General features: G+C 42.3%; 1 long non-coding RNA gene across 1 annotated transcript; it reads left to right on the top strand.

Annotated features, from left to right (window-relative positions):
- Positions 1-92671: 92671 nt before the first annotated feature.
- LOC141987064 (uncharacterized) lies at positions 92672-263579 on the top strand. The gene is made up of 6 exons (XR_012639434.1): positions 92672-92746; positions 92851-92976; positions 249062-249304; positions 260105-260246; positions 261030-261098; positions 263303-263579. It is a non-coding gene; the product is annotated as an uncharacterized LOC141987064 (long non-coding RNA).
- Positions 263580-288358: the final 24779 nt, after the last annotated feature.

Here is a 288358-nt window from a genome sequence, read left to right as displayed (position 1 = left end):
GTAAAGTGCCAGTGTTGACAGTGCACCAGGACTTGTCCATTTCCGACACACCTATTTTGAATCATAGATTTCTGGTTCCACTCTTTTCTTGTTTATCAAGCATGGTCTTACCACAGTCCTTGAGTGTTATCAATGGATATTTTTGTTTGGACTAAATCAGTCTTTCTGTCTCCCTTTCATACCTTTCACATCAACCTTTGTTATTATTGGTCACTGTGACATCTTGTGAACTTTCATGTACTTTTGACAATTGAGCTCACTATTAGGGTACATTTGTAGGCCCAGTTCTAACAACGGGGCTCAATAATGCAATGTATAGTGCTGTGTATTCTGACCCTAATCCAGCAAAGCACTGAAGTACAGGCCTACATTTAAGCATGTGACCAGTCTCAATTACTCAAGTTAAGATATTTTAAGTTTTTTGCAGAGGCTGGGCTCTGCACCTTGTAGTAATGAGTCCATGACCTATCATATTCTGACCAAACACTGTTTTGTACTTCAAAGTGTTATTTTATTATAGAAAGGCCAACATAACTTCAGGAAACATATTGATATTTTGCCAGAGATTATTAAATGAAAAAGGGTTTGAATTCACAGTGCTTATTGAAGTAAAACTCTCATAGGGGTCAAATTCAATTTGCCCATGCATGGTTTGCATAGTTGGCCCCTCAGCATATTGTTTTCCTGGAAAGCTTTACTTTCAATACTTAACAGGTATTTTAATTATTCATTTTTCTTTAGAAAATTGGCCATTGCAAGAGGAAAATAACTTATTCCTCATATCCTGAATTAACATTTTCCTTTAGGACTTCTAAAGTATTGAGTATTGTGTATATTAATATGCCCACTAGTCTCACAGAGATTCAGATCAGTCATGCCTGTGGAATTACTGGGGATAAATATTGATATGACCCTTGTTCCTAAAGATCTGTGACTTTCTGTGAACTAGAGGTAGAATACAGCTTCAATTATTCCTGAGCCATTCAGAACATCTCTAGAGAAATATTAGAGGAACGAAGTTCCACTTTCTATACATCTACTATTTGAAGGAGGATTCGTTATTAGGTGTATATTGTAGCAGACACTGGAAATAAACTCAGATGAACAAAATATCATAAACCCTGACATGTAAAGGTGGCATAATAAATATATATATTACTTTCCTTTTTTATTTTTCTACAAAATTGTAAGCAATCAAGATTTATTTAGTACATTTTAAGGTTTCACCCTCGAGCAATTGCACCAGGAGTGGTATATTTTTATATGGCATGGTGCAAAGTGCAAAGGATGGGGCTCCCAGTACACTGGCACAGAGGAAATGAAACATATCCGGTAAGGATGTGATGGCACCCTTTGAAACTATGGATCTGCTGACATGGATTATTACTTCTTGTGAATGCAATGAGAGAAAGTAAAACCCTGCACACCAGCCACTAGATTTTACAGCAACCCAATTACTCTAGCAACAATGCCTTGCTCCTCCTGTCCACTAAGGGAAGAGAAGCAAAATTACGTGACCAATCGCAACTAACCAAAGCAGTTTCAATGTCAAGTATTGAACTCTTGTTCATGATCAATGCACATAGCTAGCCAAATAGTAAAACATATCAACTGGCAATTATTCTGGTAAATATAGGTGATGAGTTCAGTTCACCATGAATCACAGAGTTAGATTTTATCATTCAGACAGCTACCAGATACTTGTGACAAGTATCAGAGGGGTAGCCGTGTTAGTCTGGATCTGTGAAAGTGGCAAAGAGTCCTGTGGCACCTTATAGACTAACAGACTCATTGGAGCATAAGCTTTCATGGGTGAATACCCACTTCGTCGGAAGAAAACTTATGCTCCAATACGTCTGTTAGTCTACAAGGTGCCACAGGACTCTTTGCCGCTTTCACAGGTACTTGTGAAAATGTTTGCAAATCTCCATGAGATTTAGCATCCCAAAAATTATTGAATATATTCAAAGAGTAAATTAATTCAAGAAATTATTTGCCTGGGGAGTTCCACAAGCTTAAAGGTTTGGGGATATGATGTTAGATACGTCCAGGAGCTAGTAGGATGCATAAAATGCACCAACCATAGGAGTAGCCCCAGGAGGCATTGTGGCATACATACCTCTGAGTCATAGTTCCTCTCCTGCAAGATGGGGTGTGTGTGTGTTAGATTTGTTGTAATTTACTACTGGCCCAAATAACAGAAGACTTTTACCTTCCTTGCCCTGGTTTAGCTACTCTGGCCAGTAAGTACTGAGAGTGGAGTGCGGGCTCTGCACATTCATTGCTCTTTCCTACTCACCTACTCTCGGAAGGAAAGAAGCCAGGAAGTACCCCACTTATGTCTACACTCGTAGAGAACTCTTGGCTCCACTGATGTCACTGGGAGTTTTGCCATTTACTTTGGCAGAGCCAGGATTTAACCCCTAGAAAGTAGGTAAAATAGCCCACATAAAAATGTAATGAGGGATTCTAACTCCCTTCGGCTGGAAGACAAACTGAGTCAAGAATCGAGCCCTGAAAGAGGGTAAATTAGCTGAATACATTATTCACACATTGTGAAACACGATGAACTGACATGCTAGGCAGAGGCTTTGGGAGAAAATACAATTACAGTGAAATGTGGTTTGGGTTTTAAAAAGTGCCTTTGCAAGAAAAAAGGTGTTATGCCCAAAACTAAATTGTGACTGTTCAAACAAAAAGTGGGTATTTTTCCAGTTCTTTCTCATTTTTACATGCTCAGAAAAATCTGTACAATTATGTGCACTGAATTCATAACTAAATTGCCCATCTCCTGTATGTAAGTCTTACAAATGTAGTGGTGCCTCATCAGACAGATGCTGCTCTAACAATGCAGTACACAATTAAGACTAAACTCTGTAAATGAAAAGTGATAAAACCGTGGAGGCATTATTGGACTATCAAAACAACATACTCTTTGCAAATACACACGTGGCTGTAAAAAAGGGATTTAAAACAATGGGGGACTAAATAGAAAGTCGGGGACATTTTGGCATCGTTATTGATTTGGGACTAGATGTGTGTGGAGTTTGAGAGAAAACTCCAGTTTGCTGTTATAGACTGTCAGTCTCAGGGGTTTCCAAAACTGTTAAAAGAAAATCTGATAAAATTGTGAGGAAGAGAGACTAGAGTAAGACCAAATGAGCTTGGGCAGAGCTTTCAAGTGTTTTTTATCTGACAAGTCCCAAGTGTGACCTGGCGTGTACTGTATAAACTTTCTCTTTTGGATAAATGGAACTCTACAAAAGAAGAGATGGGACCAGATGTTTGCTGTTCATAACTGTTACCATCTCTGTTGAACAGTTACATTGCCACACTTTCAAGTGTTTCTATTTTAGCAGATTACATCCTACACTATACAAGCCCTGGCATAGGCTACTGTGATGACTGCCAAGATTTAACAAATGGCAATGCAGGGACACTCATCATTGCAATATAGTCATCTACCAATCTCAGGAAGGGCATCCAGTATTAAAGTGTGAACATGGAACAGTATAATGCTAAAATGCTAAATAATAAAAAAGCCTTACACTCAGTTTTTCTTTGTTATATTGCATACATATCTCTTTTCAATGTCTTATTAATACTACACATTATTACATTTCCAAAGGCAATATATTAAAAGCGCTAAGACATCTAGGAAATGCATTATATCCATTGCAAAAGCCAAAGCAAATGTAAATTGTCTGAAGAGAAATAATCGGAATTATTTTTCTTTCTGCTTCACAAGAGATTCTTTATTTTTATTACCCAGGCTACATTTCAAGGATAGGTTTCAGAGTAGCAGCCGTGTTAGTCTGTATCCGCAAAAAGAACAGGAGTACTTGTGGCACCTCAGAGACTAACCAATTTATTTGAGCATAAGCTTTCGTGGGCTACAGCAGATGCATAGAATGGAACATATAGTAAGAAGATCTATATTATACATGCAGAGAAGATGGAAGTTGCCATACAAACTGTAAGAGGCTAATTACTTAAGATGAGCTATTATCTGCAGGAGAAAAAAACTTTTGTAGTGATAATCAAGATGGCCCATCTAGACAGTTGACAAGAAGGTGTGAGGATACTTAACACAGGGAAATAGATTCAATATGTGTAATGACCCAGCCACTCCCAGTCTCTATTCAAACCCAAGTTAATGGTGTCTAGTTTGCATATTAATTCAAGCTCAGCAGTTTCTCATTGGAGTCTGTTTTTGAAGCTTTTTTGTTGCAAAATTGCCACCCTTAAGTCTTTTATTGAGTGGCCAGAGAGGTTGAAGCGTTCTCCTACCGCTTTTTGAATGTTATGATTCCTGATGTCAGATTTGTGTCCATTTATTCTTTTGCATAGACAGGCCCAACAAAGAATATAACAGAACACCACTAGCTGTCACCTTCAGCCCCCAACTAAAACCTCTCCAGCGCATCATCAAAGATCTACAACCTATCTTGAAAAATGATCCCTCACTCTCACAGATCTTGGGAGACAGGCCAGTCCTCGCTTACAGACAGCCCCCCAACCTGAAGCAAATACTCTCTAGCAACCACACACCACACAACAAAAACACTAACCCAGGAACCTATCCTTGCAACAAAGCCCGATGCCAACTCTGTCCACATATTTATTCAAGTGACACCAATATAGGACCTAATCACATTAGCCATGCCATCAGGGGCTCGTTCATCTACACATCTACCAATATGATATGTGCCAGCAATGCCCCTCTGCCATGTACATTGGCCAAACTGGACAGTCTCTACGCAAAAGAATAAATGGACACAAATCTGACATCAGGAATCATAACATTCAAAAACCAGCGGGAGAACACTTCAACCTCTGGCCACTCAGTAAAAGACTTAAGGGTGGCAATTTTGCAACAGAAAAGCTTCAAAAACAGACTCCAACGAGAAACTGCTGAGCTTGAATTAATATGCAAACTAGACACCATTAGTTTGGGTTTGAATAGAGACTGGGAGTGGCTGGGTCATTACACATATTGAATCTATTTCCCTGTGTTAAGTATCCTCACACCTTCTTGTCAACTGTCTAGATGGGCCATCTTGATTATCACTACAAAAGTTTTTTTCTCCTGCTGATAATAGCTCATCTTAAGTAATTAGCCGCTTACAGTTTGTATGGCAACTTCCACCTTCTCTGTATGTATATATAGATCTTCTTACTATATGTTCCATTCTATGCATCCGCTGTAGCCTACGAAAGCTTATGCTCAAATAAATTGGTTAGTCTCTAAGGTGCCACAAGTCCTCCTGTTCTTATTTCAAGGATAAGCATTCTTAACATTTGCTTTAAAGCACTACTCTGATAGCACTTGTGGTAAATGAACAAATTCAATAAGTTGAAATATGCTGTGCCTGAAATGCTCTTATATGTCCAAAGTTTGGTAGTCTCAATTATAATCTGTTGGATCAGATAAATTTAAATCATATTGTATATAGATAACATCCCCAATCTAGTCATACTGAGATGCCAAGATTTTTTTTTTTAAATCAGTTCTTAAGGTATAAATTTAAGAATTCACCTTTAAGTATCTATTTTTGAAAATCATAGGTAAAGGGCCAGGTGTAACATAATTTATATTGATATTGTGCATTTTTAACAGCTGCTTCTTAAAAGCAATTTTGTGCTCAGCATTTTGTTGAATTAGCAGGCAGCATCATAGACCGGACTGGTAGCACCATCTATTAAGGTTGCCCAACATTTCCTATCTTCAGAGCTTGTTTTCAAATGCTTATAACTTTTCCAAACTCTAACTGCAGGGGCTGAAATTTTCCAGGCTGGGTGTCTGCCCCAGGCTGATTTTAAGTTCGGCTATAACAGTTCAACCATTTCTGAAAACAAGACTAGGGGAAAATGTTGCTTTGCCCATGTTACATCCTGGTGACTTTTTCTTTGAGAAGCTTTGGCATCACCCTGTTTTGGATCAGAGACTTGAAATTTGCCAGAGAGGGTGGCCTTTTGTCAAGGATGTGCCATTTTCTATCCCCTTGAAAAAGTATAAATTTAGCCAAGTTATAAGCCTTTGAAAAAAATGGAATTTGCACCTACTCAGTAGACTTCCGAGATATTAACATTTGCTGTTGATTCCATGCACACTGAGCATGCTCCACCCCGGGGCTGAGCAAGACTTTCCCTGTAGTGGCTGCTGTGGACAATGCTGGGTCTGGGTACTGGAACTGAGAAGAGATTATCTCCCTTGTGATCTCAGTGACCCCTCGCTGGGCCCAGCCAACATGGAGGAGGAAACTGCATAATTCAAATGCAGATGGAAAAAGAGCCAGACCAAGGGCATGGAAGTAGATTGGGACAAGTAGTCTGGTGGGGAAGAAGGGGGACTGGTTCTGGAGGCTGGTGGAGGGAGGAAGGTGGAGAGGGAGAAGAAAACTGGGACTTGGAGATGGAATGGGTGCAGATACTGGGCCTAGGTGGTCAAAGAGACTGGAACAAGGAGGGAAATGGAAGAGGAAGACCGACTGGGACCAAACAGGTAGTGGGGAGACTGTGAGCCGATGAGGGTCCAAGTGGGGAGAGTGGGGCTGGCCCCCTTGTGAGTATGCAGTATGATGCAGTCTTTAATTACATGATCACATGCTATTTTTTTTCCACAGGACCCCTGCCTCATTTGGTGCACAGAACAGACCTGAGGAAAATAGTATGTAGTTATGTATTTAAGAAGTGGATCATAATGCATACACACAACGACACTAAATTAAGGTTGCATATGAAACTTTACTTCTGGCATTTACTAACGTTTGACCATTTGACTTTGCAACCTTCATAATACTATTGTGAATGGCATGTATAGGCAATAAATTTGCAAAGATTTGTGTATGAGTGCTTTCCAAGTATAACCTAAACATCTTAAGATGCGATCAGGATTATATCTGATGCTGTTTAAAATCCACTTCACTTACAGGGGAACAGTTTCACCCTTCTGTCCTGTTGTTCAGTTGGTTTTGATTTTTCTTTTACTGGCTCCTCCTAGTCTAGTCTAATCTAGTCTCTCACATTGTTCTTGTATCGTGCTCATCACTGTAGTAGCTGAGCACCTGAGAAAGGAGGAACACCAAGTAGCCTTGATTCTGATGTGCACATTGGGTTTCCAGGAGATTTTTAGTCTCCCATAGAGTTACTCAATGCCAGGCATTCAGTGATAAGTACTCCATATATGGTGGTCAGTGTGGTTTGATTATTTAGCTAGGCAAATCTGGGGTGGAATCTTGGTGCTGTTAAAGTCAATGGGAGATTTACCATTTGAATTCAATGGGCCAATATTATACCCTGGACACCAGTGGAACAGTATATTGCATATTAATATGACAGACCATATTATACAATAGACTAAATCAACAGAAGCCAGGAGATTGTTACTGGGAATAAAAGGGACAACCAGGTCGGCTCAAGAAATGTTTGGATTTTGGGGAGGGTTCGAGAAGAAAGAAGGAAAAGCATCTCCTAATAATGTGTGACATAAATTCTATAATTTTCTACTCCCTTACACATATTTAGTTTATAGTTCTATTGCTTTTCAGTGGCACTATTCAAAATAAGGAGGCAGAATAGGTTAATAAAGGGTTAAGAGCAATTTTCAAAACAATGGGCCCTCAAAAATTACCAGATAGAGGTAACAGTTGATTAATTAGCTTCTGTAACCGCCCGTTCAGCCATTTCTAACTCAGGAAAATTGTAAACATTCATTTAAAAATGATTACAGATTTAAAAAAAAAATCCTAAAAGCACTTTTCAATCGTTTCTTTATCTCCATTGTTGACTATGTATCTCAGATAATCCCACAGCTGCTATTTGCTTTTAGGAAAATAACAAACTGCATTCTGATTCCATTCTGTTCATAATGATATGTCTTACATATTGTGTGTTAATAATGATACAATATGCAAAATACTTTCAAGTCAATGTCCAGAATTATGTGCTGAATATATGTAATGCTTTGTGATCATCCTCCCAACAGTCAACAGAATACAGTGTTGAGATGAAGACTGTTGTTTGGTTAAGCTCGGAGAGGGGCTGGAGTTTGTAATCAAACAGTGTGTTTTCTTAGTTTAATATGAAAGTCTAGATCAAGGCAAGAGTGGTTTGGACTTTGCAAGATCCAGTGTAACGGTGGTATACATTGGCTCACTATCCTAAAAAAAGCTTTTGTTTACAAGGCTTTGAATATAGAACTGGTCAGAAAAAAATGTTTAAAAAACCCCCTTTTTTTAATTGGAAAAATTACTACATTATTTATCCATTTTTGCCCAACTCTGTTGAGCAATAATGGATTTTGACTTATTTACAGGACACTGGGATAGCTGGAATACATATTTAAAGTGCCTAAAAATGTATATGAAATTGTAACAATTAGTGTTTATACAACTTCAAAAGATTTTACAAAGTAAATGCGTGAGGTAGGCAAATAATTATGCCAATTTTACAGATTTGGGGTCGGGGGGAACAAAGATAAGTGACTTGCTCTGGTCCATAGAAGGAGTAACTGTTAGATCTTGAACTAGAACTTAATGCTTTCCAAAATACATTAGAATTACAAGACCCATGTGGAGCCCTGGGGATAAAACCCCAGTAAAGTCAATGGGACTCTGTGTGGACTCGGGTGCACCCAGACAGCTCCTATGGCAGAATCTATTCTGAGGCCAGTAGGTCCTTTCTGAGGATGTAACCTTGTTAAGCGTTATGTTTACTGCGAGGGACTACTAGAAGGCTAACTTTCAAACTGTGCATTGTAAGCATTCAGTCAGATGCATCTATGTGCATTAGTTGTGTTTCTTAATAGACAGCAATATTTTCATGAATACAACTTAAATGCTGAATGGAAGTGAGGATCAGGGATGTGGCAGGACCAGTCATCTGTGCAAAATATTGTTAGATTAAAAAATAAAATAGGAGGGTTTTTTGTTTTTCACACTTAAAAACCAATCCAGTGCCCCCAGGCTCATTAATACATAATGTGAACCAGCTCTTTTTCTTCTTTCATTGAAGAAAATCATGACCGGTGTAACCAAAAAACAAATTAGTAGCAGGCCAACTTTACTGTTACGGATGCTGAGATTAAAATGTTAATTAGCTGAAAATGGTGGTGGTGGGGGGGGGGTGTTAAATCTTCACACCCCCCTTTTGATGCCAGCTACTAATTATTGTTTAGTCCAGCCTGTTCCTCTGAAGTATTTGCTCTTCTGAAAGACTGTTTTTTTAACAAATAATTTACTTCTATTCCTAATCAATAGCCTAAAAAGTATTTCTTAGTAATCAGCCCTTTATTACAGTACATACGATGAAATCCTATGAGATCACTGAGACTTTGACTGATTTGGCAGTTATTTCATTGTTCATTATTTATTTGGACTGTGAGAATAAAGGTGCAGTTTCTCTCCTGTGACAGAGCTCTGTTTGGTGTGAGATTTGTGGATATGGGTGGTAATTATTCTCTGTTGGAGTCATGCTATCAGTACTTTCTATGGCCACAGCCAGCTTTCCCCATGACAGAAGGGCTCCGTGGAATAGATAATAGAGCCAGGAACTGTAGGACCTTTCCCTGGGAATCTCTGTGGGGTTGATGATACACATCCCCCAACCATTCATCCTGCACAGTCCTTTCCCACCCCCTAGATCCTGATATGCTGGAGATCCCTTCTCAGATTCTCTGAATGAAGGGGAATGTGCAGGCGAACAGAGATTTCTAGGTGGGTAGGAGTCTCTGCGTCTAGCTTTGGTCGCAGAATCTGGCCCATAGTGCTTTTCAGTTAGTCATAACAAAATGCACGTGTAAATACATGGCTGAAGCAAGTTTGTTTATTTAAGGATTTGTAAATGTCACACACTGGGTTGGCATCGGGGCCCCTCACACGGATTAAAAAAATACAAAAAGCACAGAAATTAAAATATTCTCTCATTCAGCTTCATTGGCAATCCCTAGACAGATAAGTCTTGCTCTGGTTCCCAATGCTCACCAAATCCAGTCTCTGACAGACTTCCAAAAGCAGCAGGTGCCGTCTGCGGTGCCCCTTTGCTGATAATGCTTTGCCACCGGTCGCAGAGATCTCAAATCCAAGAATCTGATGGGAAAAGTGTGGAAATGGAGTAGATAACTCCTGTGTTTCTGTTTTCTGAGCTCTGCACCATTGTGTTTACCTCAGTCTGGGGTCTGTTTGAAGGAACAGTTGCTGTTTTGTGAGGCATGTTCTCCTCTCAGTTAGACTGCTAGGGTTTGATTCCCCCTCTCACTAATCGTATTCCCCAGGAGGAGTTACTCTTGAAGCTCAGAGGTGTAAGTGAAAAGAAAGACAGGTTCCTAATATTTAATGGTTCCCGGTGAGCTACATGGTACTTTTTGTGCTCTGAGGTGTTATCTACGGAAAATGTTAGAATGTATATGTAGAGCGAGGTGAATAACAGATTGTGTTGGTTTACTGTCACTTCTTATATACATTAAAAAGGCATGTTTCAGGTCAACCTGAAAACAAATGTACTTGAATTTTTGGCTCATTAAAAAGACAAAACAAATTAGTTTTGGGTCAGCCAAAACAAAACATTTCATTTTGATTTTGAGCCTTTTTAATGTTTTAAAAATAAAATCAAAGGACATTTCAAAATGAGTAGTAATTTCTAATACAAAATTGAAATGGTTCATTTTCACACAAAATGAAACATTGAAAGGTTTGGGGATTTTTTTTATTGAAATAATTTGGTGAAAACCACACAAATTTGTGAAACTTTTCAGTGTTACTGTATCTGCATTTTTTGCTTGAAAAAAAGTTAGTCAAAAAATTTCACCCAGCTCTATTCCACAAGTGCAGTTGTGAGCCCACAGAGCAAGCAACTCAGGCATATCTAATGTTCTTTTAGTGCACTATTATGCGGATGAATTGTGTGGGATTGAGAGCCCAGGAGACTGCTGTGCTATTTATCTATAGATTAAGTGTATCATAGGCAAAGCAAACTTCTCCATTTTGTTCAATCTTGATCTGGGGTAAGAAGTAACTCTAGGGAGGTAGCACAGTGGGGTCATTCTCCTCCTAGCTGTAATTGCCCCTTGGACTCTACTAATGCTACCTACAAGGGTGTCTGTCCACTAGCAACTCACTTTTTATGGCTCCAATCAACTGCTGCTACTTAAAATGCAATCTTAATTTGTTCTTTAATGTGTGTTTAAAATTACTACTGGGCAGCTCCAATTGGTTGCATAACAGATATAGTTTAGACTAATACTGTCACTATTGTAGAACTGCATGTTGCTTTTTAATATGGATGGGTATATCGAAAGTAGATATCTTAGGCAAAGGATTGTGCTTAGCGTATCTCCATTTTAAAATGGACATCAGTGTCAGGAGTGTTTAGATACCTTATTGTACTTTTATAAATACATGGGGCTGTATTACAGTTTTTAAGACACTGCCTGAGTATGGGAGGAATTGTGATCCTAGCCCAGTGTAAAATATACAGGCCTAATTTTCTTCTCCCATACCTCCATTTCATGCTCATGTAACTATTGACTTCAAAGGAGTAATTTGTGATTTACACCATGTAACTGAGAAGAGAATCAGGTCATGTTTCTGTGCTTATTTAATATATTTAGGGCCAGATCCTCAACCAGTATAGTTCAGTGTAGCTCCATAGACTTTGGTTGAGCTTCACCAGTTAACACCGGCTGATGAGCTAGCCCTTAAAGCTTAATTTACTAAGGGTTTGGCATTAGATTTACATTGAATAAAGCTTGTAGATTTTCAATTTCATGCGGTTTCTGCTGATGTTATGCACCACACCGGCCAGGATGCCTAGGGGGGAATAAAAAAAAGAATAGAGGAGCTGACTCAAAAGCCTTGCATGAAATGACTGAAGGATTAAACTCACTGTCTGAAATAAAATATTTTTATTGTGTGATCCAGCCACAGAATCCATCTGCCAAAGAACAAATTGGAGAATGTATTAGGCCAATATAATAGTAACACAGGTATCATCTAGGTGAGGAGATGTTTTTAAATTATTTAAGGCATTCCTATTTAGAGGAAAAAGCTTTGCAAAAGAACATTAATAGGATAGACTGCGGGGAGGGGGAAATGATGAGATTATGGAAGATTGGGAACACAGTGACTTTAACCGAAAGTGGAGGTCGAAGGGAATTAATCTACTGAAAGCTGTGATGCAATTTTATGTAAAATGGGGCATGTTAGAAGCATCTTTTAACTCCTCATTCAAGGCTACATTCATCCAAAATATCTTGAGTTCGGTGATACAAAGAGTTTTAGTAGTTACAATACAGTTTATTTTCTCCACCCGAACCCCCTAGTCTCATTCTATCCACTTTGGCAGGAGAGGGAGAATCAAACTTTTAGTAGACACAGGAGAGAGGAGAATAACGATGTTATGTGGTAATGCAGGACTTTGCCCAGTTGAGAATATGTTCCAGGGAAATTTCTCCAAATAAGCTGTGGGTAGTGGTTAAAGTTACAGGAGTGAGAGCTCACCCATGCTGGTGGCTGCATGCCATCACAGGGTTGACACCAAGTGGCAAAATGACACTTCATTCTTTAGTGTCATCCAATGCAGCCCAGGGAAGGGAGTGGGAACAAGGAAATAAATGTAGCTGAAAGGATTCCACATGTCCAAGCAGGCCCATAACTAGCCAAACAGGAGTGTGGAGCTGTGTAGGGGAACGTTGCTTTGTGCTCTCACTCATACTCCTCACCTTTATCTCACACCACACCACAGTGGTATAGTAAATGGCAGGGCCATTCTGTCTCCTTGGATTCTGGCAGGTCTCTTTTCCACAGGGTGGGAGGGAGAGCCGGGAGGGTACAAACTCTCCCTCGGGAGAGGAGGCAACAGGAGAGGGAGAGAGCGCCTAGTAGGAGAAAGTAGATAGATCAAGGACTCCTGGCTTGCACAGTTCTTTTCCCACCAGGTGTCAGTGCTGCTCCACCTACTGATTGGGAGGCTTGGAGCCTCATAAACTTAGCCAAGCAACAGGTTCAAAATCTGCTCCTGCCTGGTGAGTCCTCATTCCACAAGTCCACAAAGAGACGGGAGGAGAGGGAGTTCAGTCACACCCAGGCAGAGAGGAATTGGAACTCAACCTCTCCTGTTAAGAGGAAGGGAAGGTGCACTCCCATATGCTCCTCCATTCTTTAATTCCTGCTCCGTATCTTTAGTTTGCATAGATGTCACTCTAGAACTGTCATCCTGGAACAAAACCAACAATGAGAAAAAAAAAACATGATCAAAGAGCTCATTAGTTCATGATTAAGAAAGTTATCAGATGAGGGATTTTTGCCTGTAGGAAAATAACAGACATTACTATAATCAATAGAGGTGTTGGAAAAAGAAGAAGCAACTGGGATTCATGAGGCAATTTAGTACCAACTGGTAGAGTGACTGGGTTACATTAAAGATTATATTTTTGAAGCAATTACACTGCACTTCTGGCAAAATCTACTCTTCTAATAGACTAATGAATGTACATTGGCAATATTACAACCTTCTTAAGTGTTGAACTTCTTTGTAAATAGGCTAGGGTTGCCAATTTTGGTTGGATGTATTTTTTGAGGTTTTATCACATGACATAATCTTTAATTAAAGATTAATCTTTAATCCTGGAGATGCAAGGACAATCCTGGAGGATTGGCAACCCTAAAACAGGCATTTCCAGTTTAAAAAAAGAAGAGGGGAGGAGGAAGATGAAAAGAATCAGAGTTTGCAGCTAAGGTATTTGTACATATAGATGTGTTTGTGAGAGAAATCCACAGTGGTGTGGTTTAAAAAGTTGGAGGTTTCAAAAACACTCTGTGTTGTTGACCTACCTCTGCTCCCACTGGAGTGAGCAGTAAATTTAATATTGATTTCAATGGGAGAAGAATTAAGCTAACATTGAGTGCATTGAAACCCCTCCCTTAAGTTTTTTTTGTCATGAGTTAGAAATGGGTGCCTTACTCATCAGTGGCAAAGTTATGACTGAGTGATTGGGCCTAATTTACTATTACTATTAATCCTAATGTAGAATATTCAGAGGGACAAACCAAAGTTAAATGTGAGCTAAAATAGTTTTATTTCTGTACAGAAAATTGCCACTAATTAAAATACATTATCTTGGGGGCCTTTCCATGGCTAAAAGTGAGTGCTGGAAATCTGCACTCACCAGTGGGATAAAGCTTCTGTCTCTAGCTCTGCATAGTTGGAATACGTTACCACATGTCATTTACATTGATAACATTGTTAAATATAGAAAAGCTGTCATTGACCCCACTGGGGTAATTTGGGGAGAAGAAAATTCTCCTGGAGTGTTGATTTAATGGCAACTACTTGAAGCTGAGGAAAGAGTTTGGAACATTAGGAAAAAAGTCCCAAGGGAGATGGATTGGTGGGAGAGAGGTGGGAGGTGAGGTAGTTAAACACACAGGGTACATTCACAACACATAGCTCTGCATAGCACTTGGTTCTCCTTTTTATCACATGGCATCATCGCCGCATAGCATATACTTGTTAACTCAGTGTCATGAGGTATTATACCTGAGGTGACGCAGCCATTATAAAAATAGTGAAGGGGAAGGATGAGGCTCACTATACTTTATGGTGTTCTGTGCCTCTCAAGGTAAGAGAACAGTACAGCAAATGATACCTGCTTGTTTTTGAAAGTTTCATTGATTAGTTAAAAGTGAAAACGCCTTGCTCCATTTATAATCCTCAGTTCAATAACATAGTTAATTTCATTTTACTTTTTTGAAGACCCTAATACAATAAATGTGATATCTAGCTGTAAGACAAGTAATCTCTTCTGTCTAAATAGAGTCACAGATGCATAGAAATGACTTGCTAATATTTAAAGTAATATTTAAAGAAACATCACACTTTGCAATGACTGCTGTTGATGGGGATGGAAAGTTTCACTTTTTTCTAATCGCTGTCAACAGTGCCCATATAACCTGCTATAAATTTTATTCTTTTCATATGATCAGTATTCTCTCTCCCTCTCAGAAAGTGTTTCCAACAAAGTTTTTATCAAAATGAATGGTTCACTTTCTATTAAACAGCATATTTCGACAAAATTTCATTTAAATGAAAATGTTCTGACTTATTCTATTTACAGCTTTCTATCTTGTCACTGATTACCACTGTCCATGTCAGTGAATGAGATCTAAGGATAACTAAGAACAGGTTTCAGGCTGGATTGGCAGAGGTAGATCCTTTCATTGACAGTTAGTTGACTTTTCCACCATGTGTTATCACAAGTCCAGGCTGAGACTCTTTGCTGTTTCACTTCTACTAGAGTAATTCATCCCTTCTCTAATATTGACCAATGCTATATTAGGTAGTTCCTTTAATAAGATTTTCTTTCTCTTTCTCTCATATCGATGCTCTATAGGCACATGTCCCACCACTAACCCTTTGATTAACTTGCCTTGGAAGAAAGGATTAGCAGTTAGCAACAAATGTGAGCAAGGAAAGCTGAGCCAGACATATGGCATTAGGTTAGTTCAATCTGTGGGGGTAAACCACATCAAACTGTTTCATGGATTCCAGCCTTGTCACTCTCTTTTTAATGATCATATCAGCTCAGTCACCAAGGCTGACATATACCATCTCCAGACTATTGCTAAATTGCTTTACTATCCCTTTCCCAGGAGGTTGTTGAATTGCTTATCCGCACCTTTGTCACAATTAGTGTGCATTATTGTAATTCTCCCTCTATTTGGAAGACATCCAGCAACAGTCTATTAATCAGTTACAATGGATTCAGAATGCTCCTGGTGGGACTTTTAAACTCCCACTAAAATATATTATAATATTTTACCTGTGCTGATGATGTTACCTTGTCTCCACAGTAAAATATTGGTTTGGTTTCAAAATTCTGCTGCATTTAAGGCATTTTATGGGCCCTCTATGCACCTTATCTCACCAAACTTGATTAAACATGACAAATCTGCACTGCTGTGGGGCTGGCTTGTCATCTTCAGCTAAAGTTTCATCACAAGGTAGAGGGATCTTAGGCTTTAAACAAATTACAGACTCCGGTGGCTGGAATTCCATGCACATAATTAGTTCCCCACTTCTTCATCCATTTGACATATTTAAAATTAAAAGTCTTATCTTTCTAAATTAGTATTTCATTAGCAATGACATTTGTGGGGTTTTACTGCCTCTTACCAAATAACTTAAGAAATGTACAAAGGATGCTATTGAGTTCCCTTATACGGTGTGGGATTAAGTTGTTTCATTCCTACTATTAGTCTAAAATCAGTGACATTCAGGGCTGAAGATTGTAGAGCTCTTGTGCCATGAAATGAAATCACAGAGAGCCACAAAATATTGGCAACCTGATGTTCTGCCCTCAGAGTGTGGTGCTGATTTTGTGACATGACCACATGTCATCACAAAACATGTCCTGATGCATGGTGTTTGGGACTTGTTGGTGCTACTGAAATAGAGATGATGATGCCATGATGTAAACATCAACCCAATTGTCAAGATGCTGCACTCTGACTTTGGTGCTTTGATTCCATTTGTCCTTTTCCTGCCTGACCTTCTCTCCCTCCCCGTCCTTTCTGGCTGCATAGTGCTCATGTAGAGCTTGACAGAGCTTATTCAGCCTCTGTCTCCTAGGAGAAGCAAGAAAGGACCCTGCTAACCCCATCTGTTGACTTAGCATGCCGATGTGGTTCCTTGCAGCTGTCAGGCATCATGTAGTGTGCTGTTGTGTTCAGCGCTCTGATCACACTGCCTGAGACTAGGAAGAGCTCAGAGGACACTGAAGAACCACATGGGACTTGAATTTCCTCTCTCACTAGTTTCATATCAGGGTAACTCCACAGACTTCAACAGAGTCTCTCCTGATTTACCCCTGTGGAAGTAAGTATAGCATCAGGAATCTGTAAGATTTGAACACATGGTCTCAAATTGCTGCAAGCATCTATGGAGGCATGGGTTGAGTATTGCTATCCTAAATAGAATGTGTAGAAGAATTGCCTGTAAGTCAGGCTTCTCCATCTTTCCGAAAGGCTGTGGTACTGTGTTTGATGCCTTTTAAAAGGGAGAATTGTACAGAGTGTGTAACTATATACACTTCCATAGTTTTTAGAAAGTTACTGTCATCACTGTAAAAGTGGTCATAGCACTTGACGCTGTCTTTTCTGAGGTCAGCTAACTTTCTTATCAGAGGGGTAGCCATGTTAGTCTGTATCCACAAAAACAATGAGGAGTCCGATGGCACCTTAAAGACTAGCAGATTTATTTGGGCATAAGCTTTTGTGGGTAGAAACCACTTCTTCAGGTGCATGGAGTGAAAATTACAGATACAAGCATAAATATACTGGCACATGAAGAGAAGGGAGTTACCTTACAAGTGGAGAACCAGTGATAACTTTCTTAGTAACTCTGCCTTCCTGATGGGTTACTAAGAGTCGTTATGGGCCTAATGATTAGAAAGGGCAGTATTAGAGCACATCTACACTGCCCCACAGTTTGCACTACAGGGGTGTGAATAATAGTGCACACTGAAGTGCTGTACTGTAATGACTCTGTGGATGCTGAGGCCTGATGTTAAAGGTTCCTGCTTTGAGTTAATATAGTCCTGTTTGAAGAGGACTAAGTTAATATGAATGAAGAACCTTTGAGTGGATGTCCACAGCATCCACATGGGGGAATGATAGCATAGCTTTTTGGTGCACAGGGCTATCCACATTGCCATAATCCAAACTGTGGGGCAGTGGACACATGGCCTTAAATGCTACTTATGGAAATGGGTTCATTTCCAGCTTGCTCTCATATTTTTCTTAACTCCCTATTTTTTCGCCAGCTGTCCCAGACTGGAGTTATTCTGAGAATAATTCCCAGAATTTTCTGGGGATCAAAATGCTTCCTGACTGGTGAGAGGCTGTTGAGGACACACCAGCCACTGGTCAGCTGGAGTGGAGTGGGGAGACTTGCTGTGCTGCTGTGAGCTTAAATACTGCTATTAGCATGTAGTAAAATAGCTGCCACCCAATGTTTATGGTCACTGTCCTAGTTCAGCATAGGTCTGCAGGAGCAATTCATTATTTATTCATGCAGCGGATATTATTAAAACCATGAAAAAGGTATTGGTGGACTATTTAAAATGAAAACCAAAAACTGCACTAATAAGCAGAGGGCAAGGGAAGAGACATGTTTCTCCTTAACCTTGAATAAGCCCCTTTTTGCTCGAAGTTCTTACAGTGCCAGGAATATCACTGCCTTACCATGCAATGATAGACACGCTGGCAGAGATTTTTGTCAAAGATTTTTGTCTCTCTTCAGACAGAGAATATTAATATTAATATTAATAAATGTTAATATTTCAACATTTAAAAATGATGGAGGTGGGTGTTTGAGCTGCTACAGAGCCAAGTTTTCGAAAGTGGGCACCTAAGCTAGCATGCCCAAGCATGCATCTGGGTACTTCCAATTGCTATGTAGATGCATAAAATGAGTATATGGTTACCTAAGTAATAGCTGTTTGAGCACTCTAATGTGAAACTGAGAGCCCTAAGTTAGGTAGTCCTGTCTGAAAGTTGGCCCCCAATAATAATTAGAAGTAAAATGATCAAAACTCCCGGAGTGGGAACTAGTGGTAGAAACTTTCCTCTTGAAGATCAACTGAAACTGCTGTTGGCAATCGGGTGAACAGCTTATCTGCCTGAGCCACTTGGCTGGGTACTTTTTTCAAGACCTATGCAGGTCACTACCCTACAGAGATTGACAGAAAGGAACAGGAGGAGCAGGAACAGGAGGATGGAACACATAGTGTAGCCAGCAGATCCTTCCTTGGCTCGTTAGTCCAGGATTCATGTGATGATGCTCCAAAATCTCAGAAAGAGCCAATTTCATCTAACACTGAACCAGGAACTTTATTAGAAAAAAAAGGAAACAGCATTATTCCTAAAGCTAATCTGTATCTCCTTCTGCCTCAGTGTAGAGATTCTGCCTAATATCTTTCTCGGAACTACAGATTTAAAGACACAATATACATATTTTCATTTAGGCCAAGAATTAGGGAGCAGAGTATGTAAAGATTTTCCTTCAGAAAAAGCTGCTTCAAGAGAATCAAAACGTTGTGCCAATTCTGTTGAAAGGTTTAACAGGCACCTGGCAGGCTGGCCAGCCTGGGCTCTCCAACTCTGTGGGCAGCTCCTTCCCAGGACCGGCCAACTTCTGAGGCTTCCAGCTTCCTGTGAAGTCAGGTAGCACAGGGAGGTATCAAGGCAAAAATCAGGCAAGAAAGAGCAAGAAAAAAAAAAAACGCCATGGTGGTGCTCCTGGAATAGAATTTTTCAAGTTTTTTCATCCCATGAAAAATTTCTAAGTTTTGATTTATTTATTTTTTTGGTTGTTAGCCAGGAAGGAAATTCCATTTTCTGGACAACTCTTTTGAGGAGAACCTCTATGATGACACTAGGTAACACAGGATGTTCAGTCTAGTTTAGGAGCTACTGAGACAGAGGGAACATCAAAGTTTCTTCTAGTGGCAAATGCTTAGTAGCCTCAGTAAGAATCCACATTATAGTCATTACAATAGAGTCCCTTCTTTTCCCTACAAAGAGAGGCACTACAGAATACAGAAGAGTGGAGCATCCTAGCACAGAGAAGGAGAGGGGAATGAAGAAGTATATTTTAAAAATTACAAACAGAAGGATATTTTCTTTTTATGCAAATATTTGATACCATGTATTTCAATAAGAACATATTAACTGTGTGTGTTTGTTTTGTATTTGGTAAAGAGGTGTTAGAAATCCCAGTGCTGGATGTTATTTTCATGGGTTAAACCAATCAGCTCCCACTTTTCATTCTTGCCGTTTTATAAAATAGTAGACTGCCCAACTTTGTCAGCATTCCCTGCCTGTGGATCAGATCTTCACCTGGCATTAACTGACATAGGGTCAGATCCATTGAGACTTCAGTGGAACTATGTGTCACTGTATGTTATTGCAGAAGCAGAGATTTGACATGTATGCCTGACATTTCCAGTTTCCCACCTATTTTCTGGGTGGACATTTGCTGTTTGTAGCTATCTAATTTATGATATAATGAAGCTTATATAATGTACACAGGGAGGAGAGCTAGAAGATGATATTGAGTTTCACCCACTTATCCAGATTTGTTTCATATGATTCAGTCATTACCAAAACTATTTGAACTGATCTCTGTTTAGTTTTAAATCATTTGTTTGTAAAGAGAAGCAATGAGAAACCATCCCCTTCAGAAATACTATAGGTGTGCATGATACTGTAGTACATTTTCAGTAAAGAGAAAAGGGTTAGTGCTTTTGTATTTGAGATGCCATACTTTGCCCAATTGGATACAGACCTAGTTTGTCACAAAGGTAATATAATTTTGGGCAAAATAAGAACGTTAGTCATTATTTTGACAGTATAACCCATCCCTCCCCGACACACAAATAACTATTTTTTCATTAGGTGGTTGATCAGGAACTGCTTGTATGAGTTAGTGTATGACTGTGGGTTACACTCTTGTCTGTTTTAAGGAGAAAAACACTTTCCTATGTAACCCTTCTGCCAGGTGAAGCCAGCAGCAACAAGGACCGCGTTCAATATCTAGGGGTTCCTTTCCATCGATACAACACAGAACCGGCCCGAGTCTCCACCCAGTAACCTGGGAGAACTGCACACCACACCTGGGTGCCTCTGAGAGGCAATGCGTCCCCTCTCACAAGCACAGAGTCTGAGTGTAGAAAAGAAACTTTTAATGAAAGGATAGAAGTCATCTGACATTAATTAGGGAAAATACCACAAGCGGGATTCATAATCATAAAACTATGAGCAGGACACCCACCCCAGAGTGGGTGGGGAAGTGCCTTCTGCCTCATGTTCTTGAGTTCTACAACCAAAAGTTCATTTTCTGTGCCCCTCTATGCTCTCTCACCATACTCCACTCACAGTGGTTGTCCTTGACCATGGAGGACCCAGGGTTCAGAGGTACATCTGTGTGAGTTCACCTCCCATCTGGGGAAGAAGGCACCTGGCTTGCTTCACCATCTGAGCACTTGCTTTGGCTGGCCGCCCTGCCGGCCACTGCTCCTCTTCGCTGGCCGCCCCGCCAGCTGCTGCTCCTCTCCACTGGCCGCCCCGCCAGCTGCTGCTCCTCTCCACTGGCCGCCCCGCCAGCTGCTGCTCCTCTCCACTGGCCCTCATTCACCAGCCAACTTTTCACCTGCCTCTCTGCTGTGACCTCTGCACATCAGTCTCTTAGTAATTTTCAGCTCTTTGCAGGCAGGGCAGAAACACTGCCCCACCACAACTGATTTCAGATCTGAGCGAGCATTTAAAGTAACAAAGAGACTCCTACTTAAGCTGATTTAGCTCTTTCTTTGAACAGTGGGAAGGACCCTTGGGGAGGGTTCACAACTTCTGATTGGGATACTTGTCCCTCTTATTTTCACAGGGCTCTGGCATTCAAGCTCCTGGCTTAACAAGGTCCTTTCAGCTGAAGGTGACCCCCTCATTTGGGACAGGTTAAGCACAGTCCTGCTTCCCTGTATTCATACAATAATGACAACAATATTGGTAACAACATTTCACTACCCCTGCATTCAGTACTAAAGTGATTTGTAACCCAACATCAGCGATAACACTGCTCTGTCTGCTGGATAGCTAAGCAGAGTGGGTGTGTTCATGTAAATACAGTTTGCTCTTGAAGTCTCTCCTGCTCCCAGCTAGCTGTCAGGGAAGAATTCACTTAGACCCAGCTTACACCTGTTTGGAGCAAAACAGCTTAGTTCTTTTTCCTGATCTGTAACTACACTATATGCTAGTGGAACCACTATTTCAGTGAGAATTCCTTTTCTTGAGGGAAAAAGGGTATGCCTACACTGCAGTGACAGGTGTGATTGCAGCATGTGAGGACCTGAGGTAATTTTAATACCTGAGGTAATTTTAATTTAGCTAGCTTGGATACCAGACCAGCGAAGCTGTGGCAGCATGGGCTTCGGGGCACACTAACCACCCAAGTAATTTTCCCAGAGTTCCAGGTGGTTTGTACATCCCATGGTGCTGTGGCTTCACTTCTCTGGTATCAGAACTAGCTACGTTAAAACTGGCTCACATAAGTATACGTGAGCTGCAATGGTATCCCATCATTGAAGTGTAGACATACCCCAAAAGATCACCCAGGATGTATGACCATACAGGCATCCCTCAGGAAAACTGGTATTTCAAACCACAGCTCCCACACAATTGCTCAGGATCTGGACCAGTATGTTTTATATCATTTCAGGTTATGAAACAAAGGTTAGGTGCAGCTCTACACACCTTTCTCTTACCTTTGGTGACTGGAGCTCAGATCTGGTTTGGATCACAAGTGGAATCTTGAGTTTGTGATTCTTGGCATAGCTACTAGTAACTATCCTCGAAGGAAGGTCTTGTGGTTGGATTAAGTCTTTGACCTAGAATTTGGAATGTGTGGGTCCAATTCCCAACTCTGCCATAGATAGCTTGAGTGTCTTTCAAGAAAGTCACTTAAGCTGTTAATGTATCAATTCCCCATCTGTAAATTGGGGACAATAATGCTTCCCTACTTCACAGGGGTCTTTGGAGGATAAAGTCAGCAATGCCTGAAAGACATTCAGATATTACAATGACGAGGATCACAGAAGTACCTAGATGGATAAAGGTTGTTTTAAGAATGAGCTTACACATTTTGCCCATCACACCACACTTGTGTGTCAATCTGTTCTGAAGAGATGTCAGGTACATAATATAAAGAAATACGTATTGCAGATCGAAATTGCAGTGTATTGGCAAGGATGCAGGGAGCTTGCCCAGTCCTTCCCCAAATCATGCCTAGCTCCAAGAAATGTTTTAACTGGTGATCAATCTACCCAGTATCTTTAAGGAAACAAACAACCATGACTAACATTTCTATTGCATTTTTCATGTATCCTGCCATTGTGATGCAATATTTATAATGCTTGTTTTACAAATGCATCCTATGTCTCTGCATGCAATGAACTTCAACTAGTTTTTTAATACTTCATTCTCCTTTTTATACTTAAAGGGAAAAAAATTGCAGTGTCTTCAATCCAAAAATTCGGAAAGAGGCTAAAACAATTTTAAGCTGCGTGTGTCTGCCTTCATGTTTGTGGGCTTTTTTTAATGTTGACAACAGAGAGAACGCCATTTAATATTCGTACCAGGCTTTTAGCTATTTAATGACAGGTATGTCATACACGTAAGCTAATCCACCATCTGCTTCTTGAAAGTGACTGGGTATAAAGGTGGAAGTTACCTGGTTGATTTAAAATGCTCTCCAAACTATCTAAACTCTTCCCTCATTGTTTTTTTGTTCCTTGGCACTTCACCTTTTAAAAGTTCTAGGAACAAGAGTTTATTCATGGTGTTATAACTAATGCTATCACAGCACTGGTAGAATGCTCCCTTCTTCTTGCTATTACAGCTTTCTTTTGGGGGCATTAAGTTCTGTTGAATTAAATCTCACCTCTTTTTCACATGCAAGTAGAACAGTGATAAAACCACTAAATCTATTTTTTAAAAAAAGAGCAATACTAGGAGTTTCAAAAATAGTTGCCTAAATTAAGGCTCATACACCTGTATTGGGTATGTAATGACCCAACCCTGCACCACAGAAATCAATGAGGTGCTTGTCCATTGACTCCAAAAGGGGCAGGGTCAAGCCCATCAATAAGTACTCTACTTTTCAAAAGGGCTGAGCAGCCAGCAGCTCCCATTGACGTAGGCACCAGATTCTGTAAATGATGGCCTGTTGATCTCTATTTTCCAAATAAGAAGAACAGTTACAAACGAAGGCCCCTGTCTTGCAATCAGCTCCGTATGAGGGGACCTGTGTGCACCGAAGTAAGTCACTGAGGCTCCACAGGAATCCCATTTCAGGATTGCCTAAGGGCCTAATCTTGCTGCCGTGGACACCTGTGATGATTTTGCCATTTAGTTAGTTCAGAGGAAAAAACCTTATTGATAGATGGATGGGTTGCTCCGACCCTTCTTCCAGTTGAACTATTTTGTCACATACTGGTTGGGGTATGTAAGGGATAAGTAAAGACCTGGGTAACCGCTATCATGGTAATAGGGAGCGAGGCACAGGCAAGCACTATTTCTTTGCTTGATAGATAAAGTTGCCATCCTTTTCCCTTCCTTTCTGCTTGTTAAGGATAGATAAGCTTTGTAGTTGCGTACAGAATATGGTTATCTGAAGGATAACACTTCTTTGCACAAAGGGTATCTCCCCCCCACCCCCCTCTCCCAGCTACGTAAACGAGCTCAGGGTCATGGCCCCTTCCTCCCTTCCCTGTGAACTGCTGATTAAGGGAACTTGTGGCTACAATTACTGCAAAGAAATGTATCTTCAAGGTAAAAATGTCTGTATAATATGCTTAATTCTGTAAACAGTAAAAGCAGGGGCAGGTATAATTATATTCAGTATATAGCTATTAATAATTATATGGACATTCATATTATTAAATAAGGGCCTGGGGGGCATTGTAGTAAATGTGGGTATTTCATATTAACTTAGATAAAAGAGTGTGATGTGCGTAATTCGGGGCTTACTCGACAATTGGGTCGAGGGGAACAAGTACTGCAGTAAAGAAGTCCGTTTACACAAGCTGCTTCTGGGTCCTAATGCTCCTTTTTTCCATCTCTAACAATATTATTTTATTTGCTGATATTATCTATTATATAATTTAAATCACTGGCAGAACTCCTATTGCCTTCAATAGGAACAGAATTAGCACATACACTTTATTTTGCAAAAATTTCTCACCTATGTGTTTCAACTGTTATGATCAGAAAAGTAACTGTAAAAATGACACATTGTTTATGCTCCATAGTTACTCCTATAAGTGTCTTCTGAGTCATATTTGCATAGTTGCCTGACAAAAGCTTGTTTTTAATGCTGCCAGCATTGTAGAACCAATATAAATTCAGGTGAATGAGTATATTCTAATTGCTTTCCTCCATCATCAGAAGAATTTCCAGCTAAATTCTGATTCCAGAATCTCTGCCATTCGTGGTGATATAGAAAGCATAAGAAACACATATTGGTTTTCAAATATTGGGTTGAGTTTGCTGTGCTGTCAGGAAGGAAGATCTCATTTTGACCTGTAAACGGAGCAGATAGGAGCAGAAATTATTTGGGTCCCAGTTCTGCCACCCTTATATCAAGTAGCGCAGAGATGAGTAGTCAAGAAATTGACAATTTGATAGTCACAGCTGGTGTTGGTGGAGCAGAGGGGATAAGTGAGACACCAAATGTGATGAGCGATAAGGAAGTCCTGCTGCATTGACCACCAAGCAGCTCAGGTTCATAGCTTGCAGGGAGGGTGCGCAATCTCCTTATCTGGCCCCTCCATGCAATCATGTTGGTTCCGCTGTATTTCAGGCCTCCCTTCCATGCCTGGAGATACTTGGCCACAAAATGAATAAAAGCTCATGTAACAGTTTTTCCCACCTCTTCTAGTAAATGCATAAAGAAAAGAGGTTTCAGATAGTCAAAGGAATGGGAAGAAGCCATCTTCCAACTGAGGGAGTGGTGTCGGTACATTAAAATATTCCAGTGTGCTGGGACAGCAGCAAAAGCTGAATTTCCCCCATATATATTTGGCAAATTGTTTTGATCACTACTTTTTCTTATGGTGTGTGTATAGAGAGATTGAAAAGACAAGTAAGAGGGGACTTGATAGAGGTCCACAAGCAGAAACAGATTAAGGCCCAGATACTATAGGCCTGGGCCATCTCAATTTTTTTAAAGTAAGGTTCTAAACCTCATGGTTGCAAATTAAAAATGGAAAATGTGAACTGAAAGTAAGTGATATAGTGACTTCTGCCTGAGTTGGCATACAGCCTGGAGCGGTGGCTCTCAGGGAGGTGAGCTTCCCCCTGTATCTCAACAAGGTGTTCTCTTCATCACCACCCCAGCAGAGAACTGTGTGGGTGGCAGGAGGATGAGAGACTGCAGGTCCAACCAACCCACTCAGGCAGCTGTATTCTGACTGATGGTGTAAGAACTGAGGGAAGTTAAGCTGACCCTCTTGCTTCTTCAGGGGAGAGAAGGGACCCCCTGTTGCTGTTCCTGGGGATGAAAAATGCTGCTCTGTCTCTCTGGGAGGGGAGAAGGTCCCCCAGCCAAGACAAGGTGTCCCATAATTGTCCATTATGAAGTGTCTTGCACCTTCCTCTGACAGTGGTGCTGGAACCCTTTTAATAGTGGGGGTGCTGAAAGCCGGCTCCCTTACCGCTATCCGTTCCCCCCACTCCCCCGAGCTGGGACTGGAAGCAGTGACGTGTCTCTGGGAAGGGGGGAGCCAGACAGGGGTAAGGGGGAAAAGGCTGGGGGCAGACACGGGGCCAGGAGTGGAGCCCCGGCCATGGGGGCAGTGGCTGGGAACCTGAGAGCAGAGCCCTGGGAGCGGTGGGGCCAGGTGTAGAGTCCCAGGCATGGGACGAGTGGCCCAGGAGCGGGGCTGTCAGCTGGGACCCGAGGAATGGAGTCCCGGGCATAGGGCCCCGGGTGTGTGGCCAGGACCCAAGCGCTGGGCTGGGGAGTGGAGGCCTGGGCATGGGGCTAGTGGCCCCGTGTAAAATCTGGGAGTGCTGCAGCACCCCCTTCACCCCTAGTTCCCGTGTGTATGTCCTCTGAAGCATTAGCTACTGTCCAAGACAGGATACAGCTAGATAGACCATGAGTCTGATCTGATATGACAATTGCTTGTCGAAGGTGTGTTGCATTGTTTTCTGAGCCTAGGGTTGCCAGGTGTCCGGTTTTCGACTGGAATGACTGGTCGAAAAGGGGCCGCCATCGGCGGCACAGGCAGGCTCCCTACCTGGTTCCATGAGATTCCTGGGAAGCTGCCGGCATCTCCCTCTGGCTCCTCGGTGGAGGGACGACCCCGGGGGTTCTGCACGCTGCCCTTGCCCCCAGGAACCGCAGCCAATGGGAGCCGAGAGGGTGGTACCTGCAGGCGCAGGCAGCGTGGAAAGCCACGTGGTTGCGCCTCCAATTAGGAGCTGGAGGGAGATGCCAGCAGTTTCCCGGGAACCACCTGAGATAAGGGCCAGCTGAAACCCTCACCCTGCACCCTCTTCTGGACCCTAAAGCCCTCATCCCCAGCCCCAGCCCAGAGCCCTCACCCCCCACGCCCTCACTGCCCCTCCTGCACCCCAAAACCCTGCCCTAGTCCGGTGAAAGTGAGCGAGGGTGGGCAAGAGTGAGAGATGGAGTGAGTGGGGGCATGGCCTCAGAAAAGGGGTGGGGCAGGGGGCAGGGCAAGAGTGTTCGGATTTCTGCAAATAGGAAGTTGGCAAACCCTACCAAGCATTGCCTTTGTAACCGTGCTAATGATTGCTCGTTATGTACGAATCACAGAGTTCCAAATGACCCATTGGATTGCAGGCTTCAGAGCTACAGCACATGACTTTAGTTTTACATGGGAGTGAAAATGAAATGTAGCCAGTCTTTAAGTCGAGTAATAGGAAGCAAGAAGGTGTCTCTTTGTGTCCCAGCTCCCTCAGGGGAAAGACCTTTGATCCCTATCTGTGAAGTCCAATAGCACTGTGCTAATGGATCAGTAGGACTGTAAGTTTGGTAGCATTTTTCTTTCTTCTCACTGTGCTTGGCAAGCTGCCGCATTTGTGAGGGAACACCTCAAAGCCCAGGGGGAAGGAGTGTACTACCCCCTTAAGGGTCAGCCAGGAGCTTACAGCAGAAAAGCCTGGCTATAATCAAGGAGGCTCCCTGCTCTACCCTAGGGCTGACCTCTTTAAACAGGAACAGGAAGCTGAGCAAGGGAGATAAGACTAGAAACTCTCTCAGATGCAAGGGGTTGTGGTTTCTTTCTCTCAAGCTTCAGAAGACTAAACTCAGAAAGTTTGTTTAAGGACTTTGAGCTGTGGAGTCCGGAACAACGATCCTAAGGTAAAGATCTTTGAACTGTTTTTACAAATCCTCTGTCCGTGAGACTTTATTAATGGAAACACACATATTTTGATTACTTTGTTTTGACCTCTGATGGCCCAGGTCCTTTACAGGGAACAATTTGATAACCCAATTATGAGAAAACAAAGCAAAGCTCACCTCCAGTGCTACACCTTGCCATGTGTAATTGTCTAGGCTACCTCTGTGCTCCCTTTGTGGATAGTGTTATGGTCATGGCATACACACTGAATGGTTAGGCAAAAACATAAATACTGTTGCTGGAAGGTTGCAATGGAACACCTCTTTATTCTTAGAATTCAGAATACTACACTAGAACTCAAACAGCAAAACACAAAGCAGGCTACTTCCTAAACTACAGAGAGACAAATGACCCCACCTTACTCTAGGCTGCCTGCTCATGTGCTTTCCTTACAGAGCCTGGGACCAGGAAACCCATGAGTCTTTACAATTATAGCTCTACCATTTCAATACAAAAAGAACAGGAGTACTTGTGGCACCTTAGAGACTAACAAATTAGAGCATAAGCTTTCATGGGCTACAGCCCACTTCATTGGATGCATAGAATGGAAGATATAGTAAGAAGATATGTATGTGTGTGTGTATACATATATATATACACACACACTGAAGTGAGCTGTAGCTCACGAAAGCTCATGCTCAAATAAATTGGTTAGTCGCTAAGGTGCCACAAGTACTCCTTTTCTTTTTACAGAAGGTGGAAGTTGCCATACAAACTGTAGGAGGCTAATTAATTAAGATGAGCTATTATCAGCAGGAGAAAAAAACTTTTGTAGTGATAATCAAGATGGCCCATTTAGACAGTTGACAAGAAGGTGTGAGGATACTTAACGTGGGGAAATAGATTCAATATGTGTAATGACCCAGCCACTCCCAGTCTCTATTCAAACCCACGTTAATGGTATCTAGTTTGCTTTGTTGCAAGGATAGGTTCCTGGATTAGTGTTTTTGTTGTGTGGTGTGTGGTTGCTGGAGAGTATTTGCTTCAGGTTGGGGGGCTGTCTGTAAGTGAGGACTGGTCTGTCTCCCAAGACCTGTGAGAGTGAGGGATCATTTTTCAGGATAAGTTGCAGATCTTTGATGATGTGTTGGAGAGGTTTTAGTTGGGGGCTGAAGGTGACGGCTGGTGGCGTTCTGTTATTTTCTTTGTTGGACCTGTCTTGTAGTAGGTGACTTCTGGGTACTCTTCTGGCTCTGTCAGTCTGTTTTTTCACTTCAGCAGGTGGGTATTGTAGTTTTAAGAATGCTTAATAGAGATCTTGTAGGTGCTTGTCTCTGTCTGAGGGATTGGAGGAAATGCGGTTGTATCTTAGAGCTTGGCTGTAGACAGTGGATTGTGTTGTGTGTCCTGGATGGAAGCTGGAGGCATGTAGGTAAGTATAGCAGTCAGTAGGTTTCTGGTATAGGGTGGTGTTTATGTGACCATTGCTTATTAGCACAGTAGTGTCGAGGAAATGGACCACTTGTCCATCATAGGACCTAATCACATTAGCCACGCCATCAGGGGCTCGTTCACCTGCACATCTACCAGTGTGATATATGCCATCATGTGCCAGCAATGCCTCTCTGCCATGTACGTTGGTCAAACTGGACAGTCTCTACGCAAAAAAATAAATGGACACAAATCTGACATCAGGAATCATAACATTCAAAAAGCGGTAGGAGAACACTTCAACCTCTCTGGCCACTCAGTAAAAGACTTAAGGGTGGCAATTTTGCAATAGAAAAGCTTGAAAAACAGACTCCAATGAGAAACTGCTGAGCTTGAATTAATATGCAAAATTAATGTGAGTTTGAATACAGACTGGGAGTGTCTGGGTCATTACACATATTGAATCTATTTCCCCATATTAAGTATCCTCACACCTTCTTGTCAACTGTCTAAATGGGCCATCTTGATTATCACTACAAAGGTTTTTTTCTCCTACTGATAATAGCTCATCTTAATTAATTAGCCTCTTACAGTTTGTATGGCAACTTCCACCGTGTATGTGTGTATATATATATCTTCTTACTATATGTTCCATTCTATGCATTCGATGAAGTGAGCTGTAGCCCATGAAAGCTTATGCTCTAATAAATTTGTTCGTCTCTAAGGTGCCACAGGTACTCCTGTTCTTTTTGCAGAGACAGGCTCACATGGCTGCTACTCTAAAACCTGTCATTTCAATACAATTTTCCATAAGCTACAGGTGGAAGTGGGGGAGTGATTTTACTGTTGTTTATAGCATTGGTGAGACTGCTATTGGAATACTGCATCCAGTTGTGGTGTCCATGTTTTAAGAAGGAAGTTGGGGAGGGGGGAAATGGAAAGGGTCCAGACAAGAATGACCAATATTTATTAGAGGACTGCAGAAAGCCTTACAGTGAGGAGACCTAAAGAGCTCAATCTGGTGAGCATCTCAAAAAGATTGAGAGATGACTTAATTACTGCGTCCAAGTACCTTCACAGGGAGAAAATAGCAGGTGCTAAAGGACTTTTTAAGCTCGCAGAAAAAGGCATACCAAGATTCAATGGCTGGAACCTCAAGCCAGACACATTCAAATTGGAAATCGGGCAGAATTTTTTTAACGGTGAGAGTGATTTTACCAGTGAAATAGACCACCCAGGGAAGTGATGAATTCTCCATTTCTTGATGTCTTCAAATCAAGACTGGGTCCCTTTCTCAAAGATGCGATTTAGCCAGACACAAGGTATTGGGCTCAATACAGGAGTTACTGGGTGGAACTTAACTTTCTGTGACACACAGGAGGTCAGATTAGATGATCTAATAGTTCCTTCTGGACAAAAGCTCTACAAATTTATGAGTGACTTGCAATTGCATTGTTTGGTATCATCTGTGGCATATGTACAATCTGTAGCATTGGTAAGACCCAAGGACTAGTTTGATAGTCTATTGAACTCTCTGGTATCTGCATCTTAGATCTTGAGCATAAACTTGAAAAGAAAACATTAATGATAAAAAAGGATACACTGGTGTGGCAGAAGCATGATATTTATAGGGTTAATTTCATAACTGGGAGATGAGCATTTATTGTGTTTGCCATGAAAATGCATCATGAGGTCCAATGACTATACTACTAAAATAATTATATTTGAAATCTAATCTCTATACAAGTGTTAAGTGGTTAGAGCAAATGCTCACTGAGAAGGAAGACAGGGACTAAAGAAGGTTCTTACATGAAACCCGTTGACTGACCAATGATGAAGGTGGATCAGTAAGCTGTAACGCTTGCCTCTAGGAGGGGAGAGAGGCTGCACTGAGCATCACGGCAAACCCTAACTGCCTAGAAGTACAGGACCCCCCGAGGCAAAGCCGGTGCTCTGCCACAATACATATATATAAATTAAACTAGTTTTATGATGCTGTAGATTTCAAAAAGTTAGTTATCCTGTACCATGGTTGCTATTAGGAAGAAGTGTGTGTGGGGAGGGTTGCGGGGTGGTGGTAGTGGTGGTTGTTTTGGAGTCATGGAGTGGCCCCAATCAGCAAAGCACTGCAGGCCATGCTTAACTTTAATGTGGATATTTATATCCTCAAAGCCAATGGGAATACTCCTGTGCTTAAAGTTAAGCATGTGCTTTAGTGCTTTGCCAAATCAGGGTCGAAGTAGCTACACTTACAAGCTGTAGCACTTATCAGTCCTGACACGTCTGAGAAGATTATAGCAGCTATTAAAGCATCTGCACCCAGTGACACCTGCAGCCACACACATGTTAAGCTTGGTGCGTCCCTTGGCAGCAGCGAGGGCGCAGCCTGATAGCAGCGGTGAGGAGAAGCAGCACTGGATGTCCCACTGCCCTCTGTCATGGCAGGGCCAATATTGAATGACTGGTGTTGCAACCTGGTGCATGTGGGTCACAGCGCCACTCAGTTTTGGCCCTGCCGGCTGTCCATCATGATGGGGTGGTGTCCAAAACTGAGTGAGTGGCATTGTGAGCTGGTGCACAGGGATCGCAACGCTGCTCAGGGTTCCTTTGGCATCATGACAGGGGGGCCACAGGGCCCAACTAGAGTGGCGCTGTGACCCACATGTGCCAGGTGGCAATGCCACTCACTCAGTTTTGGTCTTGCCATCCCACATCATGTTAGTGCTGCTTCTCCTCACCACTGCTGGGGGCTGGCTCCTGCACCAGGGCTCACCTGCAGACCTGTCCAGCCTAGCTCCATTCCAGCAGCCCATGTCCCCTCTCAGGGCTGGGGAGTGATGCTGCTCCTATGTTGACTGGGTTGGAAGGCATGGAGCCTAGCATGGACTCAGCAAGGGAAATGCTGGAGCCAGCAGCTGCAATGGGGATGGCCCCACAGGGATAGATGGTGTGTGCTATGGAAAAACTTCTGGAGGTGCACCTGTTTGCTCCCCCATCTGATTCTCTTGTGTTGTGGCCCCAAGCAGCACACAATTTCACTCATGCTAATATGCATTAATATATGCTAATTGCTTCTATGAGCCCAATGCTGCTTATTATGAAATATACCTGGCAAAAGCTACATGGATGTAGCTTCCTGGCTAACTCTCGTAGTGTCTCAAAGGTCGGTCCTCCCACTTTTGTTGCCTCTGCTCAGAGCCAACACGTCTGTTCATTGGTAACTACTCTCCAAGTGTCTGCTTGCTCTCCCTTCCCTTGTCTTCCCCATCCCTCTTTCCTCACATCCTTTCGACAATGCCCACCTGCCACCCTCTCCCACATGCTCCTTGCTCCAGCTTCTTCCTCTTTATAATCGTCATGCCAAAACCTGCCTGCCTCAGGTTAAGAGCAACCTAGGCAGTTCCAAGCTCGGCAGTGCACACCTATCCACTGGGGCCACCCGCCCTGCCTTTCCCACTTCTGTCCACCCATCCTCTAGCATGCACACACTTTGAAACATGCTCTGTCACCCCGTTTGAAAATGTTACATACTGCATATGTACCTCCTCCTTGCATCCAAGAACGATTGCTAGGTCTGGTTGAAGATTTTTCTGACAAATCTGTTTTTGATGGAAATCTGAGTGTTCAAATTTTTGGGAACATTTTTTAGTTTCCTGCAGAAAATTCTTGACTTTTTTTGGGGGGGCGGAGGGGGGCACGAAACGAAACACTCCTAACTCAAATATTTTGATTTGAAGATGCTGCCACAGTGTGTCATAGAAGTGGTAACTTGGGAGCCTTGTGCCCTAATTCTCTTCTATGGGTCCTGCTCCCTGGTGAGACTAGATCTCTCCTGATGCATAGTGGCCAGGGACTCCAATGATGCGCAGCCTACTCTCTCCAAGAGGAAAGGCCGTAGGGTATCGAGAGCCTGCCCTACGGAAGAGAATGGCAGCATGAGGCATCTGAAGTACAGTTCTCAGGAGCCACTGTGACAGCATTTCCACACTGAAGTATTTTAGGGGTTTTTACATTTTTTTTCGGGACTCGGGCTGTGGGGGGGAGTGGGAAATAACCCTATTTTGGGACGAGCTCAAATGACTGCACACATGGGGTCTTGTCCCCCATGCAAGCTTTGGAAAATTTGTCCCTAAGATTTCCACCTAAAAAGGATGGTTCCATTCCCTAACCTCCTAAAATCATTGGTGGTTGGCTGAGACTAAAATGTCTTTTTTTCCTGTCTTGTGTTAAGATAAGTTAGAATGGTAAAACCTTCCTCTTTTTCATTGGGATATCCTGCTTCATTTTCAGCTCTGTGGGGAACATCGCCTCCTTCAGGCTACAGTGCCTAGCTGCTATCGTTACTCTAAGTTGTCCTAATTATGGCTGGGGAATTTAAATGTAGTCATCACTCTAAAATGAGAATGAAATTGCAATATTATCAAGCAAAGGCACTGCAGGTGAAAAACACCTTTTGTTCCACAGCTGAAATAAGTCCCGCTACAGCTGCCTGCTGGCATTCAGAATGGCACTGGCTCCAGGCTCAGAGAATCCTGTGTGCCAAGAAAGGCAATTTCACACAGAGCTGGCCTTTTTGTGCACACACCTTGGATGGCTTTTTCTAAGCCTAATCTTTTAATTAAACTCTGCATGACAATGAGGTAACTATTTGCTAGGCTGTAATGCCAGTGCTGTTTGATGTTGTCTCTGATATAAGCTTGCCTTGGACTCTCAGCTGTCAGAGTCCCTTGCAGTCTTCTCTGGTGCAAGTGGGAAGAAAAAAAAAAGTTGCTAAAAATGCACTATTCTTGAGGGGGGAAGGGTGTTTAAAAGGTCATTAATGTTTCTGTTATGCTTGTCCCTCTTATACTGAGACATCTCTCAAATACCAGAAATAACTAGACTCACATTATGCTGGCAATTTTATTCACCCATCAGAAGTATACATTCAGCCAGCTTTTCTTATGCATTTTTTTTTAACTCGGTCAACCTCAGCCCATATAAATGCCTTTTAATTTTAACAAATCAAGCCTGGAATCTGTATCCGATTCACTGAAAAATGCACATTTTCCCTCTGCCAACTGTACATATTCTATGACTGCTACTTACTCTGGTGATGGGCACTCTAGAATCAGATAAGTAGACTTATTAGAATTAGATTTTATAGCCCCTCCTACCTCTTATCCATATTCTTGTTTAGCGAGAGAAACTATAATTTACATTGAGTCCACAAGACATCTAAACACCACCCTGCTTGGAACTCTCAGATTCTTACTTCCAAAAAAGGCATGTTCCAAGTGGTCATGTCAATTCTAGGAAGACCAGGAATTGAGGGCCTGTCAGTGGAGTAAGCAGCTGGAACTGGCAAGTCTGAGTTTGCATACAAATGTGTTAATCAGAAGGCATATCCTCAGTTTTTTTGAAAGCAGACAGGATGGCGTTCCTTTTGCTGTTTCTATGCTCAGTGCCTATAAATGCCATTAGAGATAATCTTACCCTTTTATATTTTTTTGTTCTTTGAGACACAGACGTGTGTTTCCAGTAAGGAAATGTAGGTGACAGAATAGGAAAGGTAGATGGGAAAACAAGGAGGAAAATATTTTACACTCAAAAAGAATTGTAGATAGATTTATATCACCATCAGCATGGCCTTGCCCAGCACAGACCTAGACCCATGAAGTATCATCTGCCCTGCATGGATATCCTCTACTAAGAAATGAGTTTGTGCAGGAAGATCCTTTTTGCAGGACAGCTGAAATTGTAAGGCTCCTGCGTGCTGTTTCAATGAACTAGAAAATATATATCTGATGATTTATTGAATTGCAAGCTGTTTGGGACATGGACTGTCTTTCAATACATGTTTAAGGCGCAGACTACCTTCCACTATGTGCCTAGACAAGACTGTGACCCCATTGTGCTCACAGCTCCAGGCACTACTGTACTACAAAAAATAGAGGCAATCCCTGCACCAGGAGCTTGCAGCCTAAAGAGAGACTGAAAAAGGTGGCAGTATTGTCCCCATTTTATAGATGGAGAACTGAGGCACAGGGAGAGTGAAGTCACTATCCAAGGTCTCACAGGGAGTTGATGGTGGTGCACAGAACTGAACCTAGAACTCCTGTGTCCCAATCCAATACTGCAATCCATTTCTTTCTGCCTGTTTGAGCAATTTAAGCCATACATTTTGACGTTCATCCCATGGGAACAAAGCTAAATAGTGCTAGTCTTTTGTACCATATTTAAAGTTTTTTACACTTGAGGTTACTCCATTTAACAATTATGTATTTGTGAAAGTTCTATTCTGTTTCAGAATAATCAGCTGAAATGAACAGCATTAATTTCCAAGACTTGAGTAATTACAAGCAGCTAATGAATGGTTTATTAATGGGTGAATCATACCTGTTGTGTTAATGCCCTAACAAACTGCTTATTTGCTGCAGTAATTATGTTCTTGCTCATTAACTTCTAGATTATGGTGGTTACAAACAACCATTTATTTACTAATATGCATACTTTTTGAAAAGGTGAGTTTCTTTTATTTGGCTGACGTGAGATGCAAATTGCTGAGGATCACACAACATGGTTTCAGCTACAATAAATTCTCAAGTAAGTAGCCCTCGTTTAATATTTTTTTCTAACTGAAAGTGGCTTCTACATACATTGTCTTTTGACACGCTAAAGAATAGCAATATTCCCTTTTCTAACCCCTGACAGATTTCCTTTGCCACAATCCTGAAAACCTAAAGAATTCAATATATTCCTGATGAAGAATTCCAGATGTTGGCTTGACAATTCAATTAAAGGTTATCTTTATTAAAATCTGTACACTAGATTGTGACCCCTGTAATCATGTTGGAGAATAGTTACTCCCATGTACAGTTTTATTGGAGTCAATGGGAAAGTAACTATTCACTAGAACCTGTAACCTTTTCCCTACAAAGACCATGAAAACAAATCTTTGGAAGGGTTCGAAGAGATTTTTTAACTGCTGATCTACTCTGCTACTCTAGATCCTCTGCTACTCTAGATCCCATTTTCAAAAGTGACTTAGGGACAGATTTACGAAGGCATTTAGTTGCCTTGTGGGACTTATATAAATGCCTCAGCAGGTTAGGGACCTAACATCTCTGACTTTTGATGGGATTTAGGCCCATAACTGCTCAGGCATTTCTGTAAATCCCAGTAGCCACCTAAATACCTTTATAAATCTATTCCTAGGCACTGAGGAGCCTCAGGGCAAGCCTACACTAGAAAATATTGCCAGCATAGCTATGTCAGTTACGGAGTTTTGTTTGGTTTTGTTTCCACCATAGATATGCCAGTAAAAGCCCAAGTTTTGAAGCATTTATACTAATATAGCACATATCAGTTGGGGGAACCCGCATAAGCTAGGTCAGTATTAAAATGTTTATACTGGTATAACTGCATCTACACTTCGAAGGTTTGGCCGGTTTGACCGTATTAGATCCACAAAGACCCAGTCTATACGAGAAGATTTAAATCCCCTTGAAAGTCATTGAGATTTAGGCTAGTAAGTGCCTGCTTTGAAATCTGAGTCTTAGGTTCCTAAGTTAGTTAGGCACATCTGAAAATTGTACCCCTAATGTGGAATTAAAAATGTTTGTTAGATCAGGCAAGGCAAGAATAATTTAGCATGTCATGCTCAGCAGTGTAGGTGTATGAGAGAGATTCGTTGGACCCAGGTAAGGGGACTGAACTTATCATCCACTCCTCTGCCAATAATGAAAGGACTGATCATTCGTCCTGGAAATCCAGATAAGGGAAGACCTCTTGCAACAGAGTGAGTTCCCAGCACTGTTGTAAATACTCAACACAGGAGAAGTGTTGCACCCCCACACTAAGGCTCCTGGAGATTGGTAAGAATTGCTCATTCTTTTCTGGATAGACATGTTAGGAAAGAATGAAAATGTTTACAGATGCTATCAGCATGAAGTTGGATATGTTGACAATAAATCAATGACTCTTTCTGACAGGACCTGTGGAGTGGGGAGAGAATGCCTGGAGTAAATCTTTTTTCCTTGATCAAAGACAGATAAGTATGAGCTGACTTTTATTAAAAATGTCAATGACACTGAAATTTGGCATAGAAAGATTATCAGCACAGTAGCGAAGGACAGACTGGAGTGGTTGGGTGTGTTCTGGCCACCTCACAGTGAAATGAAGAGGGGGAAAATAGTTACACAAGTTATATCCAGCACACTGGCCCATACCCAGGATTAAAATATTGGGAGTGATTCTAAGCTCCATGTTTTACATCTCTTTAGTTCCACTGATAGGATGATGGTGAGGTCCAGGCTGAGGACGTCCCAGTATGTGTGGTAGAACTCCACGGTAAGCCCGTTGATGACCAGGGATTTGTTGATGGGCATCAGATGCAGGGCTTCGGAGAACTCTGCCAGAGTGAGAGGCTGCTCCAGCCGCCGGCGTTGAACATTGGGAGCCTGGCCCACAGCACCCAGTGGGAATCGACATCAGTCAGATTGTGGGGGGGGGGAGAGGCTGCTGTAGAAGGCTCTGGCCTTGCCCCACATCGCCCCTGGATCCGTGAGGGTGGTGCTGTCCCCTGTCAGGAGGCAGGTGATGTGTTTCTCGCCCCCACCCCCACCCCAAAACCAGTTTCTCCTGGGCATAGAAGATGCAGGAGTCACGATCCATCTCCCAAAGGAGGCGAATGTGGGATCGAACAGACGTACCTGAGCTCGTTGGTTGTCGAGGACCTGGAATTCCTCCCACTTCTGCTGGCACGCTCCGCAGGGGGATGGATCCCCAGGGCTGGGGGCCAGATGCCTCTCCAGCTCCAAGACCTCCCGCTCCAGCTGCTCTATTCCCACATCCCTCTGCTGGCTCCCCCCATCCCCCAGGCATGGTCACAGCAGAAGAGCCGGGCATGGAACTTACCCACATCCCACCACCTCTGCAATGAAGGAAAAGCATGTCTCTGTCCACACCAAGCCAGCCAGAACACTCAGAGGGATGCCATGAAGCCCACGTTATCCAGCAAGCTGTTATTGAAATGCCAATAGGCCAGCCCCGGCCACTCCAAGGTGAGAGAGGCAATCACGGCCACCAAATGATGGTCCGTGAATGGGGCTGGCTGCATGTCCGAGAAGTGGGCCCCCAAGAGGTGGACCCGAGGCAGAGAGTTGCGGTCCAACAGGGAGTGGTGCGACTGAGCCAAAGGTGAAGGTGGAATTGTCAAGCCAGATGTCCACCAGGAAGTGATGGTCTGTGATCTCCCTAAGGATATCCATAGCGGCTGGTCTATGCATGGGACCCTAAGTGGTCCCGTGCATCTAGGGTATGTTAAAATCCCTTCCCCAGACCAGGCACTCACAAGGATCCAAGGAGGAAGGCTGACGCCCACTGAAAGAATCATATCCACTCCGCGCAAGGCCCAGGTGTAGCTGCATGTTAACAATTATAGCAAGTGGAGTTTTAAAAAGCAGAATCTCTTTTATTTTACTTTGCTCCTGGAGCTTTTAGTTTTGACTCCTTAAAGCAGGAGGAGGCTGCCAGTGATAAATCTGTACCATCCAGAATCAACCGTTTTAACAGAAAGGGATCGCTGAAAAGCAGCACAGATGTGGATTCGTACTAGGGCAAAGCTGTGGCTAGCAGTCTTATTTTGTTTAACTGATCAGATGGCACTGCCAAAGTTATGAAACATTACATGCCTCCTCTCCGCACGTCAATATTTAAGTGAACATATTTTTTTTCTTCACCTAGGAATAAATTTAAAGGTGATAAATGCTTTCGGATCTCAGCATCTCCTCTATATTAATGGAATCCCCAAAATGTATTTAACGGGATGATTAGTGGCTTACTCAGGGACAGCGTAGGGGACAGAGATTTATATATCTTAGGTACGTCTATGGCCCCCTTATCCAAATCATTAACACATTTGTCCTCACGCTGCCCTGTGGGGTAGGGAAGTACTCCTACCACTGGGGAACTGAGGCACAGAGGCTAAATGACATGGCCAAAGTCAAACAGGATGTCTGTGGTGAGCAGGGACTTGAACCCCAGTCACCAGCCAGTGCTCAAACCACTGGACCATCCTACTTCTACAGATATGTCGGGTCTGATTTCTTCTTTGACTTGTGTTTGGTGCAAATCAGGCTGGGGTATCTGCACTGAAGGTAATGGAGTTTAATACTGTTGTAAAAGTGGTTTAAATAAAAGGAGACTCCAACCTGTAAAGCAGAGGCCACAGCACTGCTTCACTCTTCATGTGTCTTGACCGTGTGAAATCTCATTCGCATCTTGACACCACTGCATAACTGCCCCTGAAAAGGCAGCACAGCTTCCTACTGGTCAGTCTGTCTGGGAGAGGCAGATCTCAGAGTTTTGACTGGAAATACCTGCCGGAATGTTCCCTTGAAATGTGTGTCAATTACTTATGATAAATAATCTGTTCCGTCTTGTATTTAGCTGTGACGCTGAGTAAGTTTCCCAGACCTGAAGGAGAGCGCAATGTGGGTTCAAAATTCTGTCTCTCTCACAATAAAAGATATTTCCTAACCAACCTTCTCTCTCTCTCTTATCCTGGGACTGACATGGCTACAGCAACACTGTGCCCAGGAAACTCAGCATATAATTGTCACAATAACTTCTGCTCCCATATTTTGTGGAGAGTTAGTGAGTGGACACCAACTCTGGGCTGTTCGGTGTGTAAGAGAGCATTATAATTCATAGATGCAGTACAAACCTGTCAGTTTTTTTCCGTTAAGTTTTGACTGCTATGAATGTGATGTCTGTACAGAGATGTGCGGATGAATGTCAGTTCTGATGACCTTTTATGGTGTTGCTTGCATGCCCTTTACTTCATAAACTAATTGGTCTTGTTGTCTCTGATTTTATTTGGTAAAGAATAATTGTCTGGTGCTGTGTTGTAACAGTTCTCACACTTGCAGAGTCATTGTTACAGTATTATAAATAAAGCTGCCTGTTGGAGCCTTTTTCTCTGCTTCTTGTTAATTCTACATTTAAAATAAAAGTTAGGAAAAGTATACATAAGGCTTATGGGGTTGGGGATATCAACTTTTGCATAGTTGTTTCAGGATATGACATGGATATTCATAAAAAACTTAAGTCAAATGTTCAGATTCAAGTGCTCAGCTTTACTCAACAAATTTTTGCACTTAGCTATTGTCTGCACAGCTTGTTTTTGTGCATGCTAATCAGCTACTTAAATTGCACAACTAAGTGGGCATGCACGTTTACTTTGTGAGCATAAATACGAAAGTATGCAGTGGGTGCATAAGCAAATGTTATAGCTGCATCGTGTACTTTTGCAAAAAAAAGCTTTTATGCATAACTGTATTGTGTACAATTTCTACGGGCAGTGGTAAAATCATAGCACATATAGGAAGACCGAAAGATACCAACTATTTAAAGAAAAAGCTTAAAAAATAAGACTTTTGTCCACTGCTCCCCTTCTCCACATTAAAAAGTACATATTAACAGAAGAATCCCACAGCTAAATTTGTGGGAATTTTTTTTTTTGTTTGGGTTTTAATTATATTTAGGCTTTCTTGTCACATCTGTAGGCTTTTTTTTTCTCTGTGAATTTGCAATTAAAATGCTTGTCGCAAAACTACAGCAAGAAACTCAGGTTTTTCATGAACAATTAAATTATAGGCCTGTATTCTTTCAGTGGGCTGAAAGAATACAGGCCTATAGGGAACAGGCAGAAGTTTTTCCTAATTGAAGGGAAAATTGTATTTTATTGTCTATAGATTATTGTGTTTGTTCAGAAAATGAAAATCCCCTCCAATTTTTGATTTTTATTTATTTTTTTTTTTAAAAAGCATTTCCCTGACCATGAAGCTCAGATGGACTTACCTGTGAACTAAGAAGACTATGTCAGCCACATGGAATAGTGATTTTGCTCTTGCTGAAGAGCTAGAAGCAGTAATAGCTAGATGAGATCGCTGTGCATCAGCCCCATTCACTGATCTTTTATTACAACAGAATTGGGGTGAGGTTACATTACGGGGAGAGAGAGCCATCAGTTCAGATGTAATACAACCACAGTTGAGAGATTTGATCATGGAAGTATTTTATATCTAAAGCATAGTTATGATACAGCAGGTTCTATGAACTTTGGACAAGGCAGCTACATATCAAATGCTCTAATTGCATTGCCCAGCCAACTCAGGGAAGTTACAGCAGTAGGTTGCACAGAGAAATTTGCTCCCTTTTACATAAGTAGTGGAACAATGAACCACACGCAGGAAATAAGTTTGTAACATCTGTTACAGAGGCCCTAGTAGAAGCATTTTCCTATGAGCTACTTTCTGGTCCCTACTAACTTTCTATTAGGCAGGTTTGCCCTCTTCTGGGAATTTCCCCCCAGAGTGCTTTTTTAGGGCTGGCCTTTTAAATTTGATAGAGCTGCACACCTAAAGTGACCATTTTACAGATAGCAGCTGCTTGCTACATTTTTCTGACTTCTCTCTGGTAAGAACTCCCAGCCCCTGTCCCGGCTTCCCTTCCTTATTCCAGAAAAGATGGTATATTCCAACAATTCCTAAAAATGATTTTAACAGTTTAATATTTAAGATAGCTAATGATTTGAAATGATCCCCTTTGGATTACAGTAGAAAATCTTTTACTAGTTCACACCTTTTTTTCCCCCTAATCACCCCCCACATCTTTCCCTTTTCTCTTAGCAAAGAGAAGTACCAAAGTGCAGCAGGGAGCTTCCACGAGAGACTAAAAAGCATACTGAAGTTAATTTAACAGCATATGGTCAAATATTATCCTATATGATTGATTAAAACTCCACTGCTATTGTCAAAATGAACAAACTGCACCTTCTGATGCATAGTCCTTGCTTTTGGATGTTTGTTCACTTGCCCATTCGCAATAGTCAGTAGCTGACAACAGATCTGTAACTAGTGAAATTCTGCTATGCTTTTAATTGGATCTCTCTCTCTAGTACTTACATGGCTTCATTACTGTAATATGAGTGGCTGACAACCAAGCATTTATTTATCCTCACAAAGGGCAGCACTATTATCCCATTTTACAGATGGAGATCTGAGGCACAGAGCGCCTTTTTAAATATTGGCACCATATTAGCTTTCTTCTGCAACATGCTAAGTGTTCCAATACTTACTGAAAATCAACAATTTTGGATGCAAGTCATCTGGACTTGCTGATTTTAAAAATATTTAACTTTACGAGCTGCTTTTTAACATATTAGTGAAACGAAAAGAGTGTCATCATCATCTGATGAGACTACATCATTTGTTTTTCCCAAATACAGTATGGAAATATTAATTGAACATTTCAGTCTTCTCTACATTATTGATAATTCTACCCTTTCCGTCTAGTAATGGACCAATAGCATATTAGGATTATTTTTGTTCCTATATACTTCAAAAACACTTTCTTATTGTCCTTATTTCTGGTGGCCATAGATGTGTCCCTCTGCTTCCCTTATCAATTTTCTACAATTCCTAACTTACGTTTCCTTTGCTATGTCTTTTTTTTCAATACTTTTTTAAAGCTGTCTTCATTTTCCTTCTAAACCAGGGTGGGTTTTTTTAATCAATACAGCTTTCTTCCTCAGTTGTGGCTTTGGGGTATTTAGTGAAGTGTTCTTAAACAACTCCCAATTACAATTCACATTTTTCTGATTAAACGCTTCCCTCCCAGCTGATTTGGCTCAAAATTGTTTTCACTTTTGTGAAACTGGCCATTTTTTAAAGTACGAAGTGCATATATTGATGGTCTGGACTTTATTCTGTTGGCACTTTATAAACGTGATCAAGTCATGATCACTTGTATCTAAGCTACTATTTAATTTTTAGGTCCACGATCAGTTCTTCTTTATCTTTCAGGTCTAGGGCTAATATAGAATTCCCCTGTGTTGACTGACTGCAACACTTTGGAGTTAGGAAATTGTCTTCTATAATATTTGGAAAGTCCAATGATGTTTTAGCACTGGTAGCATTAGACCTCCGGTATATGTCACTCACTCTGAAATCTCCCATGAGCACCTGGCTTTTTTCCCCTATACATTATAGATAAATGCATAAGGAGCTGACCATCTTGTTCCCTAGTGTGATTTGGTGCTCTGTAGCAGACACTAACTGATAAAGCATAAAATGGGCTATCAATTAGGACATTGACCCATAAACACTCGGGACCCTTTCGTTCTGAGCAGGAAACCTCATTAGAAGGGGAGGAGAAAGAGAGTTGGAAGCTTGCAGTATAATAGGCATACTACTTCTATGCATAAAGTTAACTGTGGGCATGGACACCAAGAAACATCATTACAATTTTAGAATTCTGTCCCTGTCCTGTTCCCTTTACGTTTTGCTTATTGTGAAGTCTAAAAGACTGTGTATAGATGTCAGTTTTAATGACCTTTTATTATGCGGCAGTACTAATACACCCTTTTCTTTGTAAATGAATTGGTCTTGTTCTCTTTGATATGTATATATTTTAAAAGAATAATTACCTGCAATTGTATTGTAGCAGTTCTTTCCACTGCAGGGCCATTATTGGTGTACTAATTTAAATGAAACTGCCTGGTTGAGCCTTTGTTCATACCCACATGTTTCTTTTTTTAAAATTTAATGTGAGCCTGCAGAAGAAAAATAGGTGGTCTCGTATTTATATAAAAAGAATCAAGGAAAGTTTCTCATGTTGGACATAAAGTGCAAGAATTCAGCAGCTGAAAAGTGAACGCTTTTTTTGGTAGGCACCAAATTAATGACCAGTAGAGAAGGAAAACATATTGATTAGTTCATAGAATGGGTTTTCGAATAACTATTTTTGAAGAGCAAAGAAATTATTATTAGTACATAAGGAATTTGTAATCTGAGAAATTTATATCACATGAATCTCTTGTGGCCAGGTATGAGTTGTAACTATTATTCATTTGCTTCTTTCATCAAGGTAACAGAAATAATATGGTGAGTACTTGAAGTGAGCTGAAGAGGAGGGGGGAGGAAGAATTTTTTTTAAGGTCAGGATTCTTCTCAAGAAAGAAGGACAAAGTTTTTGCACAAGAAGGTCTCCCTGACGCGCAACAAACAAAATCCCATACACACAGCCTATGTGGTTTTTTTGGTGTGGTGTTTTTGTTTGTTTGTTTGTTTAGCACATGATGTAGTGTAATGTTAGATTTTGGGGCAGAGGGAAATATTGGGAGTCAGGTAGTATGTGTATGTTGGCCAAGTGGTGAGACATACACTATGTTGGACAAACACTGAGATTTCTAGCAGAGAAGACTGCCTGTGTTTAAATTTTTTAATGGCAGTTAACTGAATTTTGAACATGGTGTTTTCTAAAAAGGGATAGGAGAATGGGGCCTGAGAGTGGGGAAATGAACTTTCCCTAGTTCTAGAATCAATCTCAAGTTGACCATTTTAAATTTTTGACATGTCTGAGTAAGTTCCCCCCACCCCCCTCAGATTCCAGGCTCCAGCTGCAGCTGGAGATGGAAATGTGATTTTCACAAGACTTTTCACACAGTTCTACACATAGACAATACTAGGCTGTGGTTCTCAGACTGTGGCCCATGGATTATTGATGATCTGGAGAGCACTTTCTGGGAAGTCATATAATGTTGGCTCAGTTGCCTTGCTTCCAGCTATTCTGCAGGCATCCAGATGCTCTTCATTGCAAGGAAGAGACTACATGTCTGTACAAGCAGCTGGAAAAGAAGTAATGAGCCTAACTGCCACTGCAGAAGGCCATGGCTATGTTGCAGAATGACGGATGGTAATAGGTGGTGGTCTCAATGTAACAGTTCATTACAAAATAGTTTTCTAATATTATGTTCCCATGTAGATAATGGCTGTAGTGGTCACAGAGATCCTTGACAAAGGAGTAGATGTTGCACAGGAGACCCTATTAAGATATTGCTCAAACTGTGAAAACAAACCCCTTGGTTAGGTTAAGCATCTGAATAGAACCTGAACTCTGAACGTTTTGGAAGTTTGTCCATTGTTCTTTATGATATGCATGAATGCAGGCTTCACTACCTCTGCAGGCACTTCTGGTTGCATTTATGCATATGTTTGTAAGGCACCTTACATGGTAGAATCCTGTTTCTAATTGAATCCTTTTGGAAGATAGTGTCACATAAGCATTAATACTGTGTTGCACATTGTGTTTTTCTTGTGAATTTTTCCAAGATTGTTCTCAGTTTTCATAACTGACTCTCTTATTGTATGCGGTGGTGTTGTAGCCGTGTCAGTCCCAGGATATTAGGGAGAACATGGGTGAGGTCATATCTTTTTATGGGACTTTGATACAGCAGGGCCAGAGGACAGCAGGAGAGCGATAGATGGGAGGTATATAAACCCCAGGATGATCATGGCCTTATTCCCTGTGGACTGAGAAAAGGTTGCTACAGGTTAATTAGAGCACCTGGAGCCAATTAAGGCCCTGACAGAGACCTAGTTAAAAAAAACCCTGCTCCATTCAGACAGGAGGAGGGAAGGAAAGCTTACTGTAGTTTGGAGGAGTACTGTTATTGACCAGAGGATCAGAGTTCTAAAGGAAGGGAAACCCTGCCCAAATAGACCAGAGGGACTCCCCCGCCACAGAGGACAGAGAAACCCTGCCCAAGGGGAAAGAGGGTAAGAAGACGGTGAAATTGAAGGGGCTGGGATCCGGAGTAGGGGGTGGACCCAGATCTCTTCCCTGCTCACCTTCTCTCCCCCACCAGGGCACTAGTGGAGCCGTCAGTGCCCAAAAATAGGGGCTGGGTAGTGCCCTGACCTAAGACACCAGGGAAAAGTGTGGGAGCCACCACAATAGCATCGGCCATTTGCCACATGTGGTGTTAGCAGTGGGATTCTATGCTGTGGACTTAATCCAGGATGAGCCAACGCCTCCCCAAGATGGATGATGTGGTTAAGGCGCTACTGCAAGCCACATCAGCCCAACAGGAGGCCACCCGGGTCCAGGCAGCCACCTAACAGGTGGCGGTATGGCTGCAGCCGGAGACCAATCAGCTGCTGATGAGCCAGGCTGCCCAGGACCGCGCCATGCTGCAGGAAGCAGTGAACCAGGTGAAGGCCCTTATGGAGCTAGTAACTGCCTGCAGAAAATGATGCAGGAGGATGATGTGGAGGCGTACCTCCTGGCCTTCGAGAAGGCAGCCCTGGGCCTGATATCAGTGGTCCGGCATCCTCACCCTGATCTTGTGTGGGGAGGCCCAGAAGGTCGTCTATGATTTGGCGACAGAGGCTGTGGCATACTAACCCCAGCTGAAAGCAGAGATCCTTGCCAGATCCAGGGTAAGGATGGTGTTGAGTCCAGAGGTACCATGAGTGGTGGTATAGTAAGGATAAGGCACCATGGTCGTAACTGTTGATCTAATTCACCTGACCAGGAAGTGACTACACCCCGAGGCCCTAAGCTTTGAGAAAATGATGGAGCTCCTGGTGTTGGACCAGTATACAAGGGGGCTACCCTTGGGCCTCTGAGCCTAGGTTGGCCAGAGTGACCCTTCCACCTATGACAAGTAGGTCACCCTCCTAGAGAGACGGCTGGCAGCCCGTGAACTGTTCCAGATCCCAGGACATGAGATATGGCAGGCCAGGAAGCCAGTCCCGACCCTGAGGCCCCAGATTATCGAGAACTCCAGGCGAGCTGTAACTGTAAGAAAGGGCACTGAGGAATAGCCTGAGGCCCTGAAGGGACCTGGGAGGAGAGGGCTGGGGGAGCAGGCCGAATAGCCCAAGACAGGGGGCAACAACCGGTATAAGGTATCGGTCTGACAAGTGTGGGAATTGGGCACATAACAGTGCAGTGCCCCAACAAGAAGGAGTCCATACACTGTAATTTGGGGTATCCTGGGGAGCAATGTAGCCTAATTGGCCTGGTGTGGGGGTTGCAATGACCCCACCTGGGTACACCAGATCAGTAAAAATGAATGGCATCGAGACCATAGCTTTGGTGGATTCTGGGAGTGCTGTCACGCTGCTCTCAGGGAAGTTAGTGAAGCAAGACCGACTGACCCAGGCCAAAAATACAGGAGTAACGTTTCCGTGGCACCGTAAATTTCTACCCCACGATTCCAGTGCAGATTGAGATCCAGGGGAATACTCCCAAGGTGACCGCAACGGTGGTCCCCAGACTCCTCTACCTGGTTTTAATGGGTTGGAACTTCCCAGGGTTTGAGATTAGAACTAGGAGAGGGTAGCAACCCCTGGGCTGAGATCAGGGCACCCACAGATAGCCCCACCCCAATTTTCACCAGACTTCCCCCAGAGTTATATTCACCCCCCGGGAAGCCCCAGAAATCTAGGCAGGAAAGGAGGACAGATAAAAGGTTAGGAACCGGGATTTTCACGGGGAACCAGAAAGCCACCCTAATTGGTAGGCAAACCTGTCTGGGAGGCAAGGAGACAGCTCAGACCAGTGAGGACCCAGAGGCAGTCCCCAGCACCAGTAGGAGCGACTCAAGGGGTGGAGTTGGAACCAATCCAACAGAATTATGCCAGATCGGCCCCACACGCAAGACTTTTGAGCAGGACCAAGCCTACAACCTGCTATATGCAAATGTGAGGGAGGAGGTAGTGGAGGTAAACGGCGTGCCCATAGAGGGGAAAACCAAAGGCTCAGTGCCATACTATGTGGTCATATGCAATCTATTGTACCGAGTAGTGCAAATACTGGGGGAAGAAGTAGAGTAGCTCTTAGTACCATAGAAGCACACAAGGGCGGTGTTAGGGCTAGTTCACATCCATTTATTTGCGGGACATGTAGGAGTAGATAAGACCCTGGATAGAGTCCTAAGGAGGTTTTACTGGATGGGAGTACAGGCAGAAGTCGAGCGCTATTGCTCCTCCAGCCCAGAATGCCAGCTGCATCACCCCCAACCTCATTTATGGGCTCCGTTGGTGCTCGTACTTGTTATTGAAGTCCCTTTCGAAAGGATAGCCATGGACATTGTGGGTCCACTAGAAAGATCCATCCAGGGCTACCAAAGCATACTTGTCATCCATTCCCCTAAGAAGCTACGCCACATGGTACCCGGAAGCCATTCCCCTAAGAAGCCCCACATCCAAGGCAATAGCAAAAGAATTGCTCCAGGTTTATGCTAGAGTGGGCATCCCTAAGGAGATCCTGACTGACCAATGAACTTCCTTCATGTTAAAATTAATGAGGGACTTATGTACCCTGCTCCGCATCCAGGCCTTGCAGACCTCAGCCCACCATCCTCAAACAGATGGCCTGGTCAAGCGATTTAATCATACCCTCAAAAGCATGATCCAGAAGGTGGTGGCCTGGGATGGAAAAGACCGGGATACCCTTCTACTGTACCTGACGTTTGCGATACCGGAGGTTCCCCAGGCATCTACAGGATTCTCCCCCTTTGAGCTGTCATAAATATAAAGGGAAGGGTAACCACCTTTCTGTATACAGTGCTATAAAATCCCTCCTGGCCAGAGGCAACATCCTGTTACCTGTAAAGGGTTAAGAAGCTCAGCTAACCTGACTGGCACCTGACCCAAAGGACCAATAAGGGGACAAGATACTTTCAAATCTTGGGGGCTGGGGGGCAAGGTTTTGTTTGTGCTGTTTGTTTACGTGTTGTTCTCTCTTGGGACTGAGAGAGGCCAGACAGAAATCCATCTTCTCCAACCCATGCTAATTCAAGTCTCCAATATTGCAACCAGTATAGGTAAGCCAGGCAAGGCGGATTAGTTTTATCTTTTGTTTTACGTGAATTTTCCCTGTGTTAAGAGGGAGGTTTATTCCTGTTTTCTGTAACTTTAAGGTTTTGCCCAGAGGGGGATCCTCTGTGTTTTGAATCTGAATACCCTGTAAAGTATTTTCCATCCTGATTTTACAGAGATGATTTTTACCTTTTTTTTTTTTTAAATAAAATCCTTCTTTTAAGAACCTGATTGATTTTCCCATTGTTCCAAGACACAGGAGTTTGGGTCTTTGATGATTTTGTAACCAATTGGTTAGGATATTATTCTCAAGCCTCCCCAGGAAAGGGGGTGTGTAGGGCTTGGGGGGATAATTTGGGGGGAAGACATCTCCAAGTGGTCTCTTTCCCTGTTCTTTGTTTAAAACGCTTGGTGGTGGCAGCATACGGTTCAAGGCCTTGGGGAAGTTTTTAAGCTAAGCTGGTAAGACTTAGCTTATGGGGTCTTTCATGTGGGTCCCCACATCTGTACCCTAGAGTTCAGAGTGGGGAAGGAACCCTGACGGAGCTACTATACGGACACCACTCGCATGGCATATTAGATATCGCCAAGAAGGCTTGGGAAGATCAACCCAACCGAGGGAAGAACGTCATTGAGCACATGGCTCAAATGAGAGAGCGAATAGCCTGAGTGACCCCCATAGTACGAGAGCATTTGGAGAAAGCACAAGAGGCCCAGCAAACCTTTTACAACTGCCGGGAAAAGACATGGAGTTTTCAGCCAGGAGAACGGGTGATAGGGCTGGTACCAACAGCAGAAAGCACGCTCCTGGCCAGCTCGCATGGGCTATATGAGATAGTGGAAGTCATTGGAGAGGTGGACCACAAGGTCAAGCAACCAGACTGCTGAAGGCCAGAGCAGATCTACCACATTAACTTACTGAAACCTTGGCGTGATCAGGAGACGTGCCTGGTCGCCCAGGGAGTTGCACCCCATGCAGACAGCCCGCAAGGGCAAGTGAGGATATCCCCCGAATTAACCCAGAGCAAGAGTAATGATAAAACCATACTGAATACCGGAGGCCAAAAAGGAAGAAATTAGGACAGAGGTGAGGAGGATACTGGAATTCGGGGTTATTGAAGAATCCCACAAGCAGTGGTCTATCCCTATCGTCCTAATCCCCAAGCTTGACCTCACCTTGAGGTTATGTAATGACTTCCGGAAGTTCAATGAAATATCCCAATTCGATGCCTACCTGATACCACGCATCGATGAGCTAGTTGATCAGTTAGGCGAAGTCCGATACTTGACCAAAGGCTATTGGGAAGTCCCCCTGGCCAAGGACGCCAAGGAGAAGACCGCCTTCTCTTCACCTGGTAGCCTCTTCCAATACACCGTCCTTCCTTTTGGACTCCATGGAGCTCCCGCAACATTCCAACAACTAATGGACAAATTACTACAACTCCACATCAAGTATGATACCGCCTATTTAGCCAACGTAGTCATCCATAGCCCTGACTGGGAGACATACCTAGGAAAAGTAGAAGCAGTGCTAGACACCCTTAGACAGACCAGCTTCACTGCTAACCCTCCCAAGTGTGTAGTAGGGCTAGCCAAGGCCAGATACCTTGGGTATGTAGTAGGAGGGACTTGGTGAAACCCCAGTGGAACAAAGTAGAGGCAATAGAGGGCTGGCCCCAACCAATCTGAAAAAAGTAAGTCAGAGTCTTGCTAGGGATAGTGGGATACTATCGCAGATTCATTCCTCACTTCACCATGAGGGCATGGCCATTGATGGACCTGATAAAAGCTTGGGGCCCAGATACAGTAAAGTGGACTGTTGCAGTGGAAGGGGCATTTACGGATTTAAGGATGGCCCTTTGCAGTCATCCAGTGCTCATAGCCCCAGACTTTGAGAAGAAATTCATTCTACAGACAAAAAAAAAAAGGAGTACTTGTGGCACCTTAGAGACTAACCAATTTATTTGAGCATAAGCTTTCGTGAGCTACAGATGCATCCGATGAAGTGAGCTGTAGCTCACGAAAACTTATGCTCAAATAAATTGGTTAGTCTCTAAGGTGCCACAAGTACTCCTTTTCTTTTTGCGAATACAGACTAACACGGCTGCTACTCTGAATCCTACAGACAGATGCCTCGGTGGTAGGGCTAGGGGCCATCCTTTTGCAGATGGTGGGGGAGGAGGAGCACTGAATCCTGTACTTCAGTTAGAAACCCCTCTCTGGGGAGCAGCTGTACGCCACCGTCAAAAAGGTATGTCTGGTGGTTACATGGGCCATGGAGACTCTCAGATACTACCTACGGGGGCGGCAGTTCACCCTCGTGATGGACCATACTCCGCTCCAGTGGATGCACAGAAATGAGGAGAAGAATGTGAGAGTGACTATATGGTTCCTATCCCTGCAATCCTTCCACTTCCGGGTACATCATAGGTCTGGAAGACAACAGGGCAATGCTGACGGCCTGTCGTGACAGCACTGCCTCTCCACCCAAGTAGCTCAACCCCATGGTGTTGAGTAGGGTGGGGGATATGTGATGCAGCAGGAGAGTGATTGATGGGAGATATATAAGCCCCAGGATGATGAGGGCCTTATTCCCTGTGGACTGAGGAGAGGCTACTACAGGCTAATTAGAGCACCTGAAGTCAATTAAGCCCTTCCAGAGACCTAACTAACACCCCGCCCCGACACACACACATTCTGCTTCAGTCAGACAGAAGGAGATCTGACTGTAGTTTGGAGGGAGGATCAGAGTAACAGGGGAAGGGAAACCCTGCCCAAGCAGAACAGAGGGACTTCCCTGGCACAAAGGGAAAGAGCGAAAGAAGGCTGCGTGGTTGAAGGGGCTGGGACCCGGAGTAGGGGGCTGATCCAGATCCCTTCCCCAATCTCCTTCTCTCCCCTACCAGGGCACTAGCGGAGCCATCAACACCCAAGAATAGGGGGCAGGGGCAGTGCCCTGACCCTCACACCAAGGAAAAGTGTGGGACCCACCACAATAGCGTCGGCCATTTGCCACAGGGACCAACTTCAGTTGCTGAGAGAGAGAAGCTTTCAAGCTACATGGAGCTTATTGGTCGTTTGTATCCCAAATGGAAATTGCCAGCATGTAAACCCTCCCTTTCACGAGTGTTTTGGGAGACTGCAGTCACTATATAGTTATTCTTTGTTTCATATTTAACATTGTTTATATGAAACAATCAATGGAGAACATACAAATGGAATTTGAGTGTTTGAGATATTGTTACCCCTCTCCTTCTTTTCTTTCTTTTTTTTCTCCTTATTAGTGTTATCTCAAATAAACTGACCTCCAACAGCCCAGGTTACTGGAGATGCCTAGCGGTAGAATCCCTGCTCACATATCTGAACTATGAAACGTTCAGTCTCCGCTTTTTCATTTGGAATGAATGAAATGAATTTCCTGTGATATCTTGACAAGGTTTGTGATTTTTGGAGGCTGAGTACTTCTCTGTGCACTCAGCCTCCAGAATGGATCTCCTATTATCATGTTTAAAATCATGCCTGGCTTACAGCTGTAGCTCAGCAGAGAAGGCACACAGTGCGTAGTTCGTATTAGGATAGGAGCTTTCAGTAAAAGCTATATTTAATAAGACCGCTGTTTTAAAAGATTAAAGATGGGGTAATTCTTGCCATTAAAGGTAGAGTGTATGCATTTGGCTCTTTAAATGATCTTACAGGGATCAAAATGGTCTTTCTCTCCTGCCTTTATCTTGATTTCATTCCTCTGTGATGGCTAGACTGAAATCACTACTAGGGCTAAAACAGGATTTCTGAAGTATGTCTATATCTCAATTTGCCCCGATGGGACACTGCCTTCTGATTCCCCCGAGGGTCCTCCTCCTGAATCAAACCCTTAGTGGCAGTGTGACGGATCATGAGAGTCATTAGAAGCATCCTTGCTGTAATTGAGACACTCCTCTGAGCTTTCTCTAACTCTTCTCAGTCAAGGATTTCACCTGTCTATGATAGTCTGGGGGACTGGAAGCTGCACACGTTTTCTTCTATGAAGATTAAATTTTCACAGGAGTGGGGCCTGATTCTACTCTTGCTTACACCATTGTGAATCAGGAGTTGTTCGAATCAAGCCAATTTGTGGAATTGCACTGGTTTAATGGGGTTGCAAAGTTTTGAGGGTCCATATATACTACAGTTGGGAACGTGCTTCCCAGCTTGGGTAGACAGACATGTACTAGCTCCGCTCCAGTTAGCGCACTAAAAATAGCAGTCTAGACATCTCAGCATGGGCTAGCCACCCAAATACAAACCCAAGGGGTAGGGCCGGCTTACACTCAAGTGGTTAGCTCGTGCTGCCATGTGTGCCACAATCTTCATGGCAGTGTACACATATCATTAGGGTTGGCAATACTGAAGTTAATCTTTTTAAATATATTCTTTTATTTTTTTTACATCAAAAGTGCAGTGTAAATTATTCTAATTCTTTGCATGGCATCTTGAGTGCCTAATCCCTGTTTTCTACACATGCAACATGAGAAGGCTACTCAAAAAATAGTAAGTCATAAAACTTTAGTTGCTTCAATAACACTTGGAAGCAGTTTTAAATTCATTTATTTTCTGCTGTACCGTTATAAAACTTATCTCATTGAAGAGACTGTTATCTCCTGACAGTTAACAATTGTCCATCAATTGCAATGTAGTTGGATATGCTCTGTTAGGTTTGTAACGTGAATTAGGAATCATTGCCATTAATGCACATTTAATTGCAGTACCTTCTGAAATGAGACACCATATTAAATATGAATCATGACAAATGTTTTCTATAAGTATTCTTGATCAAGAAAGAGTTGGTTTTTCCACTGTTTAAACTTCATTTCATGCCTTTATATGACAAGTAAAGCAGGTCATTTATTCTGTACTCCTCTGGTTATGGGAAGACAATTGCAGTTTCACAGGAGCGATATAAGCCATCTAAAAATCTTTCCTTTTACTAACAACTCCTCCTCAGCAGCGGTCATAGTGTTTCCCATTGCACCAAGGAAGAAAAATCAGACCCTTGCCACAAGGAAGTTAAATATTAAAGTTGAAGGTCCTTTAGGAAGGAATTGTATTTCTAAATACTTCTTTGCAGAGGATTCTAGCCTTAAAATTTCATCTTATAAATGTCACTGTTAAAAGGCTCAGTCTCAACATGTTTTTTTTTTTCTTACTGAGGTATTTTGGATTGTCTCTTCTGCACTGTAAATCAAATGAACCATCCCTTCAAGAAGACAGTGATTCAGTGGACAGGGCATGGGCTTGGGGGTCAGGAGACCTTTTGGTTCTATGCCTGGCTCTCAGTGATGTGAAGCAACCTGAAGCAAGTAATTTCACATCTCAGTTCCCCAACTATCAGAAGAGGTTAGTGATGCTCCTTTCTTTCCTCCACCCTTTGTCTTGTCTATAGAACTGGTCAAAATCGTGTTGTCAAACCATTTTATTGGCCCCCCCCAAAAAATTGCTTTTCAACCAAATTGAAACTTTTCATGAAATGTTTCTGTTTGTTTGGGAGGAACTTTCCAATTATTTTTAAATGGGGGCGGGGGGGAGGAATCAACATTCCTCCCCACTCTTTCTCTCCGTTTTCCAATGGAAAAAGGGGAAAGGGAGAACAAGCCGTGTGCGTGGGGGGGGGAGGGGGGAATTATTTTGTAACCATGGGTTTTGTTTTGTGTGTTTGTTTTTTTAAACCTGAAATTCCACAAAGTGATGTCCCATCACTTGTCATGTTACCTCCCTGGTTGGATTGTCAGTAATGGGGATTGGACCTAGGACTTCTGGATCCAGAAGAATGAGCTCTACTGCCTGAAATAATTCAGGTCTGTTATCTCAAAACCAGCAGCAGACTCACATCTGTTTGATCCAGCCAGTAGATTGGGACAGAGAGCCACTCTTGGGTAAACATGGGTCACTTTAGAACTAATGTAGCTCCTGAAAAGGAGCAGTTTTGATAAGAGAACTGCTCCTCAACTGGGCAGAGGTGGGCAGAAACAAAATAAACACAAAAAAACCCTGTGAATAATGTTTAACTATGCGGATAAGATTAAAAGTAAATGGAAGATTTGGCTTATGCATTTAGAATTTAAGAGCAATTCTGCACTGGAGTCAATGTGAGTTTTGCCACTAACTTAAGCAGGAGCAGGCTGTCAACCTGTGAATAGAATGCCGAAATATGTTACATAATGAGTCACCACATCCAGAGCTCTGTAGAAAAAGCATACATCATTGGGCAGACCAATAGGGAGGGAAGGAGAATCACTTTTTTCCCCCTGGGGTGGGGAGCATGTATACTGTTTTTCTATCTTGCACAAAAATGTAAAGCAATGCTCATTATTGGCAAACATGGTTTTAACTCAGGATATGGAAGAGTTTGTTTGCAAAGATGGTAAATCTTAACTCTAACTCTAGGCAAACATGAAGAGTTGTGATTTGGATAGAATTTACCCTGCCACCCTTCCCAAGCAGAAATGATGATGTCCCAGCCATGTGATCCTGTGGAAATTTCAGTCTTTGTGTGTGAAATTGAGCCTTTCAAGCAGCTCTAATGCTGAATTAAGGATGGCATGATAACAACCTTAACTTGAATATCCCTTGCTCTTGAACTATTTAAGCCAGACTCTTCAGGATGCTATTCTCAATGATCAGATCATTAATACTGTGTCTCTGTACACAAGAAGCATTGAAAACAAGGGCTCAATCCTGGAGTCCCTCTACCCAGGTTTAATTCCCGGTAAAATCAATAGGAGTTTTGCCTCAGTAAGAAGTGTAGTATTGAGTATTATTGTAATAGTCTCAACTCCTGTGAATTTTAATCATTATATGCCGTTGGATAACGGGTTTAACTGGAATTTATTATGAAAGATTAACACAGCTCAAGACAGACAGAAATGTTTTACATACCAAACTAGTCTGGGGAGCAGACAGCAGGAGTGGATGGTTCCAAATAGGACTGCATCCCTTTATATACTATGCGTGTTTACAGAAAAGAAACCAAGAAAATGACCTGTTGACCTGTGGAACTCATTTCATGGTATCTGATTTACATAACAGATGAGCTAAAGACACCTGTTCAGCAATCCATTATTTTATCAATCACAAAAGATATCTTCAACCAAGTCATTATGACAAAACCATCTGTTAGAGTAGTTCCTGATAAGCTAAAACCCTTTCTTGATAGATCCTTATCTTATTGATCCCAGGAAACACCTGCTTCTTATCAGTTATCCGTCTTGCCATTTGGATGCATTTCCTAAGGATCAGTGGGTTAGAGTAACAGGATTCACAATCCACTATTAACATGCTAAGGTCCAGCTAAAACTATAAACACAAGGTATGATAGGACTTTGGCTCACCTGCAAAGAATAAAATGTTGATGGAAGTTTGCTTCATTTGCTAACATAAAATCATAGGGCTAGAAGAAACCACAAGGATCATCTAGTCTATTCCCCTGCCAAGATGCAGGATTTGTTGTGTTGAAATCATCCAAGACAGATCCCAGCCTCCAGCGTTGCGAATAAGACTGGTAGCCCTAGCTTGCGAATATATACTGTAATTATCATAGGAGATTTTCTATTCTGTTACTGGAATGTCCTAGTTTGTTGCTAGGCACAAAGACAGTTAATGCTTAGAGACAAGACCCAGGAGGTTCTAACAAATAGAGCTTTATTACAGCCTCTCAGAGACCACCTAGCTTGCATGCCAACTGGGACCAATCAGTGCTGCCCCCTGTTGTGTGCCACTACCAGGTCTCTTAAAGGCACAACCCACAATTGTTTATATCCACATGATTCCATTGATTTATGCCAATTACTCCTGGCGGAATTGTGCACCACAAAATTAAAATTTCTGCACCCAATATTTTAAAATTCTGCATATTTTATTTGTCAGAATAACACAATATAGTGGCTCGGGCTTCCATTGTGAGCCTGGCCCCCCGCTGGAAAAACCGGATAAAGGAAGCATTTTGGTGGAAATCACAAATTCCGAGTGATTTCTTTTATATTTGCCTAGTTTTACAACAGGTTATATAAAAAGCACTAGCAAAGTCAGTACAAACAAATTTCATACAGACAATGATTTCTTTGTACTGCTCTATATACTAGACACAGAAATGTAAGTACAATATTTATATTCCAATTGATTTATTTTATAACTATGGGGTAAAAATGATAGTAAGCAATTTTCAGCAATAGTGTGCTGTGACACTTCTGTATTTTTATGTTTGAATTTGTAAGCAAGTTGTTTTTAAGTGAGGTGAAACTTGGGGATATGCAAGACAAATCAGACTCCTGAAAGGGGTACAGTAGTCAGGGAAAGATTGAGAGCTACTGATCTAGCCAGTACACACCCTTAATAGTGCCTCTCCATAATCTAACAATGGTTACTCGTAAGTAAGGCTGTGAGGCAGACCTAGTCCAGAGAGAAAATCTCAAGAGCTGTGGAAAGATGGCTCCCAAAGGAAGGCTGCTACTTACCATAAGAGATCAGAAATACACTTAAAACTTGTCACTATTATGACTCAGCCTACCTCAGCAAGCACTTTCCTCAATAGGAACCTGATCTAGCTCCCTGCGTGGAGAACTTTAGTCCATTGAATCACATTCTGCTTCTCTCAATTATGTCTATGACTACAGCTAGTTGGAGAATTGGGGAAAGGAAGAGGATTTCATTATTTATTTTTTTTCCTCCCCTTCCATTTTGTGTAGAAATTACCTTTTAACACTTCCACCACCAGCTGCAGCTTTATAGCTGGGGAGGGAGGGATGAGGGGCAAAAATCTGGGGAGGATAAAAACCCCAAATGCTGGGATTTTAGTATTAGGAAAAAATGTTTTGATAGAATTTATCAGCTCTATATATGACACTAGATATATATTAAGGGGATGAGCCTATTATGAATAAATTGATATGCAGACAAACTATGAAATGCAAAAGTTATTTTAACTTCCCCTTTTCCACTAATTTTCCCTTGGTTTGGGCCAGGGTTTATCTTTTGTATATTTATGAAATAAGTCTATATAGCCATCCTTTTTCCCTTCCAACTGTTTACTGATATCTCCCTGATTATATCACTTTAGACGTTACTAAAATAAGACATCAAAGCTTTATTTTAGTGCAGATCAGTGTGCTCTCAAAGGAGGCATGCTATCTTTTTTTTTCTTTTTTTTCCCCTGTCCTGTGGTGCTTATCTTGGAATAATGGGTAAAATATTACAGATAACTAAATAAAACCTTACACTGAGTGCCCGGGGCGGGGAGGGAAATCAATAACTTTTTCATACAGGCAGAAATGGAATGGGTGCATGTGTTAATATGGAGGTTAGAACTTTATTATATTAGTCCTAAATTAACATTTTGGGAAATGATTTGGCATTGGGGAAGTTGTATTTTCTCCTATAATGGTGTAAAAGAAATACAAGAATCGTACAGGAGGTCAGAATAGATTATCAGTGGTTCCTTCTGGCCTTAAAATCTGAGTCTATAAATAAAGGAGAACTCTCACAATGAATCAATAACTTGAACAAATAGAACATTATTTTGCAAACAAATATTTTATTACTGTTTGTTTTACTTGTGACTTGCAACCTTCGGTCTAACTTCTTTGATTTGTTCTTCCAGTGAGATTCTAACTCTGGGCTGAATTGTCACTAGTCCTAATGAAACCACACAAAACCGTACATGGGAGTAAGGACTCCCATGCCATTTTGCACAGCCACGTTAAGGGTGGTACCACATCGCAGGCCAGGGCTTAGGGGAAATGCAGGGGTTGTGTGCCAGACACTATACTCCAGAGAGGAGGTGGATATGGACCGGGTTCTGCCTCTGCCTGCAGAAGGGAGGAATATGCTGCAATCACTTAAGAGCTACCGCAAAATGCTCCTTGCTCCCTACCCACTTGGGGAGGATTGTACCTTAGAGGGATGCTTTGAGCACAGTGCCTCTCAGTATTCTGGGCTGTGCTGAGCCTAGCTTAGCCCTGTGTGTTTATAATTTCACTGCTGGTTTCTATAGAAGTGATTGGTGATAGCACTAGTCCAGCATTGACTTTCAGTGGCAATAAGTGATGCGGCAGGCAGAATTGTAGGAAAAAGATTTATTAAGAGTTCTTGGCGGCCAGCACTCCATGCTGAAGCTCTAGAATTTGAGTGCAAGCAAGTCTGTACCGAGCTTTCATTCCAAATCTCCCAGAGCAATACCAGACTGGGTCTCTCCTGAAAGCTGACCTTTTTTACCCAGTTATGCTGATCATATTACAGTGGCTACTCTGTAGAATTAAACAGGAAGAGACCAAGATTTTCTTCACATTTAAATAGTTTTTGTAATTAAGAAAGCTATTGAAATGACCAAGGATTCAGTTCACTGATACTGCTGCTAGAAGCTATTACATTTTTTTGTCTGTGATGTCCTGGATGTTGAACCCTGGCATGGGAGTCCCCTAGCTAGCTGCCACAGCCTGGCCTCCACCCAATGGCTACTGAAACCACCTGGGTTGAGAAGCTACTAGGGCTAACTCCAGCCAAGGCACCACCCATGGGAACTCTGACTGGAGGATTGCCCAGCTCCATCGATTGTTCCAACTACAGTATTTAAGTCAAGTAGAGGAACAGGAAGTTTGTCTGAGCAACAAGGTGGTTTCCTTTTGTAGCAGTCTTACACCCGGCTTGTGCCTGCCTCCTGCACCCAAACCCGTTCTTGGCTCCTGCCTTGTTCCTCCCTTTGCTCCTGTCCCCACCATGCTTGATCCTTGCCTCTTCGCCTGCCCTTACACCTCACCGCCAATCCTCAGTGCCCAGGCTTGGTCCAACCCCAGCCTCTGACTTCTGATCTGACTCTGGGTTGATCCTGGGCTCTGGCATTTGACCTCAGCTCTGACTCTCTGCTTCAGTTCCTGGTTCTGAGTCTGGTTTGAGCCCTGTCTCTAGTGCTGACCTTTGGCTTTGTTTCCCAACCTGCTCTGCCCACTCCACCTGATTCCCTATGTCACAGTCCCTAACTGCCTCAAGAAAAAGGATTTTTGGCTGTTTTTTGGAAGAATAATTCAGCATTGTCAAGATGTGAGAATAGGAACAAGACTTTCTGTAACACATCCAATTGAGTTTTTCATCAAAATCATTATTGGAATAATCTGTTTACTGAACCTGGTTACTCCTGGAAGAAATTTGCAGCACTGCGCATGCACAGAATTTATGTCCCCCACAGATTTCTTTGCTTCCCCACAGAAAAATGACTTTCTGACAGGGAAGCAAAGGGAATCCGCAAGAACAGTCACGCACCACCCCCCGAGCAGTGCAGGTACATTGTGTCAGGCACCCGGAGCAGCCGGCAGAGAGGTAAATCACTATGAGGCTGGGGACACCCCAACCAGTGGCTCCTACCCTGAGCTGGGTTCAGCTGCTAGTCCCAGCTGGGCTGGAGGCAGGAGAGGATGGGACTTCCTCTTCCCCTGCCAAGGAGTGGTTGAGGCTGTGTTAGCCCCACCCACAGAAACCTCCCTCAGCTCCAGGAAGCTCAGCATCCTCCCCTGCCCCCATCGCTCCTCAGCTGTGGGGGGAGGAGTCACTATATGGGGAGCTGCTCCCCCATCCACCCAATTCCTGTGCACCCGGACCTCCCATACCCAGACACCCCTGCCAAGCCTCACCCCATACACCAAGAACCCCCCTAGCCTTCCATATCTGAACACTTCCCCACTGAACCTCAACCCCTACCAAGCCTCACCCCATATACCCAGAGCCCCCCTACTCCTCCATTCCCAAATCCCACTCCACTGAACCTCAGCCCCTGCATCTGGAGCCCCCCTGTAACCAGACCCCCTGCCTCAGGATCCCCACCCTTGCACCCAGACCACCCCCCACTGAGCTCCCTTCACTCACTCCCCCCTGCACCACACTGAGCCCCCACATCCAGACCCCCCTGCCACTGACCCCCACCCCACCAAGCCCCACTCCCCCAGCACCCAGACTCCCTGGCTGAGACTCCCACAAGCAGACCCCTCTGCTGAGTTCCAACCACATTCACCAGGAAGCTCCTGCAGGTGCTGGGAGTGTGGGTGTCATAAATGTAAAGGGAAGGGTAAACCCCTTTAAAATCCCTCCTGGCCAGAGGAAAAATCCTCTCACCTGTAAAGGGTTAAGAAGCTAAAGGTAACCTTGCTGGCACCTGACCAAAATGACCAATGAGGAGACAAGATACTTTCAAAAGCTGGGAGGAGGGAGAGAAACAAAGGGTCTGTGTCTGTCTATATGCTGCTTTTGCCAGGGATAGACCAGGAATGGAGTCTTAGAACTTTTAGTAAGTAATCTAGCTAGGTATGTATTAGATTATGATTTCTTTAAATGGCTGAGAAAAGAATTGTGCTGAATAGAATGACTATTTCTGTCTGTGTGTCTTTTTTGTAATTTAAGGTTTTGCCTAGAGGGATTCTCTATGTTTTGAATCTAATTACCCTGTAAGGTATCTACCATCCTGATTTTACAAGGGTGATTCCTTTACTTCTATTTCTATTAAAAGTCTTCTTGTAAGAAAACTGAATGCTTTTTCATTGTTCTCAGATCCAAGGGTTTGGGTCTGTGGTCACCTATGCAAATTGGTGAGGATTTTTACCAAACCTTTCCCAGGAAGTGGGGTGCAAGGGTTGGGAGGATTTTGGGGGGAAAGATGTGTCCAAACCACGTTTCCCAGTAAACCCAGTTAGAGTTTGGTGGTGGCAGTGGATATTCCAAGGACAAAGGATAAAATTAATTTGTACCTTGGGGAAGTTTTAACCTAAGCTGGTAAAAGTAAGCTTAGGAGGTTTTCATGCAGGTCCCCACATCTGTACCCTAGAGTTCAGAGTGGGGGAGGAACCTTGACAGTGGGTCTGCTAAGGAATGCTCTGCCCATCTCTTCTTCATCTGTTCTGTCTGAATTGTAAACAGTTTTGCTAGCCCAGTTATGGTTTTTGGAATTTCCACATAGGATTTTAGACATTTGGTAAATCACTCTTCGGGTTTCCTATCATAGCAGTAGTTTTAACTTCAACTGCTAGGTCTTCATCATATCTCCCTTTATCTTTTTCACTGCTTTGTCTGCTTTTTCGTCCCGTCCCGCCCTTTGTCTTTTTGCACTATTTTGTTGGTCTTATCATTCAGGAGTTTTCCTTTTAGTGCTTTCCATTCCTCAATGAGACACCATGTCTCTTGGCTTATCTCATTCTTGCTCTGTTTATGTTGATATCCAACTGTGACTGCCGCATCTTGAATCACATTCTCTCTAACCTCTGTGCAGCATTCTTTAGGTCCAGTCTATCTCTTGCCTTCCTCTGTGTTTTGGCAGTGCTTCAAAGCTATTCCTTAGTTAAGACAATTTCTCACAATAGTCTTTCATTTTCAGTTTTCATTATTAACCAGAAAGCAGCAAAAAAAAAAAAATCTCTCAGTTTTAATTTCAGTTTAGCAATGTGAAGATGGTGGTTAGTCACTGCTGACATGTGCTGCTTGATATGCCCTTTCATCTTGGACGGATGACCTGAATCTCTAGCTGATGTAGACGTGGTTGATGTTGGGATTTTTGTTTTGTTTTTTTTACCATCTGGAAAATTACATGTTTCTTTGTATATGTCTTTGAGGGATCAGGATGCTTAAAACTAGGTTGTACAGCAAGGACAGTCCAATAAATCTTTTGCCATTTTGATTGATGTTTCCTAACCCATGCTTCCCCATTGCTCCTTCCATTCCTTGGTTGTCAAATTCCTAGTGCAGTGTTAAAATTGCCTATCACAAGGAGTAAGTCATGTTTTGTCATTTTGTCAGTCACCCTCATCTTTATCCTTGCTGCTCTGTTCCTTTTGTTGGAACATAGCACTGTATGATTGACCTATTTAGGAATATCTGGTTTGGAGTCCGTCATATATGATGTGTTGGTTGATAGGTTCCCAACTGATGAATAAGTCTTCCACAAAGTTTGGCCTAATGAGCACTATTCCCTCTGAGTGTGTGTTTGTCACTACAACCTGAATAGATGAGATGTTTCTTCTCCTGCTTGAGGCACTTCATATCCACATCTGTCAATCTGCTCGCATTGATACCCAGAATTTCAAGTCCATAGTTGTCCATCTCCCTCAAAATTTTTGTTTGAAACCGTGTTCTTACTTTCCAATAATTAACTTTGAAGTGTTGTGGCGTTTTTTGTTGTTGTTGTTTTTTACTGCCAGCGTCAGACCTTACAAGGTCCTGGCTCTCACCAGAAACCTTCATGCAGCTGGAGGGTTGGTAGCCATTTTTACTGGATTGGTAGCCTGGTTCCATTTCTATAACCAGTGAGGTGTATTGTCCTGTGGTGTTTTTTAAATAAAGCTAGGTGGTTAGCCTTGAGCTTAACACTTGTCACCTTATCCAGGCTTGGGACTGGCAGCCCCATCAAGGTGCACAAGAAAGGGCTTATACATCATCCTGGAACCCTAAAATTCTACCTGTCCTACAGAAAAGGGAGTGTTTGTTTCTTTTGTAAAACAGGAACTTGGTGTGAGTCAGTGGAGCTCTCTTTAGAGGGCAGGAAATCCTCTGCTAGACAAGTGGAACTTTAAGGCTTCAATAATGTCTATAACATAAATGTAGTGTCTAAGAACTATCAAAGTGCTCTTCTGGGTGAAGGTCCCACTGACATGACATTTTGCGTGTTGGAGTCCATTGTATAAATTGAGGTTGGAAAATTTCTGACTCTACTCTTAGTTATGCTTTTTACAAGGCAATGATGTGATGAGCAGGGTGAACAGGATGTATCCAGAGGCTTTTTCATTAATTGGTCATATCAAGCAAACCTGATTTTGTTCTTTGAAACCACAAATTTGGTTGGTAAATGTAACTGTTGTATACTTCTAAAATGTGTAGATGACTTGAAGCTGGAGGGGTTTCAAGCATTTTTGAGGACAGCTTTAAAATTCAAAATGACCTTGACTAATTAGAGAATTGGTATGAAATTCAATAAAGACACAGGTGAAAAGTACCATACTTAGGAAGGAATGATAAAATGCATAACTACAAAAATGAGGAATAACTGGCTATGAGGTAGTGCTGCTGAACAGGATCAAGGGTTAGTGATCACAAAGTGAATGTGGGTCAACAATATGATGCACTTGTGAAAAAGGCTAATCTCATTCAAGGGGGTATTAACGGAAGTGTCTTAGGTAAGACGCTGGAGGTAATGGTCCTACTTTACTTGGCACTGGTGATGACTCACCAGGAGTACTTTGTTGAGTCCTGGGTGCCACACTTGAAGAAAGATGTGATCAAATTGGAGAGAGTCCAGAGGAAAATGAGCAAAAATAAGTGCTCTAAAAAACCTGACCAATTAGGAAATGCTAAAAGAATGGGGCATGCTTTATTACTTAGAAAAGAAAACTGAGTGGATCTGATAAGTCTTCAAATACGTTAAGTGGGCTTTCAAAGATGATGGTAATCAATTGTTCTCCATGTCCACTGAAGGTAGGACAAGAAGTAGTTGGCTTACTATGCAGCAAGGAGACTTAGGTTAAATATTAGGGGAAAGCTTTCTAACTATATGGATGGTTAAGCACTGGAATAGTCTTCCAGGAGAGGTGGTGGAATCCCTATGATTGGAGGTTTTTAAAAACAGATTAGACCAGCACCTGTCTACTTGGGATGGTCTACTTGGACCCGCCTCACCTGTCAGGGGTGGTCAAGGTGTACTAAGTCCTGCCTCTTGAGGCCCCTTTGAGCCCTTCATTTCTTTGATGCTATGTGATCTACTTACTCTTCTGTAAGGCATTTGATTTGGTATCATATGGCATTCTGTTTTTGTTTTGTTTTTTTGTTTTTTTTTTTAAACTACCACTGTGTAAAATCAACATGGCACATACTGAATGGATTAAAAATTGGCTAAATGGTAGATCTTAATTTCCTGTTAATGGCTACATTTTATCAACAAGGAGAGGGGGTTTCTAGTGGAGACTTTTGGGTATGAGTTAATTCCTGAAATATGTAATAGCTTTGGGCTGAGACCTCAGAAGAAATTAATTATAAATCACTTTTGAACAGTTCTGCAGATAACTCGGATTGATGGAGAGGTGAATAACAACAAGGACAGGTCACTTTTTTTCAGAGCCATCCGGTCACTCGGTAAACTGGACATAATCAAACATGCAAATAATACAGCCAAATGCAAAGACCTTCATCTAGGAACAAAGAATGTATCCCATGCTTTAAAGATGAGGCACTATGTCCTGGAAAGCACTGATTCTGAAAAGACATAGGGAAGACGGTTGGTAACCAGTTGAACACAAGCTCTCAGTGCAATGATGTAGCTAAAAGGGCCAACATGGTCTCTGGATATATAGACAAATTAATATTGAGAGAGCAGGAAGAAGAATTGGTATTACCTCTGTACAGGACACTTGTGAGATCATTATTGGAACACTGTTTCCACATTTGATGTCCACACCTTTAAAAGGATGTTGAAGATCAGAGAGGGTTCAGAAAAGAGCTACAGGAATGATGGAAAACATACCTTACAGCAAGAGAATTAGGGCATGTCTACATAGTGGGGCAATGAGCTCTACAAGAGTGTAATTTCTAAAGTGCATTGCTATATTGTGCATTAATTGGTCCATGTGTACTAAACTTGTAAAACACACTAGGGAACAATCAGTGTGCACCAGTAGAGTCTACGCAGACCAATAAATGTGCAACATATGTGTGTGCTTTAGAAGTCACGCCCCTAAAGAGCTGATCATCTCACCATGTAGATAAGCCCTTAAGCAACTCATCTGTATAGCTTATGAAAGAGATGGTTAAGAGGTGACCTGATCATAGTCTATAGACACAGAGAGATGTTAACTGGTACTTCATGACTATTTAATCTAGCAGACAAAGGTCAAGCAAAATTCAGTGGCTATAAATTGGAACTTGACAACTTCAGTATAAAACAAAGTCCTTTTAATGAGTAATTGATCATTTGGAATAGTTTACCAAGCTGATGATTGAATTTTCTGTCACTCTAGGCCTTTAAGATTGGCTGTTTCTCAGATATCTTCTAGGTAAACCATGTGTGGTTTGGCTTGATGCAGAAATCAGTGGCTGAATTTCTATTGCTTGTGTTAGGCAGTCTAGGTGATCATAAATGTCCCTTCCTGGGTTTAAAAATCCTTAAAGTTATTTGCCCAAAATCTCAGTTTTTTTTTGTTTGGTATCCTTATTAAAGAAAATTGACATTCACAAACTTGTAGTAATTTTTGTAAATTCATAATTTATAAACAGCCCTGTACTCCAGAGAGATTGGCATTATTTTGTGTCCATTGTCAGGGTGTCTAACCCTTAGATTCTTTGGTGATGGGCTCCGTAGAAAAAACAAAGGCAGGCAGAGAAATGCACTAATGAATATTCAGAAAACACTGCTCAGTGCCCATAGGACATATTTTTTTACTCCTCTACACTGTACAGTTGTTTTATAGCACTTGTACTCATTTATTTTCACTTGTTGAAACAAACTTGCTGATGGCTTGACTTGTTGCAGAAAATGACTTCTCTATTGATGAAAAAATTGGGTGTTTAATTTTAGTATTCAGGAGAACTGAAATTGAATTTCAGCTTAGTATCCTATGGTTTTCTAACAGAAATAACTAGGAGAAACAAATAGTAATGATGGCCAAAACAAAATTAAGTGGTGGTGGTGATGTGTATGTTTGTTTATTTGTTTTGTAAGTCCAGGGGGAATAGGGGGAGGTCTACCAGAAACAAACATTGCACATTAAAACAGACAGTTCTTAAAAAACATTATTACAGTGAAACAAAGGGACTTTCTCAGTACTAAGAAAATTAGGTTAAATTACTTTGCAGCTGTAGCTGAATAAAAGGTATTTTGGGATTGTCTAGATAATCCCATCACCATAGTATGCAAGTTAAAATTCCATGGTGAGGCCTGTGGGGCCCATTTTACTTGTTGGCAAAATTTCCATTGACTTCAATGGGCATTGGAACAGTGAATGTCACGACTCCTCCTTCAGCTCTTTTCCCTTCCTAGAAGACCCAGGTCTCCTTGGGATAAATGCAGATGGTTCCCACCAACTCTTCTCTTCTCTTTTCTTCTCTTCAATATTTTCAGACAAAATCTGTCTCGTGTAGTGTTCAGCAACAAGAGTTTAGTCTGTTTAGTCTGAAGAAGAGAAGAATGAGGGGGGATTTGATAGCTGCTTTCAACTACCTGAAAGGGGGTTCCAAAGAGGATGGCTCTAGACTGTTCTCAGTGGTAGCAGATGACAGAACGAGGAGTAATGGTCTCAAGTTGCAGTGGGGGAGGTTTAGCTTGGATATTAGGAAAAACTTTTTCACTAATTTTTGCAGTGGTGAAACACTGGAATGTGTTACCTAGGGAGGTGATGGAATCTCTTTCCTTAGAAGTTTTTAAGGTCAGGCTTGACAAAGCCCTGGCTGGGATGATTTAATTGGGGATTGGTCCTGCTTTGAGCAGGGGGTTGGACTAGATGACCTCCTGAGGTCCCTTCCAACCCTGATATTCTATGATTCTAAGAGGGAACTAATATGAAGAAAATAGCAAAGACAATTTTGCATAATAGTTTTTAGGATCACGTGGTCTGATTTGATTTCACTTAGTTTGGAGCTTATGTTCACTTAGATAAGGACTCCAAAGTCTGTGAGAATTTGGTTTTTAATGAATTTAAGGTCTCAACACAGGACAGTACTACCATAGAATGGAATGGCAAGGCATGGGAAGATTTTCCTACACTTATACTGTGTGTGTGATTGTGTATTAATGATCCCTATGCAACATGTTCTGTGATTATATAATGAGAGATTTTGTGTCAAAAGTAGCAAAAATGTAGTGCTTATCAATTTACCAATCTCCACTAGTGGGTGGGCAATCCAGTGTGGGATTTTCAGATTAGTGGAGATATGGGGCCAGTGGAAGTGACATCATGTATCTTTGAGGGGCAAAGGAGGCAACCCTCGTCACTCACTGGCCCCACTCAGTAATGCCCTGGAATGGAGAGAGTGCACTGAATGCTAGTCTGTCTGCTGGTGGTGATGATGCAGCTCAGAAGGTGTAGGATTCATACAAGGTTCATGCGCTTGACAACATTCAGGGCACACCCGGAGTGTTGTGCTGGACCTGTGCACACACAGCTCCTCTCAAGGGCATCAACCTTGGAATCTTGCCCAGATGACATGAACCATGGGAAGCCTCCCAGGACTGGGCTCAAGGCCCGAGAGCAAGGAATGCAGTAGATAGAAATTGGTAAATAAGAATGTTAAACAAAGCCAGTGTATTCCTTTTATCTGTTGGAGAATGTAATGCGCGGGGGGAGAGAAGGAATAAAGGGGAAGGTGGAAAGCTGACAGGCAGAAGCCCGTTAGCAGACCAGCCGTTTGCTTGCTAAAAGCTGTGTTCCGTCTTGTCATTGAACCGCCACAAGAAGGGGTGGGGTCAAGTTGTCAATTACCTCCTGCAGCTCGGATAGGGCCCTAGGAGTGAAAAGGAACCCTTTGGACAAGAAAGAGAGTGGAGCAGGGAAGCCTTAGAAAAGATGTTCCTCTGCTCCTCTGTTTTTCAGCTGTGGTTCTTAGCTGTCAACTCTGTGGCCCCAGCTCAGCTGCAGCACTGAGCAAAGATGGCATCCACTGCATTGTTTTGTGAGGCAGAGGCCAGGGTTCCAGCTCTGGCCCTTCCTTTCCTTTCACTGGGGAGCAGAAGAGGGTATAATTCAACGTAAGCAAAATTTATCTTGCTTCTTTCTGTTGCCGTGTGTGAGAGAGAACTGTGATTTGTATTCCAGGATTGGTTTCAGGCTTCAGCCATCTTCTTTTTCTTTTGTTTTTGTGTGTGACATTTTGGGGTTGAACCCAGGCCAGCAAAGGATTGTGTCACTGCCTGACCTGCAATTCCGTGTGCCTGAAATGCTATGTTGTTATGATTCACACCCTGGACACCCACAGCCAGCATACAAGCATGTAGGTTACACTCTGGCTTTCACCACCAGTTATTGTTTGCAGAGTGGCCCCAACACTTTCCCTCAGTCCTGAATTTCCCCAAACTGTCTCCCTGAAGCATCCAGCCCTCTCCTGGAACAATGACAAAAGTTAAGTTTGCTGCTCCTTTAAAGAAACAGAAACAGCAGCTCGTTATCTTGACTGGAATTAACAATCACTTCAGTTCAACCAAAGCACTGAGCTGGCTTAGATAAAACATAAAACAAGTTTATTCAATCAAAAAGAGAGGTTTCAAGTGATACTAAGTATAAGGAACAAAGATAAAAATGGTTACAAGCAAACAAAAGTAAAAATACACTTCTAAGACTAAAACTTAATTTCAGCAAGTTACAATCTTTGCCTAAGTTTCTTACCTAAACTTAGTTCAGAGATGCCAAACCCCTTTGTTGAAGGACCCAACACTCTGCGATTTCAAGAGCTCCAGCCTCTTGAATTCCCCAAGTGATGGACAGCTATGGGGTTCTCCCTTCTTTTTATAGTTCAGTAAATCTTTTTGAAATATATTCTTTGAAATGTAAGCCCAGACACTTGGCTTCTACATGCCAGCTGGGGTATAGATGCCATGCCATCTTCTCCCCTGCTTGGTAACTGTTTACCTATGTGTAAATTTTATTTCCATTATCTCTGCCTGATCAGATTAGTCAGACAATCAAATATACGTTGCTTTGGCTAGGGCAGACTGGTTTTATGCATTGCTTGCCAAACACATGTTAAGACTTAATTCTAGCACAGATTTATAACTTTGTACACATCTTGTACATGCACCATGCAATGATTTTTCGGGGCCAGCATGTTATGAGTTTGTATATGATACAGATTGTGACAACAGTGTGTTAGGTGTAGTGAGTATGTCAGGCCTGAAAAGAGTTGTTAACTGAGTAGTGAAGGACTAATGAGCTCTGTGTCACACTCTGGTCTCAGCACTAACTTAAAAATCAAAGCTCTTAAGTGTTTTCTTTTATGAAAATTTGATGAAATTCTTCAGTGTAACATATTTTGGGTTCATTCCTAAAGAAAGCAAAGCTCCCATTGAGGTCCTATGATGATGATGTGGGAGAGAATTCCTTTTTGGATATAGTTCACAGTCTGAAAGCATATGAGGATCATTGCTACAGTACATAGACAGGTTTACAGCTTTTGACTCTGTACTGTAGCCTCACCTACACCATTTACTCCAACATTGATATCATAGTCCATCGCTTCTAAAAGTCAATGTACCATCCTTCATGTAAAGTGTTAAGGTTCCTCTCTAGACTAATATTGCCAAAGGTTAAATGACATTAGTATTGGCGTTTGTGACTGCGTAATATGCTGGTATAATCCTCAGGACATACTATAATGGCAGTCATAGTTCCCTGAATAGGTCGACTATGCTATAGGTATAAAAATCTTTCTGATGGAAAATTGTATTTTAGTGTTAATAATTGAAAATACCTCAAGAGGTGGGAAGAGGGAGAGGATGCACAACACATTCAGTTTAAATATGTACACCCTAAGGTATGGTCTACAATGGAGGGGGTTTTTTTAAATGTACATTTTTGTTCTTAATGATTTTTAGGAACATGTTATAAAAATATTGTCCCGTAGCATCTGGGCATGTGACATGAATTAAAAATAAAGCAACACCTTATGTTGTGCTCTCCACAATACGGAGAGGAAAAGCATCCCCCTGCTCGTTTGCTTACCATATGTACAGCACGCCTCCTGTGGCACGTGACCAGGATTAATCAGCGAATTTGGTCCACTTGTTGGATCGTTCATTTCCCCGGCTTGGGACGGGTACTGACTGAGAGTGTGACGTGACTGCTGATCCATGCCCATATCCCTCTGGTTGAAACATCCTCTACCCCAGTTATCATAGTACCATGAAAGCTTCCCATGCATATGGATAGAGAAATCTCTAATAATATTAGAGAGAGAAATACTGTTGGGGATTTTTTATAATGGAAGACTTGAACCACCTCAGATATAGATTGACAATAAATGCTACTAATTCTGGTAGAGTCCAGTTACTCCTGGGTATGATAAATACGTTTTATTGATTGACGCACCACTGAACCAATAACAGGTGATGGCATTTTAGACTTGGTTTTGGTAAGCAGTAAGGACATCCTAGAATAGCTGGTGGTAGGAAATAAACCATGCAGTGTGGATGGGGAGGAGATTAAAGGTAATCTAGGTATGGCCCAAAACCTAAATGAATTCCGTGTGCCTTGGTTTTCAATAAGGATGACAGTATAGGATGTGGGCATGAAGACAGGATCGCTGATGGGAATGAGTGTATAGATATGGAAATTTCCACATCTGAGGTGGAAGAAAAGCTTACAGTTTAGCACTCAAATCGGGGGGACCAGTTAATTTCCATCCCAGAAGATTGAAAGAACTGGCACAGGAGATTGCTAGTCTGATAGATTTATTATAAATCCTTGCTATTTGGTGTTAATACCTCATGACTGGAGAATAAATAACAGCATATGTCAGGTTTCAGAGTAGCAGCCGTGTTAGTCTGTATTCGCAAAAAGAAAAGGAGTACTTGTGGCACCTTAGAGACTAACTAATTTATTTGAGCATAAGCTTTCGTGAGCTACAGCTCACTTCATCGAATGCATCCGATGAAGTGAGCTGTAGCTCACGAAAGCTTATGCTCAAATAAATTGGTTAGTCTCTAAGGTGCCACAAGTACTCCTTTTCTAACAGCATATGTATATTTTAAAAAGGGTGGGAAAAAGTGATCCAGGCAATTACAGACCTTATAGTCTGATTTCAGTGCTATGCAAGGCTTTAGAACAAATTTTGAGGTAAAGAATAGTTCTGTTTGTGGAGGTAAATGGAAAAGGGGGTGTCATGAAAAATGGGTTTATCAAAGGTAGATAATACCAGACTAACCTGATTTCTTTCTTTGAGAAAATAACTGATTTTTGTTAAGATAAAGGAAATGCAGTAGATCTAATATAATTGGACTTGAGTAAAGCATTTGGCATGGTACTAGGTGGGAAATTATTCGTTAAATTAGAGAAGATGGCAATTAGTAAAAAAAAATTCCTAAGGTGGAGAGGGAACTGGTTAAAGGGGAATAGGCAACAGGTTGTGCTGAAAGGTGAAGTGTTGGACTAGAGGGAGGTTACTAGTGGAATTCCTCGAAAAATGGTCTTGGTACCAATCTTAGTATTTCTATTAATGACTTGACACACAAAGTTGGAGAGTGCCAATGAAATGTGCTGCTGATCCAAAGTTGGGAGGCAGCATCAATACAGAGGAGGATCAGAATATTATACAGGAAGATCTGGATGACCCTGAAGACTGGAGTGATAGAAATGGGATGAAATTCAATAATACGAAGGGCAAGGTCGCACTTAAGGTCTAATTACTATAATTTCTACTACAAGCTGGGGGTTCATCAATTGGAAGCAACAGAGGAGGTCAGAGCCCTGCGTGTGTGGGCTGATCACTGGACAACTGGATGAGTATGAGCCACAAATACGATGCAGCTGTGAAAAAGGCACATGACATCTTAGAATATATTCAGTGAGGCATTTCTGGTAGAGATCGAGATGTATTAATAACATTGTACAAAGCACTGGTAGAACTTTATTTTGAATACTGTGTACAATTCTGATCAACAAATACAGAGAAGAGCTACAAAGATGGTCAGGGGAATGGAGAGACTATATCCATCCTTAGAGGTTTTTAAGGCCTGGCTTGACAAAGCCCTGGCTGGGATGATTTAGTTGGGGTTGGTCCTTCTTTGAGCAGGGCGTTGGATTAGATGACCTCCTGTGGTCTCTTCCAACCCTAATCTTCTATGATTCTATTTTATGAGAGGAGATTGGAACAGCTTGACTTATTTAGCCTAGTGAAAAGAAAGCTGAGAAGGGATATGATTGTTCTCTGTAAATACGTCAGGGTGGGTAAACACCAGGGACGGTGAAGAGCTATTTAACATAGAGGACAATGTTAACAAGGTCAAATGAGTATAAACTGGCCATGAACAAATTTCAGGCTGGAAGTTAGGAGGTATCTATCTATCAGAGGAGTGTGGTTCTGGAACAGCATAGCAATAGGCTGAATTAGTTTTAAGAAAGGGCTGAACAAATTGATGAGTAGGATTGCATGATGGGCTTGCTTGTAATTAGACGGAAGGAGAGTGAGAGTTCAGCAGCCTTGGAGGTTGCTTCTGGGTTATATCTTATGTTCCTAAGGGCTCATGTTTCAGGGCTTCAGTTAGTCACCTCCAGCAGCTAGGAAGGAATTCCTCCTGCCCTCCCAATGTATTCTGGGTAGTTTTGGGGTCTCCTTCCTCTGAAGCATCAGAGATGGCCATGGCTGGAGATGGGGCTCTGGACTGTGTGGCCCAGTGCTCTGTGGCAGCACTGGCAATTCTTTCTTTGACCTGCTTGGCTCTTACTCCAATACTCAGATCTGACTGAGCACCGTATCTGGGGTTGGGAAGGAATTTTGTAATTGTCAGTGACTGTGTGTAGTTTTTCACTTCCCTCCGCAGCCTGGAGTGCAGATGACATACCAGGATTATTTGGGTTTCTCATTTAATCAACTCCTTGCTATTGCAGGGGCCTCAAGCTTTGATGTCCCTTGGTCTCGCCTATCCTCTGTATGTGGCACATAAGAGTTCAGTTTCCTGTGGGCTGTAATAATTTCATCTAATTTCAGTTGTTGGGTATAGTGTGCAGATGCTGGGTCATGCTGGTGGCCTGTGGTATGCAGGAAATCAGACTAGATGATCTGGTGGTCCCTTCTCATCTTAATCTCTCTGTAGTGATCCATAGCTTTACATACTTGATCAACAGATAAGACTTTTCTGTGCTCTAAAAAACAGAAAACTCAGGTTCTGGCATGCTCTGAATGGGAGCAAATTTCATAGTCCCTCATTGGACTAGATCTCAGCAGAAGACTCTGGGTCTGATTCCTTCCCCCCCCCAAAGTCTTGCAGCTTAAATACACACTGATTCTCTCCCCCGCACCCCCCCCGCCCAATGTCTTGCACCTTAAATACCCACCTTAAATACCCATTCTGCAAAATGGGAGTAAAATGCTACCATTCTGATTGTCACATGTTGTATCCACTTCACTCTCACTCTGGCAGGTGTAAATGATGACACAGTGTGAATGTAATCCACCGTTCAGCGTGTGTTATGCATCCTTCTCAGTGCCAGCTACCAGACCTATTCCCTTAGCTCAAGCTGTGGAGGCTCTTGCTTCCAGTGCTGGGGAGGCTCAATTCAGTTTCTGAAAATCATCACTCTCCAGAGACAGAGGGGCTGTGGAATGCAAGTCTGCGGGGAGCAGGACTTTAGAAAGCTTACAGCATCACAGCTGTACCGATGCACCTATGATGCTGTAAGACCTCTCATCTCGCTGCTGTATGCTGACGGGGGAGAGCTCTCTACCGTTGGCATAATTAAACCACCCTCAAAGAGCAGTGGTAGCTATGCCAGTGGGAGAAGGACTTCTGCTGACATAGTGCTGGTGCACACTACCATTTATGCTGTCATAATTTATGTTGCTCGGGGGTGGAATATTCACAACTCTGAGTGATATAAATTTTGCTGACATAAATGGTAGTGAAGATATGGCCTAAGATCTCTTCACCAATGCTTGGGACCCAGCAAAAATCAGGGTGGAAGATTTCAGTTTATTTGAACTTTATTAATAAAATCAATCTCCCGGGACATTTATTGTGAAACCATCTATATGAGGGATGTGAATAGCCTGGCATAAAGACCATTGTCATATTACTGGAAATCTTAAGACTGTAAGAAAGGAAGGGAGGGTAGGAACTGGTGTCATTCTAAGACTATCGACTGTGACAAAGTTCCTGCTCTACCTTGGTGGGTCTTGCGCTTATTGGCGGATTTGCTCACCTTGGAGCTTCACGGCAGCCCTCAGCTTGGCCGTTTTTCTGAACCCACAGTCCTGGTCAATTCCTCCTGTTTCTGACCAGGAGTTGGGAGGATTTGGGGGGAACCTGGGCCCGCCCTCTACTCCGGGTTCCAGCCCAGGGCCCTGTGGAATGCAGCTGTCTAGAGTGCCTCCTGGAACAGCTGTGTGACAGCTACAACTCCCTGGGCTACTTCCCCATGGCCTCCTCCCAACACCTTCTTTATCCTCACCATAGGACCTTCCTCCTGGTGTCTGATAATGCTTATATTCCTCAGTCCTCCAACAGTCCGCGTTCTCACTCTAAGCTCCTAGTGCCTCTTGCTCCCAGCTCCTCACATGCACACCACAAACTGAAGTGAACTCCTTTTTAAAACCCAGGTGCCCTGATTAGCCTGCCTTAATTGATTCTAGCAGCTTCTTGATTGGCTTCAGGTGTTCTAATCAGCCTGTCTTAATTGTCTCCAGAAGGTTCCTGATTGTTCTGGAACCTTCCCTGTTAGGAGACGGAATCGTTTTTTCGCTCGCTCCTGAGCTATCTGCTTTCCTTTCTTTCCTGAAGCCCCCTGGCCCAGATTTTTCACACTTTTCCTTTTGCTTAGTTTCCCCCCCCGCGTTTGGGCCGGACGCTTTGTTTTTTTGGTTTCGTTTTCTCCTGCTTTTCTGAGCTGCGTCAGTGTGCTGGCCGGTTGCCAGCACCCCCCCCCAGACGCCTGCTTTTGGATTTTGCTCTTTGCTTAATTGAAACCCCCAGAGGAGGGGGGGAGGACTGCCGACCCGCTGTCCAGAGAGGGGAGTGGACGCCCCCAGACCCAGCCGTTTTGTTTTTTGCCTGGACTTTTTTCTTATCATTACAACATTCCTAGCTGCCGAGAGCCTTGGGACAGAGCCAACAGCTGCAACAGATGCCAGAGGCCGGAGAACTCGCCCGAGCAGTTATAAATCATCGTGGAGAGAAGCCGTAAGACTGAGGGATTTCCTTTGAATTATACCCTCGGGGGGGGGGAGTTGACTGCGTTCCAGCTGCGTCTGTGGCGGCACAGGGGTGTAGCAGGGAGCTACCCCCAGATCCACCGGTGCCCCCAACCCCCCCACCACTACTACGACTATCACGGCCCCCGCTGCCTCGTCCCTGCTGGCGATCTGCCATCTGCCTTCGGATCCAGCTGTTTGCTTTGGACTTTGCCTTTCGGACCGGACATAACAACCAACCAAACGAGACTCTTTGGACAATTGTGGTGGGTCGTCCTCCCTCCACCCCCACCCCCTGGATTGTTTATCCCATAGTTTACCCCTACTACCGGACCCCGATTTTTGCCCCCCCCCCTTCTTCCGGTGTCTCCCTGTCTCTCCCTGCTTACAATGGCAGAGATGGAGAGACGCAAGGCCCCTCCAACGAAATTGGTTGTCCCTTCCCCATCTACCCCCCTGCCCACCCCTCAAGATTTTCCCACCGCCTCCATTGTTAGAACCCCTGCCCCCGCCCCCGCTGGGGCCTCGGCAGTGGGAGGCACCGGGGCAATTACTACTGCTGCTTTGGTTTTTGCCCCATTAGGTTCTAGGAACCCCCCCCCAGTTCGACGGAAGGGTCGGGGCGGGCCGAAAGGAAAGGGCCCCGCTAAAGCCGCTGGGCCCTCCATGGCAGAGGCCGCCCCCACCACTGTGGCCTCATCATCGATCGTGGCACCCCTCCCAGCTGTTCCCTCCACCAGCTCTGCGACCGTCCCTCCCCCGGCCCCCAGGACGTATGCCCGGGCGGCGGCAGGCTCCCCCTCGCCTGCCGCCTCCTTATCTCGCCCACCCACTACCTCCGCTACCATCACTAGCGCCCGGGGCCCTCTTCCCGCCCTGACCAGGAAGCACGGTGTCCGTTGCCTCCTGGTGCCCGCCTCGCCCCACGTGGAAGCATACGTGCAGGCGTTGGCGAAGGTGGTAGGACCCATGGCCATTGTGGCGGCCTCCAAGATGTATGGGAAGGTCGTTTTCTTTCTGGCTTCGGAGACTGCCGCCCAGGAGGCGGTGGAGAAGGGCCTAGTGGTAGGAGGGGTGTTTATCCCCCTAGAACCGCTAGAAGATCTGGGCGTTCGCCTCGTCCTCACCTCCGTTCCTCCCTTTTTACCTAATGTTGCCCTGTTACCCGCTCTTTCTGCCCTGGGAAAACTTGTTTCTGCTATTAGCCCTCTCCCGTTAGGCTGCAAGGACCCCGCCCTCCGTCACGTCCTCTCGTTCCGCCGGCAAGTGCAGATTTCACTGCCGGCGGGGGTGCGTGACGGAGAGGCGCTTGAGGGGTCCTTCCTAGTTCCCTACCAGGGAGCCCGCTATAGGGTCTTTTATTCCACCGGAGAGGCCCGGTGCTACCTCTGCCGCTCGGCGGGGCATGTCCGTAGGGACTGCCCTTTGGCCCGGGGGAGAGGGGCACCTGAGACCCCCGAGACCCGGCAGGATATCGGCCCTGTCGTTGCCGACACCCCTGGCCACCCGGCACCTGAAACCACCCCTCCTCCCACCCGATCCAACGCTGCCCCCGTCCGGGCCCAAGAGGTATCTTTCCAACAACGCCCGGGCGACCACGGGAGTCCCGCTCTTGCTGTAACCACCTCGGCAGAGCCTCTGGAGGAGAGTGTGGCACAGCTATTACCAGGTGCAGGAGAGGGCTCGCCCCAAGGAGAACCCCCCGCCCCTCCTGCTGCCTCACCGCTATCCTCCCGAACCCCTGAACCTTTGCCTCCGCGCCCCGCTCCGCCCCCTGCTACTCAACCCCCAGATGATGCTATGGAGGGCTGGACTGTAGTCCAGGGGAAGCGAGGCAAGCGGAGGGCTCGAGCCCCGCTGCATCCATCTGACGCGGAAGCCCCCCGGAAGACCAGGAAGGGAGGTACTGACCTTGAGCCTCCCGCCTCGGCCACGAGTGAGATCCATTCGCTGGTGTTGGGAGGTGAAGATAGACTGGCATTGGAGGGAGGAATCCCCCCTCCGCGAGGGACCCTCCCCTCCGAAGCCCCGGAGGAAGCCCCTTCTAACCGGATACCACCTGAACTCCCTACGAACCCCGACGTGACCGTTGAGGCGGGCCCTAGCGGAGAGGCCCCCAGGGTAGTAGGAGTCGGCCTCTCCTCTGTGTATGCAGAGATTGAGGCCCTAGATTTGACCCCGGTCACCCAGGGAGGGGATGATTTACTGCCGGCCAGCCTCGTTTTAGGCAATCTCACCCCAGGCCCCCTTTCCCCATGTTCTCTCCCCCTGACTGCCTTTCCGGGTGAGCACCCCACGGAAAGTGGTTTATCACCTGATGCCATGGCTGCCACGACCACCCCGAAGCCAGCATCTAGCATTGCTCGGAGCCCCCTCCCTTGCCCCTTAACCCCCGACCCTGCTCAGGAGGCATCTTCTTTTTGCTGCTCGCCTCCTGAAGCCCAGGGCCTTACCTCTGCCCCTGTCCCCACCCCTGTCCCAGTTCAATTTCCCTCCTCCTGCAAGGCTACTGCCGCCCCTGGGGTTATTTCTTTTCCGCCTTTTGCAGACCCCCCCCAGGGAGCAGTCTTTACGTTTTCTAGTTGCGACTCATTAGGAGTTGCGCTTTTCCCCCTGCCATCCCCTTCCACTCCAAGGCACGAGATGGATTTACTAACCCCAGCCTGTCAGACGCCCCGTCGGCGGTCCGCACCCTGCCTACCCGCCTTAGCGGACCTCGAGGCTGTATTAAGAACCCCATCGGGGAGTACCCCGGAAACCGTAACCCCATCCCCCCATGAGCTGCGGCATGCACTACGGCAGTTCTTAGAGCACACCCGTGGTGCCCGCAATAGGGCACAGCTGGCTCTCCAGCGATGGGGGGACTTCGATCAACTTGTTCAGGCCGCAAGGGCCCTTATGAAGGAGGGCAGAGGGCAAGGGAGGCACGGTGCTGCGGCCTACGAGCGGGCCCGCGGCTTCCGGAAAGAGCTACTTACTTATGGGATGGGACACGGGTTGCTCCGCGACCCGCCGGGGGCCATGAGCACCCCCACCAATGAGAACTCCCCACCCCCCCGGCCCTCCGCATGACACCTCTCATTATTGTAACCCTGAATACCAGGGGCTGTAGGATGGCTCTCCGCAGGTCCCAGGTGCTCTCCTACCTTCGGGAGGGGGGGTACTCTGTGGTTTTCCTGCAGGAGACCCACACGGACCCAACCGCCGAGGATAGGTGGCGGCTGGAGTGGGGGGACGGGGTATACTTCAGCCATTGCACGACCTGGCAAGCTGGAGTGGCGACCCTGTTCTCCCCCGCCCTGCGGCCCGAGGTGCTAAGGGTCACTGAGGTCGTACCGGGCCACTTGTTGCACCTCCGAGTTCGTCTGGAGGGGCTCGTGGTCAATCTTGTTAATATTTATGCCCCGCAAGTGAGTTCACAGCGGCCACAATTCTACCAGCAGGTGTCCGATTTTCTCGGCACCCTAGACTCGCACGAGTGCCTGATCCTGGGAGGGGACTTTAACACTACCCTCGAGGAGCGGGACCGCTCGGGGGCCGAGCCGAGCCCGGCCGCCGCGACCATTCTCCGAGACATAGTCGATTATCACTCCCTAGTGGACGTCTGGCGTGACCATCACCCAGATGACATTTCCACGTTTACCTTTGTCCGGGTGGAGGCCCATCGGTCACACCGCTCTCGGTTAGACCGTATTTACCTATCCCGTTTTCATCTTTCACAGGCCCACTCCTCCACCGTGCGGCCGGCCCCTTTTTCCGACCATCATTTAGTTACCGTCACGGTCTCCCTCCGTGCGGAGGGACCGGGGCCGGCCTACTGGCACTTTAATAACAGCCTGCTGGAGGACGAGAGCTTTGTGATGTCCTTCCGGGAGTTTTGGCTGGCCTGGCGGGAGCAATGGCGTGCCTTTCCCTCGGTGCGGCGCTGGTGGGATCTAGGGAAGGTGCGCGCCAAGCTCTTCTGCCGCAACTACACTCGGGGCGCCAGCCGACGGAGAAATGCAACGATAGAGCAGTTGGAACGGGAGGTCTTAGAGCTGGAGAGGCGCCTGGCCGCCAGCCCCGGGGACCCGTCCCTCTGCGGAGCGTGCCGGGAGAAGCGGGAGGAACTTCGAGCCCTCGAGGACCACCGGGCCCGAGGTGCCTTTGTCCGGTCCCGCATCCGCCTCCTTCGGGAGATGGATCGCGGCTCCCGCTTCTTCTATGCCTTGGAGAAAACGAGGGGGGCCAAAAAACACGTCACCTGCCTTCTAGCGGAAGACGGCACCCCCCTCACGGATCCGGAGGAGATGTGTGGGAGGGCCCGTGACTTCTACGCAAGCCTTTTCTCCCCGGATCCGACCGATCCTGGCGCTCGCGGGGTGCTCTGGGAGGAACTCCCCACGGTCAGCGTGGGCGACCGAGACCGGCTAGAGCTGCCTCTCACCCTGGCCGAGTTCTCGGAAGCCCTCCGCCGCATGCCCACCAATAAATCTCCGGGCATGGACGGGCTGACCGTGGAGTTTTACCGCGCGTTCTGGGACATCCTCGGCCCAGACCTAGTCACTGTCTGGGCTGAGTCTTTGCAGGGCGGGGTCCTCCCTCTGTCGTGCAGGCGAGCGGTGCTTGCCTTGCTGCCGAAGAAGGGGGACCTCCGCGACTTACGAAACTGGCGTCCCCTCTCACTCCTTAGCACGGATTACAAAATCGTAGCGAAAGCACTTTCGCTGCGGCTAGGGTCCGTGATGGCGGACGTGATCCACCCAGACCAGACCTATACTGTCCCGGGTCGCAGCATTTTTGACAACCTCTTTCTAGTCCGAGACCTTTTGGAACTCGGGCGGAGAGACGGTCTGTCGTTCGCCCTCCTGTCTCTCGATCAGGAGAAGGCGTTCGATAGAGTGGATCATGGGTACCTCCTGAGCACCCTGCGGGCGTTTGGATTCGGACCTCAGTTTGTGAGTTTTCTCCGGGTGCTGTACGCCTCCGCGGAGTGTTTGGTTAGGCTCAACTGGACCCTGACCGAACCGGTCAGCTTCGGGCGAGGGGTGCGGCAGGGGTGCCCCCTCTCAGGCCAGCTGTATGCTCTGGCGATCGAGCCTTTCCTCTGTCTCCTCCGCAGGAGGTTGACGGGGTTGGTGCTGCGGGAGCCGGAGCTGCGGCTGGTCCTGTCGGCGTACGCCGATGACGTCCTCCTCGTGGTCCAGGACCCGGGCGACTTGGCGCGAGTGGAGGCATGCCAAGCCATCTATTCCGCAGCCTCCTCCGCCCGAGTCAACTGGGTCAAGAGCTCTGGCTTGGCGGTGGGGGGCTGGCGGCAGGTAAGCTCCCTCCCACCCGCGCTTCAGACCATCCGGTGGAGTGCCGGCCCTCTGCTCTATCTCGGCGTTTACCTTTCTGCCACGCACCCTTCTCCGCCGGAGAACTGGCAAAATTTGGAAGGCGGCGTGATTGAGCGGATCAGGAAATGGACGAGGCTACTCCGATGTCTCTCCCTTCGGGGGAGAGCACTGGTGCTTAACCAACTAGTCCTGTCCACGCTCTGGTACCGGCTCAACACCCTAGCCCCGGCCCCGGGTTTCCTGTCCCACCTCCGGAGATTGATTCTGGAGTTCTTTTGGTCAGGATTGCACTGGGCCCCTGTTGGAGTTCTTCATTTGCCCCTGAAGGAAGGAGGGCAGGGCCTGAAGTGTCTGTACACTCAGGTCCGCGTTTTCCGCCTCCAGGCCCTGCAGAGGCTCCTTTATGGTGCAGGTAGTTCGACGTGGAGCATATTGGCGCACGCCTTCCTACGCCGCTTCCATGGGCTCCGATATGACCGGCAGCTCTTTTATCTTTGTCCGAGAGGTTTTCCGCGAGACCTCTCCGGGCTGCCGGATTTCTACCAGGACCTCCTCCGGACCTGGAAACTGTTTTCAACCACCAGGTCTGTGGCGGCCATCGTGGGGGCAGATCTCCTCACGGAGCCCCTGCTACACAACCCCCAACTTCGTGTGCAGGCGGCGGAGTCCCGCACGGTGCGCCAGAGGTTGGTCCTGGCGGGAGTTACGAGGGTCGGGGACCTCCTGGACTACGACCGGGGAGACTGGCTGGATCCCCTGACGCTCGCTCGACGCATGGGGCTCTCCAGCCTTCGCACCCCCCGGCGCGTGCTTCAGGAGGTGGAGGCCGCTTTGACCCCCGCTGCTCGGGCTTATGTCAGCCGAGCCTTGCGCGAGGGCGCACCCCGCCCATCCTTTACCCCAGGCCCACCGGACCTTTCCATCGGGCCCCTACCCTGCCGATCCCAACACACCCCTCATCCTTTCACTGCAAGCCGGCTGCATGAATTGCAACCGGTCGGTTTTCAAGTTGCACCACGGCAATATTTATATACACTCACGCTCCATACCCTTCACGCCCGCACCCTGGTGTCCCGCCCCGACACAAAGTGGCGAGATCTCCTACCACCCTTGGAGGGGGAGCAACCTCGGTGGGCCAGCCTGTACTCCACCTTGGTCCCGAGGCCCGTCGGGGACATCAGTTGGCGGCTCCTTCACGGGGCCGTGAGCACGGGCGTGTTTTTGACACGTTTTACCTCCGTACCGGAGACTTGCCCCTTCTGTAACGTGAGGGAAACCCTGGCGCACGTCTATTTAGAGTGTGCCAGATTGCAGCCTCTTTTTCGGCTCCTCACAAACATTCTTTTGCGCTTTTGGCTTCATTTTTCCCCTCACCTCTTTATCTATACACTCCCCATCCGTGGCCCCACCAAGTCGCGGGATCTCCTGGTTAGCCTCCTCCTAGCCTTGGCTAAGACAGCCATTTATAAGACCAGAGAGCGGAGGTTGGCTCATGAGGCGTCCTGCGATTGTAGGGCCGTTTTCCGATCCTCAGTACATTCACGCATCCGGGCGGAGTTCCTCTGGGCGGCGTCCACCGACTCCCTTGACACCTTCGAGGAGCGGTGGGCGCTGTCCGGGGTTCTCTGCTCGGTGACCCGGTCCGGTTCCCTCCGTCTGACCCTCTGATTGAGGGACAGAGCGAGAGACGCCAGCCACAGCCGTTAGCTGCTGTGCATACCATCATTATTGTTATTTAGGAGGGGTCTTATAATACATGGATGTGCCCCCCTCCCTCCCAGCCACCCACCCCGCAGCCGTGCCCATCTTGTCGGGCACTCTCAGGAGAGGGAGGGTCGGTGACCCTGGGCGCGGCACTAGGTAACTCGAGGGGGTGGAAGACCACGAGTGTCGAGGAAGCCCCCCCGCTCTAGGCCACCAGGTAACTCAGGAGGGTGGAAGACCACGAGTGTCGAGGAAGCCCCCCCGCTCTGGGCCTGGGCTAGCCTGAACACCTCTCCCTCCTGAAAGCTGTTGTGTTATACCTTCTGATTGCGTTGTTTTGTTGCTAAGTTTTTCTTTATCTTTTTGTAATTTCTGTAACTGTTACAAATAAATTTCTTTTCTGTTTCAAAAAAAAAAAAAAAAAAAAAAAAAAAAAAAAAAAAAAACCTTCCCTGTTACCTTACTCAGGGAAAAGGGACCTACTTAGCCTGGGGCTAATATATCTGCCTTCTATTACTTTCCTTTTGCCATCTGGCCCGACCCTGTCATACAACATAGGTAGAAACGAATGCTTCTCATGTGCTCCCTATCATAAAAGAACTCTCAGACACTTAATGTAACTAAACAGTGACAAATTTACAACTTAGTTTTAAAAAGTCTTTGTACAGACTATAGACAACTTTTCTGAGTAACTGAGACAAAATGTGCAGTGGAATTAAAGGGCTGAATATAGAACAAAAGAAGTTGAATTAAGTGGGGGAGTTGTTGGTGGGGGGGAAGGTTTCAGTGATAATATACAATCCACAGGGATAAAGAAGCAATTCACTCTTCTTCCCCCACCCTCTTTGCCAACAGTAAAAGCTTTGTACCAATGGGAAGGCACATATCTGTGTGTGGTTTGGTTTGGGTTTTTTTGTTCTGTTTTTGATATCCTCTAAAGCATAAGATAAGAAAATAGTCTGCTCTATTATTACCATTCCTGGAAACGTATACTATGTTTGCGATGCTATTTAAGTGTGGTTTAGTCTCATTGAGTCAGTATTTCATTCCACTATATCATAACAAGCTACTTCAATTCTAGGGAAAACAAAAAGTCAGCTCGAACTCACAGCAGTGAGCTATCGGAATGACTCTGCAGAGCGAGTAATATGAACTAAACTTACTTGCCAGATACGTAAAGCCAGACATTTGCGGGGGCTAATCTGTCTATGCTTCTGTCACACAGAGATGCACTCATGGGAGCATATGCAATGAAGGATGGTCGCAAATGCTACTCTCTCTCATGTGCTGCTTAAACTTCTTTACCTCCCACTAACTTTCTGCCGATGAATTAGAAATATTTGAGCAGCACTGTATTTCTTTTTCACCGGATGGAGACTTAAATCCCTAGAAAGATGCTGTAAGTAAGGACCTGCAGGCCATATCATAAACTTTGTCCTTATTTTTAGCTAAAAATAAAATCCTGTTTCTCTGCTCTTTCTCCTTCATGCCAGACTGGTGGTGCTGAATGTTGATCAGCCAACTCGTGATCGAATTGCAGACAGTTGTTTTGGGAGTAGGGTTACCACCTAGCTGGTATTTGACCGGCCTGGCCATTTTTTATTTTTAATGGATTTGCCAGTTGCCAGAAAAATAATTTAATCTGCTGGGTTTTTTTTTACGTGGGCCTAAAGATTTGCATTATCATCAGGATACCATGGGATATCTAATGTTAAAAGCCTGTGTCCAGCTAATGATGCTGCAGTGTTCCCACTTCAACAGTTTAAGCGAAAACAGATCAAAGCTGTTGAAAAATACAGCAGCTGTCTGCCCACCAACATGCAAGCGCACCAGTGTGAGAGACAGAGGGTTTGAACCTCACGAGAGTACAAAGAGGTCATTGTCTGTACGAAATTTCAGTTTGTACTGATTTCACTTGTGCTTTTTATGTTGTCTGTTGTAAAATTAAGCAAGTATCTAGATGAGTTGATGTACCCCTGGGAAGATCTCTGTGTATTGCCAGGGGTACACATACCCTGACATAAATAAAAAGGGAAGCGTAAACACCTTTCTGTATACAGTGCTATAAAATCCCTCCTGGCCAGAGGCAACGTCCTGTTACCTGTAAAGGGTTAAGAAGCTCAGCTAATCTGGCTGGCACCTGACCCAAAGGAGCAATAAGGAGACAAGATATTTTCAAATCTTGGGAGGGAGGGTTTTGTTTGAGCTCTTTGTTTACGTGTTGTTCTCTCTTGGGACTGAGAGAGGCCAGACAGAAATCCATCTTCTCCAACCCATCCTAATCCAAGTCTCCAATATTGCAACCAGTATAGGTAAGCCAGGCAAGGCGGATTAGTTTTTGTTTTATATGAATTTTCCCTTTGTTAAGAGGGAGGTTTATTCCTGTTTTCTGTAACTTTAAGGTTTTGCCCAGAGGGGGATCCTCTGTGTTTTGAATCTGAATAATCTGTAAAGTATTTTCCATCCTGACTTTACAGAGATGATTTTTACCTTTCTTTTTTTTTTTTTTAATAAAATCCTTCTTTTAAGAACCTGATTGATTTTTCCATTGTTCCAAGACACACGGGTTTGGGTCTTTGATGATTTTGTAACCAGTTGGTAAGGATATTATTCTCAAGCCTCCCCAGGAAAAGGGGTGTGTAGGGCTTGGGGGGATTATTTAGGGGGAAGACGTCTCCAAGTGGTCTCTTTCCCTGTTCTTTGTTTAAAACGCTTGGTGGTGGCAGCATACGGTTCAAGGATAAGGCAAAGTTTGTACCTTGGGGAAGTTTTTAAGCTAAGCTGGTAAGACTTAGCTTAGGGGGTCTTTCATGCGGGTCCCCACATCTGTACCCTAGAGTTCAGAGTGGGGAAGGAACCCTGACATACCCATTACTGCAATAAGTGGCTGTTGGTTGGGGAAGGGGTTGGGGTTGTGGCAGACTTGATTTTGGTGGGGGTGGGTGCAGGTTTTTTGGCATTTCAAAGTGGATAACCCGATTCGGGGGTCATTTATCCAGCACTCAGTTCAGCCAGCTCATGCTTTTCCAAGTGCCACATTGCATAGACCACCTTACCTGAGTACACACGGCTATTTTCATGGTAGCCCCTGTAAGCTTGGCTCTACTATTATTAGTACATTTTATTGCTTTTACGCAGGAAAGAATCAGATCAGATAACTTAAGAGCCCCAGACATGCCAAACCTCCCTTGTTAGATGTGAACCTGAACTGAACCTTTCTTGACTTTCTGAAGTATTCAGATAAATGTTTTCCTGCCACCCTCCCAGCCCCCAATCCTGATTTGTCTGGCACTGGCATCAGAAGCAAGAAAATACAAAGAGCGGCTGCCCTCACAGTTTTTCCAACCAGGAACAGAAACTAGAATGTCACATTTTCTGAGAGAGCCTGTTCCCATGAGATTTCCAGGCCTAGTTTGTAGAAGATTCTGATAGTTAGATAACCATTTAGCTAAGGCCCTTGCTGCTTATCTCAACCACAGGTAATCTCTTTCACTTGTGTGCGTATGCGAATAAATTTGTTCTGAAAAGTAAATGAGACTTCCAGTACAAAGCACTGTCGTGCTAACATAGTGTCTTTCTGCCTCTAACCATAGGGCCTAATCAGAGCTAATCAAAACCACTGGGAGTGTTTCTGTTGAGTGCAGTGGGCTTTGGATCAGGCCCATGGTCCTTCTGAGAAGTATTAACTTGCAAATAATGTAATATAAACTGGTGCAAGTTTGTTAACTAAGAAAACTTTCTATTGTAAAACCGGTAATTGGTGACTACAGCTACCACAGCTTAGGTCCTTTGCTATAATACTTAAAAATCACCATAATCACATCAACGGTGTAATTGGCCACACATTAAAGGACTGTTATTACCCTTTAAAGTCTTTCTTAGAGATATACACTCTGTGCCTTCTGATTCATCTGGCTCTGTTTTTTCCTCCTGCATTTGTCTCATGTCACTTCAGCATGCATATTTAGCAGATTTTAAAGAGTAGCAGAATATGTTTTCTGTACCCTGGTGGTGGTGATTAGCAGATCAAACAGAATCATAGCAAGATTAAGAGGAAAGAACTCTCATAAGGTCATGTGGGTGAAGAAGGAGGCACAAGGATGGCTTTGAACCTAGGAGATTCCCACACAGGCAGCCGAGTACATTGCTGTTTTGTCACCAGATGATCAAGGGGAAAAGAAAAATGATTGTGAGAAATTTGATGACAGCTCTTTGTCCAAGCTGCTTTTACATCAAGGTGCACTTCATAGTCTGTGACATATTACGATATAGTATTACTAGAGCTGTCAGAGACATTTAAGAATATAAACATTTTAATTTAAATGACCTTAAGGGAGTATTGTCCACTGCTTTAAATAATTAATATATATATATATATATATATATATATATATATAATTTATAACATTTCCTTTGTTGTCATACTTTTTGGGGGCCCTGACCCTGTAAAGAAATTTATTAAATATTTTTGGATGGCTTTTCTACATTTTCAATATTGACTTCAATTACAACACAGAATACAAAATGCACAGTACTCACTTTATATTATTATTTTGATTACAAATATATGCATTGCAAAAATGATAAACAAAAGAAATAATAAAAAGAAAAGGAGTACTTGTGGCACCTTAGAGACTAACAAATTTATCTGAGCATAAGCTTTCATGAGCTACAGCTCACTTCATCGGATACATTCTAGTATTTTTCAGTTCACCTGATACAAGTACTATAGTGCAATCTTTGTTGTGAAAGTGTAACTTACAAATGAAGATTTTTTTTTTACATAACTGCAGTCAAAAACAAAACAATGTAAAACTTCAGCACCTACAAGTCCACTCAGTCCTACTTCTTGTTCAGCCAATCGCTAAGACTAACAAGTTTGTTTACATTTATGGGAGATAATGCTGCTGGCTTCTAATTTACAATGTCACCTGAAAGTGAGAACAAGCGTTCGCATGGCACTTTTTTAGCCGGCATTGCAAGATATTTATGTGCCAGATATGTTTAGCATTGCACTACAGTACTTGTAATGGGGGGAATTGAAAAATAGTATTTTTTACAGTGCAAATATATGGGATCAAAAATAAATATTAAGTGAGCACTGTACACTTTGTATTCTGTGTTATAATTGAAATCAATATATTTGACAATATAGAGGGACAAGTGGAGTTCAGCCTCCTGAGATTGAGCAATAACAGGTCTGTGTTGCCCTCAGATGTCCGGGGCTGCACGTGCGCTGCACCGCTTGGTTCAGCGTGTGCCTACCCTGTGCCGACAGGTGCGGGTGTAAAAGATGTTTTGCACGGCAAGCCTGGGAGGGAGGAGAAGTGGAGCGGCGGCACGCTCGGGGGAGGCGGCGGTGGTGGAGCGGAGGCAATCTGGGGTGGGGAGCGGTTCCTCTACCCCAACCCCATTACTTCCTGCGCTCCCTCCCCACCCTCGCTCACCTCCGCTCCGCCTGCTCCCCTGAACCCGCTGCCTCTCCCTCGCCTGAGAAGCGGAGTGGCGGTGTGTTCAGGGGAGCAGGCGGAGCGGTGATGAGCTAGGGCTGGGGCTGGCAGGGGGGGAGCTGCAGGAAGCAATGGTTGGGGGGGAAATGCGGCATGCCCGGGGAGGAGGCGGGGCCGGGGATTTGAGGAAGGGGCGGAGTTGGGGCAGAGCCGGAGGCGAGGGGGGCATGAAAAAAAAGCGGGGGCGGCCAAAAAATTTTTTTGCTTGGGGCAGCAAAAACCTAGAGCCGGCCCTGGCAGTGGACATCTAGTGACTTCAGCCTTTGGGTCAAAAAAGAGAGAGGGAGAAATAGTTTAGCTTGATTTTGGTAGTATTGTCTGTTTGCTAGAAACTGACAAGCTACTTTTGATTTATGAGTGAAACTTTCAAAACTGCAATAGTGTAAATGAGATTGACTGAGAGAGGGTCATCACAAGCCTTATTCAGAAAGCTCGCTACACAGGGATAAATATCAGTTTGAGTTTTACTTTCAGATAAAAGCCCCCTTTTGCCAGCATCAAGAAAAGAGACAATTCCATCAAAAGATTATGCTTTGCAAACTGCCCTCAAAGTATGTTTCTACTTAACTCCTTAAAAATTCATCATTCGGCTTCAAAGGAGATCTCCCACTTTCCCCTTCTGATACTTATGATTTCACTACTGATTTCTCAGATTCCTTCCCTGTCTTTGCATGAAAATCAAAAAGAAATAAAACTGAAAAGAAATGATTAAACTGAAACGTGAGGTAGAGATTTCTTTCAAGTCACTTTGTATTCACTTCCCTTTAGTTCACAACAAAGATTCACTTAAAGGAGTTAGAGCTTTGATCCACATTCATCATTTCTCCCGTTTTTTCTTACTCTTTACAGTTGCTTATCTGGGCTAGCAACACAGGTTTCCCCTATAGGAATCATCCTGCTACGTTTCTTTAGAGCCAGAATTTTCAACAAAAGCCCTTATTTTCCAAAGCAAATAAGCACTTTTTTTCTCTTCATAAAAGAAGCATACGATAAATGGCACTTCTGCACCTCTACAATAGGTATTCTCACAGCTTCTGAACAATGTCCTCATGAGGACTTAAATTCTTGTCTTACCAAATGAAAGGATTTAAGAAGATTTGGCCTGGTGCATCAACTGCTTCCAGACTCTCCCCTCTACTCCTGGAATCCCAGATTGCAGTAGTGACCAGAAACCATTTGTTTAATCTTTGACAGGTCGGTGTATTCATCCCTTTCACCACTACAGCTTGCCATAGTTATTTGGATGTGAATTTCACTGCACAGGCCTGTTTTTAGTAAGTACTAGAGCTAGGAGCATTATTTGTAACAATGGATTTTGTGACTTTTGCCTCTCGTTCTCATTGTGGAATGTCCTTGCACAGACTTTGAATAGGTAGTGTCTCATCCCCATACAAAGCATGTGTTGTGTATATTGCATTCAGATAATACAGTTAAGGGTGCAGGTGTAAAACTCTAAGATGGAGCAGTAACTCAGTCGCTAAGTGCACTGAAGGAATCTGCTGCCTTCCTGACTTTTTTTTTTTTCCCTGTCATCCATGTATGTCTGAATTTCAGCTGCAAAGAGTGGAATTAGATCTCTATAACAGCCTGTTTGTCAGGCTGTGGGGGATCAAGTCTGTCCTCCTGATGTCTCTGTCAACTAGTGTCCATTAAACACCTTTACTAGTCTAGTCATCAGCATACAGAATGAACAAGAGAGGTAGCCATAGCAACACGGGAGAGAGAGAGAAGCCTGTCCAAAAACACCCTTTGGCCCCATGCAAATGCAAGGGGATAATGCTAATATGGGTACCACCCTGGTTTCATTGTCACTTCCTCACACGTTTGCCAGTGAGAGAGGCCTCAGTAATCAAATGCACATAAATTTCAGTCATTTTTTTGAGCATAAGCTTTCGTGAGCTACAGCTCACTTCATCGGATGCATACTGTGGAAAGTGTAGAAGATCTTTTTATATACACACAAAGCATGTGGGAGGAGGTATTTTTTCATGCTTTGTGTGTATATAAAAAGATCTTCTACACTTTCCACAGTATGCATCCGATGAAGTGAGCTGTAGCTCACGAAAGCTTATGCTCAAATAAATTGGTTAGTCTCTAAGGTGCCACAAGTACTCCTTTTCTTTTTGGGAATACAGACTAACACGGCTGTTACTCTGAAACCAGTCATTTTTTTCACAATGTGACTGGGCAAATTGGTGATCAAAACTGTGAGACTCCTTAGGAGTACAAAGGAAGTGGTGTAGTCTGTTGTCACAGTGCATTAGTTCAGTGTAACCGTGGGGAAAGAGGGGGTTGATCTGTGGGTGACACACATTTAAAATTATTTTTTGGAGAGACTTCGTGATGATAATGATGCCATGTTGGCAGTGACTGAAGAAGGGGAAGAGCATGAGGGACATCCTGTAGAGTGCCTTAACATGGGTGGTCTTAATGGGTAAAGAGGAAGAACTCCACATACTTCCAGTATGTCCTCGGAGAACGTCCATATACCATCTGGTGTTTGGGAAGGAGCTGATACTAGTGCAGTAGGAAAGTCTGCATGGACAATGGTTTCTGGAGATGGGTGATGTGCTGTGTGTATTACTCTGCATAGGCAAACAGCAAAGCTACACACTATAACACCTGGTCATTTTAAAAAAAGGCTAAAATTATGAGTGTGGGCATATTTTTTCATTAACACCAACAGTCCCAAACACTGTAATCTGTCTGGTATATCGGTTGATAGAACAGCCTCTGTAAGCACTGTCGTAGTGTTATCTGTGTGCATGAAAGGCTGCGTGAGCAGCAGCATGACTCAGGGTCCACTTCACTTTTCTCATCATTGTCCAACGTGTCAGAACAAGTGTTTCCATTTCTGAGGTGGCCCAGCAGATGCATCAGCAGCACCACGAGCAGAGCCTCAACTGCACCTCTGGGGCCCAATGATTTCCCTGCCGAGCAAGAACCTCTGTTGTCTGGGCAGCTGAAGAGGGATGTTTGGTTGGCCCTGGTTGATGCAGCTGTGCACCTAGGCCATCCTCCCTCCAGCATCTGGTCTGAACACCTCATTGGCAGGTGCTGTCGTCACCAACAGGCACACTTGCATCTCCACACAGAATGTGGGAGGGCTGCTTTTCATTAAAAAATTGATCATGCAGTCTTCCAGAGCACGTGGCCAATTGTGGGGAAGGAGCACAAACAGCCAGGGATAATGTGGAGGAACTATCGGAGTACCAATAATATGTACCTCATTCATTATGTACTCCATAGCAAAAACCTGCCAGAAATTGTCTGTCTCATTTACACAGAAAGCACCCACTGACTGCTTTGTTTTTTGTTTCCTCTGGAGGCCATTTCAGTTCCAAGAGAGAGTGAGCCAAAGGCTACCAACCTCTGTTCTCGGGAGTAGGCACTTGGCAGCATATTAATGCCAGACTGCTATTTATTAGCACGCGCACACATACTCTCTCCGAATTTTTGTTGGTGTTTCCATGGCTTTAGAAAATCTTCTTTACAGGAGGAAAAATATTGCTAGATCTGTCCACAAATTGATTAGAAAAATACAAGGACAGAATTTCAGCATTTCTTCACTTGTACACTTGCAAAATTACATGTACATGTTCTTGCACCTCTGGGTTGTTAAATTCTAAGTCTTGCACATCCCACTTTAAGTCGCATGAACCTTCCAAATTTTCCAGTTACCTGGAGTTGATTGTGAATTGCACAAAATGCCCTGTTAAGAATTACTTGCTGTTCACAAAACTTAGAAAATGCAGTCTTGGGCATTCACATCCAAAAGGGAAAATAAATGGGTTGAAGGCTTCTGTCATGAAGACACTAAAATGTTCAGAACAGTTCAAAAGGTGTTTTAATGAACAGGCAACCTTTCTCCTTTTGTTAAATTGCCTAAATAAGTTCAAGAGCTGGTAGCTGGGCAATTCCACGGGGATTTGCTTATGCAGAGCGGTGCAGTCCTATGTTACCGTAAAGATCAAGACTTGTTAGTTTGTGAGAGATCAGTTTCATGAGTGCATTGCTTTTTTTTTTTTTTGCAGGGTACTGAATTCCCTTTTTGGGAGATTTCCATGTAGACTCTATTAAAACTCTCTTTGTGTGTCGTAATAATAATAATTCTGCATTTTCTGTTCATATCTCTCACTTTGCCTTTCAGAAATGACCCGAATCACAACATAGTCATCAACTGATGGAACCTAACAGTTTTAAACAATACATATTTTAATAAGCCTAGTAGCTCTCTGTAATGTAGAGATTAGACGTACTTACCCAGTCACCTCGTGAGGCTGGCCTTCTGTGTTTCAGAAGCTTAGCTCTAAGCCCTAACGCTTGGTAAAAGAACACAGAAATCAATATTAATTCTGTCTGTGACTAAGTGGAAAGTAAATGCGCTGCTTATTTTCACCTATCTGAACATGACCCAAATCTCTTTGCAGGTATCAAAGAAACCTCATAGAGTGAGAATTGGACAGTGCGGTGTCTTTGTGGAGTGTTTGGTGGGTGACTTCAACTCTCTATTTCCACTTGTGGCATTTGAAATTGCTGTCAAGTTCACTGTCTGGGTAAGTGCAATCTGAATTGGCCGTGGGTGGGACGGGAGAAGGGAAATCAACAGTGTAACTTATTTTCCTACAGGAGAACTGAAACAATAGGAGTCGTAAAGAGTTTCTTGTCTTAATTGTATCTTTTAATGAACCGGTGTGATTTGGAAATGTTTAATCTTTGCTACTTGAAGGAATTTGGTACTAAGCAACTCCATGTTGTGAAGTTTTGTTTAAGTAAATGTAGGATTTGAATGGAAAAAACACTAAATAGATTTGGAATTTCAAATGTATAGTCTTTTGTCATGTCCTTCTCTGTTCTTCTTGTTCGACTATCCACAGCTGCTGAGAAGACCACTGTATTGTCAATTAAAATTAAAAGTCCTCCTTTTTCTTCAGTTAGTCTTTATATATTATTTCAGTTATTGACTGGCATTCCCCTATCAATGTGATAATATCCTCATTTAAAAATTATTTTATTACAAGGAAATTGTTAACAAAAACAATAGCAAGATATAAATCACATAATATTTTAACGGGGTTACTAATACCATCTTCGATTATAATTGAAATAATTATATCTTATTTTCCTTTTACTATTTCTGCTGTTTGCTTACATCTTGCATCTCACTCATCTTAGAATGTGAAGCTGCATGGCAATTCTCATGCACGAGTAGAACAGTGTCATAGCTCGGGCTCTCATCCTACAGTGAGCTCTGCCTGGGCAGAACCCTGCACCTGCACAGGGCTCCAGAATAGATAAGGAGTCTCCATGGGGGCAGAGGGGATCTGTTCATGCGGTGCACAGTGGAGGATTGGGACATACCTTAGCAACAGTGCAGTGGAACGTTTAGCTGCCCCCCACCTCCCCTCCCCAATCTGTTCTCATTTGGATTGATTTCTTTAGTTATAAAAATGTGCACTTTATATCTAATTACTTGACAGTACCCCTTTCACAACTTGTCAGATCTTTAACTGATACGTTTTATCAGATTCCTTTCATAGCTGGACATATATCTGTTGGTGTAAGCTATGTAAAACTGCATTGTATTTGAATGACGCCAGTGAGTTTGCAAAGTTGTTTTATTAGATACTGGTGGTGCAGTGCCTGGGTAGACAAACCGAGCAATTAACTTGGATTCAGCAATAGTTTGCTCACAGCTTTGGACATTTAGAAACCTGTTATTAAGAGAACAGCTGCTGGCCAGAAAGTAGAGTTACTCTTTCTTTCATCGTCCATCCATCCATGGAATTATTTAAAACTTCCAATTAGATGGCCACTCCATAGAGGGAGAAGGAACTCCTGGTTAACAGATTATCAAGAGGACAATAGCCACTGTAGTGTTTTCCATCCACAGAAAGCAAAGCATGTACTTTCAATGTATATAACTTTTACTGTAGATTATAGAATACAACAAACCATCCAGTACAAAATAACCATGAGAGAGAGAGCATAGGGTAGCTCTCACCCTTTCAGATCTTCCATCTTGAATTGTCTCAAAACACAGCTCATCTAGCAAAAACACAACTTCCATTTAAGGGCGTATTTAAAAAAACAGAAAAACTTTTCTGCCCAGAACCATAGTTAGTGCTCTATGAACTATCTCTCTTAAGATGAATCAAACCCACAACTCTCTGGCTCCAAAGAAATGGTGCTACAGGTAGGCAATACTGACATGTAGCCTAAGGCGGAAGCTATTCTGTGAAAGGCATCTGGAAGAGTACAGAAGTGTTTTTGGGTCTCAGGAGCATGTGTGTGCACCGTTTCACCCCCCATTTCAGGTTTGGACAAACCCCAAAACAAAATTTTTGGGGGTGAACAGCAGCTATTTCCCCCCCTAGATTGGGGATTAAAACCATGCATAAACAGCCAAAGGTACTCAAGTATTTCAGGGAACTTGACCTACCTTTTGAATCTCTAACAGTTTGAACCCAGGAAAAGTTTTACACACTTAGAAACAGGGTATCCAAAATGCTGTGATAGATTCACTTAACCTAGTCTCTGTCCCTTTGCCTTATTTTCAAGCATTATCTGGCTTCCAGGTATGAATATTGTGCTCTGTATCTGTTCAGTATTATTCCAAATGAATTCACATGGTCATCAGCAGATGATAGGAATAAGCTTCTTTGCATTCTGGCAGACCACAGAGGAATGGATGGCTCATGTAATGTAGTGACAGCGAAGACTGCGAACACATCCTGGATAGCCAAACAAAAAGATCATCTTCTATTTAATTTCAGATGCAGTACATTATAATACGACTTATCAATATTATAGTTAACCATCTGTAAATTGCTCAGTCCTATTTTAACTGTTATATATTAGCTCTTTAGTATGGTATTTAAGATCTTTAGCCAAGCACACTGCTAAAGGACAGAAATTTGTGGTAAGCTCCCTGAAAACACAGGCAAGTTTACAGTGTAACACAAACAGAACTAGATTGTGCTTGGCCATTGTGTAGGGCATAGGGGCTTAAGAAGCTTCAGCCTTTTTATGTCGCTCATGCGAGGGCAGAGCACTTGTAACAGTCTCTCTGAGTAGGGACTGCTTTTCTCTCTTTGCCCAGAAGGAGGCAAGGCCATGGACCCAGTTCTGCCCCCTTCCAGACCAGCCTATGGACTGGAGCTGGTACATGAGGGAAGCAATGCATATCCTCCTAGTGCATGGTGCAGAGTGCACATACCACTCCCCCTTTCTTGGACTTTCCTTGGGATGGCTCTGTACTGTTCCCTACATAGTACTTTGTACATTTCACACAATACTGTCCTCGGTCCTGTAGTGACAACTCACATGGTAGTTTATTCCATATACAGGACAGAGTACTGTAGTTCCAGATTCTGATCTCAGTTGAAAGAGAGTAAACCCATAGCTGATAGCTGGTGAAGTTACTCCAGATTTACCGCACTGCTGTTTACATCAGAATTTGGCCTGCAGTACCTACATCTACTGGGGAGGGAGGTGTCCATGAATGGTTCTAGTGCAAACACTGAACAGTTTTTGTTTTATTTTTTTAAACTCTGTGGTACTTACTTTTAGTTTCAGTTGAGTATATTTGAGGGGAGGGAGTGATTTTTATGGCTGTTCCTCTCCAATGTGGATCTTGGAATAATCATCCCAACTTCAGCCATTTTCAGGCTAAGTTACAGAATGTGTTCTACTTACAATTAACTGGAGGCTTCAGGGAGTATAGAATCTGGCTGTTGTCTTCTGAGAATGAAAATTGAGGGCATGGTGGGACAATCTTTTTAAAGCCCTGACTATCCTGTGAATTGGATATCTTTGACATGGCTGCTTGTCCAGGACTCAATTGCAACGGCCAAAGAGAGTAGTGCTCATTTTGCAGGTTCCTAAAATTAAACTTTCCAGAAGCAATGACGGGGCTTTCTCTGAGAAGAGGGTCTTTCATTTAGAATGAATTCCATTTGGCTGGTTGCCAGAACCTGGCTTTGGCAGCTTTGAGTCCGTGTTTACAGCATGTTCGATTGTTTAGCTTTCAGTTAATTTGTGGTTTTGTTTTTCAGTATCTGAGCAGTTTGCCTGAAAACATGTTTTGCCACAATGGTGGCAGTAGACTTTTGGCTGTATCCATTTTTGGTGGCTTTTTATTGTTTCCATTTATAACTCTTGTAACAACTACTACCTACCAAGGTGGCAGACAGTCAAGGAACTAAAAAAAATAAATAAAATAAAGCTGAATAATAAACTGAGAAGGACCCACAGGACTCATTTTCTATAGTATTGTTGGATCCAACTGGCCTTTGTTTTTCAGAAGCCTTTGCGGGGAGAGGTGACTTATTTTAGTTCATCTGTTAAAATATCTGAGAAACATTTATGTGAATCTGAAGTCTTCCCGCACTATCAGACATCACTTCTTGGTGCATGAACAAGCTTCTGCGGCCCCTGTCTATACTGGGCAGCCGTTTGAATGAATGTCTTCTGTGTTAAGTCCCATAAGTTGTCCTTCTCTGAGTAGTGATCAAGGGAGGGTTTCTTTCAGTTGATTCTTTTTGTGTGTTTCTCCAGCTGCCCGTAGAAGAAACTTGCACTTAAGTGAGAATTTAGGCCCGTCTTGCAAATGGACACATTGCTTTGGCTTTATGTATGTGACTAGTCCCATTGACTTCAGTGAGCCTCCTCATGTGTGCGAAGCCAAGTACACGAACATGTGTTTGCAGAATAAGGGTCTGACTTGGTGAGTCTTTTGTTTCTTTGCTCTGATAGTGGCATTGCTGCTGTTATAGGTACAGAAGAGGAGGCCATTCCAGCAGTATGAACCCTCTTCAGGCAGGGACATGATCCAAACATTACAACTTGGTGTCTATTTTTAGGAAGTATATACTTTCCCTTCAAAAGACAGATGTCTGTAAAACACAAAAGTAAGTTAAAGTTAACACCCAGAACTGGCCTCCACTTTTAAGAGCTTTTATTGACCATAAAACTGAAGATTAGAAAGTTGTTTCAACTGAGTAGTCTCTGTATTTTTTCAGTAACTAGCTAGCAGTATGTGTTCCTTCTCCAGATGACCGGCACTAGTAGTCCATGATGTTTCTCTTTCCTTTCCAGAAATTGATTTAACCATAATGTTGTCTTGGGTGTAGTTACAGTAAATTCAGAGTGATACAGTATATCCTTGGAGCACTGGCATAGTTTGTGATTGCTTGGGAGCACCATGACTGTACCCAAGATGATTTTATAAAGAAATCAATTTCTAGCGAAAGTCAGTGAGCAGTGAAAAGAACAGAAAAGGGTTTATAAAGTTTCGTGGAGGAAAACAAAATGAAAGAGAAACAGTGCTTTTTTAGAAAGGGCATCATCTGCTACTGTGTATAATCCTGCCTAGTAATTCTATGCTCCGGGCCCGTATCATTCCAGAATTCTCAGATCCACTAAATCAAAGGCAGAGCACTCTCTGGTCGACTCCAGTACTCCAGCTCCCCGAGAAGAGTAAGGTAAATCGGCCAGAGGGGGTCTCCCGTAGATGCAGTGCAGTGAAGACACCAGGGTAAATCGACCTAAGCCACATCGACTCCAGCTACGTTATTCACGTAACTGGAGTAGCGTAACTTAGGTCGATTTACCCCAGTAGTGAAGACAAGCCCTGAGATGCAAATGTCAGGACCTACCACAGAATACTCCAGAGGCATAAACAAAAATCTGCATCACTGCAGGCATTAGTGATTCCCTACCTCCCTTATTACAGAATATGTAATTTTATGCGGTAGATATCCGAGTATGCTGAAAAAACGGCACAAGTGTTGCCACAGAGTCCTGCTGGCCCCATCCGTGTGTGTACGGGAGCTGAGCGTTCCTGTCAGAGTGGAAGAAATGGCATTGCAGCCCCAGACTATGACAGGAATTCAGAGCTCTGTATTCCGTTCCCAGCTGTGTCACAGACTTCCTTCGAATTTGAGCAAGGTGCTTTGTCTATACCTTAGTTTCTCCAACTGTAAAAGGAGATTATTCCTGCCTGCCTTGGGAAGGTTTTGTAAGGCTTCATTTCATTAATCTTCGTAAAGCAATTTGAAATCTTTGGGCAGAAGGTACTATAGACAATGCAAAGTATTACTGTTAAGGGGGCAGAGGAGATAAATTTGTTCCTGTTACACTTGAATTTTATGAAGAACTGTATTGTGTGACATGAGGCATCAGGGTGTTCATTTTCACACCCATGTACTTTTCAAACTTGAGTTTGCTCATTTGAAAATCAGAGTATTTTGGGTAATATGATCCCTGCCCCTTCCCCTGACATTAACCACAATGCTTGAGCACAGGGTATGCACTGAAGGAGATACAATGGACCACTTTATTTTATGTGTTTAGTTCAGGCAGGTGCTGATGTGACTACACAGGGTGGGGAAGTGGAACTCTTTCCAAAATAGGATCTCTAACACTCTCAGCAGGTGGCCTGTGAACAATCAAATAGATTAAGGATTATTTGTAGAAATAATTTGGGCCAAATCCAGCTCCCATTCTCAAATTGTATTAAGTGAGAATTGGATTGGGTCTACTGGTGAATATTTGCAAATAATAAATACAGTAAAGAAAACTATAGGGTGTGATTAGCAATTCACCAACAGAAGTGAAGAGATGAGATGCTCCAGATAAATTACTCACTAAGGATTATTCCTTCATCTTTCTACTACTTTGTATCCTCTTTCTGCTGGCATTGATGGTTATATTGCTTCAATTTCATCTTGGCTCTTGCTCTTTCAAAAATATGATTGCAAGGTGCCCAAGACTTCTTGTTTGACCTTGAACAAACCACTTAATCTAGCCATGCCTCAATCTCCCCATCTATAAAATAGGGATAAAAATACTTTGTCTTCTATTTGCCTTGTCTACTAGATTGTAAACTCTTCAGGACAGGGGGACTGTCTCTTACTATGCGGATGGATGTACAATACATACAAAGTGAGGTTCCAGTAAAGGTTGAGACCTACTGACACTACAATAAAACAAGTAATTAATAATTTATCAAATTGAGATGACACATCAGGCCTGATCTTTCTCTTTTTTGCCTTGTGTATCGCCATTGCACCTGTTCAAAGGAAGCTTGAAACATTGCCAGATAAAAACAGTAGCATTTTACAAGCATTTTGCACAGGTGTAGATGACTATTTGAGGTAAATGGCAGTATAGAAACAGACGATTATGTCCAGTAAATGAGTCCACTTGATACGTATGTTTGATACACACACATTATATATATTACATAATGTGTGTGTGATTGTACTTGTTTCTATATATGTTAATATCCTGGATGATCTACTGTATGTGGAAATAACAAATTTCAACTTAGTTTCAATACCAAATTTATGAACGCGGGACCTATACACTTATATAACAATTGAGCCATTAACGTTGGGCTCACTCAGACCCTGAGCAAACTAAATCACTACATACCTGACAGGTAAATAAATAAATGAACATTTCAAGAATGGAGGCCTGCTTGAGATCCTCATGACGTTCAGCCGGTGATGCAGGACATATAATAATAATAATATATATAAAAAAAAGCTTGGACGGTACAGAAAGTCAACTCAAAACACGTAGTAAAGTGCCTTTCACGCAAAACATTTCCAAGCTCTTGAGTGGAATATATACCTTCCTTTAACAAATACTCTATCAAAGGTGCTTCACAAGCACAGCTGTGGGTCTGTGCAGATTGGAAAGTGTACAATTTCCTGTTCAAAGAAGTCAAGAAACAAGCAGGTGTAATAGTTACGGAAATAAAAAAGGAAATGTACATTTTTGGATGCTCTTTTCTCCTTGCAAAATTCATTCGGAGTACCTGCCGGAAGATCAGAGAGAGAAATACAAAGGTGGAGAGAGAAAATCTCCACCCTCACCCCCACCAAGCAGCTCTGCCAGTGGTTGCAAGGGTCTTCTAGAGTCCACATATTTACTTCCTTCAGCCTTTGTTTCCGCACCCTTTGTTTTCAGGTTATTTACTTCCAGTGGACCAAAACTTGAAGTCCTTATTCAGTCCTTACTCAGGAAAAATTGCACTTTAGGAATGATCCTCTGTAATCCTAGCCACAATGCAGCAGGTATATAGTTTGTAGGTGATGGAGCAGAGAGAGATGGGTCTTCAGTTACTGGGGTCGTCTCACTTGACCTTTTTGTAGGCTAGTACCGTGATAGACTTCTTCCAGGAGTTGGGAATAGGGCAGAACTGTTTGCACTTGTTTGAAGATGGCAGTGAGTACCAGGTGATAGGGATCTTGTTTTTTTCAGGAGGACATAGCAAATTCTGTCTTATTCCTGGGACTGTTTTTTGGTTTGTTGGTTTGTTTTTGTCTTCATGAGTCTGAATCATTGCCACAGCTGTATCTTGATCAGCTATGGAACATTGCAATAACAATGTATGGGCACAGGGGACCTGATTTTGAGAAGTAGGGAGCACAGACATCTCCCACTGAAACTGGGGGAACTGAGCACCCAGAATATCTGAAAATGAGCCTCTACAGATATACATTTGTGAGATATAATACTACGATATAAAGGTCTTACAAATTGCATTATTCATAAGTGGCAAAGATCATCCCAAATTAGTGGTAAATTTTAAAACAAAGAAAAACCCTTCCACATTTGAAGCAAAAGAAAGCAATATTTCTTTATCAGGTTGTTTCAAATGAGGTGGGGAGGGAGGAGACTAAAAACGACAAACCGCAAACAAACTGTACTTGGCATCAACAAACTCAACAGTATGTTGTGCTTTGAAAATGTTTATTACTATAAAACGTAACTGAGAAGTCCCTGCATCTCTTGCTTGTTGCTCTGCTCAGAATCATAAATAGTACAATCATCCCAAGCTTATGGCAATACAAATAGGAACACAGGAAATGTCATACCAGTTCAGGCCAGTGACCCACCAGTACTAGATGCTTCAGAGAAAGTTGCAAGAAATTCTGCAATAGGCCATTAAGGGGAAATCAGCCCATAGGGCAGGTTTCTTCCTAACTCCTCCAGTTAGTGCTTCACTTGTGGCCTTTAGAATTTACACCCTTCCCTCTTTGTTCTGGAGGCATTTTTATTATTCCTCCCATTCTTACCATTAATGTTCTCACTAGTCATACAAATGTTCAATCCATTTTTGAATCCTGTCAAATTCTTGTTATCAACGATACCTTGTGGTAATGAGTTCCACAGACTAATTGTGCAGTATGTGGAAAAGGGTATTGGTTTTAAATTTGCTGTGTTTCCAATTTCATTGGCTAGTCCTTCGTTCTTGTATTATAAGAGAGGATGACCTACTTTCTTTACAACAATTGTCATTTTGCACACCTTTATCATCTCCTTTTATTTGTCTCAGTCTTTCTTCAGGTGGAGTTTTTTCTCCCTGTTTTTCCTCATTCACATTACTGAACTATGAACCCTTATTTCTGCTATATCTTTTTGAGATAGGGTGGTGGGCATTGAACACAGCATTCCAGGACAAGGGGTAGCACTGATTTATATAATGAAAATATACATGATCAATCCCATCCCTTTTCTATTCTAACACAAATTCTGAAGTGCACTGTACATTGAGGTTTTCACAGAGATGTCAGCAATGATGCCCAGGTCTTTTTCCTGAGAAGATGATTAATTTAGAACCCAATCAGGTGTATCAGATGTCCAGTGTTTTCCCTTCGTTGACATGCTATTTTGCATTTATCAAGAATACATTTCCTGTGCAGTTATGTTTCCCATTCACATAGCTTTGTTAGGTCCCTCTGAAATTCTTCACAATCATGTACAGGCTTGACTAACCTAAATTTTGTGTCCTACAAAGCTTGCTACCTCACAGTTTATTCCCTTGTATAGATCACTAAAAAAATATAATAAACAGCTACAGGCCTATTACAGATCCCTGTGGCACTTCACTGTTGAACTTTTACCATGATGAAAATTCAACATTTGTTGTTAGTATTTGTTTTCTTACTCTTACCTGATCCATGACAGTACTCTTCCTCTCACCATAACTACTCGGTTTCTTCAGTTGCCTTGATAGATGTTATCAAAGGCTTTTTGAAAAGCCTGTATTTTATTCATATGTTGAAAGCAGACATGCCAAACCCTGTGGGGGGGGGGGGGGATGCAGAAATTGGGCTTGTTTTTGGCTTAATTGGCTTGTGAATTGCTTGTTGGCTAGTTTTTGTAGCTTGTTGCTTGTTTGGCTTTCAGCTTGTTGCTTCTTTTTTTTTTTTTTAATTGGCTTCTAGCAAAGGGGGACAAGCAGGGGCAAAGCGGGGAGAGAGTCAGGGGTGCACAACAGGCCCACCACTGTCCCAGATGCACGCCAGGGGGATCTAGTCATATAGAGTAGCGGGGTTCTTAGGGATTGGCTTGTTTTGGCCTTGTTTTGAAATAGGATTAGCTTGATTTTTGGCTTATTGTGAAAGTCGGGGTGCTTATTTATCACATGAAAGTTGGCAACTGTGGTTGAAAGGCTTCTAATAGAGTAATATATACATAGAGCATGTATCTAGAGGTTACAACAGGGACCTGGAAATCCAGTTTCCTGGATTCTTTTCAGCATTCTGGTGCTGATTCATTGTGTGACCTGTTGCAATGCTGTTGACTTTTTCTCTGTACCTCTATTTACCCATCTGTAAAAAATGGGTATAAAACACTTAGGCCACGTCTACACTAGGAGTGTGTTTACCACAATAAGAATACCAGTATATTATACTAGCAAAGCACTCCTAGTGGGGTCACATCTATACTAGCAAAGCTATACTTTGACTCAGTATAATAACCCCCCCTCCCCAAAACGAAACTAGCAGTGGTGGTATAAGTGCAGGTTTGCCTGTATAGCTGCATTTACTCTAGGGACTTCGGACAGCACAGCTATGCTCGTCAGAGATTGTGCCCCTTTACATCCTTGACCGACATAGCTATGCTCACAGAAGTCTGTGGCTTAGACCTGGCTTTAACCTAGCTCCCAGGGGTGGTATGAACTTTAGTTAATGTTTGTATATTGCTTTGGGCTACTTTGAGGGCAGGCACTTAAATAAAGTAAGTGCAAAGTAAAGTATGTTTGAGAGAGTGAATTAGATAATATCTTCCTGAGTGCATATGGAATTGTCAAACTAGAAAATTCCGACACTGTAAGGATTAGAGACATCAGCCTAGTTATAAATAATGGTTAAATATATTGCAGTACGTGTATTAGATGCCATTACAATGGAATTCAGTGTTACTGATCACTGTTTGTAGTGTGCCTTGGATGTGGGTGGGTTTCTTCCTTATTTCCATTATCCTGACTGCTGGCTGATTAGATTGGAAATGATTTAATTTTCATTTCTTTGATGCTTTCAAAGGCAGGGAAGAATTTTGCACCTCTGTGAGTGCCACTCAGCAGCTTGCAAAGAACTTCACAGCTAGTGGGAGTGTTAATTAGAGCCAATTATGAGTTCATTGACCTGCAGTGGCACCAAATTGCAGAGAGAACAACTTGTATGGTGGGGGAAATTAGCTAAACTACATGTGACTCATTCAGGAAGCTCACTGTTACATGAATCAGAGTAGCAGCCGTGTTAGTCTGTATTCGCCTTTTCATGTTACATGAATCTTTATGTAGTGATCAATCAGATGGGATGATCTACAAGAGGGTAGGAGGGAAAGAGTTTCCCCCACTTAATCTATATAACAAAATCCAATTGAGTTCTGTTTCAGCTACTGTTCTTCCTTTTATTGACCTCAAAACCAAACTGGTTAATAAATTAATCATTCCACTGTGACCATCCTCCCTGCAGATATTTTTTGGAGGAACGTGCCTAGGACTCCCTGTCCACTCCCTATGCTAGCAGAAGTTTCAGTGCTTCTCACAATGGGTAGCAGCAACCAGCAGTGCTATACCCTAGGGCTGCATTTAAAAACATTACATAACCTACCCTAGGAATTCACATTGTGCCTCTGAAGCCTCCAGGCATGAGACCATTGGGCATTTGTAGATAAGTAGGGCTGTCAAGTGAATAAAAAAATTAATCTCTGTTCATCACACTGGTAATAATAGAATACCATTTATATAACTATTTTGGGTGTTTTCTACATTTTCAAATATATTGATTTCAATTACAACACAGAATACCAAGTGTACAGTGCTCACTTCCTATTTATTTTTGATTACAAGTACTTGTACTGTTAAACAACAAAAGAAATAGTATTTTTCAATTCATCTCATAAAAGTACTGTAGTGCAATCTCTTGATTATGAAAGTTGAACTTACAAATGTAGAATTATGTACAGAAAAACTCTGCATTCAAAAACAAAACAATGTAAAACTTTAGAGCCTACAAGTCCACTAAGTCCTACTTCTTGTTCAACCAATCGCTCAGACAAACAAGTTTTGTTCAATTTGCAGGAGATAATGCTGCTCGCTTCTTGTTCACAATGTCAGCTGAAAGTGAGAACAGGCATTCACATGGCACTGTTGTAACTGGTGTCGCAAGATATTTACATGCCAAATGTGCTAAAGATTCACATGTCCCTTCATGCTTCAACCACCATTCCAGGGGACATGCGTCCATACTGATGATGGGTTCTGCTCGATAACAATCAAAAGCAGTGCAGACTGACCTATGTTCTTTTTTGTTATCCGAATCAGATGCCACCAAGAGAAGGATGATTTTCTTTTTTGGTGGTTCAGGTTCTGTAGTGTCTGCATCAGAGTGTTGCTCTCTTAAGACTTCTGAAAGCATGCTCCACACCTCATCCCTCTCTGATTTTGGAAGGCACTTGAGATTCTTAAACCTTGGGTCGAATGCTATAGCTATGTTTAGAAATCTCACATTGGTACTATCTTTGCATTTTGTGAAATCTGTAGTGAAAGTATTGTTAAAATGGAACATGTGCTGGGTCATCATCAAAGACTGCTATAACATGAAATATATGGCAGAATGCGGGTAAAATGAAGCAGGGGACATACAATTATCCTCCAAGGAGTTCAGTCACAAATTTAATTAATGCATTATTTTTTAATGAGCATCATTAGCATGGAAGCATGTCCTCTGGTATGGTGGCATGAAGGGGCGTACAAATGTTTAGCATATCAGGCACATAAATACCTTGCAGTACCAACTTCAAAAGTGCCATGCAAATGCCTGTTCTCACTTCCTGGTGACATTGTAAATAAGAAGAGGGCAGCATTATCTCCTATAAATTGAACAAAACTTGTTTGTCTTAACAATTGGCTGAACAAGAAGTAGGACTGAGTGGACTTGTAGGCTCTAAAATTTTACATTCTTTTGTTTTTGAGTGCAGTTATGTAACAAAAAAAATCTACATTTGTAAGTTGCACTTTCATGACAAAGAGATTGCACCAAGTACTTGTATGAGGTGAATTGAAAAATACTATTTCTTTTGTTTATCATTTTTACAGTGCAAATATTTGGAATAAAAATATATGCTTTGATTTCAATTAGAACACAGAATACAATATATATGAAAATGTAGAAAAACATCCAAAATATTTAATAAATTCCAATTGGTATTCTATTGTTTAACAGAGCCATTAAAACTGTGATTAATCGCAGTTAATTTTTTTTGAGTTAATGGCGCGAGTTAACTGCAATTAATCGACAGCCCTAATTATAAGGCTAGAAGGGACTATTGTGATTGTGTAGTTTGACCTCCTGCATAACACAGGCCATAGAATCTCATCCAGTAATCATCCAGGCACACTCTACCCTCTATAATAAACATATTACCACTAGTTGGGAGACCCAAAGTAGATAGCAGTAGCAGCAGCATTGCCTGGCAGAGAAAGATACTACCATCAAAACAGGAATGTGTGCAGGCCAATCCCCAGTATCAAAGTTCAGTTTGACAGGAGGTAGAGGCAAAAGTTCAATCTGCTTATTAGTCTGGCCAAACCAGTTCAAAGGGCAGTGTGAACCCTGCAAGATCAGTATAAAGGCACTGGGAGTGAATCCAATTCAAGAGATCTGCTTGGAGCCCTGACTCTGATGATCTTGAAGGTTATGAATGAAGATACGATTCAGAGCTCTAGTGGTAGGCCAAAATGAGGATAAGTTCCTGCTGCTTATTCAACGGCTTGCCTACAGACAGCCCCCCCAACCTGAAGCAAATACTCACCAGCAACCACACACCACACAACAGAACCACTAACCCAGGAACCTATCCTTGCAACAAAGCCCGTTGCCAACTGTGTCCACATATCTATTCAGGGGACACCATCATAGGGCCTAATCACATCAGCCACACTATCAGAGGCTCGTTCACCTGCACATCTGCCAATGTGATATATGCCATCATGTGCCAGCAATGCCCCTCTGCCATGTACATTGGTCAAACTGGACAGTCTCTGCGTAAAAGAATAAATGGACACAAATCAGACGTCAAGAATTATAACGTTCATAAACCAGTCGGAGAACACTTCAATCTCTCTGGTCACTCAACTTCTGATCTAAAAGTGACTATTCTTCAACAAAAAAACTTCAAAAACAAACTCCAACGAGAGCTGCTGAATTGGAATTAATTTGCAAATTGGATACAATTAACTTAGGCTTGAATAGAGACTGGGAGTGGTTGAGTCATTACACAAAGTAAAACTATTTCCCCTTGTTTATTCCCCCTCCCCTCCGTTCCTCAGACATTCTTGTTAACTGCTGGAAATGGCCCACCTTGATTATCACTACAAAGGGTTTTCTCCCCCCCTCCTTCCCCCCCCTCCTGCTGGTAATAGCTCATCTTAAGTGATCGCTTTCCTTACAGTGTGCATGATAAACACCCATTTTTTCATGTTCTCTGTGTATATAAATCTCCTGACTGTATTTTCCACTGAATGCATCCGATGAAGTGAGCGGTAGCTCACGAAAGCTTATGCTCAAATAAATTGATTAGTCTCTAAGGTGCCACAAGTACTCCTTTCCTTTAGCTCAGATGATCGGGACATGTGATTTTGGTGCTGGAAGTCAGGGTTTGATCCCCAATGTTAATCATGGTATCTTTTTTGTGTGTGTATTTATGGTCTCTCACATATCGATCCTTCAGTGATTGTATATTTGTAAGTATACTGCCACTGGCTTTTAAAAAAATATCAGACAGCAAAATGGGGGACTCATGCATAAAATTGGACTTCTTTCCATGTGCCAGGCCTTTCTGTGAAATTTCTTGAGGCAAAAATCTAGAGGATTTGTATAACAGCTAGTCATAGCAGTGAAGCGGAAAAGCCATCATCAATGCCAAAACTAAATCAAAGGAGTACTTGTGGCACCTTAGAGACTAACCAATTTACTTGAGCATGAGCTTTTGTGAGCTGTAGCTCACGAAAGCTTATGCTCAAATAAATTGGTTAGTCTCTAAGGTGCCACAAGTACTCCTTTTCTTTTTGCGAATACAGACTAACACGGCTGCTACTCTGAAAACTAAATCAGGCTGCCAACCTAGCCATTATTTTACGAATGTGGTTAATACGTCTTTGTTTTACACTGGCAATATACTTAGGATGGTAAATGGAACATTTAGACACAGAATGAAGAAGTCTGTATTTCAGCCCAGGATGATCAGGGATGCAGTACCATGTTCTGAGTGTCCCTACCCTCTGGTTCCCAGGAACTGTGAGTGCACCACCGGAGTAGACCACTCAGTGACTGCCTATCATGTAAATTTCTTCTCAGGCACCTGGCATTGGCCCCTGCCAGAAGATAGGCTACTGGGCTAGATGGACAATTGGTCTGATCCGGTATGGCAGTTCTCATGTTATTTTGTACATTCTAGAGATGGTTTTTGATGAAAAATGCCTGCCTCTGGTCATGCATAATTTTCCCTGTGGAGTAACAGCCACAATTTTCCTGGCAAAGTCAGAAGTTGTGACTGAGCACAGAAGAGAGATGTTTCCTCTATATGTTTCCTGAATTTTAAAAGGTGCCTCTTTATCTCTAGTGAAGTGACTCACAGTATATTTAAAAATCGGAAGCCTCGTCCTCCAAAGGAAGCAAGTAAATGCTCAATTCAGGATTTAGCACTCTGCTACTGAGCTTGGAAGATGATAACAGAATTTCATGACAAAGGGAAGAGTTAAAGGATGGTGAAGCAGAGAAATAATCAGTAGAAGAAACATTCAGAAAGCAACAACTGTGATGAAATAACTAGATCCGAGGCTGTGACCCTTATAATGAATAAGCTCTGAGATGTTCAGGCTGAGATTTGAAGAATGAAAAAAGGAAGGAAAGATGGGGGAAGGAAAGGAAAGAAAATCAAGCCTAGCAAGATAGAGGGGTCTAAGATTACAGCGAAATTAATATTCAAATCAATTAAGATGAATGGGTCTTTAGACTGCAGAGCTAAATACAAAAGATGCTCAGTACATCTCTGCAGAGACAGATCTTTGGAAGGTGATACATACGTTCCAATTAGAGTAAAAATGAACACTTACAGACGAACAGACTGGGGTTTATATATAATAATATAATCAGCAGGTATAAAATTAGTATTCTTTATTCAAAGGCTGTTTCAAAAAACCCCATAAAGTTTACAGAGGAAAAAACGTTCAGCCTCTGCCAGATCCGCAGCTGGTGAAAATTGGCATGCAACAGAACGATGTCAATTTACAGCAGCAGAGGGTCTGTCCCCTTGTAGGCATAGGGCATTGTAGGGTCTGTAGTTATAACAACCGTATAAAATATAGGAGATAGATCGTGCTAGGAGGGGAAAAACCCACAAAGCAAATCAATAGCCCATGTAAGTTCAACCCAGTTCAAAGGTCCAACAGAGAGGACAGTTCAAACACTCTTTGTCTGTCTCAGAGGCAGCATAACAACATCCTGCACTTGCAATGAAATGTGCAAATCTTTGTTTTCTTTTGTTAGTGAGTTTTCTCACCAATGAATAAACAAAGCTGAACAGGCCCTTCCAAACTGTTTCTTTCCTCTGTAACTCATTCATCTGCTGTCAGCCAGCTTGACCTGTCAGAGTGCCATGTGAATGATGATTTTTGTTTTCTTTTAAATTCCCTTCATATTACCAGGATCAGAACTATGCTGAGAGAGAACAGTGGCCCTCCCCATTCCAGTTCCTGTCAATGACAGCTCATAGGTCTGAAGAGTTAACCCCTTTTGTGTTCTGTTCACTTATAACTAAGCCTGAAATAGTCAAGGCACTGTCCAAATACCATAAAGACCTTTTTATGATCATGCTCCATAGCAGAGAGAGCTAAAAAATGTCTATTCAATTTCTAAGTCTCAGTATGATGTATTTTCCCGATAGAGGACAGATCTGCTATTCAACTGATACGCTGATGTCTCTCGCTACAATAAAACACTTGGCACTCATGAAAAATCCCTGTTGACTTACCTGGCTAGTAGCAGAGAGGTCATTGGAAGCTTTGAGTATAAAGGAGAATCAGTCCTAGGCTCTTTTTATAGAAGGCCAAGAAAAAAATGTCATCCTTCAACAAACATCAGCTCCCTAGGTAACTGATTAAGCATTCTTTGTTCTGTCTTCTGCTCTTAACTTCTCTACTGGTCTTTATTTAACTAACAACATAAAATTGTATCAAATTTTGGCCTGATTCTCCACTGCCTAGGACTCTGGGTAATTATTTCCCCTTGTCTACAGTGGGTATAAGCCACAGCTATTCTAAACTGGTAGCATTTTATATTCACTCTAAACATCTGTATGTGCCTTTCACTTTGGAGAAAAAGGCCCCTTGTTATTTCAACTTGTATTTGTTTTAATTCTGTTGACTTTCAGTGGTTCTTACTTTACTCTTCAAAAGAAACTGCTTGTTTACAGGCCATGGATGAAAACTGAAGTCCTTTTCATTACCTTGGTTTCCACTGTAAGATGCTTTTAAGCTATCTCAGAATATGGGGCATGTGTGAGAATTTTTCCTGTTCCTTTATAAAATGGTTTTCCAGGGTTTTTTTTTTTTTTTTTGGTTTTACCCTAAAGCTACAGCAATTACAAGAGTCCCCTGTATAAAACTACATGACAAACATTTGAGAGAAAGGGCTGAAGCTCATCAAAGCTGTATTTAGGTTTTGAAGCCAATATGCTCCTTCTTGTAGAGAAGTCACATAATTGGATGATCCTAAAGTAGTGTTGCCTGGGAGAGAATACTATAAAGTGATTTTACTCTGAAATTTGATGGTGTAAAAATGGCATTGGAGAATTCCATGTTTATTGCCTTTCGCTGTTTTCCATATCAACGGGGCCTGGTTTACAAATGAAAAGGTATTTTTGAACCCCTCCGACCTTGGAATTTCAACCTCTTACATAGGAGACAAGCCGGTTCTATCTGACTCATGGATCATTGTCATTGACAAACATTCTGCCAATCTGATTCGTCCCCTAGTTATTCCTCAAAAGGTTAAGAAGATACCTGTCTATAGCAAATAAGCTCAGAGGTAGGTACTTTGATCAGTGACAGCAGCCATCCTGTTCTTCCCACCTCCACCAAATCCAGATCTGAGTATGTGTGGGGGGAACCCGCTCTGAAAATTCTCTCTCCAGAGTATCAGACCCAGCTGGCCTCTCCTCCTTCTATTTGCTGGGGAAGACAAAGCAAAAGATTAGGATTGAGCCCACTCCAAGAAGCAGATACTACCTCCCCTTTCCACCTAAGGAGCTTGGCTGCATCAGTGGAAAAGATGGGTCGTGAATGAGGCACACTGACACCAGCAGTCTGCACATTTCAGTCTGAATTATGTACATCTCTCTTCTGACTGGTTGTTTCCTCCAACCTTTTCCTGTTCTCTCTCCCCCTGCCCTCCATGTTCTTCTCCAACCTTCACTTTCCACCTCTGCCCCTTGCCCGTCCATTCAATGGCCCTTTTTCTCTTAATGCCACCCCCTCTTTCCTTTGCTCCCACTCCTTTTGAAAAATACATCCATCCCATCCCAATGTTGGCACACACAGTGAAAACCAGTCTCTTCCATTCCTCTGTCATTTGCTGCTTCTGCTTCCCTTTTCTCCATGCTGTTGAGAATGACTAGTCTGTCCTTCCTGCTTTAAGGGTTCTTCTTACACTTTCTCTTTGGCACCCTTGTTTCCTCTCATCAGTTGTTTTTCACTGGACAGCTTCACATGGGAGCCTGTGTGTTGGCATCTGGAGTATGTGCCCCAAATGTATCCAGAGCTTCCATCTGATTCTAGAGGAAATGAGGTGCTGGTTGGGGATTTCTCTTATTTCTTTGTCAGTGGTGAAGTCCTTCCAAACCATGCCTTGAATCTTTTGTAGGTACTTGTTTGCAAAGGCCCTTAGTTTTCTGTCTAACATTTTAGTAGCTCTCCAGCTCTCTCAGCTGTATGTTAGCACTGAGATTACATTTGAACTGAAAATTTAGTTTTTGTTCTGGTGCTGTATATTTTTGATTTTGACACGTTGTTGAGTTTAATAAACATTGTTGAATACCGTTCTTATCCTTAACCTTACTTCCTTCTTGAGTCTCCATTGGCCAATGTGGTGCTTCCCAGGTAGAAGAACTGTTCTACTTTCTTGATATTATTGAATTTTTAATGTGATGTTATTAGTTGACATTTGGGTTTCAAGGATATTTGTTTTAGCATAATTAATTTTGAGCCCTTCTTTGCTTGGTATTTTTGCCAAGGTATCTGTCTTTATTTGTAACTATTAAGGAGTGCTGCTTAGTAGCATAATATCAGCAATATCTAGGTGGTCTAGGCATTTGTCCTCTGTCCAGGCTATACCAGTGTTGTTTTGCTAATATACTTATTCAATATCCAGTTTATGGACCCCTACTCCATAATAAAAGTGGCATTAACAAGATGCATCCAAAGCATGATCTTGACTACTTTGCTTATTTTCCCCCACCCTTTGTCTGTATTTTATCTGTACAGATTGTAAGCTCTTTGTGGTAGAGACTCGTTCTATGTTTGAAAAACATCTAGCACATTTTGGGTGCTGTTTATTATTAAGATTTTTTTTTTTATTGTGTGAATTTGGCTTTTGGTCACAAATAAGTACTGGATAATTTTTGTTTATGCAAGCATATACCCATGAAATAAAGGATCAAACTCTCTTAAAACACTGCAGTTTCTATTGGTTCTCCATTTCAGTGATGTTTTTTCTTCTGCCTCCTTTAAAAAATAAATAAATGTAAAAGCATGTTTTGATGACCTTGTATGCAAGAGATATTGTACAACTCTTTGTGCTGATTCTGGGTATTTGTCTTTAATCAGCTGCAGTGTACAGAATGTACAAAAGAATTATCCTTTAGTATCTACAGTGTCTTAAATCAGGTGTTTATTACAATATAGGTCAGATGATGAGGCGATGTCTGCTAACCAAGGAAAGCACCTTTCTGCCTTTTCATTGTATTCACTCCATCATCGTGTGATTTCATCCATTGCTCTTGCTATTGTTGATGCCAAACAGCACATTGTGCAAGTGTGAGACTGATGTCAAGCCAGCATCTTAGTGAAACTCCTCATAGTACACTATGGTCCCTTTAATATTTCATAGGCCTATATGTAGCTCTTAAATTATTCAAGTGCACTCTTTTTCCTGAACATAATATCTCTTTATAAGGGTTTTGTCAAAAGGATTGAAATGTGGTCTTCTACAGGAAACCTGATACTGCATTAAGATGCATGAGAAGAATTGAAATGAAATTGACAACCCTATTTAGAGCATTGTTAATTCTAGATCTGTAACCCCAGCTGAGCTCAGAGTGGAGCTAGTGAAAAAATGTACACTTTTTTTTTTTTAAATTAGTCTTCCCAAAGCAAATTAAGAGACTGGATTTCCTGTGATAAAAGTATAAAGCTATTTATCACCTTGAAATCTGTTTCTTATAATACTGCCTATCTCTTTCTGCCTTCACTTTCTGATATTAAATTATAAGTGATATCTGCTTTGAAATACTCTCATCTTAACTAGTGCAGACAATCCTATGGGGGCAGATAAAGTTTTGTGAGCTAGTGATATTTAGCCAGCTTTTTGTCTTCAGTAATGTGATTTTAATAGGCAGCATTGTGAAATCATACAAAAATCCAGGACATCTATTTCTCTGTGAATCAAATGTACTAACCTCGTAAGCGTGCATTATACTCAATAGGGAATATAGGATACAAAATGACAAAACATCTTATACAGATCTTTTTTCGTTGGTAAATTAATTTTACACTGAAATATTTAGAATAACCTATTGTAGATAGGGTCTGATCCAGAACCCATTGAAGCTGATTTTAGTGGGCTTTGGAGCTAACCAATAGTGATTTACATTTCCCAGATAATAATGGCCACCAAGGTGGTATCATATCCATGCCTAATGACATCTTGGACTGTTTTGATCTGCTTGAGTGCCAATTACTGATAATCTAGAAGTGATGGGAGAATGCTGACCTGCATGAGACCCTCATGACTGGCAAAATCAGATTAGGAGTATACCAGTATCTTTGCTTGAGTTTGCTCAGTGAAAGCAAAATGCCAGTATCACTGAAACCAGCAGTTATTAGGCTCCTGACCAAGAATTGATCATTTGAAATGGGCTATCTTTCTAATTCACATTTTGGGGAGAATCCTGAAGCATATGGAACTATGGTAATTTCTACCAGCTGGTCATTTGGCCCTTGGCCTCAAATCTTCTTTTCTGAGAAGGTTTTGTTAGGACAATTGTAGCAACATTTGCTTTGGATCTATGTCCTGGCTAGCTCTGACAGCCTCCTCCTATGTGCCACCATAACTAGGGAAACTTGCTCAGAGTCTGTAGAAATTAATATGTGTCGGCTTTGGAGCAGGGACTTCTCAGTGTGGAGGGTCTTGACGCACCAGTTGTGAAGCCTTATTTCGGTGTTCTTTTTATTTTCTCTTTCAGCTATAAACATAATCTAAGAAAACATGTTGATATGCTAATTCATTCTGAACAGGGGGAAAAACCCCTTGTAGAACAATTTGGTAGTCCTTCGGTTGAGACTCTGTCGCAAAATCTATTAGCAAAATGTACCCTATTGAAAAGTATGAATCTTGTTATTACAGGCTTAGCCTTGTAAAATAAATTATCTGATAAAATAAATAAATAAGGATGGCAGCCTAATGTGAGGGTTGGCAAAAGGGATGGTGGAAACAAAGAGAAAAAACCTAGATTATGGCTTATGTATGAATATTTTTTCTAAAAACTTGGAATCTCTGCAAGCTTCAAATTCCTGCTCTTCCAGAGATTGTCTCAAGGGGGAGAGAAGGCTTGCTCCCTGTCACCACAGATTTATTTTATTAAGGTCAGAAGGGACCATCGTCATAATCTAGTCTGACCATCTGCCTAACGCAGGTCATAGAATTTTGCCTATGGAACAGGTAGGGAATGGGGAGGTGATACTACCAGCTAACCAATGTCATAATTGCTATCAAATACACCACTTGCATCAGGGCTTAGATAGCGTGGTGACAGACTTTACACAATAACTTTACAGTCGCTAGATGTAGGTGGTCATACTCTATTTTAAAGTGGGAGGCTTATATGAAAGTAAGGAAATTTCATTAACTTGTTTGGATCATGATCTGTGTGTCTCCCTCACCAACAAAAGTTGGTCCAATAAAAGGTATTTCCTCACCCACCTTGTCTCTCCAATATCCTGGGACTGACACAGCTACGACGACACTACATGATATCACAGGTATGGCAATGTTAGCAGCCAGCCAGAAAGCTCCGATTGTGTAAAAAGCTCTCAGACAATGTCACTGTTTAATTTAGTATTGATTTAAAAAATAAATCTACTGTTTTTATAATATTAGAAAGATTTGTGGCCATGAAGGAGTCAGGATTGAACACCCTTATGGAACAGAAACGCATCCTTTTTATAGCTATTAATAATAAAATAATATTAAGGAAAATTGGCATGTACCATGTTCACTGACCAGCATGATGTATCAGAAACTCAAAGCACAGTTTTCGGGCTTCTGCCTATTAAAAAATGGAATCAGTTTGATAATGTGTCCTAATTTAGATTTTTATAATGACATGGTTGCAATTTGAAAAGAGCTTAGGGCGTTTTTTTGCATCCAGTGGGTTGTGACAACCCCCGCCCCTGCCGCAATAAGGTCATGGAAGGCAATCAGAGGGGTCACAAGGCGAGGAAAATTGTGTTATGGATCTAAAGCAAAGAAAATCTTTCTCCCTCACTCTCCATATACCCTTGCCCTTCAAGGTCAAGTATTCTCTGTCAACTTCTCGAAACACACACAAAGTATATTGGATTATCATGATCATGGATATGTTTTTAATCTTTTATAGTAAGACTAAGGGGGTTCAGAACATTTTTTTTACTTTGAATAAGGGCTTGCCAGCTTGAAAAGATTGAGACATTAGCCTAAGGGAAACAGACACCCAACTGTCATAAAAAATGAATGAATTTTGTGTTTCTTCCTTCTTATGTCATCTTTGAAAACCCTAGGAATGGACATAGTGGGTCAGAACAAAGGTCCATCTAGCCCAGTATCTTGTCTTCCAACACCTCCCAATGCCAGGTGCCCCAGAGGGAATGACCAGAATAGGTAATCATCAAGTGATCCACTCCCTGTCGCCCATACCCAGCTTCTAGCAAACAGAGGCTAGGGACATTCCTGCCCATCCTGGCTAATAGCCATTGATGGACCTATCCTCCATGAACTTATCTAGTTCTTTTTTGAACCCTGTTACAGGCTTTGACTTCACAAAATCCTCTGGCAAGGAGTTCCACAGGTAGACTATGCGTAAATACTTCCTTTTCTTTGTTTTAAACCTGCTGCCTATTAATTTCATTTGGTGACCCCATGTTCTTGTGTTATGAGGAGGAGTAAATAACACTTCCTTATGTACTTTCTCCACACCAGTCATGATTTTACAGACCTCTATCATATCCCTCCTTAGTTGTCTCGTTTCCAAACTGAAAAGTCCCAGTCTTATTAATCTCTCCTGGTACGGCAGCCGTTCCGTACGCCTAATCATTTTTGTTGCCCTTTTCCAAACCTTATTCAATTCCAATATATCTTTTTTGAGATGGGGCGATCACATCTGCATGCAGTATTCAAGATGTGGGCATACCATTGATTTACATAGAGGGAATATGGTATTTTCTGTCTTATTATCTATCCCTTTTTTAATGGTTCCCAACATTCTGTTCGCTGTTTTGACTGTCACTGCACATTGAGTGGATGTTTCAGAGAACTATCCACAATGACTCCAAGATCTCTTTCTTGAGGGGTTACAGCTAATTTAGATCCCATCATTTTATATTTATAGTTGGGATTGTTTTCTAATGTGCATTACTTTGCATTTATCAACATTGAGTTTCATCTGCCATTTTGTTGCCCAGTTCCCCAGTTTTGTGAGATCCTTTTAATCTGCCTGGGACTTAACTATCTAGAGTAGTTTTGTATTATTTGTAAATTTTGCCACCTCACTGTTTGCCCCTTTTTCCGGATCATTTATGAATATATTGGATCGGACTGGTCCCAGTACAGACCATTGGGGGACACCATTATTTAGTTCTCTCCATTCTGAAAACTGACTATTTATTCCTACCCTTTGTTTCCTATCTTTTAACCAGTTACCAATCCATAACAGGACCTTCCTTCTTATCCCATGAAGCTTACTTTGCTAAAGAGCCTTTGGTGAGGAAACTTGTCAAAGGCTTTCTGAAAATCTGAGTATACTATATCCACGGGATCCCCCTTGTCCACACGCTTGTTGACCCCCTCAAAGAATTCTAGCAGATTGGTGAGGCATGATTTCCCTTTTCAAAAACCATGTTGACTCTCTCTTCCCCAACAAGTTATGTTCATCTATGTGTCTGACAATTTTGTTCTTTACTATAATTTCAACCAGTTTGCCCGGTACTGAAGTCAGGCTTACCATCCTGTAATTGCCAGGAACGCTTCTGGAGCCCTTTTTAAAAACTGGCATCACATTAGCTATCCTCTAGTCATTTGGTAACCATAATGTAGATCTTTGCTGTAAATAGTACGGTAGAGACTAAAACATGACATAACACATTACCCTTAATAGATGAACCCTGCATTGGACAAGTAGGTGTTAAAGAGCAGTGACAGGCTCTCATAGCCCATCCTGCCAAATGGGTGAAGCACACCAGACTTGGAAGAGCTGTCTTAAAAGGGAGAAGCCCAGATTGGGGGGAGGGGTGGACAGACCTGTCGTTCTCATCTGCCAGAGAGGGCCACGCTGTCTATGAATGCAGACCAGTACTATAGACAGCTTGTGGGACAGAAGGTCAGGTGCCACTCTATTGCTTTAGTTTTCATTCCAGTGTTATTTTGGGAACTGGAACCAGGGGCTTTACCCCTGAAAGTTTCTTGAAGAGAAGGAGGGCTGATGTAAGAAGTGTCAGGGACCCATGGTCCACAGGTTCTTCAGAGCTAGGTAATCACAACCTGCCACCCAGTGACTCGCTAACGGTTGCTAGAGTTGGAGCTGAATGCTAATACAGGACTCCAGTGCTGGGTCTTGATTGGTCCTCAGCCTCTATTTAACCCAAGCACAGGAACAGGAAGCTGTCCATACAACTAGGTTCTCCCTGCTCATGACTGCTTCCCCTGCAATACCTGCTCCTGCCGCTGATCTCTGGCAACCGGACCCTGCCTGATTCCCAGTTTGCCCTCTGGGCTGTCTCAGACGCTGATCTCCTGGTATCTGACCTGGCCTGATGCCCGACTCTTGCTCTGACCACTAGGTCAGATTGCCCTCGTCCGGGTCATGATGGGAAGTAGTTGAGGGAAGAAGCAAGAGGTCGGACAAGACAGACCTTAACTGTTTGTTTACAGGGTCCCTGGGCTGGAACCCATGGCAGGGAGAGGGACTGGCTTCCCCTACAGCCTCACCAAGGCAACAAGCATGAAGACCAAACAATGGACTGGAAGAACTATTGGGCCTGGATGTGGGCCACTGAACTGATGGGAGGTCAGGGGACTAGTGAACTAAACACTGCTTCCCCCAGAAAGGGGGGAGACTCAAAGTGACCTGGCCAGGGGGCTGAATCACAAGACAAAAGGGACCATTGGCATACCTGAATGACTGGTTGGCAGGGCTATGGAGAGGAAAAGTCCTTGCAATTCCAAATCTAGCCACAAGGGACACATCAGCTGGTGAGTCACTCTGTCATGTTTCGTGACAAAGAGCTGCCCAGGAAACTGTTACCTTCTTGAAAACATGCAGTTGTGGGAGGGGGAAAAACATATTTGCAAACAAAAACATCTCAAAACAAAATGGAATAGAGCTTTTTGTTAATTGGGAGTTTTTCCTTCCTGTCTGTCTTTTAAATCTTGTGGAAAAAATCCAGATTTCAAGGGATGTGTTAGCTTGGAAGTACAACAGCTCGCTGGCATGTGTGAAGACAAGGAAATTGCCTTCCTCTAAGTTACCTGAGCTGCTAATTACCTGCCAAAAAATCTGGCAGGAAGAAAAAAAAAAGGGAAACAAAGTGCTATGGAAAGCAACTTTTTCTTTGTCAAATATTTTTTTAGGATGTTTTTACTTGTATTCTAAATTGTGATTGCCAAGGAGAAAAATAATAGAAAGCAACTGGGAAAAAACATTCACAGTAGTGTTGCGTTCTGGCCTTGGTCTACATTCAAATGTTGTATTGCTTCAATTATATGTCCATTATAGTAAAAATGATACAACCCATCCCACCCAATCTGAACTCAGTTTTCCTGGGGGAAAGGAATAAGCTATACTGCTGAAGGTTCCTTTATACTGGTATAGGTGCATCTACAGTAGAAGTCATACTGGTGTTTAATTCTGGTTTTAAAATAAATAAAAATCACATCCCTAACTGAAACAGTTATACTGCTATAAAATCTGTGTGTAGACCAGGCCTGGGATTTTCTACATTTGAGTCCTTTCAGATAGTACCTTTAATTTTGATACAATATCAACTCACTATCAGAAATAAATAACCCACACATTCTGCTGCTCTCCTTACATGATTTATTATTTAATCTGCTCTAGAAAATAAAATGTTGTTATAATCTCTCATCTCTGTATGGAAAACCAAACCAGCAATAGTCATCCCTAATATTATTCTCATTCTTTAATAAAGCAGCACTGGGACTCAAAAGGCTTGTTTTGCATTTTGAGGGAAACACATTCCCTTCTTCTCTCGTGTGTGCGCGCGCGCCAACCAACAAGTAGCCCCTGTGTGGTTAGTTCCCTAGCTCAAAGGCTGGAATGAAGTGTACAACCCCAAGTCTCATCACAGTTCTGTGTGGCCATTGGGTGTGCCATCAGACTTGTTGTACATGCCCTCATGTCTTCACAACCTGCCCTCAAGCCACCTCCCAAGCCAACCTAATCACAGCTGGTATCCGGCTATCTCCCCTACACATGTGGGATGTGGAGTAATTGTTCCATCCTAACACGCCCCCATCCCAATACAGTAGCTGTCCACCTCTTTCAAAGCAAAAGCATGTGTTGAAGGCCCTGCATGGTCACAGTGAGAATGGTGCCGCTGAGGCGTAAGCAGTGGGATATTTCTGAGAGAATAAACGTGAGGTAGTCTCGCCCAAGATGTAAGAAAGTGCTTAGAGTTGCAAAAATGTACTACAAAACCAAGCCATGTAAATCAACCTGAATCTGTTCCTGTTGTCATGGGGAAAATTGTTTGTAGCAAATAGGAGGTTAGTGGCTCAAAACAAGTGATAATTTTTAAAAACTGCAGCTTCTGGCCTGAATTGCCCCCTTCCAGGGTAAACTACCAGATAGGGAGGGAGGAAATCTCTGTGGTACCCCCATGTATGACGGGGTGTACCTGGCCTTTGCAGCTCCCTACAAGAGGCTCTATTACACCCTGCCACAGAGAAAGTGGGTCCTCGTGGCCTGTGGAGGCCTTACAAAAGCAGCCAACCAGAGACCATGGGGCTCAGATAAAGGATCTGCAGGGACTTAGCAGGTCAGTTCCCTCCTTGCTCTTCAGGCCCCTGGGTGCTCCGCTCTGGCCACAGGAGCTCAAGGGATAACCTGCATTTGTTCCCGGCTGCAAGGGAGAGCAAGCGCCTAAGAACATTAACGCTGAGCTAAGGGTGAAGCTAAAACAGGCCATCTAGGAACAGGCCCAGGGAAGATACAGTAATTAACTTAAATCGAGCATTGTGTGGCTGTCAGTTATAGGATCCCTGGAATAGTGAGCAGGCGTGGCTGCAGTGGCATAAATCCAGGGGTGAAAGTGAGCCGGTACGGGTCGGTACTGCGTACCTGAAAGAACCCGCACCGGCCCATACCTAGCCCACGTTAAAGGGGCAGCGACGTTAAAGCATCATTAAAGGATCCGCAAAGTGCTGCTGCGGCAAAGGACTGTCCTTAAAGCGCTTTAACATCGCTGACCCTTCCCCCTGCCGGTAGGGTCCGTACCGCCACCAATGGCGGGGAGGGGGCGCAGCAATGTTAAAGCGCTGCCACGGCAAAGGACCCTGCAGCTCTTTAACATCCCTGCCCCTTTTGTCCCCCCGACCCCAGCCGCCGATGGGTCGGGGGAGGGAACAGCTGCCCTTTAAATCAGCCCTGGGCCCTTTAAATCAGCACAGGAGCCCCGGGTGGCACGGGCCAGGTGGCCTGGAAGGGCTGGCTGGGGGGTGCTGACCCCCCCCAGCCCCTTCCCTTCCACCAGAGGCCCCTGCCCTTCCAGGGGCCAGAGCCACCCTACCCCCATACCAGTAAGTTCCCAGTTACTTTCACCCCTGCATAAACCCCAAGAAGGGGACAGGGCTTATTTGAGAGCCCGAACAAACTTCTAGATTTAAAGAGCCCAGAGCCAGGGCAGACGACCTTAGGGGCAGTGGGACCGTTCATTTACTGGATTTTTTCCTATCCTAGAAGGGGTTCTGTTGGATTTTGTGACATGGCCAGAGGGCATCTTGCAGGGGCAACAGAGGTTAGAAAAGGATTGCAGACCCACACCCAGCCACTCAGAGATTCTCAAGAATTGAGGACCCCCCATTACACCATGTCATTCCCATGTTGAATCCCTGCACTTGGTTCTGTTCTCTTACAGCATCAAATTGAAACTTTGTCCTCACCTTGTCCATATGCTCACCCCAATATGTATCTATATTTTCAGTTTATCCTGCTCCCTTCTCATTGTCTACACTCATACCTATCATAGCAGATTACTCTTCCCTCTCTGGGTTTCCACCGTATTTCGTCTCCCAGTTTCAGACTCTAATTTATGGTCACTGATTCTCCATTTGGTGAGTCTGCCTTAGCTTTGCAATCTGCACATTGTTAGCACCTGGAGCCATTTGACTTGTTTTTGATTTGGTCTTCCCATAGTTGTACATATTGATAATACCCTAGTGACTTGATCATCATTTGGTTTTAAGTGTGATTGGCTGATCCAGTGGTCAGGAGGTTAGTGATATTAGAGAGGACTGGATTATATTTTTGATTGTCTTGTGGTGGAGAGAGTGTATGTTGCCTTCCTGGAGATGGCTCCAGGAAGTTTAGAGTTATCGCTTCTGTTTTAACATTGGTTACATAATTCTTAGCTTGTCTATTTGATGTCCTCATGTGATAGGAAGAAACATTTATGGCCTTCGAATATGCTCACAATTAACAGCTTCTGCAGTTATCAGAGGCCCCTGTTTCATGTTGGTGTCTAATCACCTGCAAAAGCTGTTAATTGCTTCATATATTCTGACACCACAATCATCATCTATCCTCTGAATATTTTACCTCTGGGATGGCTCATGGGAACCTGAGAAGCTTTGAAAAATGGCTGTAGAAATATAATTCCCTTTCCAAACTCAGATTTTTAAACTCCAAAAATATGTCAAAAGGGCTCCCACTAATGGAAGGAAGGAATCAAAAGTGTTAAAAAGGGAATTCACAAAGTAGGACTGAAAATCTGCAATTAGAGAAGGAGTGTAGAGGAGGAGAGAATTATCTTTAAAATATGTCTAATATTATAATCTTTAAAAGACTATGCCCAAACCAGACCAACAAAACAGGCTAATAACCTAGATGGCATGAGAATTATTAACTTAGAAGTACATGAATTAACAAAATATTGTACCATTTTTACCCCTGACTCCTCTGCTCCAGACACAGATGCTGGTAAATATCCTAAGATTGCAATCATTCAGTTATTTCTCTTTATGTGGCATGTGCACTTTCCTCTCCCTCTGCCCCAAACACACACACTTTGCTTATGTGGATCTGGCAGTTTCTGACAGCAAACCAAATTACATCTGAGGAATCTTGTGAGCATTTATACCAAACAAGATTAGCCAAAGGAATGGGTACAGACCAATGGGCTGAAATGGGACTGGGGGCCTTAAGCAAACGCAACAAAGAGTGTGCAGCAGAAGATAGCACAATCCCATCCCCCACCTCCAGAGGTGCCCAAAACCGTTACCCTCCAAATCCTTTACCGGAGCTCTCTAATCCCCTGTGGTACACATAGAGCTGAGATGTGCTAGCCTGGTGGGGTGTGCTGCGTGGTGGCTGCTCAGTCTGGACCTCTGGCCTCGTGGGTGCTGATCCTCAGATACTGGGCCTTCACCTGCCCTCGGGACACATGGAAGCTTCAGTCCAAAGTGCTCACCACTAGTCCCAGTCTAGCAGTGTCCACCACAGTCCTGTTCCCCAGGCTCTCTCTCACCCACATCCAGAGTAACACAGTCCTTCCTTTCTACTGAGCCCGCACCCACCCACTCCTACCAAGGTTTTATAGCAAGATGAGTTGAATTAGCCTGACAAGACTGTTTTCAAGATTGGGTGCCAATTATGCATTTCAGGCACCTAAAACCTTTAAGTGCCTCAGACTGGTTCTTTGGTTTCTAAATTTTGGGGTGATTTAAAACATTTTAAATAAACATTTGCCTGTTGGAAAATGGAGTTTCACAGAAATCTTTTTTTTTTTCTGTGGGAAAAGATTGGTTTTTATTTATTTATTTTTATTTGGGGGCAGAATTTTAATTTGGGAAAACCTAAAAGAGATGTTTATCAGCAAATTAATCTGTCTGCCTGAATCACCAGGCTGCTTCATGGGAGTTGTAGTTCCAGGTCTCTCATGCCCCTATTCTCTCTAGTGGGGTTGCTCCCTGGATGGACTACATGCCCCACGATGCATGGTAGTTTGGTGTCTAACGGGACTCCCATGGTATATTGCAACAGCTCGGCTCTACTAAGTATGGATTTAGGCACCCAAGACTTGAAAGTTGTGCCCACACCTTTGGGGCCTGAATCTGAAAAAACTGAAGTAGGTGAGTAACTTGGCTCAGATGAGTAGCTCCATTGCCTTCTAAGAGACTACTCACGTGAGTAAAGTTATTCAAGTTCTCATATCTTTGCAGGATTCCGCCTTAATCGGTTAGTTCTCCATTACAATTCTGGTATCTACCTAGATACTGACTATAAAACAGTGTTTTGTTTTCACAAACACTTTCCTCTATTGTGTTTTGCAGTGCAGTTAGGGGCCCGATTCTGTCGTCCTCACTCAGGATCCCTACTGACTTCAGAGTTATGCCTGAGTGAAGACTTAATGATAAATCCCCTTTATGTATCCTATAGTTATTTAAATACACACCACTAGAGACCTGCCTAATGAGATTGCTCCAGTGTGTATCTGATTCATGTTTATTCCCTGAAAAACTGCATACATATAAAACTCTGCAAACTCATAGCTTACAGAGACTTGCTTTATAAAGACCATGGGTAAGATTTACAGAAGTGCTGAGCACCTAAAACTGCAAGTGAAGTAAATGAAAGCTATGGAGGCCCAATATATCAGGCCCACAGTACTTAATTTAATCAGCTAATAAATCACACGGGAAATAATATCTTCTTGACTCTCCCTCTTTCCCCTCTAATGCTATGAAATTCTGGGTCAAATTTTTCTTACTCAGTTTAAAACATCAGAGGTTCTTGAAGTTGCTTTTGTGCTACTCAGTCTGATGCCTGAGGACTCAGACAATGAATTGATCATCTCTCAAGAGGCTTATCTGGGAAAGTGATTTTTTTTTAATAGTGTATGTTTATTTGGTACATGCAGTGAATTTCCCTGTGGAACATGTGAGATTTTAATTTCCCCTCTTGAGTTTTTCCTGAGCAATGTCTATGGGGGAGAGTGGGGAGATTCTTGATATTACTGGAAGCAGTTGTGCCTGTTAATCCGTTGCTCATCATTTCTGCAGCAAAGATTCTATGAGAGTCTGATAGGAAGAAAACCCTTATCAAATTCCCTTTGTCCATGACAGGAGCAATGAATTTGTTCATAAATGGAATGAAAGGAATAGCAGACAGGCAGATTTAAATTCAGAAAAATACATTTTGCATGAAGGGCTAATGCAATTGTTACTTAGGAAGAAAATGTCCTTATTTGATCAAGAATATATATGACTAAAGTTAGATACGAGAGAGCCATAGTATAGCTATACTGTGGTCCATGGATCATTCACTGGTAGTTCAGGGAGAGTTGCCATGTCACATGGTGCTGTCAGCTCCTCTTTGTTCTGCAGGCATCCAGGTTCTTCACTGCAAAATTTTAAATGGGATAATGAGCGGACCAAAATATTTAAACTTGCGTGCCTAAATTTGGCACCTAAATCCAGACTTAGGCACCTAAATAACTGTGCTGATATTCACGAGGGTGAACTTAGGACCTGAGGTTTGAAAATTCCCAATAGTACTTTTTTGAAAATAAGTTGCCACAGAAATGTGTGATTGGCAGGAACATGGACCACAAAACTCTCCTTGATATTTGGTCTGCAGCATGTACAAATCTGAGCACCCCTTCCGAAAAATATATCTGTATAAACTTTAACTATATATCGGAGCAAATTGAGATCCATGTCATTCCATTATGGATGCTTCAAAGTGATGGGAGCTGGGATGGTGGTGGTGAAGGGCGGAAGACCAACACAACCTGTCAAAAGAGGGATGGAGTTAGAGGGATCTGCCAGTGGAAGTGAGGAAGAATGGGAAGCACACACTGTTATTGAGAATAGCTTTTTATGAAAAAAAAACACACTTCATTTTTTGCTGAAATTACAGGTTTGGTTGATGCAAGTTGATTTTAATATATTTCACTAAGCTGTGATACTTAGTGAAGAGGTTACCTACGCTGACAGGAGACTGTCTTCTATTGGTGTAGGTACTCCACCTCCCTGAGAGGCTGTAGCTATGTTGACAGGAGAAGCCCACGTATCGACATAGCACTGTCTACACTGGAAGTTTGGTTGGTATAACTATCCTTCAGGGGTGTGCATTTTCCACACCCGAGTGATGTTGTTATACCAAAGTAAGTTTGTAGCATAGACTAGGGCTTAGACTTTTGTAAGGCATTTGACTTAGTGCTCCATGACATCTTGATTTAAAAAAAAATGCCACCATACAATATTAATAGAGCAGATCTTAAATGGATTAAGAGCTGTTTACTGACAGATCTCTCTCAAAAAGTAGTTGTCAGTGGGGAGTCCTCAGTGGTAGGGGATGTTTCTAGTGAGGTTCTGCAGGGCTCAGTACTGGGCCTGATGCTATTTGATATTTTCATCAGGTATCTGGAAATAAATATGAAATAACTCCTTATAATTTGCAGTGACACTAAGATTGGCAGAGTGGTAAATAATGATGACAGGGGAGTCATGAGTATATTTTGGCTAGAAAAATAACCCAGTGCAATTCTTGGACACATTAAAAGAGGAGCAGGGAGTACGAGTAAGGAGGTGACTTTACCTCTGTATATGACATTGATGAGACTGATATTAAAATACTGCATCCAGTTCCGATGTCTGCATTTTAAAAGATGTCGAAAAATTGGAGAGATCGCAGAGAACAGGTGCACAGATTATTTGAAGGCTGGAGAAAATGCCCTACAGTAAACGTTTAGAACTCAATCTGCTCAGTTTATCAAAAACAAGATTGAGAGGTTACTTGATTACAGTGTGTAAGTACCTTGATGGGGAGAAAATACCAGGTACTCTGAAGGGTTCTTTATTCTAGCAGAGAAAGGTATAATAAGAAGCACTGGCTGAAAGGTAAAACCAGACTAATTCAAATGAAAAATAAGGCACAATTTAATAACTTAATGCAAGTGCAACTGGGTGAGAGTCTCTGACTTGTGTTTATATTGGAAGTTAGACTAGGTAATGTTATGGTTCCTTTTGGATTTAAGATCTGACTCTATGAGAGCCACATTCAGGGGGTAAGGAAAAAAGGAAGTATAAAATGGGGGGTTACGTTTCAGATACAAACGGACTTAATCTTAAATTTAGGATACATGTTTGAACTAAACTGAGCTTCGCCAAACCCTTAGAGAACTTCACCTTCCACTAGAAGAAATTGAGAACTGGGTTTCCCTAAAATGGTGTGATACGCAGTAAAACCAAGGTTTTCAAAAGCAACTAGTGGATTTGGGTGCCTCAGGTTTTTGGGTGCCCAACTTGAGACATAAAAGGCTTGATTTTTCAAAAAGTGAACACCTCCTCCCTCAAAAAAAAAGTATCCTCTAAATTGCAGGCCCAAAATTTTGGCTACGTTTGAAAATCAAAGCCTAAAATCTTAGTGGGACTAAACAGGATTTTAAAAATCTCCTGGCACTTTGTTTCTTTGATCTTTGCATATGTTTTTGCAAAAGTTAGGGGCAAAGTTAAGTTTAGGTGGGCAGAATAAATCAGGTGTGATGAGAGTTGTGATTAGTGTTTCCTCTCAGCTCTTTTGCAGGTTTAAGTCAAGGTGTTCATTTATAACATAAACTACTGGGGAAAAAAGCTCTCTTTTAATTGTATGTATTTTCTTTTCAGCATATGGATTTCACATCTGGTTTAAAATCAGTTTGTATATTTTAATAAGTGAGTAAAACGCAAGGGGAGTCTTAGTGATTAAGGGATTATGTTTTTGTGGTGTTAATTAATTTGATTCCCAATATATCATCACTTCCTCGTATTTACCATTCTTTTCTTATTGGCTGAGTATGTTTGTTAAAGAGATTTGCTAATAAAAAGATTATCTTCAAATCCATGCAAGCTTTTGCATTTGAGAATTGAAGGGGGTCTCTGATGGAGTGTGGATTAAAATCACGGAGAGAAATGCTCAAGCAAGGGGCTCATGAGAGAATGTTTAGCTTCTATGAGTTGCTAGATGATTTTTAAGCAGCTATTCAGAGATGCTTGAATTGATGGAGCAGAGTGATGATTCTGTTAATTTTTCTTCAGAAGCTTTCCCAGTTTTGAGATCTGGAACTTGCACTGTGGACTTAAACTCTAAGGATTCATAAGTGAATTTATTTCTGAAACTGAAGATGTATGAAAACCAAAATGAACAAAGATGATGCCTTGAGGTTCAGGAAAACAAAACATCCTGATTCACAGCAAAATCACTTACATAGGTCTAAATCCTGCAAAGAGATCTGAGTGGACGAACCCTTATACCTTTATTCATCTACCTGAATAAAACAACAGGAAAAAATACATGTAATGTCATGAAGGTCCACTCTCGCTCACTTTGAAGTGAGTAGCAATACATCCACTGTGGACAGCTTTTTGAATTTGTTAGAGAGAGATGCCCCCTTCAGCGGGAGTGGACTCACCTGCATAGAGGGTAAGAGATGAGATGCCAGCTGCCCTCTCTCTGGTTTTCTGCTGAGAAAGACCAGCTTTAAGTCAATTTCATAGGAGTGCTGTTGTGGGGAGGCTGGGAGAATGTGATCAATTACAGGTGGTTTTGACAAAGTTTGTTTTTCAAAGTTTCAGAAAATGCCAATTCTTTGAAATTTTGTGTGGGAACGAATCAGTTTTGACAATACTTCGCTTGGGGAGGACTTCTCTGAGCCAGGATGGGATTTCAGATCAAAGCCAGAAGGAGAGCGACCCAGGTTGAGACACTCACCTTGGAAGCGGGAGAGCCAGCTTCAAGTCTTTGTTTTAGCTCTTTCAGAGAGAAAACTTGATGCTGCATTTCCCAGGTGAAAGCCCCTAACCCCTGTTCTGGGCTGAGGCGCTGTCTTGCTGAAGCTGTTCCACTTGGTTTAAATAAATGTACATTGGGTCAGGGAGAAGGAGAGAGAGACACTAGCCTGCTAGGTTAGGGCACTCAGCTGGGACATGGAAGATGCAAGGATTTGAACTTGATTCTCCACATCCCAAATCAGTCTCCTGTTTGCCCAATTAATATGTAAAATTACTTATACAAAGTGGAACAGCTCCAACTCAAAGGATTGAGAGAGAGACTGACTCAATAGCTCTGTGGTGAGGGCATTCTACAGGGATGTGGGGAAACCCAGGGTCAAGTCCCTGTTTTCCCTGGTTCAGAGCAAGGACTCTTGAATCTGGGTCTCCCACTTCCCAGGTGAGTGCCCTATCTATTGTGCTCTTGGCTATTCTCGGATATGTGCATGCTCTCTCTCTCTCTCTCTCTCCTTGTGTTTTGTTGTTGTGTTGTGGGGGAGCGGTTGTGGAAAAAATTGAAAGGTCACGGGTTTTTTCCTCCATGGAGAACAGGAAAAATGTTCAAAATGTAAAAAAAAAATCTTTACAGGACAGGAAAGCCATTTCTTGCCAGCTCTAGAATTAATACATTGCCACCAGTTGTTTCTAGTCCCACCCACTTCTTGCACAGCACCAGATCAGAGTGCAGGTTGCATCTGCTTTCCACAGCCACTCTCCTTCCCCCTGCTGGAGTTTCTGCTGCAAGGATCTCTGCTAGGGTATATACCAATGTCACAGGGTCACTCACCACACTGGGTGCCCTCTGCTGGGTGTTTCAGGAATTAGCTCAGTCCCAGCGGGTGCGCCTTTGGGTGGTGGTGGCGGCGCTCCCATCCTCCCCTCCACCTGCAGATCTGTTACAGCTCCTTTCTCTCTGCATCTGCTTTGTGGCACAGCACTCCGGCCGTGTAACCATCCGGTTTCCCCCCCACACACACTTCTGGGGGACTCCTCCAACAGGAGTCCAGCCACTCCTCGCAGCAGCTTGGCAGTCCCCAGCCAGGCTGCTCCTTCAGCAGCTAGTGGGGGGATGTGTGTATGTGTGTGTCCTTCCCAATACTCTGGGCCCCGGCCCAGCGACCCTGCAAACAGCAGCTTCCTGCTGCCTCTTCCTTTCATCTCACTGTCTCTATTCCCTGGGCCACTTCCCTGCAGCCTCCATTCCTTCTGCTGCTGCCTCTGGCTCCAGCTCCTTTGCCCAGGGTCTCGAGCCTGTAAATCCTGGCAGCCTGCCAGGAGCCCTCTGGGAAGCCAATCTTCTCCCTAGGGCTCCCTGCAGGAGACCCCCTCCATCCGGTCTGCAGCTCCCTTTTATAGGGGCTGGCTGGGCCCTGGTTGGCTGGTCCAGCTGCAGGCCTAATTGTCTGCATCCCACGCCTTAATTGGCTATTTCCACTGCAGCCACCCCTTTGGCTGCCTACGGCTCAGCCTCCCTAGGCTGGTTTTAACGTTCTCAGGGGCAGGCGCCCCGTCATGACCAAGTTCTTCTAAATAACCATAGGGGTGAATTTATCGCAGAACTTCAATAGGAGCAGGATCAGTTCAGAGTAGATCAAGGATTTGCACTGGAAAAGAGAACCCCAAAACAATTGCAAAATTCTAGTTGAGCCCCTTCAAAGTAGCTGAGCCCCTGAATGTGTAGGATGAAATAAGAAGGAGAAGATGTAACCTAGCAAAGGCTAATGTGATAGAAAAACAAGATAATGAAAGACAAAGGCCCAGAAAGAGAATCTGTATAAAGCCAACTCCCTCGGAAAGGTTTGTTCAAACCCAACAGCAGTAGTGAGTGGCAAAATGCAATAGAGCAAAATATACTAGTACAGTCGAAGCCATTAAACGTCAGCATTTGTCAATGATAATTTGGAAAGTAGACCTAGCAGTAATGCATTAACCGGGGGAAAGTAGGCAAAGCGATCAAAGGTGCCTGATACATTGCAGAGCCATGTGAATCTATATTTATTACAGATGTCACTACCACACACACACAGTGAGTGTGTGTATATGTGCATCTCTTTCTGTCATATTACCAAGCTGATATGTGGTGCAAAGCAGATATGTAGTCATGATGCTCATCACACAAATGCCTATATTTTTTTCCGGGGATTATTTCCCTGTAGTACAGTAACTAAACGCCTTCAGCCTCAGCTATTTAGCAGTTTATAATCTCTGGAGAAAATAGTGGACCTTCCTTCCGCATGGGTCCAAAATTCTTACATTCACAAAATAGCCTTCATTCTGAACTATCCCGAAGTGTTCTCCAAACTTAGCAAAACAATGTAAAACTATACACGGAGATGACTACTGCAATTCAGAAGTGGAGGAAATCTCTTTGGTGGATCCCAGAAGCTGTTTATCTATGCAAAAGAACATTCCTGTACATGTCAGGGGCAGAGGGAAGGGAACAAAGTTCTCCGTTGAAACTGGGGTGTCACTTAAGTCAGCAGAATACTATTGCCCATTTTGAGATTTGGCCAAGCTGTTACCTCTACATCTGCAGAACAAGAATATTGTGGGACTTTAATAGGACCATGGAGGGTCAGGATCTACAGTTTGTATTTTGCCTGAAAGACCAATACTTCCCACATTGCATCAACATCGAGCTGCACATGTAGTCATTACTTCACAACTTCCTCAGAGAAGATGGTGCTACCGAACATACCTGCAGCTCAGTACGTTTTCCTGCAACACATGGAAATCTCCCATCCCAGGTATTGACCAGCCCCAACTGACCTTAGCTGGTGAGAACAGATGCAATCACAACCCAAGCTGGTTATGGCCACAGGCCTCCCTAAATCAATAAGAAATGTTATTAAACATGTTAAATAAGGGAGCAGTGAAGTGATACAGGAAGACTTTAAAAGTCTCCAGTTACAAGCCATAACCCTTGGCACATTGCCTGTACTTAATGATATAATAGCTGTCCATGTTTCTCTTGTTAAACAGAATTTAATGAGACCAATTCTAACTTCACTCAGGTATCACAATTTTTGTTTTAGTAAAAACAAATCAATCTCCTCCATGGAAGCTTTAGTCACTTGTGTGGTGTACAAGTTCTTGTAACAGTTTAAAAAACCATTATTAATTTTTTTCATCTGTAGCAATATTATTACTCATTTCAGTTTTAATGGATGGAATAAAACATGCATATTCCTCCCCCTCGTAATAGTCTAGTAATTTAATTTGCCTGTCTTGTCTGAGGTATCATAGAAGTTTCTTTTTAGCATATGGAATGTAGCTTGATTTTTTTTTTAAATATATTCTTTCTGTACTATAAATGAATCAGGTTTTCAGCTTGGAGTGTGCATTTAGTTTCATTAACAGTATAGGTGTTTCTCTCACCCTTTAAAAGGTTGAAGCCTACTCTTCTTTTTGAGGTCACTGTTTCTGTTTTTCTCCAGAAAAGATGTTTCCCTGATGAGAAGTGGTAAATATTCAGAAAGTTGCCTGGCATTGTAGCCGTGTGATTTACTCCATAGCTTTCAAAGATCTCCACTGCATTGTGAGCCAACACAGGCCTTTCCTTGAGCCATATAAATTATTCTACTTTATGTAAAATATTTATGATAAACTTTTAACTCCTTTTTAGAAACCTGTGAAATCTTTGCCTCTTATTCTTTGAGATCTCTTCCTTTAGATATTCACACTGTATATTTCCTTGTTTCCAGGGAGTGATAAATCTAGATCTAAGGCCCTGGTCCTGCTAGCACTTACACACACACACACTTAACTTTATGACTGTGAATAGTCCCATTGAGCTGGACAGGGCACCTCCATGTTTAAATGTAAAACAGATGTGTAACTGTTGGCAGGATCAGGGTCTTAGTCTTTATGATATGTTTCCAGCAGATGTTGCATCCTGGAAGTGCTTGTGGGGCTGGGGTCTCTGTGTATATTTACCAGTTCACCAAAATTCAGACTGACTGAGACACTATGCCCCATATTCTTCATAGAGATAGTGTTATGATATGAATATGGCATATCTAATATGTATTTTATGCAAGATGGATCTTGTGAGATATCATTGGAAGGTTTGTGATTTACTGAATATGATTATCCTATTTGAATGCATGTATCATTTCCGTATATAAAGTTAGGAATATGAACTATGTATCAATTACAAAAGTGTTTGCACCTGGGGAACGCCCACCAGACAAAATGCAATCATTCTGGCTGGCTAGTCAATGGGTCATTAGGGAAAACAATAGGACTTTGAAGATGCTAATCTCCCACTTCCTGAGGACTTATGGCTGCTTTGACACTGCAGGGTCATGTGGTCATGTCACTTGGTACTGGACTCCATCTTGGACTAATATTTTTCCACTAAGAGGAGGTGGGGATCAAACTGGAAAACAAAGGATTCCTGCCATATGTAAATCCTATATAAGGCAGGGAAGTGAGTGAATCAGGGTTCGTTCTTCACTGAATCCCTGCACAAGATGACTGCTGAAAACACATAAGAATGATCTGGGGAAGAAAGAACTGGACTCAGGCTAGAAGGTGTCTGACCTGTGAAAGGAATACCTGGAGTTCTAAACTGAAAGCAAGAGCAGTTTGTCTTCAAGAAACTCTGCAACCTGCTTAAAACAACATTTAGGGAGAGAAATTACTACTTGTAGCCAGTTTCTTTAGTGTATTAAGATTAGTTTGCGTGTTTGCTTTATTTGATCAGTAATCTACGTTGATTCTCTTTGCTCTCCCTTATAATCACTTAAAATCTATCCTTTGTACTTACTAAACTAGTTTTTGTTTTCTCTAAACCAGATTGTGCAATTCATAATGCGGGGAGGGGAAGCTGTGCATCTCTTCCTCCACGTTGAGGGAGGGGGCGATTTTCATGAACTTGCGCTGTACAGTTCTGTGCAGCGCAAGACAATACAATTTTGGGTTTGCATCCCAGATGGGTGTGCACTTGAGTACTAGGCAATTTCTGAGCTGATCTCAGTGTTTGTGTCTTTCTGCAGCTGGGTGTGGCCCTACCTGCATGTATGCTGGAGGAGGCTTGAGGGCCTGACTCAGCAGGGCACTGTAAGGGAACCCAGACTTGTGGAACCGGCAGTCTCAGTGATGCCCCAGTACACCCTGCGGGGGGGGGGGGGAGCAACCCATCACACTGACTTGCATGAAAGTACTGTCATATGGACTGAAAACTGGCTGAAGGACTACAATCAAAGGATGATGAAGTGTGTCAACTTGAGGGTAGTGGGGCATAATGCAAGCATCAGTCATTCTTATTTAGCATCTCCATAATCTCCTTGAAGGAGGGATTAAGCAGTATATCAAAGTACAGGTACTAAATTGGGAGGTATGAGAGTACAAATAGTATAGGGGGATACTAAAAAGAACCTAGAGAGACAATGCATGTATGGAGGAAATAACCTAAGAAAAGTCATCTTGGAAAAATACAACTCAATATGTTATAGTGGTGGGGGAACAACTAAGACCCAGGACTCTTGTCTATGGGGAGACTTAGTGCATGTAAAGCCAGTATATAAATGTACAGTGTACTAGCCTGTCATGCACTAATTGGCTCTGCAGACCCTGCTACTGTTCATTAAGAATTTTGAACTTTTAATGCACAGTAGCAGGGTGTCCACAGAGCCCGTTAGTGTGTGGCAGGCTAGTGCACTGTTGATTTATAAGCTGGCTTGACATGCACTAAGTCTCTATGTTGACTTAGTACATTATTTGATGGAACAGAAAAACTGGGAGATTAGTAATTCCAAAAGAAACATAGGGATGATAAGGAAGAATCCATTAGAGTTGACTTTGCATTATGATACATCAGTGGGGGAAAAACTGTGCAATTCCAGCTGAATAAACAGACATCCTATCATAGTGTGGTTAGGGCCTGTAATCAGTGGGAACAGGGCTAGGGTCTTTAGGATTGTAGTGATCAGGTTTAGGATGCTCCATTCCCTTCTTTATACATCATTAAGAAAAACCAGTAGACAAACTGGACAGAAATCAGGGAAAAGCAATAAAAATGTAGGGACTGAAGGAACTAACAAGTGAGAGAAATTAGAGCCAATAATCCACTCCTTAGCTAAGGATTTGACTCAGTGGAGCTATGATGTCTAATCCTGATATAAGCTTTGGCCCTAAATATTTGTGTGCTGGCGAAGAAACAATTAAGGACATGATAATGGTCTAGAAATATAGTATAAATAAAGCCGGAGTGAAATTATTAACCCCGGTACATGAACCCGTTCTAGAAATAATGGAATGAAATCAAGACAAGAAGACTTTTTTCGTTAAGAAAATCAAGACCGTGTTAGTGATAAGGAGAGCTAGTAGGTTATGGAATATTCTTTCAAGGGTAGGGATAGAAGCACCATCCTTTGGAACATCTAAAATTCAAACTAGAAGAGGACTTAAAACATTTCACATCCTCTTCTGCACTGCCCCAGACACCAGACACATCCTCCCTGGACTCATCCAAAAAGTCCATCAATTACTACTTCTTCAGTCCTTTTCAAGAAATTAGCCAACAAACAATGGGTAGGTTGAGGCGCAATTGGATATAGTTTTCTTAATCTCCCTCCTCCATCCTTCAAATGTTCCTTGTGTTCTGAGGCCCGAATCCAGCATGTTCTCTTTAATAGGGCTCTGCCCTCATGGACCAATGTGAAGGTTCATTCAAATGCAAGTTCTTCAAGGCATGCATTGGCTTGTGTGTGTGGACAATCCCTGGAATGTAGTCTGTGCTACCAGGTTATAAATAGATTTCTGACTTTATATTGGGGGGCACAGCTGCAGCTAGGTCCTATGCCTGGTTCACCAGTGCTGAGATTTGGCTTTGTATAAATTGCACATCATACAATTAGTGATTCCTTACATTTATTTAAAAATGCGCTTTAAAATAGAAGTCATACAGCCAAAAGATCCTTTTGAAGTTTTGCAATGTATTGAGAAAGCATGACTTTTTATATGCCAAGACAGCATTGCTTTTTCTGTCTTGTACTGTGTAACTGCATGTACTATTCTTATTTACTTTATGAAAAAGTCCTGTAAAATTGAATAGGAAATAATTTTTCCTGTAACCTCTCAGATTTATTCTGTAGAATGTAGTAGAGAATGTTCCTGCTACAGAATTCTATAGGATGGCTCAAAAAAATTTTTTTTTAAAAAAATCTATAGCAAGATCCAGTCTAATAAATTCTATATTGTTTTTTTTAGAATAATTTCCATAGAACCTTGCTAAATTTTGTAGAACCCTATTGGTTTAATTCCTATTAAATTGCATAGAGCTTTTCCATAGGCATTTGTGGCTTATGAATGTTGATTTTTAAAATTCTCATCTTTCTTTTTTTTTCTTATTAGTGTCTTATGGCAATGAGTTCCACTAGTTAAGTGATAATTGAACATATAATTTAGAAAGCCATTTTATAATTTGAGCGAACTTTGTCTCTCACGAAATTGAGTAATAGCGCTGTGTTTAAAGTGATCACAATGGTCTCATCTGGCTTTATAAACTATGAAATTAAGCATAATGTGGAAGATTTTGCACATATCTGCTAATTCACCTGAACCCTGACCTGCATTACCCCTGTTATTCCAGTCCTGCCCTGCTTAAGAGACAAAGCTAATTATGCCAAAGTGTACTAAAGATTGTGCAGTGATGTTAAGGAATAGGAGAAAAGAAGCAAACTCTTTCACTTGTGGCATAAATTACAAGCAGAATTTGGGTCTCTTGTGAGGAAAGGCTGTTTTTTAATCCATTCTGCTACTGAGAACTGCCCTTCCTTATATCAGTGTGTTTATAGGTATTAAATGCAGTATCCATATTTAACATGGAAAAATGCTTGCATAATTTTGCACAAAGAGCTCAAATCTTGGTATTACCATTACCTGCAAGCTGAGTTCATCTTGTAAATACACAGTTATGCATATTTTTCATTTCACTAAGCCTCTTGTTAAACAAATGGAAATTTAACCTAAGACAGCTCAATGGGGCTTTGGTAAAAGCATATCTTTGGTTGAAGGATTATTGTTCTTGTCTAATGAGGTAAGATTAAATCTGAGGGTTTAGAACTTCCAATTCTGGGGCTTAATTTAAAATGAATTCATCATGTTAAGGTTATTTAAGCTATTTTAATTTATTTTTTATTTTAGACTAGGAAAAGACAATCATTTACCTTTTATGTATTGACAACGTCAAATAAAATTATAATTACATTAAGTGCTTAATGGCTTGCGCAGCACCATTGAGTTTAAAGCAGTCGGGTCGATCTGCAATTTTGCTACATTTTAACGATAGTGTTAGTTAATATATGCAGTAATCTATCATTAGGCTCTTGGCAATGCTAACATTTGCTTTGTTTTATAAAATTGTTACATTTGCTGAGGGCACTTGTGAAGTACATTAATTTAGGGTACAATGTTCACGTCTATCTGGTTTTATATAATCACAACAAATCAAAGGACGAAAAATAGCCAAAAGTAAAAACTATTACAATGCATTAACTCCACTGTCTTACTAGGCAGGCCAAATGCAAAGTCAAAGGATGTAACTTAAAACTTTCTACACACAAAAAAGAGCTCTATGGATGGTGTTTAGGAGAGGCCAGATTCCATGATGATGGCCTCACTACAAACAGATGAGCAGAGGGATGGGTAGATGGACCTAGCAATTTGAAATGTGTATACAAACTGTCCAGTCTGTTGCTTTTGTCTGGCCCACAGCTAGCCCATAATCTACGTATCTACCAGTGTTGGGTCAGGCAATATATGATCCCTGACACAGCAGGTGTAGACAGGTGTTAACACTGTTAACAAAAGGTATGATGGTGAATCAGAGCACCCCCCATGCAGCATCCCATAAGAAACATTGACTCCAAAACATTAAAAATGGTACTTCTTGGTATATATGTAGTTTATACCAGTGTACAGATACTAGACCGGAGCTCAAACATATGGGCCAAATTGTGTGCTTGTGTAAGTAGGACCACCTTCCTTGAAGAGAATACCATTAAATGGTGACATGAAGCTATGCTTGTATGGAGAAAGCAGGCATGCAATTGTCTGCTTATGCCACGGCAGCATCTGCCCCTCTCACCTGCCTTGTTACTTTGTGAGTGATCATAGAATCATAGAAAATCAGGGTTGGAAGGGACCTCAGGAGGTCATCTAGTCCAACCCCCTGCTCAAAGCAGGACCAATCCCCAACTAAATCATCCCAGCCAGGGCTTTTTCAAGCCTGATCTTAAAAACTTCTAGGGAAGGAGATTCCACCAACTCCCTAGGTAAAGCATTCCAGTGTTTCACCACCCTCCTAGTGAAAAAGTTTTTCCTAATATCCAACCTAAACCTCCCCCACTCCAACTTGAGACCATTACTCCTCGTTCTGTCATCTGCTACCACTGAGAACAGTCTAGATCCATCCTCTTTGGAACCCCCTTTCAGGTAGTTGAAAGAAGCTATCAAATCCCCCTCATTCTTCTCTTCCACAGACTAAACAATCCCAGTTCCCTCAGCCTCTCCTCGTAAGTCATTTGTTCCAGTCCCTAATCATTTTTGTTGCCCTCCGCTGGACGTTTTCGAATTTTTCCACATCCTTCTTGTAGTGTGGGGCCCAAAACTGGACACATTACTCCAGATGAGGCCTCACCTATGTCGAATAGAGGGGAATGCTCACGTCCCTCGATCTGCTGGCAATGCCCCTACTTATACATCCCAGAATGCCATTGGCCTTCTTGGCAACAAGGGCACACTGTTGACTCATATCCAGCTTCTTGTCCACTGTAACCCCTAGGTCCTTTTCTGCAGAACTGCTGCCTAGCCATTCGGTCCCGAGTCTGTAGCAGTGCATGGGATTCTTCCATCGTAAGTGCAGGACTCTGCACTTCTCCTTGTTGAACCTCATGAGATTTCTTTGGCCCAATCCTCCAATTTGTCTAGGGCCCTCTGTATCCTATCCCTACCCTCCAATGTATCTACCTCTCCTCCCAGTTTAGTGTCATCTGCAAACTTGCTGAGGGTGCAATCCACAGCATCCTCCAGATCATTTATGAAGATATGGAACAAAACCGGCCCGAAGACCGACCCTTGGGGCACTCCACTTGATACCGGCTGCCAAATAGACATGGAGCCATTGATCACTACCCGTTGAGCCCGACAATCTAGCCAACTTTCTATCTACCTTATAGTCCATTCATCCAGCCCATACTTCTTTAACTTGCTGGCAAGAATACTGTGGGAGACCTTGTCAAAAGCTTTGCTAAAGTCAAGGAACAACACGTCCACCGCTTTCCCCTCATCCACAGAGCCAGTTATCTCGTCATAGAAGGCAATTAGATTAGTCAGGCATGACTTGCCCTTGGTGAATCCATGCTGACTGTTCCTGATCACTTTCCTCTCCTCTAAGTGCTTCCGAATTGATTCCTTGAGGACCTGCTCCATGATTTTTCCAGGGACTGAGGTGAGGCTGACTGGCCTGTAGTTCCCAGGATCCTCCTCCTTCCCTTTTTTAAAGATGGGCACTACATTAGCCTTTTTCCAGTCATCTGCGACCTCCCCCGATTGCCCATGAGTTTTCAAAGATAATGGCCAATGGCTCTGCAATCACATCCGCCAACTCCTTTAGCATTCTCAGATGCAGCACATCCAGCCCCATGGACTTGTGCTTGTCCAGCTAAATAGTCCCAAACCACTTCCTTCTTCACAGAGGGCTGGTCACCTCCTCCCCATGCTGTGCTGCCCAGTGCAGCAGTCTGGGAGCTGACCTTGTTCGTGAAGACAGAGGCAAAAAAAGCATTGAGTACATTAGCTTTTTCCCCATCCTCTGTCACTAGGTTGCCTCCCTCATTCAGTAAAGGGCCCACACTTTCCTTGACTTTCTTCTTGTTGCTAACATACCTGAAGAAACCCTTCTGGTTACTCTTAACATCTCTTGCTAGCTGCAACTCCAGGTGTGATTTGGCCTTCCTGATTTCACTCCTGCATGCCCGAGCAATATTTTTATACTCTTCCCTGGTCATTTGTCCAATCTTGCACTTCTTGTAAGCTTCTTTTTTGTGTTTAAGATCAGCAAGGATTTCACCATGAAGCCAAGCTGGTCGCCTGTCATATTTACTATTCTTTCTACACATCGGAATGGTTTGTCCCTGTAACCTCAATAAGGATTCTTTAAAATACAGCCAGCTCTCCTGGACTCCTTTCCCCGTCATGTTATTCTCCCAGGGGATCCTGCCCATCAGTTCCCTGAGGTTGTCAAAGTCTGCTTTTCTGAATTCCAGGGTCCATATTCTGCTGATCTCCTTTTAACCTCATCTTCCTCAGAAATCTCATGCCTAGGTGTGACATATCTAATGTGACATATCTAAAAGGCTGCACAAATAGTACTAAGTACTAAAATCCCATGGATCAACTGGTGACAGATCATTTTCTCAGGAATATTTCTAAGAGCAATTGCTTTTTCATTGTCTCTTTATACATCATTTTAGAATGGAGGTTAACTCTATAGTTTATTGAATAAAACCTATGATCAAGCTGAATTCTGTTCTTTGCATAATTGGGAAATGGCAATAAAGTTTTGAATCTATTGCCCAATGCATTGTGTCAGTTTTCAGATATTTAGATCTCTGGAAAAGAATCAGGTGTCATGCTGACTTAAAAAGGCCCACATAAAATCTCAAGCCTTAGAACAAACTCTGTTTTGGTTTGTCTGTATGTTAATAGTATTATGATAAGATTCCAAGCATCATTAAGCCAGTCCAATAAACATTAGCCTCTGAAAAGTCTAATAAATATAACTATGTGATATGATCACAACAAATCTTGATACCAGCACAACTGAGCTGATTTTGAATTTCATCTCAGACTACAGTGTCAGATCCAGTTCTCTTCATTGAAAGGTTCCCTCAGGTGCATGGATCTTATGAATGAGGTAGCCGACCCAGTTTAGAGTCTAGGTGTGCTTATGGATTTTGAATTATGAAATAATGTGAAGCCAAGAGGTTTTCAATGAGTATTCCTTTTCAGATGAATTTCAAGGTTTCGTTTTTTGGGGGTTTTTTTGGTGGATGGGGGATGTTAACCCATGGGGATCAAAAACAGTAAATGTTCTCACATGTTTCACAAAGCTCTTGTGTATTTATATGGTCAATATAAATTGATCAATGCTTTTCAGTCTGCGGATGCTCTATGTGAATGGTTCACACTGTGATTTGAGCTAGGGATTCACCATACAAATGTAATCACAAACTATGATTTAAGCAGAAATGGTAATTCTGAGGTACTGTGCCTCAGGGAGACTGTGAATACTAGTGTAGCGGGTACTTTTACCTTCGCTCATGTGGTTAAGAATCAGCTTACCTTACCCTGCTTAGTCAAGGAAGATGCCAAGCTGCTGAAGGCAGATGCTCCAGGGAGAGACCAATATCTGTTTAGGCAAACCACACATTTTTCCTGAGGAGATTTTGAGGGAATGTTATTTGGACACTTAACTATCAAAACGGACAGCTGTGGTGGTTAACCACCCCTAAAATCAGAGTGCTTATTTAGGTGCCTAAATGTGGATTGGGCTAGTTGTGTGAGGACTGACGAAGGCCCTCCTGATTTGACTCGCTATTTTTTACTGATTGTAAAAATTACTTCATTAAATGGTTTCTGTATACTGGCATTGAGTGCTCAGGGGGAAAACCCTTTGAGCCAACAGAAGTCCATCCCAAGCTGGTCCCACACAAGGAAGTCTCTCCCATTTGGACTTGTCTCTGACATGAGAAGGCTTAAATACGTGGATGTGATTGGAAGCTGGTTCTCATTTCTCTACCAATTAGGTATCCTAGAACCGACTGCCCTTCTTGGAGATGGAGGTCTTACTGTGAGGACTCTGGGCCAAATACAGAGGTTAAAATCCCGTGGAACAGGTGCATGTTGTAAGGTGTCTTTGCAGGGAGAAGTTTTAGGTATGTATGATGGGATGTACACTCCACACTGAAGAGGAAGGGGTTAATGGAGGCCTCATGGGCCTGCCATACCTTGTCTGAGAGGATTAATGAAGGTGAGTCTTCTAAGCAGCCTAGGGCGGCTGTGCAGGAAGCAGCCAATCAGGGCCCAATGGGCTCATATAAAAGGGAGCTGCAGGGAAGAACAGGGTCACTTGCTGCAGTGAGCTTAAGGAGAGAGGGCTGTGTTCCTAGTGGGTGTAGGAAGGTAGCACCTTGGCCAGAGCAGTTGCTGGCAGGGATTGGGGGAGCAAGAGGGACATGCTGGCTGCTGGGACTTACTGGATGGAGACCCTGAGAAGAAGGTGCTGGAGCTGCAAGGAAATGGTCCCGGGAATTGAAGCAGCACTGGTGAAGGAGTTTAGGAGAGGCAGCAGGAGGCTGCTATCTATAGGGTCTCTGGGTTGGGACCTGGAATAGTGGGCGGGTCCAGGTTTCCCCCACTCACCACTGGGGAAGTGGCCAAACTATAGAACTGGGAGACACTTCCTTTCTCACCCCCCGCCACCGAAGGGGGAAACACATGCATGTTGGCATGACTGGTGGGCCGAGTTATGGAAAGGATGCTGCGGTACTTAGAGGTGGTCTGCAGGCGGAGAAGGTGGAGGAGAGGCACCACCAGGAGAGGGCTTGCTGGCTGGGAGAGCTAATCTCCGATATGGCCAGCAGAAGGCACCACTCTGAGTGAACCCCATCACAGTGTGATATTCTTATTTCAGCATGGTCCTCCCTTTTATCCCCAAAGGCCAGCAGGCCCTGTCAGAGCTCTGTGTTAGAATAACATGTTTGTTCGTATGCTGAGGATCTTAAAACAAAAGTGGGCTTTGATGTCCAATAGGCAAGTTATTACTGAACTACTGATGGCTACAAATCAGTTGGGGGCTGATACCAACACACATAGGGAACCCAATAGTCTAAGAACAGGGCATCAGACTGTCACAGTAAGAGAAAGCTCTTACACCGGCAAACAGTGGTTTTGATTCTTTCTTTTATTCCACTAAAAGTAGCCAAGTGATAAGAATACACCTAAATTCTTAGCGTATAGGCCTTTACAGACAAGCCTGAATATCTATATCCTAACAGCTGGGTTATGAATAAATTGGTTTGTCTGAGGAAATGAATAAATTAAACACTTTAGGAAATGTCTATGTCAATTTCTCCATCACACTCAATAGTAGGACTGGAGAGCAGCAGTTGCAAAACAGGGATAGTGAATGATTCCCTAGCTAACTATTTCTGGAATCCTGGAATAAAGTTCCAAAGGATAAAAAGTTAGAAGTAGAGGTTTCAGTATATTGGAAGGTACATATCCTTCACCCCTGCTCACCGTTTGAGTGGTTGTGCTGTGTTCAAGAATCCAGGTGTGATAGTGATGGTGTCACTGATTGGTTAGAGTTTAGTGGATGTGGGGTTAATGAACTTTAAAGCTTACCCCATGTTTGTAAGTTGAGATATTTCACTTCCTACATGATCTTAAATTTCATGTATAATGCCTTTCCCTCAGTACAAGCTGAATGCTATCTTGAACTTACAAACTAAAAAGCTTCTTTCCTCCAATGTTCTTAAAGCACTTCTCAAATATCAGTGATCAAAACCTCACAAACCCCCTTAAAGAGGGCATTGTACCCAATTCACTGGCATGATTTCACAGTGCATAACATGGTAAGAGTGAGAAAAGAGCCAGGAGTTACGTCTCCCACTTACTTGCCCCACCCACTAGACCATGCTCCCTCTGAAATAGAGAAAGAAGTAGGTGGACAATGTTATCTGAGGTTCCAGTTAGACCTATTCTGTATCCCTCAGTCTTCTTTTACCATAGGGTTGCAGCGGCTGCCAAGACACGCACAGACCCATGCTCCTCTTGTAAATCTTCACACTTCCATTTTTTGTAATGCTGTCGATTTATCAAAGCCCCCAAACCATGTACAAAGCTCAAGCATAATCCTGCCCCAAGAAGCATTTTATGCAAGATGGAAAAAGTGAATCTCATCTGTTTGCTTATCCTCTGGAGTAAATGTTAAGTCACTGAGGTTGTACTAATAAAAAACGTCTTAAGGCATGCAGCTTTGGTTACGACATAGTCCTCAGTGTGATAGTTTCAAAGGTTAGATTTTACAGGGATAGCACGGTTCCTTCAGCCGGAGTTATTTAATAACCCTACAGTAGTTCAGATGTGAATTTCCAACAAGACCTTGAGCAATAAATATGGCAGGCAGCCTTTTTCTAAATCTAAATGTGGTGGTGGTGGTGGGGTGTTACCACAGTCCAGTGGGGGCTTGGGGTGCAAATCCAGACCAGTGAGGGGTTGTCACTGCGTGCCCTGTAATCCTGGATGCCTCACAATGGTTTGCTGCCATAGCTCCCAACCTAGGGTGCTCCCAACCAGCTTACCAGGTCACACCCTGCATGTCTGTTTATAGCTATAGATCTGACCCCAGCAGCCTGCCAACAACCCACCAGTTGCACTCTGGCCTCCACCAACCTGTGTTACAACAAATAAGATGATCCCAACCTACTTCTAGTCCCCAATTCCCCCTCCCTTCCCCCCCCCCCCCCAAACTCTGCACCCTGCAGTGTCCAGTCCTCTCCTGGACAGTTCAGAGAAATAATAAGGTTTGTTTTTCCTGTAAAGAGACAAAACCACATCACAGCTTATTAACTTAAGTGGGGGTAAAAAATTATGTGCCCCATCGAGAAACCACATGCTTTTGTTTAGGGTGGGGTAACTTCTGTTTGACTGGCAAACGCATTTTAAGAATTACACTTTCAGTTGATGTCCATAACTTTGCATCAGTTGCTTGTATCTCCATTACACAAGGATATTAATAACCAGTGTGTTAGGAGTTTTCCAGTGACATATTACATGGCACCTTTTCAGATGGGGATTATAACAATAGTGAGTTGGGGTACACTGGGCTGTTCCGTAGGGTTGCCAACTTTCTACGCACACAAAACCGAATGCCCTTGCCCCGCCCCTCTTCCCAGGCCCTGCCTCTGCTCACTCCATCCCATCCTCCCTCACTCACTCATTTTCACTGGGCTGCTCAGGGGGTTGGGTTGTGGGAGGGGGTGAGGGCTCTGGCTGGGGGTGTGGGCTCAGGGGTGGAGCCAGATATGAGGAGTTCAGGGTGTGGGAGGGGGCTCTGGGATGAGGCAGGGGGTTGGGATGTGGGAGGGGGTGCAGGCTCTGGTGTGGGGCTGGGGAAGAGTGATTTGGGGTTCAGAAGGGGACTCTGGGCTGAGACCAAGGGGCTCAGAGGGCAGGAAGGGGATCAGGACTCAGGCGGAGGTTGGGGCATGAGGGGAAGTGAGGGCTCCAGTGGGGGGTGTGGGCTCTGGGGTGGGCCTGGGGTGTGGAAGAGGGGGCTCCAGGCTGAGATTGAGGGGGTATCAAGGCTGGGGGATGGGGTGCGGGAGGGGGTCGGGGTACAGGCTCCAGGCAGCGCTCACCTCAGGCAGCTTCAGGAAGCAGTGGCATGTTCCCCATCCAGCTTTTATGCGCAGGTGCCACCCCCACAGCTCCCATTGGCCACGGTTCCTGGCCAGTGGAGTCTGTGGAGCTGGTGCTTGGGGCAAAGCAGTGCACGGAGCCACCTGGCTGATCCTACATCTAAGAGCCAGCTGGGGGACATGCTGCTGCTTCCGAGAGCTGCATGTAGCCATGGCAGGCAAGGAGCTCACCTTAGCCACGCTGTGGCGCTAACCGGACTTTTAACAGCCCGGTCAGCAGTGCTGACCATAGCCGCCAGGGTCCCTTTTCAACAAGGCATTCCGGTCGAAAACCATACACCTGGCAACCCTACTGGTCAGGCCAGCAGAAACTCACTGCTAGATATCAGGGTGCCCCTTGCCCTCTGCCCTTGGGTTGTTCTATTTGTCACAGGTGTATACCCCATGCTGGCAGTGACAGGGTTACAGGGAACTGGAGAGCCTGATTAGCCCATTCTGTGGCACCTGAAGGGGAGACAGGTAATTAGAGATTAGACCCAATTTGGAGAACCTGGGTGGCTGTAAGATAATAGCTAGAGGAGAGCTAGGGGGGAGTCTTTCCTTTTGGGAAAGGAATTGCAAAGGGTCTGCAGGAGGAAGGTTCTTGTACTTTCAGTGAAGGGAGAGGCAGTGGGGGAGAAACAAGGAAACTCCTAAAGTAGGTCTGAGAGAAGAGATTACAGGGAAGAAGCTCTGAGTGTCAATGGTTCAGGAAGAACCAGATCTCCAGGGAGACAGCGTTCTGTAGTAGCATGGTGAGTCTATGACAGTATCTCATATGCTATGTGAATGGGGTTGCCCGGGTCATGAATCCAGATGTGTATCTCTTTTTTTTTTTCATGTATGAAAATTAATAACTTACTTTTTGTAGTCCTTGTTTATATAGTCTCTTTAATTGGTACTTGAGGCAGAAAGGAAATGTTTGCTCTTTCATAGCCATACTGGTTTTGCAGTAAGAGATGTAAAATTTGGGGTGAAATCCAGGCTTGCTTAAAGTCTGTGTCACAACTCCCATTGACTTTAATGGGGCCAGAAGTTTATTTGTGATTTTTTTTTTTTTTTTTAACCAGAAAAGCAAGTACATAAGACTCCACTTTGCTATCCATCAAGTAAGAGAATTCCATTTTTACATCACCCTTTTGTGACTACAAGTACATGGCCCAATATTATTGCAATGATGTGTGTGCAAATTGTGCTCAACCAATTTCTGTTTGCCGGGAATATTTACTCAAGTATATTCCCCTTTGTCAGAGTGGAGCAACTTCAATCACATAACTTTGGGGAGAAAAAAAATTGATTTAATCAGGCTGAGGTATTGTAAAACTAATTTAAAAAAATTTGCTACGGGAATTTTGGATTTAAACTTATAATGAATTAAATTATAAATGCTGGGATTTTTTTTAAATAAAATTTTAAAAATGCCACTACTGGTAGAGCATCTTATTAAAATTTTACAAAACTACCATAGGTAAAAACCAAAATATTGAAAACTAAGGCCTCATCTTGCGAACACTTTAGCAAATACATGACTAATCCTATTGATTTCAATTGCACTACTCATGTGCTTAGACTCAAGCCTGTGCATAAGTATTTACAGCATCAAGGGGCTAATATTGTATTTTTATTTAAATGCTTTCTCTTAGCATAAAGTTTTCATCACTTCCAAACAATTTTTTTCATTATTTAATGACAAGCTATTAAGACTTTCAACACCTTACCAGTGATAGTATTTTTTTTTTTTTTATACACACAGGCCAAAAGTTTCAAAAATCAGAGCCTAGTTTAAATTAAGCTCCTATTTATGCCAGCGGGATTTGCAAAGCCATCTAAGTGAAATAGGAACACAATTCTCATTGACTTCAAATTGCAAAGCTTGACAGAGGAGTATAGCCTGGCCGGAGTATTTTGGCTATCTTGATTTGTGAAAGTTCAGTATGTGATGGTGGTATTCGTTGCAAATACAGCACAGCTTGTTTGCTTATCAATATTGTGTGTGTGGCATTCCCACAGTAAGAATGTTAATGTGGCCTTAAGCTTGTCTTTTTTCAGAGTAGATTTTATTTGTGAAGTAGAGTAGATTAGAGAGGCTTTTTTCTTCTCAAAAAAAAAAAATCCCTCTAGATTAAAAACTGAAATTCTGCTAATAGTTAAACTAAAGGTGTGATCTTGTGTCCGTTATGGTAACTGGCTAAACTCCCACTGAATTCAGTGGTGCAGGACAAGGTCCTCGAGAAACAAGTATAAAACGTCCATTTTTGGCAATTTAAGACTATCAGTGAAAAGGAAGTAAAGAACTAGCACCATGTAAACCGAAAAAAATCAGATTATTTTTTTTAAAATCATGATTTATATATAAAAACATTTCCCACCCTAACGTGCATGCAGTCATTGTAGCTGCGCACACATTAGGTATTCGCAATAGTTCATGAGTAATTGCCTCATTTAAAAAAAAATTAATCTGACTATATAGTCCTCTTTTGGAATTGTATTCACTTTTACAACCTGTAGGGCTGAAAGCATCTTCAACAAGACTCAGATGGGAAAAGTGGAAGTGGCAGTAGTTAAAGGGAGAAGCTGTAGCATTTCAAGCGCTCGCAGAGTATGCTGTTATGGGAGAGTAGAGAGGAAGCGTAACGCTGTATGTTACAATACGTGTCAAGCTTTTGGGAGTATTGAATATTGCCCATTGACGAAGCATTTTTAAAATGTATATTGATCCCACACTTTATGACTAAGTGGTGCTTGTTTAACAGGGAAGCAACAGTGTTTGAATGATTATTTATGTTGATAAACACGGAATGAAAAATTACTCTAGGATAGTCCTGTTTCAGCTTGCAAAACTGGATTGTGCCATTTTCACCTGCTCTGTCTTGATTACTGAATACTGAATCATGACTGTTCCGTGTAATGATGAAAGTTCAAGTGCTGCTCAAGGATCTGAATCCCTTGTATCCAAACAGATAAGCCTCCCATTTTACAGTAAAATGCTTGAGGCTTTTTAAAAATCAGCTACCAGTTTTAAGCAGCATCAGATTCTTTGCTCATGTTTACATTTAAAAAAAAAAAAAAGGTCTGTTGTGCAGACTCCACCATTGTCAATCCAGCTATTTTCACAGTATAGAATCGGCAGGGGGTATTAGTCGCTGCAGGGATTTCAGATTTAGTATCGGCTTGTTCAGGCTACTGCAACAATGAAACCCTGTACAACATAAGGAAAGTTAACAATAGCTATTCAGCTTTCCTACGGCGGCCTCTGAAATTGCAGTGTCCAAAGGTCTTCAGTAACAGAAGCTTGCAAGCCTCCTTTCCAGCTTCATACAGCTCGGAAAGCTCTGCTGAACCAGCAGGCTCTCTGACCTTGCTTTGATACTAGCTTTCCCACTCCCCCCACCCCCAAATCATCAGCAGTGAGAAGGTGCATCATGAGTCTGATATAAATTAGAAACCCTAAGGGCTAGATTGTGCCATTGACACAGCTCCGTGTAGGGAGGCAGGGGGTAGGGTGGAGCCTTCCTCCACATTTCTGTGGGAGGCATACAGGAGAAGCATGCCCATTACTACAACCCTTTGTAGGGTGCAGCTAGCTTCCCCCAGTGCACCCCGCCTACTCCAAGCATTTTCTAATTGCCACCCCACAAACGTACGCTATGCATTGGCATGGATCACCACCAGGCCAAATTCAGCCTTCTGTGACAACTATGCAGCCCCACTGGCTTTAGTAGGCTTGTACGGTTATCGCTGAAGGTATAATCTAAGACAATGGGGGTAGCACAGGTGTCACTCAAGACAAAGTTAGGTCTGCGAAATTCCATTACAATGAATATCTGATACCACGATGCCTTTTTTACTAAGGCTACGTATAGAACATCATACTACGGTAGCTAGATCAGCTCTAATGAAATGATCAGAATGCATTTAAATGCCTTTGATATTGGTAACTTGATTCTGAGGAGACTGTGTGGAAATGCCTTAAAATATATTAAGCCAAATCTTGTTCAGCAAAGCTTATATGATTCTGGCCCATGTGCCTCTTCTCTTCTCTGTGGCTGTAACGTATGATAAATGAGCAGCCACATGACATTTTACAACTCTTAAAAAGCCCAAGAAACACCAGGTTGCAAGGAAAAAGGAACATGATGATAAAGATTGCCTTGAAACTAATTTTCGCCTCTGGAATATCATCATATCAACTAATTTTCCCCTCTGGAATATCATATATTTTATATATATATATATATATATATGTGCAAGTATTTTTTTTTATTTTTGTGTTAGTGTCTTAAAAATAATTTACAGACTCATGAAATGTTGTAGTAGTTTTGCTTCTTCAATCTGCTTTCATAAAAGTTATAATAGCAGCTGTCTCACCTCCTTAAAAGATCACAGTAGGGTTTTTTAATTTCCCTTTATAACAATATTAATTCCTTATTCATGAACTCCTATTAACATGATGTATTTATTAATTCCATCAAAACAGCTACATTAAAAGCATATGAAGGTTGCATGGTTAATCATTTAAAGGTAAGGAAATGACAGTTAAGATTCCAATCTACCTACTCGCGGTGAATAGCCAGTGCCATGGTAGTACATCACTACTATGGGGCATGGACGCCCTGGGTTTGTACTTAGGGTGACTTGTTCATGCCATTGCTTGCTGCTGTTACTATTTTTAGTGCACTAACTTAAGGGGAGCTAGTACTGGTATGTCTACGTGAACTGGGAATTGCAATCCTACCTCCAAGAGTAGATGCACCCTTAACGACATAAAAGGGTGCCTGCAAGTAACTTGACCTACTGTTGTTTATCTTTGCATAACTGATGATGTAAAAAGGGAGACTTGGCCTATGCTGGCCTGAAAATCAGGCCTGTAATCTGTCATAATCACCCTTTTCCCCAACAGTAGGAGGCTGGAACACACATGCCGAGGTCAGCCAAGAAAAACTTGCAAGGGTTCCCGGCTGAGTGGCCAGTTACCGGAATATAGGCCCTGCCCTTCTGAATCCAACCAGTGTGCTTTCTAGTGCAAAAGTAGCCAACACCAGGTAGTTCAGAGGAAAGTCAAGAAATTAGAGTTGGCTGGAAAAATCAGTTCCCTCCCATAAAAAGAGAATTTCATCCTATCTCATGAAAAAAGACAAAAATAATTCCTTGGGAGAATGTTTTGAAAAAATGATATTTTAGAACTAAGATTTCTGTTTTCTCTGCTTGAGAATTAGGGAGGCAGATGCCTGGAGAGCAGAATCCTCACCAGACGGCTGCCATTCAGCCTGGGGAGCTCCAGCTCCTGCTCCCAAATTGCTTGCCAGGTGGGCTTCCAAGCAGCTGGGCAGCTTGGGGAGGCCAGACTGGCTGGTTGGCAGGGAAGCAGACTGGCCAGCCTGCCTTCTTGCCTGTTGTCCATCAAAACATTTCAGTTCAACTGAATCAACATTTTCTCATAGATCATGGTTCCATTAGGAAAAATTGACCCAATGTGTGAGAAACTCTCTCCCAGGGAAAAATTCTTGCTAACCCCCATTAGTTACTGGTTGGCTTATGCCCTAAAGCATGAGGGCATTGCTCTGCAGTGCTGAGCTGATTAGTCACCTCACTGGCTCAGAAATATCTAGTGATGGCAAAAGAGTTGCCTCTCAGCAGTTAGTAATTTGGAAAGGTCATATAACAAAAACACAATAAATATATTAAGTCTTAGCTAGGTGTGGCTCCAATCCTGCTCACTTAAAAATAGAGGGGGGGGAAAAAGAAACACGCTTCTCTCCCTGCTTGGTGTTTACACCTTTGACATTTTTGTAGTCTCATGTTCCCTTTTCATAGCTAAGCTATACAGATCTAGGTCTTTTCATCTTCCCATAGATTCACACACTTTTAAACCACAACCATCTAGTCTGACACACTGCATAATGTGTCCTAGAATTTCATCCAGTTACTCCTGTACTGAGCCTGTTAACTTGTGTTTGACAGAAATTTGTCTGCCATAAAGGCCTCCAGGTTTGATGTCAAGATTTTTGCTAGGTGTAGAATCTATCACTTCCCTTGGGAGTTTGTTCCAGTGGTTGACCACCATCACTGTTAAAAAGTTATGCCTTATTGCTAACTTGAATTTGTCTGTCTTTAACATCCTGCCATTGCTTCTTAGTATACCTTTCTTTGCTAAATTAAAGAGCCCTTTAATATCTGGTATTTTCTCATCGTGAGGTACTTATACATGGTAATCAAGAATCCTCCCATCATGCAGCATCATCAGGGCTTGAACCTTCAGGATTGGAACAAAGACTGCTACCATTTGAGTTACCTTGAGTCATTCCTTCCTGCAACCTCATCAATGTTTTGCTATTCCATGACTCCCCTCCAGTTTTTCAATATCTTACTAATGATGTGTAGCCAGAACATGACATAATACTGTAGGCGTCATCCTACCAAAGCCATATTAAGAGGAATTGTGCAGGACAAGATTCTTTACCGTAAGTATCTCTAAATCACATTGGCTTCTTACTTATGTGCTGCTATATCATGTTGCATACAGAATTCGTGAAAAATGGCAATGAGTTTTCATGACAATTTTTTTTTTAAAGAAAGAAGCTTTTATTTCACAGGTTTCAAAAAGGAGAAATTTGTCACTGATGTGAAGCTGTTATTGAAACTTCCACATTTTAATTGCTGTGGGTTTTTTGTGTTTTCCCCTTTGCTTTTTGGGGGGAAAGAAGGAGATATAGAAAAAAGAAAACTTGTGTGGGTGGGAATAACCAGCTTTATGAAACCTGCCATTTTTGAAAATGGGACATTTTTAATGCAATATTTTTCATTTGAAAAATTCCAACCACCTTTACTTTCCAACTTGTGTCTAATCTGTTCTTCACTACAACCCCTAGGTTTTTTCATCATTTCTTTCTCTGAGTGAATATCTGTGTATCAGATTATTTTCCTCAGATATATTATTTTAAACTTTCCTCAAGATGAATAGCTGGAATCTTAAGGTGAAATCCTGGTCTTATTGAAGCGCTTAGCTATTAACTTCAATGGGGCCAGAATTTCACCTCTTCATGGCCCCTGAAGATTCTGTGATTAAGTGATCTTTATTATATGACTAGATATTAGGAAATTAAAATAATTTTCGTTGTATTTTATTCTCTTGCAAAAGAGCTGGGAAAAGACTATTATAATCTTTTAGGCTGACAATCTAACACTTTGACATTCTGGATTGACAGCTGTCAAAACATATTTCATCTTGCCCTAATATTTTTAGAAAGCAGTCATTATGGATTTGTTTAATAAATTATACATAGGATTTCAAATAATTACTCCAGTGCCAGACATTTATTTTAGCTCTAGCTTATAATGGCTAACAGAATACCAATAGAAAAGCTCCTCCATGAAGCATGTAAAAAAGACTGAGAATAATAAACATTATTAGTGCAGGTGTTGGCATTGCAGGACCAGGAATTCATGTAGTATAAAACAGTAATGGACCAAGCTTCAGACTGCAGTGCTCTAAAGCCAGAGGCACAGGGGTTTGAAGCCCCCAGGGCCATCACACTGGTATCCACAAAGTCACAGAGGAGGCCTTGAAATGACTTATGGACCTACAGTGCCTCTCTAGGTACTTGCTCTGAAGATGCCATACGTGAGAGAGAGTGCCACCAAATCTTTTGATCCATTCCCGACAGTTGGGAGCCAGTCCCTGAACTCTGTAGAAAGCTTTTGTGCTGGAGCAGTGTGTCCTACAGTCAGATATGGGAGCTCAGACCGGAGCGTTAAAGTCTATAATTGCCCACATATTGCAGTTATGTTTAGTTTGAGGAAATGGAAAAACATGTGATTATTAAGGATCTGGTGATGAATCTAAGTCCATGTATCATCAAATCAGATTCTGTGTCTTCTAGATTTAGGTATTTTTACTTCGACTGGAAGAAAGATATAGGCAAGTGAATGTCTTTCAGCCCACCACGCCGAAAACTTAAGAACCTGTGACATGGGAGGGGACAGGGGGAAATCTCCACGGGGAAAGGTGAGAGAACTTTCATGGGGGGCAGGATTTTCTTCAAATCTCCCACCCTTACAGATTTAGGTACTAAAGTTAAATTTGGCCCTCCGTTTATCCAATACCTTTTCAACATTTTTGGATGTTTTCTACATTTTCAAATATATTGATTTCAATTACAACACAGAATACAAAATGCACAGTGCTCACTTGATATTTATTTTTTATTACAATTATTTGCACTGTAAAAAAAAAAGAGTATTTTTAAGTTTCCCCATTACAAGTACTGTAGGGCAATCTCTTTATCATGAAAGTTGAATTTACAAATGTAGAATTATGTACCAAAAAACCTGCATTCAAAAACAAAACAATGTGAAATTTCAGAGCCAACAAGTCCACTCCGTCCCACTTCCTGTTCAGCCAATAACTCAGACAAATAAGTTTGTTTACGTTTGCAGGAGATAATGCTTCCCACTTCTTGTTTACAGTGTCACCTGAAAGTGAGAACAGGCATTTGCATGGCACTGTTGTAGCCAGCTTCACAAGATATTTACGTGCCCGATGCACTAAAGATTCGTGTGTCCTTTCATGCTTCAACCACCATTCCAGAATACATGCATCTATGCTGATGACAGGCTCTGCTCAATAACAATCCAAATCATCATATTCATTTTTATCATCTGAGTCAGATGCGACCAGCAGAAGATTGATTTTCTTTTTCGGTGGTTCAGGTTTCTGTAGTTTCCGCATTGGAGTCTTGCTCTTTTAAGGCTTCTGAAAGCATGCTCCACACCTTGTCCCTTTCAGATTTTGGAAGGCACTTCAGATTTTGTCAAATCTGCAGCGAAAGTGTTCTTAAAACGAACAACATGTGCTGGTTCATCATCCAAGACTGCTATAATATGAAATATATGGCAGAATGTGGGTAAAACCGAGCAGCAGGCATACAATTCTCCCCCAAGGAGTTCAGTCACAAATTTAATTAGCACGTTATATTTTTAACGAGTGTCATCAGCATGGAAGCATGTCCTCTAGAATGGTGGCTGAAGCATGAAGGGGCGTACGAATGTTTAGCATTTCTTGCAATGCTGGCTACAAAAGTGCCACGCGAATGTCTGTTCTCGCTTTCAGGTGACATTGTAAGAAGTGGGCAGCATTATCTCCCATAAATGTTAACAAACTTGTTTGTCTTAGCAGTTAGCTGAACAAGAAATAAGACTAAGTGGACTTCTAGGTTCTACAGTTTTACAAATGTAGATTTTATTTTATTTTATTTTATTTTGGTTACACTTTTGTTTTTGAGTGCAGTTATGTAAGTTGCACTTTCACAATGAAGAGAGTGCACGACTGTACTTGTATGAGGTGAATTAAAAAATACTATTTCTTTTGTTTATCATTTTTACAGTGCAAATATTTATATTAAAAATAATATAAAGTGAACCCTGTACACTTTGTATTCCGTGTTGTAACTGAAGTCAATATATTTGAAAATGTAGAAAAATCTCCAAAATATTTAATAAACAATAGAATCCCAATTGAAATTTAACAGTGCGATTAAAACTGTGATTAATCGTGAATAATTTTTTGAGTTAATCTCATGAGTTAACTGTGATTAATCGACAGCCCTAATTATTAGTAAAAGATGAACAATGCACAATACAGAAAGAAAACCGTACTTTACCAAATTATGGAGTTTCTGGTAAAGCTATGGCAGCTTGTCCACTTCCAACTTGAACTCCCCCAAACTCTTGCCTTTTATTGGATGTGGGACAAAGAAATTGCTTTGTGAGGAAGACTAGCTATTTTCGTACAACTGACCCCTGTGTGTTCTGTCTCCAGTATCTCAATTTACCTAACTACTCATGGAACTTCTTTTATGGTATCTAGTTTACCTGATGGATAAATTAAATGGATTTCTAACCCAGTCATCATTACTAAGAATGTCTGTGGCAATAAGCAATTCCTAATGAGTTAAAAACATTTTTCAGTGGGTCATTATTTCATAAACCACAGAAAACAGGCAATAACAAATATCCCTTATCAATCACAGAACATATTTGGTTATAATACCCCTTATCTATCACACTGCCTTGTTCATTACAGCACAGATCTGTAGTAACAGTCATCCTTGGTTAGCCTCCAAATGTCCTCCTCTGGATCTGTGGACATAATTCTCCACAGATCAACAGGGTCAGTGAAAGACTGTACATGTTCCATTATTGACTATATACATTGAGTCATTTGGTCACCCACGGTTGAATCAAAGTAAGAAGAACTGTTCAGTTTGGTGAGTACAGAGCACTGGATTTTTATAGATACAATACACTCTGGCTTATACACAAAGGATTTGGGTTAATATTAAGACCCTTACAACTCATATATATTATTTAGTAACATTGAGAAAGACAAGGAATGGAAAAAGGAAGTAGCATAAACCCCATTTTATAGCTGGGGAGCAAAGCTACAGAAAGGTGTGGTTTGCCCAAGGTTACACAGGAAGACTGTCCACAACACTGTTCTTCCTTTCTCATGCTAAGTGGGATTATTTACTATTTTAAGTCCTATCAGCATTGTCAGCACTGCACAGAGACATAAAGGAAATTTTTACTATATCTGGGGGAATAGCAGAAAAATTATCCACAAACGTGATTATTAAAAGGACTGGTGCAGCACAGAATATCATACATTTGTTAAAAATCAGTCCTCACAAAACCCCCAAATCATCTTTTTCTTTTTTAATGATCTCGTTGAACCTTTGATCCTGCAAAGACTTGCACACATGCACAGAATTCTGCACTTCCACTGGGCATGCACGTTCTTATTTCTCAGGATTGTTAACTACATTAGTTGCTTTGAAACCCAGAATGACTCCTACCAATGTAGCTCTCTCCCACTGACTTATTTAAAAAAAAAAAATCCAGCCCAGAGTTAATTCAATTCACTGAGCTGCATATTACATCTTATGAACTTAAAAGATGAACCTAATATAGTGGTGTTTTCAATATAATGTTTGTTCCAAATGGAAATAAAAATATCCTAGTACGTTTGTGTACTAAGCATACATTCAGATTTTGCTTACATTAATCTTTACCTTTAGCACTTCTAGACTTTAAGGTCAGAAGGGATCATCAAGTCAGACCTTCTGCAAAGTGCATGCCGCAGAACCTCACCCACTCATTTCTGTAATAGACCCCCTAATCTCTGTCTGAGTTACTGAAGCCAAGCTACTTGGCATAGCTCATTTTGATATATTGCAATCCAGAGTTTTTACAATGGGGGCTGTAGCCAAATTGAAAAGAGTATACTATAAAAGCCAGTTGAAATGTGTTTCTCTTAGAATTTTTTCTTTAAATTAAATTTGATCTTTCTTTTTCTTTTTCTTTTTTTTAAAGCAAAATATGGAGGGGCAGGTTCTCGTACCCTTATTAACGGTGATTAGCATTCAGTTCATGGGACTACATGTGGAATAAAATGCCAATCAGCTTAAGTAAGGTCATCAATGTGGCCCAAAATGAGATGTCCTCGTAATTAAGTTTTGGAATATTGTAAATTGTCATATCGGCAAGAAGAACAAAACTACTTTTTTTGGAACCAAACTGTAGAGACTTAAGAGAAGATTTTATACCATGACAATATCGTAATGTGACTGAGGGCCAGATCATCACACAACTTTACTAGTAATGTTTTCTCTACCCAATCTTAAGTCATAAGCGAATCCTCTGGTGTACAAGAATGATTTGCTAGCTAAGGGCTACAATAGCAGTTTATACACTCAGGCCTATCAAGAGAAATTTGGGGTCCTGCTACATCACATTTGCTGGGGCCCCACCCCCTCCCATTTCACTTTACTTAAACACATATTACAAATATTTGAGGGGGTCAGGGGCAAACTCGTGGCATAGAGATTATGACCAGGGCAGTTGTACAGCACAGGAATCCCATTACCAGAATAAAAGTTAGTGGGCAGTTGGCATAATGTAGAGCAGCTCTCAGACTGTATAGTATGTCAGGGGACTGGACTGGTGCCCCACAAGCCCAGACTTGGAGGAAAGATAAGGCTTTAAAGAAGTGCTGCCTGAAACAGATATATGTGAAAACCCACTAGGGAATCCTTATTGTGCACCTGCAGGGTCTACGCCACTGGTGGGCAACCTGTGGCCTGCAGGCCGCACATGACGGATCAGGATAATCTGCTGGTGAGGCACGAGACAGTTTGTTTACATTGACCGTTCGCAGGCACGGCCGCCCACTGCTCGCAGTAGCCACGGTTTGCTGTTCCCAGCCAATGGGAGCTGAGGGAAATGGCGCGGGCCGCAGGGACATGCTGGCCACCGCGCCCATTGGCTGGGAACAGCAAACCGTGGCCACTGTGAGCTGCGGCCACTAGGAGCTGCAGACGGTCAGTGTAAACAAAATGTCTTGCTGCCCACCAGCAGATCACACTGAGGGGCCACAGGTTGCCCACCACAGGTTGACACAGACCAACTAAGGTATAATACATTAGTGTGCTTTAGAACTCACACCCCTGTAGAGCGCAACACCCCACTGTGTAGACAAACCTTAAAAGTATTATATGGAAGTCTCAGTAGAATATCTCCACTTACAAACAAAAGCCTTTTGTCTTGAAGGACCCCAAAGCCACCACAGCAATCCTTACTCTTACAAGAGGTATAACTGGATCTCTTATCCCACCCCACCCCACCCCAAAGTGCAGAGAGGACTTCTTCTAAAGACACATCCTAAGGACAGCCGCACATACTAAACACATAGTACTCAATGCATCTATCTTGAACTGATGAAATGTTACATCAACATCTACAGGATTTAAATGCATGGCTATAAGAATTCTAATTGTTTGAAATCTGATGCTTAGTGCACTAAAACACCCCTCTGATTAACTGTAAAAGCACTGGTACGTGTTACTTTTTGATTAATGCTCCCCCCCACGCCCGGCTGGGTTTTATTAGAACTTGCTGAGTACTGTTGAAACAGTGTTTGCAAACTTTTGTTCAAATATCAAACAATTGGTCATGTTAGCCATGTCTGTACTGTTCTCACTAGCTATTCACATACTTGTGCAAGTATTCAGATGAATTTGTTTGGGGAATGGTTGCTCATTTCCATGAAAACAAGGATGAACAAGACAATTAATTATGGGTCATTTGCTACTTGTCATTCACTGTTCTATGTGAAAAGTTTCAGTTACTCAATCAGGGAGCAAAAACAATATCAGGTGACTTTAGTGATCCGTCAGATACCATGAATGATGAATAGAAATAAAGCAAACAGTTTGACCATTCCGCAGACTGCATAGAAGATTAGGGTTGGAAGAGACCTCAGGAGGTCAAGTCCAACCCTCTGCTCAATGCAGGCTCAACCCCAACTAATTAATCCCCAGGTCCTTTTTTGCAGAACTGCTGCTTATCCAGTCAGTCCCCAGCCTGTAGCGGTGCATGGGATTCTTCCATCCTAAGGGCAGGGCACTGCACTTGTCCTTGTTGAAACTCATCAGATTTCTTTTGGCCCAAACTTCCAATTTGTCTAGGCCACTCTGGACCCTACTCCTACCCTCCAGCGTGTCTACCTCTCCCCCCAGCTTAGTGTCCTCCGTGAACTTGCTGAGGGTGCAATCCATCCCATCCTCCAGCTCATTAATGAGGATGTTGCACAAAACCTGCCCCAGGACCGACCCCTGGGGAACTCCGTGGAGCCCAATGATCTAACCAGCTTTCTATCCACCTTTATCGTCCATTCGTTCAGCCCACGCTTCTTTAACTTGCTGGCAAGAATACCGTGGGAGACCGTGTCAAAAACTTTGCTGAAATCCAGATATATCACGCCCACTGGACATTTTTTTTCATTCAAAATCTGGCAAATTCTTTCAGACACCCATATATTCAAAAGCATGAGGTTGTTAACGGATCCGATCCAAAATTTTGGATAACTGGTTCACGATGAATAATGTCCACACTTCTAGTTTTGTATCTTGATTTCTGTGATATCACACTTCTGCTATATGGGATAAGATTCCTGATACTACTGTTTGGCAGGGTCTCTGCTTACAGGTATGCTACCAGTTTACAGCCTCATTTCCTGTTGAATTCTCATGTTCGCTTCCTCTCTTCATAACAAGGAATCCCATATAATGTTGGTATGTCACGGTATGTATTGTCTCCTCTTCTTTGGATCTAGAAAAAGAAATGTGTGTGTAAATACGAGCACGCGCACATTTCCCGCATGGGGGAATACAGACTATTTAAGAAGAGTTAAATCACAATTTCAGAAATTGTGGAATGCCCATGGAGAGGCTAATCATTATGATAACAACTAGCTTTGCAACATTTTTTTTTAAGTCGATCAATAAGCTTCAGCTGAACATAGACATCTGTCAGACACCAGCAAGTCTAGCAATGAAAAATGTTAATACATTGAGCTGTCAGGAAGACCAGATTCTTTTTTCTTTTTTTTTAACATTGCTAAAAGGCAAATGTCCGTCAATGAGGTGACATTATAATGCATGTTCTACAAAATATTTTTATGACAGAAAGCTGCTATATTTACAATACTTGCTGATGCTCAAAGTTGGTGAACTAGAGTTATTTGTGGGTTAAGCCAGGTAAGCTCAAATAAAGGCGTCTGCAAACTGACACTCTCTACTGGTAGACCAGAGGTTGCAGTGGCCCAAACAGGATCATACTTCATTTAGGCTGGGTGGATCAATTTTATGCCTGAAAAGTAGGATATCTGAGTTGGAAAGGGGGATATACAATACCCTCTTTGGCTTCTTTCAGAAGAACTCATATAGCTTTCCTGCACAAATGAAAGCTGCTTCCCAACAGGTGAACGCCAGATAACTGTCCAGAAGGGAGAATGTGCCTTTGTGTTTAGCTCACATTAGTTGTGTTGAATTTGTCTCAGTATGTTTAATATACATCTACCATAGAAATTCAGTCATGGTGTACTTTCTTGTATATAGTTGAGCATGGAACAAATGTTGTCTGCAATAACTTTACTGGACTATTGAATCATCAAAAGACATGCAAAAATTATTTTAAGCAAGATAAAAGGAAATATTTGGAATGTTTGTTTTTTTTAGAATGGTTTACGAGGAGATGGAACATTTTTACGGGGTTCTTCAGAAGTAAATCTTTCCGTTGTTTTAAACTAAATTTTCCTTAAAGGCATTCAAATGTACAAAACCACACATTCTCTTCAACATTTTCAATCCGAAGCATATCAACTCAGCATTAATACTTACAGGTGTAAAGTCCCCTTTTTCTCTAATTGCTTGCAATAATTCAGCCAAACTAACTCAGTTCATTAGCTCTCCTAAATTTATGTAGACAAAATTTAGGTCAGCTTGCAATCATATTTGACAGTTTCCAATGTTTCAAGCCGTTTGGGGAGTCTTCACTCAAGAATCACACTCATGGACCAACACTGACTACAGATATGTATATATGTATTTATAGCACCTGATGTCATCAGTCAAAGGGGCTGGTGTGCTTTGGGAAAATGGGAAGATCCAATTACGAGGCCATCTGGTGTTTTGATTTTTAGCTGTAAATTTTAAGATTTCCCTTCAGTACATCTGCATGCGGTTAAGCCAATGAAAGAAAGCACAGGCTTTCAATTGAGCTACGGCCCTTTTATTGTTACTTTCACAAAGCTGCTAAAAACATCTGCCACTGCCAGCTGCTGTGACGTTAGAGGGTGACTACTTTGCTCCAGGCTCTTGATGAGGTTACTTTTTACAAGTTGTCTTGGTGGTGATCCCTTATTTTGCTACTGAATCTTGTTATACGGGAAACTAAAACCGACTGTGCTAAGAGATGCTAGTGTCCATAACAACACATTACCTTGAGTCCTGATCCTGCAGAGACCTATGCATGTGCTTGCTTTTCACAGAGTGAGTAGCTCCACTGGAGTCAATGGGACTGTTCACACTGTGTAAAATTAAATAGGTACGTGTGAGCAGGAGCGGGTCCTCAGTTGTAAAAACACTGAAAGCCAACAATGTATATACCTCGTTCCAGTGCAGTGCATTGCAAGGGCAAGTCATCCATAAAAGACATATGGACAAATGAGAGGTGTTGCACACCAATAGCTCCTCTTAACTTGAGAGAGTCTCAGAAACTGGCCCTTTGGAAACAGAAAATGAATCTAAGGCCTTATCTTTGAGCAAATGATTTGCTGTTTTAACTAGGCCAGCATAGTTTAAATGGCAGACCTACCTCTAGTATGGATGCAGTTATAGTGATATAAGGGAGCTTCTTTATTCTGCTTCAGGAACAGAAATAAGACATATGAGTATAAAGGCACCTTTATACCAGTATACATGCAATTGTACTAGGGCAGGGGTGGGCATACGTTTTGGTTCGAGGGCTACATCAGGGTTGCGCAACTTTATGGAGGGCTGAGTAGGGAAGGCTGTGCCTCCCCAAACAGCCTGGCCCCTGCCCCCTCCCACTTTCCACCCCCTGACTGCCCCCCTCAGAACTGCTGATCCATCCAACCCCCCTGCTCCTTGACTCCTGATGCCCCCTCCCAGGACACCCTGCCCCTAACCGCCCCCCGGTACCTCTCCCCACTCCCGGTCCCCTGACTGCCATGACCCCTATCCATCCCCCCATCCCCTGACAGGTCCCCTGGGACTCTCACGCCTATCCACCCCTCCCCTGTTCCCTGTCCCCTGATCGCCCCCCCTTGCAGAACCTCCGCCCCTGACCAGCCCCCAGGTCCCCAACCCCTATCCAACTCCCCCTGCTCCCTGTCCCCTGACTGCCACCCTTGAACCTCCACCCCATCCAGCTGCCCCCTGTCCCCTGACTGTCACTCGGGACCCCCTGCCCCCATCCAACGCCCCCCCCCATTTCCTCCCTCTTACCATGCCAGAGTCAGCCATGTCGCCGCGCTGCCCAAGAGGAGCAGCGGACTAGAGCACGGCCCGCGTGGTGGTGTGGCAGCGTGGGAGGGGCTGGGGGTAGCCTCCCCGGCAGGGAGCTCAAGGGCTGGGCAGAACAGTCCCATGGGCCAGATGTGGCCTGCGGGCCGTAGTTTGCTCACCTCTCTCCTCTGGCGTTTAGCAGGAAAAAATATGTCAAGCAAAAGCACATATCCCTAACTAACATAGTTATGCTGCTAACAATGTGTAGACCCAGTCCTCAGAATCTGGGCTAAATGTCTAGCTGGCCTACTACGGTGATTAGGGTCTGGCTTCAGGATGCTTGCTTTAAAACCTGATCTCAAGGGAACTGTCATGGTTCCTTCCCCACTCTGAACTGTGGGGTACAGACGTGGGGACCTGCATGAAAGACCCCCTAAGCTTATTTCTACCAGCTTAGGTTAAAACTTTCCCAAGACACAAAATTCCCTGTATCTGGGATTCAGTATGCAGCCACCACCTAGTGATTTAACAAAGAATCTGGGAAGAGACCACTTGGAGAAGTCTTCCCCCAAAATATCCCCCCAAGCCTTAAACCCCCTTTCCTGGGGAGGCTTTAGAATAAACAAGATGAGCACAGACTAGCCTTGGGTTTTTAGGACCCTAAAAACCCAATCAGATTCTTAAAAAATAGAACTTTATTAGAAGAACAAAAAAAGATAAACACTCTGTAAGATTAGAATGGAAGATAATCTCACAGGCAGTCATATTCAAAACATAGAGAATCCCTCTAGGCAAAACCTTAAATTACAAAAAGACACAAAAACAGGAATACACATTCCCTCCAGCACAGCGAATTTCATAAACCAAAAACAAAAGAAAATCTAACACATTTTCTAGCTATATTACTTACTAACTCTATTGGAGTTGGATTGCTTGCTTTCTTGATCTGTCCCCGGCAGAGGCATCACAAGACAGACAAAGCCTTTCTGTGCACCCAGCCGCCCCCCCCCCGCCCCAGATTTGAAAGTATCTTGTCCCCTTATTGGTCATTTTAGTCAGGTGCCAGCCAGGTTACTTGAGCTTCTTAACCCTTTACAGGTAAGAGGATTTTATAGTACTGTATCAGAGCTTCTTAACCCCTTCCTTTTATATTTATGACAGGCACTCAAGTCAATAGGAAGTCAAAAAGTTAGAATTTTCCTATGAAATTCCTGGAGACAGAAAAACATGCAGAAGTTCTACAGTACTTTTTACAGACACTTTATGTACAATTTTGATTAAAAATTAGGGTTGTCGATTAATCGCCATTAACTCATGCGTTTAATTTTAAAAAAATAATTGTGATTAATCGCAGCTTTAATCACATTATTAAACAATAGAATACCAATTGAAATTTATTAAATATTTTTGGATCCTTTTCTACATTTTCAAATATATTGATTTCAGTTACAACACAGAATACAAAGTGTACAGTACTCAATTTTTTATTACATATATTTGCACTGTAAAAAAATGTAGGTTTCAGAGTAACAGCCGTGTTAGTCTGTATTCGCAAAAAGAAAAGGAGTACTTGTGGCACCTTAGAGACTAACCAGTTTATTTGAGCATGAGCTTTCGTGAGCTACAGCTCACTTCATCTACAAAAAAAATGTAGAAAACGTCCAAACATATTTAAATGGTATTCTACTATTGTTTAAGAGCACAATTAATCATGTGATTAATCACGATTATTTTTTTTAATCACTTGACAGCCCTAATAAAAATGCTAAGAATTCTTAAGGAAAAAACAATCCCTCCTATAATCTCTTCCCCAATTTTCTACAAAGTTTAAACATTCTACCACGATGCAAGATTTCCTCTTACCACTTGAATCAATCACTACAAAACAAAATTCCTGTGGAACTACTTAATCAGTCTGCCTCAATTTTGGACGCTTTTGGTTGTTATCCAAATAATACTAAACACCACATCTTGTGATTCACACTATACATCTTTGCTTATGCACAATATTCTTTACTGCAATCATACACTGAGTTGAAGGTTTGAGAGTTTTCTACAATAAGCCAGAATTCTTTGCAAAGATACAATTATTTACTTATTTATACTACACAAAGAAGTACACATCATTCTTCATTGTACAGTTTTAATTTGTCAATGTCCACAGTCTTTTAAATAAGAGTTAAGTTTGTTCCCAAACCTTTTTTTTTTCAATTTGCTGGAAAAAAAACTATTTTATACTTTAAAACAAATTATAGTATCAAGCGATTCTATTTGTACAAATATCTTCCTTAGAGAGACAATCTGAGGCAGAATCTGTCCCCGACATGCAAATTATTCAATTAACTCTATAAAATGGGTAACCAGCATTCATTAGACGGTGGCCACATGTGACTATTGAGATCACTGTGATTACAAACTTGGCAAATGCACATATTTAGTTTTGTTATCTTGTCTTCCATCCACCATGATTCCCATCATAAATTTGTTTGTGTGTTCGTCTGCTGTGTTCTTTCTAAATCTTAGATTGACTTCCCTAGGACATGGGATCTCTTTGTGCTTTAAATTTATACAGTGTCTGTTTCAAAAGGTGTCCCTAGGTGCTTCTGCAAGGAATAGTTAATTGTAATGAGGCTAAATTTGGGTCTAGGTAAAGGCGGTGTTACAGATCCAGTGAAGTCAGTGACTACTTAATCTCCAGTCCACGTCTGGCCCTCAGTTTCTAAACCAACTTTGTGTGAATGCTTCAAAAGGCTGCAGAATTAGGGCTGAAAAAGTATATATGCTGAGTGGCTAACAGAAAAGATATTTATAGAATTTATACTGCAAAATTCAACACCCGCTCTTTCTCCCCACCTCCCGAAAAAAGGAGGGAATGGCCTAATACGACTTGAGCAGCTCTATCTCGGCTTGCGCCTGCCATGCTAAGCAAAGAGGAGCATTATATCTGAAATGGTGGATTTTTGTGGGTCAGAAGAAGTTAGTCATGCACAGACAATTGTTGCCCTTGAAGCTACTTTAACAGATGCAGCGTTTCACTGTCTGATGGTGTCCTCTTTTAGTGCTTTTCCGGGTGCCTGCCCAATGGTTTTCCATGCTTTTATATCGGGAGAAGTGTGGCTATAGAGAAGCATTTCTCAGTGCTCTCTGGCCTTAGTGCTATTAAAAACTGAAAACATTTCACTGGATGGTATCTGAGAATATCACCTCTGACCGCTCTCTTCTGGGATTGTAGCTCACAGATCACTCCAATCTTCCTGGGGCCTTTTGCTTCCAGTTGCTCACAGGGTATTCTGTGGTTCAGGTGACTGCAACTTTAAAATCGGCACAACAAAACAGGACAAGACCTAACTACAGCTCTCCCAACTTAAAATGCAGATGGCATGATTTCTTTAAATTTGATCAGTGTTGGGGCGCTGCCATGTAGACGAGTTGGCTGTCTTTTCATTCTTCCCTCATCTGAGCAAGAGGGGGAAAGTTTGATGCTGTGAAGTTATCTCAGGCAATGAGAAGTCAAACATTCACCAGATCCTAACTGTAGACAAAAATGAGCCACCATGCTTGAATGAGAACATGATATCATTCTCCAACCCTCCACCCCAATCTTTGTCTCTGTATATGCACTTAAAGAACCAGATGGATAAGTCTACCTGGTAGGGACACTCAGCCATTCAACCATACAAAGTGATGGACAATTTTATGATGCTGTCGACTGCTCAAGTCTTCAGTTTTCTCTACGCAGGGGTAGGGGTGGTTGATGGGGATAGCAGGAAATGTATGTGTAAAAGTCCTACCTGAAATAGGACTTAGTGATCACTTCAGGTGAAAAGCCCAAACTGCCATAACCAAGTCCATTAGAGATTGCCAAACCCCAATCTTTGTGAGTTCAAATTTAGTGACAGGAAGTGGAAGCTGATGGAATTGTTTGGAACAGGGCATAATGGGAAAGAGAGATTTAAGGGGGTGTAATGGAGTGGGTCCTGGCCTGTAATTTCTCAGGCAATAAATTTAGACTTTTTAGCAAATTTAGGTAAACCTTGAGCAATTAAAATTGCTTCTGCCACTTCCTTTCTAAATTAATCTTTAAAAAAAAATTGCCAGTAAATATCTCAGAGTTAAAGAAATGTTATAAAAGAAAAATACATTTGCTCCATCACTCTGAGCAGGTTTTGCTGACATGGTCAGTGTATTCCTACTGCTTCCTGCAGTCTAGGCTGCTCTCAGCCCACTTTTACTTTTCAAATTTAAGGACTTGTGTTGAGAAATGTGAGTGTTTTCTCCTGTGACAGAATGCATCCCTATGTTCAAACCCTACACACTATGTAGTAATCTTTGTACAAGGCAAGCCTGCTGAGGTATCATTTGAAAACTCATAACTTGCAGATCTACAATATCATGGTAAAATGTATGGAGCAACATTCTGTATAAATTTATGAACATAACCTGAAATCATGACTGAAGGGTGTTTCCCAGATAAGTCTGGGGAGTGATTAACTATTTCTCAAAGATAAAGGGCAAGCTGATGTCCCAGCCAGGTATCTTCAAAACTGAGGGACTGTTACTTACCAACTGACCATTCTTTGGCAAGGAAGTGGGGTAGGGACAAAGATCTGCACCTTAGCAAAGAAACAGCATGGAGCCTCCTTCCTCCACGAGACTGCCTGCCTCCTAATTCTCAGCTGGAAATGCTTTTCAAAGAGGGACTAAAAAACACCACAAGACACCTCTCTTTTTCTGCTTATCTCACTCTCTGCACCTGACTAGACAAGGGGAAACAGCTGTTGAACTCTGGGGGGGGGAGGGCTCCTGACCTGAAAGTTTGGTCATTAATACTGTTGGAAGCATATGGTGAGAAACATGTCATTGAATCTGTTATAGCTTGTTAAGCTAGGCACTAGAATTTGCTTTATCTTTCTTTTTCTTGTAACCATTTCTGACTTATATGCATCATTGCTTGTGCTCACGTAACATCTCTCGTTATAGTTAATAAACTTGTTTTATTGTTTCATCTAATCCAGTTTGTTTTAAGTTAGTGTCTGGGTAACTCCATTTAGCATGGCAAGACGTGTGTGTGTGTGTGTGTGTGTGTGTGTGTGTGTGTGTGTATCTTATTCCCTTACAGGAATAACGGGCATAATGTATTTGGACTGTCAAAGAGAGAGCTGGGACATATATTTTTCGGGAAAAATCCAGGACTTTGCGTGTTTTGGGGTCAACCTACAGCAGTAACCAAGGCTGGTGAGAGCCAGAATGTAACCCATGAGCAGCTGAAAGGCTGCTGAGACACACAGACTTGCATGCTGGAGGCTATTTGTGAGGGCCCAGGTGTGAGATACAACCAGCCTGGCATTGTAAGGTACCCAAGACTGGAGAGTAGGGGAGACACAGCCCCTTGCTGGTCTGGACCGTATCCTGATATGTCACATCCACCACTTTTCTAGTGGCCTATATATCAAGTGTTTTACCCAGACTTTCTTACAGACAGTGAGAAAGAGAGTGCATAATTCTCAACCATCTCTATTTTGCTATCCAAATGTGTCATGGTTTACACCAGTGCCCTATGAAAAACCAGTTTAGGAAGAACTCAGCTGCAGCTGTTATGCCAGCTGTCAGCCCTGGGGGTAAGGGTTTCAAAGTAGTGATTGGCATTTTGTAATCATTAATCCCCTGTTTTTGCTTTCAAATACAAGATGGTTGTATCATGCAATAATTTTTGTTTCTCAGTTGCCAGTCTCCTGTATATAATTTGAGACCAAAGGAATCATTCATAGCCTTTTTGTCATCACACTTAGTCATCTCACAAGTACTATCATTCTACAAGAGTCTTGTATAAATCCGCCAAGCCATTGACATTGACAATTAAGGAGACACTAATCTCTCTAAACATATGCTTATAAACTGTTTACTGACTTGATTTCAATAGCTTAACACTGTTGTGCGCCTGAGAGGGGGAGTCTTAGGCCCAAATTGTGTTCTAAAAACCTTGTTTAACTGCTCCAACTTTAAACATTTAAGTGTCGTTCAAGGTTTTGAATGAGATCTTTTGCTAGCTTACTGCCACTGTAACCAATATCATTTAAAAAAAAACAAACAATTAATAAAACCTACAGGAAAAGAAGATCCATTTACATTATTTGAAACTTAGAAGGCTAACTCAGCTTTTGATTTGAACACTTTCTCTTATTTCTTCTTCATATAAAGTCTTCTGTGGGGGGGAGGGAAACTTCGATTGGAAATCTTAAATGTTACTAAATGTTTTTGAGAGAGGGGAGAGTGAAAGGTGGCTTTAGATGGTCCTGAGCGGCTGTTAAAATCAGCTTACTCTTTTCAAGACAAGACAAGATAGGTACACGCAATGGAAGAGCAAGCAAGAGTGCAGACAGAAAATGAAGCTTCTTTTTCGCTTCCAGCCTAGCTCCCGGGAAAATCACGAGCACAGGTTAGGAACTTGTCTATGAATCCAAAATATGACAAACTTTTACGACCAACGTTAGGACACTGGGCTTGATTTTTTCCCCTCCCTGTTGTCCTGCTCCTTGTGCAGTCACTTATACCAATGTAAAAGTCAAAGTAACCTTGGCTAGTTGAGCCAGATGATTGCTAGACAGAAGACATAAAAAAGGAGGATAGATTAGAGGTGGAGGAAGAAAAATAGCTAAGGCCCTTCATTTTCAGTTTTTATTTTGTTTAAAATTTCCCAGGATACCACAAAAAATAAAAATGGGTGAAAATTGGTGCAAAAATTCTGGGTTTTTTGGGGTAAATATAATTATTTTCTGTTTGTTTGTTTGTTTTTACTTTAAAAATAATTGTTTTGAAATGTAGCTGGATACAGTGCTGTTTTTTAGACCTGTTTTAGCCTGAAAAGTAGTTCTCTAACTTGTATTTACTTTGAATGTTAATAGCATGGATATGCAGTGTCGTCTCTCTAATAGTGCGGATAGTTATCTGCCATGCTGGTATTGTGTATGGGGGGGGTATGGGATTAACAGTTACATACACCTGTGCTTGAGTCATTTGGGTCGGTACTCCTGACCCAGCTCCCCGCTCTGGAAGTTCCAGTACTTCCAAAGTTCTTGTGAAAATCGTTTTGTTTTTGTGGGTTTTTTTGTTTTGTTCTTTTTTAAAAAAATGGCTTTGTAAAACTTGGGAAATGTTCGATAAAAATCAGTAAAAGCGGAGAACAAAGGACCTCAGAAATAGCACCTGGGGAAAGGAGGTTCACATTTTATGAGGTGGTTGTGATTTAGCCAAACCTGGTGTAAGGGGTGATATCATCTGATTCACCATATCTGTCTGGGCATGATATCTCTTTGGGGCCAGGACAGCGAAAAACCAACTCCAAACATTTATCCAGATATATGGACAGTTTTAGCTTAAATACATCCAGTTGGAATAATTCTTTCTTTCTCCAATACTTGCTTATTTTTATAAATAATTTTATAAACCTTTTTATTTGCTTTGGACAATTTAGAAGATAGCCCCGTGAACCACAGGCAGTACTCAACTTTACGACTTACGACGAACGGCACTTACGACGTTTCTGAATTGACACCCTGATTCGACTTATGGCAATTGGTTTACACTTTGTGACACTTGGCCCTGCAATGGAGTGGATTATGGTTCTGCATTATGACCTTTCAACTTCCGACTCAATTTTCAGGAACCAATTGTGTTGTAAGCCCAAGGGCTGCCTGTATAAGCAAGGACAGAATGTGACCCAGAATGTGCACATCGTACTAGGGGTCACTAGGTCAGTGGAGGTACCATAGATTGAAGGGGAGATAAAATTAGGATCCTAGACATTGGACCTTCTGACATGGAGTGGGAAGTAAATTGGTTACACTCTGTTTGCTTCCCTACATCTCCAGAGGTTGTCACTTCAAAGATGGTAGTCTAAACTGAAACATTCTCTCTTCATTCAGCTATAATTCAAAAAGGAAGCAAAGCAGCATGAGCAAAAAAAAAGAAAAGTATTGTCGGGTCAGACACAGGCAGATCTGGAAAGGGAGCCGCGGACTCTGATGTGTCAAACTATTACATCCCCTTGCACTGAGTCATTCTAGAGTGTATGCCGCTGAGCACAGGGGTTGGGCAGGGATATGCAGATGGGTGAGGGGGGATACTTTGGAAAGTGGTGACTCATGGGGGGGATTTAATTGAAAACATTCTTTCCATAATATAAACAACTGAAAGCACATCATGAAACTAAAATTGATGCTCTGGTATCTGCTTGTCTAAAATTGAAGGTTCTATTGAATTATGTCAAGAAAATGTGCAAACCTTGAGTAACAGTTCAGATGACTTTTAAAGCTGAAGTTGAGTCACTTAGAGCTGTATCTAGGGCTTTTCCAAACATATTTCTCAAGTGTGACTTGGGTGAGGTATCATTGTTTCAGTAGCTTGAAATCATGTTCTTTTATTCTGCATATAGATGAAGCTGGTTCCTTCTTTCAAATCAACTGCCATTTTTCCTGCTTTCCTGTTTAGTGACATCTCTCTCTCTTTCTTTTGGAAGATAGTTGATTCTTCTAGAAAAGGTTGCATCAGGGCTTTGTAAAGCCTGGTGGGTTTTGTGTCTCGCTTTCAAAAGAGACGTTTTTCCTGATTTGTGTGTGTGTATATGTGTGTGTGTGTTGAAATGAGTAGTATCATGGAGCTACTGTTGGGTGCAATTTTTCACATTAAACATTTTTCAGTGAGCAATGCAGATTTGGCAACACTGAAACATGTTACGAACTTGTGATGACGTGGCCAAGTTGCTTAGGTTTAAAAATATAAAATTCTCCCAAATTTGAACCAACTTGTTTTGACATTTTCTAAATGCAATACTTTGACTTTTATGGGGAAAAGGGGCTGAAAATTATTTTATTTGTTTTAAAATTTCCTTTAACGTCTTTTTCAAAAACAAAACAAAACTCATTTAGATTTTGACCATTATAAATGAAGTGTTTTGGGACAATGAAACTGTTTAGTTCAATCCAAAACGATATTTATTTTTTGATTCACCAAAATATTTCCTTTTTTGTTTGATCTGCAACTGTTTTCTTCAGGTGTTCAGTCTTGCCAGTGAACCAAAAAATTCATTATTCACCTCGCTCTACTTGTAGGTATTGGAGTAAGGCTTCACGCCTGCAAACATATATGTGCTTAACTTTAAGAAGATGTGTAGGCTCACTGACTTCAGTGGGACTGCTCGGCTAAGTAAGGTTAAGCACATTTTTGCAGAATCATGGTATTAGTGTCTGACTTCCTGCGTCTGTCCATCGTAGCACAGATGTGTAAACTGTACTGTGGCTTGAACTTGAGGTTTGCAGTGATAGGACTAAGGGACAGGAAAGAGCTAATTTACAGGAAACTGTACCTCACACCCACTGTGTGGTATTGAAGAAGTTATTGTCAGGACCATCCTTAGGTAACTTGTGAGTGCCCCATAAATCCTAAGGGGGTATATTGAGGGACGGGGGAAGGGAAGGCAGGGGCTCCTGATGAGGGGCGGAATATTGAGGGACGGGGGAGGGGGAGGCGGAGGCGGTGGCTCCACTGAAGGTGGTCCCCAGCCAGCACCCCTGACCCCAGTGTGTTGATGGGGTGCAGCCACCACCCCCGCCCGTGGACCCCCAGGATCCCTCCCGCCCAGCGCGGCTTCTGCTGGGGCACCCAGGCGAGCTCAGGACTTCTTCCACCCTGTGGCTTGGGCTGTCCACTTGGGTGCCCATTTTTCTGGGGGTCCCATATTGGCCAGGGGCAGAGGGGGCACCTCTGGGCACGTGCCCTGTTGGCCTGTGTGTTAATCTGCATGGAGGGGGTGATGGAAGCTCTGGCCAGAGGCCCCCCCCCCATGCACCCAGCTTTGAGAGGAGCTTCTGCTTTCTCCAGCTGTAGAGATTCTGCTCTACAGCTCCCTCCCTCCCACAGCCCCACGCCAGCTCCTACCTTGTGGATCTCCCAGGGGGCGGAGAGAAGCCCTCTGGCTAGCGGGCGGGCTGAAGGGAGTGAGCAGTGGGGGCGGGGCCAGGGGGCTTCTTCCACTCCCTCCCCCCACCTTTTTAAAAAATATTTCCCACCTGCGCTGCTGATTGGTTGCTCTGATTCACTCCACACATGTGCAGCGAGGAAGATGCCAGGTGCAAACTGCACACAACCCCGGCCAGCCTGCCTACGGGTAGGGACAGCAGAGACAGAGCGCAGCACACGTGGAACAGGCTTGGGCCCTGCAGCCTGGTGGGGCCCCAAATTTTCAGGTGCCCTATGCAGGTGGGTATGCTGCATATGCCTAAGGGCAGCCCTGGTTATTGCATGCAGTGTTGCTGTAGCCCGGTCAGCCCCAGGATATTAACGAGAGAATGGGGTGAGGTAATATCTTTAATTGGGCCAACTTTTCTGTTAGTGAGAGAGACAAGCTTTCAAGCTTTTTCAGATCTGGGAAACTAAGGGCTTGGCTACACTTGCAAGTTAAGGTGCCCAGGGCTGATTTAATGCGCTCTAACTCTTGACGTGTCCACCCTGGCAAGGCACTTAGAGCGCCTGGACTCTGCAGCTGGAGCGCTCCTGGTAATCCACCTCCACGAGAAGAATCACACTTGCTGCGTCCCGGCTGAAACGCCCGGGTGTCGGTATGGACGACGTGTTGCATTGCTGCTCTCTGCTCGGCCTCCGGAAACGTCCCATCATCCCCTCGAGTCAAGTGGCCACTCTGGTCACTGTTTTGAACTCGGCTGCTGGCATGCGGATATCCCCTTCCAAAGCTCCGTTTCTGACAGCGGCTGCTGCTCTGCCCTGGGACACAAAGCAAACCATTACCGTGGAATGCTGCTGCTGCAGAGGCAGGCGTGTGCGTGTGTGTGTGTGTGTGTGTGTGAGTGTGAGAGAGAGAGGTGCGTGTGGTGGGGGGCGGTCTGCTGCTATCTGAACTACAAGACAGCGTGCTGACACACTCTCTGCCCCTCAAAACACACATACATACAACACACTCTCTGTCATACTCCACCCCCTCCCACATTTGAAAAGCAAGCTGCAGCCACTTGCATGCTGGGATAGCTACCACAATGCACTGCTCTCTCTGGCATTGCAAGAGCTGCTAATGTGGCCACGCCAGAGCGCTTGCAGCTGACAGTGTAAACACATGGCAGCGTTTTCCTGCTGCGGTCTCCGAAGGCTGGTTTAACTCCCAGTGCTCTACATCTGCAAGTGTAGCCAAACCCTTACTTGGAGTGTCACTGCTAAATACAAGGTGGAACAGACTGTTTAGTATAAGGAAGTTAACACATTTCAAGGTGAAGTGGTTCATTAACCCCCCTCCAGTCACAGGAAGGAAAGGAGGGGCAAGCAGCTGGGGGAGGGGGGTTGTTAGTAGGTTACAAACTGTTAAAATAACCCATCAGTCTGTCTCTATTCAGTCCATGATTTTTAGTGTCTAGCAAAGTTATGAATTTAAGCTCCCCGGCTCATCTTTTGAAAGTGTTGTGCAGGTTTCCTTTGAGGATGAGGACTGAATGCTCAGATAGAGAGATGGCTTTGTGAAAAGTAAAAAGAAAAGGAGTACTTGTGGCACCTTAGAGACTAACAAATTTATTAGAGCATAAGCTTTCGTGAGCTACAGCTCACTTCATCGGATGCAGTGAGCTGTATCTCATGAAAGCTTATGCTCTAATAAATTTGTTAGTCTCTAAGGTGCCACAAGTACTCCTTTTTTCTTTTTACGGTACAGACTAACACGGCTGCGACTCTGAAATTTGTGAAAAGTGTTCACCCACAAGTGATAGGGTGTCTTTTATAATTTTCTCGTGTGAGTTTGTTCAAGAGGGTAATGATTTGTCTGGTTTCACCCATATAGTTGTTGTGGCATTTAGCAGCCTAGATGAGGTTCATCACATGTTGTGATAGGCCTGTGTAGGACCCATGTACATTGAAAGGTGTTTTGTGGGGGCTGTTGATCATTTGTGGAAATATGGAAAACAGTGGAAATATGTCTGGCAGGGTTAGTGTGTCCTGGTCTTTGGGAAGCTTGCTTCTGTTGATAAGCTTGGGGAGCTGTTTGAAGGCCAGAACAGGGACTTCAGGAAAGATTTCTTTCAGGATGGGGTTGTTTGTTTATTGATAACCCCATATGGGTTCCAGCATTTATTTATTTCCGTTTATTTCCGTTTATTTATTGAAGCAGGTTCTCTTAGGGTATTTGTCAGGTTTCAGAGTAGCAGCCGTGTTAGTCTGTATTCGCAAAAAGAAAAGGAGTACTTATGGCACCTTAGAGACTAACAAATTTATTTGAGCATAAGCTTTCGTGAGCTACAGCTCACTTCATCGGATGCATTCATTTTCCACAGTATGCATCCGATGAAGTGAGCTGTAGCTCACAAAAGCTTATGCTTAAATAAATTTGTTAGTCTCTAAGGTGCCACAAGTACTCCTTTTCTTTTTAGGGTATTTGTGTGCCCCATTCCATGGTGTGATCGACTTCTCTGGTGAAGTGTCCTTGTTTGAGTGAGTTAAGGTGTATATCTTGGACTTTCTCTTTGGAACATATTCTGTGGGATGAGTGCCTGGCTCTAGATAAGATTTACTGGTATGTTTCAGGTATCACTGGATCTAAGAATTAGGTGTGGTGATCCGTGTGTTTCTTGTATATCGTTGTCTGTAGGGTTCCATTGATGAAGCTGATTGTTGTGTCCAGGAAACTGATGCTGGTGTGGGAGTGTTCCAGAGAGTTTAATGGATGGGTATTGGTGGTTAAAGTTCTGGTTGAAATCTGAGGACGTTTTTAACTTGTCTGTGCAGCGTATGAAAATATCAATGTATTTTGGGTATATCATTGGTTTTCTTGTGCATTTGTCCATAAATTCTTCTTCAAGGTGGCCCATGAAGAGGTTGGCATATTTGGGAGTCATCCTAGTACCCATGGCTGGTCCTATGATTTGCACAAGCTCCCCACAGACCAGGACACACCAACTCAAAGCTGCACCAAACCCTGCCAAAACAACAGATAATACACATGTGATGTATCTCATCCAGTTCTCTAAATAACCCAACAACTATGTGGGTGAAACCAGACCATGACTGTGCTCTTGAATGAACTCATATTAAAATAAGACAAAACACTGTATTACGTTTGGTGAACACTTTTTTTTGGTCTTCATCGTCAAAGGAAATCTGCACAACACTTTCAAAAGATGAGCCTGGGAACTTAAATTCATAACTTCGCTAGACACTAAAAATCAGGGACTGAACAGAGATACTGGATTGATGGCTTATTATAACACTCTGAAACCCACTAACAGCCTCCCTAGCTGCTTTCCCTTGACTTGGAGGGGTGTTAATGTGCCACTTCACCTTGAATGATCCCTTGAAATGTGTTAACTACTTTATGCTAAGCAATTTGTTCCACCTTGTATTTAGCATTGACACTCTGAGTATGTTTCCCAGATCTGAAGAAGAGCTCTGTGTAAGCTCAAAAGCTCCTCTTTCACCAACAGAAGGTAATCTAATAAGATATTACCTCATCCACCTTGTCTGTTACTGCACATATATTGTGTGTATTTTACTTACAGTGCTTCAAATTTGGCCATCAGACATGCATGTCATATTGGCAACTGTGCCTTTAAGGGCTGAGCTTCCTAGGCAGAGAGTGAGCACTGTGAAGCTCTTGTGATGAACATCCAGCTGGAAGTGAACACAGAATAAAGAGATCTCTTGCAAACACTTCATGCACTGAGAGAGAACTTAATAGCAGAATGCACATCCAGCTCCCAGTTCAGCAAGAGCTGTACCTGCACATCTTGGGCAGAAGTTGGGTCTCTGTGTTAAATACTTGAACACATAAGGGTATATATATGCCTTTATTGACGCATTCTGAGAAGAAAAAATTCTATTCAGTGTACAAGGATTATCTGTTTATTCCAACATATAGGTATAATTCCATTCTAATGAAATAAATGATTTGCTTTATAAGTGCATATTACAAATGAATTGCTTATGATAGACTTCAACAGAGGTAGGAACGTGACGAGGCTTGCCTTGTAAGAAGATTAACTTTCTAATGCATACCCTTATAGTTCAAGAACAATACATTTATTCATATTCAGCATATTCTTGCAAGAGATAATTAGGTTTTCTGAACCCAAGCTTAAAGATCCACATTACGTCTACTGTAACAAACTCTTAGACCATTTGAATCTCAAATACATCCACTTTTTACACAACATCTTTTTTAACATTTATAGCTGCTTCTGTGGTTAGCTAACCTGCTGCCCCAGATATTTTGCAACCTTTGATAATGTTAAGTCTTACTATCTAAATGTATTGCTATCTTTGTAAAGATTATAATCACCTTAATGTCTCTAGCAAAAGGTTGTTGTAAGGTAACCTATTCTTTTGTGGGGGGTTGATTTATATTTTTGTCATCTCTAAGGTATGGAGACAAAGGAGTACACTAAAATTACAGGTTTCAGAGTGGCAGCCGTGTTAGTCTGTATCCGTAAAAAGAAAAGGAGTACTTGTGGCAACTTAGAGACTAACCAATTTATTTGAGCATAAGCTTTCGTGAGCTACAGCTCACTTCATCAGATGCATTCAGTGGAAAATACAGTGGGGAGATTTATATACACAGAAAACATGAAACAATGGGTGGGAAATATTGTGGACACATTTGGCAACGGGCTTTGTTGCAAGGATAGGTTCCTGGGTTAGTGGTTCTGTTGTGTGGTGATGTGGTTGCTGGTGAGTATTTGCTTCAGGTTGAGGGGCTGTCTGTAAGCAAGGACTGGCCTGTCTCCCAAGATCTGGGAGAGTGATGGGTCATCCTTCAGGATAGGTTGTAGATCCTTGATGATGCGTTGGGGGACGAAGGTGATGGCTAGTGGAGTTCTGTTATTTTCTTTGTTGGGCCTGTCCTGTAGTAGGTGACCTCTGGGTACCCTTCTGGCTCTGTCAATCTGTTTCTTCACTTCAGCAGGTGGGTATTGTAGTTGTAAGAATGCTTGGAAAAGCAGCATCACTTGCCCCATAACCTCAGCCGTGCAGAACACAATGCCATCCACAGCCTCAGAAACAACTCTGACATCATAATCAAAAAGGCTGACAAAGGAGGTGCTGTCGTCATCATGAATAGGTCGGAATATGAACAAGAGGCTGCTAGGCAGCCCTCCAACACCACATTCTACAAGCCATTACCATCTGATCCCACTGAGGGTTACCAAAAGAAACTACAGCATTTGCCCAAGAAACTCCCTGAAAAGGCACAAGAACAAATCCGCACAGACAGACCCCTGGAACCCCGACCTGGGGTATTCTATCTGCTACCCAAGATCCATAAACCTGGAAATCCTGGACGCCCCATCATCTCAGGCATTGGCACCCTGACAGCAGGATTGTCTGGCTATGTAGACTCCCTCCTAAGGCCCTACGCTACCAGCACTCCCAGCTCTCTTGGAGACACCACTGACTTCCTGAGGAAACTACAATCCATCGGTGATCTTCCTGAAAACCAGTTGGAGAACACTTCCATCTCTCTGGTCACTCGATTACAGACCTAAAAGTGCCAATTCTTCAACAAAAAAACTTCAAAAACAGACTCCAACGAGAGACTGCTGAATTGGAATTAATTTGCAAACTGGATACAATTAACTTAGGCTTGAATAGAGACTGGGAGTGGATGGGTCATTACACAAAGTAAAACTATTTCCCCATGTTTATTCCCCCGCCCACCTCCCACTGTTCCTCAGATGTTCTTGTCAACTGCTGGAAATGGCCCACCTTGATTATCACAACAAAAGGTTCCCCTCCCCCCCGCTGCTCTCCTGCTGGTAATAGCTCACCTTAAGTGATCACTCTCCTTACAGTGTGTATGGTAACACCCATTGTTTCATGTTCTCTATGTATATAAATCTCCCCACTGTATTTTCCACTGAATGCATTCGATGAAGTGACTGTAGCTCATGAAAGCTTATGCTCAAATAATTTTTTTAGTTTCTAAGGTGCCACGAGTCCTCCTTTTCTTTTTACTAAAATTACAGTCTAACTGCACAGAATGTTTGAAGACAGGCAAATATGTAGCCCACGAAATATGAGGACATGGATAGAGGTTCTCAGCTATTATAAATTGACATTGCTCTACAATTCTGGTCAATTTTCCTTTCTTTGGTGGCTTCTGCACTTTTAGAACTTCTGACACCATGCAGTTTATGTATTAGCTCGTATCAGGTTAGCCTATAGGCAGCATTGCTGCACCTTGATTCAATTGAGATTATAGCAAGGAACTAGCTTTGCTTGTGATACACAGTAGCTTCTGTGAAGAATTGCTACACAACTACCGATACACACTTCAAGATTTACCTATACAGTCAATTAAATAAAACCTGTAGAGTTATTTGTAATTGTGCCACGTGGCGATTGACAATATATTTCATGTGCCCTGTATTTAACCTTTTCAAAACATTTACATTATCCCATCTGATTATTCTTATTTATATTGCAGTAGTGACCAGAGGCTGCAGCCAGTGTTTGGGCCCTGTGGTGCCAATACAAATGCATCCTCTAATACAAACCTATCTTAATACAGTCTCTGTCCCAAAGAGTTTATAATCTTGGTTAGGATAAGCCACTCATAAACACCAAAGGTGAATAAACTACTTGACATATAATCTTGAATATTTTTCTAAAAATAATTTTAATCAGTGATGGTTTTACATAAAAATTGCTACCTGAACTTGCATCTGAAATTCAAACCAAACTACATCAGAGTTATTTATGTGTAAGATAGTAGTGTCTAGCAGTCCCATTGTGCTATGTCTTGTACATACACCTAGCGAAAGATGGTCCCTGTCCTCAAGAGATGACCATCTAAATCTGCAAGGACCAAGGGTGGGAGAAAGGAAGTATTAATAGCACCGTTTTGCAGCTGGGGAACTTAGATGAAGTGACTTTCCCACAGCCCTGTAGGGATTCTGAGGCAGAGCTGGGGATTGGACTGGGACTCGTAAGATCTGTGATCAATACCTTTATCTTAAGGCTTTCCTTTCTGAAAGGGTTTTGAGATTTGAAAGAGCATTTTAAAACAAAAGAAAAATATGCACTTGTTAACCTTCCTGGTTTGTGTTGAAAGAAAAACAAGTTGGAATAAACAGCCAAACATTTTACTATTTGCGAGCTAAATCATTCAGTTTCTGATGTTGAGCCATCATTTTTTATTCACATAACTTAGTTCATTTTAATAAATGCCACCTAAGAGCTTGAGTCATGAATGGCCTGTTGCACAAATTTGCTGGGGACAAGAGAAACGCCTGAAAAAACAGGAATATAATGAAAGTGCTGAAATCAATTTATGGTGACGAGAACCTCTCTGGGATTAAAAAGAACAGACCGAGGACTGACAGCATAAGTGGGTCACTCATGTAGCTCGTAATCTGCATCCAGGTGGGCTGGACTTGTTCAGTCATGTGCAAACTTAGCCCCCTGAGTGCCACTCCATTTTGTTATGTTATCTCAGCTGTGAATGCATTTGCGGTATATGAACTAACAGCCTCTCTCTCGTACGTGAACACCACCTTACATTTTCAGCCAAGAAATGAAGTGTTCATTTATGGGTGAGGTGTTCCCTCTCCCCTGCTGTTTGCAATCTGTAACAGAACAGAAACAACCAAGGCCATCTGAGCTTGCACTAAAATGTTAATCAGTTGCCCAAAATGTTAAACACTGTTGCAATGAAATGCTAGATGACTGTCTAGACTGGTGTTTAAAAATATGGTGAGTAGTAATACTTCATGCTTTGAGCCCAGACCAAAATTCCCCTGACACATCTGAGTCGTTCCACCGGTTGCATGCCTGGACCTTCATGCAACCTTTTGTCAGTGATTCAGAATTTTTTAGATCTGAATTAAATGGTGATTCACAACTGACCAGTGGGAGATTGATTGATTGATTATATGAACACTCAGTTCGGGGTATGTTTCAAAACAGCGTTAGCAACAATCCTGAATTAGTAGTATTGTAGTAGCACTTAGGAACGCCAGTCACGGTCTAGGACCCTGCTATCCTAGGCTCTGTACAAACACAGAACAAAAAGGACAGTCCCTGCCCCAGATTGCTAACAATGCAAGTACTGAACAATAGACAGCAACCAATACAAATAGACGGATGGAACAGGAAGAAACAATGAGATTATACTGAACAGCATAGTAGGTAGTGGTCTCGGTACAGCAGCTGTCGAGCTGTTGTGAAGACAGGTCTCTCCAGTTTGGTTTGACTGTTCACGGTGATTGGTCTCCATGAGCCCTATAGTGCAATGGCTGTGTTTTGTGGGTGTAATCACCTTCCTTGACCCTTGTTCTGACCATGCTCCCAATCCTCCACTCTTAATCCCTTGACTGTTTTCCCCTTCTAATTATGTTGCAGTAGGACTTAGAGGTCCTAATCATGGTTCGGACCCTTTTTTGCTAAGAGCTGTGCAGACACACACTAAGAGAAATTCCCTGTCCTGAAGAACTTAATTATATTTTTATTTATTTATATATTTTTAATAATTATAGATGGGCAAAGTCATCACCTGCTAATCAACAAAGTGTGCTCTGATAGATATGGTGCTCTGTGAAGTATTGCCCTTGAAAATAGCACCTGGGAGCCACCAGATCCTGTTCCCATTGAAGTTCATGGCATAACTAACCAGGATAAAACCCTAACTCTGAAATGTCAGAAAAACAGAGGATATGAAGTTATGATGTAATTCTCCTTAGCAGTGTGCACTAAAGACAGAAAAAGGTTTTAGGGAACAGCTACTGGTTACACCCACTCGTTAATGTGCTAGCTCAGAGAGATAGGTGAACTGCTTCTAAGGGCCTGTCTACACTACCGCTTAAGTCCATGTAAGATGAAAAAGTCGCACACAACCCTCAGTGATGGAAGTTCCATCAACTTAAAGCAGCGTCTCTACTCTGCTGTGTCGGCAGGAGACGCTCTCCCACCGCGAGAAGAAGCAAAAATTAAGGATGTTGAAAGATTTTGCTTTCACTATTTGTTTGGGCACCTTATTCTGTTGACTGTCTTAAATCAGAAAGATACCAGAGTTGTAAGTCTGTGTCCGAAATTAATTCTGTAGCTGGAAAAACATCAGCACTTGACTGCACAGTATTTTGCCCGAGAGGCAAACATAAGCTTTCATATATCCTCACTGAGTATCTATCATGTAAATACACAAAAGAAGAAAGCTGCAATAATAACAAAAAAGAATGGATACAGAGAAAGAGGTTAGGATCTGGGGCACAGGGAAAGTATTCATAAGCTCTTTGAGCCTTCCTATATGTTTTGGCTACTCTCTTCTTGTCTGGCAACTTGGGAAGTAGGTTCTTTTCCCAAGTTGGAACAGTAATTCTGAGTTGTTGTCCCAACAGGAGTTGTGTTGGACTATATCTAGTAGCCACTATTGGTGTTGATCTGTAACTCAGAAGAGCAAGGAATGGATCTTCCTGCTCTAGGATTTTCTTGGTTGTCTGTACAGCTCTCTCAGCTTCTTGAATCGCTGATGGGTAATGTGGGCTGTAGTGAATTGTAATCATTCTGGAATAGTAAAGTCACCAAAGTGCACTTAGGTTTCTCAATAACATTGCAACATGTTATGTCTTTCAAGTTCATTATTTCTGTATATCTGGAAAAATAGTCCATGGCCACCAGGTAATGATGTCTTCTGAATTCACATAGATCTGCAGATAGTTTCTTCCCAAGTCTGTCTGGTAGAAGTTTGTACACTATATTGTTCAGCATTGTTTCAAGTTTATTTGTACTAGATCTCTTCTTGAAAGGCCAATATCATCAAAGCCTCCATCAGGTTTTTCCACCTTTCTCACTAGGCCCATCCTGGCTGCCACACTGCAGCTGAGAATGATGTTGGTCTTTTGATCCTTTGATCACATGCACTCTGAATAGCTTTTTTCTTTGTAAGATTGTTTCTTTGATGAGCTGACCCATGCAGTTCAGAATACCTCCTGTGCTAGTTACTGCTGTTTCAGGTGACTTCAGCTCTGGGAGGGGTTCAAGGTGATAAGTCCCTTTTGAGATATCGGCTTCTGAGTCAATTTTAGAGTCAACAGTATTGGCATGTATATTCAGTTTCATTCTCCAAGCAGGCTCTGTCATCACAAGTGACAGATCTCAGAAACAATGGCTCTTGATTGTCTGTAATATGAGTTGACTCCTTGACTGCTTTGGTGTGGCAAACAGCTGCAAAATGTCCATATTCCATACATGCAATACACCATGTGCCTCTGGCTGGACACGCATCCACACCTTATGTAAGGAGGCTGGAATTTGTCCTTCTTAGCTAGAGAGTTCTTTCTCCTTGCCTCAAGGGTTTGAATTAGGGCTGTCAAGCCATTTAAAAAAATAATTGTGCAATTAATCACATAGTTAAACAATAATAAAATACCATTTATTTAAATATTTTTGAGGTTTTCTACATTTTCGAATATATTGATTTAAATTACAACACAGAATACAAAGCGGACAGTGCTCACTTTATATTTATTTTTATTACAAACATTTGCACTGTAAAAAACAAAAGAAATCGTACATTTCAATTCACCTAATACAGGTACTATAGTGCAATCGCTTTATAATGAAAGTTGAACTTACAAATGTACAATTATGTACAAAAAATAACTGCATTCAAAACTAAAACAACGTAAAACTTCAGAACTGTAGAACCTACAAGTCCACTCAGTCTTTCTTCAGCCAATCACTCAGACAAACAAGTTACGTTAAAATTTGCAAGCGATAATGCTGCCCATGTCTTGTTTACAATGTCACCTGAAAGTGAGAACAGGCATTTGCATGGCACTGTTGTAGCCGGCATCGCAAGATATTTACGTGCCAGATGCGCTAAAGATTCATACGTCCTTTCATGCTTCAACCACAATTCCAGAATACATGCGTCCATGCTGATGATGGGTTCTGCTCCATAATGATCCAAAGGAGAGCAGACCAATGCATGTTCATTTTCATCATCTGAGTCAGATGCCACCAGCAGAAGGTTGATTTTCTTTTTTGGAGGTTCGGGTTCTGTAGTTTCCACCTCAGAGTGTTGCTCTTTTAAGATATCTTAAAGCATTCTCCACACCTCGACCCTCTCAGATTTTGGAAGGCACTTCAGATTCTTAAACCTTGGGTCAAGTGCTGTATCTCTCCTTAAAATCTGCTGTGAAAGTCTTCTTAAAACGAACATGTGCTGGGTCATCATCCAAGATGGTTATAACATGAAATATATGGCAGAATGTGAGTAAAACAGAACAGGAGACATGAAATTCTCCCCCAAGGAGTTCAGTCACAAATTTAATTTATGCATTTTTTTTTAATGAGCATCATCATCATGGATGCATGTCCTCTGGAATGGTGGCTGAAGCATGAAGGGGCATATGAATGTTGAGCATATCTGGCATGTAAATACCTTGCAACACTGACTACAAAAGTACCATGTGAATGCCTGTTCTCACTTTCTGTTGACATTGTAAATAAGAAGAGGGCAGCATTATTTCCTGTAAATGTAAACAAACTTGTTTGTCTTAGCAATTGGCTGAACAAGAAGTAGGACTGAGTAGACTTGTAGGCTCTAAAGTTTAACATTGTTTTGTTTTTGAGTGCAGTTATATCACAAAATAAATCTACATTTGTCAGTTACACTTTCATGATAAAGAGATTTCACTTCAGTACTTGTATGAGGTGAACTGGAAAATACTATTTCTTTTGTTTGCAAATATTTGCACTGTAAAAATGATAATCAAAAATAAAAATTTAAAGTGAGCACTGTACACTGTGTTCTGTGTTGTAATTGAAATAGATATGCTTGAAAATGTAGAAAAACATCCCAAACTATTTAATAAATTTCAATTAGTATTCTATTGTTTAACAGCGTGATTAATCGCGATTACATTTTTTAATCAGAGTTAATTTTTTTGAGTTAATCGCATGAGTTAACTGTGATTAATCAACAGCCCTAGTTTTAATGATAATAACTTAATAATTCAGTGTCTGTTTTCCAGTTTCCAAGCTTGCTTCAGGTTTGTGGAAGGTTTTGTTCTTTTGTCGAGATGCTCCTTCCTCTTGTTCTGTTGGAGTGGTTGGCTCTCTGTATAGGGTTAAATCTCTCTTCAGCTGTAGCTATTGTGAAATGTTTGTATCTGTTAAACCAATAACCAGCCTGTCTCTGGTGTTTTCATGGTTTGCATTCCCAAAATCACACTTTTTAGACAAAGTATGAGGGGCTCTTAAACATTCAACATTTTCCCCTGGTTCTTGACATGCTTTTTAATAAACCACATTTCTCTGTGGTATAAAGAATGTATCATACAGAGCCAGAACCCTTTCATAGTAACCATTGTGACAGTCTTCATTAAAATCAAAGGATTTAAAGATATGCTCTATTTGCTTCCCCATAGTCTAAATTAAAGAAAAATCTGTAAATTTCCAGTTTCTCTGTGGAGTTTGTTAGCAATTCACAATCTTGCAAAACTGCTTCCAGTCTGTCCATTGTGAATGTTTGTCAAAAAGCTGAAGTTCTCTAGGACATTGAAGAGTGGCATGTTGATGAGATCCTGCAACCTTTATTGCTGTTTCCCTTCTGTTTCTGTTCTTAGTTTACTTCTGACACCACGTCATCTTCTTCCGTACCAGATATGAACTGACTACAGAGCTTGCTTATATACGCACCAGATGTGTTCATGACAAGATCCTTTAATGCTTTGCCAGTTATGGCTAAGGTTCTTTCAAATAAGGTATTTTGCACACAGTGCCATCTAGTGGCTGAACAGTATAATAGAGTTTATCATTCCGCTATGGGGACAATCCTTAGTTTCTCCAAGTTTCAGAGTAGCAGCCGTGTCAGTCTGTATTCGCAAAAAGAAAAGGAGTACTTGTGGCACCTGAGAAACTAACCAATTTATTTGAGCACAAGCTTTCGTGAGCTACAGCTCACTTCATCGGATGCATCCAGTGGACAATACAGTGGGGAGATTTATATACACAGAGAACATGAAACAATGGGTGTTACCATACACCCTGTAAAGAGAGTGATCACTTAAGGTGAGCTATTACCAGCAGGAGAGCTGGGGTGGGGGGAGCGGGGGAGGGGAGGGAAGCTTTTTGTAGTGATAATCAAGGTAGGCCATTTCCAGCAGTTGACAAGAATGTCTGAGGAACAGTGGGGGGTGACGGGAGAATAAACATGAGGAAATAGTTTTACTTTGTGTAATGACACATCCACAGTTTCTCCAAGTTTGTCTAGGGAAAATTTAGGATGCTGCTACTTTGAAACTTTTTTTCTGATGCCACAGTCCCCGATATGGGACATGGAAAGTACCAGGGTTTCCATTAGTATATAGGCTGAGGACAGCATTTGGGTCTGAGAGTGAAAGACAAGATTAGTGGTTGAGGTTCCACAGAAAAACAGGATGGTTAGAGCTTGCAGAACGCAGCAAAATATGATGTGCAAATATTTGTAAATAAAACTGCCAGATTTCTTTATTTGACGTTTTTGAACATTTTGAGCTAAGTTTATTCAGAAGAATATAGAAGATCTCTATATATTTGAGCAAAAAATATTCACAGGAAGGGTTCCTGTGGCCATTTTGAAAGCTTTTTGGGGTGGGAGGTAGAAGAGCAAACAAGGAGTGTGAGGAAACAAGGAGTGAGGTTGTTAGAGAGGAAAGCGAGAGGTAGTGCAACCACCATAGCAGAGTTAGTAGAGATGTCAGAATATGCTCCTTCACATGCCAATGCAGGTATCCATAAATAATGAAATTCACCACTATACAGAGAACTAATACCAGGCGTATGCACCATTGAAGTTCTACTACTCTATTTGGAGGGCTTAAGTACTGCAAAGTTCTTGTGCTTGTGGTTGAATCTCATGATTGATGAATACATATTTGCATATGAAGTAGTATATTTATGTAAAAACCAGACTATTCTTTGATCACTTTGTGACGGGTTGGACCCCCCCGCTTCTGGGATGCCACTTGCTGTACTGGGGTTTAACTGAGCCTCTCTTGCTCAACCAGCCTGGGTTCCCTCTTAAACTGAATAAGCCCCCTAAAAATACTGTCACAACCAAACCTGCACACAGAAGGGGCTGGATTAGATGCACTATAATAGGTAATGCTCAGCATCGGTCTGTAACTTTTAAAAATGTTTCATCCCAGTTCTCTTCAGCTGTAACTAAATTGGGCTTTGCACTTGAGTCGACAAATGAAGTAATAGATTTATCACTTTAAAAAAATGCTATATGGTTGAGTTTAACTAGTAATCACTCAAACATTTCTCTGTTGCGTTCCTGCTAATTGAGTAATTATATGTGAGTGTTTGCTATTTCAGATGTTGTCATTTTCGAAACGTTACTGTTCAGCAGTATCTGAGAATTACCAGTTTCCCTTATACTTAAAATGGCATGATTATGTTTGATAACTCTATGGTAACAGTTTTAAAAAACGTTTACATTTTAAAGGCGTCTAACATATATCAGAGCTGAGTGAAAAAAATCAAAATTTCCATCCTGCAGGAAATTTCAACATTTTGTTTTCATTGATTTCAAATTGAAATGAAAAGTTGAAATATTGGAACTATTCATGGAACAAAATGTTCTGAAAAACTTTGATTTTGAATATTGAGTTTCAGCTGTTTTTGATGAAAACAAAACACTTTGACACTCCTGAAATCAATATGTTTCATCAGTTGAACTTACACAAAATGCCGGCTGTCTGCCTCATTGAACTAGAGCTATGGAATAGGTAGGGAGTCTCCGGGCACTGCAGAAAGGATATTTTTAATCAGAAAATGATTTTGACAGAACATTCCCAACCAACCTTAATTTCAGCTTAGCACTTCTGAGGTGAAAAAGTCTCCTGTTACGTAATTTTCCATAGGAAAATTTTGATTTTTTTCACCAAAACAAATTGATTTTCTGTTGAGGCAAATAGAAATGAAATATTTCATTTTGGGCCAGTTTGGCCTGAATCATGATATTTCATATTTTGAACTAATCCAAAAATGTTTCATTTCAAAGCAGTTCAACAAAGTATTAAACTGTAGTACTCTACAAGGACACTAACTTATGGGAGTTGTTTGTTCTTCTAGTCTTTCCTATGGATTCCCAGCATCTCCCACAATACAATGTGGATTCTCCTCAGAGCTGTGTGATGCATTATGGGAATTGCATGACCCTGAGTGCATTATGGGAGATGTAGTCTAGCCAGGGACCCTGGCTGTTAGGGGAAAATGGGAACATCTTTCTCCAGAACTACAACTCCTATGAGGTAATGCACCATTATGGGAAAATGCAGCTGACTACCAAACTGACTAAAAACAGTTAATAAACTGAAATGAAACATTTGAATTTACAGAATGATGCAAGAGCAGAATAAAACATTTCTACATTTCCAAATTGAATTTTTCCAGAATCTCCATTCCATGAAAAATGTCAACTTTTTGTCTCTATTTGGCATGAAAACAAATGTTGAAAGGTCAGAATTGTCTGTGGGACAGAGATTTTGAATTTCACTCAGCTCTAGTAAATAGTCAGGTGTGTTCTCATTCTCCTCTCTCTCTCTCTCTCTCTCTCTCTCTCAAATGTAGCTGTTTTATCCATTACTTAATGAAGCTGACAATCATCAGATTTTTATCATCTGATCTTTTAGATTATGAAATGTAGAAACAGAAATTTTATTTGAAATTATTTTCTGGAAGTGGAATAACTTTATGTTGTGATTTTTATGCTTCCTTTCCAGTTCGAAGATGCATGCATGAAAAATATTGGTCTAAAGGTTGCACTGATATGCATAGCCTCCTGCTTTTAATAGAGTTGCATGGAGTGTGTGTCAGTGCAGATTTTGGCCCACTGATTTTGTTTTCCTTAATTAGGATTCATTTTATTAAAATGAAAGAAATTGTTATTGACTTTCATTAAGCTGAAGGGGCAAAGGAGATTTGGGAAGACAGCCGAGAGAGTAGGAGGAAGAATGTTTGCTATCCTTGTACAAGTCTCATCTTCAAAATGACAACACAGTCTTGCCTGCTTCCTTCCGCACAAAACGTATAGCAGAGGCGAGGCATGGGCTGGGGGAGGCAAATTCCAACTCTCATTAGCCTTTTTGTTTGTATTATTGTTGTTGTTTGTTGTTATTCATCAGCTGCTGTGCCATAGATTATCATGTTTTTTGTTTGTTTTTTTTTTCATTTTTGTGGCATCCACTGTGATATGCTGATTGGCTGTAACATGCTGATTCCAGACTGCTGGGTATTGCTAGCTAGTGCACTAGGCTCCTGAGTGATTAGTCACTGTGGCAGACAGAAAATAGCTTGCAGTATAGAGTGGTGTGACCCATTCTCCCGTCCTGGCTGATAACACAGGAGATAATGCATATCCCCACTGTATGCTCTGGGGGAGAGAGAAAGGGGATCATCTTTCCAGGGGTCTCCAAATATTGTTATAGTGGGAAAAAATGTGAGATAATAACATTTGAGCTGTCAAAACCTTTGCTTGAGGCTCACAGAACTCAATTCAAGCGTGGGTAGTTCAAAGCTCACTAAATCCCAATTATGATATCACACAAGTGTAAACTTATTTAGCATGCATGAGACTAACACATCTGCTTAAATGTGGGAAAGAATAATTAATCCCCCTATCCACAGTCCAAAAAAAGGGAATACACTAAGTTTTCATGCACAGGAATGAATCATTTAATGTTTTTCATTCTGCTCTGCAAAATCAAAGAGAGAGCCATTGTTTGTCTCCCAGTCACAACTGTTGCATGTTGTATTAGGGAGCAGTCCCTTTTATTTTGGTGTTCTTCTATATATTAAAAAAAAAATCTAAAGCAAGAAAGATCCAATTGCTAACTGAGTGCAAAAAAAATTAAAATCCAAATTATTTATTTGCATTAAAATACTATGACAATTAAAGGTTTCAGAGTAGCAGCCTTGTTAGTCTGTATTCGCAAAAAGAAAAGGAGTACTAGTGGCACCTTAGAGACTAACCAATTTATTTGAGCATAAGCTTTCGTGAGCTACAGCTCAATTAAATTATTCAAAATCACAAAGGTCTCAGGTTCAGTTACTTATTATTTGTAGTGAAATAGGGCCAAAGAGCCTCAGTCATAGACAGACTGCATTCTGCTAGGTGATGTGCAAACACACAACAAAAAGACAGATTCAAAGCGTTTTTGAAATATGGATAAATATAAGATCTGGTCTGGAGTCTTCCAAGGGACTGAAGGGATTGAATTGCAATCGGACTTGCATACCAAACTTCCTTACACTTCATTGGCACTCACCAACTAAATTCATATTCTTCCTTGGCTATTCAGCCCCCACATTTATCTCCCACAGCAATCTCTAGCCTCTATTTTATTATTTTTACCTCTCTCCCTCCTAACATTTCACCCCTTCCCTTAGCATTAGGGAGTAGTTCACGCAAGTTAAGGACTCGCCTGTGGCTTGGATAATGTCCCTGGGCAAGGGAGTAATGGGAAGCAGGAACCCCTTTGACCGCACAGTATGGGCTACCCAGACGTTGGATCTGGGTGTATAAAACTAAGCTATATTCCTGCTTACTCTCTCCCCAGTGCCGGTGGGCATGATCTTGGCTCCTCCTCTCCCATTGACTGGTCAGTGCAGCTGAATGTGGGTGGAGAGGAGAATAACTTACTGATGGTAGAGTATAGGGATAGCTACTTCCAGGGAGTAAAGAGAGTGAGTGACTCTCAGAGGAGTCATCTCCAATGATTCATGGAGTGGTTCAGCCTCCACTTCTCGCCAGGCTCAGGGCTGTGTCTGAAGTCAGTTCTAGCCCAAAATAAAATGCGGGCCAAATTTTATTGCCCTTACTTTAATGCCTTACTCCATGAGTAATCCTCTTGAAACCAATGATCCTAAGTAGAGATTAAAATACTGCTCAATCTGAGTAAAGCAGACAGAATCTAGCCCTGAGTAGATGACTGGGATCTGCCATCTGATTATCTTACTCACCCTTCAGAGCACTTATTCATGTCAAGGGGGTCAGTGTGTCTGTTCACTTGAGTAAGCTCTCCACAGTCTAGCTCTTAGTCACTATTTTCTTGTAGGCAACAAGGAAGAAATGGGACATCAGGAAGGACTTAAGTGGGGTGGGGGGTGGGTAGTAGTGGCTTTAAAGACCAGGTCAGGAGGGTTTTCCTTACATAGGGTATGTCATGAAAGAACTCGCAGAACAGCTGAGGAGAAGCAGACATATGTGGTTTTAAGCTTAGCATAACTGGTGGGGGAAGCAATGTGATGAAAGACAGACTTATCTGACTATAGAAATATTAAACAATAATTTTAACAGTCATGAAACACAATGCGCCAGCTTCCAATCTAATATCACCAGAGGAAATAGGGATTACACCATTTTACTCCAAATTGACAGCCATGTAAATGAGAACAGAACCTAGCCTAATATTTCTACCTATAGGTTTTCTTATTTCAGTTTTTATTTGGTTACAAGGAGTGGTGTCATTTCCAGCTGGAAAATTATCATATTACAATAACAGCTCCATCACAATTATTGTATATAGAATAATTCAACTATGAAGGTTTTAAGAGATGATGTATTATAGTGTTGGGTAGTCAGGCAGGAAGACGTTCATGTACATACTTGTGCTGCTGCTGGAAGGTTCAAATTACTTCGCCTCATCAACTGGGGAAATCATTATCTACAAATCATTGTTGCTGTTGTCCAGGAAAAGGGCCTTTCAAACACATCTGGCCAAATTCTGTTCTTTGTTGTACCAGTGCAAATCAGGAGGTAACTCTTTTGGCTCTAGGAGAGTAATTTTGGTGGTACACAGATGAAACTGATAGCAGAATGTGACTGATCATGTTGTATTCAGCTGGAGAAACTTGCAGTCATTCAGCAGAAATCTTATTGATAAATTCTAATTGAACCCCAGGTGATCTTTATAAAATTAACCGAGTGCATACACCGTAATTCTTTTAGGAAAATGGAATCAGTAAGCACTCAATTTTTAAAAAGTTTTGTTCTGTTTTTCAAATTAATGTTACTACACTATTAAAACTTCCTGGTTTAAATAAGAAAATGCCATGGAACTGATAACACTAACTTGGTCATATTGGACATACAAAAATGTTTTTTCTTGTTAAATATGAAATCCAAATAAACTTTCAGTATGTTTTTAAAATGTACATGTCCACCAGACAACTGGATAGGAATTCAGATTGTGTATTCTGCCTTTCCAGTAAATAATGTATGCCAAACCGAAAGGACTGCAGAAATAGAGTCCAGTTTTTAAGAGCATATCTCATTTTCACAGGTAGGTAAAGCACTTAGGATCTTAAGTCTCATGAGGCCCCTAAAGACCTTCAAAAAAATCTGGTCCTTGGAAACATAAAGGTGGAGATGGGATTTTCAGAAGCACCTAACAAGGTTAGATGCCTAACTCTTATTGACATCAATAGGAGTTGGACACCCAGTGAGATTTTCCAAAGTGCCTATTAGCATTTTCAGGCACCTAAATGATTTTGAAAATCTGGACCTAAGTGACTTTCCTAAGGTCACAAAGTAAATCTGTGTTGGAATAGGGACTTGAACATTGGTGTTATTACAACTGCCTTAATCACTGAACCATCCTTCCACTCATTTGACTGGACTGGCTGTGAATGGCTACATTATTTCAGATGTTGAAAGGCTGCCTTATGCTCAGGAGTCTTCAGTAAGGAGTGGTAAGTTTGATCAATAAGAGTACAGTCAAGAAAAAAACATGGGTCAACATTTCTGTATTTGCGTGAGACCAAGAAAGGACTTCACATGGTTCCTTCTCCTTGACCATGGACAATGATTAGTGGGGTCTTCCTTACTCAGTCTTGGTAGATGCCTTCCTTTCCCCATCAAGTATCCAAGATACTGTACCTCTTGTTTCATCCAGATGCATTCCTATTACAACCATCTTTTTTTGTCTCTCCTTGCTCTCCACTCTTGATTTCTGACTGGACCAAAATTTTCCAAGTTAAAATGTCTGAACCAGTCTTGCATATTATAGTAGCTCAAAGGGTCTGTCACTTTGCCAATAGTTCATAGGTGACCGTTTGCAACAGCCCTTTCTGCCTTGGAGATCACTTCAATTTCCTGCAACATTTGGATATCCCTGGCTAGATCCTGGGGGTCTGGCTGAACTGCATACAGTGCAGATTGGATGGGTTGGAATGTATGCAAAGGTAGCACAGAATTCACCTTTGTGCTCTCCCAGTCTGGAGCTGCTGTTTGTGGGACTGGTTCCCCTGTCAGAAAAGCACATCCAGGATTTTCTATGGACATGTCTCTTACAACAGCAGCCCAGTAGCAGGTGACTAGGAACCTCTACTCCACCAGAGGATTCCTCTTGCACTTACTTAGGGTTTTACATATATACGGGGCCAAGCACAAACTGGCCCTTTTTGATTTCATCCAAAGTCATGCACAAGTCAGTGGCGTAGCCAGGTGTAGAACCCAAGAATCCTTAATGTAAGCCTCCTGTTTTGACCACTACAGCAGGCTTCCTTCACCAGCTGTGAACTGGAGCCTTATCTGAATTTCTGTGATCACACACAAATAGTAAAAGGGAGGAAGTCTCTAAATCCCCTTATCTCATATAAAGGCTGTTGGCAGCTGTTCAGTGCTGAACTGATGTTACTTTATTCATCCCAATATATTATAATGGCTAGTTTTACTGTAGTACTAAAATGGGAGGAATAAGGCATTATGGAAGAGAACAGTGACATTAGAAACTTTCACCATTCTGTTACTAGTGCATCATTTTTCTCCTGTTGATTGTAACCCTTCAGTTATTGGATGTTGTTTTACATCTTTAACATCACTTCTGGGAGTGTGAACATTTTGCGGAGGTTATGATAAAAATGCAGCAAATGCCACTATTAAATAATTCCTAGATTTAGGCCAATGGCTGTGAAATATATTTCAGTGTGTTAGTTTACTGGTGTGCATAGGGGGGTCTTCTGTTTCATCTTTTAGCTGAATTTTCCCAAACCTCCTCTGAATGCTGTAACAAATTTAGAGTAAAACCAGTAGATTCTGCAGGACTCAAAATTTTCTGAGATCTGATTACTGTTGCTGTTGCACATTTTCATTGTGTAGAGTGGTTTGTGAAATAACAAGATGAGATTGCTTCCCTCCCATCAAAATAAGACAAAGCAATTCAAGTAATAAATGATCTGATGTATAAGGGAGAGTGGAGAGAGATGATCAGTGTTGGAAAGTTGAAAAAAAGTTAAGGAGGGATTTGAATGAGCCTATTACTATGGTTAATAATATAGAAGGTGAGGAATAGGTTGGTGACATTGCAAATTAAATTCTGGTGACCTGTGTGAATTTCATATCCATCACAAGATTTCATGCAATTTCTGTCGAGCCTGTGTCCTAGACTGTTTCACTACTATCCATTTGTTTCTATGGGAACACTCTAGTGAGACAGGTTAATAGCAACATGTTCCCTCCTAGTGACGAAATTATTAACTAATGTTGGTATCTCCAGTGCTTATTGCTGACTTCTGAAAGAAAGATGTGAAGTTCTGAGCTCCTGAAGGAGATGAGTAGCAGACCAATTAGGTCTCTGGGTAAAGATAAAAGGTGGAAAAAAATAGGGGGGAATGCCATGTTAGGGGTCTCCTGTACACCACCAAATCAAGAGGAGGAGGTGGATGAGGCATTTCTAGGACAAATAACACTTCCTTTTTACAAAACAAATAAGACCTTAACTACCCAGACATCCATTGAAAATAATATGGCAAAACCCAAAATCTCCAATATGGTCTTGAAATGTGTTGGACAACTTCCCATTTCAGAAGGTGAAGGAAATAACCTGGGGGCAGCCATTTTAGATTCAGTTCAGACTAACAGGTAGGAGTTGGTAGCAAATCTGAAGGTGGAACACAATTTGTGTGTAAGTGATCATGGAAATGGCAGATTTCATGATTCTATGGGGAAAAGAGTGCAGCAGAATAAGGACAAGGGATTTCACGAAAGCTGACTTTAGCAAATTCAGAGAACGGGTAGGTAAATTCCAATGGGGAAAAAAAGTCAAGAGAGAAAGGAGTTTGGGACAGCTGGCATTCTCTCAGAGACAATATTAAAGGCACAATAGAAAACTATACCAATGCAAAGAAAAGACCAGAAGAATAGCAAGAGATTAATGTGACTGCATCAAGAGTTCTTTAGTGACCTGAATATCAAAAAAGTGGAAACATGGTCAAATTGTTAAGGAGGAGTAGAAAAGAACAGCACCATTACCAATTTATCTTTGGGTATGTCTACACTTCAATTAGACACCTGTGGCTGGCCCATGCCAGCTGACTCAGGCTCGCAGGGCTCGGGCTAAGGGGCTGTTTAAGTGTGGTGAGATGTTGGGGATCGGGCTGCAGCCTGAGCTCTTGGACTCCCCCACCTTCCGGGATCTTAGGGCCTGAAGGTTCCAGCCTGAAGCTGAATGTCTACACTGCTATTAAACAACCCCTTAGCCTGAGTCAGTTGGCCAGGGCAAGCTGTGGGTATCTAATTGCAGTGTAAACATATCCTTTGATAACTCATGGAGGATGGGTGAGGCCCCAGAGGACTGGAGGAGGGTAGATGTAGTGCCTATCTTTAAAAAGGGGAACAAAGGGGACCTGAGGTCTTACAGTTCAAGTGGAAAATGTCCCCCAAGTTCCTTAGGAGAACTAGAGCCAACTGTTGGCCCAAGAATCAGCTGAATCAAAAAAGACTGATATATAAACTTCACACTGCAATATGTTTGCCAAGAAAGACAAATGCAAAATACTACACTTAGGAAAGAAAAAGTCAAATGCACAGGTACAAAATAGGGAATAACTGGTTAGGCAGTAGGACTGCAGGAAAGGATCTCTGGGAGTTATAGTGAATCACAAACTGAATTTGAACCAACAATATGATGCACTGGCGAAAAAAGGTTGATATCATTCTGTGGTGTATTAACAGGACTGTTGTTTGTAAGACACGGGAGGTAATTGTTCCACTCTACACCGTACTGGTGACACCTGAAATGGAGTGCTGTGTCCAGTTTTGGGCACCATGCTTTAAGACTCATGTGGAGAAATTGGAAAGAGTCCTGAGGAGAGCAACAACAACAAGATGTTTGGAAAACCTGACCTCTGAGGAAAGGTTAAAAAACTGGGCATGGTTAGTCTTGGAAAAAGAAGACTGAGCGGGGATGTGATAAGTCTTCAAGTATGTTAAAGGCCCCTATAAAGAGAGTGGCGATCAATTGTTATCCATGTCCGCTAAAAGTAGGACAAGAAATGATCAACTTAATCTGCAGCACGGGAGATTTATGTTGGATACTCGGAATAAAGCTTTCTAAATATAACAATAGTTAAAAACTGAAATAGGCTTTCAGTGGAGGTTGTGGAATCCTCATTACTGGAAACATTTAAGAACAGATTGGACAAACAGGTTAGACATACACCTGTCAGGGATAGTGTAGGTACACTTGGATTTGCCTCAGCATGGGGGGCATGGACTAAATGACCTCTCAAAGACCTTTCCAGCCCTACATTTCTATGTTTTTATAGCAAATGCCGCAAAGTTTAGATGAAGTAAGGTCAAAAGAAACAAACAAAAACAAACAAAAAAAAGACTAGTCACAAAATACTAGTGGATTTTAGAAGCCCAAAACTACTTTATCTGTTTGAAGGCTTAATCCACTTTTGGATAGAAGAAAAGGAAATAAAGAAAGGGGAGAAAGATGTAATGGAATATCAGCTCTCTTTGGTCTATTTCATTCCATCACCTCTGCACATCTGAACAGCAGTAGAAAGGGTGAGGAATGGCTGGCTATGCCTCCTCAACATACTGGTCCGCAGACCTGTGCTAGTTTGCTGGGAGACATGCTGCACAAGGTATAGGGCTGGTACAGTGTGTGTCCCCTCTGGAGCAGTGGTAAACTGGGAGGCAGATTATGGTGATTGTTTGGAGTCACAGTTTTGCTTCCTGATCTATTCCTAGATCAGTCCAGCTCCACAGTAAAGCTTGGTGGCAAAACCAAAATGGACCCAAAAGGCAGCTAATTTTTTTTTAAATGAAATATTTGAAAAATCAAAAAAGGCCATTTTTTTTTTAAAAGTGCTTTCATTTTTCAAAACTTTGATGGAAACTACTGATTGAAAATTAATTTGTTTGGTTTTTGACATGTAATTCCTTTTCCATTTTTGCATTGTCTGTTTTGACTGGCCATCTGAGCCATATTTCATTAAATATTTCTATTTCGAAACAGAAATTTTTCAATTTATAACATTGCCATGTTGATAATGAAAATTTAGCTAAAATAATATTAATAGAAAGAAACACTAATTGTTTTGGAAATTACTGTGAAAGGATATTTGTAATTATATATAATGTAATATTTTACCAACTCTCATTGGCATTTATTAAACAAAGTTTTCACAATTTTTTTAATCAAAGTTCCTTTTTCTATGACTTTTAGGAGGAGTACCTGGCACTGTTTTTGAAAATCTTCCAAATGAACATTAAGAAAATACATTGTCATTTTAACGCACAAGATAGCTAGCTTTTTGAACAATAAAGTTTGGTGTAAAGGGTGAAATCCTAGCTCTGTTGAAGTCAAAACAAAACGTCAATTTACTTCCATTGGTGAGCCTACACTGCAATTAAAAACCCATGGTTGGCCCATACGAGCTGACTCGGGTTCGCAGATCTCGGGCTAAGGGGCTGCTTAACTGTGGTGTAGATGTTTGGGCTTGGGCGGGAGCCCGTGCCTTAGGACTGTGCAAGGTTAGAGGGTCTCAGAGCTCAGGCTGCAGCCCAAACCTGAACGTCTACACCACAATTAAACAGCCCCTTAGCCTGTGTCCCATGAGCCTGAGTCAGATGGCACTGGCCAGCCAGGAGTGTCTCAGTGTAGACATACCCAGTACTGCCAGGATTTCACAGTCTTTATCACATGGTAAAATACCATGATATATCTGAGTAGGGGCCAAATCTTTTCAAATGTGGCCTTTAGTGTGCCTGAGAAACTTGCCTCCATGTGCCTTGTAAGTTGCCACTCTTATTTGGCAGCCTATACAATATTTTACTCCGTCAGCAAGAGCAGTAACCTTATCTTCCTCCATTTTTCTTACCTTATCTTTCCAAAGCCTGAGCAGAGAAGTATTTTAAATGTTAAAACTTCCAATTTGTAAGTTCCCGTAATTTTGTAACCCATCCGCTTCATGAAGCCTGAGCACTGCTGAAATATAGTGAGTTTTAGTCTTCCTTTAATAAGTCAAATGTAGCGTAAAATATATTTTTTCCGAAGATGTTTGGGTACTCAAAATATGTGCAGTATGTTTACAGTATTCTAATGAGCCACTTCATGGTACCATTCACTGACTCCATAACAGAATTCTGAAAAATCCAAACTATTCTAGAGTACACAAGAGTGTATATTGTACTTTCTTCAGATCTGTAGCTTTAGTTATGCCTAGTGGGTCTACGCAGTGCTTGTTTAATTTGCTCTTTAATCTCTTTTGGTACATATTAGGTATTGATGTAGAGATGATGTAATTTGTTTGCACCTGCATGTATGGGGTCTGCATATTATACATTTTGGCACATGTATCATCATATCCGTCCATCGAAATAATCAGGAGATGATGGCATGTCACTAATTATGCCTGAAGGTTTCATCTCAACATTCTGTACATCTCAACATCTTCTCTCTCCAATTTCATTTTTGCATGTAAATCTATAAAAGCTATAAAATTTAAGTTAGTACTCACAACTGGGTTCTAATGCTTTACTTTGTTACACCAGGTTTCATGTTACTACAGTGGTGTTACAATGGTGGATAAGTGGAATAATGTAATGAAGAATCAAGCTTCAGATGCAAATGTTGGTCCTCTGCATGAGTTTGTTTACCGAGAGAAATAATTTATTTATCAGTATCAAATAGAATGTTATCCCAAATTCATGTGTACACCTGCTTAAGCTTTTGATAAGGAGGATTATTCTACTTGTCATCTGTGAGTGTAATGGGGCTAGCCAATCAAAAAAAGGTATCCACTGTTCTGATGTACCTAAACAGGGGTGTGATGTACTAATCACGATGTAAACAATTGTCAATTTTTGAAGATCCATAGAACTTGCCTTCTTTCCATTTTCTCCCCTCTTGCTGTGTTTCCTATCTTCCTTGGCGTTCTCTGGGACTGCTCCCCCCCCCCCCACTTCTATTTTTCCTCTTTTCCTAGTGACAGAAGCCAGACTTTTAGGCCTACAGCCTCTACAAGATGCTTTTTTGGCAAACCACCTACAGCCCAAGAATTATGTTCACCAATTGTTCAGTAACTAATTTTGGATAGTGAATACATCCTGAGAGAATTGCAATTTACTCAGGTTCATGAACTTAAAAAGAAATTGAATGGATTCATCAATTCATTTAGTACAATCTATTCAGCCAGCTCTTGTGGTAGGTCAGGTTCCAGTTTCATTTGGGCCTGATCCAAAGCACATTGAATGATAGAATATCAGGGTTGGAAGGGACCTCAGGAGGTCATCTAGTCCAACCCCCTGCTCAAAGCAGGACCAATCCCCAACTAAATCATCCCAGCCAGGGCTTAGTCAAGCCTGACCTTAAAAACTTCTAAGGAAGGAGATTCCACCACCTCCCTAGGTAACGCATTCCAGTGTTTCACCACCCTCCTAGTGAAAAGTTTTTCCTAATATCCAACCTAAACCTCCCCCACTCCAACTTGAGACCATTACTCCTTGTTCTGTCATCTGCTACCACTGAGAACAGTCTAGATCCATCCTCTTTGAAACCCCCTTTCAGGTAGTTGAAAGCAGCTATCAAATCCCCCCTCATTCTTCTCTTCCGCAGACTAAACAATCCCAGTTCCCTCAGCCTCTCCTTATAAGTCATGTGCTCCAGTCCCCTAATCATTTTTGATGCCCTCCACTGGACGTTTTCCAATTTTTCCACATCCTTCTTGTAGCGTGGGGCCCAAAACTGGACACAGTACTCCAGATGAGGCCTCACCAATATCAAATAGAGGGGAACAATCACGTCCCTCCATCTGCTGGCAATGCCCCTACTTATACATCCCAAAATGCCATTGGCCTTCTTGGCAACAAGGGCACACTGTTGACTCATATCCAGCTTCTCGTCCACTGTAACCCCTACGTCCTTTTCTGCAGAACTGCTGCCTGGCCATTCGGTTCCTAGTCTGTAGCGGTGCATGGGATTTTTCCGTCCTAAGTGCAGGACTCTGCACTTGTCCTTGTTGAACCTCATCAGATTTTTTTGGCCCAATCCTCCAATTTGTCTAGGGCTCTCTGAATCCTATCTCAACCCTCCAATGTATCTACCTCTCCTCCCAGTTTAGTGTCATCTGCAAACTTGCTGAGGGTGCAATCCACACCATCCTCCAGATCATTTATGAAGATATTGAACAAAACCGGCCCGAGGACCGACCCTTGGGGCACTCCACTTGATACCGGCTGCCAACTAGACATGGAGCCATTGATCACTACCCATTGAGACCGACAATCGAGCCAACTTTCTGTCCACCTTATAGTCCATTCATTCAGCCCAAGAATACTGTGGGAGACCTTGTCAAAAGCTTTGCTAAGTCAAGGAACATCACGTCCACTGCTTTCCCCTCATCCACAAAGCCAGTTATCTCATCATAGAAGGCAATTAGATTAGTGAGGCATGACTTGCCCTTGGTGAATCCATGCTGACTGTTCCTGATCACTTTCCTCTCCTCTAAGTGCTTCCGAATTGATTCCTTGAGGACCTGCACCATGATTTTTCCAGGGACTGAGGTGAGGCTGACTGGCCTGTAGTTCCCAGGATCCTCCTTCTTCCCTTTTTTAAAGATGGGCACTACATTAGCCTTTTTCCAGTCGTCTGCGACCTCCCCCGATCGCCACGAGTTTTCAAAGATAATGGCCAATGGCTCTGCAATCACATCCGCCAACTTCTTTAGCACTCTCGGATGCAGCGCATCCGGCCCCATGGACTTGTGCTCATCCAGCTTTTCTAAATAGTCCCGAACTACTTCTTTCTCCACAGAGAGCTGGTCACCTCCTCCCCATGCTGTGCTGCCCAGTGCAGCAGTCTGGGAGCTGACCTTGTTTGTGAAGACAGAGGCAAAGAAAGCATTGAGTACATTAGCTTTTTCCACATCCTCTGTCACTAGGTTGCCTCCCTCATTCAGTAAGGGGCCCACACTTTCCTTGACTTTCTTCTTGTTGCTAACATACCTGAAGAAACCCTTCTGGTTACTCTTAACATCTCTTGCTAGCTGCAATTCCAGGTGTGATTTGGCCTTCCTGATTTCACTCCTGCATGCCCGAGCAATATGTTTATACTCTTCCCTGGTCATTTGTCCAATCTTCCATTTCTTGTAAGCTTCTTTTTTGTGTTTAAGATCAGCAAGGATTTCACTGTGAAGCCAAGCTGGTCGCCTCCCATATTTACTGTTCTTTCTACGCATCAGGATGGATTGTCCCTGTGACCTCAATAAGGATTCTTTAAAATACAGCCAGCTCTCCTGGACTCCTTTCCCCGTCATGTTATTCTCCCAGGGGATTCTGCCCATCAGTTCCCTGAGGGAGTCAGTCTGCTTTTCTGAAGTCCAGGGTCCGTATTCTGCTGCTCTCCTTTCTTCCCTGTGTCAGGATCCTGAACTCGACCATCTCATGGTTACTGCCTCCCAGGTTTCCATCCACTTTTGCTTCCCCTACTAATTCTTCCCGGTTTGTGAGCAGCAGGTCAAGAAGAGTTCTGCCCCTAGAGTTTCCTCCAGCACTTGCACCAGGAAATTGTCCCCTTCACTTTCCAAAAACTTCCTGGATTGTCTGTGGATCGCTATATTGCTCTCCCAGCAGATATCAGGGTGATTGAAGTCTCCCATGAGAACCAGGACCTGCCATCTAGTAACTTCTGTGAGTTGCTGGAAGAAAGCCTTGTCCACCTCATCCCCCTGGTCTGGTGGTCTATAGCAGACTCCCACCACGACATCACCCTTGTTGCTCACACTTCTAAACGTAATCCAGAGAATTAAAGACAATGGGAGTCTTTCCATTCATTTCAGGTGGCTTTGCATCAGGAGCTCATGCTTCTTTTGTTGTCTTCACATACTGTATGTCATCTTTGAGAACACCAGGACACCCTAATTACTACAGTTGTTTTTTGGGAAGGCTTAAAAGCCTTGGTCTGATATTGCACTTTCTTCCTGACTGTATTCAGACTTCAGATATTAGGAAGTTTCTACTTTTGCTGATAAGATTATTGATTTACTGTCTAATGCACATTAATTTCTGTATTTCTATTTTTGCTGGTAATATACTCCCTCCAAAGTATGGTATATGGTGTCCATCTGTACTGCATTACCCTTTTCAAAGTAAGTCTGAGGCATTTCCTTATTGTATAAACTAGTTATCTAGAAAATTGCCATTATTTTAGAAAAGTGCAATTTTTTTTTTTCAAATTATGTAGGGATTACATGCTCTTAAGGGTACTTTGAAAATGACGGGTTTTCCAAAGAAAGTCTTAAAAGCATTTATGAGAGTTAAAGAGAGAGAGAGTGCTTTCAGTGAGAGGAAAAACACTTTGATTCTGTTAAATAGATCACCAAAATTACTCTCTTTACAGCTTTTCTTTAGTAATCCACATCTTTTCTGGGGCTTTTTCATTTCCATTCCCATAATTGTCCCTCCGAAGATTATTATATATAATGTAATTTCGATTACATTAATGGAATAGTTTGAGAATAGTCAAAAAGAGAGAGGGAATGAAATGAAGAACAAAAAGGAGCAAAGCTTATGTAAAACAAATATGACTCTATTAGGCTCCCGACATGTGACTGACTTTGGAATTTGCTATGATTAAATTACTGTCATCACATTATCTTCGTAAGCATCTTAAGCAATGAGGCTGAGATAACAATATTGGATGTAACTATTCATATTTTAGAATCAGTAAAGTGCTTCCTTGTGGAAACATGAATTGGCTTGGATTTTCAGCATATACCTTATTCCACTCCAAAATATAAGTCTGCAAATGATCAATAAGTTTGTAGAGTAACATACTTATTGGTTATACCGAGGAAAATTCAGTAGTCATCAAAGATCTATGTAAATCCAAGAGTATCGCTAAGTGTACAAACAGCTGGAATATATTATTTTTCACTCTTCCAAAGTATCTTTTTTCAGAGTAGCAGCCGTGTTAGTCTGTATCCACAAAAAGAAAAGGAGGACTTGTGGCACCTTAGAGACTAACAAATTTATTTGAGCATAAGCTTTCGTGAGCTACAGCTCACTTCATCAGATGCATTCAGTGTATTTTCTACTGCATGCATCTGATGAAGTGAGCTGTAGCTCACGAAAGCTTATGCTCAGATAAATTTGTTAGTCTCTAAGGTGCCACAAGTCCTCCTTTTCTTTTTCCAAAGTATCTTGGAAGAACCAAGTTGTTTTTTTTTTTATAACTAAAGCTCATGTCCTGCATTCGTATATACTTTGCTTGAACCTTGCACCCACAAAAAGCCCCATTGCCATCAAGGGAATAGCACATGGGCCTAAAAGAGGTTGCTGACATCATCAGTAAAAAGAATGACATTAATTAATACATGTTCATAAAAGAAACCCTAATAGGCCCCTTGTGAATGCTATGTTGTAACTGTTTCCTAAAGTGCAAGATTTGATACATCACTTCCACATGTCAGCTTATTTATGTATTACAGCAATTTAGCTGGTGCTTGAAAAGGGTACAATGATGATTAAACTGTTTAATAAACTGAGGCATATATTTCTGTATCCAGAGGGTAAATAGGTAAGTAACCCACCACAGAAAAAGGGCTCTAGATAAGTTGTTTGTCGGAGCCCCATGTTTTACAAATTGGAGAAGTCTGCCACTATAAATGCTTAAGCAGAAATCACTAATGTATTTGGGGTTGAGGATTTAAGAGCTTCATATCATTTTATGTAATGTCTTAAAATGAGTGCCTGCCATAAAGTGATGAGGACGTTGTACTTTTAAATTACTATTAAAATTGCCTGAAGGCAGATCAAACACGGCTGGTGACAGAAAAGTTATGCCATTCTACGAAGGTAATCACTACTATTTTTTTTCCATGTACTGATTCTGTCATAAATATTTAATCTATTCTCAGAAAACCTACATATTAATCAGCGTTTTTTCTTTTCTTTTCAGACAATTCTTTCTTTTCTCACTTCTTTTGTTGCAGGCATAATACATATGCTCTTATCCCTGAAGAGGGAAATATCACTTCCAATCACATTTGGGATGAGATTTGTTGTGAATTTGTGATGTGCACTTGGTCTTGTTGGTATGTTTTTAAATCTGACTTAGCAGATTAAACCCTCGAGCTCCCTTAAGCACTTTTGAAAATCCCTGCCTTAAGAAATAATCTAATTTAAAGCACATGGAGTGAAATAAAATTAGTTTCAGGCAACCGAAGAGTTTCCAAAATATTTCCAAGTTTATCAGAAGACAAAATCAGTAGACTTTTTATTAATTCATTCTTCCATTTATTCATTCATGGATATTTGGCTATTAATCAGGAATGGTATTCTGAGAGCTTTTCTGGTTGAGACATTTGGATGGCACGAGTTGAAATGTTCGGCTAATCATAGAAATCAAGCAGCCCAAGCTATTCCAAAATCAATTACAAATAATACTTTTAAGGGTAAAACATAACTCTATTGGCTTGAGCCAATAACATTATTATTATTTTATTACTTCAGTGAGAAATACTGCCTTGAGATAGGAAGAAAAGAATCTACTATGCTTCTCAAATCAATGATTCAAATTAAATACCAATCTTTACTCACATGAATCTATTCCAGACTAACAACTCGTGTAGGACTACTTTTTATGAATAAGGACGTTTCACATTAGCAAGGGTTTCATGGTCATGCCATCTATACTTGTGTACTTTTTTGTTGACTCTAACCTAGTCTATCAGAAAAAGTATATCCTAAAATTTCAGCCACTTCTAATGGACTGGAGGAATATTAGAGATCCAGCTAACAGTTCTTTCACAATGTCGAAGAGGAATTTAATATAACTTATATCCACTTGTAATGATTTTAAGTAATGGGCAAGTTACTGGTGTATCCAAGATATTAAAAGGTGAGGTACCTTTCATGGCAAGGAGATTTTAATGACTTAATTTTTCTTTATCCTTTAAAAGCAACATTCCATTTGCTTCTTGTATGATAAGGTCGGAACACTTCTTTCATCTGTCTTTTTTCAGTTAGTGTCAAGTTGAGACAAAAATAACATCCCCCCAAAATGGGATATTTGAATAGACTCAACTCAAACATCCCATGTAATTGTTCTAACTGCTAGGTCCTCCTTAAACTACCAGATCTTCCATTAGCTTATCTCCCACAGAGAAAAACTTACTGACAACTTTCTATCCAATGCCTAGCAAATAGTTCTATGAGACTGGAAAGATCTCTATTAGATATTTAGCACTTGGCTGAATGCAGTGGGTTGTGTTTTGCCATCAGTTACACATGTGCAGCCTGGATGAAGTCCATGGAGATATGCAGGAATAATAGAAAAGTTGTTCAGGTGCAATGTGTTTTGCTGACAAACTTGAAAAGGTGGTAAGTTGAGGGGGAAACAGAACAAATAATAAAAGTATTCGGTTTAAACACTTCAGAGCTGTGGTCTCCCTTTCCTAATGCTCTAGGATCAGATGTAAAGCACCATTGATACTTTTGCTATTCAGGGTTCATCTTAGAATGCTTCTATAATTACTAGAGCTGGGCAGAAAATGGTAAATGTTATCAGTGGATAATTTTCACTAGGAACAAAAACTTTTAAAGACACTCATGAAAAAACTAGCCAGTTTCCAGACTCATCAGCTTGATAGCTCTTCTCCCGTTTTTGCTACTCTGTTTCTCCCCTCTATCACATTTTCTAACCTACCACCATCTCACATAAACACTGCATATTTGCTGGAAGAGAGCCCATCCTCTCATTTCTCCTCAATTGTCACTCAATCCCCTTTCTTTCTCTTTCTTTCTCTCTTTCTTTCTCTCTTTCTTCCCTGTCCCTTGTATCCTGTCTGTCCTTTGCTACTACACTTCAAACTGCTCAGTTCAGAGTGATGGCATTGACATCAAAGGTGAAAGCCAGTCATGCCCTCACCTCCAGTTCTTCTGCCGTCTGTAATATTAAAGGTTGAAATGAAGTGAATCATCCGCTGAACAGTAGGTGTGAGCCAAGGACCTCTTGTTGACTGCTAATGGACAGTACAAGAATGCATAAGGGTTACAGGGATCCCCTGGATCTGGTATTCACATTTTAGTTCACTAGAGCGTCCTTGTGTCACACAGGTCATCATAATTGCTGCGGAATGTGTGTGCCGATAATATGTAAGGCAATATGTATACATTGGAAATTAAATTAAGGCCTTGTAGTTGAAGGCAGGTCACCGAGAGATAGCATGCATTGAGGCCAACTCCAGAGAGGAGGTGGGAGACACTTCTCTCTCTAACTGACCATTATAATAGAAGTCTATTAGCACACTGAGTCAAATGCCAATGAGGAGATTGTGGGGACATCAGAAGGAAAATGAATAGGAAGACGTAAATAGTGGGGAGTGGGGGAACCCTGTGGAGAAAAAAAGACTGGCCTAATATATCTAGGGGTGCAGAAGGTTTCCCTGTCATCCGTAACTGGGAGGAGACAATTTGCCAGTGGGCTTGCTCTCATGAAAGGCGGGGGGGTTCAGCCATCCTGTTTGTCAAACAATAGGAGAAAGATTGTTGGGTAAGCAAAACCTTTTTAGACAAGAGGCTTCCTGTTAGTTGAGTTTAGGCTCTAGAATGGGTTATGGTTCAATTGTGTATGTAACCATTTGTTGCCAGTATTTCTGTTTGCGATCATCTGAATCTCTGCTAATACATTTATCTGAGCTTTCTCTATAAACAAATCTAAGTGCTGCGTGTTAAGCAGATCCATGTTCTAAGGTCTAACTTGTACGCTCTGGTATATTGTTCCTTTGCTCTGATAATTCTCTGATTTCCCAGTGGATGGCGGGGGACACTTGGGGGTTGGGGTGTGCCTATTACTAGCTTGTATGAAGAACAGTGGCACCTGCGTGGGCTGACAGGGAAGCACTTGTTGCCCGTGGCTGACAGTCAGGGAGCTGACTCATGGCATGTACAGACAAGGCTTCCTCACGCTAAGGGCAGGTGTTAGCAGGATGCTTCATAATCCTGAATAGCCTTGAGAAGCATCACAGTGGTGAATGGACATCTGGGCTCAGAGAAACAGAGGTGTGGGGGTGTTTTAAGGTCAGCAGGTAAGTTCCCTTATTCAACAAATTAAGAATGTCAGGTTTGGTTGTGTATAGGCCATATGAAGTCAAAGGGAGTTGAGGTACTCTGCTCTTCTAGGAATTGCTCAGCACCTTGAAGGATCAAGCCATGATTCTACATCTACAACATGCTGGGTTTTGGTACCATCCACAGCAGAATCAATGGAGAAAAATCACAAATGCATTCAGACAGACTTGGGAAGTTACTACTGATGGAAGTGGCTCTTATATATGATCCTGCAGTCAGATCTATATCAGCAGATCCATGCACCCACATGAGCCCCACTGAAGTTAAAAGAACTTGTGGGCACAAGGGTCTACCCGCAGTGATTCGATTGCAGGATCAAGGCCTGTATATATATACTTTTAAAAATGGCAGACAAATAGAAGAGGAATTGTGCAATGATGCTCAGTCACTATAAATATACAAACTCAGTAGCAGTAGTCACTAGGGTCATTTTTAAAATGGTAGTTAAATAATAAATCGGGATGTCATTGATTCATTAAAGCTTGCATAATGAAAAATATATACCCATTGACCCTTTGACAAAATGAAGCTTAATGTCTCAGTGCAGAATGCCTCCATTGCGTTGCTGACATCCTTCAGCCAGTCTACAAGAAGATTTTAGTATTTTTTTTTTAAAAGCCCTATCTGCTGTGTTTATTACTTTCAGGTAGCAGAGAATTGACACAGTCTTCAGCACTACCTGAGCATCAACAAAAAACAGGCAGCCATCTGGAATGGTGCCCTAAAAAGGTCCAGTGTACAGTAGAATTGTCTAAATGACACGGCAGCCCTAGCGAGAAATAGTACAATTTCAGGGTTCACATACACAGACTAATATTGCCATAATTTACGGCTTCTAGCAAAACCTTTTGAAACATTCATAGCTTGGAGTAGATTGTAGCTACTGTGTTTTTGGGCAATCTTTATAGAAAGACTTTCATAACTTTTAAAAGCTGAACAGACTGAGTTGTTCTTGACCTTACAGTTCACAATAACCTCCCATTCCCATTACTACTGACAAATAGACCGGTAGTTAAACAGTTATATTGTCCATGACAGATGAGGATTCAGTGACCATGCCATATTTTGTACCACAGCATTTTGAAAAGTCCCAGAGTGCATTCAATATATTCTACAGCAACAGTTTCTATATGCCTTACAGGGTTCATTCTCCAACAAATCTTGATATATTAAGAACACTGAGTCAGTGACGATAGTGTTTGCATGCTCATTAAGTGTTTGATGTTTAAGGTTTAGTGTCTGAAAAAAGGGAATTAAGCAATAAAGCAAAATTAAATTATACAAATAATTTATAATTGCATCTTATTAATGCATTAACCTTATGAGGCATTTTCAGCCACTTAGCTGGATGTAACAAGGTAGTTGTGGCAAGCTGATAATCCTAAATGACACTGAATAGGCAGAAAAACGAACTAAAAAAACCTAAAACATTGTTATGCTGTTAAGCACTGTGTTTTCATAGAGGATTCATAGATATTTAGGTCAGAAGGGACCATTATGATCATCTAGTCTGACCTCCTGCACAATGCAGGCCACAGAATTTCACCCACCACTCCTGCGAAAAACCTCTCACCTATGTCTGAGCTATTGAAGTCCTCAAATTGTGGTTTAAAGACTTCAAGGAGCAGAGAATCCTCCAGCAAGTGACCCGTGCCCCATGCTACAGAGGAAGACGAAAAACCTCCAGGGCCTCTTCCAATCTGCCCTGGAGGAAAATTCCTTCCCGACCCCAAATATGGCGGTCAGCTAAAGCCTGAGCATATGGACAAGATTCACCAGCCAGATACTACAGAAAATTCTTTCCTGGGTAACTCAGATCCCACCCCATCTAATATCCCATCACAGGCCATTGGGCCTATTTACCATGAATATTTAATTACCAGAACCATGTTATCCCATCATACCATCTCCTCCATAAACTTATCGAGTTTAATCTTAAAGCCAGATAGATCTTTTGCCCCCACTGCTTCCCTTGGAAGGCTATTCGAAAACTTCAAAACTAGTTGAAGCCTGCAAACATGCCATTTGACCATATGATGCCCACCATGGGATAGGATGCCTGCAAGGGACAGGCACCTGCTGATGCCATCCAGCCATCATGCCTTAGCTCTTCCAGCAGATGTCTCTTCTGTCCTTCTGTAGTGGGGTAAAGTCAAAGATAATCCTACTCAAAGCAAATCCAACCTTTTGTGTTTGGTCGCTCTCCTGGTGGGTGTATCATTGTTCCAGCTCTGCTTGGATCAGCCTATTACCTGATCCTTTAAAGTGGCTGGCAAGGTTAAAGACTTAACTGCCCCTCTGTCCCCTGTGTGCTTTCTCTGAGTACACTCCTCACATGTCAGTCCCTGTGCCTCTCCCTCTGCTGGGATGGAGTTTCACAGTTCTCCTAATCTTACACCAGTCCCTAGGCTACAGTACACTGTGTATATATTTTGCTTACCCAGCAGGTCTGACTGGGCTTGATACCTGTGTTTCTTCCCTTTGGGAATATGTGACCAGTAGTGAATACAGCAGCTGAACAGCCTTCTCAAACCAAAGCACTGTTTTAATTGTAACAATAGGAACAAAGCAGTTGGGGGCGGGGAAGGACTTTCAGTACCACAGTCTACACACATCTACCTGTGATGGTGACTCTGACATGCCTGTGTCACAGCTTAGGGGGTGCCTGTGGCAGTCTAAACAGCTCCCCAACATCCTTACCCAGAGAGAGAGTTCCTTTGTTCCTCCTGATTCCTGCACTTTTACCTTGCCTCTCAAAACTAGTTCAGCAGGTCGAGCCAGAATCCTCAGAGCTGAAGGTTTATGCATTGTACCACTCAACCCTGAAATTTGCTGAGGGGTGTTTAACTTCTGCATCTTTATCTTACACACCACTCCATCAAACTAAACCAACACAGTTGTACAGTCAACATCCAGGACATACACACTACTCATAACTTTTTACAGAGTAGCTCTACCTCATTACCATGGTCACTTGCCATGGGTGGTTTTTAGTGCAGCTTTCGCTGTATGTATAGGGCCAGACAAATTGAAGCTGGCACAGAGAGAAAGAAATTACATCCTCTCCCCCCTTTCCTCCTCCCACATATGCCTTAGGGTTGAAGATTGTTTTTTCTACAATCTATCATATGCCAGGAGTGGGCAGCTTTAAAATCCAGCAGGGTCCCAGAAGAGCTCTGCCAGTGGAGACTATTGTAGGAATGTGTGGAATCAGTGGATCCCCCGGTTTCATTGGCTAGCCTCTCCTGCTTTTTTGGACCCTGATGGCTTCCTGAAGTGCCCCCCCAAGTGAAAAGGGAGTGGGGTCCTCCATTAGGGTCTTTCCTCTTAGAAGCCAGTTTAGATCTTGGGCTTACTTTAGAGCAGGATCCAAAGCCCACTGAAATTAATGGGGGTCTTGCCATTGACTTGAATGGGCTTCCGGTTCTCAACCTATTGTTTTAAATTTTGAAGCAGAAAAATATCTGCTAGGCTGACATTAGCATGTATGTCGAGTTTCAACCCAGAGGAATTTTTGCATTCATCTCTGTGCATTATAGAAGCCCCAACAAGGCAAAATAATTGTAATTGTAATGCTGGAGGACCATTAACTAACAGTGGCACGACTTGCATTGCTATAATTATGTGATGCTTATCAATGTGCTGGAGTGGGAGTATAACAGTAAGCTACAGTAATTGAATAAACACAATGTAATCAAATCACTGAGCTGCAATTACAGGTTTCTACATATTCCGGATGCACTTCAAGGTACGGCGTTTTCAGATTTTTATTATGTATAGTTATTTCTTGTTGCCAAGTGTAATAAAACCTTTGGAATTGCTAAATTTGCTAAACTGGGAGAAGTAATATCTTCTATAAAAGAGTGAAATTACATAAAACCTGTTGGATGGGTCAGGTAGAAACAGCAGTACACTTTTGGTTGGAGCTCAATTATTTCTAGTTGGGAAAAATTTGGTAGCCTAGGAACAGGGCATATACGTGTATTCATACTTGGATCAGGGCCTTAATAAATAACACCCAACTCCCAGTGAAGCTAATAACATTCTCTAAATCACTGATGTTGAAGGAAAAAAAGGGAGGGACGGGCAATAGAAAAAGTGAGAAGGCCATTTGCTGCGATGTAAAGATATGTCACAAGCCCAGCAAAGCTGTCAGTCCTGACTGACGGTATATGGCGTTTATATTGTGAAATGGTTTCTCTAAAAAGAATAATCTGAGTCTGATGGTTAATTGATTTATAAGCAAATTGATAAAAAAAACCACCTGCACTCCTTCACGCCCCTCCAAAAAATCTCTTTCCTGCTTTCTCCTCCCCCTGCCCACTCCCAACTCTGAACCTTTACACATTTCTAGAAATGAAGTTGGAGGGGCGGGGGAGATTGGGGGAAGGGGGAAAAGGTTGAGTTTCTCAAATGTTCAGGTAGCTGTAAGGTTTTTCCATACACTTTGGCACTTCCAAGTAGAGCTGAGTGAATCATTGATTTTCCAGTTAAACGTATATTTTGGTTTGGCCACGCTCTTCATTTTGACCAGAAACAATTTTTTTTCTAGTTTTTTGTTTTATTTGTAGGTGTGTTTCTAATTTGATTTTTTTTAAAAATCTACATAAAAAAATCTACATAAATTCCTAAACTAAATGTTTTGGAACAAAGTCAAAATGTTTCATTAGAAAATGTCTTTTTCCCCCCAATTGGCTGAAACTATTTGCCAAATTCAATCAAAACTTAATCTGAAACTACATTGTTTTTTGACTTTTTACTAATTGATTGATTTTAAAAAAATCACCCAGCTCTACTTTCAGGTATTATTTGTTGCAGGTATCTGTTAGCCAGGCAATTCGAGAGCACCTATTTACATGACATTCCAGTCCAATTTTTCTGACTTAATAGCTTTAGATAGTTGACTTTAATTTTGGAGGCTTAGCCAAACTGAAGTCTCAGCTCTAAAGGTTTAGAGGCTCACCCAACATCATTGGCAATATAACTTTAATCATAAGAACATAAAAATGGCCATACTGGGTCAGAACAATGGCCCATTTAGCCCAGCATCTTGTCTTCCAGCAGTGCCAGATGCTTCAAAGGAAATAAACAGAACAGGACAATTTATTGAGTGATCCATCCATCCCTTGTTGTCTAGTCCCAGCATATGACAGTCAGAGGTTTAGGGACACCCAGAGCATGGGATTGCATGCTTGACCATCTTGGCTAATAACCACTGATGGACCAAAGTTCTTAAACAGCCTTCCATGGGGAGCATTAGGGGCAAAAAGCCTAACTGGCTTCAAGACTGAGCTTGATAATTTTGTGGAGGGGATGGTATGATGAAACTGCCTACAATTGCATGTAGCTGATTTGTGACTGCTAAGAGCAAATATCTCCAGTGGCCAGGGATGGGACACTAGATGGGGAGAGCTCTGTGTTACTACGGAGAATTCTTTCCTGGGTGTCTGACTGGTGGGTCTTGTCCACATGCTCAGGGTATAACTGATCACCATTTTTGGGTTCAGGCAGAGACCCTGAGGTGTTTTGCAGCATGGGGCATGAGTCACAAGTTTAAATTAATGTAAATGTTGGATCCTCTGTAACTTGAAGTCTTTAAATCATGATTTAAGGACTTTAGTAATGGAGACAGAGGTTATGGTTCTTATTACAGGAGTGGGTTGGTGAAGTTCTGTGGCCTGTGATGTACAAAAATCAGGACTAGATAAGCATGATGGTCCCTCCTGGCTTTAAAGTTTATGAGTGTATGAACTCGATCTAATTCTTTTTTTAAGCAAGTTAAACTTTCGGTCTTCACAACATCCCCTGGCAATAAATTCCACAGGTTGACAGTGTGTTGTGTGAGGAAGTTCTTCCTTATGTTTGTTTTAAATTTACTGTTAATTTCATTGGGTGACACCTGGTTTGTGTATTTATGTTAAGGTGTAAATAACACTTCCTTATTCATTTTCCCCACAGTATTCATGATTTTATAGACCTTTATTGTATCCCTCCTTAGTCATCTCTTGGTTGAATTCCATCTGGTCCTGGTGACTTCTTATTGTCTGTTTTATCAATGTGTTCCAAAGCCTCCTCTATTGACACCTCAGTCTGGGTCAATTCCTCAGATTTGTCACCTAAAATGAATTGCTCAGGTGTGGGACTCTCCCCACACATCCTCTTCAGTGAAGACCAATGCAAAGAATTAATTTAGTTGCTCCACAATGGCCTTATCTTCTTTTAGTGCTCCTTTAGCACTTTGATTGTCCAGTGCCGCCCCGCCCCCAGACTATTTGGCAGGCTTTTTGCTTCTGAAGTACTTTAAAAAATTGCTCTTAATTTTTGTGTCTTTTGTGCCCCTCAAATTTTTTGTTGGCCTGTCTAATGTTTTGTTGGCCTGTCTAATGTTAAATGATACTGTGGTGGGTTTCTTTGGTATTTCCCCTCCCCCTTCCCCAAGGATGTTAAATTTAATTATATCATGGTTGCCATTACCAAGCGTTTCAGCTATATTCACCTCTTGGACCAGATCCTATGCACCACTTAGCACTATATCAAGATTTGCCTTTCCCCTTGTGGGTTCTGGGACAAGTTGCCTCAAGAAGCAGTTGTTAATGGTGTCTAGAAATTTTCTCTCTGCATCTGGTCCCGAGGTGACTTTTTCCCAGCCAATAAGGGGATAGTTGAAATCCCCCATTGTTATTGGGTTTTCTGTTTTTGTAGCCTCTCTAATTTTGCTGAGCATGTCACAATCACCCTTGCTTTGCTTGAAAGCTGTGGAAGAACCCCCGATTTTAGCTAGAAATGGGCTCATCCATTCATTACACATATCCTTTCCCACTTTCTCCTGCACAAATCAGGTTTATCAACAGACAATGACATCTAAAGTTTCTTTTCCCTCCAATGTTTATAAAAAACAAGATGACAGAAATAGAGTTCTAGTGCGGAAAGTGACATTATTATTCAAATGGAATAAATCCCTACAATGGAACATATGTAGGCCAGTCTTCAATCCCTACTTCCTCTTAGCAAGAACTCAGAGTGATATTCTCTTTTTCCATTTCATTTTATGTGTGAAAACAGCTTTAACAGGAGGAAGAAAAAAAATAAACCTGTCATCTTTCTACCATGAAGTCTGATAGGAGCATCTGTTCATAATGACATTTTTTTACAGCTGTCCGTGTACATAAATGTATTATGTGCCTGCATCTCATACTCAAACTAGAGTTGAAAGATTGAACTTGTGTTTGAGTTACCAGAAAAGCTTTATTTAAGAAAGAGAGACGCCCAGTAAATCTAAGTAATTTGCATTTTCTGGATTCACCTGACCTTTTCCCTTCATTGTCTTACGAGGAAAGAAAGGTCTGTGCATTTTTCCAACAGGAGGAAGAGCAAGTAAATCCACTAACCTTCCACTAGCAGCCTCATGCTTATGCTTTGCTCCATTTTCCCTTTATCAGCCTTGGAAAATCTTTCCTCTTGCATAACGATTAAACAAAAATAATGGGGGTTGAGCTTGAGTTCTTTTGAAAATCCAACCACAGAATTAGTAATGTCTTGCTGAATACAGGAATGTTCCTTCCAATGTTGTCTAGTCTAGCAGGCATCCATAGCAGATGGAGCTTTGAATTAAAGTTTTTTTTAAAAAAGAAATCACAGATCCTTTCCTAGTTAAAACTTAGAAGGGTGTGTGGCCTAATGTATGTTAAAGAATAAACATACGTAAATCTCTATGAGAAGTTGCATCTAATCCTAATGTGTGTGTGAAAACCTCTTTCTAAAGTGTATACAAGCAATTAAGCATTGTGTGTGAGAGTGAGGAGCTGGATTGATAGTCCTCATGTGTGTATGCATGTATGTATGATTCTTGTGTCTGCTGGGTTCTTTCCTGATGTTTATTTGTAGTTAGAAAGATTAAAGATGTCAATTAGAGCTACAAATGGACTATACTCATAGACCAAATTCTTAGTGTCTATATTCATCTTTACTCAGTCTTTCTTAGGTAAAACTTCTGATGGAAGTCAAAGGGATCTGGATCCTGGTCACTACAGTAAACAATACAATGTTAATACAAAAGTAAATCCATGGGGTGTTCTGTCTAGCATTTTATATTTAACTAATGATAAAAAGCAATATCCATTTACTGATTCTATTTTTTATGTATTTTAGGAAAACTCTGTTCTCATTGTAGTGAGACGGAGCAGAATTGGGCCTGTTACATGTATGGGTTCTTTTAGTTAATTTTTGTTTTAAATATTAAATGACTAGGTTGTGTGTTATAGCATGAATTAACTCAAATAAAAATATGTAAGAAAGAGACACAAGATAATACTTCTCACCTAAAACCCATCGGTACCCTTGAAGTCAATGGCATAATGCCCATTGCTTGCAACAGGAGCACAAATGGCCAATACTTTTTTGGTTGTTAAAAATAAGGGTCTGAATTCTATCCTCTCTTGCATGCATATAATTCATGTTGACTTTAACCGAGAGTGGTACCTGTGTGTAACTACAGCTGGATCTGTTCAAAGATAATCCTCGCTTGAGCAACCTTTCCTGAAAAAATCTTGTAAAATGTAGCACACATGAAACCAAGAGTAGTGGATGGGTATTTAACAATATTCTAAAACATGCAGATTCATTATTAACAGGATGCAACAAGTGGATGCACCAGGGAAACAGAGCGTGTGGCTCATCACTGTGCTAATCAATGCCAGTCAGGAATTTTGATAGTTTAAGCCATTTTATAGAAGGGATCATTCTCCCTTCAATCCTACAAGATAGTTAAAAATCTATAGTAGAAAGTTGATTAAATTCTAGCAGAATCTACAAGGCATTCCCATAAAGGAATGATCTTGTTTATCCTAAATCCAGGGTTGCATCACACTACAGCTGTTGGACAGCCATTTTGGAATATAGGAATTGCCTGGATCAGACCCAAAGTCTGTCCAGTCCAGGATCCTGGACTACTCTCTCTGTCAGTGCGTAGACTAGATGATTCAGAGGAAGGTGTAAGAATCCCATAACAGGGATAATCTGCTCCCACATTGGTCTTAAACCAATTTCTAACTAGTAGAGATTGGGATGAGACCTGTTAGCTTAGATGTACACTCAGAACTGTTGGTTGCATAAGCTATCACCACCTTAAAGAATAATGTCTTCTTTAATAGCAGGAACATTAGAAAAATGAATGAGTAGAGCTGCTTGAAAATCTGCTGTAAAGTCTTTTTGACTAATAGAAATTTTCACCAAAAAAAATCAGTTTCCTTTAAAAATGTGGGGGTTTTGTCAATATACTATAAACTTGAAAAACATTGTTTTTTTGGGAAACAAAATTATTTTAGTTTGGCAGTCAAAAAAAACCTTTTTTTTTCTAGTTTTCTGAAAATACTTCAGTTGTCAATTGCCAAAATTCCACTTCCATTTTGGCCTTTGGAATTGCCTGTAAATAAAGAGCTAGAGAGAGAGAGATTATATTATACAACTAATATTACTAACTTGTATAACCAATTCATGGGCGACAGCATAGCCTCGTGGAAAGAGCACTGGACTTTGTAATCCTAAAACCTGGATTCTGTTCCTCGCTCTGCCATTGACCTGCTGAGTGATCCTGGGTATCTTAGCAAGTCATGTCACCCCTGTGCCTCAGTTTCCCCATCTGCAAAATGTGGGCAGTGATACTTACAGTAAAGTACTTTGAGGTCTAAAGACAAAAGCAGGTGTATACTTTTTGTATATTGCATTGATGTGTACTTCTATATTTGTTTTATTTCTGCATCTTTTTGTTTCTGTTAATTCTGTTTCTGAATAAAAGGGAGAATAAAAACATGTCATATCTCAAGAAACACAGTAGAGCTTTGTGAAATATTCTTGTGCATTGCTGAAATGAAATTTTATCCATGTAAAATTTGAGAAACTGCTTAAAGCAGTATTGGTACATAGGAAGAGAAAACCAGTTAGAGGTACATTTTATCATTTGCTTCACTTTCATCTGTGATTTCACTGAAGGATATGCTGGGAATCAGTAATTCTCAGTAACATACTGTATTTACCCTGTATGTCTAGATTTGCAGTTCTGTCTTACGAAATTTATTTTTCTGTTTACTGCATGTGCGTGGTAAGAGGTATATGTTAGTCTTGGCTGTCATGTAAGATATGGCCAACTTAATTACAGGTGGCTTCCTTTCAACTCTAACTGTGTGGTTTGAGGGGCAGATGACTACTTTATCTCTTAAAAATTGCAGCTGTATATAAGTACATTATATAACAGTTTTACATATTTGAGAGTATTCATCACTCAGTCACCCTTCTTTTATTATTATTTATTATTATTATTATTAGTTATTTGTATTATGGTACCATGTAGAAGTCCCTGTCATGGACTCGTGCCATACAAACACAGACCCAAAATACAGTCCCTGCCCCAAATAGTTTCCAGTCAAAGTAACTGTCACTTTTCATATTAGGGCTTGATCCTGCTCCGATTTAAGCCAACGAGATCCATTCCTTAGTCCCAGGTCCTACTATTGACAATATTTGCATGAAGATCAGTATAATGCCTGCATAGAACCTAGTTGACTTGAATGGATTCTTTGCAAGCGTAGCTGTCTTTTCCATCCACTAAGCTTGTAAACTATTGAGGGGAGGGACTATGTCTGGTGTTTTGTATAGCACTTCTGATTGGGGTATCTGGGTGATACTATTTGTGAGCCCCATATTCACCACTGTCATATAATTAGGATATGTTTTGTACAAAGTATGCCTTTGATCTGCTACACATTCATATCTCATTGGATTGTATGTGCTATCGTTGTATTTGAAGTTATGGAGGTTGGCTATGTATGGGCTACTGAAACATGTTGTGAGATTGAGAACACCCACAAGCAGCCTTTCAGGTACAACAACAGAAAGGCCAAACAATATTAATGGCTTATTGAGGACATGCACACAAGCACAAGGATTACCCCAGGAACTGCATACAATAGAAACCTCGCAGAGATAGCACTGCACAATGGGAACTGTTTGACCCAGGTCACAGCAAAAGCGCTTTCCAGAAAGTTGGAAAAAGTTAGAAAAGGGGGAAATGACATGATGGCACCTGACTCTCCCTGCAACAACACACCCGAAAGTACCGGAGGAAAAAGACTGAACTGTGGGAAGTGCTGGTCCCAGGCTAAAGGGATTTCTAGCCTGTGTATGGAAACTTGGTGGCCTGCTTGTATCATCAGTCAGAGTGAGAGATTACTGATTCAGATACTATCTAATATTGTATGCTCAGTTTGCTTTTTTGTTTTTTCTTATTTCTAATCTACTTTGTTCTGTTTGCTATCACATATAATCACTTAAAGCTATGGTTCTGTAGTTAATAAATCTATATTTTATATTTTACCCAAAACACTGTGTCTTGTTTGAAATGCAAAGGGGATAAATCTCAGCTCATGATCAAGAGTTGGCCATCCACTTTCCTTTGTAGAAGTGGCAGACTGGGCAATAAATTCATACTGGTCAGGTTTTTACTAGGGCAGGACTGTACAGCTCTGTGGTCTTAGGCTAGGGAGCTTGGAGTATTTTGGCTGTAGCCTCTCTGTCGTGGGTTCATGAGTGGCTGGCCAGAGCATTCATGAACACAGCTGGGTGTGGTCCCTGCCTGTGGATGTTGGTGTGAGTGCAAGCTTGGAGGGCTTTTCAGCTTCTCACAATGTCAGGTGTGAGAGGGAACCCAAATTAGTGAGACAGAGGGCTTAGCTGTACCTCAGTTCCAGGTGGCACCTCGGGGTGAACCCGTCATCCTGTTCTACAAAAATGAAACGAAAACCTCATGGCCTATTCACTGTGCAATATGTCTTCAGTAATCTGTAGTTAATAATGCAATGAAAGAATTGTAAAGTCAGCAGCAGACCAGTTGCAAAAGTTATGTTATACCTATGCATATTTGTCTTCAATGGCTATTTTAAGTGCTAGTAAAATGAATTTCAAGATTGTGACATGCATTGTAACATTGTGACATGCATGTGACATTTTGTTTCAGTTGAACTACGGTGAGTCTGTCTTTGTGTCCTTCTTCCAAAAGGAGATGTTGAGTTGTTTGCCCTTGATCTAAAATGTGATCAGTTAGCAGAAAGAAATATATATGTAGGAGACAAGTCACTGGGCTATTGTTGGTGAAGAAGGAGGTAGAAGGGCTTGTTCTTTTATTTCTAATGGTCTAGGTACCATAGAGATTATTTTGCATAGAGTTTATCAAAGTTTTCTCATCAACGTTTTTAGATGAAAAATGGCTTTCTAAATGTTACATATTTTTTCATTAAAAATGTCCATTTAAAAAGAAATCCTGTTTTTTCTGGGGCTGGAGGGGTAAAGGGGCCGGTGGGAAAAAATAAAGCATTACCTTAAAATTGTGATTATATAATAAAAACCTATGTCATAATGCATATGCACGTAGAAGGTGAAATAAAGTTGGACTGGCAACCTGAAATCTGGCATTTCCTAATTTTGGAGTGCCTAACTTTGCAAAGTTAATGTTAATTGGGCTAATTCTTCCCTTTTTATTGTTGTATTTAACTGAAATTAGTAATGATATGAATCAAGCAGAACAAACATTGCATAAGTTACTAGATGATGGGATGGAAGTTGGATGGAAGGGATGATTTTTTTCCACAGTATCCTCACTGTGAGCATTATTTTTACTTTGTTATATGGGAGGAAAGATGAAGTCAAGAAAAGCCCAGGAACCAACCCTGTGCAATCCAACCTATTTCCATTCACCAGTTAGCCACAGTTATCCCCCAGCAGCACTCATCGCAGAAATAGAAAGATGAGAGTATTTATGAGGATTTGCATAGTATAAACCCACATCAAGTACCAGAACAACCATATGTTCCTGTGTGTCATCAGAGTCCATAAAAGAATTAGATCCACCACCTGAATTGACATATGAAGATACAACTAGTTCCTAATAAGTACAGGAAAATTAAAGTTTAAGCGTACATATACATTTTGTATTGAATTGTAATGTTTACTAGGGAAACTGTGTGAGATGGGGTTCTTATTTTTTCATAATGCTCCTCCCGTCAAGGGGAGAAATGTAGCCAACTAGTTCACTTATCATCGAAATGTTATTCTCATGTTGAAGTCATGTGTCATGTCTATATATATAATAATCAATGTATGATGAATAAATATAAGTAGGATAGGTGTATAAGATTGACAAGTATTTAGGAGTGATGAGTGGGTATTAGGTATAAGTAAAGCCAGGATGTAATGCAAAGCCTACAGGCTCAGGCCTCTAATTTTAGCCATGCTAGGCTTCGGGCTTAAGGACACTTGATGTAAGGGGGTGATCTAAGAATAACCCTATGCCACTAAAGTCACAAAATTACTGGAAAGAATGGGCCAGTAGGTGGTAGTGCAGGAAATATGTTGTAATATACCCCCTAGAGCGCAAGACACCTGATTGTAAAGTCACAGAAAGTTCTGTTTTGACCACAGCTTACCATGGAAGCAGGTGGATGTAAATGTTAATAAGATGCAAATGAGAATAAGTGGACCTGAGAGGAGAACCTATGAAAAGCAGAGCATCTCAAGATTCATAAGGTGTGGAAGTACAGATAAGGAAAGGAGGGTTGAAACCTTCATGCATATGCATAAGGTATAGGCATGGTCATAACAGGATGAAAAAAGTTCCATGGTTAAGCTAAAGAGGGAGGACCTCATTGGGATGATCCCAACAGGAACCACCCCTCTCTCATGAAATCCACCCAACTCTATAAAATCTTTGGATATGTGAGTATGGATATGGCATTGACCAGTGTATGAATTCTCTCTGGTTGTATAAATGGGTATGTGAGTGTAATGTACAATACAGACAAGATTATATTACTTGTAACTGTATTTTCTGGTTACTGTCCTCATTTTTCATGTGTTCCTAAAGCCTCCAGACTGCCACCCCGTTTTTATTTAACTGTAGCCACAGGAGCTGGACAGATTGTAATTTTCAATAGAACTATGAATTCATTCAATCTAAAATAAACGCTGCAAATTTTCAGAAGCGTGCAGCATCTAGTAATTCCCTCTGAGAACAGTGGTAACTGAGCTCTCTTGAAAATCTCTCCCTGGGGCCTGACTTTTCTCTGTGGCCGTAAACTCAGTGGCAGTGTTCTAACTTAACCAAACACCCGTAGCTGTGTTGGGAGGAGAGCCGCTTCTCTGGCACTGCTGTCTGTGAACCTAAACATTCTGACCTTCAATGACCTTTTTTGCAAAGGCAGTTGAAGCTCTAATTCAATGAAAATGTGCTAATTAATGGCACAGATGAGAAACGATCCAGGTGAATTTCATGGTGCCCTACAGCATTCTTAATTAAAACTGCATTATTACATATCAATTGACATGTTAGAGAAATCATGGTGATCATCCAGATTTCCACCCCCACCCCCCTTTCATAGATAGGGCCAGTCTATGTTAAAGTGGTTATTTTTTATGGTAAAATAAAACATTGAACATGCTCAAACTTCTGTGCCTGAAGTTAGGCAGCTAAATCTTTATTTAGGCACTGAATTGAAAGTGGCCTGATTTTTGAGATGTCTGTGGGTGCTCAGCAGCTCTGGAAGTCAACCACTTCTGCTTAGCTTTAGGAACCCAGGTTTGAGCATTTTGGCGAATATTTTATTTTACCGGTAAAAATCCCTTTAACATGAAATGACCCCATCTGTGAAAGGGGGGAAAACCTGGATAGATTAGAATTGTGCATGTCCACAAGTGTCAAGCTGATGAAGACAGACAATAATTGTGTTGTCAAATTAAAGGACGGCAAGCATTTCTATATTTAAAGGGCCTGAATCTTGTTTACAATAAGATGCCTTTACTCACTCTGGTAGTTGAAAGGGGCCTTAAAGAGATTGCAGACACGATTTATTCCCACATAAAGGCCTGTTTACCCTTCCAGGGAGTTATAAGATGGCCTCAATGTAATTGAGAATCAGGTCCATGATTCTGAATTACTACTGACATATCTGTTTGCAGTGTTGTGGTAGCCATGTTAGTCCCAGGATATTATAGAGACAAGGTGCATGAGGTAATATATTTTATTGGACCAACTGCTGCTGGAGAAAGACATGCTTACACAGAGAGATTTGTCTTTTTCCTCAGCTGCAGTAGGTCCAACAAAAGGTATTACCTCACTCACTTTCTCTCACTGAAATATTTGACCTATTTCCAGCTATTAAACAGAAATTGAAGTGTTGCCTTTGACCCCACCCAAAGAAAGTCTCTGAAAAAAGTGATGGCAAACTTCTACTCTCAAAAGACAGATACAAAACAGTTATTTGCTGCTTTACTTGGTCTATCTAATGTTAGAGAGAATGACTGACAAGTGTGTAGAAGAGAAGGACAAAAACAAATTCAAGTTAAAACAAAACAGTTTTCATGTTTGGCTATTTCTCATGTTAATCTAGTCTTGAGTATCACCCTGCAGTGGAGTTAGACATTTGCAAGAAATAAGAAATCGCCAGGCAACCAGATGTCAACAAGCATCTACATGATAAAGGCACTTTGCCTTTAAAACAAATATAGGGTTTTTTGCATATATGCAATCATCCAAATATATCAAGGCTTAATCATCTCACTTTTGACACTGACAATTACTTATTTTCCTTTTCTTTGTTTTAAAATATACTGCTGAATGTTCAAAAGTGACAGACATGGCAACATTTCCTATTTCTAAACCAGGACAGTGTCTCTAGTTAATAATTAAAATGAATGGCCCCAAACCTGAAGACTGGAGGCAAAAAAAAAGAATAGGGTTAGAAGGTTTATATTTCTTTTTTGTTTTGAAATCTCATTTCATGTCTTATTTTGTGCCTAACACTGTCTCTTGAAAACATCATGAAATGCTGCACTTTATACAGTGATTTGCAGTGACTGCTGTGATATTCCCCAGTATAAGGTAGAGTTGTTCCTGTCAGCCAGTAGCATCTTTCTCAGGCTCTGGCAAGTATTCCTAGCCTGTTTATACAACAGAGAATCTCCGTCATTGTCTTTTTCCATCCCTGTAGAGCAAAAAATGAAAGTCTAGCCTGTCACTTTTACTGAGTAGAAGAGTCAAGCAACTTCATATGGGAAGCAACCTTCTCCTACTATAGGTGTTGTTGAGTACTGCCATACTACTAATTTAAGTCCATATCTTGTCCACAGACGCTAAAGTCTGCATCACATGGGCAGAAGTGCATACCCAGCTACTGAGAGAAGTTCATCAAGTCCAAGAAAAAACCTGCCACCATAAGCTGAGATCAATCCCATCACACCAGCCCAACACATGATACTTGTTTTTGCAAATTTGCTCAGAAGCAACTTCCATATATCTGTTGCTGGCATCATGGTTGTATTCATGTTTTGCAATTTTCATGATGATCCATGTTCTCTTTCCACAGCCAGAGTTGGTTTGCATAGTCTGTCTTGTAATCTACATATAATGTGGTGGGAGAATACCACATTTTGCCTCATACCATGAGCAGCACCACTTATTGTGCTAACTTGTCTTATTCCTTGCACAGCTGTATAAATGGAGGTAGGAGAGCAATGATTTTATTTATGTAGCCATTTCCTCTTTAACTCTTGAGCATTTGCTGCTTGATTTTGTTTACATAAAATTTCTGTGGATTCTCTTGTTGTTGTTTTTTCTCCTGCCCCTTTCCAATTGTGAATAATTATCCAGTGTCGATAAAACTGTCTGGAGCATGATGACAGTGCCAAGCCTGGAACAGGCTTCAGTTAATAGTCAAATCTAGTCTGTTACTTGGAACTAGATCAAACTGATCTACCAGAAAGAGGGACAATCAGCGAGTTATCTCAAGTGCCTATACACAAATGCAAGAAGCCTGGGAAACTAGCAGGGAGAAATGGAAGTCCTGGCACAGTCAAGAAATTATGATGTGATTGGAATAACAGAGACTTGGTGGGATAAGTCACATGACTGGAGTACTGTCATGGATGGATATAAACTGTTCAGGAAGGACAGGCAGGGCAGAAAAGGTGGGGGAGTTGCACTGTATGTAAGGGAGCAGTATGACTGCTCAGAGCTCAAGTATGAAGCGGCAGAAAAACCTAAGTGTCGCTGGATTAAGTTTAGAAGTGTGAGCAACAAGAGTGATGTCGTGGTGGGAGTCTGCTATAGATCACCGGACCAGGGGGATGAGGTGGACGAGGCTTTCTTCCGGCAACTCACGGAAGTTACTAGATCGCAGGCCCTGGTTCTCATGGGAGACTTCAATCACCCTGATATCTGCTGGGAGAGCAATACAGTGGTGCAAGTGCTGGAGGAACCAACTAAGGGCAGTGCTCTTCTTGACCTGCTGCTCACAAACCGGGAAGAATTAGTAGGGGAAGCAAAAGTGGATGGGAACCTGGGAGGCAGTGACCATGAGATGGTCAAGGTCACGATCCTGACACAGGGAAGAAAGGAGAGCTTTATACGGACCCTGGACTTCAGAATACGGACCCTGGACTTCAGAAAAGCAGACTTTGACTCCTTCAGGGAACTGATGGGCAGGATCCCTTGGGAGAATAATATGACAGGGAAAGGAGTCCAGGAGAGCTGGCTGTATTTTAAAGAATCCTTATTGAGGTTACAGGGACAAACCATCCCGATGTGTAGAAAGAATAGTAAATATGGCAGGCGACCAGCTTGGCTCCACAGTGAAATCCTTGCTGATCTAAAACACAAAAAAGAAGCTTACAAGAAGTGGAAGATTGGACAAATGACCAGGGAAGAGTATAAAAATATTGCTCGGGCATGCAGGAGTGAAATCAGGAAGGCCAAATCACACCTGGAGTTGCAGCTAGCAAGAGATGTTAAGAGTAACCAGAAGGGTTTCTTCAGGTATGTTAGCAACAAGTCAAGGAAAGTGTGGGCCCCTTACTGAATGAGGGAGGCAACCTAGTGACAGAGGATGGGGAAAAAGCTAATGTACTCAATGCTTTTTTTGCCTCTGTCTTCACGAACAAGGTCAGCTCCCAGACTACTGCACTGGGCAGCACAGCATGGGGAGGAGGTGACCAGACCTCTGTGGAGAAAGAAGTAGTTCGGGACTATTTAGAAAAGCTGGACAAGCACAAGTCCATGAGGCCGGATGCGCTGCATCCAAGAGTGCTAAAGGAGTTGGCGGATGTGATTGCAGAGCCATTGGCCATTATCTTTGAAAACTCATGGCAATCGGGGGAGGTCGCAGATGACTGGAAAAAGGCTAATGTAGTGCCCATCTTTAAAAAAGGGAAGGAGGAGGATCCTGGGAACTACAGGCCAGTCAGCCTCACCTCAGTCCCTGGAAAAATCATGGTGCAGGTCCTCAAGGAATCAATTCGGAAGCACTTAGAGGAGAGGAAAGTGATCAGGAACAGTCAGCATGGATTCACCGAAGGCAAGTCATGCCTGACTAATCTAATTGCCTTCTATGACAAGATAACTGGCTCTGTGGATGAGGGGAAAGCAGTGGACGTGTTGTTCCTTGACTTTAGCTGGATGAATGGACTATAAGGTGGATAGAAAGTTGGCTAGATTGTCGGGCTCAACGGGTAGTGATCAATGGCTCCATGTCTAGTTGGCAGCCGGTATCAAGTGGAGTGCCCCAAGGGTCGGTCCTTGCGCTGGTTTTGTTCAATATCTTCATAAATGATCTGGAGGATGGTGTGGATTGCACCCTCAGCAAGTTTGCAGATGACACTAAACTGGGAGGAGAGGTAGATACGCTAGAGGGTAGGGATAGGATACAGAGGGACCTAGACAAATTAGAGTATTGGGCCAAAAGAAATCTGATGAGGTTCAACAAGGACAAGTGCCGAGTCCTGCACTTAGGACGGAAGAATCCCATGCACCGCTACAGACTAGGGACCAAATGGCTCGGCAGCAGTTCTGCAGAAAAGGACCTAGGGGTTACAGTGGACGAGAAGCTGGATATGAGTCAACAGTGTGCCCTTGTTGCCAAGAAGGCCAATGGCATTTTGGGATGTATATGTAGGGGTATTGCCAGCAGATCGAGGGATATGATCGTTCCCCTCTATTCAACATTGGTGAGGCCTCATCTGGAGTACTGTGTCCAGTTTTGGACCCCACACTACAAGAAGGATGTGGAAAAATTGGAAAAGGTCCAGCGGAGGGCAACAAAAATGACTAGGGGACTGGAATACATGAGTTATGAGGAGAGGCTGAGGGAACTGGGATTGTTTAGTCTGCAGAAGAGAAGAATGAGGGGGGATTTGATAGCTGCTTTCAACTACCTGAAAGGGTGTTCCAAAGAGGATGGATCTAGACTGTTCTCAGTGGTAGCAGATGACAGAACGAGGAGTAATGGTCTCGAGTTGGAGTAGGGGAGGTTTAGGTTGGATATTAGGAAAAACTTTTTCACTAGGAGGGTGGTGAAACACTGGAACGGGTTACCTAGGAAGGTGGTGGAATCTCCATCCTCAGAGGTTTTTAAGGCCTGGCTTGACAAAGCCCTGGCTGGGATGATTTAGTCGGGGTTGGTCCTGCTTTGAGCAGGGGGTGGACTAGATGACCTCCTGAGGTCCCTTCCAACCCTGATATTCTATGATTCTGTGATACCTTTCATATATCTTATATTCCTTTGCGAAAACAGATTACTAGATATGTGGTGTGTGTTCACTCAAAGACAACCTCTCTCTTTATATCAATCTGTTTTTTCTCCCTTTTCTTTCCATAATCTCTCTCCCTTTCGTTTAACAGTGCTACCAAGTCACTGTCTTCGAAATAAGACATTCACAAAATCAGATAATGGTAATAAAATTGCTTCCTTATAATAAGATAAAGTGCAAAGCATGTGACGAGAGGCAGTTATCTAAAATGATTTCTCTTCTTTGCAGGTTACACTGACATAGCTTTTAAATAACCATTTATAAGAAGTGTGTGTGTATATAGCACCACCACCATAACTTTGTACAATTCTCTACAGAATTTAAGACAGACACAGTGTAATAGGTTTGTACTGTAACAGTGCAGGGTTGCCACACTCACTGCTAGTGCACCTCCTTACATCTAGGTCTGGGAATGCAGCTGTCCCTGCGTCGCGTGCACCCTTGCAGATTGTTGCTCACTGTGCTATAGTCTTTCATCTGGTAACTTGACACTCTGGCCAGGTCACCATTTAGTCCACTCCTTCTGGGGTTACAAAGTCCAACAAGTCAAATATCCAAATGCTTTCTCTAGATGGTATTCAGCCCCAGCTTGGGACTTGTGCCACTTTGTCACTGGCTGGTAGGGGAACCTTGGCCCACCCAATACACCAGGTTCTAGGCCAGGGGACCCTATAACCAGTAATCCATGTCCTCAGTCTCCATTGCTGTTTCCCTGGCCTCCTTCCTACCAAGCTGCCCTATCTGCCCATCTCATTCTGGGTTTGCCACTGGACCCTACTCTACTTCCTGTGGCTGTTACACCCCTCGTAGCCTCCTGCCAGATTCCATTCTCCATTGCAGGATCCAGTAAGCCAGAGTGCTTACTTTCCCTATGGCCTTCTTCATTGCTTATGATGACCTCTCTCCTCTAAAGGAGACACCGTAGGTTTCTTTCCTTGCAGCCCATTTATACTCTCAGCTTCTTGGCTTTATAGTCCTGGCCCAGTCCTTCTCAAGCTGGGCTTCATTTTCAATCAGCCCTGGTCCTCCTTCTGTCATGTTACGCCAGATGACCTTATTGACTTATCAGGCCCTCATTAACCCTATCACACACAGTCCCTGTCCTCAACAGCTAACATTCTGTGAGCCAGGTAGTGATACACTCAGGGTATGTCTACACTGAAACAAAAAGTTTTCTTAATGGGTTAAAATAGCTGTGAAGACACAACTCTGCTGTTAACTCGGGTTAGCAGCTGGAGTTGGAGCCTGAGGCTGAACTGAAGCTGCTAATCTGAGTTAAAAGCAATGTTGCCATGTATTCACTGCTATTTTAACCCAAGTTTAGAGTACACCCATTTTGCAGAGTAGATGTACTGTTCCTCATGATGGTTTGAACAGCACTCCACCATAGACTTCACTGAGACTATTCCTGCATAAAGGTATTATTCAGTGTTAAGGATAATGTAAACTGATCCTCACTCAGGCAAACACAGACCCAGATGCTGACACTCTTGTTGCATACTACCTTACTCTACACCTGTTTCCACTGAAGTGAAGTGTGATTCGCTATGACCAAGGGTCATATTAGACAAAGTAAGGAGACAGAAAAAGTGTTGATGGTGAAACAAAACAATTAATGTGAGCAGTATTACTTTGTAAATTAATCCAAAGTTCTGATATGCTTTGAATTAAGAATCCATGTGTGATGTGTAGAATAACAGGAATGGATAAAACGGAGTGTTTGGGAGCTTAAGGGCTTTTCCTCTACACAACTCCACTCTCTGCGACTTGCTGTACACACTCACTCTTGCTGAGCTGCCTGTGGGCCTGCTTGGGGATGTGGACTCTTTTCAGATACATTTACTCCCTTTTTGCCATTCTCTTCCCTATCTCATCACACAAAATGAGGCCACGCCACTTCACCATATGATGTTAATGCACCCAGGATGACCTGCAACCACCAGAATTGGTGAGCCTCCCCTTCCTATTTCGATCTGCTTTAATCACCTCAATGCTTCCATCTGCTGAAGAATTCAAAGACCCAGCAGGGCTAATGCTGCTGTCAGCAAAAGCCTTTGCAAAGAGCTTTGAGAGATTGGAGGGGCCACTTTTGAGTGTCCAGGTGTTGAAGGGATTGGAAACTTTACCCTTTTCAACAGTGGTGCAGTGACCATTCTCAACTTGTACTCCCTGAAGCTCCAGGAGCCATTGTGCATGCCTAGAGGTCCCACTGGAACAATGTTTCTCCACCAATATGCATCTGTGCTGACCCAATCCATCCCAAAATATCAGGTTGGGCATGTGGTTAGAAACAGCTGATTTTGAAAAGCCACTCCATGCAATCTGAGGGATAGATGACGAAAAGGAAAATTAGTAGTAGTAGAGAACCTAATCCAATGTATTGAAAGGAGAGAGAAAACTAACTCTGATGTTAATACAAAATAGCATAAATCAGATGCCATAGGAAACAGTCTCCATGACCCCTCCATCGTCTATATTTTTGGTATTTAATTATCTCCATTCTAATTTCATCCTTGTGGCTAAATATAGCCAGATCTGCAACTTTTCAGAAATAGCCTCAGGAAACCCAATCAGTAAGGAGACGGTTCTCCTATATTTACTTCATAGTATCCTTTTTGGAGTCCTTGACAGTCTGAATAATCATTCAGTGTCTATGATCATTTACCTTGTTCTCTGGAATATCAATAATTATCTTATCTCTGTGGGTAGCATGACTACTTTCTGTGAAATTTCTGCAATAAAATTCAGGGCAGAAGTTAAAACTGAGGACTGAAATCAATCAGTCTGATGTGTGTATATAGCATTTTCAATCAAATTTCTACATGACACAAATGTATTGAAATTATGATCTTGCTGCAATGTGAAGTTCTAGGAATTCACTTTTAAGTTACTTTAGGCTTACAAGTACACTGTCAAGGTATGTGTAAAATATCTTTTGATCCCTGTTGTTTGTTGTAGTCCTTTGGAACTCAGATTTTACAGCCTGATTTGCTGGACTGTGAGCTGGGGTTCACCACAGGATCTGGGAAGGAATGAATACCGCCATGTGTCCTAGAATTAAAGCAGAAATGTGTAAAATGGTAGGTTTAATTGCAGAATATTACTCAGCCACTGGATGTTTGTGTGATGTACAGAGTTCTAGATGGTATAGTCCTTGGTAAACAAGAGAGAGAAGGCTGGAACTCAAGCTGCATGGATGCCTATTTGTCTTTAAGTGTAGTGATTAGATGTATATAATCCTGAATCTACCTGCCCTGGGTCTTCCCTGGCCATCCTCCAAATGTTTTGCATGCTAGAGTTCAAGGGACCCACTACTGAGCAGGACACCACACCATTCACGGATCCTGTGCATCTTTCCACACTGGTTCTGTTACGTCAGGGTCCTCCATGGCCACAGGAAGAGGGCAGGATTAGGGTCTGAATGCACAGTCGAGTTTATTGGAGGGTTGCCTATGAATACTGAGTGGCTGAGATATTATGTTTCTCTAGAAGGATAGAAGCATTTATTCTGATCTCCTGATAGTCACGATGATTGGTAGGTGCAGTGTTGTTGTAGCAGTGTCTGTCCGAGGATATCGGAGAGAGAAAGTAGGTGAGGTAATATCTTTTATTGGCCCAGTTTCTGAAGAGCTCTGTGTAAGCACAAAAGCTTGTCTCTCTCATCAACAGAAGTTGGTCAATAAAATTTTTTTACCCCCACCACGTATCTCTAGTATTGATTGGGGGTGGCCATGTTACAACAGCATGTTAGGCAGCTCAATATGGATTTAGGTGTTTGACTGTTGGGACTCAATTTTTTCCCCCAAATATTTAAAACTTGTTTGTGCCTCAGTTTTCTGTTCGATGGTGACAGGAGGCTATTAACCATGCGCCAGTAGCTAAAACCATGATCCAGAATAACCTCTTCTTTCTCACAGCTGGCTACTACCCTGATTTCTGAACACTGTAAGTATGTTGGGAGTTGCATGCAACCCATGTTACAGCTCTGAGGAGATTTCAGACACAGCTACAAGATCAAATATGGATTGTGCCTCTTTGACTAATGGTGGTTCAGCATTCTCCAAGCAAAGTTCAGAAGTGAAGAAGCAGGAACGACTAGCACAATGTGTCGTAGGAAACCCATTATTTATAAAAACTCATCTCAATATTTATTCTGCTACTACTCCTGCAGCACACAATCTGATTTGGTTTTAAGATGGAGATTAAAGTTTACAAGCTGTAGGCTGCAATCAGATGGTTATTTTTGACAGAAAGACAAGGAACAGTTCAATATTGTTTCCCCTTTGGCCTGAGTGGCTAGTCAGTATTCAGGGGATTATCAGAGTTGTTTCCATTAGGATGACAAATCAATTATTAGAGGCAGGTATATTCTTGGTGTAATCTTCAATTACAAAAAATGTACACAAAGTCCTGTTTTCCTGAATGCAGTACAGGCAAATAACAGCAGGTACTTTCCTTGCTCAGAAATCCCTAAGAGGAGAACTTCAGCACGCTCTGTGTCCAAGAAGTTCTGTCCCTCTGTTTCCTCTCAGGGTCAAACTCTCAACTCCTTCTCCTGGCTTTCTTTGCCAACACACACACACAGCCTGCAAGAGACATCCAAACCCTTGTGTTTGCAACAAGGAAACCCCACGCTCCACAGGCATAACTCTGACCTGTCATGCAGCCTAGTGCCTTGGTGCGAACCTTAGGCCCCAGCTAGTTGTCCTTACTGTATAAAGGAACTTGATTGTTCCTTCTATTGAGCTTGAAGGAGAATTTTTGGCGCTTATTGCTGTGATGAGGTATGTGATTGTCTGTGGATATAAGACCCACTTGCTGGATGCAATTAGCACCTTTCAGCAAAACAACATTCTAGCCTCGCCAGAGTAGGCTTTGTAGTAAAATAGACTATCATTAGATCGCTTGTTACTACTACAGTATGCATTTGTATTTTATTTTTAGGAGGAAGATGACCTCTTCCTAGCACTTTATTACAGCATTTTACAATTGCAAACTTGACTATTACTGTCATGGCCAGGCAGTTTAATTTGCAAATCAATCTTGGATTTGCACACCATTCTAAACACACACAAACATAAAATCTGTTTAAGCACAGCATGATTGGTGATTTAAAAATATGGATTTGAAAAAGGCCTTGAACACCTCAGTTCACCTTGTTCTGTTGCCTTTAAAAGGAAAACCTCAGTGTGAATCAATAGAGGTTAATACCACAGGCCCTGGGAGTCTACTAACGTGTAGACATATAGATAAAAATATACTTTCCGGAATTCATGGAAAACTAAATATCCATGAGTTTCATTCTAGAAGGATAAAATCTCTTATGTAATTTGTAAAAAGCATGATACTCTTTCTAAGAAGGGCAGCCCTCTTATAAACGGGTGTAATGGTGTCCCTAGGGAGCTGTGTTGCCTAATGGATACAGCACTGGACTGGGACTCGAGACCTTGGTTCTATTCCTAGATCTATCACTTCCCTCCTGGTTGACCTGGGTCTATTCATGTCTCTCTGTGCCTCTGTTTCCCCATCTGTAAAATAGAAATAATTCTTGCCTCCTTTACAAGGGTTTTGGATGGATGAAAATTATTTAGAAGAGGCAGATTTTCTTATTAAACATACATGATCATTCTGCCACTCACAGGATGGGTGAGCTTTTTCACTTTCTCCTCAAGAAGCTCTTGCTAATAGATTGTTGTTCCGTAAAATGTAATGTGAGGACATCAGAAAGCTTGCCAGCTTGTTGAAAACATCTTACATGAAGAGAAGGAGCCCTTGACTCTACCTTCCTGGAACTGAGTAGCAGTTTGATTTACATGATTTCAGTTCCAGGGACTTTGAAATACTCTGCAACTTGCAGGCAAAAACTGGCCTTAATCTTGGATCAAACTATATTACCATTATCAGAGTGAAAAACTTTATAGTAGCAATTGCAAATGCATAAATGATGGGTTTATTACTGTTCTTGCCCAGCCACAGACACATCAGTAAATCCATCAGCAAGAGGCTGTGTATATCTGCAGAAAAGGACCCGGGGATTACAGTGGATGAGAAGCTGGATATGAGTAAGCAGTGTGCCCTTGTTGCCAAGAAGGCTAATGGCATATTGGGCTGCATTAGTAGGAGCATTGCCAGCAGATCGAGGGAAGTGATTATTCTCCTCTATTCAGCACTGGTGAGGCTACATCTGGAGTATTGCATCCAGTTTTGGGCCCCCCACTACAGAAAGGACAAATTGGAGAGAGTCCAGTGGAGGGCAACAAAAATAATCAGGAGGCTGAGGCACATGACTTACGAGGAGAAGCTGCGGGAACTGAGCTTCTTTAGTCTGCAGAAGAGAAAAGTTGGGGAGGATTTGATAGCAGCCTTCAACTACCTGATGGAGGGTTCCAAAGAGGATGGAGCTCGGCTGTTCTCAGTGGTGGCAGATGACAGAACAAGGAGCAATGGTTTCAAGTTGCAGTGGGGGAGGTCTAGGTTGGATATTAGGAAACACTATTTCACTAGCAGGGTGGTGAAGCATTGAACTGGGTTACCTAGGAAGGTGGTGGAATCTTCATCCTTAGAGGTTTTTAAGTGCCAGCTTGGCAAAGCCCTGGCTGGGGATTTAGTTGGGGATTGGTCCTGCATTGAGCAGGGGGTTGGACTAGATGACCTCCTGAGGTCTCTTCCAACCCTGATCTTCTATGATATCAGTTTTGAGAAAGTTGAGGAAAACTCACAGTCTACTTGCTGACAGACTAGTCAACATGAAATCTGGCAGGAGGGAATACAGGCAGCTTGAGGAGTTGTGGGCATCAGGAGTTCTAAACAGAAGTGCTTGGTCTGAATGTAGATGGTGCAGCAGTGTATATGGGCAGTTTAAATAGAGCTCAGACAACATATAGACAAGGTACTACCACTCATGTTGTGGTTGCAGCACAACCAACACAATTGATTATCCCTATATTTCAAATGAAATTCAACCTTTTAAAGACATTTTCAAATTTTATTGTTTAAATCCCAAAAGAGGACAGCTTCTTCAAGCTTCTGTCAATGCCTTGAAGGCACCTGTCCAGGGCTGGATTACCCAATAGGCAGACTAAGCACGTGCTTAGGGCACCAGCACAGCAGGGGGCACCAAAAAAAAGATTAAAAAAAATGATATTTGATATTTCAAAAAAAGCGTTGAAGTAATCATCATGGGAAAAATCAGAACTTTGTTAGACTTCCTTACACTCCACTACAACTCTTCCCCCCGTTTTTCTATTCTCTTTTTATTACTTATCCACACCTAAACCAGGGGGAGGTCCTACTAACGTAGATCGAAATAATGTGAGGAAATCAGATCCTGTCATGTATTGCAATAAATTTATGTTTTATTGTTGATATATTCTTCTGAGTTATACGTACTTGATTCGTTTTTTCTTTCTTATATATACATAAAAATAGTGTACATTGTGTAATTTTTTTTTAAGTTCAGATAACTGAGATAAGGGGCAGGATAAAATGTAACCAACTGAGTGGAGCACGGAAACTGGTGGAAGAAAAGAAACAAAAAACTAGTGAAATTTTCCAAAATCTTCCAAAGCTGACATCATTTTTCAAAGCAAATCCATCAGAAGCAACATCTTCTCTCAGTAGCACAGACATCATTCCAAAACCTGTAGGTGTTTCAGAGACTGACCCTTCTTCTATTGGTGAAAGAAACACCATTCCAGAACATGTGGATGTGTCAGAGACTGTAACTGATCATCCGACTCCTGGTGGTAAAACAGACATTGTTCTAGAAGGTGTGGATGTATCAGAGACTGAATCTGCTCATGCTGTAAATAATAGGAGAAAAGATCCTGGTATGTGGGTTGATTTCAGTACCGATGATGTAGCTTACTGGATAGATCATGGACCAAATGACCGTTAACAGCACAGTGGGCCATTTGAGAAATCACGTCGGACTTTACTAATGGAAAACAAACAAGATATTGTCCACAAAAAATATTTTTCGGCATGAAAGCGAACAGTGAGAAATACACTCGAGAATAGCTACTGTATTCACCATCAACAGGGTCTGTGTACTGTTTTGTTTGCAAACTTTTTGCATATAAACCTTCAACATCCCGGTTTGCTACAGATGGATTTAGTGACTGGCAGAATACTGTTTTAATTGAACAACATGAAAATAGCACTACTCACAGAGATTCAATGTTGACATATTTAAATCGAAGACAGGGCTTTGGATAGACACAAAAATTGGAAGAACAAATTAAAGGGGAGCGTGAACACTGGCAACATGTCTTGCAGAGTGTTATAGCTGCTGTTCAAACTTTAGCTGAACGTGGTCTGCCTTTCCGGGGATCAAATGACACATTTGGATCATTGCAGAATGGAAATTTCTTGGGATTGTTGGAGCTTGTGGCTCAGTTTGACCCATTTTTAGCAGGCCATATCTCAAAATATGGGAATGCTGGCAAAGGTAACCCATCATACTTATCCAAGACAATATGTGATGAACTCATTGGTCTAATGAGTGACAAAGTTCATTCAGCTATTGCGGATGAAATAAGTACTGCTGGGTACTTCAGTTTACCTGTCGACTCTACACCTGATCTTTCACATATTGATCAATTGAGTATTGTACTAAGATATGTGTCTCCCACAGATGGAAAACCAGTTGAATGATTTATAACATTCCTCAATTTGAAAAGCCGCACTGGTGAAGAAATGGCAAATCAAGTGCTGCATTATCTGTGCCAAGTTTGCAAAATAGATTTCTCAAAGTGCAGAGGTCAATCTTATGACAACGCTGCCAACATGTCAGGGCGTTATCAAGGAATGCAGAAGAAGCTTTTAGAACAGAACAAATATGCCATGTTCATACCATGTGCTGCACACACTCTCAGTCTTGTTGGCCACAGTGCTGTTGATTGCTGTCCGGTGGCAGTAAGCTTTTTCTCAACACTCCAGTTACTTTATACATTTTTCCCTGCCTCAACACACTGATGGGCAGTTCTTAAAACATATTTGGGCAATGATCGTGTGTTGAAATCTCTTTCTAATACTCACTGGCAGGCACATGCAGTGGCAACAAATGCAATTCTGGAGTCCTACTCAAAGATTGTGGATGCATTAGAAAGTATAGCTGAAGACCAATCACAAAAGGGAGAAACTATACGAGAGGCAGAAAACATTGCAAACAAGATGCAAGAACTAGAGTTTGCATTCATGTTGACCATGTGGAATGAAATTTTACAACACTTTTACCACACAAGTCAAGCTCTCCAAGAAAAAGAATTGAATTTGAAAACATGTGCTGACCTCTGTCAATCATTAGCAGACCACTTACACACTTTGAGGAATGATTTCGAAAGATCTGAAGACATATCAAAAGATATCTTGCCTGATACTAACTACAAAGAAGCCCAGTCCTGCTAGCGAATCAGGAAAAAACAAGCAAATGATAGCAGTGCAACAGAAACAGCATTGAATCCTATAGACAAATTTCACGTATCTACTTACTACGCTATAATTGATACACTTGAAGCTCATATGAAGAGGAGAGGTGAAGTGTACAAAGAAGTATCAAGTAGATTTTCTTTTCTAAACGATATGGGCTTATCTGACAAACAATATTCACAAGGTTCCCAAAAGCTACTTGACTCATACCCTGTTGACTTGAACATGAATCTCTGTGGAGAAGTACGGCAGTTCCACTGTTATATGCGCACAAAGTTTAATGAAACAGGAAAAATGAAATTCAATCATATTCATCTTCATGACGCAATATTGAAAGATGGAATACAATGTGTATTTCCAAATGTAGAGATTGCACTACGTATTTTTCTAACATTGATGATTACTAACTGCTCCGCAGAATGCTCTTTTTCTCAGCTGAAAAAAATAAAAAACCCTCAGAGAACAACGTGTCAGGACAGACTTGATTCACTTTCCCTATTGTGTATGGAAGCGGACGTGCTTTGTTGAGTCAGCTTCGATGAACTTGTCCAGTATTTTCCAATCAGAAAATAAAGAAAGAAGCTATTTTAATTTCAGCATACATGTAAGTTTTTTGTGTCATTTTGAAAAAAAAAAATTTTATGGTATAATATTGTTTTTATTTTGAATTACATATGGGGGGGCACCATAATCTTTTCAGTGCTTAGGGCCTCTAAAGGTCTTAATCTGGCCCTGCACCTGTCAGCTATTTCACATGTCCTATATCATCTACCATGGGTTTGCTAGGCAGGCCAGAACAATAATGACCAGGATGAGAAATGATTTTTTGTCTGTCCTCCATTTGTAATAGAAAGTAGCAAATGGCTGGGATAGATACAGCCCAAGTTGGGAGCATTGTTAGGGAGATTAAGACAGGCAAATTTTGTGGGCTCGTGTTTCATGATGGTCATAGTCACCCTTCTGACTGAAGTTTCTTACTTTTTATTGCAGGGATCTCTTGTTTTTTGAAGCTTTGCAAAAGCTAGAAAGTCCTATGCTGGAACTCACACCAATGAAAAACAATCCTGGCCCTCCTATCTAAAACTTGTCTTTAGAAATAGCAATTTTTGATGGGCAAATATTTCTAATGTTTGGGAGATAAAGCTTCAGAATCAAAAAAATAGACTAGCTGGTGGAAGATAAGACACAGTGCTTCTTATTAACCACAACAGCATCTACGTCAGGTTGAATCTATTCAGGCTTCTAGAAACATGTAGGGAATACTGGCATGCCCAAATATAGGAATTAGTATAGTCAGTCCCATATTAGCATTGCATCATCTCATTTACCTAGTCATACTCTTTCTAGTAACTCCATATATATCCTGATCACTTTCAACTCCCATTAGCTTCCCATTAAAGCTGGTCGGTCAGGATGTTGGAGGATGAGTTCCCAATAGTCAAATTTTGTCCTCAGATACATGTGCATAGCACCCATTTAATTAGACAGGAGTTGTGTATATTTCTGTATGTGAATGAAAACAGAAGTTTGGCCTAAACTAGGTAAATTTACTGTTAAAGAAACTCCCCTCCACCTCCTACATGGCACAGCCTAAAGATAAGCACTATGGATATAGTTTCCTATTGTAGAGCATGGAAAATGCAGTATTTTTACTCTGTTTAAAAGGTGTTCTAAAAACAATTACATATACAGCAGCTTCAACACCAGTGGTTACCTCAGTGACTCTCTCATGGATGTGATATGTAGCTCAAGTAAATCTTAATAGAACTTGTGGCACCTTAGAGACTAACAAATTTATTTGGGAATAAGCTTTCCCACGAAAGCTTATGCCCAAATAAATGTGTTAGTCTCTAAGGTGCCACAAGGACTCCTCGTTGTTTTTGCTGATACAGACGAACACGGCTACCACTCTGAAACTTAATAGAACTGGAATCTTATGAAGCTTGGTTACTCGGTCTTATTCTGTGATGTGAGAGACAGAATCAGAGTTCGTTGAAGCAATCATATTCCAGGGTGATAATACTGTCAGCCATCACAACTTCTGTGTAAACACTTGTAGCTTTCAAATGTACTATAAGGGACTGTGTTAAGTAAAAGTTTCCACAAATTAAAGCTGGATTGCAAACCACAAAATCAAAAATGGTACCATAAATTCAATTATTTTGCATTGGTCCTGATCTTTCCCACACATGATCTCATGTTACAACAGAAAAACAGATTGGGAGGATGGCTACAACTCCCCCACTTGAGACCCATGAGCTAGACGAGTGTTTCTCAGCTGGAAGGTCATGACAACATGGGGGGAGAATGTCACAAAAAGCAATCTGGGTAGTTGTTAAGCATTGAAAATGTTATGACAGTCTAAAGCAAGGAAACCATCACTTCCCCACTCCCTGCACATCCTTTTCCTTCAAGGTCAAGTATTCTGTCAATCTCTCGAAACACACACACCAATAAGTCTAGGTAATACTTAGTCCTGCCTTGAGTGTAGGGGACTGGAGTCTTGGAGTCCCTCCCAGTTCACAGAATCATAGAATATCAGGGTTGGAAGGGACCTCAGGAGGTCATCTAGTCCAACCCCCCGCTCAAAGCAGGACCAATCCCCAACTAAATCATCCTAGCCAGGGCTTTGTCAAGCCTGACCTTAAAAACTTCCAAGGAAGGAGATTCCACCACCTCCCTAGGTAACGCATTCCAGTGTTTCACCACCCTCCTAGTGAAAAAGTTTTTCCTAATATCCAACCTAAACCTCCCCCACTGCAACTTGAGACCATTACTCCTTGTCCTGTCATCTTCTACCACTGAGAATAGTCTAGAACCATCCTCTTTGGAACCACCTCTCAGGTAGTTGAAAGCAGCTATCAAATCCCCCCTCATTCTTCTCTTCCGCAGACTAAACAATCCCAGTTCCCTCAGCCTCTCCTTATAAGTCATGTGTTCCAGACCCCTAATCATTTTTGTTGCCCTTCGCTGGACTCTCTCCAATTTATCCACATCCTTCTTGTAGTGTGGGGCCCAAAACTGGACACAGTACTCCAGATGAGGCCTCACCAATGTCGAATAGAGGGGAACGATCACGTCCCTCGATCTGCTCGCTATGCCCCTACTTATACATCCCAAAATGCCATTGGCCTTCTTGGCAACAAGGGCACACTGCTGACTCATATCCAGCTTCTCGTCCACTGTCACCCCTAGGTCCTTTTCCGCAGAACTGCTGCCTAGCCATTCGGTCCCTAGTCTGTAGCTGTGCATTGGGTTCTTCCGTCCTAAGTGCAGGACCCTGCACTTATCCTTATTGAACCTCATCAGGTTTATTTTGGCCCAATCCTCCAATTTGTCTAGGTCCCTCTGTATCCTATCTCTGCCCTCCAACGTATCTACCACTCCTCCCAGTTTAGTATCATCCGCAAATTTGCTAAGAGTGCAATCCACAAAATCCTCCAGGTCATTTATGAAGATATTGAACAAAACCGGCCCCAGGACCGACCCCTGGGGCACTCCACTTGACACCGGCTGCCAACTAGACATGGAGCCATTGATCACTACCCGTTGAGCCCAACAATCTAGCCAACTTTCTACCCACCTTATAGTACATTCATCCAGCCCATACTTCTTTAACTTGCTGACAAGAATACTGTGGGAGACTGTGTTCAAAGCTTTGCTAAAGTCAAGAAACAATACATCCACTGCTTTCCCTTCATCCACAGAATCAGTAATCTCATCATAGAAGGCAATTAGATTAGTCAGGCATGACCTTCCCTTGTTGAATCCATGCTGACTGTTCCTGATCACTTTACTCTCGTGTAAGTGCTTCAGGATTGATTCTTTGAGGACCTGTTCCATGATTTTTCTGGGGACTGAGGTGAGGCTGACTGGCCTGTAGTTCCCAGGATCCTCCTTCTTCCCTTTTTTAAAGATTGGCACTACATTAGCCTTTTTCCAGTCATCCGGGACTTCCCCCGTTCGCCACGAGTTTTCAAAGATAATGGCCAATGGCTCTGCAATCACATCTGCCAATTCCTTTAGCACTCTCGGATGCAACTCGTCCGGCCCCATGGACTTGTGCACGTCCAGCTTTTCTAAATAGTCCCTAACCACCTCTTTCTCCACAGAGGGCTGGCCATCTACTCCCCATGTTGCGATGCCCAGCGCAGCAGTCTGGGAGCTGTCCTTGTTAGTGAAGACAGAGGCAAAAAAAGCATTGAGCACATTAGCTTTTTCCACATCCTCTGTCACTAGGTTGCCTCCCTCATTCAGTAAGGGGCCCACACTTTCCTTGGCTTTCTTCTTGTTGCCAACATACCTGAAGAAACCCTTCTTGTTACTCTTGACATCTCTTGCTAGCTGCAGCTCCAGGTGCGATTTGGCCCTCCTGATTTCATTCCTACATGCCCGAGCAATATTTTTATACTCTTCCCTGGTCATATGTCCAACCTTCCACTTCTTGTAAGCTTCTTTTTTATGTTTAAGATCCGCTAGGATTTCACCATTAAGCCAAGCTGGTCGCCTGCCATATTTACTATTCTTTGGACTCATCGGGATGGTTTGTCCCTGTAACCTCAACAGGGATTCCTTGAAATACAGCCAGCTCTCCTGGACTCCTTTCCCCTTCATGTTAGTCCCCCAGGGGATCCTACCCATCCGCTCCCTGAGGCAGTCAAAGTCTGCTTTCCTGAAGTCCAGGGTCCATATCCTGCTGCTTACCTTTCTTCCCTGTGTCAGGATCCTGAACTCGACCATCTCATGGTTACTGCCTCCCATTAGTTCTATGATTCTAATTCATGCTGGCTTATCATTATTGTCACTGATATTTTTTACACTTTTATACTAAATGTAAGGCAATTGTGATTTTTTTTTTTTTACCTTGAATAAAAGATCACCAACCCGAAAAGATTGGGAAACACTGATCTAGAGCATCAGGTGGCATAAAACTTAAGCACGATACAATGTTACTTTGGAGGTGCTCCAGACTTTTGTTTACTCAAGTGCTCAATCTTCTTCATTTAAATATTTTCTTGTTAAATTCTCTGAATTTGTCTTTGCTGGGGGATAATAATAATATTTTAACAAATTCACCTTCCAGGTTTGGTGGCATGGAAAAATGGTTGCTCTTCAAAATGCAGCGCACACGTTATATGAGCTCCCATATCATTCTGTTATAGTCTCCAAACGTAAGGTGAGCCTGTGTAAATGAGGCACTCAACGAGACCTTATATCTCATCTCTCAGTCGTGTTTCAGAGATTCATGTCCTTCACTGTGTAGGTGTTCTGGATTCTGTCGGCTCATCCATCAATTTCAATATCACAGAACTGGCGCTTTAAACCTTGTGCTGCTTCTGTTTTCTCACTGTTATTGCTGCTGTCAATTTTAGTTCTTTAATAACAAGATTTTCTTGATGCTCTTGTACATAGCTGCTCGCATGCTTGGAGTCTGAGAGCCATATGTAGCTCTAATATTTATACAAAATTGAACCTTTTGATATTATATTATGGATGTGCTTATTGGATAACTCTGATTTAGGTTCTGACCCTACAAGTTCTTGCTCCCCTTCTGAGAGGTGCAGAGTCCCCTTAATTCCCATTGGTTTATATGGGAGCCAAAGTTCTATTGCATGAATAGCTTAGCTACTCCCAGAACTGGGTCCTTAAATAGATATTCCTTAGGCCTCATTCCCAAACTGCTCTTTGAGTATCCGGTTCCATTGTTTCAGAGTAGCAGCCGTGTTAGTCTGCATCCGCAAAAAGAAAAGGAGGACTTGTGGCACCTTAGAGACTAACCAATGTATTTGAGCATAAGCTTTCGTGAGCTACAGCTCACTTCATCGGATGCATTCAGTGGAAAATACAGTGGGGAGATTTATATACACAGAGAACATGAAACAATGGGTGTTACCATACATGCTGTGATGAGAGTGATCAGGTAAGGTGAGTTATTACCAGCAAGAGAGCGGAGGGGTGGGGGGTGAAACAACCTTTTGTAGTGATAATCAAGGTGGGCCATTTCCAGCAGTTGACAAGAACGTCTGATGAACAGCGGGGGGGGGGGGAATAGTTTTACTTTGTGTAATGACCCATCCACTCCCAGTCTTTATTCAAGCCTAAGTTAATTGCATCCAGTTTGCAAATTAACTCCAATTCTGTTTCTGAGGTTTTTTTGTTGAAAAATTGCCACTTTGGTCAGAAATCGAGTGACCAAAGAGATTGAAGTGTTCTCTGACTGGTTTTTGAATGTTATATTTCTTGACATCTGATTTGTGTCCATTTATTCTTCTACGTAGAGACTGTCCAGTTTAGCCAAAGTACATGGCAGAGGGGCATTGCTGGCACATGATGGCATATATCACATTGGTGGATGTGCAGGTGAACGAGCCTCTGATAGTGTGGCTGATGTGATTAGGCCCTATGATGGTGTCCCCTGAATAGATATGTGGACACAGTTGGCAACGGGCTTTGTTGCAAGGATAGGTTCCTGGGTTAGTGGTTCTGTTGTGTAGTGTGTGGTTGCTGGTGAGTATTTGCTTCAGGTTGGGGGGCTGTCTGTAAGCAAGGACTGGCCTGTCTCCCAAGATCTGTGAGAGTGATGGGTCGTCCTTCAGGATAGGTTGTAGATCCTTGATGGTGCATTGGAGAGGTTTTAGTTGGGGGCTGAAGGTGACGGCTAGTGGCGTTCTGTTATTTTCTTTGTTGGGCCTGTCCTGTAGTGGGTGACTTCTGGGTACTCTTCTGGCTCTGTCAATGTGTTTCTTCACTTCAGCAGGTGGGTATTGTAGTTGTAAGAACGCTTGATAGAGATCTTGTGGTGTGTGTGTGTGTGCACGCATTCCATTTAAATTGAACATGTGAAGAGCCTTCCCCCCTCCCAAAGTGTTATGGCCCAAGTTAGGACTCATGGCCAAATCCTAAAATAAAATACTTGATTTTCCTGGGGGAAATGCAGATTAGTATAATCTGGACATCATCACCCAAATGCAAATCTCACAGCTACTCTCGAGAACTCTCGAGAAAAATAAGTTTGTTTAAAAAAAAAAAACCTCATGAAATGAAAATCTGGTATGAGTTTAACAAGCAATCAAACAAATTTTTGTTGCCTTCTGCTCGAGTCTCTCCAATTTGTCCACATCCTTTCTCTAGCGGGGAGCCCAAAACTGGACTCAATACTCCGGATGTGGCCTCACCAGTGCCAAATAGAGGGGAATAATCACTTCCCTCAATCTGCTGGCAATGCTCCTACTCATGCAGCTCAATATGCTGTTAGACTTCTTGGCAATAAGAGCATACTGACTCATAGCACGCTTCTCATCCACTGTAATCCCCAGGTCCTTTTCCGCAGAACTGATGATTAGCCAGTTGGTCCGCAGCCTGTAGCGGTGCATGGCATTCTTCCGTCCTAAGTGCAGGACTCTGCACTTGTCCTTGTTGAACCTCATCAGTTTTCCTTTGGCCCAATCGTCCAATTTGTCTGGGTCACTCTGGACCCTATCCCTACCCTCCAGTGTATCTACCTCTCCCCGCAGCTTAGTGTCATCTGTGAACTTGCTGAGGGTGCAATCTATCCCATCATCCAGATAATTAATGAAGATGTTCAACAAAACCAACCCCAGAACTGACTACTGGGGCACTCCGCTTGATACTGGCTGCCAACTAGACATCGAGCCATTGATCACTACCCGTTTAGCCCAACAATCTAGCCAGCTTTCTATCCACCTTATAGTCCATTCATCCAATCCATACTTTTTTTAACTTGTTAGCAAGAATACTGTGGGAGACCGTATCAAAAGCTTTGCTAAAATCTAGATATATCACTTCCACCACTTTGCCCATTTCCACAGAGCCAGTTATCTCATCATAGAAGGCAATCAGGTTGGTCAGGCATGATTTGCCCTTGGTGAATCCATGTTGACTGTTCCTGATCACCTTCCTCTCCCCCAAGTGCTTCAAAATAGATTCCTTGAGGACCTGCCCCATGATTTTTTTTATATTCTGAATATTATTTATTATTTGTATTATAGTAGTAACTAGAGGCCTCAACCCTACTGTGCTAGTCATGGCACAAACACATAGTAAAAGGCAGCCCCTATATGTAAGATATTATAATTTAAGTGAACAAGTGTTCCTAAATGATACGTCTTGGTAAGACTCTAAATGGGTTGCCACGTCTGGGGCCAGATTAACCCATCATTGAGCTGAGTCCTAGGAGAAACATCCGCTTTTCCTCGTCAGGTGCAGAGGGGAGGAGCTAGCATGGGGCAGAGAGCAAGTCTACACTGCACTCACCCTTCAGCAGTACCTCCCTGTCATGTGGCCCCTAGTTTCTTCCTCCAGGTGTTACGTACAGGGTCACAGAGCCACTCAGATTTCGTCCAGCCATTGTCATGACAGAGGGGAGGTTGGACCAAACCTGAGTGGTACTGCAACCCCGTATACCACGTATATTGTGTATGTATGTAAACATCCTTTGTATATATCGCTAACATTTCACAATGGTTACATTGCCTGAAGGCATTTTCATTTACTCTCTAATTTTCACAGACATTTTTCCAAATCAGAGCTACAGTCTATGTAGATAAAGCCCATTATGGATACATTTAAAAAACAAACAAACCTGTCACTGCTGCTGTGTTTTCAATTGCTCTTGGGACTAAGGTCAGGAATGCTGAAATAAGAAATGTACTCTCCCAAATGTTAGCTTCATTATACTACATTGTACTTCTCTGTTAGCCACATAAGAATGTAATGTGACAATAAACCAGTTCAGTAGACCAGCATATTTTTTTTTGCAATATTTATTACATTTTTATAGTCTTCCACGCATAGTCAGCAAACATCCAGTCTTTAACATCAATTATCTCCCAGTGGGCCTGTCTAATCTACTTTTGCAATAGGTTTTTTAAAGTAAAAGCAAGTATTCTATCATGTCCACAATTCTACTCCTAGTAGCACTACTGGAAGAGCTACACAGACATCCTTCCTTAGCACTCTTCATATGTTAATTAATCTACCTTATCTTGTCACTATAAAGGACTAATTTTTGGTACCAAACAAATTAACATGATCGGGAAGAAAAGTTTATCGAAGACTAAGGACACGTAAACGAGCCAGGATAACCTTAAAATTGTCCCCAACTCTGACTCAAACTTCAAACTATTCATTTTGGAGAATCCCACACATTTAGTTAACATATTTATTAAATATATGTTTCTTTATAAAGGATCAAATTCTGTCAATCTTAGGTCCATTCAAGAATCTGGCCCTTTATTTAAATAAGTACATAAGAATGGCCATACTGGGTCAGACCAATGGTCCATCTAGCTCAGTATCCTGTCTTCCGACAGTGGGAGGTGCCAGATGTTTCAGAGGGAATGAATTGAACAGGGTAATTATTGAGTGATCCATGCCCCATCATCCAGTATGAGCTTCCTGCAGTCAGAGATTTCGGGACACCCAGAGCACTTCCAAATACAAAACTTTTCAGAATATTTTGTTTCACAAAATACTTAATATTTCAACTTTTCAAGTAAATGTGGGTCAAAAATGTTGAAGTTTCTCACAGGATGGATATTCCAATTTCTCCTCAACTCTGCTACAGCAATTCCCTCAAAGATATTACCTGTCCCACATGTGTCCTGCAGTTCAACTATGCCTCGGTTACTGAGTGAGTCAGTTGAGAGTGGCAGGGAGCATTTCTCCATCTTTTCATAATCAGGCTCCCAGAGTGAATCTGTACAATGGTGTATCTCAAGACTTTTACTCACAAGCAGCCTAGCAAACTCTCAGCAGCTATGGGTTTTCTGGATGAGATAATGCAACAATGGGTGGCCCATCCTATTCTTTTGTTCTGAGAGAATTTCTTGTACCAGTAAGTGCCACAATGAAAATTAATGCCCAACGGTGACTTGCTTAGGGTATAGAAATAAACCTGTCTCTCTCAGTGTTACATTCCAAGGACTGATGAGCATCTGGAGAGGACCCCCATCGAACCTGCTGCTATTGCCTTGTGGCAGTTTATTCAGACACAGCTGGGGGCGGGGGCAGCCTCCAAGTAGAATTTCCTGTAATCCCTCTTGCAGTGCTGTGCATTCCCCATCTTAAGGGCCTGGGGCATTACTATGCAGTTTTGGCACTTATCTTTTTAAGGACCCAGTGTTGACCTTGGGGATCCTGCTTATACCCTAGGACAGGGGTCCCCAATGTGGTGGATGGATGGACCTAAAATATTGCTGTCACATGGTGGTCCATCTGTGCCTTGGTGAGATGTGTTAGCCTGATGGCTGGGAGTTGTGTTGAGGAAACTATTTTAAAAGGCCAAATAGAAAGCACTTGTTCTTCTTAAATAAATTATTTATGCCAATATTTTGAATTCCGGGCACCCTGCTAGGGTGACCAGATGTATAGGGACAGTCCTGATATTTGGGGCAGCTGAGTGTAAGTTAAAGAAGCCCTGAATTTGTCCTCTCTGCCAGTGGGGGCAGGCTCAGCTCATGCAAAGCCTCATCTTTGCCTAAAGCTACCTCTGCCCCGCACCCCAGTGCTCTTGCCCAGAGCCCAGCCCTGCCAGGCCAGATTATCTGTCCCTATGTTGTTACATACAAAGGTCATGTTGTATATGGCAATATTTAAACTTTCAAATCTATAGTCATACCTTTTCTGGAATAGGTTATCTCTTTTCAGTATCTCTTTTCATCCACTTTAGTCTAACTTTTGTTGATTGATTTCTGTTGAAAGCATCCCTTAGTCTTTTTCATAGCCCTTTCAGTTTCTCTAATTTCCCTTAATGTTATCACCCAAATGCTGCCTGGTGATGGTAGTGGGGTTTTTAAAAACAAACTGTTGACATTAATTAGCAGCATCTATCATAATTCAAGACAGATGTTGGAAAAATTCTGGCTGTTAATTTTCTTTAATTCAAGCCTAGGACCTGTAAGGACCAATGCCAGGAAACAAGGAGGCGATTAGAATTTGCTAATCTCTCTTGTCATCAAATCCCCTTAATTTGTTGTGGATTAATGTAGACAGGGTTGATCAATTAAACCATATCATGTTACAGAGGATACATCGAGGGACCTCTCAGCTGGTGCACAGTTGGCATATCCGGCTCTTGGGTCATCATCCCACTCCCGGCTAGTGTATGGGGCATGTCAGGGCCAGAGAGGCAGCATCCCTTACAGATCTTAGCCAGCTGATATAAACTAAAGCATTCCCCAGGTTGCTCTCATTTATGCTGGGGCTCTGAGTAGTGCAGATCCACCTGGGAAATTGGGAACTTCTATCCAGCTCCCTTCTGGACCCTTCCCCTTTGTTGTGTTGAGCAGAATCTTGGCAAAGGAGAGAAATCTGGGTCTGTGTGGTTTTGAATTCTATCGAGCATATGTAGATAAGGACATTTAGTGTGGGGTTGTGGGGTTTTTTGTTTTTGTTTTTTGTTTCTTTGGGGTTTTTTTTTGCTTTCAGTCACAATAAACCTCACTTTAGTTTCCAGGAAACTGAACAAAAATGAATAACCTAGAACAATTTTGCATCTAAAATGGAAAAGGTAGGCAATTGTCATCACAGAGTATCTTTTCTAGTGGAGTGGGAACAGTGTTTCATTAAAAAAAAACAATTTGGGGGTTTCAACATTCAGCATTTAGAGCCATTTTAAAATACTGAAGTTAAGCATTTTCTATGCTTGTGTAGTTTATAAAAAAATGAAACAGCTTTTGGATGCTTTACACAAGGGGTATTTTTATGTTTGTTTTTCTTTTCTTCTTTTGCTCCTAATCTTCATTGGAAATTTTTAGATCTGAAGTGTATTCTCTGTTTATAAGCAACATTTTTTTTAATCACTGCTGGTCACTTTGGAAAATCTTTGTCTAAAACTTCAGCATTGTTAATGCTATAGCATAAATCTCCTCTGTTAACTGAATAAACAACATAATGTCATGACCATGATCAATCATGACCCAACAAAAAAGTATTACCATATTGTGTACTGTATTACAGCACTAGTTTTTTATTGAACTTTTCCAAGTAGGACCCAACCTTACCAAGAAGTATCCAGCCTTACACAGAAGCCACCATCAACTCCATGAGCTTGGTTCCTTTCCTTGCAGTCAGCTCCATAAAGTGAACACAAAATAGTATGTTATTTCTGTGGAAGGGACACAAGTTCTAGTCTGGAAAGTCTCTCATAAATCTCGATGTAAAGCTTAAGGAGCTCCACATATTGAGTTTATCAAAGAAGTTTGAGACTTGATCACTGCATATAGGTACTTATCTTTTCCATGTGTATTTTAGTCTCGTTGACAAAGGCATAATAAAATCCGGTAGCTGGAAGTTGAAGTTAGACAAATTCAACCTTGAAATAAGATGTAATTTCCTATCTGTGAGGGTAATTAAATATTGGCACAGCTTAGTGGGAAGGTGGTGGATTCTCCATCACTTGGTGTCTTTAAAACAAGATTAGAGATCTTTTAGAATGATATGCTTTCAATCCCCCTGTTCATTCCCTTCCTTCATGGCCCATGGGAGGAAGGTTTGCCTGCACTACCCTCAACGTGGTCATAACACTTGCATCTCAGTATTAAGACAATGACTATTATCAAATCTCATTCATCAGGCCTTCAGCCAGTTGCCTTCAGGGGTCAGAAAGGATTTTTTTTCCCCCTGATGCACAGTTGGCCGCATGTATTCTGAGTTTTGTTTTTGTTTTTCACTTTCCTCTGAAGCATAAGAGATTGGCTACAGGGAGATGCGGTACTGGGTGGGATGGACTAGGGCTCTGATGTGGCAAAGAGAATCCTCTTTCTTGGGTACCTGTCTGGAGTGTCTTGCTCACATGCTCAAGATCTGTTTGAATGCCAGATTTGGGGTCACAATGAATTTTCCTCCGTGTCAGCTTCATAGGGACCTTGGGTTTTTGTTTTTTTGCCTTTCCTGCATGGGGCATTGATCGCCATGGTAGGTTCACCTGGATAGATCTCTCCCAATCAATTTCCTGATATTTCAAGAATGCCTTGGGCATTGGCAGCACATTAGTCTCTTCTGTTCTCTGCCTGTGGTGCACAACAATGTAGTCTGAGGACTGAAATGCTGTAGTCTAACTAAAGTCATTAGGCCCGTTAAAGGGCTAACTTGGTGAAATCTGATGGCCTGTGATATGCAGGAAGTCAGACAAAATGATCTAATATCTCATCTGGCCTTAAACTCTATGAAAAGAAATAATCAAAATAATTTATAATATTTATAATAATAACCAAGCTCATGGAGTTGATGGTGGCTTCTGTGTAAGGCTGGATACTTCTTGGTAAGGTTGTGTCCTACTTGGAAAAGTTCAATAAAAAACTAGTGCTGTAATACAAAATAATCAAAATCAAAATAATTTGTTTATTTTAAAAACCTAAATGGAACACAGATTTGTGTCAGACAAATTGGAGTGAAAAATATCCTTAGTGAGGAGGAAAATGACTTCAATAAAGTACTATAATTTTTGTTTCGGGGTTATATTCCAAGGAGAGTCAAGTGGGTTTCAGCTGTTTAAAACACTATGGTTCTAATGTATTCTTACTGGAGTAGCATTTAGGAATCTCAAACAGGGATCAGGACACTATTGTACTAAGCTCTCTTTTTAAATAAACAAACCTCATGCAAACCAATCACCAAACCCACAAAGACAGTCCTGCCCAGGAAGCTCTCTCAATCCAGGATTTAGACAATATGCCACAGTGGAATAAACAGAGAAATGTGGGGGAGAGCAAAGGAATAGTAGAGACAAGTGTGTTTACACAGATTTATAACCACATTGGTCTCAGACGCGGTTGAAAATTTTCCAACCGAACATTCTTCCATCAGAAAAATGCTGATTTGTCAAAACCAAAATGCTCCATGGGAACGTGTTGATTTCAGTTATATGTAGTTTTTTATCAAGAGTTGAACTTCATACTTTGTAGGTTATATCTTGTGTGTGCCATTCCCAACCTTCACTTCTCATTCCAAATCAGGGCCCAGAATCGCTTTGGTCTGTCTGGCAACGTCAGTATCTTAAATGACCAGAGAAGCAGCTAGAGCAAAAAGGCATCATTCCAACATCATCACATGTCAAAAGGAACGAGAGAGCAGCCATCAGGGAACATGCTGATTGGTGAGGATGCCGCATGTGGGAAGTGACATGTTCCTTGCATCCTGAAAGAACAAAGAACCTGCAGCTCCCAGAATCTTGCCACTGAAAAAGGCAGAGTGGAAAGGTGAGCTGAGCATGTGACAGGGTCACTTATAATGGACCATAGTGATCTAGTGGTGGAAGTCCTTCCCCTCAGCAGCTCCTGGGTTGCCATTTACTGCATCCCCATGTGTTAGAAACACACTAACTCATACTCGAGACCCCCTAGCTGAACAGGCCTCTGAAGATGGAGGGAACTAGCTTTTTAAAACTCCGTTTAGCCAGTTTCCTTTTGTAGGAATTGATGTCTGGGGACAACTCTATAAAATTGTTCAGATAATGAGTTGTTTTAAAAGTGACCTTTTGAACCACTAAATTCCTGCTCAGTGAAGCCTGGTGATACTCTGAAGGCTATTAATACAGCATGTGCATTTACATGTGAATTTATACTTAATGGATATTGTTGTTCCGTGTGGGAAATGACATTTTAAATAAGTTTTTAGGGGGAAGCAGAAAAATGCAGTACATAGCACTAACATTCATCCTCTTTCATCCTTTCCCTCCTCATGAAAACAGCTACTGCTCAAGCAATTGCCTGGAAAACTTTGGGCAAGCCTCTCTCTTCTGTGAAAACTCCAGTTTATAATGCCAGTGGTGATTTTCCCATCCTTCTCATTCACGGTAGTACTGGTTTTGGCATTCTCTTTGCTTTGTGACCTTGGAGCAGTTGCTTAATCTCTCTGTCCCTCAGTTCCTATTCTGTAAAATGGGGATAATGGATCCTACCTTGGTTTTGTCAACTTAGACTGTAAGCTCTTTAGGGGTTGCCTCTTGATGTATGGTTGTACAGCACCTAAAATAGGGACCTGAGTTTGGTTGGTCTACTGCAATACAAAATATAAATAACAATTCCATGATATCTGCACCAGGGTATCAGGAAATCTTCCATTCTGCTTCTGCATTCCAAGTTGGGTTTTTATTGTTGTTGTTGTTATTATTTTAAAATGACTGATACTTTCCATAAGCTTAGCATGCAATTGGTGTGAAGATATGAACAGGAGGTCAACACATTTCTGTTAAGAATAGTTACTCAGAATTCTGCTTCTCCCCAAGATACTCTGCAACCCTTTTTGAGTGTTATACAACCAGCCCTATGGATTTCCTAAGTTCCATCTCTCACAAAAAGTCACAATTTGAAATGATTTACTAAAGTATATTTCAATGTGATTTATCTTCTGTTCTTGCAGTTCTAATGCAGACTTGTAGACTGTAACACCTTTAGCCGTCGCTTTGTGATATAAGGTATAAAGTGACATGTCTAGGAGGTTTAGGCTAAATCACATTGGAACTGTGCATTTTCATGTTTTCCTTGTCTAGCAGCCACACAGTTGACTACTAATCTTGCCAAGCAAAACCCTTCCTGTTTTGAACGGTAGGAAGCTGTAGTTAATCCTACATCCCATAACAATATTCGAACAGTTGGCGCACATGTGGTAATAGGAAACCATATACCAATTTAGCAGTGAAAACATGATCTTAAGGAAATGAGTGAGTGTATTTGTATAATCAGGGTAATAGCAAGACTGGTACAAAAGGAAAAGCCAAGCAAAAAAAGAGTTTCCATTATGACTATAAAATCAGCAGGCACTTTCATAAGTTTATCAACAGATCAGGAGGAGGAAAAGTGCTTATTGTGAGAATATGAATTGTCCATGGGAGTCTGTGCTAACTAGCAAGACGCTGTGCTGTACCACACAGAGCAATAATAGAATGAAACTGGAAGATTTAGAGGAGTTTACATTTCCCTCTATGTATTCAGAATATTATGATGCATCTTAGCCTAAATGAGCTCTGAACTTATGTTTACCACCAGTGCAGGCTTAACCAAAGAGAGAGATGGAATCCCTCTTTTTCAAACCCCTCAAAACTCTCTTGATACACCTCTGGAGTCTGATCAAATATGAGGAATAAGGCCACTTCTGAATGTGCATAGTCCCCATGATCCGTCCCTGCCATTTGACTGTAGGCACCTATGGCTATCTGCCCTGACTCCACTGTAAGAGAGTTAGAAAACAAAGCTGATCCACAGGAGCTACCTAATTCAATCCCCAAGCCCTTTGGAATGTTGAGAGACCGAAATCAATATCCCTTCCTCCTTAAATCGGGGCAACAATTTAGTATCTGTGCTCCCCATAGCTTTGGTGTTCCATGTTCAATCCTTGCTTACCAGATCACTGGATGTGTGCGTTATGTCAGGGAACGAGGTTGTCACTCAGCTATTCTGTCACATCAGCCAAAATCATATTAGTCTTTGTGTTAAGAATGTATCATGCAGATGACCCCTGATGCGACAGAATAGCTATCCAACAACCTCTTTCCCTGATGTCACACAGACACACACACACAATTGGGGATGAGAGAACGCAGAAGAATGGCTGTGTAAGCGCTAAGTCTCCAGTTCTATAGCTGTCTCTGTATTGGTGGTTCCCTGAGCCTGCATAGCCCCTTTGACTTCCATGGTGGTGGATCCCCAAAAGACCCAAAGTCCTTCCTGACAGCCAGTCACAGAGGTTGATCCCTGTTTTGACTGGAAGTATTTTCACCTGAGTAGCAACCCCATAAAGCTGATTTAGGCATGACACTTTTGTTCAATCAACACTGCATGCATCTCAGGAGCAAAATCAGACTCCAACCAGCCTAGCTGCCATTGATACCATCAGGTTCAAGGTGCCTCCAACACATTACAGAAAAGACCTTTCATTTTTTGTCAACAAGGGAACAATTTTAAATGGTCATGTGACCTAAAGGCACCATCTTGACAGGCAGCTTTGTTCCAGAATTCACCTAGAAGAGACTTATTAGTCCTCCTTCTGAATTGGGGAATTGTGGCACACAGAAGGCAGGAAGCTTGTTCATTTTAGCTCTCCTCTTGCAACCTGCTGTGTCATTCCCTGGCTTGGAGGGTTGTTTGGGTGGCAATTGTGTCCTGAACAGCAAGCTGCTTTGTGAACAGGATGGACCTATTGTGGAACCAACACCCAGAGCATTCTGGGGTTGGCAGGACATAAAATGCCTCCACTACTTCCTATTGGATCTGGTCTTCGGTGTTTTGATGACATGTGTTGGCTATTTTCCAGTTGTTGTAGTTGGGTATATTCTTGGTCATTACTAGTTAAAATGGCTTTTTGCTAAAGTTTAGAACATATTTTGTCCCTTTTTAGGTATTGTCTTGGCCTGGACATCCCCTGCATTTGTTTGACCTCTTATTTTTTTTTTTTTTTGAATTGACTGATTCTTTTTATTTAATTCTTTTAAAACATTTTTTCCCCAGAAAATGTAGTTGTTGGCAAAAGTGCCTGGTAGACAGCCCAGGAGACTAAGGTCTTCTCCCCACATAACAGCAATAGCAACAGTATATGGGTTTCCACATTGTCCCATTGATTTGCCTCACCCCTTTTACGAAGGAAACTTTCACAGCTCCAGCTTCATAACTTTTCAGTCCTTGGACTGTCTGCTATCACTGCAGCAGTGTGCCAGTTATAATGATGGATTATGTCCTATAGACACTTGTCTACGTGGGGTTTTATAGGAATAATTTCCCCCAGAATGCATTTTGGAAAGCAGGCCCTTTAAATTTGGAAATGACAACAAGCAGCTGCAGCCCGGGAACACTTATTGTGCAAGTGTCTTCAAACTGCTAAGTAACCTTAACTAGCAATCTATTTTTTTCTCGAGTATTTCTGTCGGAGATGGCATATTCTCAAGGCTGCCTCTGAATCTATGAACTAGTTGTGAAAATAGTCCCTGTTCATTTACAAACTCTCCAAACTATCCAATCCTGTGTTTACTCACTCCGAACAAGGTATAAAGTGTTGACATTTCATTTTTCAGAAATCATGTAAGTTTGTGAAAAGTATATTGGAAAAATTAGAACTGATCAAATTATATTTACCAAATACATTATTCAGGCTCAGATCCTCAAAGATGTTTAGGAACTAAAATACTTTTGAGGATTTGGTCCTCAGTGACTATTGCAGTTTTTCAACAAATAAATTAAATAATGAGGTCTTATTTGTGAGATTTCATCAGCTCTATTGCTGGTCAAATATAATATGTCAAATTATTTGAGGAATAAATACTAGAAATATTAACAATTATTTTCCTAATATGTGTTCCCTTTTGTTTCTTTCATTATAGTTTTGTTCCAACACTGTCGTCCTCTATACAATTGATTACAGAGCTTTGCTCTTGTACACAAGAGGTGGCAGCAGGTGCTGAGCTGTGGTATTAAAGATGATGACCTAAATTCCCAAAACATTTCTTTCTCTTACAGACATGAAGTCTGTCCTATTTCTTTTAATTAAACTTCCATTTTAGAGAACTGTGATAAAATCATTTTTATGAAAGTGGGCAATTACCTCCAGGTAATTACCTTTGTGCATCTAGCAGAAGATTCAGTTCAATAAATGCTTGTGTTTCTAATTCTCTTTTTAAACAAGCAGGCAATTCTAGACTCGATTCCAGACCCCTCAAGTACTTATGTGCATGCTTAACTCTGTGCACCTGAGCAATCCCAATGGGATTGCTTCCATGCTTAAAGTTAAGCATGTGTGTAAGGGTTTGCAGGATTTGGGCCCTAAATATGTAGAATCAATTCAGCCACAGAATACTATAGAATATAGGATGCCATTTATGCCCATGCAAGATAAAAATTAATGGATCAGATAATGGTAAATGATTTAGGGATGCTGACGTAAATTCTATCTGAGAGTGAGAAGATGACTTAAGTTTTTTATGTCGACACTATAAAACAAAGACAGAGATGGACACTCTCACATATATTTGACTTAACAAAAATAAAATAAATTGACTCAGAAGATAAAAGAAGGGAATCCAAGATATAATAAATCTGTGCCAAACTCTGGTAGCAATGTAATATAATCATAATTTATTAAAGCTGTCTTTAATAAAGTGCAATTTGATTAGAATTTTTCTAATCTACAAAGTAATATTAAGGATTTGTTTTCAGTTTATTAAAAGAAGGGTTAGAGTTTACTCATCTTTGAAGACTGAGAAATGTAATTGAGAGCAATGGATTAGTCTATACTGGTGCTGATTATTACAGCAGTGTGAATTCATGATTAGTGACTAGTATTTAGAATGAATTATCATGGCTTTTGAATTACTGATATTGATCTGCATTTGTTTTCCTCCATTTTACCAGTGTAACTGATGTTGCAGTATTATACCCTAAAAACTTTGGGGGAGGGGCAGTAAAATTATGGGGCAGATCCTTTGCTAGTGTACACCATAATAGATTCAATGGAGTGACACTGATCTGGGTCTCTGTTCACGTATTTGTGTGTGCGTTTCCCTGCCAGATAACTGTGAAAGATTATTCTTTGCTGAATCATTCTGATGATTCCAGAATACCTTGTTCCTTAAAAATTTAAAGGCAGCTGCCACATTAACAAAATGTAGAATAATGAAGGCTATTTTCAAATTGTTACCATTCTTCTTCATAACACATATGACAAGAAATAGTTATGCTGAGCATTATATTCCACGAGTGCAGTGCCCAACATGTTACAGGGAGGCACATTTATTGCCACTTCTATTACAACCACTGTCACTGTCTGGAGTATTAATTCCATATGCACGTGGCTTGCAGAACACCAGATCATCATTTCTGTGGAAACACACTCTAATATGATATTTGTCCCAGATGTTTATTGAATATTATCCCAGCAGAGATCTGCAGGCCATGAATTTTTGATGCATTCGCGAGCTCCCCATGGATGAGTCAAAATACACAATCTAAAGGCGACTAAGTATCGGATATTTTGCAAAGTAAACCTTTTAAAATCAAACACAGTCCATATCCCTTGAATTCCTACAACTTTGTGAGGTACTGCCTTTATAGAATAAGCTACCTTGAACTTGCAAGGCTTAAACCTGCCCTCCCATCACTGAACAGCCTTGCAACTCATCATGAGTCAGCTTATGCAATGACTGTGGCTGATTTTTTTCACGATACAGGGTACATGGCAAATAATGGAGGGCAGAGTTCAGCTCTTAAATGTTTAGTGATGTTAAGTATGCGTCATCCATGTTTACGCTGGTTTTTTTTAACAGAAGGGAATAATACTGAATTCATAAAAATGTGGGGGAAATCCTGCTTGTTAGCAATATATAGCAGAGCTATCATAGCAAATGTGCAGCAATTCCATGGGAAGCAATGCTGGAGCTCAAAAAGAGTTACGAAATTGGGTGAGAATCTGTAGTTTTTTGGTTTTGTTAAATTTCCAGTGTGGTAGTGCAACTGTTGTTTCTGGAACGATAGCCTTGGAATGGGAAACTTTGAAAAGCACCTCAAGAGTTTATGAGCACAAGTCTCAGAAAGTCAATGGGATTGAGCTCCTAAATCTCTTGGGCAATTGTGAAAATTTCAGCCTAAAGATATAGAGATAAAATAGAAAAGTAACAACTGGGCCTGATTCTGCTCTCCGTTAAACTAGGGTGGATGAGGACTGATTAATTTAAGTCAGTGCCATTAGATCAGTGTAACAGTGGTGCAAGTGAGGGCAGAATCAGGTGTGCTGAGTTTAGTTAGTGCTTAGCTTAACTGTAGGTGGGGGGGGAAAAGTTCTGAGTTCTTAAAGAACTAGATAAAACTCCCCAGGAGGATGTCAAATAAATGTTATATATTCTGTCTATGAAATGGCAAGCATTGCACCATCAAAGTAAATTGTATTGGTTCATTATATACTGAATGCATGACAGTAGGGTCAACTTTGGATTTCCAAAACTGAGCAGACCATAGGGCATTGTTTGTAGCAATTCCTGGAAATATACTTTTTTTCAAGTTAACTATTTCATGGATGTCACATGCACCATAGCAATGGCTGTATCAAAGATGTCTTTTACATATTTGCATAAGAAAATGGAGTCCCCGTGTTACTGATCAGAAAGCATGGCCTAGAAAAAGTAGCAAGGCCCCTGTGGTCTGCAGCCCTTCCCTCCCCATTCTGGAATTTTTACAGCAGCTTTAATTGTAATAATCTATAACACAGTCAGTTACAGTTTCCATGGGGTTAACTGTTTTCATTTTAAATTGATATTTTGTTTTTCATTTCATATTCAATGTACCTTAGAATTTTACATTGAAAACACATAGTCACATTGTAGGGTTTGTGAAGGGAAAGCCAGACATTTGGGCAGGTGGTAGGGAACAACTGGAGCTTTTGGCACCCAGGGAGGCCTGAAGGCAGGCGGGAATTTTGGCATTTTGCAAGGCTTTTGACACTGGGGTGGGGAGGGGCATGCATCTCCTTTTCCCCTCCCCCTTGGTAGGGATTTGAAATTCTCATCCCTCATTCCAGTAACTCTTAAGAGTAGCCACCCACTCCACTAGTTCTCACACCATCCAACAAGGATACATGTCTTAGCTGGGGATACCCCCTAAAATAGGGGTGAATCAGTTAACTATGAAAACATTGAAAATGTCTTCATTGAGTTTCAGATATGATCTGCCATTCAAATCAGAGAACCAGTTCACTGCACTCAGCATGAATGTGTTAATCTGCAGACTCTGGAAGGCAACACTCCATCAGTTTATATTGGGCTCAACTTTTGAAGAATACCTTTGCAACCAGAAGGGCTACGGAAATGCTTAGATTCTGCTGCGCCATTCCATGGCAGAATCTATACAGAGGCAAGATTCTGCAGTGAATTCTGTGGCCACAGAAAATTCTGATGATTAATAAGATAGATGACTGTACAGCAATGGACACACACACTGCATTGCTTGTAGCTGCCTATCCTGTATGCACTCTTGCCTCTGTGTATGGATGTATCATTTTTCTACATGCAGTGCATGTACATGCGAACTTTTCTGATGGACAGTTAATTCAATGAAAAAGGCAGTTTTGGAAGGACCCAAAACCATTCCCAAATTTGACAAGAATAGTTTTGGACTTTCACGAAATAGCTATCAGTAGAAGTAGTGCTACTGCCACTACCATTGTAACCCTGATCTCAGTGGTTATGGCACTCATCTGGGCTGCTGGAGACCTCGGTTTGAATCCTTCCCTCTGAAACAGATCTGTAATGGACTTCTCTGAGTCCTCAATAATTTTGAGAAATTTCAGATTTGGTTTGGCCCAAACCACTTTTTTTTTAAACTGCCACCAAACCAAAAAATCCAATTATCCGCCCAACTCTAGATCTCACCCCAGCCCTTTTAATTATGTTCTGAAGTTAACAGCGAAACAATGGAAGTCATGAAGCACATATCCAGTGAGTTTCTGTTGAACTGTGTTTAAAATGTGCTCTTATGTATATTGTGCTGACTTCAGATTTCTTGTGGGATTTACAACCAGCCCTAGGAAGAGAGAGTTGCAATAATCTAACCTGGAGGAATTGAAAGCATGGACCACAGTAGAGAGATTCTTGTCTGAGTGGTTTTGGGGAGGGGAATGTGCAGCTTCCTGACCAATGAAATGGACAAAAGCATTCCTCACTCCTGTGACAACCTGCATATCCAGGTGTAAAGACGAGATGACGTGTGGTCTGATACACACAGTTGTTGTGAACACTCTGACCTTAACCAGTTCTCCTCCTTGTTAACCTTGCTGCAGTCTCTCCCTAACTGTGCTAGAGCTGAGAGTTCTTCATTCACCTGATTATCTCTTCCAAACACTGTTGATACCATGTTAATAGCAATGGCTGCACAGTTGGAAAAGGAGACGTTCATCGGGGTGTCACTGAGACACTAATAGCAGTGAGTCCATGTTCCTGAGTAATCTCATGTAGGAGAAAGGAGAGTATTGAGCTTTTCAGGACTCCAAAATAGATGGTTAATGGACAAAAGAATCAGAATCCCTCTGGACTCTGATAGGGATTTCTGGTGTGACGGGTTGGACCCCCCTTCTCGGATGCCACCTGATGTACTGGGATTTCACTGAGCCTGCCTGCTCCACTAGCCTGGGCTCCCTTTCCCTGTTTTGCTGAATCAGGCACACACACACAGGTAGGGACGCACCAGCTGTAGAATCACACAGAGTCTGCAAACAGCTCTCCATGAGAATACTCAGCTCAGAAATCATCCAGCACTTAAGTGCAGCTCCCCTCTGGAAAGTACACCCAAAATAATATTGTCTTGCACAGCAGAGAAATTTATACAATGTAAGCTCATAAATTTGCCCCCTACCTCAATGTGGAGGAAGATTTGCTCAACTTCTCCCCTCCCCCGCAGTTAGAAATTGCACAAACTGGCTTTAATAATAATTAAAAAGGTTTATTAACTATAAAAGGTAAATTTTAAGTGATTATAAGCAATACCAAACAGAACAAGGCAGATTACTAAGCAAATAAAACAAAACACGCATACTAAGCTTAAGATCTTAGAGACTGGTTTCAAGAAATAATCTCTCACGCTAAATGTTGTTTTAGGCAAGTAGCAGAGTTTCTGTAGCTTAGCGTGCCAGTTATTTCTCTTTACAGACTAGACTCCTTTCTTAGTCTGGACTCAACCCTTGCCTTTCCCACTGCTTCGTTCCTTTGTCTCTTCAGGTACTTTCAGCAGTCTTTCTTCTTGGGCAGGAAGGCAGTGGAGAAAGAGTCCTGTTTCCCTTACTCTCCAGCCTTAAATAAGATTTATATAAGGCGGGAATCTTTTGTTTCCCAGTCTTGACCTCCCCCTTCTTTTAGTGGAAAATTACGAGAAGTCCAAGATGGTGTTTAGTACCAGGTGACAGGACCACCTGATCTACTAGTGTCACAGCTATATCCCAGAATGCCTCTCAGGAAGGAGAGAGATTAGCACCTTATAAGTCTTATTGTTTCTTCCTAATGGCTCATCAGGGCTGATGGCCTGTTATCTGGTGGGTATTTTCCAAATACACACAGAGTTGTAATTGTTACATAGTCAATATTCCTAACTTTAGATGCAGAAATGATACATGCATACAAAACAGATAATCACATTTAGTAAATTATAACCTTTCGGATGATACCTTCAATACCCATCTTGCATAAAATATGTCTCAGTTATGCCATATCCATATCATAACCATATTTCCATAAAGAATATGGGGTGTAACATCACACCTGGATTCAGCATAGTTCTTTCCTGTTCACCTCAAGATTTTGCGTTTATGTCTAAATGTTTGTGTCTAATACTACTTTCCACTCTAAGGGTGGGTACTTGATCATTTGGAGTTTAAGTAACCTTGCACAAACAATAGTTATTTAGGAAATCATTACTTCATTTGATATAGCCAGTAAGTAACTAAAAAAAATTTGCTTGGGGTTTTCACCTACAGAGATTCTTTTTAGATGGTTTAATATGACAGTTTAAAAATAATTGACCGTATTGAATCCAGACATGAAGAGGACTTTAGAGTGGGGGAGGTAAAAGGGTTAAAATTGATCTAACCGATGTTAATTTATTGAGTAGTCATTTGGATGGGATATAAAGAAAAACACCTGAAAGAGCAGTTTGGAAACATAAAGATTAACATGTGGCTGTCTGGAAACTATTGTCTGAAAAGTTTGGTTTTCCTTCTTACATGAAAGGCTTTGGAAATGTCTAGTTTCATTAAGGTGTTTTAAGTAGTTTTGATAATTAGAATATAAGATTTTGGAATTTCTAAATTTCATGTCTTAAGTGACTTTTTAAAAAATTACTTAATGAATATTTTTGGATACTGGTTGAAAGAAAATAAAGTCCTTCTCTTTCATTTAAACTATCTCATGATAAGACAATTCATCACTACAAACTCCTGTGCTATGGAAGCCTTTAAATTTAAGGGTTATAAAATTCCTAAATCTCTTCATTCTTTATTCTTTTTTTTTCTATATTTCACAAATCTATTTTATTTAGATTAAAGGAAAGTTGCCCCCATGACAAAGTGATCCACGGACAACTATGTACCCTACTCATCATTTCTGTTCCTCTGATGCAGTGGAAGAAAGGGGTCATTATTAAAGCACTAATGCAGAATTCCTGCAAAACACTTGAGCAGGTATGTAGCTTTAAACATGAGTAGTCCCACTGAAGACAACAAGACCACACATATGCTTAAGTGGTTTGCTAGAATGGTGCTCAAGATCCAAGGAAGCAACATCTCTGGTTTGGAGAAGTTGGTAAACATATTCTTGAGCTGAAGAGGGTTGGTATATGCAGATTTCTCCAGATGCATTATAACCTGAGAGATAGTGTAGGTCACGAAAGCTTATGCTCAGATAAATTGGTTAGTCTCTAAGGTGCCACAAGTACTCCTTTTCTTTTTGCGAATACAGACTAACACGGCTGTTACTCTGAAACCTGAGAGATAGTGTGCCAGTGTCTCTAGAATTAATAGGCTTTGTTTTAAAAACCTGCTTTTGCTTGTAAAGGTCAAAAAGAGAAGGCATCAAAGGGAAATAGGAGAAGGGACTAAGACAAGATACCTTGGGCGCTTTTTCCCCCCTGAATGTGATCTAAGAACAAAAATACCTTTATTTTCATGCAAATTTCTACTTCCTATACACTATTATAGTTTCCCTTTCTATTTTAAGAAGCTGCTGCTCAGGTGGGCTCCTTAAATGTCACTGAAAGAAGGGAGACCATCTATTTTTAGCCTCCAGATCACCTATACCCTGCTCCGACTATCTGACTTGAACTAAAGCAGGCTGCCAGCCTTAACCATGAACTCTTCCCATTGTCACAAGCTCTGTCACAACCTTCTTTTTCCTCAGCTACTTTTCCTTTCACAGGATCATGGGATTGTAAATGTCACTGATTCTAATCCTCTGTGTCTCACCAGCTGTGACCGTAGAACACTTGGTTGAAGAAACGCTGCTGCTGCTTTGGCTCCAGGAGCCCAACAGTTCTTGTAAGTCCACTTCACAAAATATCCGTCACCAGGGTCTTTCTGAAATGACGAGATAGACTTTAAGAAGACATTTTACCGTTGACTTTTGTGTCACGTTGCATTTTTTAAAATAAATGCGTAAAATGTGCTCTTATTTTTTTTACAAATTGGTAAATAATAATAATAATAACGATGATTTGTGGCAGAGTGACTTCTTTAATTACCACTGCGAACGGAACAATATGAAGGCAGTATTTCTAATGGCTCTGCAAACCCGGGTTCTGTTCTCAATACTGACCTATTCTGACCTTGAGCACATCACTTTGCTTTTCAGTGCCTCAGTTTACTGGACTATGTGAATACAGAGAGAACATGTGAAATACCATCCCTGAACTCCAATCCCACAGAAACTCAGGGTTTCTGGTTTGTTTCCAAATGGAGCCTCTGTCTATTCATGATAGGGTTGTGATGCAACTGAACCACCAAGTAAACCTGCAGAAATGGGTTTGCTGCCAAACCCCAAGGAGCTGACTCCTCTTCATGGCTTGGCCATCCAGCCGTGTTGCTATCCATGTTTCCCCCTTCCTGGGGGGATTAGGTCCTCAATAATCCTAGGCCTAGGGCAAACTTTTTGACCCAAGGGCCACATCTGGGCATGGAAATTATATGGAGAGCCATGAATGCTCATGAAATTGAGGGTTAGGGAGGGGGTGAGGGCTCCAGCTGGGTGTGCAGGCTCTGGGGTGGGGCTGGGGATAAGGGGCTGGGTGTGCAGGAGGGACTGAGAGTTTTGGAGGGCGGGAGGGGGATCAGGGCTGGGGCAGGGGGTTAAAGCACAGAGGGGGTCAAGGGTGCAGGCTCTGGGTAGCATTTATCTCAAGCAGCTCCCAGAAGCAGAGGCATGTCCCCCCTACGGCTTCTATGTGGAGGCACAGCCAGACAGCTCTACGTGCTGCCCCATCTGCAGGCCCCGCCCCTGCAGCTCCCATTAGCAGCAGTTCCCAGCCAATGGGAGTTGTGGGGGCAGCACTTGGGGCAGGGGCAGTGTGCGGAGCCCCTTGGTTGCCCCTATGCATAGGAGCCGGAGGGGCGACATGCCGCTGCTTCCAGGAGCCATGCGGAGCGCAACAAGCCCCAACCCTGCTCCCCAGCGGGAGCTCGAGGGCCAGATTAAAACATCTGGAGAGCCAGATATGGCCCCTGTGCCAGTTTGCCCCCCGTATCCTAGGCAGTCTTCCCGTTTACTGCCTTGATGCCACTTGCCCGGTGGCTGGTAGGAGAAGCCGGCCCGTCCTCTTCTCTGGGTTCCAGCCCAGGGACCCTCTGCTCAGCAGTCTGAGCCTTCTTTCTCTGGCCTCACTGTTCTATCCCTGGGCTGCTTCCTTTCCTTTCTGAGCCTTCCAGTTCCCAAAGCCTCCTCTCTCTTCACAGGGAGTGACTGCAGCCTGTCATCTCCACTCACTCCCCTTTCTCCTGGGAGTGTCTGCCTTTTCCCGGCAGCCCCTTCTCCTTTCTGGTGTGAGTGAACACCCCATCGCACTCTCCAATAACCCTTCCCTTCTGAACTCGCTCACAACATGTGGATTTATGTCTGGGTATAAGCTGCCATTTAGCACCAGCACATAAAACCTCCAGCAGAAGCAGCAGCATTGTCCTATCAAAACAGCTTGGAAAGAGTTCAAAAATATAATTTACTCTCTCATTCTTTTTACAAATAAGAACTGCACGTGGGCAGTATAAAGAACCAGTAAGAATCCTCTCAAAAACACACACTGTTCCAAATGATTTATATTCCTCTAAGCCATGCACCTCGCCTGAGTGCCTTAGCTCACTCCAGATGTTTGAGTCTCTACTGTCTCGTCACAGTACCCAGTGGCAAGATATTCCACTGTCATCAGGAGCACAAGCATTATGTCAGTTGATCATTATTGTGACAGTCAAAAGGCCTTTTGTTTATTCTCAGAGGAAAATTAAAAGAAATGAAACAGAAAACAACTGTCAATAATTGACAGTTTGAGGCCATTAATCACATACAGTTAGATTTACTTCTGATTTTGTTTGTTTTGCCATTTTAGGGTCACAGGTGGATGTGAACTAGAATAATGAATCTAACCCTCCTGAACTTTAGGGAAAATTATAATTTGGGGCCAGATACAAATTTCATGTGTATAATGGGCCAGAAATTATTGCCAAATTCACACACTCTGGATATGTTTATATTTTAGGAATGTTCGTATCTGGATCTGAATTTCTCAGGCTAGTTTTTCCACTGCCCCTGCATCTCGTGAAAACAGGGGAAACAGCTATTTGCAGCCAAGTCATCGTTTTCTGCTTCTCATCTTCATCTGGAATTCAAAGCAAGAACCAAAAGGATTTAGCTTTTTTCACATACTCCTAGCACCTGAGGGTTTGCTATCATTTCTTTTATTCACAGTTTTCTTTTTCCATTTATTTATTTATTTGGCCTGACTAGCAGTATTTTTCACACAGCTCGATCTGCCACAAACAAGAAAAACAGAAACAAAAAACACTGAGTGGGATAACAAGTTGTGAAGAATCCAGTTAAAGAGAACAAAATCAGTGTCACTGTGACAAATATACACATTCTGCTTGAGTTTAGTTGGTTATGTCTTTCAGAACTGGGCAAACCATTTAATCCCCCTGTGCTTCTGTTCCCTACAGTAAAATTGAGATTATAATACCTCCAATCTTCCACTGTTTGTGTTTTTTATATTTAGATTGTAAACTTTGTTGGAGACTCTAGACAATACTGTTGCACATGTAATGTAGTCCTTTCCCCCACCCTTTGTCTGTCTAGTTTATTTAGCCTGAGAGTGCTACAGGCCAGGGACTGACTGTCTCGTGACTGAATTCACCCATGTATTCATACACCACACACTATTGTAATAATCTTTGTACAAAATGTGCCTTGTAAGGTCTCATTTGAAAGCTAATAACTTCCTGGTCAATAATATCATGGTGAAATGTGTGTAGCAATATTATATGTAAAGTTATGAACATAAACCAAAATTGTGACTGAAATGTGGTTACCAGACAAGTTGGGGGAGTGTATAACCTGTTTCTCAAAGGCAAAGGACAAGGTGATGACTTTAGCCAGGTGTCATAAAAGTTGATGGGCCATGACCTGTCAAGTGGCCATTCTTTGGCAAAGAAGGGGGACAGGAAGAGATTGATTTACATTTTAGGAAACAACAGCATGGAAGCGCTTTCACTAGGAGACGCCATGACTCCAACCTCACAATGAGATATCCCTCAGAAAAATAAATTTCAAAAGGTGGCTGGACTATGAAAGTGAGGGGCAAAACTACCCCATAGTATCTCTTTTTATCTGTCTCTCTTTCACCTCAGAAGATAAAGGAAGCAGCCACTTGACTTCGGGAGAGATCCTCACCTGAAATTTTATCAGTCCTGTTGTGGGGCTCATGTGGTAAGAATTTTATCTTGAACCAAGTCTAGTTTAAACTAGAAAGTGTTTATTTCTCTTGTAACTATTTCTAACTTCAAAGCCTTGTACTTGTACCCCCTTAAATTCTATCTCTTTGTAGTTAACTAAACTTGTTTTATTCTTTAATCAAACTTCTCCAATGTTGTGTTTAAACGGAAATGTTGTGTAACTCCATTTGAATTAGCAAACTGCTGTATATTGACCTCCTTACTGGGGCAGCAAATTTTGATATCTGAACTGTCCAGGAGAGGGCTCGACAGTGCAGAACACATGTTTTGGGGGGAAATTCAGGACTGGGAATGTGTTGTAGTCACCATGCAGGTACTAACCAGTGTTGCTGACAGGTTGCAGCTATACAGACACTCAGGGGTGTGACCTGAATGATGCTTGGTGATTTGCGAGGAGCCTAGGTTGGGAGCTACAGCCGCAACTCATTGTGAGGCACCCCAGGTTGCAGGGCAGGTGGTGACACAACCCTTTACTGGTCTGGACAGCACCCTGGAATGGGACACTCTCTCACCATGTGTATGTACAGTGCCTAACACAATGGTTCCTGGTCTAGGTTGGGGCACTACTTCTATTACTATTACGAATCATTGGTAGCAGTTAAAGCTCCCCAGGCAATTCAGGGAGCATCAACAGATTCTTATCTTCATGATCGGTCTCCGGAATGCTCCTGAATCTTCCTCTAAACATCTTAGGGGTGAGCATTGAAGCTCTTTTTATTTTGTATCAATAGGGCTGCAGCTCAGATTTTAAGCTCTGACAGTTCCCTGGAACTCTGAGAGGATGTGATCATTGGGGAGAAAAAGTGAGGGCAAAGAGCCAGGTCCCACCGGAATTCAGCTTCTTCAATTTAAAAAGAGAGTCCTTAAGAATGGATTTTGTACTCCCAGGCATGTTGCATGGAACCAGTTTAGCCGCACAGGGGATTAAAACCTTCAAGAAAAAAATATGTCACAAAAAGTGAACACCGTCTTCAGCTGAACTTCTCTTAAAGAGACTGATTATTGCTGCTGTGCAAATCTACCCCACTTCTGCCTTCTTTTTCATGTTGTTTTTTATGTTTATCTAAATTTTACCCACCTGTTAGTAGGCAAGCATGTAATGCTCAGTTATCGTTTTTAGTTCCATCCATCATGTCCAAGGGATAATCCTATTTTAATAAGGTTAGAGGGGTAAATTTTCAGTGCCACGTGTTTGGGTATTTAGTAGAACTGTGCAAACATGGCAAGCTTCAGTTTGTGTGGAGTTCACAAGTTCAACTCAATGTTACAGGGTTAGTACAAGGTAGGTTGAAAACAAACCAACTTCTACAATTTTTTTGAGTTTGAAATTAAACCTTCAAGAAAAACATCTCATCCTCCTGCTTTCTGCTCCATATCTCCCCTTCCAAGCTATCGGTTTCAAATTAGGAATAGAACTTGTAGGTCCACCTAATCTTTTGGCTTTGGGATGACCAGGTGACCTACCCCCATTCCAGTCCTGGTGTCTCAAGGTAGCTTCCTATGTTCTCAGCTTTCGAGGTGCACTGGAGGTTCTGTTAACCCCTCAGTAGCTTCCTCGAGTGGGTCACAGTACTTCAAATCCTAAATTAGTGGTGTTGGGGCAGGATGCAGTCTGACCCCTCCCCACCATAGCAAAAATGGTGGGAAAAACACCAAATGGGCTGCTCCTATTAACACCAAACCCAGTGGCTGAGTGCAGAGGCTGAGATTCCATATGGTTCTTCAAGTGCTTACTTAACAACTACACACCCATCACTTTAGGGAATGATTTTGAGCCTCAGTTCAGCATCAGATGCTACATAAAGCATAGTGCACAGCAGTTCCCTGTATTCCATAGTAGTAATTATAGGATGTCTCAGCCCCAACCATCAATCTGTAAGGTAGTTGGCAGCAGTAGCCCACCTGCTGTCCATTGATGCCTTACATAGAGAATGGCCACAAGCAAATGCCACTGAAGATCTTTTGGGGGTTAGAGAGGAGTGAGTAACCAGAGTAGACAGCACCCTGTAAAGTGCCTGGTATGCAAGAGGGAAGTTGTCATCTCATGCCTTCTAAAAACCCAGGGAGGAGTAAAGGTGGTCACTGAGCCTGGGAGCAGACACACCAACTCTCCACCCATCGCAAATACTTCAAAAGTAACAGGAGTTCTGGGTCTTGCTGCAGGAGCAGGTCACCAGCTGATGGATAAGAAGAAATGCTAGACTGGAGGAAGGGGGAAAACCCAAGTACAAACCTCAATCCATGTTCATGGACTTTGGTAAAGCATGTAAATCTCAGTCTGAACACAACAAACCTTGAACCTGAGCCAGAATCAGAATGGGCTCCAAATTCACTGTATTATGTTTCACATGGCTCTAACATTTGGATCCGTGTACCTCCAGATAATGTGAATGTGTACTGTGTTTTTCTATACAGTTCATATTTGAAACATACCTGCAGGAAAATCTCAGACTGTCCATTTAATTCAGTTTTTTCCAATCCCTTGGGTTTGCCACATGCCTGCACTCCAGCTTTAAGTGTACAGTACTTCTACAAACAATAACTCCATGGGGTGCCGGGGAAACAAACCCAGTGTTCATACACCATTAAGGATTAGTAACTCAAATCAGGAAATACAATGTCCAGAGCTAAGATGAGGTCATTGAAAATAGTGTCTCCCAGAACACTGAGGCCGGTGACTGACTGTGTTACCCTTTGAACCAGCATGTGCTTCCCATCTGTTCCCACTGGGTGCAGGGCCATCTCCACTAGCCGATGTGGAGGGATAGATGAAATCATCCAATACTGATGAGTCTAGAAATGGCTGTGCATCTAGACTCATGCCCTCTTTGTGCTCAGAAGAGCACAAACATTGTAATTGTACCCAGTCCTGTGTAAAAGGGCTGGGAAAAAGCTCTTTAAGCCTTTCTCCTCTTTGGACAGCCATGCAGCTCCAGTCACATTAAAGCCTGAAAGCACAACCGTTGAGCCCTCATTCATCATCCATTGTAATATGGGCCAGTTCCTCAACTCATGTAAATCAGAATAGCTCCCTTGAATTCAATAGAGATGTGCTGAGTCTCACTAGCTGAGAATTGGGCCATGGTCTCTCTCATTATGCATTATTTGTCAAATATAATTTATATACTGGACTTCTGTACAAACTTAACTACAGTAACACATACTGGGCCCCGTTCTTTGCTGCCTTCCACCTTGTATATAGTCCTTTTCTCTTATGCAAAGAGGATGTAAAGCGTTATCATTCAGACCTGGTAGCATTCTACTCCCATTCTGCAGAGGTGTAAATGGCTATAGAAGTTGCAAGGTGATGGAGAATCAGACCCACAATATGTACCGTGCCATACCTAATCCTGATAGGATGACAATTTTGGAGATGCAAAGTTGGTATTTTAATTGTAAAACATTAATTCTTCACCGTGTTGTTGTCTTGATGTGTTTGCGCTTTCATCATCTTCGCCTATATGAAACAATGCATAAGTAAGTGAGAAATTGTAAGCAAAGTTGAACCTAAAAGTCTTGGTGCCTCTTGAATGCTGCTACCTTTAAATGAGGTAACACAAATCTAACCCTGGGCCACCTCAAACTCTGAGCTTTCTCTACATTCAGATTATGTTAAAAGTTCAGCTCAAGGGGTCACTAGGGAATGCTCATGTAACACCAATCTATAAACCTCTTATTTTCTATTTAAGTCTTTCTTTAAAAGCATCCCAGATGTGTATTTCAAATTACACAAGAAATATCCATAAAAAAATCGAAACATTTTAAGAAAGAAAGAGAAGAACTGACTTTAAGACAAAGTACTGGAGTTTAGCAAGGCACTGTGCTCCTTGCTGAACGTACAACAGCCAGCAATGGCTGCCACAGAGGGAAATGCCACACACAACTTTCCAGGAACTCAGCTTCTGCTCATAGAAACTCGGAACACCGAGGAAATTCCAGAGGGCAGGGAAAAAAGCTAGTGTGCCAATCTTTAAGGTTATATGATGTTTAGCCTGACATCAGTCCAGGGCATAAGTATGGAAAGGTTGATAATGGGATGTAATCCGTAAAGAATTAAATGATGGTGGCATAGTTAATGCCAATCAGCATGGATTTTATTGAAAGAAAGTCTCGTGGGCTTAAAAGCTATGAATAAAATCTAGAAATATGTGCTGGAAATCTACACTCCGGGCAAGAATCCCCTAATATTTTAGTCTTGAATCTAGAAATACTCACTGCAAGAATTGCAGAAATCAAGGAAGGAATCTACTTTTTGGAGAATTTTAAGGCTTTTGTCAGGAGATATTTTCAAGTGTTTCAGAAAAAATTACACTATTTTGATAATAAAATGAAGACCTGGAAAACAGGTCATGATGCTCAAATCTTAAGAATAATAGCTACTGCAGAGGAAGCTGACGGTAAAGACATAATTGTTTTAATCCACCCATTATTAAAGTAATGGGAAGAACGAGTTCTGTATAGAATTGGAAGCGATGAGAACACATGGCTCCATTCAGCCAAAACCCAAACAAAGGAACAGAAAGTGTGCTACCATGAGGAAAATGCTGACATTTCAGGACAAGGAAAAAGTTTTAGCATATGCTAGGAAGCATGAAAAATTCACCTCAGAGCAACATCTACTTCTGTATCTTTCCAGATTCAAGTTTGGAGAGCAGTCGGAGCAGAAGGGACGTCAAAGGTGTTATAGATATACTGAGAGGAACACAAAGTGCTCCCTTATTTCCAGCAAAGTTCAGAATTTTCCATGAATGGAATTCCTCCCTTATAGAAGACCACATGGGTCAGTTAAGTACCACATAAGCCCTCAGGTGCAAATTGCATTCAGAAACAAGGCCAGTCCTCCACCTACCTGTAAATACCCTCCTATGTATGACACTCTAGAATAATGGTGGGCCAAAGGAAGAGCTGTTGGGCAGAGGATCTGCCTGAGACAGCAGAATGGAATCACTCATGTGATCCTCACTCCAGTGACTTCTGTGACAGCTTCGTCTTGCTTAAGGAAAACAAAGCAAAGGAGACAGTAACTTCTGCTGCAGATTCCCCTAAAGAGGGCTCTGCATAAACAGCAGCCTGTGGCTGCAAAAGGGTCCTCCATATTAGCTTCATGCTCACACTGAATGTCTACGGAAGGACAGGCTCATTAAACACCAAATATGCTGATACATCAGACACCCACAGGAGTCTTAAATTATTTTTTTTGTATAGAACTCACCTTTTTAGAGACACTCAGCCTGCCATGAAAAATTTGCTGCTAAATCAGCTATGAGTCATTTACAGTATGATGTTCAAAATTGGTCTTAGAATTTGTAGGTCCTATGTGCAGATTTATTGAATGTGTCTCTAGCCACCAAGTGTGAATTTCCTAATCTGCTCAAAATGACTCTGGTTAAAAAGCAACTACAGTCTGACTGTCGCAACTGTATAAAACTAAAGCCTTACAATTAAAAGTTTAGATTAGTATGACATCTATAGCAGTGACCAATACTAAGGCATCGTGGGATGGTGGACAGAGCAATGGACTAGAACTCTGGACACCTGGCTTCTATGCCTGATTCTTCCACTGGGCTACCTGGGGTACGTTACTTGCCATCTTTGTGCCTCTGTTTTCCTATCTGTAAAACAGGGGTAATGTGCCTGCCTGCTTTGCAAAATGCTTTGAGATCCATTGATGAAAAACACTATATATTATAGTATTATTTATTTACCACAATAGCCAAAATATTCTGTTGGGCTCAACACCTGTAATCAGAAATACACTTTCAAAAGAGCTGAGTTTGTTCTATTTTTCGATGAAAATCTCCAAAAACCAAAGAAAATTTTCAACAAAACCATTTCCCCCCCATTTTTGTCCAAAAAACAAATTATAGGGGATGAGAGATCATTTCCCCAGGACAGAGTAAAAGGAAGAGAGAAGGGGAATGGGGGAGACTTTGCCCATAGGTTTTACGTTTGAGCTATTCATTCCACAAAGATAAACATCAGCGAGGGGGCCCATTAGTCGTGATGACACTAGCAGTTCTCTATAGAACAGAACTGCTCATTCACAAGTGATGTCTCCTTTACTTCAGTATTCTGAATTGTCTTATTGCATACTATTTTGTGTTTTTCCCTTTATTCTGTGGCCAGGTGAATCTTCTGTAAACATGTCATGTTCACAACTCTATGCTTCAGTAATAGGGCATGCATGAAGCAATGCATTAGCATCATACACAAGAGAACGCCCTTGTCATTGACAACTGACCTGACCTGTTCCTCATGTGGAATTTAGCTGCATTCCACCTGTGATAAGAGTCCCGACCAGATGTCAAACACTGCTGCTCCTGTCACTGAAACCTGGCCAGCCAAAGTTCATTCTGATCTCCCAAGCCAACCCCAAATGATGAGCATCCTTTGCCAACCACTGCCTAGCTCCTAAAACTTCCTTGTTCTAGCACTTGAGCTTTGTCTCTTCACCATGCAGCTACTTTCCCAGCAGTGGTTTGTATGGCTGTGCTTGAAAATGGGCACCAATCAGAAAAGGATGGAGGATGGTGAGAGGGGAAGAACGAACTACAATAACTCATGAGGAGCCAGCGCGGCTGAGAAGAGCACCAGCCAAAGAGCCACCAGCAGTGCTGCAAGCAATTACAGCAAGAAAGGATTCATATGCCAGGCACATGCAACGCAAGGGACGCTGTGCACTCAGCATGTACATGAGTATTTGTATTATCAGCTCGGTCATTAAAGAACAAGGAAAAGTGCAACTGAAAGGAAACTGAAAAATAGAACACCTGTGCTAAGTCTATTAAAAGGACTATATATAGCTACATGAGCCATCTTTGCCACTGACAATAATATCAGTAAGCCAGGGGAATTTTTACTGGCCCAAGATATAAAATGTGACAATTTATGTCTCTGTCACTCAATATAAAAGGTACTGAAACAAAATAGAAAATTTTAACCTAGAACATGATTTCACCTACAGTATCAAACTTTGCTGTAGTCTCGTATCTTTTAACAGTGTGATAATCAGCTTCTTCCTAATTGAATCCCCATGTTGCTTTTATTTTTTTCTTCATATCAAGAAAGTTGCTTACATATTTTATAAAGGTACATACTATCTTGAAATAAACCAAATACAACTCTGTTTATATGTAGCCCTGCTGAATATATTAAATGAATTCAAAGTTTAAAAAGAGCTTTAGAACATGATTTCCCTGTAGCCTTTTCCTGTGCATTTAAGACCATATGTCTCACAGCAATTCATACCACTCCAAGATATTGGAGATAAACTGCATAGCTCATCTAACAAATATTTCTGCTTGATCTCTGTGTGTGAAAAGTGGGGAGGGTGGGGGGACAAGATCCTCGGCTTCAATGGAGTTGTCTGAAACTGAAGTATTAGAACTGTGATTCCAAGTTAATGTTCGCTTCCATTCCTTCTCAGAGTTTTGGTCCAATTTTGTATTGAAATATGAATAAATTGAAGTCCCATCTTGCATACCCTTAGTTATGGAAGTAAAGTTTAGTGAGTAGTAACCAAAAAAATAGTAATGTTGGTGAGCAGCAACCAAAAAATTAATGGGACACTTCTCATGAATAAGAGTTTGCAGCACTCTGACCAAGGTTTACTCTATAAACTGAACATATCGTGAACTATGTTTGTGCGCGCGTGTGTGTGTGATTATCATCTGTTATTCTCTGTGTGTATCTGGTCAAACAATTTACTGTGAGTGATTTATTCATGTTTGTGATGGGGTGTTCACTCCACACTGGAAAGGAAGGGGTTAAAAGCAGCCAAGGAAGGCTGCACAGAGAGCAGCCAATCGTTCATAGGCTGCACAGAGCAGCCAATCCAGGCCAAGCAAGCTTACCTAAAAGGAGCTGCAGAGTCAGAGACAGTCAGTTGTGGCAGGGAACCCAAGAAGTGAGGACTGTGTTCCTAGTGGACTGCAGGAAGGTAACACGTTGGGCAGAGAAGTTGCTGGCAGAGACTGGGGGAGCAATGGGAAGCTCCTGGGTGGCTGCTGGGACTTGCTGGCTGGAGGCCCTGAGAAGAGGTCAAAGAAGGTGCTGGGGTTGTGGGAAGTGGCCCTAGGAATTGAAGTAGCACTGACAGAGAAGTTAAGGAGAGGCAGCACGAGTCCGCTATCTACAGGGTCCATGGGGTGGGACCTGGCATAGTGGGTGAGGTTGGGTCCCCCCACCACTTGCCACTGGGGAAGTGGCTGGACTGTTAGGACTGATATATTCCTCTCCCTCCCCCCACCCCTGTGCCCGCCCACCCAGAAGTGGAAAACATGTATCTGGGCATGGTCGGAGGGCCAAATCATGAAGATGACACTGCGATTTCTGGGCTGAGATAGGTCTATAGATGGAGAAGGTGACAGGAGAGGCAGCACCAGGAGAGGGAGCATCAGCTGAGAGAGCTAATCCCCAAGATTGTCAGCAGGAGGCACTTCTCTGGTGAGTGTACTCCATCACAATGTGGTTTGCATCTTTTTTTCTATTTGTCAGTTGTCCCTGGACTGATGATGATGTTTTGCACTGTCGAAGGAATCATTAGGCAATGGAATTGCTGAGAGAAAGGACGGGGGAATGGTTTTAGGAGACAGAGGTAATAGATAAGCAGCCCTAGAAAATTTTAGTATGTGCAAATCGTTTCCTGTCCTCTCTTGCACAAGAAAGTGCTTTTATGTTTAACTAAGTACATAGACCTTATTTTTAAAAATGGCTGGATTACATCCTGACTGAGAAACAGAGAAAGGTTATCGACCAAATTTGTTGGCAGACTAAAGAAGTTTACTTTCCATTTTTTTCTTAGCATGTCCCCACCAAACTAGCCATATTTGCATTAATAAAACTTTCTACCCACAATATTTGTGCATAAGCTAATTGCAGAAATGTTAGTGGAAAAGCTAATACAAAAGCATACTGTGGCAGTATACGCTAACCCTCTAGGTCGGTTAGTGTCCGCTGACTCCTTACATACCTTTGAGGGTCTGTGGGTGCTGTGGGGGGTTCTCTGCTCGGTGGCCCTTTCCTCTTCCCTGATTTTTAACATTTGACCTTCATTCCCATCCCTTTTTTTTCATTTGTTGTCCCCAGAATTTATTTGTGGCTTGAGTTCAATAGTCCCTTTAGCTTTGGGCAGGCTTAGGCAACCACAATAGGTAACCCTCTGGTCTTGGAAAGATTATAAGGGCACTAAGGCAGAAAGTCCCAAAACTCTGGACAGCAGAGACAAGGGTTAACCACCAGGGCCAGGGAGCAGCTGGAGCCCACTTGCTTTCCTGTTCAAGATAAAAGGAAATACAAGCCAATAGCAGGCTGCTATTCTAAGTAGTTGGCAAATCAATGACTGGACCAAGATAAGAGTTTATAAACTTGATTAAAGGAAACCAATGGTAGGCATATAATCTTTCTTTTTAGGTTGGGCTCTGTGGTAATTTACACAGAAGAAAGAACAAAGTTCTGCACTTGTTCATTAGCAGCCTTACTTCAGTTTGGGTATGGGATGTTTGCAAAGCCTGGGCCTTGTAAGTAGGCTGGCTGAGAACTTCTCTCTACTTTGAGACTTGGCCAGGAAGCAGCTTTGAAAAAGGCTAAAAAGCTTGGAGAATGAACACTAATGGCTGTCTAGCCTTTAGGTCCTTGGACTACATCTTGAGAGCAGGTTGAGTGGGAGTACCTCTCCCTTCAGACCCTTCCTCATGTGCAGATTGAATCGTGAGATGGATGAAGTAACTACATTTAAATAAAAGTTTTCACTCATTACTCAGCTCAAATATATACATAATGATTTCTTTTCCTTTTTGTGGGCTCCCCGACTTCAACCCCTCAACTCCCCACCCCTGCAGCCACAATGTCATGTTGAGTAATTATGTAAATATGATCCTGAGGGTTGGTGGGGGTGGGAGAACACTTATTTCAGAAAGTGCCAGAAGCTCGGTGAGGTTTTGTTTCATCCTCCTCCTTAAAGTTCTAACATGTCATGGGCGGTTGGTAAAACTTTGCACTTCGCCTTTTCATAATGCAAAATAGCACAAGGCTCCCTGTGCTTGTTGTCATTTGTGTGCATTCATCTTGGAAATACTATTAGAATTTCAGTTTCATAGTATTAATATGTGTGTCTATTCATATTCTGCTCTTTTTTAGGATTATATTTCTAGTTGGACCAAACATATGTTAGGTCTGTCTGTTAAAACAAATAATATTTTCTTTTAAATGACCCATCCAGGCCCATCTTATCCAGGCACATATCATTCAGAAGAATAAGTGGCATCAACATGAGTAAACGATAAATATTCTACCCAATAGTTTAGAAGGAGTCACTGAATTTAGCACCAATAATCTGTTCAGTTCATCCCTGCACACATTACTCAGGCAAAATTCCCAGTATTTTCAATAGCTAAAAATTAGTTTTATGAATGGCAGTTATTTCTCTCGTAGGACTTACACGGTTGTAAATTCCATGACTAGTAGTTATGATAGTGGAACTTGTAAATTCTATGAACCATATTTCTCTTGAGGAACTTAAACTCCCCTGTTTAGGCTAGTGGTCTGTGTGTTGTAATATAACATCTCTTTCCCTCCTTTCAGCACTTTTTAAATCTTCTGTCTGACTAGCTTGAGGGGAAGGGTTTTATATTTACATGTATCTCTTAAAGGAGAACAAAACAATAAAAAAACCTTTCCTTTTCAAATTGCCACTATCAGGAGTGTTCCATTTTTTTTTCTTTTGTTTACTGTCAAGCTATGGCTTAGTCTAGAAAACCACATGTGTACTACTAAAATTGCATTAAAGCACTGTTCTATTAAAGCACTGCTTCAATAACAGTTACAAACAGAATTGCTCTTACATGCCACAATTCACCTCCTTGTCCTTTTGCTTTGTGTGATGAAAATGAACCCATAAATTAAATCATGATGCTGGATCATGAAAGTGGAACTTCCATGGAAGGAACTGTGCAAAGTGTACACTTCAGTTTGACCAGCATGAGACTAAATTGAGAGTGGCAGTAGCCATTTGTAGACTTCCATGTTATCTGCTAGATCCCTGGAAGGGTTCATCTTGTTGCCCTCATACTCAGAAAAACACTCTGATGGTAGGATACAATGTCTCTAAATCTAAGCATAAAATCATATCTCTTAACTGTCTGTAGTAGAATCGAATGTTTAACCCCCCCAAAGCACAGGTGTTTAACCCCCCCCCCCCCAAACTACAGCCCGCAGGACCATCATGCCTGGCCCCTGAGCTCCTGCCCAGGGAGGCTAGACCCCAACCCCTCCCCGACTGTCCCCCCTCCCCCATAGCCACGCCCCTGTGCGGGCTGCATGCTCCGGCAGGGCAGCGCAGCAGCGTGTCTGGCTCCAGCTGGGCAGCGCGGCTGCCAGACATGCCACTCTGAGCAGCATGGTAAGGGGGCTGGGGCCGGCAGGTCCCGGGGGGCAGTCAGGGGACAGGGAGCAGGGGGTGGTTGCATAGGTGAGGGAGTCCCGGGGGGCCTGTCGGGGGCGGTTGGATGGGGTGGAGGTTCTGGGGGTGGTGGTCAGGGGATGGGGAACGGGGGTTGGAAAGGCGTGGGAGTCCCGGGGGGCCTGTCAGGGGGTAGGGGTGTAGAGAGGGGTCGGGGCAGTCAGGGGACAGGGAGCAAGGGGGGTTGGATGGGGGGGATTCTGAGGGGGGCAGTCAGGGGGCAGGAAGTGGGAGGGGGCAGATGGGGGCAGGGGCCAGGCTGTTTGGGGAGGCACAGCCTTCCCTACCCAGCCCTCCATACCGTTTTGCAACCCCAGTGTGGCCCTCGGGCCAAAAGGTTTGTCCACCCCTGCCCCAAAGCCTAAATGGAAAAAAAAAATATCTCTGACAGAGTGGGGAAACTAACCCAATTTTAAACCCCTAAACTAAATTATTTTATGTGAATAGAAAGTCAATTTGCTTGACTAAGAAAAGTTCATTAGCTCAACTTTTCAGGGAAATTCACTTGAGTTTCAACACTTTCCATTTACAGGAACACCAGATAAAACAAATACCTCTCTTTAATCTTCCAACCCACACTTTCCTCAGTTTCTTGCCATAAAACTCGAGAGAACGCTGTAGACTAAAATGCCTAATTGGCTACATATTATGGTGCCAACTGAGATTAGATGAATAATCTGTCCAGAGTGATGGAGCCACAGTGCATTATTTCATGGCAACATTGCAAATCCTATAATCAGTCTGCTGTCTTCAACTAAAGGGCAGCACTGAGGCTCTTCTGTGAGACCCCTCCCCATTTCAGTGTTTGAAATGTTGCCTTTGTAATTAAAGGAATAGGGCCTGACTTTTCAGAAACGCTGAATACCCACAACTCCTTCAGAAGTCAAAGGGAGCTGCAGGTGGTCAGCACCTCTGAAAAGCCGGCCCTATCTAGAGCCTCTATAGTTTAATACAATTACCTTGATTCCACTAGAACTGTGGGATGAGTGAATTCCCTCAAGGAACAACCAGCATTCAGGGCCACTTTCTGACACCCTTATGCACACTGAAGTAGTAATGTTGATGTGATTGCAGAGCCATAGGCCATTATCTTTGAAAATTCATGGCGATCGGGAGAGGTCCTGGGCGACTGGAAAAAGGCAAATATAGTGCCCATCTTTTAAAGAGAAAAGAAGGAGAATCCAGGGAACTACAGATTGGTCAGCCTCACCTCAGTCCCTGGAAAAATCATGAAGCAGGTCCTCAAGGAATACAATTTGAAGCACTTGGAGGAGAGGAGAGTGATCAGGAACAGTCAACATGGATTCACCAAGGGCAAGTCATGCCTGACCAACCTGATTGCCTTCTTTGATGAGATAACTGGCTCTGTCGATATAGGTAAAGCAGTAGACGTGATATACTGGTTTTGTTCAACATCTTCATTAATGATCTGGATGATGGGATGGTTTGCACCCTCAGCAACTTTGCGGCTGACACTAAGGTGTGAGGAGAAGTACTTTGGAAGGTAGGGATAGGGTCCAGAGTGACCTAGACAAATTGGACGATTGGGCCAAAAGAAATCTGAGGTTCAACAAAGGTAAGTGCAGAGTCATGAACTTAGGATGGAAGAATTCCAGGCACTACCACAGGCTGGGGACTGACTGGCTAAGTGGCAGTTCTACAGAAAAGGACCTGGAAATTACTGTGGACAAGAAGCTGGATATGAGCCAACAGTGTGCCCTTGTTGCCAAGAAGGCTAATGGCATATTGGGCTGCATTAGTAGGAGCATTGCCCGCAGATCGAGGGAAGTTGTTATTCCCCTCTATTTGGCACTGGTGACACCACATCCGGAGTATTGCATCCAGTTTTGGGCCCCACACTACAAAAAGGATGTGGACATATTGGAGAGAGTCCAGTGGAGGGCAACGAAAATGATTCGGGGGCTGGGGTACCTGACTTATGAGGAGGGGCTGAAGGAACTGGGCTTATTTAGTCTGGAGAAGAGAAAAGAGAAGGGGGATTTGATAGCAGCCTTCAACTACCTGAAGGGAGGTTCCAAAGAGGATGGAGCTCAGCTGTTCTCAGTGGTGGCAGATGACAGAACAAGGAGCAATGGTCTCAAGTTGCAGTGCGGGAGATCTAGGCTGGATATTAGGAAAAAACTATTTCACTAGGAGGGTGGTGAAGCACTGGACTGGATTACCTTGGGAGGTGGTGGAATCTCCATCCTTAGAGGTTTTTAAGGCCCAGCTTGACAAAGCCCTGGCTGGGATGATTTAGCTGAGGTTGGTCCTGCTTTGAGCAGGGGGTTGGAGTAGATGACATTCTGAGGTCTCCTCCAACCCTAATCTTCTATGATTTTATGACTCCAGTCAGACTACTTTTTACCATGTGTAAGGAGATGACAATCCAGCCTTTATTTATAATCTTAATCAGAAATGTGTCCTTTTTCTTTTTCTCGCACTCCCCCCAACACTGTGTTTCTGCAACCATCTGGCCTAGCTATGCTGACTCTAAGTTTTTTGGAGCCCAGACTACCTTTCATTTCTTTTTTTTATAGCACCTAGTGCAATGATCCCTTGATCATAACTTAGGCTTCTAGGCTCTTCTGTAATACAAACAATATGTGACAAAAGATCTGATGAGCTAACAAGATCTCAGCATCAAGAAATCTGAAACCAAACCAGAGCCTTAATTAGGACTTGAACCTGAATCCTGAACTCTAGTGTCAGCCTAATTCAGATCCAGACCTGAGCACTGCTTTCTTATAGGGTTGCCAACTTTCTAATCACAGAAAACCAAATACCCCTGCTCTGCCCCTTCACTGAGGCCCCACCCCTTCTCCAAGGCCCCGCCCCTGCTCGCACCATCTATCATCCCTCTGTTGCTTGCTCTCCCCCACTCACTTTCATCTGGCTGGGACAGGGGGTTATGGTGCAGGAGGGGGGTGAGGGCTCTGGCTGGGGGTGTCGGCTCTGGGGCAGGGCCAGGGATGAGGGGTATGGGATGCAGGAGAGGACTCCAGGCTGGGGCAGGGGGGTGAGGACCGGGGGGGCTGAGGGCACCAGTTGGGGTATGGGCTCTGGGGTGCAGCTGGGGATGAAGGGCTTGGCATGCAGGAGCAGGCTCAGGGCTGGGGCAGGGGTGTGGGGTGAGGGCTCCGGCTGGTGATGCCAGCTCTGAGGTGGGGTCGGGGATGAGGGGTTTGGGGTGCAGGAGGGGGCTTCAGGCTGGGGCAGGGGGGTCAAGGTGTGGGGAGGGTGATGGCTCTGGTTGGGGGTTTGGGCTTTGGGGTGGGGCTGGGGATGATGGGTTTTAGGTGCAGGAGCAGGCTCTTGGCTCAGGCAGGGGATTGGGGTTGGGGGGGGGGGGATGCAGGGTGTGGGCTACGGAAGAGAGTTTGGGTGTGGGAGGGGAATCCGGGCTGGGTCAGGAGGTCGGGGTGTGGGAGGGGGTGCGGTGTCCCAGCAGCGCTTACTGTGGCTCCTAGGAAGTGGCTACCAGGTCCCTGCGGCCCCTAGGCGGAGGCATGGCCAGGCAGCTCTGCACAATGCCCTTGTGCCTGCAAGTGCCGCCCCCATAGCTCCCATCTGTCACAGTTCCTGGTCAATGGGAGCTGCAGAGCCGGCACTCGGGTGGGGACATCATGCCAAGCCTTCTTGGCCGTCCATGCACCTAGAGGCCACAGGGACCTTTTGGCTGCTTCCAGGAGCTGCGTGGAGCTAGGGCAGGCAGCAAGCCTCTCTTAGACCCGTCCCCCCACTACACCGCTGACCACTTTTAACTGCCCGGTCGGCAGTACCAGCCGGAGCCATCAGGGTCCCTTTTCGACTGAGCATTCCAGTCAAAAACTGAATGCCTGGCAACCCTATTTGCTTGGCCCATCTCTGCTCCATACTGCATAGGGCTAGTGCCAACTTGGCGGGGGCTGCCATTTATTATGGCTTTACAATGGACCCCAATTTGTTTGTGGCCAGTAGCTGCTACCATAATAGAAAGATTAAATAGGAGTATTAAGGTAAACATTGACCTGATTATTTATCATTTGTATGGAGTGTTCAATGTGCACATGGTATTTTAAGTGGACTAAAAAGACATCACAAGGTAATTTAGACACAAAATGTGACAAGGACCCCGTAACATTAGCAAAGGAAAGGAGGATGGGAAGGAGAATGACAAAAAAAAAAATGAGGTTGCTAACTGTACCAGTGTGAAGTGTTGGAAGATGGGCACAATTGAGGGATTGTGGAAAAAGCTGAGTTCTGAGGAGAGATTGGAAGGCAGAGAGGCAATCTGGAGAACGCAGTGTCAGGAAGGTCATTCCAATGAGGGGGCAGGCATGAAAGAAAGCAGGAAGGTGCTTGTCGGGAGGGAAACAGAAGGGGCATTCAATGCAGCAGAACTGGAGCATGGAGCACAGGTCCCGAATTAGAGCCTGCTAAGAGAGGAGGTGTAGGCTGGGTATTGTGTGAATCCTTGATGGCAAGAATGATTGAATTTGATGTGTGGAGACAGTGAAGGGACCTGAAGATTTTGTCAGAGCTGCAGGAGAGGTAGATGAGATTGTTGGCAGAGACAGAATTTGGAGATAATATAGAATAAGCAATGGAAGTTAGTTACAAGCTGAATGTAAAAGGTGAGAGAGAAAGGAGCAAAGAATGACTTCATCTTGTAAACACTCATGCAAAGTTATGCATATATGCATGTCTGAGTAGTCCTACTGAAGTTAATGGATCTACTCACATGTGTAAAGTTACAGACAAGTATAACTTGGAGGATCATGCACTTTTTGCAAGGTAGGGAAAGAGAAAGGAAGATGGAATAACTAACTGAATAATGGTATACTCCATTAAAAGAAGATTGGTAAAAGATGTGGGTAAAGTTTTGTATTAAATGCCTATGGATTTTTTTTCTTCCGAAGTCTGTTCTTTTTTGTTGTTGTTGTTGTATTGGGGGGGGGGAGGGGTTATGCTGTAGTTCTTGGAAAAGCAGATTTAGTCTCATTTTTAAACATTTCTTGGAACTGTGTAAACTGAAATGAACACTGAGCTTTACAAACATTAGAAGAATAAGTATTTCTTCTTGCAGTGCTATTTAACTCTTTTAAAATAATGGAGCTTTGACAGCTAAGGATTACCGAAATCAAATGTTCTTTAAGTTGAGTGCTTTTAAGTGTTTGTCTTATTTTTGGCCATGTGTTATTTAGGTGAAGAAGATTCTGGACCCCTGAAATCATAGAATATCAGGGTTGGAAGGGACCTCAGGAGGTAATCTAGTCCAACCCCCTGCTCAAAGCAGGACCAATCCCCTGAATGTTTTACCCCTGAAATGATTGCAATTAACAAACAACGCAAATATTTATTCCACTGCTTCCATTCATTTCCTGTGACCTATAAAGAATACTTTTCATACTTTGACCTTTTGTACTGGAAAAGTCTTTGGCAACTGGGGTCAGGCCATTCCATGGCATATGTGAGCTGCCACCTGTCCTTCAGGTGAATTGTAAATTTCTTGTTTACAATTCCCCTGCTGGTGAATCTCTGATTAAACAGGTGATGGCCTGTTAGCACCTAGCTTTTGAGAAAATGCTCTGAGTGTTATTCAGAACTACAGTATATGTCAGTAACAATCATAAGTAAAATCTTATAGGTCTCTGTATAATGTTGTAACACACATTTTGACTGGACAATTTATGTTCGGTAAATTATGAATTTTCAAATGGTACCTTACAAGTCACACTTTGCACAAAATATATCATAACTATATGAAAGTGCTGTCAATGGGGTATGGTGTGTCACATCAACCCACAAAGCTTCTCATTGAGGGAGACATCCAGCCTCACCAACTGGCTGGGAAACATTACGTAACTTCATGTGCCTCCTTCTGGTTTATCTGAGCAACTCGGTGAATGTCTGGCTGCCACCTTGGACCCGGCCTACTTGCTGGCTCCTGAGCCCTGTCTCCTAGCCTGCTTCTGATTCCTGCCCTCCTCGTTCCAGATCCTCCTACGCTCCTGGTTCCTGCTTTCCTGCCTCGCTCCAGATCCTTGGTCCTCTGCCCGTCCCCTGACTCTGACTCTGACTTTGACCAGTGGGTCTAATTTCTGGCACCAATTCCTGACTTCAACCACTAGGCATGACTCCACCCAGCCTGCTCCTCACATTAGTTCTCCTAATAGTCCACATACATATTGAACAGGAAAAGGTGACAGAATGGCACCATGAAGCACCCCACTATTGAGAGTCCTTCAGGAAGAGGAGCATCTGCCCACAACTACTTGTTGAGATATTTGAGACAAAAGAATGGGACTACGAAGGGCAGCCCTTTCTACTCACCAGGGTTCAATGCCACCTCATGACCAGTGGTACTGAAGGCCATTGACAGATGTAACAATACTAGTATGGACAAGCATGATTTTCATCCACTGCCTGTAGGTCACTGAGCAAAACAACTGATGCAGTCTCTCTGCTGAAGTCAGTTCTGTCCTGAAAATGACAAAGGTAAACGAGATCTGAACAGCTGGATAGTGTGATAGATGTCTCATTGCTAACTCCTCCACTCCGCCGCAAGGATAAAGGAGTTTGAGGCACAAGTTGTGTTCTCGTCCATCCTCCCTGTTGAAGGAAAAGGCCCAGGTAGGGACCGTCGAATTGTGGAGGTAAATGCGTGATTACGCAGGTGGTGTTGGAGAGAGGGCTTTGGATTCCTTGACCATGGGATATTGTTCTGGGAAGAAGATTACCAGGAAAAGATGGGATCCACCTAACGAAGAGACCGAAGAGTATCTTCACACGCAGGCTTCCTTATTTAGTGAGGAGGGCTTAAACTAGATTTGCTGGGGGATGGTGACCGAAGCCCCAGGTAAGTGGGATACCAGGAGGAAACACAAGGAGGAGGGTGCAAGGCTGGGGGGGGGGCTCCTGATTCATGCTGAGAAAGAAGGGGAATCAGCTAGTTATCTTAGGTGCATGTACACGAATGCAAGAAGCCTGGGAAACAAGCAGGAAGAATTGGAAGTCCTGGCACAGTCAAAGAACTATGATGTGATTGGAATAACAGAGACTTGGTGGGGTAGCTCTCATGACTGAGGCACTGTCATGGATGGGTATAAACTGTTCAGGAAGGACAGGCTGGGGAGGAAAGGTGGAGGAGTTGCACTGAATGGAAAAGAGCAGTATGATTGCTCAGAGCTCCAGTATGAAACTGGAGAAAAGCCTGTTGAGAATCTTTGGGTTAAGTTTAGAAGCGAGAGCAACAACGGTGACGTCATGGTGGGCATGTGCTATAGACCACCAGAGCAGGAGGTTGAGGTAGATCACGCTTTCTTCAGATACTTAACTGAAGTTTCCAGACCACAGGCCCTGGTTCTAATGGTGGACTTTGATCTTCCTGACATCTGCTGGAAAAGAAATACAGCTGTGCACAGACAATCCAGGAAGTTTTTGGAGAGTGTTGGGGACAACTTTGTGGTGCAACTACTGGAGGAACCAACCAGGGGCCATTCTCCTCTTGAACTGCTCCTCACAAACAGGGACATAGAAGTGGGTGACAACCTGTGCAGCAGTGACCATGACATGGTTGATTTCAGGATCCACACAAAAGGAAAGTAGCAAAATATGGACCCTGGACTTCAAAAAAGCAGACTTTGACTCCATTAGGGAACTGATCGGCAGAATCCCCTGAGAGGCTAATATAAGGGGGAAAGGAATGCAAGAAAGTTGGATGTATTTTAAAGAAGCCTTATTGAGGGTGCAGGAACAAACCATCCTGATGTGCAGAAAGAATAGCAAATATGGCAGGTGACCAGCTTGGCTTAACAGTGAAATCTTCAGTGAGCTTAAACACAAAAAGGAAGCTTACAAGAAGTGGAAACTTGGACAGATTAGGGAGGCGTATAAAAATATTGCTCGAGCATGCAGGGGTGTAATCAGGAAGGCCAAAACACATCTGGAGTTGCAGCTAGCAAGGTATGTGAAGGGTAACAAGAAGGATTTCTACAGATACGTTAGCAGCAAGAAAAAGGTCAAGGAAAGTGTGGGACCTTTACTGAATGGGGGAGGCAACCTAGCAATAGATGTGGAAAAAGCTGAAGTACTCAATGCTTTTTTCCTTCGGTCTTCACAGACCAGGTCAGGTCCCACACTGCTATCCTGGGCAACACAGTATGGGAAGGTGAGCAGCCCTCAGTGGTGAAAGAACAGATTAAGAAAAGCTGGAAATGCACAAGTCGGAGGAGGGAATTGGCTGATGTGATTGCAGAGCCATTGGCCATTATCTTTGAAAACTCGTGACTATCAGGAGAGGTCCCGGATGACTGAAAAAAGGCAAATACAGTGTCCATCTTTAAAAAGGGGAAGAAGGAGAACCAGGGGAACTACAGCCTCACCTCAGTCCCTGGAAAAATCATGGAGCAGCTCCTCAAGGAAAACATTTTGAAGCACTTGGAGGAGATGAAGGTAATCAGGCACAGTCAAAATGGATTCACCAAGGGCAAGTCATGCCTGACCAACCCGAGTGCCTTCTGTGATGAAATAACTGGCTCTGTGGATATGGGGAAAGCAGTGGATGTGATGTATCTTGACTGTAGCAAAGCTTTTGATGTGGTCTCCCACAGTATTCTTGCCAGGAAGTTAAAAAAAATATGGATTGGATGAATGGACTATAAGGTGGATAGAAAGCTGGCTAGATTGTTGCGCTCAACGGGTAGTGATCAACGGCTTGATGTCTAGTTGGCAGCTGGTATCAAGCAGAGTACCCCACGGGTCAGTCCTGGGGCCGGTTTTGTTCAACATCTTTATTAATTATCTGGATGATGGGATGGATTGCACCCTGAGCAAGTTCGCAGATGACACTAAGCTGGGGGGAGAGGTAGATATGCTGGAGGATAGGGAAAGGGTCCAGAGTGACCTAGACAAATTGGAGGATTGGGCCAAAAGAAATCTGATGAGGTTCAACAAGGACAAGTGTAAAGTCCTGCACTTAGGACGGAAGAATCCCATGCACCGCTACAGGCTGGGGACAACTGGCTAAGCAGCAGTTCTGCAGGAAAGGACCTGGCGATTACAGTGGATGAGAAGCTGGCTATGAGTAAGCAGTGTGCCATTGTTGCCAAGAAGGCTAATGGCATATTGGGCTGCATTAGTAGGATCATTGCCAGCAGATTGAGGGAAGTGAGTATTCCCCTCTATTTGGCACTGGTGAGGCCACATCTAGAGTACTGCATCCAGTTTTGGGCCCCCCACTACAGAAAGGATGTGGAAATATTGGAGAGAGTCCAGCGGAGGGCAACAAAAATTATTTGGGGGCTGGGGCACATGACTTATGAGGAGAGGCTTGTTTAGTCTGCAGAAGAGAAGAGTGAGGGTGGGATTTGATAGCAGCCTTCAACTACCTGAAAGGGGTTTCCAAAGAGGATGGAGCTCGGCTGTTCTCAGTGGTGGCAGATGACAGAACAAGGAGCAATGGTCTCAAGTTGCAGTGCGGGAGGTCTAGGTTGGATATTAGGAAACACTATTTCACTAGCAGGGTGGTGAAACACTGGAATGGGTTACCTAAGGAGGTGGTAGAATCTCCATCCTTAGAGGTTTTTAAGGCCCAGCTTGACAAAGCCCTGGCTGGGATGATTTAGTTGGTGTTGGTCCTGCTTTGAGTAGGGGGTTGGACTAGATGACCTCCTGAGGTGTCTTCCAACCCTAATTTTCTATGATTCTCATCTAATGTAGCTTTATCTAGACTTGGCTCCGCCAGAAGGAGGCTTCCCTTTACCAAAATTAAATCCCATTGTGGCATTTGTACCATGAGAAACCTGATTTGAATCCTGGCTGCAATGAGACGAACGTGCACATTCACGCACACAGAATAGAAGTCAGTGGAGTTTCCGCTGCTTAAAAGAGCAGTGAATTTGGTGCAATGCGTGCAGGCATTAGGTTGAGGCTATGCCCACAGCATTGTGAGCTGCCTTGAACCAACTTAATTGAAAAGTTGAGCTACACGTGCTATTAATGGTTGTAATGGTTTCCTATCCTGATGCAATGGTTTCCACTCTGAACTCACTTTACACACATGCATTTCAGGATTTCCCTGAAATACTTCCGATAAATAGGATTGTCCCATAATTTTATTTGAGCCTCTTGTGCCTGGCAACCACTAACAGACATCAATAATTCAATGAGCAGAGCTTTACACAGGTGCTGTTAAAAAGGCATACTGACTACATCTCAGCTTCAGAGTAATTTTTCTGCATTTTCCAACACAATGAAATACCCTAGGTTTCCAACAACTATATGAATTTTAGATATGACAAATCTTTAGAAAGGAACTCCTGAATTTTCCTTTCTGATAGCTTTGCCCTGGAGTTCCAATTTAACAGAGCTAGGTATGCTTTAAATGAATCCTTCCCTAAAACTTAGTTTGATTTCTCCATTAATCTGTAAAATAATAACCAGTGCGGCTAATTAGTGCTTTCTAGCAGGATTATGAATAGTTGATGTACAGCGATTCATGTGCAAAACAACATACATCACCACTGCCCCAGTCAATAGCCTTAGCATTTCTAAAGCAGCGTAACAAAGGACTTCCATTTGTATAGAGCAGCAAAAGGGAAAAGCTGCAAAGGATCAGTCCTCCCAGTCAAAGAAAAATTCAGAATTAATCCTTTTTCAGTCATTTCCAAATGACTTTTACTGGGGAAACTGATTGTGTTGACTAAAAGCTATACTTAGTTCTCTGTTGGAACACAGCACCTTTTAAAAAAAATTAACCAAGCAGGAGTATTCTCCATTCCGGGCATGTCCATATTGGAGCTGAATTGTGATCTCTGTGATAATGTATATACTGCAGCCAGTTGTTGCAAGACAAGGCGAGCTGTACATTCTTGAGAGGACTTCATTCTGCCCTCTGTGGTGCATGTTTCAACCTGGCTGAGTCTTCCTCTGGACAGACACCAGTCTGTTGTAAGTAGATCCAATCAGTGCATCTCATATGCTTCTAAGGCATCTGGATCCGTCCAGAGTCTAGTCATTGTTTCTAATTCTGGGTCTACAGAGAACACTCCCGGTAACAGACCTCATGTCTGACACTTTACTTGGCAGGTGTCTAGTCCTCCTACACCCCAAAACCAATGCCTCAAACCTCCGAAGTCCCCTCACATACTTGCACATGCTTCCCAGAGTTCCACTGAGGAATGGGCACTGGGCTTCTAGTTTCATAACCATGCTGGAGACAATGTGGCAGGAAAGCAAAGAACACAGGCTTAGCAAAGGAATTCCTGTGCTGTAGCTAATGTAAATGTAAAAAGACAGAAAATCAAATCCATGCTATATTAGATCTAGCATGCAGTGGATCTAGATGTTAACGTTAGATTTAAATAGAGAGGCCCAGATCTTCAGCTGGTGTAAACTGGATGATTCACACTCAATTTTATTCAGTCATTTCAAGCCCTGGTCCCTTATGGACTGCAGGAGTAATGCAAAGAAAGCAGAAAGTCAGCTTCACCATTTGAAGAGTCCCGACTTCTATGCCACCCCTTTCCCAACCCTTGCCAGAAGCTTACAAGAAGTGGAAGATTGGACAAATGACCAGGGAGGAGTATAAAAATATTGCTTAGGCATGCAGGAGTGAAATCAGGAAGGCCAAATAACACTTGGAGTTGCAGCTAGCAAGAGACGTTAAAAGTAACAAGAAGGGTTTCTTCAGGTATGTTAACAAGAAGGTGGTCAAGGAAAGTGTGGGCCGCTTACTGAATGAGGGAGGCAACCTAGTGACAGAGGATGTGGAAAAAGCTAATGTACTCAATGCTTTTTTTGCCTCTGTCATCATGAACAAGGTCAGCTCCCAGACTACTGCACTGGGCAGAACAGCATGGGGAGGAGGTGACCAGCCCCCTGTGGAGAAAGAAGTGGTTCGGGACTATTTAGAAAAGCTGGACGAGCACAAGTCCATGGGGCCGGATGCGCTGCATCCGAGAGTGCTAAAGGAGTTGGTGGATGTGATTGCAGAGCCATTGGCCATTATCTTTGAAAACTCATGGCGATCGGGGGAGGTCCTGGACGACTGGAAAAGGGCTAATGTATTGCCCATCTTTAAAAAAGGGAAGGAGGAAGATCCAGGGAACTACAGGCCACTCAGCCTCACCTCAGTCCCTAGACTAATCATGGAGTAGGTCCTCAAGGAATCAATTCTGAAGCACTTAGAGTAGAGGAAAGTGATCAGGAACAGTCAGCATGGATTCACCAAGGGCAAGTCATGCCTGACTAATCTAATTGCCTTCGATGACGAGATAACTGGCTCTGTGGATGAGGGGAAAGCAGTGGACATGTTATTCCTTGACTTTAGCAAAGCTTTTGACACGGTCTCACACAGTATTCGTGC

Source organism: Natator depressus, chromosome 5 (assembly GCF_965152275.1).
Source record: "Natator depressus isolate rNatDep1 chromosome 5, rNatDep2.hap1, whole genome shotgun sequence".
NCBI lineage: Eukaryota > Metazoa > Chordata > Testudines > Cheloniidae > Natator > Natator depressus.
Note: the sequence above shows the minus strand (reverse complement) of the source record. Positions and strands in the feature narration are given on the sequence as shown.